The sequence below is a fragment of the Panulirus ornatus genome, chromosome 58, assembly GCF_036320965.1.
Source record: "Panulirus ornatus isolate Po-2019 chromosome 58, ASM3632096v1, whole genome shotgun sequence".
Lineage (NCBI taxonomy): Eukaryota > Metazoa > Arthropoda > Malacostraca > Decapoda > Palinuridae > Panulirus > Panulirus ornatus.
The window spans coordinates 5,060,271-5,298,072 of NC_092281.1; the positions used below are offsets into that span (position 1 = coordinate 5,060,271).

The 237,802-nt window shown below is 40.6% G+C and overlaps 2 protein-coding genes across 10 annotated transcripts; one reads left to right on the forward strand and one right to left on the reverse strand.

Moving 5' to 3' along the window:
* Window positions 1-1,619: 1,619 nt before the first annotated feature.
* On the forward strand, window positions 1,620-119,504 carry LOC139766863 (CDK2-associated and cullin domain-containing protein 1-like). Of its 9 annotated transcripts, XR_011716959.1 has the most exons (8): window positions 2,098-2,595; window positions 4,922-5,160; window positions 13,180-13,275; window positions 51,578-51,680; window positions 55,991-56,106; window positions 90,312-90,472; window positions 90,668-93,520; window positions 119,368-119,504. XR_011716959.1 is itself a non-coding variant. In XM_071695858.1 (7 exons), exons 2-7 carry the CDS (start codon window positions 4,924-4,926, stop codon window positions 90,693-90,695), a joined length of 741 nt encoding a protein of 246 aa, XP_071551959.1. In that variant the 5' UTR covers window positions 1,620-1,741; window positions 4,922-4,923; the 3' UTR covers window positions 90,696-106,038. The 9 variants fall into 9 exon arrangements, 8 of the variants coding, with proteins under 8 accessions (XP_071551959.1, XP_071551952.1, XP_071551956.1 ...); XM_071695858.1 differs by lacking the exons at window positions 2,098-2,595; window positions 119,368-119,504 and adding an exon at window positions 1,620-1,741 and having other exon boundaries at window positions 90,668-106,038; XM_071695851.1 differs by lacking the exons at window positions 2,098-2,595; window positions 119,368-119,504 and adding an exon at window positions 1,979-2,042 and having other exon boundaries at window positions 90,668-106,038.
* Window positions 104,107-217,614, reverse strand: LOC139766864 (uncharacterized). The gene is made up of 13 exons (XM_071695859.1): window positions 217,388-217,614; window positions 214,916-215,060; window positions 213,085-213,488; window positions 212,669-212,885; window positions 203,881-204,117; window positions 195,559-195,765; window positions 167,841-167,971; window positions 160,472-160,667; window positions 157,629-157,759; window positions 148,593-148,716; window positions 119,286-119,511; window positions 109,610-109,789; window positions 104,107-106,372 (listed from the first exon to the last, which is right to left on the reverse strand). Exons 2-13 carry the CDS (start codon window positions 215,001-215,003, stop codon window positions 106,222-106,224), a joined length of 2,292 nt encoding a protein of 763 aa, XP_071551960.1. The 5' UTR covers window positions 215,004-215,060; window positions 217,388-217,614; the 3' UTR covers window positions 104,107-106,221.
* Between the last annotated feature and the right edge of the window lie 20,188 nt (window positions 217,615-237,802).

Here is a 237,802-nt window from a genome sequence, read left to right on the forward strand (position 1 = left end):
TCCTTGCGCTACCTCGCAAACGCAGGAGACAGCGACAAAGCAAAATAAATAAATATAATTTTTTTCATACTATTCGCCATTTCCCGCATTAGCGAGGTAGCGTTAAGAACAGAGGACTGGGGCTTTCAGGGAATATCCTCGCCTGGACCCCTTCTCTGTTCCTTCTTTTGGAAAATTAGAAAAAAAAAAAAGAAAAAACGAGGAGGGAGGATTTCCAGCCCCTGCGCTCCCTTCCCTTTTAGTTGCCTTATACGACACGCAGGGAATAAGTGGGAAGTATTCTTTCTCCCCTATCCCCAGGGATATATATATATATATATATATATATATATATATATATATATATATATATATATATATATATATATATATATATATTACATTTTTTTTTCATACTATTCGCCATTTCCCGCATTAGCGAGGTAGCGTTGAGGACAGAGGACTGGGCCTTTGAGGGAATATCCTTACCTGGCCCCCTTCTCTGTTCCCTCTTTTGGAAAATTAAAAAAAAATGCGAGAGGGGAGGATTTCCAGCCCCCCGCTCCCTCCCCTTTTAGTCGCCTTCTAAGACATGCAGGGAATACGTGGGAAGTATTCTTTCTCCCCTATCCCCAGGGATAATATTACATATCAAACCACTCACACCACACATTGTCCTCAAACATCTCATTTCCAGCACATCCATCCTCCTGCGCACATCTCTATCCATAGCCCACGCCTCGCAACCATACAGCATTGTTGGAACCACTATTCCCTCAAACATACCCATTTTTGCTTTCCGAGATAATGTTCTCGACTTCCACACATTTTTCAAGGCTCCCAAAATTTTCGCCCCCTCCCCCACCCTATGATCCACTTCCGCTTCCATGGTTCCATCCGCTGACAGATCCACTTCCAGATATCTAAAGCACTTCACTTCCTCCAGTTTTTCTCCATTCAAACTCACCTCCCAATTGACTTGACCCTCACCCCTACTGTACCTAATAACCTTGCTCTTATTCACATTTACTCTCAACTTTCTTCTTCCACACACTTTACCAAACTCAGTCACCAGCTTCTGCAGTTTCTCACATGAATCAGCCACCAGCGCTGTATCATCAGCGAACAACAATTGACTCACTTCCCAAGCTCTCTCATCCCCAACAGACTTCATACTTGCCCCTCTTTCCAGGACTCTTGCATTTACCTCCTTTACAACCCCATCCATAAACAAATTAAACAACCATGGAGACATCACACACCCCTGCCGCAAACCTACATTCACTGAGAACCAATCACTTTCCTCTCTTCCTACACGTACACATGCCTTACATCCTCGATAAAAACTTTTCACTGCTTCTAACAACTTGCCTCCCACACCATATATTCTTAATACCTTCCACAGAGCATCTCTATCAACTCTATCATATAATATTACATAATATTACATATACATATGAAAAAATCACAGGTGAGCGCATGATCTAGTAAATTCCTCCTAATCCACGGGGAAATGAAACACGTTTCAAGTGCACTATTGTATAATGATCACATCATCAGGAGAGATACAAGAAAGAGAAATATGTCAGTTGATGTACAAGGAAGAGACATAAATAGTACGCCATTTGTTACTAATTGCACTCTTCTCGTATAAACGAGCACACAGCTCCACACATTATGACAGGCGGACGTGGCCAGCTTTCTGAACACTGTGGAACTACGAATCCCCATAGATGATAAACGGGATTTCTGGGGCAGAAAGGTATGAGGAAGTTAAGACGAAGGCTTTTGCTTTATATTGAAGGTAGGATGTAGGAGGATCTAAAATATAAAAAAAAGTAACTTCACTGAAAACATTTATAAGGTTTGCCTGCATAATCAGCTTGCACAGTCGAGACAACTTTGTAACGCAAACTTGTCAAAACACTCTAGATATCTATAATGAAGAAAGAACGCTCCATATCCACCTATCGAGGCATGATTCTGCCAGAACCGATTTTGCTAACTGATTTATATGTTATGGTGTTTGCGCTTGGCGGCCTTCAGATACCGTCCTCGTGAACGTAAACAGTCGCCTATTAATATGCTGACATACCTGTTTTAAACTCTTAGGTAGTCTCCAAAGTTTTAAGACTGACTTACTGATCATTTTAACATTATGGTTTAATTTACCAATTGGTTTGAAATTTATGTTTAAAGATGGTTTACAGGAATTTTCTTTCCTGCTGTCTTTAGATAATGAAAATTAATATGACCGTTCCGGTAGATATATAGAGCTTTCTAGCAGCACTGCAATTGTGTTTATAATCATAAATGTTGATGTAGAGAACACATACAAAATGAATTCTTTCCAAGAAAGTCCACAACAGCGACATTCTTCGTATATCGTAGTACAGAAATTTATTGAGGCAAAGGGTGCGGAATATTTCCCATCGGGAAAACTACGTTACAATATTCCAATACAAACGTCTCATGTAGTGGTTCAGAGAGCTTACTGCCTGTATGTGGTAATTTTATAGTGATCAGTGGGAGGATCACTGTAACATACTATGGAAGAAACCATGTCTCCTCGCTCCACCGACCAGCTTGCGTCCTGCATCACCAAGAGAGCTCTAGGTGTGTTCAGGACAGACTTATGAAATTTTCAGTGTTCGTATTTATAGTCAGTAAGTGTCATCCTCTGAGTTTATATCAAGGCTTGAGAGTGCACTTCATAAGTACCCGTTTCGTACTCTGGATTATTCAGTTATATGAAGGGTTTATTTTGCCGACATATCGATGATTTCATTTTTCACGGCAAGTTTTCTTTTTACTGGACCTGTCAACAGGACTTATTGATATCTTAAGAGAGTTTAATGATGATTTTCTATAATATTGGTTGTGGTTGGTGTTTCGTAGCAGAGACATAAGGTAGAGGTTATGATATTAATTGTAGACTAATAAATCTTAGTATAGAGTGGTTGTATTTCGTGAGCATCGTAAATTTACTAAGGGTGCATAGCTTAGTTAATATCTTATTCTACATTATGGAACATTTCAGTAGTGGGGAAGGCTATGAAGATCAGGGTAAAGTTGGGGTTGAATAATAATACTTGAGTTGACAGATTAGCATCATATTTTATTCTGCCGTATTGAACAAGGTGATGGTAATGATCGGTATTAGTATTAGGGAAATGTTTGGGCAGATTAACTTGTGCAGGTAAAACATAAATATATCAACAAAATAGTAATTTATGTTTGGATATTGAGTGATTTGGTCTGCAATGCCAGTGTAGTGTTCAGAGATTAGAGCATACTTCAGAGTATTATATTGTATTATATGAATAACAGAGCAAATATTATGAATGATAAAAGGACTTATTATATGCTACACATCAGAAAGAGCTTTCAACATTGTTTTGCAATGATGTTATAGTGTTTAAAGAATAGAGTGAAAGTTGTAGGGTGATATTGGATTATTATTATTTATTCTGTGATGGTAGATAAGGCTGAAAGGGTTAGAGTTATAAATATCATGGGTTGAATAATGTTATTGTAGGCAAAAGATTTAAAAATCATCAAAACCCATGAAAACTTTACTTGACCTCCCTAGTAACTACCTAACCTCTTTAGTAATTAAGATTTACCCATATATTTAATCCTCTGATCATAATATTCCAGACACACCCTTGACTGAGCCTCCCCAGTAGTTGAAATTTATCTGTATATTCAATATTCTGATCATCGTATTCCAGACACATCCTTAAATGAGCCTCACTAGTAGTTGAGATTTATCTTTATATTCAGTAGTCATATTATAATATTCCAGACATACCCTTGACTGAGCATCAAGCCATCATATATTAACAAACAGATGATACATCAAATTGCTTTTTGTGTCATGACCCAACCTACTTACAAGCAACCAGTCATTTTGTCCCAAATATGAACCACCTACTGTAAATTCACATGCTGTGAAGTTATCATAGGTTCAGCTGATCTTTTTGCAAGTGTTTTACCTGCCTTTTCATTGTTTTACCCCTCATATTTACAGACATATGCAACCTTCATTGCTATTGCCATCTTTGATATTGTAGATTCTATATATTGATAGTGGTGAAATTGTGTGTGTGTGTGTGTGTGTAGAAAAGTTAACCTATGACTTTATCATTGAGGGTTAGATCAAAGGTCAGTGGTACCAATGGTCTTAGCAGTGAAGATGAGGGTGTAGTGAAGAAGAGTACAGTGAACACAAAATGATCAAAGCTAAGGCTGACCTTGAACCAAGGTCAATGAAGGTAAGGTATTTTAGGAATAAGATGTAATGATCACGTATGTAATGAAAATATGGACATAGTGAACATAAAGATGTTTTGACGATTAGAACTTAGTTGTGAATATGAGGGTGTGGTGAAGATAACATTAATGAAAATGAACATGTATTGAAGGTGTAAGTTAGTGAAGATGAAGATGTAGTTTAGTTACTATTAAGTCTGGTGAAGATGTCCTTTTTGATCAACTTCAAAATGATCCAAGCTAGTGGTCAAAGCTGGCTGAAAAATCTTTAACTACACTGTAATGCTCCAAATCATTATAAACATGCTGATTGGTGGCATAGGAAGCTGAGGAGACAGGGCCTCATGAATGTAGAACTCTCTCTCTCCATACTGCAAAACAACTCTTATGTGCATTTATTGACAGCTGCTTGTTGAAGAATCCCTGACTGACACTTACAAGACAGGAAATATGTTACTTTTTGTGTTACTTATTAACTTCTACTAAATCAGAGAAAGAGAGTTATACAGCATAACAATGAAAACAAAAATCATTGTATGTGCTATATGTTAACAAAGACTTGCTAGCAAAATGATTTGAGAGAAACATTTACATGTGGAAAACAGTGTTGCGTGTTTCATTATCTGTAAGTTATCTCTGATTATATGATGTGTTTGCCCTCTCATAGCAATGACAAGTATGACAGATGAAGCTTACAGAAACATATATTGGCCACAGCTGCAAGCTGCCGTTGACCGATTGTTACAAGGACCTCCTCCTCCACATCACACTGGACCTATCATTGAATTTGAACCTATGTACTCTGCAGCTTACAAATGTGTCTGTCAGCAGCATTCTGAGGCTCTCTATAATGACTTAATGTCTTACGTCCACAAGCATTTTCTCAAGGTTGCTGTGGAAATGCAGGTAAGCTATATACTGTTTTATGGAGTATGACTGGAGAAAATATACTTCATTGGTTTTTATGATTATATAATCATTCACCATAATGCTTAACATCACATTAGATATTGATAATGTAGACCTTGATTGTATGCTCTTATCCTGAAACTTTACATATCAGCAGTTTAGGAATTTGATTTCTTTAATGTCCCAGAATTCATTTCCAGGCACCAAAAAAAAAGTATTTTTTCTTTTATATCTGCCCTCCTTTGAACCTAGGTCAGTTAGATATAGGAACAGATGACTGCATCTTCAAAGAAAGATCCATATTTGACCTTATTTCTGTTCCTTTTTGTAAGAATGATAATTTAGGAAGGGAGGATTTCCATCTCCCTGCTGCTGCCTCTCATAGTTGCCTTCTTTGACTTGCAGGAGACGAGTATATTGTAGTAACCAATCTTCCCTGTCCCCAGGTGTGAAGAAGTATCAGGAGAGATTGAGTGTTGAATGGCAAAAGGTTAGAGTGACTGTGTCGACAGTTTTGGTGCATGTGACCGGGTATTAGTGATGGGTGATTTGAATGCAAGGATGAGTAATGTGGCATTGGAGGGTGTAATTGGTGTACATGGGGTATTCAGTGTTGTGAATGGAAGTGGTGAAGAGCTTGTGAATTTGTGCACTGAAAAAAGACTGTTGATTGGAAATACCTAGTTTAAAAAGAGAGAGAAACATAAGTATATGTATGTAAGTGGGGGAGATGGTCAAATGGTATTACTGGATTATGTCTTGATTGATATAGGCATGTAAAAGAGAGACTTTTGGATGTTAATGTACTGAGAGAGGCAGCTGAAGGGATGTCAGATCACTGTCTTGTGGAGGTGAGGGTGAAGATTTGTAAAGGTTTTCAAAAAGGAAAAGAGATTTTTTGGGAGGAGACAGTGGTGAGAGTAAGTGAGCTTGGAAAGGAGACTTGTGTGAGGAAGTACCGAGAGAGATTGAGTATAGAATGGCAAAAGGTTAGAGCAAATGACATGAGGGGAGTGGGTGAGGAATGGGATGTATTTAGGGAAGCAGTGATGACATGTGTAAAAGATGCATGTGGCATGAGAAAGATGGGAGGTGGGCCAATTAGAAAGGGTAATGAGTGGTGGATTCAGGAAGTAAAGTTGTTAGTGAAAGAGAAAAGTGAGGCATTTGGACAATACTTATGAGGAAAGTGTGGAAATCACCGGGAGATGTATAGGAGAAAGTAATAGAGGTTAAGAGGAAGGTGGGAGATGTATAGGAGAAAGTAGTAGAGGTTAAGAGGAAGGTTCAAGAGTTGAAAAACAGGGCAAATTAGAGTTGGGGTGAGAGAGTATCATTGAATTTTAGGGAGAATAAAAAGATGTTTTGGAAGGAGGTATATAACATGCGAAAGGCGAAAGAACAGATGGGAACATCAGTGAAGGGGGCAAGGTGGGAAGTGATATCAAGTATTGATGAAGTGAGAGGGAGATGGAATGAGTATTTTGAAGGTTTGTTGAATTTGTTTGATGAGAGAGTGGTGGATGTAGGGTGTTTTGGTTGGGGTGGTGTGCGAAGTGAGAGAGTCAAGGAGATTGGTTTGTCTAAGAGAGAAGAGGTGACGAAAGCCTTGCAGATGAAATCTGGGAAGGCGGCAGGTTTGGATGGTATTGCAGTTGAATTTATTAAGAAAGGGGGTGACTGTAGTTGATTTTTTGGTAAGGATATTCACTGTATGTATGGATCATGGTAAAATGCTTTAGGATTGGCAGAATCCATGTATAGTGCTATTGTACATAGGCAAAGGGGATAAAGGTGTGTTCAAACTACAGAGCCAAAAGTTTGGTGAGTATTCCTGGAATTTTGTATGGAAGGGTATTGATCGAGAGGATGAAGGCATGTACAGAGCATCAGATTGGGGAGGAGCAATGTGGTTTTAGAAGTGTTATAGGATTTGTGGATCAGGTGTTTGCTTTGAAGAATGTGTGAGAAATATTTAGAATAACTGATGGGTTTGTATGTTGCATGTATAGATCTGGAGAAGACATATGATAGGGTTGATAGAGATGCTTTGTGGAATGTCTTAAGAGAATATGGTGTGGAAGGTAAGTTGCTAGAAGCAATGAAAAGATTTTATCAAGGATTTATGGCATGTGTGTGAGTAGAAAGAGAGGAGAATGGTTCCCAGTGAAGGTCAGTCTGCAGCAGGGGTGTATGATGTCTTTTTGGTTGTTTAATTTGTACATGGATGGAGTGGTTGGGGAGGTAAATGCAATTGTTTTGGAGAGAGGTGCAAGTATGCAGTCTGTTAGGGATGAAGGGGCATGAGAAGTAAGTCAGTGGCTATTTGCAATTTATGCAGAACTGGTGGCTGATTCAAGTAAGGAATTGCAGAATTGGTGACTGAGTTTGGAAAAGTTTGTGAAAGGAGAAAGTTGAGAGTGAATGTGAATAAGAGCAAGGTTACTAGGTTCAGCAGGGTTGAAGGACAAGTTAACTGGGATATAAGTTTGAATGGAGAAAGGTTGCAGGAAGTGAAGTGTTTTAGATATCTGTGAGTGGACTTCACAGCGAATGGAACCATGGAAGCAGAAGTGAGTCACAGGGTGGGGTAGGGGGCGAAGGTTCTAGGAGCGATGAAGAATGTGTGGAAGGAGAGAACATTATCTCAAAGAACAAAAATGGGAATGTTTGAAGGAATAGTTGTTCCAGCAGCATTATATGGTTGTGAGGCATGAGCTATAGATATGGTTGTACAGAGTGTGGAGGTGGTGGAAATGAAATGTGTGAGGACATTGTGTTGTGTGAGGTGGTTTGATCGAGTAAGTAATGAGAGGGTAAGAGAGATATGTGGTAATAAAAAGAGTGTGGTTGAGAGAGCAGAAGAGGGTGTGTTGAATTGGTTTGGACATATGAAGAGAATGAGTGAGGAAAGAAAAGGTTGACAAAGAGGTTATATGTGTCAGATATGGAGGGAACAAGAAGTGGAGACCAAATTGGAGGTGGAAGGATGGAGTGAAAAAGATTCTGAGTGATTGGGGCCTGAACATACAGGAGGAGGAGAGGCATGCAAGGAATAGAGTGAATTGGAAAGATGTGGTATACCAGTGTTGACTTGCCGTCAGTGGACTGAACCAGGACATGTGAAACAGCTGGGGTAGGCCATGGAAAAGTGTATGAGGCGTGGATGTGGAAAGGGAGCTGTGGTTTCAGTGCATTACACATGACAGCTAGTGACTGAATGTGAAAGAATGTGGCCTTTTTATGTCTGTTTTCCTGGTGCTACCTTGCTTTGTGTGTGTGTGTGTGTGTGTGTGTGTGTGTGTGTGTGTGTGTGTGTGTGGAGGGGGGGGGGATGGGTGCTGTTTCCTGTGGGGCAGGGTGGCGCCAGAAAATGGATTGAAGGCAAGGAAGTATGAATATGTACATGTATATATGTATGTATATGTTTGTATGTTGATATGTAAGTGTATGCATATGTACATGTATGGGCATTTATGCATATATATGTGTATATGAGTAAAAGAAAGAGACAGGAGGTCAAGAGAAAGGTGCAAGAGGTGAAAAAGAGGGCAAATGAGAGTTGGGGTGAGAGAGTATCATTGAATTTTAGGGAGAATAAAAAGATGTTCTGGAAGGAGGTAAATAAAGTGCGTGAGACAAGGGAGCAAATGGGAACTTCAGTGAAGGGCGCAAATGGGGAGGTGATAACAAGTACTGGTGATGTGAGGAGATGGAGTGAGTATTTTGAAGGTTTGTTGAATGTGTTTGATGATAGAGTGGCAGATATAGGGTGTTTTGGTCGAGGTGGTGTGCAAAGTGAGAGGGTTAGGGAAAATGATTTGGTAAACAGAGAAGAGGTAGTAAAATCTTTGCGGAAGATGAAAGCCGGCAAGGCAGCAGGTTTGGATGGTATTGCAGTGGAATTTATTAAAAAAGGGGGTGACTGTATTATTGACTGGTTGGTAAGATTATTTAATGTATGTATGACTCATGGTGAGGTGCCTGAGGATCGGCGGAATGCGTGCATAGTGCCATTGTACAAAGGCAAAGGGGATAAGAGTGAGTGCTCAAATTACAGAGGTATAAGTTTGTTGAGTATTCCTGGTAAATTATATGGGAGGGTATTGATTGAGAGGGTGAAGGCATGTATAGATAATCAGATTGGGGAAGAGCAGTGTGGTTTCAGAAGTGGTAGAGGATGTGTGGATTAGGTGTTTGCTTTGAAGAATGTATGTGAGAAAACTTAGAAAAGCCAATGGATTTGTATGTAGCATTTATGGATCTGGAGAAGGCATATGATAGAGTTGATAGAGATGCTCTGTGGAAGGTATTAAGAATATATGGTGTGGGAGGCAAGTTGTTAGAAGCAGTGAAAAGCTTTTATCGAGGATGTAAGGCATGTGTACGTGTAGGAAGAGAGGAAAGTGATTGGTTCTCAGTGAATGTAGGTTTGCGGCAGGGGTGTGTGATGTCTCCATGGTTGATTAATTTGTTTATGGATGGGGTTTTTAGGGAGGTGAATGCAAGAGTTTTGGAAAGAGGGGCAAGTATGGAGTCTGTTGGGGATGAGAGACCTTGGGAAGTGAGTCAGTTGTTGTTCGCTGATGATACAGCGCTGGTGGCTGATTCATGTGAGAAACTGCAGAAGCTGGTGACTGAGTTTGGTAAAGTGTGTGAAAGAAGAAAGTTAAGAGTAAATGTGAATAAGAGCAAGGTTATTAGGTACAGTAGGGTTGAGGGTCAAGTCAACTGGGAGGTAAGTTTGAATGGAGAAAAACTGGAGGAAGTAAAGTGTTTTAGATATCTGGGAGTGGATCTGGCAGCGGATGGAACCATGGAAGCGGAAGTGGATCATAGGGTGGGGGAGGGGGCGAAAATTCTGGGAGCCTTGAAGAATGTGTGGAAGTCGAGAAGATTATCTCGGAAAGCAAAAATGGATATGTTTGAAGGAATAGTGGTTCCAACAATGTTGTATGGTTGCGAGGCGTGGGCTATGGATAAAGTTGTGCGCAGGAGGATGGATGTGCTGGAAATGAGATGTTTGAGGACAATGTGTGGTGTGAGGTGGTTTGATCGAGTAAGTAACGTAAGAGTAAGAGAGATGTGTGGAAATAAAAAGAGCATGGTTGAGAGAGCAGAAGAGGGTGTTTTGAAATGGTTTGGGCACATGGAGAGAATGAGTGAGGAAAGAAAAGGTTGACAAAGAGGTTATATGTGTCAGATATGGAGGGAACAAGAAGTGGAGACCAAATTGGAGGTGGAAAGATGGAGTGAAAAAAGATTTTGTGTGATTGGGGCCTGAACATGCAGGAGGGTGAAAGGAGGGCAAGGAATAGAGTGAATTGGAAGATGTGGTATTACCAGTGTTGACTTGCCGTCAGTGGACTGAACCAGGACATGTGAAACAGCTGGGGTAGGCCATGGAAAAGTGTATGAGGCGTGGATGTGGAAAGGGAGCTGTGGTTTCAGTGCATTACACATGACAGCTAGTGACTGAAGGTGAAAGAATGTGCGCCTTTTTATGTCTGTTTTCCTGGTGCTACCTTGCTTTGTGTGTGTGTGTGTGTGGTGTGTGTGTGTGTGTGTGTGTGTGTGTGTGTGTGGAGGGGGGGGGGATGGGTGCTGTTTCCTGTGGGGCAGGGTGGCGCCAGAAAATGGATTGAAGGCAAGGAAGTATGAATATGTACATGTATATATGTATGTATATGTTTGTATATGTTTGTATGTTGATATGTAAGTGTATGCATATGTACATGTATGGGCATTTATGCATATATATGTGTATATGAGTAAAAGAAAGAGACAGGAGGTCAAGAGAAAGGTGCAAGAGGTGAAAAAGAGGGCAAATGAGAGTTGGGGTGAGAGAGTATCATTGAATTTTAGGGAGAATAAAAAGATGTTTTGGAAGGAGGTAATAAAGTGCGTGAGACAAGGGAGCAAATGGGAACTTCAGTGAAGGGCGCAAATGGGGAGGTGATAACAAGTACTGGTGATGTGAGGAGATGGAGTGAGTATTTTGAAGGTTTGTTGAATTTGTTTGATGAGAGAGTGGTGGATGTAGGGTGTTTTGGTTGGGGTGGTGTGCGAAGTGAGAGAGTCAAGGAGATTGGTTTGTCTAAGAGAGAAGAGGTGACGAAAAGCCTTGCAGATGAAATCTGGGAAGGCAGCAGGTTTGGATGGTATTGCAGTGGAATTTATTAAAAAAGGGGGTGACTGTATTATTGACTGGTTGGTAAGATTATTTAATGTATGTATGACTCATGGTGAGGTGCCTGAGGATCGGCGGGTAATGCGTGCATAGTGCCATTGTACAAAGGCAAAGGGGATAAAGGTGTGTTCAAACTACAGAGCCAAAAGTTTGGTGAGTATTCCTGGAATTTTGTATGGAAGGGTATTGATCGAGAGGATGAAGGCATGTACAGAGCATCAGATTGGGGAGGAGCAATGTGGTTTTAGAAGTGTTATAGGATTTGTGGATCAGGTGTTTGCTTTGAAGAATGTATGTGAGAAAACTTAGAAAAAGCCAATGGATTTGTATGTAGCATTTATGGATCTGGAGAAGGCATATGATAGAGTTGATAGAGATGCTCTGTGGAAGGTATTAAGAATATATGGTGTGGGAGGCAAGTTGTTAGAAGCAGTGAAAAGCTTTTATCGAGGATGTAAGGCATGTGTACGTGTAGGAAGAGAGGAAAGTGATTGGTTCTCAGTGAATGTAGGTTTGCGGCAGGGGTGTGTGATGTCTCCATGGTTGATTAATTTGTTTATGGATGGGGTTTTTAGGGAGGTGAATGCAAGAGTTTTGGAAAGAGGGGCAAGTATGGAGTCTGTTGGGGAGAGAGACCTTGGGAAGTGAGTCAGTTGTTGTTCGCTGATGATCAGCGCTGGTGGCTGATTCATGTGAGAAACTGCAGAAGTGGTGACTGAGTTTGGTAAAGTGTGTGAAAGAAGAAAGTTAAGAGTAAATGTGAATAAGAGCAAGGTGATTAGGTACAGTAGGGTTGAGGGTCAAGTCAAATGGGGATGTAAACTTGAATGGAGAAAAACTGGAGGAAGTAAAGTGTTTTAGATATATGGGAGTGGATCTGGCAGCGGATGGAACCATGGAAGCAGAAGTGGATCATAGGGTGGGGGAGGGGGCGAAAATTCTGGGGAGCCTTGAAGAATGTGTGGAAGTCGAGAAGATTATCTCGGAAAGCAAAAATGGATATGTTTGAAGGAATAGTGGTTCCAACATTGTTGTATGGTTGCGAGGCGTGGGCTATGGATAAAGTTGTGCGCAGGAGGATGGATATGCTGGAAATGAGATGTTTGAGGACAATGTGTGGTGTGGGTGGTTTGATGGGAGTAATTTAAGGGGTAAGAGAAAGAGGGGATGTGTGGAAATAAAAAAAAGCAGGGTTTGGGGAGAGAGCAGAAGAGGGTGTTTTGAAAATTGGTTTTGGGGCACATGGAGAGAATGAGGAGGAAAGATTGCCAAGAGGATATATGTGTGGGAGGGGGGAGGGGAAGGAGGAGAAGTGGGAGCCCAAAAAGGGGTGGAAAGATGGATTTGAAAAAAGATTTTTTTGTGATTGGGGCCGGGAACATGCGGGGGGTAAAGGAGGGAAAGGGAAATTTAGAGTGAATTGGTTTGATGGGGTTTATCCCGGGGGTTTGATTTGGGCTTCAGTGGATTGAATCAGGGCATGTAAAGCGTCTGGGGTAAACCATGGAAAGCTGTGTAGGTATGTATATTTGCATGTGTGGACGTATGTATATACATGTGTATGGGGGTGGGTTGGGCCATTTCTTTCGTCTGTTTCCTTGCGCTACCTCGCAAACGCGGGAGACAGCGACAAAGCAAAACAAAAAAAAAAAAGAGTGAATGGTTCATTTTTCATGTTTCCTGGTGCCACTTCGCTGATGCGGGAAACAGTGATCAATTATAATGAAATAGATAAATATAAAATAGTATCTGATTTGATTTAAGGTTTGGTGCTGCCCTTGTGCAATTTTATTACTTTCTAACAATGCTACAATGTCCTTTTGCAGAAATTAGAAGATTTCCAGCTTATTGATGGTTACTACTCTATTATTCATCGTGTCATGTATAGCCTGGATGGAATCATTCCAATATTTACGTATTTGGTAAGTGTAAAACTGAGATAACTAAAAAGATTTTATATGGTTTTATTAAGAATGATACTGTGTGTGAATTAGGAAAATGTTCTAGCTGTTATGCTTGTTTTATTACAATAAAGCTGCTCAAACTTCTGTGAATTATCACTGGGAAGACCATAACATAACCACCTGAAAGTGTGAAATGTGTTAATTGTTAATGTACTGCACATATTTTGAGGTATTAGAGATATTTACTTCAAAAGATTTTATTTTTACTGTAAGTGATTATTTCGAGTTGCATAGATTTATGTGTGGGTAGGCATATATAATGTACAGGCCATCTTTGCTGTAAACAAGGGATGTGTTTTTAAAAGACAGTATTTAAAGGGAAGTCATTTAAAACAGAGATAGCTTTCCATTGTAAAAGAGGAGTTGTGTTCCAGACTCCTTCCTCCTGGCCCAGTGTTATCAATTTAAGACATTTTAGAAAAACAAAATGTTGAAAAGACGTACATATAAGGTCTATCATACTTGTAACTTAGAAGTGGTGCTTACAGTTTTAGAAATCATCATACTGTACGAATGTATAGTTTGTAATTTTATCTTTAAGATGGAAGTTATGTTTTGTGATTTGCATTTCCTAATTTACTTTTGCATTTTTTTATATTAATTCTTTTGTTTTTCCTAACTCACATTTGCTCTGTTTTTGAGAATTTTTGTCATTCTCATTGTGTCATCTCAGCTTTGTTTATGAACACTCTTGTACCAGGATATGGCATCATTTGCTTAACTTTATTGTATGTCTTCAAATGTTTTCCTTAGTCTGCAGTTGTTCATTGATCTCACTAAATGCATAGATTCTTAGTTGATTTCACTTAATGCATAGATTCTTAGTTGATTTCACTTAATGCATAGACTCCTAGTTAATTTCACATAATGCATAGATTATTAGAGGTCACTGCTTCAAACTTCTGGTTTTAATCATCCATTCCATACAGCATCTGTTTTTTTTTTTTTTTCTGTGAGCTGATTCTTTACTCTTGATGTGATTTTTCATGAGAGGGGGTTTGACTGATCACAGAACTTTTGTCATCATTCTCCGTGCTTGACCGTAGCAAATTACCTCACACAACAAAAGTAAACACAAGGAAGAAAAAAGAATTTCCATGAAAGTTAAGAATAATCCTAAGGAATTCTTCAAACATATAAGACAAAGGAAGACAGTAATAGAAGGAATTGGACCATTATGAAATGAACATGACACACACTAACTACTGACGACAAGGAAATGGCTTACCATACTGAATTATTTCTTTAACTTCATATTCACAGCTGAGAAAGCACCTCGAATACTGCAACCAGTGAAGATGTTTAACAGATCTGATGGAGAAGAATTGAAGGCTAGAGAAATAAAGAGCTCTGAAGTACTCGAAGGCTTGGATCAATTAAATCCTAACATATCCAGCAGCCTAGATGACTGAGCTCCAAGATAGCTGATATACCCCAGAATAAAAATATTCAACAAAACCATATCAGATGGTCAGGTGCCACCTGGCTGGAAACTAGCAAATGTTACTCCTATATATGAAAAAAGGAGACAAAAAGTGTGCCTTGATCTACCACCCAATTAGCCTTACATCAGTGTTTGGAAAAAAGATGGAAAGAGTAATACGAGATACAATTTTTACCATATTATTATTATTATTTGATCGAGTAAGTAATAATAGGGTAAGAGAGATGTGTGGTAATAAAAAGAGTGTGGTTGAGAGAGCAGAAAAGGATATTTTGAAATGGTTTGGTCACATGGAGAGAATGAGTGAGGTAAGATTGACCAAGAGGATATGTCTCAGAGGTGGAGGGAACGAGGAAAAGTGGGAGACCAAATTGGAGTTGGAAAAGATTTTGAGCAATCGGGGCTTGAACATGCAGGAGGGTGAAAGGCGTGCAAGGAATAGAGTGAATTGGAACGATGTGGTATACCGGGGTCGACGTGCTGTCAATGGATTGAACCAGGGCATGTGAAGCGTCTGGGGTAAACCATGGAAAGTTCTATGGGGCCTGGATGTGGAAAGGGAGCTGTGGTTTCGGTGCATTATTACATGGCAGCTAGAGACTGAGTGTGAACGGATGTGGCCTTTGTTGTCTTTTCCTAGTGCTACCTCGCACACATGTGGGGGAAGGGGGTTGGTATTTCATGTGTGGTGGGGTGGCGATGGGAATGAATAAAGGCAGACAGTATGAATTATGTACATGTGTATATATGTATATGTCGGTGTGTGTATATATATGTATACGTTGAGATGTATAGGTATGTATATTTGCGTATGTGGGCGTGTATGTATATACATGTGTATATGGATGGGTTGGGCCATTCTTTCGTCTGTTTCCTTGCGCTACTTTGCTAATGTGGGAGACAGTGACAAAGCAAAATGAATATAGATAGATATATATATTATTATTATTATTATTATTATTATTATTGCGTTCCATGACGGTAAGTTTCTGGCGCCTCACACGGAGGAGCAGGGTCGTCCCCCTGCCTGGCTGGCTGGCTGGGCGAGAGACGGGCCTGCCTCTCTACCACTTTATCATGAATATCATGTGTTGTATGGTAGACACTTACTACAACATTGATCACCATGAATAAATGTTTTGCTGTTGAATTCAATGTTATGTAAAATCATTTTTTTATATGTTATTATTATTATTATTATTATTATTATTATTATTATTATTATTATTATTGTATATTGATTTGAAATAGCCTTTTATTATTATCATTATCATTATCACTATCATTGTATATTGATTTGAAATAACCTCATATTATTATTATTATTATTGTTATTATTATTATTATTTTTATTATTATTATTATTATTATTGATATTACTATCATTATCATTATTATTATTATTATTTTTTTTTTTTTTTTTTTTATACTTTGTCGCTGTCTCCCGCGTTTGCGAGGTAGCGCAAGGAAACAGACGAAAGAAATGGCCCAACCCCCCCCCCCCCCCCATACACATGTATATACATACGTCCACACACGCAAATATACATACCTACACAGCTTTCCATGGTTTACCCCAGACGCTTCACATGCCTTGATTCAATCCACTGACAGCACGTCAACCCCGGTATACCACATCGCTCCAGTTCACTCTATTCCTTGCCCTCCTTTCACCCTCCTGCATGTTCAGGCCCCGATCACACAAAATCTTTTTCACTCCATCTTTCCACCTCCAATTTGGTCTCCCTCTTCTCCTCGTTCCCTCCACCTCCGACACATATATCCTCTTGGTCAATCTTTCCTCACTCATTCTCTCCATGTGCCCAAACCACTTCAAAACACCCTCTTCTGCTCTCTCAACCACGCTCTTTTTATTTCCACACATCTCTCTTACCCTTACGTTACTCACTCGATCAAACCACCTCACACCACACATTGTCCTCAAACATCTCATTTCCAGCACATCCATCCTCCTGCGCACAACTCTATCCATAGCCCACGCCTCGCAACCATACAACATTGTTGGAACCACTATTCCTTCAAACATACCCATTTTTGCTTTCCGAGATAATGTCCTCGACTTCCACACATTCTTCAAGGCCCCCAGAATTTTCGCCCCCTCCCCCACCCTATGATCCACTTCCGCTTCCATGGTTCATCCGCTGCCAGATCCACTCCCAGATATCTAAAACACTTCACTTCCTCCAGTTTTTCTCCATTCAAACTCACCTCCCAATTGACTTGACCCTCAACCCTACTGTACCTAATAACCTTGCTCTTATTCACATTTACTCTTAACTTTCTTCTTCCACACACTTTACCAAACTCAGTCACCAGCTTCTGCAGTTTCACACATGAATCAGCCACCAGCGCTGTGTCATCAGCGAACAACAACTGACTCACTTCCCAAGGTCTCTCATCCCCAACAGACTCCATACTTGCCCCTCTTTCCAAAACTCTTGCATTTACCTCCTTAACAACCCCATCCATAAACAAATTAAACAACCATGGAGACATCACACACCCCTGCCGCAAACCTACATTCACTGAGAACCAATCACTTTCCTCTCTTCCTACACGTACACATGCCTTACATCCTCGATAAAAACTTTTCACTGCTTCTAACAACTTTCCTCCCACACCATATATTCTTCATACCTTCCACAGAGCATCTCTATCAACTCTATCATATGCCTTCTCCAGATCCATAAAAGCTACATACAAATCCATTTGCTTTTCTAAGTATTTCTCACATACATTCTTCAAAGCAAACACCTGATCCACACATCCTCTACCACTTCTGAAACCACACTGCTCTTCCCCAATCTGATGCTCTGTACATGCCTTCACCCTCTCAATCAATACCCTCCCATATAATTTACCAGGAATACTCAACAAACTTATACCTCTGTAATTTGAGCACTCACTCTTATCCCCTTTGCCTTTGTACAATGGCACTATGCACGCATTCCGCCAATCCTCAGGCACCTCACCATGAGTCATACATACATTAAATAACCTTACCAACCAGTCAACAATACAGTCACCCCCTTTTTTAAATTATTATTATTATTATTATTATATTTTTTTTTTTTTTTTTTTTTTTTTTTTTTTACTTTGTCGCTGTCTCCCGCGTTTGCGAGGTAGCGCAAGGAAACAGACGAAAGAAATGGCCCAACCCCCCCCCATACACATGTACATACACACGTCCACACACGCAAATATACATACCTACACAGCTTTCCATGGTTTACCCCAGACGCTTCACATGCCTTGCTTCAATCCACTGACAGCACGTCAACCCCTGTATACCACATGACTCCAATTCACTCTATTTCTTGCCCTCCTTTCACCCTCCTGCATGTTCAGGCCCCGATCACACAAAATCTTTTTCACTCCATCTTTCCACCTCCAATTTGGTCTCCCTCTTCTCCTCGTTCCCTCCACCTCCGACACATATATCCTCTTGGTCAATCTCTCCTCACTCATTCTCTCCATGTGCCCAAACCATTTCAAAACACCCTCTTCTGCTCTCTCAACCACGCTCTTTTTATTTCCACACATCTCTCTTACCCTTACGTTACTTACTCGATCAAACCACCTCACACCACACATTGTCCTCAAACATCTCATTTCCAGCACATCCATCCTCCTGCGCACATCTCTATCCATAGCCCACGCCTCGCAACCATACAACATTGTTGGAACCACTATTCCCTCAAACATACCCATTTTTGCTTTCCGAGATAATGTTCTCGACTTCCACACATTTTTCAAGGCTCCCAAAATTTTCGCCCCCTCCCCCACCCTATGATCCACTTCCGCTTCCATGGTTCCATCCGCTGACAGATCCACTCCCAGATATCTAAAACACTTCACTTCCTCCAGTTTTTCTCCATTCAAACTCACCTCCCAATTGACTTGACCCTCACCCCTACTGTACCTAATAACCTTGCTCTTATTCACATTTACTCTCAACTTTCTTCTTCCACACACTTTACCAAACTCAGTCACCAGCTTCTGCAGTTTCTCACATGAATCAGCCACCAGCGCTGTATCATCAGCGAATTATTATTATTATTATTATTATTATTAATATTAGCTTTTTGATGCTGCCACAGTCACTTGTTTGGTGTTCCTGGGGATAGGGGAGAAAGAATACTTCCCACGTATTCCCTGCATGTCGTAGAAGGCGACTAAAAGGGGAGGGAGCGGGGGGCTGGAAATCCTCCCCTCTCAATTTTTTTTTTTTTTAATTTTCCAGAAGAAGGAACAGAGAAGGGGGCCTGGTGAGGATATTCCCTCAGAGGCCCAGTCCTCTGTTCTTAACGCTACCTTGCTAATGCGGGAAATAGCGAATAGTTCGAAAGAAAAGAAAATATATATATATATATCCCTGGGGATAGGGGAGAAAGAATACTTCCCACGTATTCCCTTCATGTCGTAGAAGGCGACTAAAAGGGGAGGGAGCGGGGGGCTGGAAATCCTCCCCTCTCATTATTTTTTTTTTTTAATTTTCCAAAAGAGGGAACAGAGAAGGGGGCCAGGTGAGGATATTCCCTCTAAGGCCCAGTTCTCTGTTCTTAACGCAACCTCGCTAACGCGGGAAATGGCGAATAGTATGAAAAAAAAAAGATTATTATTATTATTATTATTATTATTATTATTATTATTTTCTTTCTTTCTTTCTTTCATACTATTCGCCATTTCCCGCGTCAGCGAGGTAGCGTTAAGAACAGAGGACTGGGCCTCTGAGGAAACATCCTCATCCAGCCCCCTTCTCTGTTCTTTCCTTTGGAAAAAAAAAGAGAGGGGAGGATTTCCAGCCCCTTGCTCCCTTCCCTTTTAGTCGCCTTCTACGACATGCAGGGAATACGTGGGAAGTATTCTTTCTCCCCTATCTTATTATTATTATTATTATTATTATTATTATTATTATTATTATTATTTTTATTATTATACTTTGTCGCTGTCTCCCGTGTTAATGAGGTAGCATAAGGAAACAGATAAAAGAATGGCCCAACCCACCCGCTTGCACATGTTTATACATAAATGCCCACACATGCACATATACATAACCATACATTTCAACATATACATAGATGTACATACACAGACGTATACATATATTCACATGTACATATTCATACTTGCTGCCTTCATCCATTCCCATCGCCACACCACCATACATGAAATGGCACCCCCTCCCCCTGCGCACGTGCGAGGTAGCGCTTGGAAAAGACGACAAAGGCCACATTGATTCACACTCAGTCTCTACCTGTCGTGTGTAATGCACCAAAACCAAAGCTCCCTTTCCACATCCAGGCCCCACAAAACTTTCCATGGTTTACCCCAGACGCTTCACATGCCCTAGCTCAATCCATTGACAGCACATCATCCCAATTCACTCTATTCCATGCACACCTTTCACCCTCCTTTATGTTCAGGCCCCTATCGCTCAAAATCTTTTTCACTCCATCTTTCCACCTCCAATTTGGTCTCCCACTTCTTGTTCCCTCCACCTCTGACACATATATACTCTTTGTCAATCTTTCCTCACTCATTCTCTCTTATGAGACCAAACCATTTCAATACACCCTCTTCTGCTCTCTCAACCACACTCTTTTTATTACCACACATCTCCCTTACCCTTTCATTTCTTACTCGATCAAACCACCTCACACCACGTATTGTCCTCAAACATATCATTTCCAACACATCCACCCTCCTCCGCACAACCCTATCTATAGCCCACGCCTCACTACCATATAACATTATTGGAACCACTATTCCTTCAAACATACCCATTTTTGCTTTCCTGAGATAATGTTCTCGCCTTCCACACATTTTTCAACGCTCCCAGAACTTTTGCCCCCTCCACCACCCTGTGACTCACTTCCGCTTCCGTGGTTCCATCTGCTGCTAAATCCACTCCCAGATATCTAAAACACTTCACTTCCTCCAGTTTTTCTCCATTCAAACTTACCTCCCAAATGATTTGTCCCTCAACCCTACTGAACCTAATAACCTTGCTTTAATTGAACAACCATGGAGACATCACGCACTCCTGCCGCAAACTGACATTCACTGAGAACCAATCGCTTTCCTCTTCCTACTCGTACATATGCCTTACATCCTTGATAAAAACTTTTCACTGCTTCTAGCAACTTGCCTCCCACACCATACACTCTTAATACAATATACAGAGCATGTCTATCACTATCAACTCTATCATATGCCTTCTCCAGATCCATAAATGCTACATACAAATCCATTTGTTTTTCTAATTTTCTCTCACATACATTTTTCAGAGGAAACACCTGATTCATACATTCTCTACCACTCCTGAAACCACACTGGTCTTCCCAAATCTGATGTTCTGTACATGCCTTCACCCTCTCAATCATTACCCTCCCATATATTTTCCCAGGAATACTCAACAAACTTATACCTCTGTAATTTGAACACTCACCTTTATAAGTGGCACTATGCATGCTTCTGCAATCCTCAGGCACGCACCCTGAGCCAGACCTACATTTAATATCCACACCAACTAATTCATCAACACAGTCACCCCCTTTTTGATAAATTCCAATGCAATACCATCCAAACACACTGCCTTGCTGGCTTTCATCTTCTGCAAAGCTTTCACTACCTCTTCTCTGTTTACCAAATCATTATTTATTATACGTTGTCACTGTCTCCCACGTTAGCAAGGTAGCAATGGAATTTGTATGGGTTTTCAAAAAAGAAGAGGGAATGTTGGGGGGAAGAGGGTGGTGGGGTTTAGTGAGCTTGAAAGGAGCCTGTGTGGGGAAGTCCCAGGGGAGACTGATACGAAGGGAAAAAGGTGCAAATGGAAGAAGGGGGGGGGGGGTTTTGGGGTTGTTTGGGGAAATTTCCGTGATGGTTGCGCAAAAGTGTTGTGGCATGAGAAGGGGGGAGGGGGGTTTGGGTTTTAAAAAAGGGGTTTGAGTGGGGGGGATGAAGAAGGAAAAGGTATTAGTAAAAGAAAAAGAGAGAGGCTTTGGACGATTTTTGCGGGGAAAAAAAAATGCAATTGGGGGGGAAAGATGTATAAAAAAAGAGGCGGGAAAGGTCAAGAGGAAAAGGTGAAAGTTTTTAAAAAAAAGGGAAAAAAAAGAGAGTTGGGGTGAGGGAGTATCATTAAATTTTAGGGGGGAATAAAAAAAATTGTTCGGGAAAGGGGGAAAAATTTAAAATTTGGGAAAGAAAAGGGAAAGCAAAGGGAACTTCAGTGAAGGGCCCGAAATGGGGAGGTGATAAAAAATGTGGTGATGGGGAAGGAGAGGGAGTGGTTTATTTTGGAAGGTTTGTTGAATGTGTTTGATGATAGAGTGGCAGATATAGGGTTTTTTGGGGTCGGGGGGGTTTTTGAAAAGGGAGAGGGTTTTGGGGAAAAATTTGATTTGGTAAACAGAGAAGAGGTAGTGAAATTTTGCGGAAGATGAAAGCCGGCAAGGCGCGGGTTTGGAGGGTTTATTGCAGTGGAATTTTTTAAAAAAAGGGGGGTTGACTGTATTGTTGACTGGTTGGTAAGGTTTTTTAATGTATGTATGATTTCATGGTGAGGTCCCCTGAGGTTTTGGCGGAATGGGGCATATTGCCATTGTAAAAGGAAAAGGGGGAAAAAAGAGTGAGTGCAAAAATTTAAACAGAGGTAAAATTTTGTTGAGTATTCCGGGAAAAATTTTAGGGGGGAGGGTTTTGGGTTTTGAGGGGGTTTAAGGGCCCTTTTTACAGAGCTTTCGATTGGGGAAGAGAATTTGGGGTTGGTTTCAAAAAGGGGGAAAGGGATTTTTGGGGGTTTCGGGTGTTTGTTTTGAAGTTTTATGTGGGAAATACTTAAAAAAAGAAAAGGGGAAATTGTAGGTAGCATTTATGGATCTGGAGAAGGCATATGTAGAGTTGTTTAGAGATGCTCTGGGGAAGGAAATTAAAAATTATAGGGTTTGTGGGGGGAAAGTTTTTAAAGAAGCAGTAAAAAAGTTTTTATGGGGGAAATGAAAGGGCTTGTTTTAGGGTGGGGAAAGGGAGAGGAAAGTGATTTTTTTCCCCTTTGAATTTTAGGTTTGCGGAGGGGTGTGTGATTTTTCCATGGTTGTTTAATTTGTTTATGGATGGAGGGGGTTGGGAGGTAAAAGCAAGAGTTTTGGAAAGAGGGGCAAGTATGAAGTTTGTTTTGGGGGTGAGAGGGGTTGGGAAATGAAATTTAGTTGTTGTTCGCTGATGATACAGCGCTTTGGGGGGTGGGTTCTGTGAGAAATGAGGAAAAATGGTGACTGAGTTTGAAAAAATTTTTTTGTGGGAAAAAGAAAGTTAAAGAGTAAATGTGAAAAAGGGAGCAAGGTTATTAGGTACGTGGGGTTGGGGAAAAGGTCAATTGGGGGGGGAAAGTTTGAATGGAAAAAAAAATTTGGAGGAAGAAAAGTTTTTTTAGATATCTGGGAGGGATCTGGCAGCGGTTTGGAAACCCAAAGGGAAGGGGAAGTGGATCATAGGGTGGGGGAGGGGGGGACATCCAGGGAGCCCTGAAGAATGGTGTGGAAGTCGAGAACTTATCTCGGAAAACAAAAATGGGTATGTTAGAAGGAATAGTGTTCCAACAATGTTGTATGGTTGCGAGGCATGGGTATGGTTAGGAGTTGTGCGCCAGGAGGATGGGATGTGGCTGGAAATGAGATGTTTTTGTGGACAATGTGAGGTGTGAGGTGGTTTGATCGAGTGAGTAACGTAAGGTTAAGAGAGATGTGTGGAATTTAAAAGAGCGTGGTTGAGAGAGCAGTAGAGGGTGTTTTGAAGCGTTTGGGCACATGGAGAGGTATGAGTGAGGAAAGAATTGACCAACGGGATATATGTGACGGATGGTGGAGGATCAAGGGAAGAGGGAGACCAAATTGGAGGGAAAGGTGGAGTGATAAGGATTTTGTGTGTCTGGGTCTGAACATGCAGGAGGGTGGAAAGGAGGGTAGGAATAGAGTGAATTGGAGCGATGTGTATTACGGGTGTTGAGTGCTGTCAGTGGATTGAATCAAGGCATGTGAAGCGTCTGGGGGTAAACATTAGAATGATTTGTAGGTAGGTATATTTGCGTGTGTGGACGTATGTGTTATACGATGTGTATGGGGAGGGGTTGGGGCCATTTATTTCTTTCGTGTTTCCTTGCGACTACCTCGCAAACGCCTGGGAGGACAGCGACCAAAGTTTAAAAAAAAAAAATAAATATATATAATATTATATATATATATTTATATTATATATATTATTTATATAATATATATATGGGTGAAGGCATGTACAGAGCATCAGATGGAGGTAAGAGCAGGTTGTGGTTTCAGAGTGGTAGAGGATGTGTGGTTCAGGTGTTTTGATTTGAAGAATGTTTGTGAGAAATACTTGAAAGCAAATGGATTTGTATGTAAGAATTTATGGATCAGGAGAAGGCATATGATAAGTGTTGATAATATGCTCTGTGAAAGGTATTAAGGAATATTTGGTGTGGGAGGAAAGTTGTTAGAAGCATTGGAAAGTTTTTATCAAGGATGTAAGATGTGGTACGTGTAGGAGAGAGGAAGTGATTGGTTTTCAGTGAATGTGGTTTGCGGGCTCCTTTTAGGGGTGTGTGATGTTCCTCCATGGTTGTTTAATTTGTTTATGGATGAGGGTTGTTCGGGAGTAAATGCAAGAGTTTGGGAAAGAGGGGCAAGTATTGTAAGTCTGTGGGATGAGAGAGCTGGGAAGTGAGGTCACATGTGTTCGCTGATGACACAGCGCTGGTGGCTGATTCATGTGAGAAAAACTGCAGAAGTGGTGACTGATTTTGGTAAAGTGTGTGAAAGTAGAAAGTTAAGAGTAAATGTGAATTAGAGCAAGGTTAATTAGGTACAGTAGGTTGAGGGTCAAGTCCAATTGGGAGGGAAGTTTGAATGGAGAAAAACTGGAGGAAGTAAAGTGTTTTAGATATTGGGTGGGGCTCCTGCAGGATGGAACCATGGAAGCGGAAGTGGATCATAGGGTGGGGGAGGGGGCGGAAATCTGGGAGCCCTGAAGAATGAATGTGGAAGTCGAGAACATTATCTCGGAAAGCAAAAATGGGTATGTTTTGAAGAATAGTTGGTTCCAAAAAATGTTGTTTATGGTTGCGATGAAACAAGGAGGGGGGGGGGGTCCCCCCCCCCCCCCCCCCCCCCCCCCCCCCCCCATCATTTAATTCATAGAGTTGTCGCAGGAGGATGGATGTGTGGAAATGAGGGTGTTTGTGGACAATGTGTGGTGGTGGGGTGGTTTGATCGAGAAGTAACGTAAGGGTAGAGAGATGTGTGGAGATAAAAAGAGGCGTGGTGAGAGAGAAGATGAGGGTGTTTTGAAATGGTTTGGGGACATGGTGAGAATGAGTGAGGAAAGATTGACCAAGTAGGATATATTGTGTCGGAGGTGGAGGGAACGAGGAGAAGAGGGAGTCCAAAATGGAGGTGGAATGATGGAGTGAAAAAGATTTTGTGTGTTTCGGGGCCTGAACATGCAGGAGGGTGTAAGGAGGCAAGGGGAAGAGAGTGAATTGGAAGTCGATATGGTATTCCATGGTTGACGTGTGTCAGTGGTTTGAATCAGGGCATGTGGATGCGTCTGGGGTTAAAAACCATGGAAAGCTGTGTGGTATGTATATTTGCGTGTGTGGAGTTTGGGTATACATGTGTATGGGGGTGGGTTGGGCCATTTCTTTCCGTCTGTTTCTTGTGCTACCTCGCAAAACGCGGAGAACGCGGGCAAAAAAAAAATATATATATATATATATATCTATATATATATATATTATATATATATAATTTTTTTTTTTTTTTTTTTTTTTTTGCCGCTGGCTCAGCGTTTGCGAGGAGATAGCGCAAAGGTTATTATATATATATTATTTATATTTATTTACCTTTGTCGCGTCTCCCCGTCTTGCGAGCGGTAGCGCAAGGAAACCAGACGAAAGAAATGGCCCAACCCCCCCCCCATACACATGTATATACATACGCCCACACACGCAAAATATTACATACCTTACCTGCCCTTCATGGTTTACCCCAGACGCTCACATGCCTTGATTCAATCCACTGACAAGCACGTCCACCCGGTTATTATACACATCGCTCCATTCACTCTATTCCTTTGCCTCCTTTCACCCTCCTGCATGTTCAGCCCGATCCTCACAAAATCTTTTTCACTCCATCTTTCCACCTCCAATTTGGTTCCTCTTCTCCTTGTTCCCTCACCTCGGACACATATTCCTCTTGATCAATCTTGCCTCACTCATCCTCCTCCATATGCCAAACCACTTCAAAACACCCTCTTCTGCTCTCTCAACCACGCCTTTTTATTTCCAACATCTCTCTTACCCTTACGTTGCTCACTCGATCAAACCACCTCACACCACACATTGTCCTCAAACATCTCATTTCCAGCACATCCATCCTCCTGCGCACAACTCTATCCATAGCCCACGCCTCGCAACCATACAACATTGTTGGAACCACTATTCCTTCAAACATACCCATTTTTGCTTTCCGAGATAATGTTCTCGACTTCCACACATTCTTCAAGGCTCCCAGAATTTTCGCCCCCCTCCCCCACCCTATGATCCACTTCCGCTTCCATGGTTCCATCCGCTGCCAGATCCACTCCCAGATATCTAAAACACTTCACTTCCTCCAGTTTTTCTCCATTCAAACTCACCTCCCAATTGACTTGACCCTCAACCCTACTGTACCTAATAACCTTGCTCTTATTCACATTTACTCTTAACTTTCTTCTTCCACACACTTTACCAAACTCAGTCACCAGCTTCTGCAGTTTCTCACATGAATCAGCCACCAGCGCTGTATCATCAGCGAACAACAACTGACTCACTTCCCAAGCCTCTCATCCCCAAAGATTTCATACTTGCCCCTCTTTCCAAAACTCTTGCATTTACCCCCCTTAACAACCCCATCCATAAACAAATTAAACAACCATGGAGGACATCACACACCACCTGCCCGCAACCTACATTCACTGAAACCAATCATTTCCTCTCTTCCTACACTTTACACATGCCTTACATCCTCGATAAAAAACTTTCACTGCTTCTAACAACTTCTTCCCACACCATATTTTCTTAATACCTTCCAAACAAGCATCTCTATCAACTCTATCATATCCCTTCTTCCAGATCCATAAATGCTACATACAAATCCATTTGCTTTTATAAGTATTTCTCACATACATTCTTCAAAGCAAAACACCTGATCCCCCACATCCTCTACCATTCTGAAACACACTGCTCTTCCCCAATTTTGATGCTCTGTACATGCCTTCACCCTCTCAATCAATTACCCTCCATTTTAATTTACCAGGAATACTCAACAAACTTTTTACTCTCTTAATTTTTGAGCACTCATCTTTTCCCCTTTGCCTTTGTACAATGGCCTATGCACGATTCCGCCAACCCTCAGGCACCTCACCATGAGTCATACATACTTTAATATCCTAAACCAACTAGTCCATCAACACAGTCACCCCCTTTTTGATAAATTCCAATGCAATACCCTCCAAACACACTGCCTTGCTGGCTTTCATCTTCTGCAAAGCTTTCACCCACCCTCTTTCTCTGTTTTTCCAAATCTTATTTTATTATACGTTGCACTGTCTCCACGTTAGCAAGGTAGCAATGGAAACCCGGAAAGAAAGAATGGCCCAACCCACCCACATACACATTTATATGCATGCACGTCTACACACGCACATATACATACCTATACATTTCAGTGTGTATAATTTTATATATATATATTATATATATATTTATTTTATATATATTTTTTTTTTTTTTTTTTTTTTTTTCTTTTTTTCATCCCATTCGCCATTTCCCGTGTTAGCGAGGTAGCGTTAAGAACAGAGGGCTGGCCTTTGAGGGAATATCCTCACTTTGGGCCCCCTTTTTCTGGTCCTTTTTTTTGGAAAAAAAAAAAAAAAAAAAATCGAGAGGGGACGATTTCAGCCACCCGCTCCCCCCTTTTAGCGCCTTCTTAAAGACATGCAGGGAATACATGGGGGAAATATTTTTTCTCCCCTATTCCCCTATATATAAGGTGAAGATTTGTATGGGTTTTTAGAAAAGAAGAGTGAATGTTGGGGTGAAGAGGGTGGTGAGAGTAAGTGACTGAGAAGGAGACCTGTGGAGGAAGTACCAGGAGAGACTGAGTACAGAATGGAAAAAGGTGAGAACAATGGAAGCAAGGGGGTGGGGGAGGAATGGGGTGGTATTTAGGGAATCAGTGATGGATTGCGCAAAAGATGCTTGTGGCATGAGAAAGTGGGGGGTGGGTTGATTAAAAAAGGGTAGGGGAGTTGTGGGAGAAGAAGTAAGAGTATAGTGAAAGAGAAGAGAGAGGCATTTGGACGATTTTTGCAGGGAAAAAATGCAATTGAGTGGGAGATGTATAAAAGAAAGAGACAGGAGGTCAAGAGAAAGGTGCAAGAGGTGAAAAAAGGACAAATGAGAGTTGGGGTGAGAGAGTATCATTAAATTTTAGGGAGAATAAAAAGATGTTCTGGAAGGAGGTAAATAAAGTGCGTAAGACAAGGGAGCAAATGGGAACTTCAGTGAAGGGCGCAAATGGGGAGGTGATAACAAATAGTGGTGATGTGAGAAGGAGATGGAGTGAGTATTTCGAAGGTTTGTTGAATGTGTTTGATGATAGAGTGGCAGATATAGGGTGTTTTGGTCGAGGCGGTGTGCAAAGTGAGAGGGTTAGGGAAAATGATTTGGTAAACAGAGAAGAGGTAGTGAAAGCTTTGCGGAAGATGAAAGCCAGCAAGGCAGCAGGTTTGGATGGTATTGCAGTGGAATTTATTAAAAAAGGGGGTGACTGTATTGTTGACTGGTTGGTAAGGTTATTTAATGTATGTATGACTCATGGTGAGGTGCCTGAGGATTGGCGGAATGCGTGCATAGTGCCATTGTACAAAGGCAAAGGGGATAAGAGTGAGTGCTCAAATTACAGAGGTATAAGTTTGTTGAGTATTCCTGGTAAATTATATGGGAGGGTATTGATTGAGAGGGTGAAGGCATGTACAGAGCATCAGATTGGGGAAGAGCAGTGTGGTTTCAGAAGTGGTAGAGGATGTGTGGATCAGGTGTTTTCTTTGAAGAATGTATGTGAGAAATACTTAGAAAAGCAAATGGATTTGTATGTAGCATTTATGGATCTGGAGAAGGCATATGATAGAGTTGATAGAGATGCTCTGTGGAAGGTATTAAGAATATATGGTGTGGGAGGAAAGTTGTTAGAAGCAGTGAAAAGTTTTTATCGAGGATGTAAGGCATGTGTACGTGTAGGAAGAGAGGAAAGTGATTGGTTCTCAGTGAATGTAGGTTTGCGGCAGGGGTGTGTGATGTCTCCATGGTTGTTTAATTTGTTTATGGATGGGGTTGTTAGGGAGGTAAATGCAAGAGTTTTGGAAAGAGGGGCAAGTATGAAGTCTGTTGGGGATGAGAGAGCTTGGGAAGTGAGTCAGTTGTTGTTCGCTGATGATACAGCGCTGGTGGCTGATTCATGTGAGAAACTGCAGAAGCTGGTGACTGAGTTTGGTAAAGTGTGTGGAAGAAGAAAGTTAAGAGTAAATGTGAATAAGAGCAAGGTTATTAGGTACAGTAGGGTTGAGGGTCAAGTCAATTGGGAGGTGAGTTTGAATGGAGAAAAACTGGAGGAAGTGAAGTGTTTTAGATATCTGGGAGTGGATCTGGCAGCGGATGGAACCATGGAAGCGGAAGTGGATCATAGGGTGGGGGAGGGGGCGAAAATTCTGGGGGCCTTGAAGAATGTGTGGAAGTCGAGAACATTATCTCGGAAAGCAAAAATGGGTATGTTTGAAGGAATAGTGGTTCCAACAATGTTGTATGGTTGCGAGGCGTGGGCTATGGATAGAGTTGTGCGCAGGAGGATGGATGTGCTGGAAATGAGATGTTTGAGGACAATGTGTGGTGTGAGGTGGTTTGATCGAGTGAGTAACGTAAGGGTAAGAGAGATGTGTGGAAATAAAAAGAGCGTGGTTGAGAGAGCAGAAGAGGGTGTTTTGAAGTGGTTTGGGCACATGGAGAGAATGAGTGAGGAAAGATTGACCAAGAGGATATATGTGTCGGAGGTGGAGGGAACGAGGAGAAGAGGGAGACCAAATTGGAGGTGGAAAGATGGAGTGAAAAAGATTTTGTGTGATCGGGGCCTGAACATGCAGGAGGGTGAAAGGAGGGCAAGGAATAGAGTGAATTGGAGCGATGTGGTATACCGGGGTTGACGTGCTGTCAGTGGATTGAATCAAGGCATGTGAAGCGTCTGGGGTAAACCATGGAAAGCTGTGTAGGTATGTATATTTGCGTGTGTGGACGTATGTATATACATGTGTATGGGGGGGGTTGGGCCATTTCTTTCGTCTGTTTCCTTGCGCTACCTCGCAAACGCGGGAGACAGCGACAAAGTATAAAAAAAAAAAAAAATAAATATATATATATATATATATATATATATATATATATATATATATATATATATATGGGTGAAGGCATGTACAGAGCATCAGATTGAGGAAGAGCAGTGTGGTTTCAGAAGTGGTAGAGGATGTGTGGATCAGGTGTTTGCTTTGAAGAATGTATGTGAGAAATACTTAGAAAAGCAAATGGATTTGTATGTAGCATTTATGGATCTGGAGAAGGCATATGATAGAGTTGATAGAGATGCTCTGTGGAAGGTATTAAGAATATATGGTGTGGGAGGAAAGTTGTTAGAAGCATTGAAAAGTTTTTATCGAGGATGTAAGGCATGTGTACGTGTAGGAAGAGAGGAAAGTGATTGGTTCTCAGTGAATGTAGGTTTGCGGCAGGGGTGTGTGATGTCTCCATGGTTGTTTAATTTGTTTATGGATGGGGTTGTTAGGGAGGTAAATGCAAGAGTTTTGGAAAGAGGGGCAAGTATGAAGTCTGTTGGGGATGAGAGAGCTTGGGAAGTGAGTCAGTTGTTGTTCGCTGATGACACAGCGCTGGTGGCTGATTCATGTGAGAAACTGCAGAAGCTGGTGACTGAGTTTGGTAAAGTGTGTGAAGAAGAAAGTTAAGAGTAAATGTGAATAAGAGCAAGGTTATTAGGTACAGTAGGGTTGAGGGTCAAGTCAATTGGGAGGTGAGTTTGAATGGAGAAAAACTGGAGGAAGTGAAGTGTTTTAGATATCTGGGAGTGGATCTGGCAGCGGATGGAACCATGGAAGCGGAAGTGGATCATAGGGTGGGGGAGGGGGCGAAAATTCTGGGGGCCTTGAAGAATGTGTGGAAGTCGAGAACATTATCTCGGAAAGCAAAAATGGGTATGTTTGAAGGAATAGTGGTTCCAACAATGTTGTATGGTTGCGAGGCATGGGCTATGGATAGAGTTGTGCGCAAGGATGGAAGTGCTGGAAATGAGATGTTTGAGGACAATGTGTGGTGTGAGGTGGTTTGATCGAGTGAGTAACGTAAGGGTAAGAGAGATGTGTGGAAATAAAAAGAGCGTGGTTGAGAGAGCAGAAGAGGGTGTTTTAAAGTGGTTTGGGCACATGGAGAGAATGAGTGAGGAAAGATTGACCAAGAGGATATATGTGTCGGAGGTGGAGGGAACAAGGAGAAGAGGGAGACCAAATTGGAGGTGGAAAGATGGAGTGAAAAAGATTTTGTGTGATCGGGGCCTGAACATGCAGGAGGGTGAAAGGAGGGCAAGGAATAGAGTGAATTGGAGCGATGTGGTATACCGGGGCTGACGTGCTGTCAGTGGATTGAATCAAGGCATGTGAAGCGTCTGGGGTAAACCATGGAAAGCTGTGTAGGTATGTATATTTGCGTGTGTGGACGTATGTATATACATGTGTATGGGGGGGGGGTTGGGCCATTTCTTTCGTCTGTTTCCTTGCGCTACCTCGCAAACGCGGGAGACAGCGACAAAGTATAAAAAAAAAAAAAAAAATTATATATATATATATATATATATATTATATATATATATATATATATATACAGGCTGGTGGCAGATCATGTGAGGAAACTGCAGAAGTGGTGATGATTTGGTAAGAGTGTGTGAAAGAGTAAAGATTAAAGTAAATGTGAATTAGAGCAAGTTATTGGTACGAGTAGGTTGAGGGTCAAGAAGCATTGTGGAGGAAGATTTGATGGAGAAAATTGGGTAAGTAAAGTTTTTAGATATCTGGAGAAGGATCTGGCAGCAGATGGAACCATGAAGCGGAAAGTGGATCATAGGGTGGGGGAGGGGGCGAAATCCTGGGAGCCCTGAAGAATGGGTGTGGGAAGTCAGAACAATTATTGGAAAAAGCTGGGATTTGTGAAATGCAAAGGTGACGTTTGTAAAGTGTTAGAAGAAGTTAAGAGAAATTAATAGAGCAGGTTTGCGAGGTGAGGAGAACATTATCTCGAGAACATATCGAAAAAATGGGTATGTTTGAACGGAATAGTGGTTCCAACAATGTTGTATGGTTGCGAGGCATGGGCTATGGATAGAGTTGTGCGCAGGAGGATGGATGTGCTGGAAATGAGATGTTTGAGGACAATGTGTGGTGTGAGGTGGTTTGATCGAGTAAGTAACGTAAGGGTAAGAGAGATGTGTGGAAATAAAAAGAGCGTGGTTGAGAGAGCAGAAGAGGGTGTTTTGAAATGGTTTGGGCACATGGAGAGAATGAGTGAGGAAAGATTGACCAAGAGGATATATGTGTCGGAGGTGGAGGGAACGAGGAGAAGAGGGAGACCAAATTGGAGGTGGAAAGATGGAGTGAAAAAGATTTTGTGTGATCGGGGCCTGAACATGCAGGAGGGTGAAAGGAGGGCAAGGAATAGAGTGAATTGGATCGATATGGTATACCATGGTTGACGTGCTGTCAGTGGATTGAATCAGGGCATGTGAAGCGTCTGGGGTAAACCATGGAAAGCTGTGTAGGTATGTATATTTGCGTGTGTGGACGTATGTATATACATGTGTATGGGGGTGGGTTGGGCCATTTCTTTCGTCTGTTTCCTTGTGCTACCTCGCAAACGCGGGAGACAGCGGCAAAAAATATATATATATATATATATATATATATATATATATATATATATAATTTTTTTTTTTTTTTTTTTTTTTTGCCGCTGTCTCCCGCGTTTGCGAGATAGCGCAAGGTTATATATATATATTATTTTTATATTTATTATACTTTGTCGCTGTCTCCCGCGTTTGCGAGGTAGCGCAAGGAAACAGACGAAAGAAATGGCCCAACCCCCCCCCATACACATGTATATACATACGCCCACACACGCAAATATACATACCTACACAGCTTTCCATGGTTTACCCCAGACGCTTCACATGCCTTGATTCAATCCACTGACAGCACGTCAACCCCGGTATACCACATCGCTCCAATTCACTCTATTCCTTGCCCTCCTTTCACCCTCCTGCATGTTCAGGCCCCGATCACACAAAATCTTTTTCACTCCATCTTTCCACCTCCAATTTGGTCTCCCTCTTCTCCTTGTTCCCTCCACCTCCGACACATATATCCTCTTGATCAATCTTTCCTCACTCATCCTCTCCATATGCCCAAACCACTTCAAAACACCCTCTTCTGCTCTCTCAACCACGCCCTTTTTATTTCCACACATCTCTCTTACCCTTACGTTGCTCACTCGATCAAACCACCTCACACCACACATTGTCCTCAAACATCCCATTTCCAGCACATCCATCCTCCTGCGCACAACTCTAAACATAGCCCACGCCTCGCAACCATACAACATTGTTGGAACCACTATTCCTTCAAACATACCCATTTTTGCTTTCCGAGAGAATGTTCTCGACTTCCACACATTCTTCAAGGCCCCCAGGATTTTCGCCCCCTCCCCCACCCTATGATCCACCTCCGCTTCCATGGTTCCATCCGCTGCCAGATCCACTCCCAGATATCTAAAACACTTCACTTCCTCCAGTTTTTCTCCATTCAAACTCACCTCCCAATTGACTTGACCCTCAACCCTACTGTACCTAATAACCTTGCTCTTATTCACATTTACTCTTAACTTTCTTCTTCCACACACTTTTCCAAACTCAGTCACCAGCTTCTGCAGTTTCTCACATGAATCAGCCACCAGCGCTGTATCATCAGCGAACAACAACTGACTCACTTCCCAAGCTCTCTCATCCCCAACAGACTTCATACTTGCCCCTCTTTCCAAAACTCTTGCATTTACCTCCCTAACAACCCCATCCATAAACAAATTAAACAATCATGGAGACATCACACACCCCTGCCACAAACCTACATTCACTGAGAACCAATCACTTTCCTCTCTTCCTACACGTACACATGCCTTACATCCTCGATAAAAACTTTTCACTGCTTCTAACAACTTTCCTCCCACACCATATATTCTTAATACCTTCCACAGAGCATCTCTATCAACTCTATCATATGCCTTCTCCAGATCCATAAATGCTACATACAAATCCATTTGCTTTTCTAAGTATTTCTCACATACATTCTTCAAAGCAAACACCTGATCCACACATCCTCTACCACTTCTGAAACCACACTGCTCTTCCCCAATCTGATGCTCTGTACATGCCTTCACCCTCTCAATCAATACCCTCCCATATAATTTACCAGGAATACTCAACAAACTTATACCTCTGTAATTTGAGCACTCACTCTTATCCCCTTTGCCTTTGTACAATGGCACTATGCACGCATTCCGCCAATCCTCAGGCACCTCACCATGAGTCATACATACATTAAATAACCTTACCAACCAGTCAACAATACAGTCACCCCCTTTTTTAATAAATTCCACTGCAATACCATCCAAACCTGCTGCCTTGCCGGCTTTCATCTTCCGCAAAGCTTTCACTACCTCTTCTCTGTTTACCAAATCATTTTCCCTAACCCTCTCACTTTGCACACCACCTCGACCAAAACACCCTATATCTGCCACTCTATCATCAAACACATTCAACAAACCTTCAAAATACTCACTCCATCTCCTTCTCACATCACCAGTACTTGTTATCACCCCCCCATTTGCGCCCTTCACTGAAGTTCCCATTTGCTCCCTTGTCTTACGCACTTTATTTACCTCCTTCCAGAACATCTTTTTATTCTCCCTAAAATTTAATGATACTCTCTCACCCCAACTCTCATTTGCCCTTTTTTTCACCTCTTGCACCTTTCTCTTGACCTCCTGTCTCTTTCTTTTATACATCTCCCACTCAATTGCATTTTTTCCCTGCAAAAATCGTCCAAATGCCTCTCTCTTCTCTTTCACTAATACTCTTACTTCTTCATCCCACCACTCACTACCCTTTCTAATCAACCCACCTCCCACTCTTCTCATGCCACAAGCATCTTTTGTGCAATCCATCACTGATTCCCTAAATACATCCCATTCCTCCCCCACTCCCCTTACTTCCATTGTTCTCACCTTTTTCCATTCTGTACTCAGTCTCTCCTGGTACTTCCTCACACAGGTCTCCTTCTCAAGCTCACTTACTCTCACCACCCTCTTCACCCCAACATTCACTCTTCTTTTCTGAAAACCCATACAAATCTTCACCTTAGCCTCCACAAGATAATGATCAGACATCCCTCCAGTTGCACCTCTCAGCACATTAACATCCAAAAGTCTCTCTTTCGCACGCCTGTCAATTAACACGTAATCCAATAACGCTCTCTGGCCATCTCTCCTACTTACATAAGTATACTTATGTATATCTCGCTTTTTAAACCAGGTATTCCCAATCATCAGTCCTTTTTCAGCACATAAATCTACAAGCTCTTCACCATTTCCATTTACAACACTGAACACCCCATGTATACCAATTATTCCCTCAACTGCCACATTACTCACCTTTGCATTCAAATCACCCATCACTATAACCCGGTCTCTTGCATCAAAACCACTAACACACTCATTCAGCTGCTCCCAAAACACTTGCCTCTCTTGATCTTTCTTCTCATGCCCAGGTGCATATGCACCAATAATCACCCACCTCTCTCCATCAACTTTCAGTTTTACCCATATTAATCGAGAATTTACTTTCTTACACTCTTTCACATATTCCCACAACTCCTGTTTCAGGAGTATTGCTACTCCTTCCCTTGCTCTTGTCCTCTCACTAACCCCTGACTTTACTCCCCAGACATTCCCAAACCACTCTTCCCCTTTACCCTTGAGTTTCGTTTCACTCAGAGCCAAAACATCCAGGTTCCTTTCCTCAAACATACTACCTATCTATATATATATATATATATATATATATATATATATATATATATATATATATATATATATATATATATATATATATATATACACACATATATACACATATACATAATTCATACTTGCTGCCTTTATTCATTCCTGTCACCACCCTGCCACACATGAAATGACACCCCCCTCCCTCTGCACACGCGCGAGGTAGCGCTAGGAAAAGACAACAAATGCCACGTTTGTTCACACTCAGTCTCTAGCTGTCACTTATAATGCACCGAAACCACAGCTTCCTTTCCTCATCCAGCCCCCACAAAACTTTCCATGGTTTACCCCAGACGCTTCACATGCCCTGGTTCAATCCATTGACAGCACGTTGACCCAGGTATACCACATCGTTCCAATTTACTCTATTCCTTGCAAACCTTTCACCCTCCTGCATGTTCAAGCCCCAATCGCTCAAAATCTTTTCCACTCCATCTTTCCACCTCCAATTTGGTCTCCCACTTCTCCTCGTTCCCTCCACCTCTGACACATATATCCTCTTTGTCAATCTTTCCTCACTCATTCTCTACATATGCCCAAACCATTTCAATACACCCTCTTCTGCTCTCTCAACCACTCTTTGTTACCAGATATCTCTCTTACCGTTTCATTACTTACTTCATCAAACCACCTCACACCACATATTGTCCTCAACTATCTCATTTTCAACACATCCACCCTCCTCCGCACAACTCTATCTATAGCGCATGCCTCACAACCATATAACATTTTTGGAACCGCTATTCCTTCGAGCGTACCCATTTTTGCTTTCTGAGATAATGTTCTCGCCTTCCACACATTCTTCAATGCTCTAAGAACCTTCGCCCCCTCCCTTACCCTGTGACTCACTTCCGTTTCTATGGTTCCATCCACTGCTAAATTCACTCCCAGATATCTAAAACACTTGACTTCCTCCAGTTTTTCTCCATTCAAACTTACCTCCCAGTTGACTTGTCCCTCAACCCTACTGTATCTAATAACCTTGCACTTATTCACATTTACTCTCAGCTTTCTTCTTTCACACACTTTACCAAACTCAGTCACCAACTTCTGCAGTTTCTCACCCGAATCAGCCACCAGCGCTGTATCATCAGCGAACAACAACTGACTGATTTCCCAAGCCCTCTTATCCACAACAGACTGCATACTTGCCCCGCTCTCCCAAACTCTTGCATTCACCTCCCTAACAACCCCATCCATAACAAATTAAACAACCATGGAGACATCACGCACCCCTTCCGCAAACCTACATTCACTGGGAACCAATTACTTTCCTCTCTTCCTACTCATACACATACCTTACATCCTTGATAAAAGCTTTTCACTGCTTCTAGCAACTTGCCTCCCACACCATATACTCTTGATACCTTCCACATAGCATCTCTGTCATCCCTATCATATGCCATCTCCAGATCCATAAATGCATCATACATATCCATTTGTTTTTCTAAGTATTTCTTGCATACATTCTTCAAAGCAAACACCTGATCCACACATCCTCTACCACTTTTGAAAGCACACTGCTCTTCCCCAATCTGAAGTTCTGTACATGCCTTCACCCTCTCAATCAATACCTTCTCATATAATTTACCAGGAATACTCAACAAACTTATGTCTCTGTAATTTGAACACTCACCTTTATCCCCTTTGCCATTGTACAATGACACTATGCATGCATTCTGCCAATCCTCAGGCACTTCACCATGAGCCATACATACACTGAATATCCTCACCAACCACTCATCAACACAGTCACCCCCCCCCTTTTTTTTATTAAATTCCACTGCAATACCATCCAAACCTGCCACCTTGCCAGCTTTTAGCTTCTGCAAAGCTTTCACAACCTCTTCTTTGTTTACCAAACTATTCTCCCTGACCTTCTCACTTTGCACACCACTTCAACCAAAACACCCTATATCTGCCACTCTATCATATCATCTAACACGTTTGACAGACCTTCAAAATACTCACTCCATCTCCTTCTCACATTACCACTCCTTGTTATTACCTCCCCACTAGCCCCTTCACCGATGTTCCCATTTGTTCCCTTGTCTTACGCACTTTATTTACCTCCTTCGAAAACATCTTTTTATTTTCCCTAGAATTTCATGATACTCTCTCACACCAACTCTCATTTGCCCTCTTTTTTCGTATAGATTCAGGTATACTCTAAGAAAAATGCCAGAAATAATCTATATAAATGACAGAGAGAACAGAGACAGTAGAAGGCTAATGTGCAGCAGTGGGAAGTTGGTGATAGCTTAAAAAACTGCTGAGCAGATTTACATTTTCTTGTTAGGTTAGACTCCTATTCTTTTTTTCAGACAACCTAGTTGGGGGCCAATCAGTTCTCCTGTTGTCTGTCTTTCTCATGTAAACTCGTGTAAACAAGCACCATGTCATGACTGGTTATTTATGGGCCATGCATCCAATGATTCATTGGTATATTTATGACTGGTTATTGATGGGCCATGCATCCAATGATTCATTGGTATATTTACAGTAGGGATTTCATGATGCACATAATAATTTTTTTTTGTTTTTGTTTACTGCAGCCCACATAGCTCAAGAGAAAAATTACCCCAATCGATATCATTTTTGGTGAAAGGAAAAGTGAAGAGGACATGAAAAAGACTAGAAATTGATATGAGCCTCTCTTGTATGTTTAAGACTTTAAAGGTGGAAAGGTGTCAGAAGAGGGGAAGCACGTAAAAAGAAGTTCAAGTGTAAACCATAAGTTGTACATATTGCATTATTGCGGTAAATGATTTTTTTATAGTGACTGACATGGCATGGGCAATTAACATGCCCCAATCAAGGCCATTTTGGATGAAAGGAAAAGGTAAAAGAAAGAGATAAGTAGAAATGATTCAGGTTTCTGCAAGTGCTTGTAGACCAAAAATTTGAAGGACGAAAGGTAAATGATGTGGGAAAGACAAAGGAAGGGAGGAAATTTAACTGTTTAGCTGTCCCAAGGAAGAATGAGGCATTATAACAGCCAATCCTTGAGTGCCCTGTCTCTATGTAGAAGCTGTGGGAAGCAGAAGCCAAATGTCTGCCATGGGTCCATTCCCTGTGGTTGGGGACAGACACAGTTCATTACAACCATGGCCACCATAATACCTATACAAGAGAGAGAGAGAGAGAGAGAGAGAGAGAGAGCATGGTGTACAGAAAGGTAATGTTGAAGAGAGGTGATGCCAAAATTAATGAGATAGAGGGCATTTGATTCCACTGTACTGAGCCACTGTGAGTATTCCATACTTAAGTGAATAAAGAATCTGTAGATAAAAAACATCAGTAAAAGACTACCAGCTTGTGGGAAGCAGACTTTGTGATGTTGATCATGGAGGGTCTCTAGGACAGTGAAAGATATGGTTATGCCCATCATGTTTATATTGATACAGGATTGAATTGTGGTGTTTTGAAATTGAACAGAGGGAAACAAATGATACTTAGGTATAAATGGAGAAATTGCATTTTAGCTCTAATAGATTTTACAAGGTTATTGCTTTCCCTTTGCAAAAGGCTGCGCAGATTTAAATTGAGAGAGGAAATATGATCAGTATGAGAATGAGAACAAGTATTAAAGGAAGAAGGGGAGGAAAATGAGTTGAGGTATGCATAGGGAATCATCAGCTTAAGAGTAATTAGGGGTAAAAGTAGAAAGATCATTTACTGAGGGAAGAAAGAAAATATGTGATAGGACAGGTCCCTGAGGGACACCATTATTGATAGGATAGGAGGTGGAAGTCACTCCATTGACATTTGCTGCAATGGAACCACCAGAGAGGAACCTGAGCATTAGAGAATGGAGAGATGCAGTGAAACCAAAGGTCTTGGTTTTTAGACAGAGGCAAATTAGGTGAGCAAGGATTGGTGCTGACTGGCAGACTCCTACAGAACTTGAGATATGGCATCAAAACCATACACCTTGTTCTCCTAGATATGGGATAGTTTCTTTGTGAACTTTTTCATAGCTTTGTGCAGTGGCAGTCCATCTGTCTATTTATCTCTGATGCCTGCTCCAATTGGACCTCCCTCAAAGGGATGGCCATGGCAGAAGGCAAGTCTAGTGCAGTGTTTGCAGAGGCTTCTACCTAATGTTCCTAAGGACTACTTCTATCTAATGCTCCTACTTACTACTAATACCTAATGTTTCTACGTAATGCTCCTGCCTAAATTTTCTTACCTTCTACTTCTATCTACTGCTCCTACCATTTTGCCTGAAGGTAGAGCAAGCACATAGCGCTCACCACTGGAAAATCTAGAGTTACAAAGAATGAGCTGCATGAGTTAAGTGTCGTAAAGTGTTACATTTGACTTGGAGATAATGTGTATTTGTGGATAGAATTCCAGTAGTCCACATGTTAGTGAGTTAGAAAGAAAAGACAGCTACCTGGGTCAGAGGAGTACAACTTGAAAACCACTAAAGTGCTGGTTCACTAAGCAGATGTCACTGACCCTCTCGATACCCAGGTGGATAGTACTGGTAATATACCTCCCTGGTCATTGGCTGCCTACCATCTACTACCTACACTGTGGCAGTATCTTAACCAATGAGGTAGGAGATGCTGCTTCTGTGAAAAGTAAAAAAGAAGATAGAATTGGGATAACTTGTTAAGTTTCAGTACCTTGAGGGGATACACTAGTTTTACTCAAGTATCCAAGTCTTACCCTGCCTTCCCATGGTGACTTCATTAGTACACCCCATAGGGGTGGAACTAAAGGGGGAGGCATTGCACAATTCTATCAGGACAATCCTTGTGAATTTAGACAAACCCCTGAAGTGTGCTTTCACTTTTTAGTTTTTTTTTACAATTTTGGAGCCTTGCTGCCTCAGGAAACACTCTACTGGAGTTGCCCTCTGTGAGTGACCTGTCATGGGTGAGGGCACAAAAGGCTTAGAAGTGGCGCTTGTGTCTACCAGTTATGCCAAGGACCACAAGAGAAGTGATTGAGGGTAATGACTGGTGAGAATAAAAGGAGGGAGATTGTGGAGAGGTTTAAAAGTTTTAGCATCGATGTGTTAGGGACTGGGGAAACCCATATCCTTGGGCAGGGTGTTTGGAGTGAAAATGGAAATGATGAATGCAAGTTATGGGAGGACATGGAAAGAGGTGTAGTATGGATGTGAATGAGGGAATATTATTGGGGAAGAGGGGAAGAAGGATGTGCAATTCTGCTATCACCAAGAATGTGGGAGGGTGTTACAGAGCATGGATGGAATGGATCAAGAATAGTGTGGATGAAAGGAAAGATTAGGATTGCAAGGTATGCATAGGTATGTGTATATGCTCCTGTGAATATGAAGACTGCATGAGGTAAGGATGAAATGAAGCTTTTCTGGAGAAATTTGAATGACTGTATGATCACTTTTGATAAGAGAAATATGGTTGTATTGGGTAATATGAATGTGGAAGTGGGATGTGATGAAATTGGTGTGATAGTTGGTAAATGGGGAGTGCCTGTAGTAAATGAGAATGGGAGTTGTCTTGTGGATATTTGTGCTGAAAGGGGTTTATTCCTTGTATACACCATCTTTCAGCCCAAGATGATTATCAGATATACATGGATGAGGATTGATGGAAGAGAAGAGCAAAAGGCTTTGGTTGACTACATGACATTGGATGAGAGAATGAGAAAGGCTGTGCTAAATGCTAGAGTGGTGTGAGAATTCTTTGGAGACTGACCATTTCACAGTTCTGGTGGGGATGAGGATCAGGGAGAATTGGAGGTATGGTGTAAGGAAGAATGGAGAGGTAAAAGTATTGGCTAAGTAAGAGCATGAATCACAAAATTTTATGGGTAAGTATGAAAGGAACGTAACTGAAAGCTTAGATGGAAGTGTAGTGAATGTAGAGATGCAGTCATATGCGAATGAGGTGTTTAAAATGTTTAGAGAAATACTATTAAAGGTTGTAGAATTAGTAGTTGGAAACAAGGTTGTGAGATATAGGAATAAAAAGAGCAGTGCACGGTGGACAGAAGAGATTAGATATGCCATTGAAGAGAAGAAAAAGGCTTATGGTGGATTACTTGATTGGAATGTACCAGTGGAAGTTCAGGAAGGGAGAAGGGAAGAATATAAAATTTGTAAGTGGAATGTTAAGAAGCTGATAGAGGAAAGCGAAGAAACAGTAGGTAAAGATTCTAGAAGAAAGTTAAGTGAAAAGTTTTGGGATAACAAGAAACTATGCTGGAAGGAGGTGAAAAGGGAAAGAGGTGGATGTAAGAGTGGAAATGTTAATGTGAGAAGTAAAGAAGGGGAGTTGTTGAATCAAAAGGAGGAACTAAAAGAAAGATGGAAAGAGTATTTTGAAGAACTGATGAATATGGAAGTAGGGGAGGAAGCAGTTGTTACATGCATGGATGTGGAGGATGGAAGGAAGAGGATACAAGTGTAGGGACCTATAGCAAAAGGGAGGTAAGAAGGGCAATAATAAGGCTGAAGGTAGGAAAGGCATATAGAGTGGATGGGATTACGACTGAAATGCTGAAGTATGGAAGAGAGTGTGATAGAGTGGATGCATCTGATATGTAATTTAGCATGGAAACAAGGTTGTGCCTGTGGATTGGATGAAAGCTGTCATTATTCATTCATTCAAAGGAAAAGGTGATAAGGATGTATGTAGCAATTATTAGGGAATAAGTATGTTAAGTATACCAGGAAAACTGTATGCAAGTGCTAATTGATAGAGTGATGGAAGTGACTGAATGCAGAGTAAGTGAAGAGCAAGGGTGTTTTAGGAAAGGTAGGGGATGTCTGGTGAGGATGACTGTGGCAAAGTATTTAGCTACGGGTAAGAAGTTGTATGCAGCTTTTATAGATACAGAGACAGCAAATGACAGAGTCGAATGGAATGCTTGATGGGCTGTGTTAAGGGTGTATGGTGTAGGATGATACCTGTTGGATGGTGTGAAAACCTATAGAGAAGCAAATGTGGTTTGGGCATGTGGAGAGAATGCACGACTGGGATTTTACAAGGAGAGTGTATAATAGTACAATGAAAGGGGTTGGTGTGAGAAGAAGATCACATATGACATGGGCAAAATGGGTGGAGGAATACTGGAGGGAGAGAAATGGTTAAAGAATGCATGGAATGGTGTATGCGAGGAAGGCATGTAAGGACAGGGATACATGGAAACTTTTGTCATGGCCATCCCTTGATGGGAGTTACCAGAGGGAACAGGCATCAGAGATATAGGTAGGTTAGATAGATAGCTAGAATTTGTTTATAGTAAGACATGTTCTTTGAACAGTACTCTCTAGGTACTTCTTGAACTATACTGTACTGGTACTTCAATTACAGTTATACTGTATTTTCTTTATTATTTTCTATTAGGGTATTAGATACTCTAAAATTCTTCATTGTCAGACACAGAGTTATTTTGAGAGGTATACATTGAACTCCTTATAGCAACAGCTCATATAGTAAGGTTTTACAGTTATGATATTTGTGAAAAAGGGTATAGCCTCAGATAATGGCACTAATCCCTTAAAGTTATGAAAGTTTTAAAAAGATTATGCATCTTTGAAGTTCTTTTTGAAATATGAAAAATTTTAGGATGCATTAAGATATTTTCTTTCTTCTGAGGTCTGTTCCACAAGCATGAGAGATCATCCAGGATATCAGTGTTTAATATTGTTTACAAGGAACTTTGGTCCGGTACTAATCTTGGAAAAGATTTAAAAGAAATTGTATTTTGATTTTTTTGATGTGTGTGTGTGTGTGTGTGTGTGTATATGTGTGTGTGTGTGTGTGTGTGTGTATGTGTATATGTATATTTTTCTTTTTCTTTTAAACTATTTGCCATTTCCTGCGTTAGCGAGATAGCGTTAAGAACAGAGGACTGGGCCTTTTTTGGAATATCCTCACCTGGCCCCCTCTGTTCCTTCTTTTGGAAAATTAAAAAAAAAAAAACGAGAGGGGAGGATTTCCAGCCCCCCGCTCCCTCCCCTTTTAGTCGCCTTCTTCTACGACACGCAGGGAATACGTGGGAAGTATTCTTAATCCCCTATCCCCAGGGATACATAGTTGTAAATAATTTATGTACTTGTACTTTTTATGAAACTGTGTACCTAGCAATTCCATTAATTGGACAACTATTTCACATGGTGCAATTAAAAATGATGATGTAACAAACGGTACAAAAAACAAGAAAGTGACCTTAACACTTTAAGCAAAAAATCCTTTTTACCATTTTGAAAACCTTGATTTTCACAAATTTATTTGGTACATGCACTGTAAAAAACACATGTAACAATTCAAACGATAAAATTTCTGCAAGCATTTACTGCTATTGTACTTTATAGCATGCTGCACTTTTAATACACTAATGAAGTAATTATCTTATGGCTCATAATTAACTGAGAGAAATTTAACATAAGTAATACCACTTACAGAATTTCATAAAGATGTAAAAAGGTACAGAAGTTGCATTACAAATTAATCAGCTTCATGAAATAACGCCGAGATGGGAGGAACACGAACACCACATGAAAAGGGATGAGTTGTTGAAAAATATGTATAAAACAGAAAATTAAATGGGAATTGTTGACTACATAGGTTTAACAAAAAGTTGGTGAGGTATGAGGATATATCACTGCATTGTGAAATAAAAATAGAGAAAAATAAAAGAGTGAACAAAGATGAATCTACTCATCAACTAAATATGAAAATGTGTGGTCCAACTTAGTAAATACTTGTGCTGATACAATGCTACAATGAAAGGTTCTTATCACCAATAAGTCTGGAATGTAAACTGACTTTGCACAGTAAGATATAACGAAAAAATTACAGTAATGCATACAAGCTAAACCCATGTGAAAAAAAATCAGTCACTTACATATACTTATCACCGTGCTATGGTCTCCTTCTTTCAAAGGCCAGAATGTATAGGCAGCTTGAAAATATACACACTGTAGATGTATGACTAGTTATTCCTGAAGGGAAGAATTCTACATAAAAGAAATCACAGCCTAATGACTAGGTTAATATTTTTCTTTTCATTACATCCTATACATCTTCATTTATCCATGAAAATGCTTTCCTCATCCAAGCCTATCATATTCAAGAAACCTGCTTTGATTTTTTTCTATAACTCATACCAATGCATTAATTCACACCTCATGACAATTTACCGTGGTGGGTTTTGAAAACTTTATCTGTTCATATCAGATACCTAGCCTTTTGATAAACCTATAAAGATAGCTTTCATTGCATCTCAGTAATAATAATAATTACAGCCCATATAAAGAAAGCTGAGAGAGACAAAGACGAAAGCCTAACTCAATAAATAATGAACTGCACTTTTTTCTAACCATTATTCAGTAGCAATACTGCATTGACTAGATGAGGAAAACAAGCTCAGCAGGTCATACCTAACTAAGCAATGTTAACACTGTGGAAAACAGATGATTTTCTGGTAGTCTATAACCAAGTTCACTTTCCTACTTCATACTTCACAGCATCTAATGCATCATGAACTTCAAATTGAGGATGTTCAAGAAATGCTTCTTTTAAAAACTATAACAGATCTGTTGAAATACAATAACTTGAAGTATTCTCAAGCTGTATTCCTGATACTACCAAAGAATTAATACCAAATGATACAAGTATTGTCTGTAAACCATTACTTATTGTTTCCAAGGTTTTCTTTAATCTGATATGTAAGCCATTCCACACCCTCATGTAGACCATCTCCAGTAATAGCATTGGAAGCAGTAATATGCCATGGCTTGTCTATAATTCGCTCTAAGCCCAAAGCTGCTGAAACCTTAACACTATATATATGTATATTATCCCTGGGGATAGGGGTGAAAGAATACTTCCCACGTATTCCTCGCGTGTCGTAGAAAGCGACTAGAGGGGACGGGAGCGGGGGGCCAGAAATCCTCCCCTCCTTGTATTAACTTTCTAAAATGGGAAACAGAAGAAGGAGTCACGCGGGGAGTGCTCATCCTCCTCAAAGGCTCAGAGTGGGGTGCCTAAATGTGTGTGGATGTAACCAAGATGTGAAAAAAGGAGAGATAGGTAGTATGTTTGAGGAAAGGAACCTGGATGTTTTGGCTCTGAGTGAAACGAAGCTCAAGGGTAAAGGGGAAGAGTGGTTTGGGAATGGCTGGGGAGTAAAGTCAGGGGTTAGTGAGAGGACAAGAGCAAGGGAAGGAGTAGCAATACTCCTGAAACAGGAGTTGTGGGAGTATGTGATAGAATGTAAGAAAGTAAATTCTCGATTAATATGGGTAAAACTGAAAGTTGATGGAGAGAGGTGGGTGATTATTGGTGCATATGCACCTGGGCATGAGAAGAAAGATCATGAGAGGCAAGTGTTTTGGGAGCAGCTGAATGAGTGTGTTAGTGGTTTTGATGCACAAGACCGGGTTATAGTGATGGGTGATTTGAATGCAAAGGTGAGTAATGTGGCAGTTGAGGGAATAATTGGTATACATGGGGTGTTCAGTGTTGTAAATGGAAATGGTTAAGAGCTTGTAGATTTATGTGCTGAAAAAGGACTGATGATTGGGAATACCTGGTTTAAAAAGCGAGATATACATTAGTATACTTATGTAAGTAGGAGAGATGGCCAGAGAGCGTTATTGGATTATGTGTTAATTGACAGGCGTGCGAAAGAGAGACTTTTGGATGTTAATGTGCTGAGAGGTGCAACTGGAGGGATGTCTGATCATTATCTTGTGGAGGCTAAGGTGAAGATTTGTATGGGTTTTCAGAAAAGAAGAGTGAATGTTGGGGTGAAGAGGGTGGTGAGAGTAAGTGAGCTTGGGAAGGAGACCTGTGTGAGGAAGTACCAGGAGAGACTGAGTACAGAATGGAAAAAGGTGAGAACAATGGAAGTAAGGGGAGTGGGGGAGGAATGGGATGTATTTAGGGAATCAGTGATGGATTGCGCAAAAGATGCTTGTGGCACGAGAAGAGTGGGAGGTGGGTTGATTAGAAAGGGTAGTGAGTGGTGGGATGAAGAAGTAAGAGTATTAGTGAAAGAGAAGAGAGAGGCATTTGGACGATTTTTGCAGGGAAAAAATGCAATTGAGTGGGAGATGTATAAAAGAAAGAGACAGGAGGTCAAGAGAAAGGTGCAAGAGGTGAAAAAAAGGGCAAATGAGAGTTGGGGTGAGAGAGTATCATTAAATTTTAGGGAGAATAAAAAGATGTTCTGGAAGGAGGTAAATAAAGTGCGTAAGACAAGGGAGCAAATGGGAATTTCAGTGAAGGGCGCAAATGGGGAGGTGATAACAAGTAGTGGTGATGTGAGAAAGAGATGGAGTGAGTATTTTGAAGGTTTGTTGAATGTGTTTGATGATAGAGTGGCAGATATAGGGTGTTTTGGTTGAGGTGGTGTGCAAAGTGAGAGGGTTAGGGAAAATGATTTGGTAAACAGAGAAGAGGTAGTGAAAGCTTTGCGGAAGATGAAAGCCGGCAAGGCAGCAGGTTTGGATGGTATTGCAGTGGAATTTATTAAAAAAGGGGGTGACTGTATTGTTGACTGGTTGGTAAGGTTATTTAATGTATGTATGACTCATGGTGAGGTGCCTGAGGATTGGCGGAATGCGTGCATAGTGCCATTGTACAAAGGCAAAGGGGATAAGAGTGAGTGCTCAAATTACAGAGGTATAAGTTTGTTGAGTATTCCTGGTAAATTATATGGGAGGGTATTGATTGAGAGGGTGAAGGCATGTACAGAGCATCAGATTGGGGAAGAGCAGTGTGGTTTCAGAAGTGGTAGACGATGTGTGGATCAGGTGTTTGCTTTGAAGAATGTATGTGAGAAATACTTAGAAAAGCAAATGGATTTGTATGTAGCATTTATGGATCTGGAGAAGGCATATGATAGAGTTGATAGAGATGCTCTGTGGAAGGTATTAAGAATATATGGTGTGGGAGGAAAGTTGTTAGAAGCAGTGAAAAGTTTTTATCGAGGATGTAAGGCATGTGTACGTGTAGGAAGAGAGGAAAGTGATTGGTTCTCAGTGAATGTAGGTTTGCGGCAGGGGTGTGTGATGTCTCCATGGTTGTTTAATTTGTTTATGGATGGGGTTGTTAGGGAGGTAAATGTAAGAGTTTTGGAAAGAGGGGCAAGTATGAAGTCTGTTGGGGATGAGAGAGCTTGGGAAGTGAGTCAGTTGTTGTTCGCTGATGATACAGCGCTGGTGGCTGATTCATGTGAGAAACTGCAGAAGCTGGTGACTGAGTTTGGTAAAGTGTGTGGAAGAAGAAAGTTAAGAATAAATGTGAATAAGAGCAAGGTTATTAGGTACAGTAGGGTTGAGGGTCAAGTCAATTGGGAGGTGAGTTTGAATGGAGAAAAACTGGAGGAAGTGAAGTGTTTTAGATATCTGGGAGTGGATCTGGCAGCGGATGGAACCATGGAAGCGGAAGTGGATCATAGGGTGGGGGAGGGGGCGAAAATTCTGGGGGCCTTGAAGAATGTGTGGAAGTCGAGAACATCTCGGAAAGCAAAAATGGGTATGTTTGAAGGAATAGTGGTTCCAACAATGTTGTATGGTTGCGAGGCGTGGGCTATGGATAGAGTTGTGCGCAGGAGGATGGATGTGCTGGAAATGAGATGTTTGAGGACAATGTGTGGTGTGAGGTGGTTTGATCGAGTGAGTAACGTAAGGGTAAGAGAGATGTGTGGAAATAAAAAGAGCGTGGTTGAGAGAGCAGAAGAGGGTGTTTTGAAGTGGTTTGGGCACATGGAGAGAATGAGTGAGGAAAGATTGACCAAGAGGATATATGTGTCGGAGGTGGAGGGAACGAGGAGAAGAGGGAGACCAAATTGGAGGTGGAAAGATGGAATGAAAAAGATTTTGTGTGATTGGGGACTGAGCATGCAGGAGGGTGAAAGGAGGGCAAGGAATAGAGTGAATTGGAGCGATGTGGTATACCGGGGTTGACGTGCTGTCAGTGGATTGAATCAAGGCATGTGAAGCGTCTGGGGTAAACCATGGAAAGCTGTGTAGGTATGTATATTTGCGTGTGTGGACGTATGTATATACATGTGTATGGGGGGGGGTTGGGCCATTTCTTTCGTCTGTTTCCTTGCGCTACCTCGCAAACGCGGGAGACAGCGACAAAGTATAATAAAAAAAAATAAATAATTTTGATTTTTTGGTGAAATGACATTGGTGAGAGATGGCAGTGAAATTCAGATACCCAGTGAAAGGTTTAAACCCAATTGGTAGCCAGAGCAGGAGAATGCTGAGTATTTAGCCAATTTTGATGTTTAAAAGTTCATATAAATGCTTTCTTTATGTGTGTTTATTGATTTGAAACTGCATCTTTTATTACTAAAAATGAGGCTTTGCTTGTATCTTGAATGGAAAACACTTAAAAGACACTAATGCATTTTCCTCATGGGCCAAAGTGTCTTATCTCCATGTTTCTCACTACACCCCTAATAGGTCTTTCATATTTGACCAAAGGCCAAAAGTTCCATTATTTTTTTGTTTATGTGAAATTATTTTGTGGGTGCCAAAGCATGGATTGTAGATCAGTATGAGGCCCCCTTTACGAAGCACTGTAGTTCTAAGTGAAGCCCATTTAAAGGGTTAAAGAGGAATAAATATCAGCATTTGATGCAGAAGACACTACAGAACCAGATGATGCCCAGAGGTTGTCTTTTGTGTTTTAGGTGAACTTTCAGGATTCAAGCAAAAGTGCATGATAATGCAAGATGATTCATCTTCAGTATCGCTTTGAATACCAGTAGCATTTGGTAAGATGTTTTCACCTGTACCCATGTGTATATAAACTGGTGGATATAGTGATTGATTGATACCAGATTGAATCATGTTTTTTAAGTTTGATTTCCACTTGCCGATACTGATCTTGTATTATACATCAGAGTATGTGTAAGGCATTAGATCCCTCCCACCCATACAATCACCATTCATGTCTGATGATGGTGGGGCTGGGATTGACTGACCTGTGGCCTGGAGTCTGTCAAGAGGCCTCAGTCTGAGCTCATTATTTTTTTCAAATCCTGCTCAATCTTATTTTACATGTAAACAGAGACCCTTGTCTTCACTTTGTTGTCATTACATAATGAACTAAGTGCATTTTGCTTTGTGAGCAAGCACTGTTTGGGATCTTTTTTTTTAAGAAAGTTCCTAGAATTGTTTATTAAAGAGAGAAAGGGTCCCCAAGAACATCAATGGAACTCCCTTTCATAGGTGCAAGAGGTAGGAGGGGGGACTGTTTACCCTTAGGCCCATGCTGACTTTCGATGCCTCTGCCACCATCCCCCTCACTTAGAAATAAAATGGTGATACATGCTTTACACATCAGCAACCTATAGTTACAGATCCCTCCTTCTCAACAGACACATCATTCACAAAACCTATACTCAACATAATGATTTGACAGGCTCTAGACATCTTCCCAGTCTAAACTTCAGCCCACCATCCATACACTAGAAAAACTTAGCTCCCCAAACATGAGCAAGTTATGTTTTCTCATGTGTGGTCTGCACACCACCCATCTCCAGCATTACAGTACCTATCAGTTCGGAATATACCAAGATCCCTCATCCCCAGAATATACCTTCTGTATTTGAGACATTGAACACTTGCTCATTAATTATCCTGTGCTCACCCTACAAAGACTCATGCACAACATCACACTTCTTGATTTGTGGTGCTGCCAAGTGGATGTCACTTGTGCACTATGGGAACCTCAAGAGAGAGGATCCTGAGGGAGTAAGGTAAGGTAAGGCAAGGTAGTAAGGTATTTGATAAGCCCTTAGTGATATGTAGAATAAATGGGATATTTCTTTGTGGAATATGAAATATATGTAATACATTGTACTAACATCTTGCATGGTTTGCATATATTGCAGATGTGATAAGTTTTTTGAGAAATGGAGGGTTTATGAGGTGAAGACATCACATTTGAGAAGAGTTTAAGAAGGCTGGATTTTTTAACAAAATCTTAGGTGAAATAGGGAATGCACTCTAGGTAGCATGAGTATGTTGGAAAAATACAGAGCAAGAAGTAGGAATAGGAAAAATTTCTTTAGAAATGTGACGTCATTTTTTGAGTATAGAGAAGAACTTTCCTGGGTTACTTTGGCAGAAGTACAACAAATGCATTGCTGGATGTATAGAAACTTTGCTTTAGTAAGTTTTTGATGAATTTTAAAGTGTTAGCTGTTTGTCAAATCATACCCAGAAATTGGTAATTTTGTAGATGATGTTGAGTTACTTAGATTGTATGTTAGAAACATGTAAGAGGATTGTTAATTCAGAATTATCAGGGTTTTGATAAAGTTTCAAGTTTTTTCGTATGTTATCAGTTTCTTATGGTATCAGAATAAATATCAGAAAGAATTAGAGGATTATTGTGGGATATACTTTTATCACTTTTCATTGTAGATTAAAAGCTCAGGTTTGAAGAATTACTGAACAATAGGTTATCTGTTCTGTTTTCCAGAATAGAGTGTATGTATCAACAAAATTATCTTCAAATCTGCGAACAGAACTGCAGAGTCTCTTTTGTACGGCTGTCATAGATCCTGTTATTGACAAATTATTGGGTAAGAATTAAGACCCTTCAGTATGTTATTGGTCATTAAGGATTTTATCAAATGAAAAAAATGACAAGAGCAAAGCTTTTATCAAATGAAAAAAGCTGAGTGAAAGAGATGTCACATGGGTGCTTTATTTGGAAAATTTTCTCTTGGGAATTAATTTCAGGCACACGAGGGTGTTCTGTTTGATACATTTTTGCAGCTTAAACCAAATGTATTCTGTGATTATTTTTTCTGTACCAAGAAATCCCACAAAGCCAAGATTAAGATTATTTTGAATGAAAGTAATAATATTCATCAAATTATAGTATTTCAGTGATGACTTCAGTAGTACTGACATGTAGGAAATACACTATTTTTATTTATATTATATTTTGTCGCTGTCACCCATGTTAGCGAGGGAGCGCAAGGAAACAGACGAAAGAATGACCCAACCCACCCACATACACATGTATATACATACACGTCCAAACACGCACATATACATACCTATACATCTCAACGTATACATATATACACACACACTGATGTATAAATATATACACCTGTACATAACTCATACTGTCTGCCCTTATTCATTCCCATCGCCACTCCGCCACACATGAAATGACAGCCCCCTCCCCGTATGTGTGCGAGGTAGCGCTAGGAAAAGACAACAAAGGCCACATTCGTTCACACTCAGTCTTTAGCTGTCATGTATAATGCACCGAAACCACAGCTCCCTTTCCACATCCAGGCTCCACAAAACTTTCCATGGTTTACCCCAGACGCTTCACATGCCCTGGATAAATCCATTGACAGCACATCAACCCCGGTATACCACATCGATCCAATACACTATTCCTAGCACGCCTTTCACCCTCCTGTATGTTCAGGACCCGATCACTCAAAATCTTTTTCACTCCATCTTTCCACCTCCAATTTGGTGTCCCATTTCTCATTCCCTCCACCTCTGACACATATGTCCTCTTTGTCAATCTTTCCTGGCTCATTCTCTCCATGTGACCAAACCATTTTAAAACACCCTCTTCTGCTCTCTCAACCACACTCTTTTTATTTACCACACATCTCTCTTACCGTTTCATTACTTACTCAATCAAACCACCTCACACCACATATTGTCCTCAAACATCTCATTTCCAGCACATCCACCCTCCGCACACCTCTATCTATAGCCCACGCCTTGCAACCATATAACATTATTGGAACCACTATTCCTTCAAACATACCCATTTTTGCTTTCTGAGATAACGTTCTTGCCTTCCACACATTTTTCAACACTCCCAGAACTTTCACCCCCTCCCACACCCTATGATTCACTTCCACTTCCAAGGTTCCATCCGCTGCCTAATCCACTCCCAGATATCTAAAACACTTCACTTCATCCAGTTTTTCTCCATTCAAACTTACCTCCCAGTTCACTTGTCCCTCAACCCTACTGTACCTGATAACCTTGCTCTTATTCACATTTAGTCTCAGCTTTCTTCTCTCTCACACTTTACCAAACTCAGTCACCAGCTTCTGCAGTTTCTCACCCAAATCAGCCACCAGTGCTGTATCATCAGCGAACAACAACTGACTCACTTCCCAAGCTCTCTCATCCACAACAGACTGCATACTTGCCCCTCTTTCCAAAACTCTTGCTTTCACCTCCCGAACAACCCCATCCATATAAAATTAAACAACCATGGAGACATCACGCACCCCTGCCACAAACCGACATTCGCTGAGAACGAGCCACTTTCCCCTCTTCCTACTCATACACATGCCTTACATTCTCGATAAAAACTTCTTACTGCTTCTAACAACTTGCCTCCCACACATATATTCTTAATAACTTCCACAGAGCATCTCTATCAACTCTATCGTATGCCTTCTCCAAATCCATAAATGCTACATACAAATCCATTTACTTTTCTAAGTATTTCTCACATACGTTCTTCAACATAAACAACTGATCCACACATCCTCTACCACTTCTGAAACCACACTGCTCTTCCCCAATCTGATGCTCTGTACATGCCTTCACCCTCTCAGTCAATACCCCTCCCATATAATTTCCCAGGAATACTCAACAAACTAATACCTCTGTAATTTGAGCACTCACCTTTATCCCCTTATACATTAAAATTCCAAGTAGATTGCCAATTATTTGTTGATTTGAATGGTATGGATTGTATTTGTGTACATTTTGATCACTCAAGGCTACAAATGGTGCCTCATTGGTGGGACACACTCGCTTTCTCATGGCTGTTCACTCCTGTTTATACTTACACATTTTTCCCTCGTTTTCTTGATAAAGCATAGAATAATAGGTTATAGAAACTGCCTGCTCCATATCCAAGGTGGATGTCATACTGCTTGTTTTGTTGTAATGAAATGGCAAATCGTCAGCTGAATAGCTATGCTCATGTGACTCAGTTTGCTACTGTTCAGCCAATGGTGAGTCACCAGAAATGGGAAAACATTTGCCGGATAATAGTTGCTGCGTGACACTGCCTTAAGTGTGTGATCTTTAGGGCTATGCATATCTGGAGCAGTTAAAATGTATGTAGAGCGAGAAAGTAGTTCTAAAGCTTCGAATTCAAAGAAGTTTGTTATAATGATAGTTCAGATGATGACAGGGGAAGCATATCATTCAATGTTGCAGTGAGTGGGAATTCCTGAGATGGGGAGAATGTAAAAGAATTTTTAAATATGCAATACTAGGAAGTCATTGGACAAAGAATGTATAGATATGCAATACTAGGAAGTCAGTGGGCCACATTCATCCACACTCAGTCTCTAGCTGTCATGTGTACGCACCGACACCACAGCTCCCTTTCCACATCCATGCCTCACAAAACTTTCCATGGTTTACCCCAGACACTTCACATGCCCTGGTTCAATCCATTGACAACACATCAACCCAGTGTACCGCATTGCTCCAATTCACTCTATTCCTTGCACGCCTTTCACCCTCCTGTATGTTCAGGCCCCGATCACTCAAGATCTTTTTCACTCCATCCTTGCACCTCCATGTTTGTCTCCCGCTTCTCCTCGTTTCCTCCACCTCTGACACATATATCCTCTTTGTCAATCTTTTCTCATTCATTCTCTCCATGTGACCAAACCATTTTAACCCACCCTCTTCTGCTCCCTCAACCACACTCTTTTTATTTCCACACATCTCTCTTACCCTTTCATTACTTACTCGATCAAACCACCTCACACCACATAGTCCTTAAACATTGATTTCCAACACATCCACCCTCCTCCACACAACCCTATCTATAGCCCATGCCTTGCAACCATATAATGCTGGAACCACTATTCCTTCAAACATACCTATTTTTGGCTCTCTGAGATAACGTTCTTTTCTTCCACACATTCTTCATATTTACCAGAAGTTTTGCCCCTTCTTCCACCCTTGACTCACTTTCACTTCCATGATTCCATTCGCTGCTTAGTCCACTCCCAGATATCTAAACTTCCTCCATTTTTCTCCATTCGAACTTACATCCCAACTAACTTGTCCCTCAGCCCTGCTAAACCTAATAACCTTGCTCTTATTCATATTTATCTCATCTTTCTCCTTTCACACATTTTCTTAAACTCATTCACCAACTTGTACAGTTTCTCACTCAAATCAGCCACCAGTGCAGTATCATCGGCAAACAACAACTGACTTACTTCCCAAGCCCTCTCATCCCCAACATTCTGCATACTTGCCCCTCTCTCCAAAACTCTTGCATTTACCTCCCAAGCCACCCTATCCATTAACAGATTAAACAACCTTAGGGACATCACATACCCCTGCCACAGACCAACCTTCACTGGGAACCAATCACTCTCCTCTCTTCCTACTCGTGCACATGCCTTACTTCCTTCATAAAAACTTTTCAGTGCTTCTAGCAGGTTACCTCTCACATCATATACTCTTAAGAACTTCACAAAGCATCTCTATCAACTTTGTCATATTTCTTCTCCAGATCCATAAATGCTGCATACAAATCCATATGTGTGTTTACGAGCAGATGGGCCATTCTTTGTCTGTTTCCTGGCGCTACCTCACTGACGCAGGAAACAGCAATTATGTATAATGATAATATGTTAAATTAAGTATACCTTCATCTTCATTTAGAGCATACTTGCATCTTTTACATAAATTCAGCTTTACCCTTAACACTGTCATTTCAGGCTTTTATGGTGATTATATATAATATAAGTGAACATTTACTTATATTTAAAGCATACTTAGCATAGGTGTTTCAAGTGAAGCTTAGGGCATTAAAAAACCTGTATCTTGATGGGTAATATTTGCTCTTCATTTTCAGCCATGGTGAAACAAACAACACAAATAAAACCGTTCTCTATAGGACCGCATGTTTTAGCTTCACTTGTAAAGAATATACACAAGCTTAATCCTGCTTATGCTCAGAGATTTCCCCAGGTATGTGTGGCTTAAGTTTTTCAATATAGATTAAGATATTCTCAGAAAGGACATCTTGAGAGTACTTTGTACCAACTGCTCTTGACTTTGAATTTCTATGATCCTTGCTTCCTAGTGTAGCTCTATGCTCAAAAGCAAAATGTACTTTATTTGGGGTTTGATTTTTGGGCAACAGTATTAGCACACTCTAGTTCCAAACAAAGTGATCTGGGTTCTATTCCCAAGATGGGCATAGCTGGGCTTGCATTAATGGTCACTTTACTGCATTAATGAATGTGTTGAGCTAACCTATCTTTCCTAGGATGTTGTCACCTAACTTCAAATGAAAAAAATTCCTGATTCCCTATGAGCATGCCAATCATTTAATTCTCAGGCAGTGAAGCAGAGTGAATGCAGCAAATATGTTCTATTTTTCTTTGGTGTAGGAGCAGGTATTAGTCTTGTACTTTGCCCTTCTTCACTATTTCGTGTCTTGATTCAGTTTCTTTTACTTCATGTATGAGTGTTATCCTGTTCAGAAGTATTAAGTGTTTCCATGCTAACAACTTGACATGCACCAATTGACTTCGTGGACGATTTTTCTTGACGTATCATGTCAGTGATTGTGAGTTACAATCTCTAACAATTAAACACCTCAGATAAGATTTTATCCCTGGGGATAGGGGAGAAAGAATACTTCCCACGTATTCCCTGCGTGTCATAGAAGGCGACTAAAAGGGGAGGGAGCGGGGGGCTGGAAATCCTCCCCTCTCGGTTTTTTTTAATTTTCCAAAAGAAGGAACAGAGAACGAGGCCAGGTGAGGATATTCCCTCAGAGGCCCAGTCCTTTGTTCTTAACGCTACCTTGCTAACACGGGAAATGGCAAATAGTTTGAAAGAAAGAAAAAGATAAGATTTTATTCATTGTACTTTTTTTTTTTATACTATACTATTTATATGTTTATAAATATCTTATGAATAATTGTAATGAGAAACTGCCCTCACACAAAAATAACACCAAGAGCAAAGTACAGTGTTCGCCTCACCTCACTTATAAGCATAGACAATTCCAGTACAAATGAGTTCCTGCATAGGTCATTGAAACATATTAAAACTCAACTTAGTTATTAACAAAAGAAATATTACAAGAACAGTCTCTGCCAAATACAAATCAATAAACACACAGGTCAATTTCCTTTCAAAACTTCATGAAATTTTATTCATAACAGTGAATACGGTATTTCCAAAAGTTCACAAATTGTTCATGTCTAATAACTTTCTTAATTTTAAATCACAGTGCACTTAGGTCAGTGTGGTGAAACTGGAATAATCTGTGCTATTTCACAGAACTGGGTAGATATCACCACACATTTCTTCTCCTTAGGGTATCCTTTGGCTTCAATATGGCTGTCTGTGACACAGTGTAGCAGGCCAGACCCTGCTGGACAATTCATGGTACTGTATGTCCACTCAGCCAGCATTCCTTAGATGGTGCTGATTTGTTGACACTGTGATCTATCAAAAATCAACAGTATCCTAACCGCCGGGAATTCTCCATATCATCACAATAATCTGTGACTCTCGACTCTGTTCACCATATGCAACCGTGCTCCACAACTAACCCACATACCTGCTTAGATAATTGTAGAATTTTCACCACATGTAAGAAAGGTGGTGGTGTTACAGTTGCCATACATGTTCCCCAGGCTACCAACTCACTTGACAGGCTTCTCACCAGCATGTTGCAGGCCTGCCAACCTCAACCAGCTAACTTCCTTCATTACCCTCAGCCCTTAAATCTTTGTGCGTGCCCTTGCACACCCTTATCATATACAACACACTTGGAATGAGTACTTTTAACCAGATCTGCAACTTACCAGAAGCACCTGAGAGTAATTAACTCCACATCCAACCTATTTCTGTCTTCCTTCTTCTCTCCACATCCCTGAATTCTTCCTGGGGTTCCAACTCTATATCTTCTTGTTCCACCATTTCATCACCAATCTCTCCTTCAGTCATTCCTGACTGACTGTTGCCACAAATCCCAAACCTCCACAAAACCTCTGCCATATTAGGCATCTCCATTGCTTCTTCTGCCTCCCTCTGTCCACCATCCTGCTATTCCCTCCTGTCTGTCTCCTCTTTGAAGTTGGATTCTTCCACCCTCCCCATCCAAAGATGTAAATTACTCTGGTACAGCACTCTATCTTGTCCCAGTTCCTTTTCTGGCCTCACCCAATAAACTTCACTGCCATCATTCATCTCCTCCACCTCTACTCATACCATCTCACCTTACTTGGGCTGCATCTTGTTTCTTCCCTCCACTTGATGATTCTTTAGCAGTATCCACTGTCCCACTTGCAACATCACCACTTTGTGCTGTTCGTTCCACTTTCTTCTATTTCCCACCTGATACCACTGTATATTCCTATAGTCATTCTTCAAGCAGTCTGGTATGTTTCTCTTAATTTTTTGTTCCACTGATGATGGGTTCAAGTAGCCTCTTCAGTGCCAATGTTAAATTTGTATAAGGCCGATGAGGTTCCACTCCAAACACTAGGTAATGGAGCAAAAATCCTGTAACTGGGTGTGAGGTACTATTATAGATCACTGTCAGATTTGACAAATACCTAGGCCATTGCTACATTCGCTCCATCTAGTATAGCCATAAGCCCATGCATTGTACGGTTGAATCATTCAGTGATACCATTCCTTTTGGGTGATAGGTCATAATTCTAGTCTTGTCCCTGTGGTAAAATTTGGTCGGTTGCTGCACCAACTGCCCTTCAGAACTCTGACACTAGTCACTATGCAGCTTCTCTGGACAGCCAAACCAATTAAAGATTTCCTTCACCAAAATCTTTGCAACCTCAGGAACTTTCTGCTTTTTAGTTGGGAAAGCTAAAACAAATTTGCTAAACGTTGGTCACAATAACACATTCTCCTTTCCATCTCCTGAAGGCTCTAACGACACAAAATAAATGAATATCACCTCCCATGGTTACTAGCCTTCTCTGTCCCCAACTTAGTTTTAGTTTGCACAACTCTTACACTGAACAACATGGGTCTTGACATCCTCTTGTAATCCTGGCCAGAAGAACCGGTCTCATAGTAGAGTTTTGGTCTTTGCCACTCCCTAATGGCTCCATTGCTCATGTGCTGCTCATAGTACTTCCTTTCGTTTGCCTACAGGCAACGCTGGTTTTCAGTTGTTGTGACCATCTAGAGATCCTCTCCAATAAATCATGCTGTTCCTCATGAGCAATGGCTTCCTTACTCTCCACAGTCACCTAAACTCAGCTAGTTACAGTTGAGTTTTCAAATCTCCTTTACTCAGCTTCCCAATCATCTGCATCTGCAGCTTGCCTAACATGTGTTATGATTTCTGGGCATCTCACATTTGCTCTAAACTCACATTTTCTCATGTCCTCAGAATAGCCACTCTTCCCATTGAAGGATGCCTCTAAGTGTTCTCCCACATCTCATAAGCCTCTTCCGTTTCCTCCATCTCCTTGAGCAGCTTCCATGGCAGCCCATCTGCATTGGCATTTTCTTTTCTTGACTGATACTTTATCACAAAATCAAACCGATTCGTATCACCCATCCACTTACTTTCCACTGCACCCGACTCTGCAGTTTTGAAATGAGCCAACAGGTTGTTATCCATTAGCACAAGAAATTGTCCTTTAGCCAAACAGCTTTTAACTTCATCACTCCCAACTTCAAAGCCATCAGTTGTAGCTTTCTGGAGCTATCATTACTCATATTCTGCTCAGATCACTACCCTTTACACGCAGATGCCACTGTGTGCAATTTTCCTTCATGCTCTTGAGAGAGAACAGCCCCTAGTCCGTCAGAAATTACATCCGTCTCTACTATGAACTGCTTGCTGTAATCAGCACTCTTTAGTATGGGGGCCTGGGTAATTCTTTTCTTCAATTGTTCAAAAGCCTTGGCCTCTGCAATTTCCCAGTATTTTGTCACGTCTGCTCTTGATTGCCCACTCATCAGAGCATGCTGGGGCGCAGTGATCTTAACAAAGCCTGCTACAAACCTCCTGTAAAAAGAGCAGAATGCCACAAACACTAACTTTTTCATATATCCATAACTATCCCATAAAGCATTCCAGATGATTCTGCTATATGCTATATCCAGATCCATAAAAGTTGCACACAGCTTCTTACCTATCACTAGCTACTTTCCACAGTCATTCTCACTGCAAGAATCTGATCCTCACATCTACCTTTCCCTATAACCCCCTTTGCTTGTCATTTATTCTGCATTGAGTCACTTCTATCACCCTATCAAATTAACATTCTTGTATACACTATTTCTGGTATACTTAACAGACTTATTCTTTTATGATTGTTACATACATATTTAGTGCCATTTCCTTTGAATAAAGGAACAGTCCTCAAGTGCAACCTTCTGCTTCCTTTCTGAATTACATATCAAATGCATCCACTCTATCATACTTTCTACTCCATACTTCAACATTTTAGCCATAATCCCTATTCATTCCAGGTGCCTTTCTACCTTCATCATCATTAATGCCCTTTTTGCCTCCTTTCTTGGTATAGGCCTTTGCATTGGCATTAGTGTCCTTCCATCCTCCTTACCCATGCATGTAACATCCTCTGCCTTGCCTTTTCCCATATTCATCATTTCTTCAACCCCCCCCCCCCTTCCTTTCACTTTTTCCTTTTGATTTACAAATTCCCCTTCCTTCCCTCCTTCTCACATGTACTTTTTCACTCTTGCATTCATCTCTTTCCTTTTTCTCCTCCTGATACAATTTCTTATTTTCTCTAACTTGTTACACGACTTTCTTTCCAAATCTTCATCTTCTCCTTTGCTTTCTTTTTAACATCCTGTTATGTATCTTATATTCTTCCCTCCTTCATTGCTGAACTTCCACAGGTACATTCCTTTTGAGCAATCTACCATATGCCTTTTTCTTCCATTCCAAAGCATTTCTAATCCCATCCATCCTCCATGCATTTCCACTTTTATTCTTACATCTCACAGCTTTGTGTCCAACTACTAATTGTACAGCCTTTAACAGTCTTTCTCAGAACATTTTAAACACCTCATTCGCACATGACTGCATCCCTACATTTACTGCACCTTCTAAACTTTCTTTCATACTCCTTGCATCCTTTTTGATTCATCTCCTAGATTGGTAACACTTTTACTTATCATGTCTTCCTTACGTGCACCTCCACTTCTCTATGATCCTCATCTCCACAAGATACTTGATGTAAATGAAGGTAAGATAATGTTTGTTGAGATGTGTGCCAAAAAAGTATTGATGATGAAAGTTTTTTAATTTTCTATTTTTATTTTTTATTATACTTTGTCGCTGTCTCCCGTGTTAGCGAGGTAGCGCAAGGAAACAGACGAAAAAATGGCCCAACCCACCCACATACACATGCATATACATACACGTCCACACACGCACATATACATACCTATACATTTCAGTGTATACATATATATACATACACAGACATATACATATATACACATGTATATAATTCATACTTGCTGCCTTCATTCATTCCCGTCACTGCCCCACCACACATGAAATGACAACTCCCTCCCCCCCGCATGCGTGCGAGGTAGCGCTAGGAAAAGACAACAAAGGCCACATTCATTCACACTCAGTCTCTAGCTGTCATGTATAATGCATCGAAACCACAGCTCCCTTTCCACATCCAGGCCCCATAAAACTTTCCATGGTTTACCCCAGATGCTTCACATGCCCTGGTTCAATCCATTGACGGCACATCCACCCCGGTATACCACATTGTTCTAATTTACTCTATTCCTTGCACGCCTTTCACCCTCCTGCATGTTCAGGCCCCGATCACTCAAAATCTTTTTTCATTCCATCCTTCCACCTTCAGTTTGGTCTCCCACTTCTCCTCGTTCCCTCCACCTCTGACACATTTATTCTCTTTGTCAATCTTTCCTCACTCATTCTCTCCATGTGACCAAACCATTTCAAAACACCCTCTTCTGCTCTCTCAACCACACTCTTTTTATTACCACACATCTCTCTTACCCTTTTATTCTTACTCGATCAAACCACCTCACACTACATATTGTCCTTAAACATCTCATTTCCAACACATCCACCCTCCTCCGCACAACTCTATCTATAGCCCACGCCACGCAACCATATAACATTGTTGGAACCACTATTCCTTCAAACATATCCATTTTGCTTTCTGAGATAATGTACTTGCCTTCAACACATTTTTCAACACTCCCAGGATTTTCGCCACCTCCCCCACCCTGTGACTCACTTCCACTTCCATGGTTCCATCCGCTGCCAAATCCACTCCCAGATATCTAAAACACTTCACTTCCTCCAGCTTTTCTCCATTCAAACTTACCTCCCAGTTCATTTGTCTCTCAACCCTACTGTACCTAATACCCTTGCTCTTATTCACAATTACTCTCAGCTTTCTTCTTTCATACACTTTACCAAACTCAGTCGCCAGCTTCTGCAGTTTCTCACCCAAATCAGCCACCAGCACTGTATCATCAGCGAACAACAACTGACTCACTTCCCAAGCCCTCTCATCCACAATAGACTGCATACTTGCTCCTCTCTCCAAAACTCTTCCATTCACCTCCCTAACAACCCCATCCATAAAGAAATAAAACAACCATGGAGACATCATGCACCCCTGCCACAAACCGACATTCACTGAGAACCAATCACTTTCCTCTCTTCCTGCTCTTACTCATGCCTTACATCTTTGATAAAAATTTTTCACTGCTTCTAACCACTTGCCTCCCACACCATATATTCTTAATACCTTCCACAGAGCATCGCTATCATCTCTTTCATATGCCTTCTCCAGATCCATAAATGCTACATACATATCCATTTGCTTTTCTAAGTATTTCTCACATACATTCTTCAATGCAAACACCTGATCCACACATCCTCTACCACTTCTGAAACCACACTGCTCTTCCCCAATCTGATGCTCTGTACATGCTTTCACCCTCTCAATCAATACACTCCCATATAATTTTCCAGGAATACTCAACAAACTTATACTTTTGTAATTTGAGCACTCACCTTTATCCCATTTGCCTTTGTACAATGGCACTATGCAAGCATTCTGCCAATCCTCAGGCACCTCACCATGAGTCATACATACATTAATTATCCTTACCAACCAATCAACAACACAGTCACCCCCTTTTTTTTAAAACATTCCACTGCTATACCATCCAAACCCGCTGCCTTGCCAGCTTTCATCTTCCACAAAGCTTTTACTACTACTTCTCTGTTTACCAAATCATTCTCCCTAACCCTCTCACTTCGCACACCACCTCGACCAAAACACCCTACATCTGCCATTCTGTCATCTAACACATTCAACAAACCTTCAAAATACTTACTCCATCTTCTCACATCACCACTACTTGTTATTACCTCCCCATTAGCCCCCTTCACCGATGTTTGTATTTGTTCTGTCTTACGCACTTTATTTACCTCCTTCCATAACATCTTTTTATTCTCCCTAAAATTTAATGATACTCTGTCTTTTCCTAACTCCCATTTGCCCACGCAAAAAATTGTCCAGATGCCTCTCTCTTCTCTTTCACTATTAATCTTACATCTCCATCCCACCGCTCACTACCCTTTCTAATCTGCCTACCTCCCACGCGTCTCATGCCCCAAGCATCTTTTGCCCAAGCCATCACTGCTTCCCTAAATACATCCCATTCCTCCCCCACTCCAATAACATCCTCTACTCTCACCTTTTTCCATTCTGCGCTCAGTCTCTCCTTGTACTTCCTCACACAAGTCTCCTTCCCAAGCTCACTTACTATCACCACTCTCTTCACCCCAACATTCTCTCTTCTTTTCTGAAAACCTCTACAAATCTTCACCTTCGCCTCCACAAGATAATGATCAGACATCCCTCCAGTTGCACCTTTCAGCACATTAACATCCAAAAGTCTTTCTTTCACGCGCTTATCAATTAACATGTAATGCAATAACGCTCTCTGGCCATTTCTCCTACTTACATACGTATACTTATGTATATCTTTCTTTTTAAACCAGGTATTCCCAATCACCAGTCATTTTTCAGCACACAAATCTACAAGCTCTTTGCCATTTTCATTTACAACACTGAACTCCCCATGTACACCAATTATTCCCTGAATTGCCACATTACTCACCTTTGCATTCAAATCACCCATCACTATAACTCACCTGCTCCCAAAACACTTACCTCTCATGATCTTTCTTCCCATGCCCAGGTGCATAGGCACCAATAATCACCCATCTCTCTCCATCCACTTTTAGTTTTACCAATATCAGTTTAGAGTTTACTTTCTTACACTTCATCACATACTCCCACCACTCCTGTTTCAGGAGTAGTGCTACTCCTTCCCTTGCTCTTGTCCTCTCACCAATCCCTGACTTTACTCCCAAAACATTCCTAAACCACTCTTCCCCTTTACCTTTGAGCTTTGCTTCACTCAGAGCCAAAACATCCAAGTTCCTTTCCTCAAACATACTACCTATCTCTCCTTTTTTCTCATCTTGGTTACATCCACACACATTTAGACACCCCAATCTGAGCCTTCGAGGAGGATGAGCACTCCTTGCGTGACTCCTTCTTCTGTTTCCCCTTTTAGAAAATTAAAATACAATGAGGGGAGGGTTTCTAGCCCCCCCCACTCCCGTCCCCTTTAGTCTCCTTCTACGACACATGAGGAATGTGTGGGAAGTATTCTTTCTCCCCAGTCCCTACATGTATAAAAAATAAAGTGGAGACAAAGGTGAGTGGGGTTGGGGATTTACAGACTGTTGGCATACATGCTAGCTCATAAGTGTTAAAAGGAGAGGTTATTGGATGTTAATGTGCTGATAAGGTCAGCAGATAGGATTATTGGTACTGCTTGAAGGATGTGAGTGAAAGTTTGTAATGGTTTTAGGAAAAGAGGAAATGATGTGTGTAGAAAGGGAGTTGTGAATGTGAGTGAGCTTGGACATGGGAGATTGAGTGAACAGTGTTATCAGGTGAGAGTAATGAAATGAGGGGAACGGATGAGTGGTGGAAGGTGTGTAGAGAAGTACTGCTTAACCAAAGTATTTGATATGCAGATGAGATGTTGTTATGATATTAAGTGAAAGGGAAGTAAGTGGTGGGCTGTGGAAGTTAGTTGTTAGTGAAAGAGGAGAGAGGTGTATGATGTTTGCAGCAAATGAATGTGAGTGATAGAAATGTGAACAAGAGAAATTCACAGAAGGACAGGATAAAGTAACTGAAGCTGAAAAAAGTACAAATGAGAGATGGGGTAAGAGAGTAGTAGTGAATATCAGTGAAGATAGGAAAATGATTTGGAAGGAGACAAACAGTATTGGGGGAAGAGGTAAGAGGCACAGTGAGGGAAGCAAATTGGGGAGTGGTATCAGGTTAGACAGAGTTGCTGTGAATATCTTGAAAGACCTTTTGAATGTTGTAGATAACAGGTGACAGATGTTTAGGAGAATGCGGTATGTAGAGTGAGAGAGTCATGACGAATGATTGGTGGAAAGAGAGGAGGTTGTGAAAGCCTTGTGTAAGATGAAGTGTGGTAGAGTGACAGGAGGGGATCGGATTACAGTTGAGTTTCTTAAGATGATGATTGATTGGACAGGCTTTTTTATGTATGTACCCAAGGTGAGGTGCCTGTCAGAATGCATGTTTATCTATCTGTCTATCCATTTCTCTGAGGCCTGTTCCCTCTGGTAACTCCCATCAAGGGTTGGCCATGGCAAAAGAGTCTCCACTTATCTCTGTCTTTACATGCCTCCCTTGCATACACCTGTGGAAAGTAAAAGAAGCTTGGAAATTGGGAAAAGTTATTAAGTTTCAGCACCTTGAGGGGATACTCATAGTTTTACTGGAGTAGCCATGTCTCACCCTGCCTTCTTGTGGTGACCTTGTCATTACACCCCTTTTGGATGGAACTAAAGGGGGAGGCATTGCCCAATTACTTTAGGGCAATACTTTTAGGTTTGGACAAACACGTGATGTGTGCTGTCACTTTTACTTTTTTGACAATTATAGAGCCTCACTGCCTCAGGGAACACTGCACTGGAGTTGCCCTCTGTCTTTGACCTGTCAAAGTGAGGCACAAAAGGCTAAGAAGTGGCACTGGAGTTATGCCAAGGGTTAAAAGAGATGAGTGATTGAGGGTGATGGTGCTGAATGTGAATGGGATGACTGATGAGAATAAAAGGAGGGAGATTGTGGAGAGGTTTAAAAATTGTAGCTTGGATGTGCTAGGGACTAGGAAAACCTATATCCTTGGGCAGGGTGTGTGGAGTGAAAATGGAAATAATGAATGCAAGTTATGGAAGGAGGTGTGGTGTGGATGGGAATGAGTGAAAATTATCGGGGAAGAGGAAAAGAAGGATGTGCAATTCTGCTATCACCAAGAGTATGAGAGGGTGTTACAGAGCATGGATAGAATGGATCAAGAATAGTGTGGGTGAAAGGAAAGATTGGGATCATGAAGTATGCATGGGTATGTGTCTATGTGTGTGTGAGTATGAAGGCTGTACGAGGTAAGGATGAAATGAAGCTTTTCTGGAGAAATTTAAATGACTGTGTAAACAGTTTTGAAAGTGAGAGAAATGTGGTTGTATTGGGTGATATGAATGCGAAAGTGGGATGTAATGAAATTAGTGAGATAGTTGGTAAATGGGGAGTGCCTGGAGTAAATGAGAATGGAAGCTATCTTGTGGATATTTGTGCTGAGAGGGGTTTATTCCTTGCAGACACCATCTTTCAGCACAAGATGGTCCACAGATATACAAGGATGAGGAGTGATGGAAGAGAAGAGCAAAAGGCTTTGATTGACTATGTGGCAGTGGATGAAAGATTGAGAAAGGTTGTGGAGGATGTTAGAGTCATGAGAGGATTTTTTGGAGACTCTTACTGTTCGTGGTTCTTGTGGGGTTGAGGATCAGGGAGAAGTGGAGTATGTTTAAGGAAGAATGGAGAGGTGAAAGCATTGGCAAGCAAGAAAATGAATCAGGAAAAATGCAGGGACAAGTATGAAAGGAAAGTAACTGAAAGTTTAGATGATATGGCAGTATAGTGCCCTTATACAAAGCCATGGGAGACAAAACTGATGGTTCATATTACTGAGGTATAGATATGTTGAGTATACCTGGTATGGTGTTTGGAAATATCATGATTTGAGAGGGTGGTGGCAGGCATAGAACATCAGATTGGGGAAAAACAGTGAGGCTTTTGAGTGGTAAAGGAAGTGTGGACAAAGTGCTTTGCTTTTAAGCTTTGTGTGAAAAATACTTGGAGAAAGAGAGGTGTTAGTGTATGGGATTTATAGACTGCAGGCATAAATCATCAGATTGAGGAACAAGAATGTGGCTTCAGGACTGGTAGAAGATGTGTGGACCAAGTGCTGTAATTGTAAGATATGTGCAAGAAATACTTGGAGAAAGAGAGGATTAATATATTGCATTTATTGACCTGGAGTTGACAGAGATGCCTTCTGGAAGGTAATGTGATAATGTTATGGAGTTTAAATGAGAAAATTTTGGGGGGATAAAGTGTTTTAGGTACCAGGAGTTGATGTGGCAGCATTTGGAACCATGTGGGCAGTAAAATACATGTAGAACAAGAGACCAGTGTCTGTTAGGGCAAAGATGGGCATTTTTGGAGATACAGTAGTCCCAACTGTGAGTCCTGGGCTTTGAATGCAAAAGAAAGGAAGAAGATGGATGCTTTGGAAATTAAATACTTTAAGGCAGTACGTAATATGAGGTGGGTTGATCTCTTAATGAATAACAATGTGAGAGAATTGTGCTAGTAAGCATATTGTATGAGAGAGCTGATCAGGGTATGCTGAAATGGTTTGAATATATGGAGAGAATGAGTGAAGAGAGACTGACAAAGAGGATCTGTATGTCAGAAGTTGGGGAGCAAGGGGAAGGAGAAGACTGAGGAGACGGAAGGATGGAGTCATTGAAGTATCTAGGGTATGGCAGGTAGGGCAAGTGCCCTTGGTGCCACTTGAAGGGAAGTGCCACTCTTTTTTTTTTTTTTTTACATATGCTACCCAGTTGACATTTTTAACAGTTTATTTGCAAGATAAAAGAGAAACTTGTCCACTTTTCAACGATAGTAATATTTTGTTACTATCAGTTGCATTACCATTTCTACATTACAATATTGTTCAAATTAGTCTTTAAGAGTTTATTTACATTTAAGTTTAGCCTAACTATTCAACAGTTTATAATAACACTGTACATATTTTGATATACATCCACTGTATGTACATTTTCCATCAAGCCAGGGGTGCAATTTCAGTGCTTGCCATAGGTGCTATTTCCCCTAGATTTATTTGCTTTGTCGCTGTCTCCCGCGTTTGCGAGGTAGCGCAAGGAAACAGACCCCCATACACAATGTATACACACACGCGTCCACACACGCAAATATACAAACCTATACATCTCAATGTACACATATATATACATACACAGACACATACATATATACCCATGCACACAATTCACACTGTCTGCCCCCATTCACTCCCATCGCCACCTCGCCACACATGGAATACCTTCCCCCTCCCCCCTCATGTGTGCAAGGTAGCACTAGGAAAAGACAACAAAGGCCCAATTCATTCACACTCAGTCTCTAGCTGCCACGCAATAATGCCCGAAACCACAGCTCCCTTTCCACATCCAGGCCCCACACAACTTTCCATGGTTTACCCCAGACGCTTCACATGCCCTGATTCAATCCACTGACAGCACGTCAACCCCGGTATACCACATCGATCCAATTCACTCTATTCCTTGCCCTCCTTTCACCCTCCTGTATGTTCAGGCCCCGATCACACAAAATCTTTTTCACTCCATCTTTCCACCTCCAATTTGGTCTCCCACTTCTCCTCGTTCCCTCCACTTCCGACACATATATCCTCTTGGTCAGTCTTTCCTCACTCATTCTCTCCATGTGCCCAAACCATTTCAAAACACCCTCTTCTGCTCTCTCAACCATGCTCTTTTTATTTCCACACATCTCTCTTACCCTTACATTACTTCCTCGATCAAACCACCTCACACCACACATTGTCCTCAAACATCTCATTTCCAGCACATCCACCCTCCTGCGCACAACTCTATCCATAGCCCACGCCTCGCAACCATACAACATTGTTGGAACCACTATTCCTTCAAACATACCCATTTTTGCTTTCCAAGATAATGTTCTTGACTTCCACACATTCTTCAAGGCTCCCAGGATTTTCGCCCCCTCCCCCACCCTATGATTCACTTCCGCTTCCATGTTTCCATCCGCTGCCAGATCCACTCCCAGATATCTAAAACACTTTACTTCCTCCAGTTTTCCTCCATTCAAACTTAACCTTCCAATTGACTTGACCCTCAACCCTACTGTACCTAATAACCTTGCTCTTATTCACATTTACTCTTGACTTTCTTCTTTCACACACTTTACCAAACTCAGTCACCAGCTTCTGCAGTTTCTCACATGAATCAGCCACCAGCGCTGTATCATCAGCGAACAACAACTGACTCACTTCCCAAGCTCTCTCATCCACAACAGACTTCATACTTGCCCCTCTTTCCAAAACTCTTGCATTCACCTCCCTAACAACCCCATCCATAAACAAATTAAACAACCATGGAGACATCACACACCCCTGCCGCAAACCTACATTCACTGAGAACCAATCACTTTCCTCTCTTCCTATACGTACACATGCCTTACATCCTAGATAAAAACTTTTCACTGCTTCTAACAACTTGCCTCCCACACCATATATTCTTAATACCTTCCACAGAGCATCTCTATCAACTCTATCATATGCCTTCTCCAGATCCATAAATGCTACATACAAATCCATTTGCTTTTCTAAGTATTTCTCACATACATTCTTCAAAGCAAACACCTGATCCACACATCCTCTACCACTTCTGAAACCACACTGCTCTTCCCCAATCTGATGCTCTGTACATGCCTTCACCCTCTCAATCAATACCCTCCCATATAATTTACCAGGAATACTCAACAAACTATACCTCTGTAATTTGAGCACTCACTCTTATCCCCTTTGCCTTTGTACAATGGCACTATGCACATATTCCGCCAATCCTCAGGCACCTCATCATGAGTCATACATACATTAAATAACCTTACCAACCAGTCAACAATACAATCACCCCCTTTTTTAATAAATTCCACTGCAATACCATCCAAACCTGCTGCCTTGCCGGCTTTCATCTTCCGCAAAGCTTTTACTACCTCTTCTCTGTTTACCAATCATTTTCCCTAACCCTCTCACTTTGCACACCACCTCGACCAAAACACCCTATATCTGCCACTCTATCATCAAACACATTTAACAAACCTTCAAAATACTCACTCCATCTCCTTCTCACATCACCACTACTTGTTATCACCTCCCCATTTGCTTCCTTCACTGAAGTTCCCATTTGCTCCCTTGTCTTACGCACTTTATTTACCTCCTTCCAGAACATCTTTTTATTCTCCCTAAAATTTAATGATACTCTCTCACTCCAACTCTCATTTGCCCTATTTTTCACCTCTTGCACCTTTCTCTTGACCTCCTGTCTCTTTCTTTTATACATCTCCCACTCAGTTGCATTTTTTCCCTGCAAAAATCGTCCAAATGCCTCTCTCTTCTCTTTCACTAATACTCTTACTTCTTCATCCCACCACTCACTACCCTTTCTAATCAAACCACCTCCCACTCTTCTCATGCCACAAGCATCTTTTGCGCAATCCATCACTGATTCCCTAAATACATCCCATTCCTCCCCCACTCCCCTTACTTCCATTGTTCTCACCTTTTTCCATTCTGTACTCAGTCTCTCCTGGTACTTCCTCACACAGGTCTCCTTCCCAAGCTCACTTACTCTCACCACCCTCTTCACCCCAACATTCACTCTTCTTTTCTGAAAACCCATACAAATCTTCACCTTAGCCTCCACAAGATAATGATCAGACATCCCTCCAGTTGCACCTCTCAGCACATTAACATCCAAAAGTCTCTCTTTCGCGCGCCTGTCAATTAACACGTAATCCAATAACGCTCTCTAGCCATCTCTCCTACTTACATACGTATACTTATGTATATCTCGCTTTTTAAACCAGGTATTCCCAATCACCAGTCCTTTTTCAGCACATAAATCTACAAGCTCTTCACTATTTCCATATACAACACTGAACACCCCATGCATACCAATTATTCCCTCAACTGCCACATTACTCACCTTTGCATTCAAATCACCCATCACTATAACCCGGTCTTGTGCATCAAAACCACTAACACACTCATTCAGCTGCTCCCAAAACACTTGCCTCTCATGATCTTTCTTCTCATGCCCAGGTGCATATGCACCAATAATCACCCATCTCTCTCCATCAACTTTCAGTTTTATCCATATTAATCGAGAATTTACTTTCTTACATTCTATCATGTACTCCAACAACTCCTGTTTCAGGAGTACTGCAGCTCCTTCCCTTGCTCTTGTCCCCTCACTAACCCTTGACTTCACTCCCAAGACATTCCCAAACCACTCTTCCCCTTTACCCTTGAGCTTCGTTTCACTCAGAGCCAAAACATCCAGGTTCCTTTCCTGAAACATACTACCTATCTCTCCTTTTTTCACATCTTGGTTACATCCACACACATTTAGACACCCCAGTCTGAGCCTTCGAGGAGGATGAGCACTCCCCGCGTGACTCCTTCTTCTGTTTCCCATTTTAGAAAGTTAAAAATACAAGGAGGGGAGGATTTCTGGCCCCCCCCCTTCCGTCCCCTCTAGTCGCCTTCTACGACACACGAGGAATGCGTGGGAAGTCTTCTTTCACCCCTATCCCCAGGGATAATATATATATATATATATCTGGGAGTGGATCTGTCAGCGGATGGAACCATGGAAGCGGAAGTGGATCATAGGGTGGGGGAGGGGGCGAAAATTTTGGGAGCCTTGAAAAATGTGTGGAAGTCGAGAACATTATCTCGGAAAGCAAAAATGGGTATGTTTGAAGGAATAGTGGTTCCAACAATGTTGTATGGTTGCGAGGCGTGGGCTATGGATAGAGTTGTGCGCAGGAGGATGGATGTGCTGGAAATGAGATGTTTGAGGACAATGTGTGGTGTGAGGTGGTTTGATCGAGTAAGTAACGTAAGGGTAAGAGAGATGTGTGGAAATAAAAAGAGCGTGGTTGAGAGAGCAGAAGAGGGTGTTTTGAAATGGTTTGGGCACATGGAGAGAATGAGTGAGGAAAGATTGACCAAGAGGATATATGTGTCGGAGGTGGAGGGAACGAGGAGAAGAGGGAGACCAAATTGGAGGTGGAAAGATGGAGTGAAAAAGATTTTGTGTGATCGGGGCCTGAACATGCAGGAGGGTGAAAGGAGGGCAAGGAATAGAGTGAATTGGAGCGATGTGGTATACAGGGGTTGACGTGCTGTCAGTGGATTGAATCAAGGCATGTGAAGCGTCTGGGGTAAACCATGGAAAGCTGTGTAGGTATGTATATTTGCGTGTGTGGACGTGTGTATGTACATGTGTATGGGGGGGGGGTTGGGCCATTTCTTTCGTCTGTTTCCTTGCGCTACCTCGCAAACGCGGGAGACAGCGACAAAGTATAAAAAAAAAAAAAAAAAAAAAAAACATACATACATATATATATATTTGGTAAACAGAGAAGAGGTAGTGAAAGCTTTGCGGAAGATGAAAGCCGGCAAGGCAGCAGGTTTGGATGGTATTGCAGTGGAATTTATTAAAAAAGGGGGTGACTGTATTATTGACTGGTTGGTAAGGTTATTTAATGTATGTATGACTCATGGTGAGGTGCCTGAGGATTGGCAGAATGCGTGCATAGTGCCATTGTACAAAGGCAAAGGGGATAAGAGTGAGTGCTCAAATTACAGAGGTATAAGTTTGTTGAGTATTCCTGGTAAATTATATGGGAGGGTATTGATTGAGAGGGTGAAGGCATGTACAGAGCATCAGATTGGGGAAGAGCAGTGTGGTTTCAGAAGTGGTAGAGGATGTGTGGATCAGGTGTTTGCTTTGAAGAATGTATGAGAGAAATACTTAGAAAAGCAAATGGATTTGTATGTAGCATTTATGGATCTGGAGAAGGCATATGATAGAGTTGATAGAGATGCTCTGTGGAAGGTAGATAGAGATGCTCTGTGGAAGGTATTAAGAATATATGGTGTGGAAGGCAAGTTGTTAGAAGCAGTGAAAAGTTTTTATCGAGGATGTAAGGCATGTGTACGTGTAGGAAGAGAGGAAAGTGATTGGTTCTCAGTGAATGTAGGTTTGCGGCAGGGGTGTGTGATGTCTCCATGGTTGTTTAATTTGTTTATGGATGGTGTTGTTAGGGAGGTAAATGCAAGAGTTTTGGAAAGAGGGGCAAGTATGAAGTCTGTTGTGGATGAGAGAGCTTGGGAAGTGAGTCAGTTGTTGTTCGCTGATGATACAGCGCTGGTGGCTGATTCATGTGAGAAACTGCAGAAGCTGGTGACTGAGTTTGGTAAAGTGTGTGAAAGAAGAAAGTTAAGAGTAAATGTGAATAAGAGCAAGGTAATTAGGTACAGTAGGGTTGAGGGTCAAGTCAATTGGGAGGTAAGTTTGAATGGAGAAAAACTGGAGGAAGTAAAGTGTTTTAGATATCTGGGAGTGGATCTGGCAGTGGATGGAACCATGGAAGCGGAAGTGGATCATAGGGTGGGGGAGGGGGCGAAAATTCTGGGAGCCTTGAAGAATGTGTGGAAGTCGAGAACATTATCTCGGAAAGCAAAAATGGGTATGTTTGAAGGAATAGTGGTTCCAACAATGTTGTATGGTTGCGAGGCATGGGCTATGGATAGAGTTGTGCGCAGGAGGATGGATGTGCTGGAAATGAGATGTTTGAGGACAATGTGTGGTGTGAGGTGGTTTGATCGAGTAAGTATTGTAAGGGTAAGAGAGATGTGTGGAAATAAAAAGAGCGTGGTTGAGAGAGCAGAAGAGGGTGTTTTGAAATGGTTTGGGCACATGGAGAGAATGAGTGAGGAAAGATTGACCAAGAGGATATATGTGTCGGAGGTGGAGGGAACGAGGAGAAGTGGGAGACCAAATTGGAGGTGGAAAGATGGAGTGAAAAAGATTTTGTGTGATCGGGGCCTGAACATGCAGGAGGGTGAAAGGAGGGCAAGGAATAGAGTGAATTGGATCGATGTGGTAGACCGTGGTTGACGTGCTGTCAGTGGATTGAATCAGGGCATATGAAGCATCTGGGGTAAACCATGGAAAGCTGTGTAGGTATGTATATTTGCGTGTGTGGACGTATGTATATACATGTGTATGGGGGTGGGTTGGGCCATTTCTTTCGTCTGTTTCCTTGTGCTACCTCGCAAACGCGGGAGACAGCGACAAAAAAAAAAAAAAACATATACACACATACATACGCACATATACACACACACACACACACATACATATATATATATATATATACACATATGAAAAATGTAAGAAATAATTTAGAAAACAAACTTCTAGCTTGAAATGAAATGAAAAATGAATGTCACATAATGGTTCAACCTCTGGTTATGGAAAAGGGAAATGTATAATTTCCCCTAGATATGCCCTTGAATAGTCTTGGGTATTTTTTAGCTCAAAATACTTTTTGTTTTAAGACTAAAAGATAAGATATGCAAACTCTTTTATACTTGAAATAGTCATGGAAAATATATCATAATGCTCTCATTTACCGATATATCCTTATCAAATACGATGCAATAGAGCAGAAATATTTTATAATTGACTTCATTTAACAGCTTAATTAAGTGTCATTAAGAGGACTAAACATTATTTTAGCACCATATTTGTATTCAGCATGAAATATACTTCTTATAAGGAGTTTTTAAAGGAAACCTTTTTTTCTGAGAAAAATACCAAAAATTGAAGGTAATAGTTCAGGGTATTTTTTAGCTCCAAACACTTTTTGTTTCAAAATTGAAAGATAAGACATTCAAACACTTCTATCCTTGAAATAATCATGGTTAATATATTATAATGCTCTCAGTTACCAATACGTACCTAGTAAATAAGATGTGAAGGATCACAAGATATTTTAAAATTGATTTTATTTAACACCTTAATTGAATGGCATTAAGATGACTGAATGATATTTTAACACCATGGATGGGAGCGGGGGCTAGAAACCCTCCCCTCCTTGTATTTTAACTCTCTAAAAGGAGAAACAGAAGAAGTCATGCGGGGAGTGCTCATCCTCCTTGAAGGCTCAGATTGGGGTTTCTAAATGTGTGTGGATGTAAGCAAGATGAGAAAAAAGGAGAGATAGGTAGTATGTTTGACGAAAGGAACCTGGATGTTTTGGCTCTGAGTGAAGCAAAGCTCAAGGGTAAAGGGGAAGAGTGGTTTGGGAATGTTTTAGGAGTAAAGTCAGAGGTTAGTGAGAGGACAAGAGCAAGGGAAGGAGTAGCACTACTCCTGAAACAGGAGTGGTGGGAGATGTGATAGAGTGTAAGAAAGTAAACTCTAGATTGATATCGGTAGAACTGAAAGTGGATGGAGAGAGATGGGTGATTATTGGTGCATATGCACCTGGGCCTGAGAAGAAAGATCATGAGAGGCAAGTGTTTAGGGAGCAGCTGAGTGAGTGTGTTAGTAGTTTTGATGCACGAGACTGGGTTATAGTGATGGGTGATTTGAATACAAAGGTGAGTAATGTGGCAGTTCAGGGAATAATTGGTGTACTTGGGGTGTTCAGTGTTGTAAATGGAAATGGTGAAGAGCTTGTAGATTTATGTGCTGAAAAAGGACTGGTGATTGGGAATACCTGGTTTAAAAAGAAAGATATACATAAGTATATGTATGTAAGTAGGAGAGATGGCCAGAGAGCATTATTGGATTACGTGTTAATTGATAGGTGAGCAAAAGAGAGACTTTTGGATGTTAATGTGCTGAGAGGTGCAACTGGAGGGATGTCTGATCATTATCTTGTGGAGGTGAAGGTGAAAATTTGTAGAGGTTTTCAGAAAAGAAGAGAGAATGGTGGGGTGAAGAGAGTGGTGAGAGTAAGTGAGCTTGGGAAGAAGACTTGTGTGAGGAAGTACCAGGAGAGACTGAGTACAGAATGGAAAAAGGTGAGAACAAAGGACATAAGGGGAGTGGGGGAGCAATGAGATGTATTTAGGGAAGCAGCGATGGGTTGCGCAAAAGATGTTTGTGGCATGAGAAGTATGGGAGGTGGGCAGATTAGAAAGGGTAGTGAGTGGTGGGATGAACAGGTAAGATTATTAGTGATAGAGAGGAGAGAGGCATTTGGACAATTTTTTGCAGGGGAATAATGCAAATGACTGGGAGATGTATAAAAGAAAGAGGCAGGAGGTCAAGAGAAAGGTGCAAGATGTGAAAAAGAGGGCAAATGAGAGATGGGGTGAGAGAGCATCATTAAATTTTAGGGAGGATAAAAAGATGTTTTGGATGGAGGTAAATAAAGTGTGAAGATAAGGGAACAAATGGGAACATCAGTGAAGGGGGCTAATGGGGAGGTGATAACAAGTAGTGGTGATGTGAGAAGATGGAGTGAGTATTTTTGAAGGTTTGTTGAATGTTTTTTATGATAGAGTGGCAGATATAGGGTATTTGGTCGAGGTGGTGTGGAAAGTGAGAGGGTTAGGGAGAATGATTTGGTAAACAGAGAAGAGGTAGTAAAAGCTTTGTGGAAGATGAAAGTCGGCAAGGCAGCGGGTTTGGATGGTATTGCAGTGGAATTTATTAAAAAAGGGGGTGACTGTATTGTTGACTGGTTGGTAACGTTATTTAACGTATGTATGACTCATGGTGAGATGCCTGAAGATTGGCGGAATGCTTCCATAGTGCCATTGTACAAAAGCAAAGGGGATAAGAGTGAGTGCTCAAATTACAAAGGTATAAGTTTGTTTTGTATCCCTGGGAAATTATATGGGAGGGTATTGATTGAGAGGGTGAAGGCATGTACAGAGCATCAGATTGGGGAAGAGTAGTGTGGTTTCAGAAGTGGTAGAGGATGTGTGGATCAGGTATTTGCTTTGAAGAATGTATGTAAGAAATACTTAGAAAAGCAAATGTAGCATTTATGGATCTGGAGAATGCATATGATAGAGTTGATAGAGATGCTCTGTGGAAGGTATTAAGAATATATGGTGTGGGAGGCAAGGTGTTAGAAGCAGTGAAAAGTTTTTATCGAGGATGTAAGGCATGTGTGCGTGTAGGAAGAAAGGAGAGTGATTGGTTCTCACTGAATGTTGGTTTGCGGCAGGGGTGTGTGATGTCTCCATGGTTGTTTAATTAGTTTATGGATGGGGTTGTTAGGGAGGTGAATGCAAGAGTTTTGGAAAGAGGGGCAAGTATGCAGTCTGTTGTGATTGAGAGAGCTTGGGAAGTGAGTCAGTTGTTGTTCGCTGATGATACAGAGCTAGTGGCTGATTCGGGTGAGAAGCTGCAGAAGCTGGTGACTGAGTTTGGTAAAGTGTGTGAAAGAAGAAAGCTGAGAGTAAATGTGAATAAGAGCAAGGTTATTAGGTACAGTAGGGTTGAGGGACAAGTCAATTGGGAGGTAAGTTTGAATGGAGAAAAACTGGAGGAAGTGAAGTGTTGTAGATATCTGGGAGTGGATTTGGCAGCGGATGGAACCATGGAAGTGAAAGTGAATCATAGGGTGGGGGAGGTGGCGAAAATTCTGGGCATGATGAAGAATGTGTGGAAGTCGAGAATGTTATCTTGGAAAGGAAAAATGGGTATGTTTGAAGGAATAGTGGTTCTAATAATGATATATGGTTGCGAGGCATGGGCTATAGATAGAGTTGTGTAGAGGAGGGTGGATGTGCTGGAAATGAGATGTTTGAGGACAATATGTGGTGTGAGGTGGTTTGATCGAATAAGTAATGAAAGGGTAAGAGAGATGTGTGGTAATAAAAAGAGTGTGGTTGAGAGAGCAGAAGAGGGTGTTTTGAAATGGTTTGGTCACATGGAGAGAATGAGTGAGGAAAGATGGACAAAAAGGATATATGTGTCAGAGGTGGAGGGAATGAGGAGAACTGAAGACCAAATTGGAGTTGGAAAGATGGAGTGAAAAAGATTTTGAGTGATTGGGGACTGAACATGCAGGAGGGTGAAAGGCATGCAAGGAATAGATTGAATTGGAACGATGTGGTATACCTGGGTGAACGTGCTGTCAGTGGATTGAAGCAGGGCATGTGATGTGTCTGGGGTAAATCATGGAAAGTTTTGTGAAGCCTGGATGTGGAAAGGGAGGTGTGGATTCGGTGCATTACACATGACAGCTAGAGACTGAGTGTGAATGAATGTGGCATTTGTTTTCTTTTCCTAGCACTACCAGTGGGGGATGCTACTTCATGTGTGGCAGGGTGGCAACGGGAATGGATGAAGGCAGCAAGTATGAATATGTACATGTGTGTATATGTATATGTCTGTGTATGTATATGCATGTACATTGAAATGTTTATGTATGTATATGTGTGTGTTTGGGCATTTATGTACATATATGTGTATGTGGGGGTTGGGACGTTCTTCATCTGTTTCCCTGTGCTACCTCGCTGATGTGGGAAACAGCTGTTAAGTACTGTATAATGTATATATGATATGTATATGAGTGGATAGGCCATTCTTCATCTGTTTCTTGGATAGGGATATAGGGGTAAATAAACAAGGGAAAAGTCGTTGGTCGTAGATAGTGGCGATGAATGATTAATATTAATGTGTGGGCCTACAAGCCGTGGTTTAAGTAAAACCCCTTAATAAAAGTATTCCTGTAGGTAAAGGAAAGACTGCATATATTCACATATTTAATATCTGAATGTAATAACAACTGTAGAAGTAATGTGGCATGCATCCTACATACCTGCTTATGATAACTAAAACATCTTAATTTACAAGTATAAAGGAAGATTTAGTAAAAACACATCCTATAACTAAACACAACTGAGTTAGCTCTTTCAGTATAGAATTGGTGTGTAGAGGAATAGTTATGAAAAATGTACTTAAACTTAAGTTCAACTCAGAACAAGCAGAACACGGTAATTCCTGCATCACTGCTCAGTCTCAGGTTTTGAAAGTTCATTTAAGGGAGCATCAAGTGTTTACTGTCCTTAAAATATGATCTTAGCTGTATAGACAACAAGCTGCATGGGAATTCAGTGTGTGGGAGTCCTTGCTTAGTGACAGGCCACATCCTGCTGGTCAATTTGATCTGTAAGTGCATGTGAGTCTGGTTGTGCAGCAGTCCTTGCTCAGTGACTGCCCAGAGTCTCCAAGTCAAGTCGGCCTTTACATGCACTATTCACATGCATCTTGGCATGACCTGTGTATGTCCTTTGGTATTGCTCACTGTTTCCGTCTAAACACTGCTAAGATTCTTTAGGCCCATGCTTGCGTTCAGCCCCTACTGTTGCCCTATTGGAATTGAAGTTATCAGTCTCTTGTAGACATATTTTTGGCTCATTTCCCTTATGGGGGGGACAAGCCTTATACACTTTAAAAAGATATCCTGTGTAACAGAGTCAGGTATGATTTACTGGGATTCCTGGTAGTTGTCAGCATTATGCCCCCTTGGCTGGGAAAACTGTCTCCCTGGTGGCTGAATACTCACTGACCCTTGTCTCTGTTTTGCGTAATGTAGGGTGCCGTTTGTTATATTACCAAGGCAATTATTTCAGTTTTATTGGGTAATTACTCCACTAAATCACTTTGTTTACTTTTCCTCACTTGATACATATTCATTATCACATTAATTGTCACTTTCATTATTCTTACAATCAGAAGTTTTAGTCACTATCAACTAAATTTTACAAGAATATCCTTGATCAGTAATCTCATCTTGATGAGTGAATGAGTGTGGGATGACCACCTACTGTGAAGATTCATAACCCTCGCTAAAAAGGTCGCACTGAGGTCAGCCTAAAGTTTACACACACACAAGCTTTTGATCTCCCAATCTGTTTTGTTCTGTACATAGTCATACTTGCTTGCCTTCCTGGTGCTACCCTGCCCCACAGGAAACAGCATTGCTTTAGTGAGGTATTGCCAGGAAAATTGACAAAAAAGGCCACATGCATTCACAGTCAGTCTCTAACTGTCATGTGCAATGCACTGAAACCACAGCTCCCTCTCCACATCCAGGCCCCACAAACCTTTCCACGGTTTACCCCAGATGTTTCACATGCCCTGTTTCAGTCCATTGACAGCATGTTGACTGGTATACCACATCGTTCCAATTCACTCTATTCCTTACAAGCCTCTCACCCTCCTGTATGTTCAAGACCTGATCTCTCAAAATCTTTTTCACTTCCTCCTCCAGTTTGGTCTCCCGATTCTCCTTGTTCCCTTCGCCTTTGACACATATATTCTCTTTGTCAATCTTTCCTCACTCATTCTCTCCATATTTCCACACCATTTCAACACACCCTCTTCTACTCTCTGAACCACACTTTTTATTTCCACTCATCTCTCTTACCCTTATATTACTTACTCAGTCAAACCACCTCACACCATATATTGTCCTCAAACATTTCATTTCCAAAGCATCCTCCCTCCTCCATACAATTCTATCTATAGCCCATGCCTCGCAGCCATATACTTTTGTTGGAACTACTATTCCTTGAAACCTAACTATTTTTGCTCTCTGAGATAACGTTCTCTTCTTCCTTGCATTCTTCATTGCTACCAGAACCTTTGTCCCCTACTCCACCCTGTGACTCACTTCTGCTTCCATGGTTCCATTTGCTGCTAAGTCCACTCCCAGATATCTAAAACACTTCACTTCCTCCAATTTTTCTCCATTCAAACTCACAATCCAGTTAACTCGTCCATCTACCCTACTGAACTGAATAACTTTGCTCTTATTCACATTTACTGTAAGCTTTCTCCTTTCACACACTTTTCCAAGCTCAGTCACCAACTTCTGCAGTTTCTCACTCGAATCAGCCACTACAGCTGTTATCGGCGAGCAACAACTGATTCACTTCCCAGGCCATCTTGCCCAACAGACTGCATACTTACCCCTCTCTCCAAAATTCTTGCATCTACCTCCCAAACCACCCTATCCATAAACAAATTAAACAACTATGCAGGCCTCACACACCCCTCCCGTTGACCAACCTTTGCTAGGAATCAATCGCTCTCCTCTCTTCCTACTCATACACATGCCTTACATCCTTGGTAAAAACTTTTCACTGCTTCTAGCAGATTACCTCCCACACCATATACTCTAAAGCCCTTCCATAAAGCATCTTTGTCAACCCTATCGTGTGCCTTCTCCAGATCCATAAATGCTACATACAAATCCATCTGTTTTTCTAAATATTTCTCACACACATTCTTCAAAGCATACACCTGATCCACACATCCTTTACCACTTCTGAAACCACACTGTTCCTCCTCAATCTGATGTTCTGTACATGCATTTGCCCTCTGAGTCAGTTCCCTCCCATATAATTTTCCGGAATACTTAACAAACTTAGGCCTCTGTAGTTTGAACACTCACCTTTATCCCCTTTGCCTTTCTACAGTGGGACTATGCATGCATTCCACTAATCCTCAGGCACTTCACCATGAGCCATACATACATTGAATATCCTTACCAACTAATCAACTATATATATAAATAGCATTAATGGAATTGCCTTGATTAGGGTGTCAGCTGCCCATGCCGTTTCGGCTAAAAAAATGGTAATATCCCTGGAGTAGGTAACAAAGAATTCTACCAACATATACCTTGTGTGATGCAGATGACTAAAAGGGGTGGGTGCGAAGGGCTAGAAACTCCCCTTCTTGTATTCAAATTTCTAAAAGAGGGAACAGAAGTAGGAGCCAGGCAGGAAGTGCTCATGCTCCTTGAAGGCTTAGGCTGGGGTTTCGAAACTTTTGTGAATGTAACCAAGAGGAAAAGAGAGTAGACATAAGTTTTATGTTTGAGGAAAGTTACCTTGATGATCTGGCTCTGAGTGAAACAAAGCTCAAGGGTAAAGGGAAAGAATGGTTTGGAAATGTTGTAGGAGTAAAGTCAGGCTGGGAAGAGGACAAGAGCTAAGGAAAGAGTAGCACTACTGAAGCAGGAGTTTTGGGATTGTGTGGTAGATTATAATGAAGTAATTCTACATTGTAGTGAGTAAAATTGAAAGTGTTTGATGAGAGATGGTATTTATTTTTGGATGAGAGATGGGTGATTATTAATGCTAACGCACCTGGCCATGAGAAGATCACGAGAAGCAAGTGTTTTTGGAGCAGCTGAGGAAGTGTGTGAGTAATTTTGATGTAACAGACTCGGTATTAGTAATGGGTGATTTAAATGGGAAGGCAAGTAATGTGGCAATTGAGGATATAATTGGTGCACATGGGGTATTCAGTGTTGTGAATGGAAAGGTTGAACAGCTTGTGGATTTGGGTGCTGAAAAAGGACTAGTGATGGGGAATACCTGGTTTAAAAAGAGTGATAGACATAAGTCTACACTTGAGAGTAGGAGAGATTGTCAGCAGGCACCATTGTATTATATATTAATGGATAAGTGTGTAAAAGAGAGACTTTTGGAAGTAACTTTGCTGAGAGGGGCAGCTGGTGGGATTATCACTATCTTGTGGAAGTGAGGATGAAAATTTGTAGAGGTTTTTGAAAAAGAGGAAAAACTGATGGGAGAGGAAAGTGAGCTTGGAAAAGATACTTGTGTGAGGAAATACCCGGAGAAATTAAATGTAGAATGGCAAAAGATGAGAGTAAATGAAGCAAGAGGAGTGGGTGAGGAATGGGAGGTATTTAGGGAAGGTGTGATGGCATATGCAAGAGATACATGTGGCATGTGGAAAGTTGGAGATGGATAGATTAAAAGGGCTTGTGGATGGTGGGACGAAGTAGTTGCTAGTGAAAAAAGAAAGGAGGTGTTTGGGTGGTACTTATAGGGAAAGAGTGCAAATGAGTCGGGAGATGTATAAGATAACGTGGCAGGAGGTCAAGAGGAAGGTGCAGGTGTTAAAAAGGAGGGCAAGTGAGAGTTAGGGTAAGTGAATATCATTAGACTTTAGGGATAATAAGATGTTTTGGAAGGAGGTAAATAAAGTGTGAAAGATGAGAGAACATCAGTGAAAGGGGCAAAAGGGAAAGTTATGACAGGCAGAAGTGAAGTGAGGAGACGATGGAATGAGTCTTTTGAAGGATTGTTAAATGTGTTTGATGAGAAAGGCAAGGTGTAGGGTGTTTTGGTCGGGGTGGTATATGAAGTGAGAATGTCACGGAGAATGTTTTGTAAAGAGAAAAGGTGGTAAAAATTTTGTGCAAGATGAAATGCGGCAAGGTGGCTGGAGTGCATGGAATTCCAGTTGAATTTATGTAGAAAGGGGGTGAGTGTGTTTTTGATTGGTTGGTAAGAATTTTCATTGGATGTCTGGATCATGGTGAGGTGCTTGAGGTTTGGCATAATGCATGTATAGTGCTGTTGTACAAAGGCAAGGCATATAAAGATGACTGTTCAAACTAGAGAGTAATAAGCTTTTTGAGTATACCTAGTATGCAGTATGGGAGGGTACTGATTAAGAGGGTGAAGGCATATACAGAGCATAAGATTGGGGAGGAGCAGTGTTGTTTCAGAAGTAGTAGAGGATATGTGGATTGAGGTGTTTGCTTTAAAGAAAGCATGTGAGAAATACTTAGAAAAATAAATGAATTTGTATGTGGCTTTTTTACTCTGGAGAAGGCATATGATAGGATTGATAGAGGTCCTTTGTGGAAGGTCTTAAGAATATACAGTGTGGGAGGAAAGCTACTAGAAACAGAGAAGTTTTTATTAAGAACGTAAGGCTTGTGTACGAGTTGGAAGAGAGAAGAATGAATGGTTCCCAGTGAAGGTTGGTGTGATGTTACCATGATTGTTCATTTTGTTTGTGGATGAAGCGGTTAGGGAGGTAAATGCAAGAGTCTTGGAGAGAGGAGCAATTATGTAATCTGTGGGGGATTAGAGGGCCTGGAATGTGAAGCAGTTGTTTGCTGATGATACGGCACTCTTGGCAGATTCGAGTGAGAAACTGCAAAAGTTTGTGACTGAGTTTGGAAGAGTGTGTGAAAGTTCAAAGTGTATGTGAACAAAAGCAAGATTATTAAGTTTAGTAGGGTTGAGGGACATGTTGGTTGGAATGCTAGTTTGAATGAAGAAAAATTGGAGGAAGTGAATTTTTTTGATATCTGGGAGTTGACTTGGCAGTCAGTGGAATAATGGAAGTGGAAATGAGTCATACAGTGGAAGGGGCAGCAAAAATTCTGGGAGTACTGAAGAATGTATGGAAAGGGAGTTATTTGGCAGGGTAAAATTGGGTATGTTTGAAGGATTAGTAGACCCAACAATATTATATGGATGAGAGGCATGGGCTTGTAGATAAAGATGTGGAGAGGAGGGTGGATGTGTTGTAAATGAAATTTTTGAGGACAATAAGTGGTGTGAGGTGGTTTGATTGAGTAATTAATGAAAGGGTGAAAGTGATGAGGTCATAAAAAGAATATGGTTAAGAGAGCAAAGAGGGTGTGATGAAATGGTTTTGACATATGGAGAGAATGAATGAGGAAAGGTTGACAAAGGGGATATATGCATCACAAATGGAGAGAACAAGGAGAATGGGAAGACTAAATTGGAGATGGAAGGATGAAGTGAAAGTGATTTCGAGCAATCAGGGCTTGGACATGCAGGAGGGTTAAAGGCGTGCACGGGTGGAATGGTGTGGTATAATGGGGTCAATGTACTGTCAGTGGACTGCACCTGAGCGTATGAAGTGTCTGGGGTAAATCATAGTAAGGTCTGTGGGGCCTGGCTGTGTTTATAGAACTGTGGTTTCAGTTCATTACACATGACAGCCAAAGAATGGATGTGAGGGGTTGTGGCCTTCTTCGTCTATTCCTGGCGCTACCTCACTAATGCAGGAAATGATGATCGTGTGACTTTTTTTTTCACATTTGTTTGCTGTTTCCTGTGTTGGTGCCCACAATATATGAAGAAAAGGCCTCATTTGCTTACATCCATTCAATACTTTCCATAAGTAATGTACTGAAACCACAGCCTTAAGTTGGCTCTGCAAACCTTTCCATGGTTTTTCCCAGTTGCTGCATATGACATGGTTCAGTCCATTGACAGCTTGTATACCAGGTCATTCTAATTCATTTTGTCCAGTGCATCCTGCTTGTTTAAGCCTCAGGTACTCAAAATTTTATTGACTCCATCCTCATCTTCAGTTGTCTCCTGCTTCTTCTTGTCCCCTCTATGTCTTACACATATATCCTCTTATATCCTTACTCATACTCTCCATATGTCCAAACCATCACATTAAACTTTTTTCAACTCTCTAAACCATACTCTTATTACCACACCTCTCTTTTACCCAATCATTTCTTACATGATCTACCTTCTTTACACCATATATTTTGTCCTCAAACATTTAATTTCCACTTTCACCTTCTAAAATGTAAATTTTTATCTATTGCCCCTGCCTTGCATCCAAGCAACACCACTGGGACTACTATAACTTCAAACATACCCATCTTTGCTCTCCCAGATATGACCTCTCTCTTTCTACACATTCTTCAATGCTCCCAAGACTTTCACCCCCTCCACCACACTGTGGCGCACCTCAACTTCCATGGTTCCATTCGCTGCCATGTCTACTTCCTCCAAGTTTTTTTCATTGATTCACACAAACCATTACACCTCTGAACAAGAAAGTTATGAAAAACCTACATAATATAGACATCCAGAACCAGCTCGCTACCCACCTTTCACTCCCACTGGTATAGTCAGTACAATTAAAATTATAAAGAACTCTCTTGCTGTAGGATATGACAACATATCAAATAAAATACAGTGACCCATATTGGAACCATGCACTTACAGATGTCTTCAACTACTGCCTACCAAACAAAATCTATAACATTGTAGGCTTGCTAACATAATACCAAACCTAAAATCCTCAGGACTACCCAACTACCCCTCCTCCTACTGCCCTTTTTCACATCTATCCATAGTATACAGACTGAAAAAAATGATCCACAACAGAATCAAACAAAACATCTCACTCAACCACACAACACGGTTTCAGACCCAGACACTCTACCACCATGGTACACACTGAGCTGACATATCGTACATAGATTCAACTAACCACAACCCCCATTTTGTACAGCACCAGTGGCAGTAGACATCAACAAAGCTTTGACATTGTTCCCCCCACACATCCTTAAAAAGAGAAAAAATCCACAATACTTTGAAAAAGTAGTTGGCCAATTTCATAGCCTGCTGCCATGCCAGTCTTTTACAATGGCTACATAATGGCTTCTCCTCTAAACCACCTAAACTTTGCAATGGAGATTTCCAAGGAGCAGTTCTTTCTCCTTCTTTCTTTAATCCCTTCCTGCAGGCCCTCCCTTTACATCAGGCAAATCTCAGCATGAATGGTCCTTTCATGTACAGATGACCTAACAATCACATTACAACACACTGACACCACATTAACAAGAAAAGACATGAGGCACTATATTACACAGTTAATTGGAACAATGGCTCACCTAGAACACAATGTCTGCATCTTCACACTTTTCAGTCTCTCTCTTAACCCCTGACTGACATGAATCCAGCTCCCACCCTCCAGTTACCTTGGATGGACAGTCTCCCATTGAAGAAAACCATTAAAGTTATCACATATGAGACACATGACGTTCACTTCTGACACCGATAACATCAATAAAAAAGCAACCCACAAAGTAAATTCCCTCAGATCATTAACTGGCACCAGATTTGGACAGAAAAAAAGACTCCTTGAACATCCTATAGAAAGAATTCATCAGCTGCATTTTAAAATATGCCTCAGCGTTAGAAACAAATATAACAAAGCTGCAAACCACACAAAATAGTGCTTTCAGAACAATCACTTTCTACTTAGCAGCCACAAATACTCAACACCTTCACAATGAAACAAAGATCCTCCCAATAGTCCCATCTGAACATGTTCGGCACTGGCTTACATGTAACAGCACAAGACCTCTCCTACCCAAAACACTCTAATCAGCAACCCCCAGGTAGAAATATAAAGTTTACTCCTGCCTCACACCTCAGTAAACACAACTCGCATATCTCTCTACCCCCAACTAATATAACACTGACAAAACATACACACTGAGATAACCAGACAAGCCTTAAACAGCAAACATCCTGTCTGAGTCTTATACTCCATCCCATCAGAAATACACCCAGCCAAAACCTCAATCCCCAGACAAACTCAAGTTTCATTCTCCTGCTTACGCTCTGGACATCAGCTATCACTACAAACACTTTTTCAACATATCCTAGGACCCCTCACTCCCAGGATGCATCTACCACAATGAAGATACCAAGCAGTTACTACTTTGTTGCCCTGCAATCTTCACATATAGATGCACTTTATGGTGTATGGTCCCGCGTGGTGGATGTGGCCTACCTCCTGAACACTGCAAGAACTTCATAAAGATATAAGGGACTCTTGGGACAGTGAATAAATAAGTAATTCATGCTGATGTGCTTGACATCCCAGAAAGAGCTCATCATTGAGAATTACATGGATCTGGCAGTGGATGGAAACATGGAAGCGGAAGTGGATCATAGGGTGGGGGAGGGGGCGAAAATTCTGGGAGCCTTGAAGAATGTGTGGAAGTCGAGAACATTATCTCGGAAAGCAAAAATGGGTATGTTTGAAGGAATAGTGTTTCCAACAATGTTGTATGGTTGCGAGGCGTGGACTATGGATAGAGTTGTGCGCAGGAGGATGGATGTGCTGGAAATGAGATGTTTGAGGACAATGTGTGGTGTGAGGTGGTTTGATCGAGTAAGTAACGTAAGGGTAAGAGAGATGTGTGGAAATAAAAAGAGCGTGGTTGAGAGAGCAGAAGAGGGTGTTTTGAAATGGTTTGGTCACATGGAGAGAATGAGTGAGGAAAGATTGACCAAGAGGATATATGTGTCGGAGGTGGAGGGAACGAGGAGAAGAGGGAGACCAAATTGGAGGTGGAAAGATGGAGTGAAAAAGATTTTGTGTGATCGGGGCCTGAACATGCAGGAGGGTGAAAGGAGGGCAAGGAATAGAGTGAATTGGAGCGATGTGGTATACCGGGGTTGACGTGCTGTCAGTGGATTGAATCAAGGCATGTGAAGCGTCTGGGGTAAACCATGGAAAGCTGTGTAGGTATGTATATTTGCGTGTGTGGACGTATGTATATACATGTGTATGGGGGTGGGTTGGGCCATTTCTTTCGTCTGTTTCCTTGCGCTACCTCGCAAACGCGGGAGACAGCGACAAAAAAAAAAAAAAAAAAAAAAAAAAAAAAGTGTATGGAATGTTTTGGCCACCTTACATATCTAGTGGCACAGAATGATAACTTTGAAAGCTTTTGAATTTCATGAGAAGACAAAAGCTGCAGAATTGTTATGATATGTGAAGGACGTTAACAGTAAGGTGACCATGAACTTGCATGAAGATGACATTGTGGAATGGAAGAATTGCAACAGTGAAGCACCCATAACCATAGAAGACAGACATGAGGATAGTGTTAGTGATAGAAAGGAACCACAGGAAATCATCACTATGGATCATGAGATGATACCTGGGGAAGAGTTCTAAATGTTCGTGGAGCAAAGGAGTTTTATCACTCAGTGTATACCTTAACCAGGAGAAACTTATCAAGAACTAAACTTTTCAAGAACTGTTTAATTGGGCTTTAAAGCATTTAAAACATCTAAAAAGTGAAACTCTAACTCCTTCACCAGTTACTACCAGGCCTTAGATTATCTTTAATGATCTTCTATGCACATCACCGCTAACTCCCAGAATGGATGGGAAAGCAAGTCTTTCCTCTTGCCACAGCCTTTTTTTGCCTGATCCACCTACAGCAATTTAAGGTTTATGTAACTGTCTACCTCTTCTTTAATCTGCATACTATTTTTGGAAGTGAAAACAGGGAAGGATTTTAAGTCATGTACAGTAATATATAATGATTTTGTTAAGTACTGTACAGTAATATATAATGATTTAAATAAATTATCACTAACTGTGTTTGGAGATTTGAAAAATGTTTGGAAAGAGAGGTCATTATCTGAGAGGGTGAAAATGGGTATGTTTGAAGGTATAGTAATTCCAAGTGTTATTTGGATGCAAAGCATAACTGTAAATTAGGATGTGTGGCAGAGGATGGATGGGTTGGAAATGAAATGTTTTTGGACAATAGGTGGTGTGAGGTGGTTTCATCAAGTAAGTTGTAGACTTGTCTAAGGGCTCAGAAGTTTTTTAGTAATTTTTTATTATACTTGATCGCCAATCGCCATTTCCTGCGTCAGCAAGGTGGCGCCAGGAAACAGATGAAGAATAGGCCCATCCACTCATATATATACATAAATGCCCATACATATACATACAAAGACATACACATACCTACACATGTATATATATTCATACTTGCTTGCCTTCATCCATTCTTGGTGCCACCATGCCCCACAGGAAACAGCATAGCTACCCCCCGCTTCAGTGAGGCAGCACCAGGAAAACAGACAAAAAAAAGCCCACATTTGTTTATACTCAGTCTCTAGCTGTCAAGTGTTATGCATAGAAACCACAGCTCCCTATCCACATCCAGGCCCTACATACCTTTCCATGGTTTAACCCAGACGTTTCACATGCCCTGGTTCAGTCCATTAACAGCACATTTACCTCGGTATACCACATCGTTCTGATTCACTCTGTCCCTTGCCTGCCTCTCACCCTCCTGTATGTTCAGGCCCCAATTGCTCAAAATCTTTTTTACTCCATCCTTCCACCTCCAATTTGGTCTCCCACTTTTCCTTGTTCTCTCCACCTCTGACAACTATATCCTTTTGTCAACCTTTCCTTACTCATTCTCTCCCTATGTTTTATATGAAAAAATATTTTTTATATGAAAAAATATGTTCATGACTAATGCACAACAGAGGAAAATTAGCAAAGGAGCAAGAGGATGTTGGTATCGAGATTGGAAACAGAAGTTTATATTCTAAAACTCTTGATAATTTTCTCATTAATCTGCTACCAGTATATATTAAAACTTTCTTTGAATTGGCAGGTGTTTGCTGGATACATTCCAGGTGTTCTTCCTGCCATGCGTGAACATGAATTAACTAGCTATATAAATGAAACTCAAGAATTACAGGCATCTCTTCGGCAGTCATGGATCACTTCGAGTTCTCAGGGAAGGAAACGATGTTTGGAGGAGGAAATGCTCACGTAATGTCCTGTGTGTATAAGATACATCAATAAAGAATTTCATATATTTAAGTGCAATTTTGACGTATTTTGTTTATTTTGTACCTGGCTACATGATGAAATTGAAAATATATATAATGAATGCTTTTGGTAGACATCCTAAGCTGTATCTTCTCAGTAGCATTTAAAAGATTTGTTTCTTGAATTCTTTACTAGGAAGATGGTGTCAATCACCCCTACATAACTCATTACAAAGCAGCCAGTTGTGGACCACAAGATGGTGTCAATCACCCCTACATAACTCATTACAAAGCAGCCAGTTGTGGGCCACAAGATTGCCGAAGTAGTTACATTCCGCTCCTGTTGTTGCCAGGACTCAATTGCTGATTATAGCTGAATTACTAGCATGCATACAACTCATGAATACACTTAAGCTTTGCAATGAAAAAAGTGTGGGAGCGTGTCAGGGATGCATGAATATTACTAAGGTTGTTAAAAACTTTTATGAATAAAGTATTGCATAAGATAAGAGTGAGGTGAGGTGACTGTGATATACAGATAATCACAGTGAAAGGTAATAGTTCCTATTTGAAGATAACTATGATCTGTTAGCTGTATTAAGAGAATGAGTTTGATGAAAAATAGGTTTTGCTGTGTCAAGGGTGGGGATGTAAGTTTATGTTATAGCAAGGTTATTGTTTTTGTAAGAGATGGACAGTTGCAGTGCAATGTCAGTCTGAATGGAAAATAATCAGTTAAGGAGTTAGGATTTAATACCGATGAATGGTAAAGATGGTAATGAAAAATTTGAAGGAGAGAGTGCAGTCATCCACGGGAGAAGAAATGAGAAGTACACTGAGGGCTCTGGTGAGTGGAAAGTATATAATATAGTGTGTACAAGAGGCTTGTATGATAGAATGCTTGTTTCAAATTTTATGTCATATGAAACTTTTGTTTTCAAAGGGCTAAAAATGTTAAAACTAAGACCAGTAAGGATGGATAACTTGTATCATATACTTTAACCTTTTAAATGAGTAATTCCTCTGAAATGACCCTCCCCTAGTGTTGAAGAAAAATAAATATCCTTACAGAATATGATTATATTATAAATTATTAAAGAAAAGATTCAAAATAATAGTATATATTTCCCTGTGTTAGTCTAGCAAAGTGTTGAGTGGACATGAGAGGAGGTGGATGGGTGGTGTGGTAAGTGTTTGATTATTATGTTTTTTTTGGAAACTATTTCAAAGATGGAAGGATGGAATGAAAAAGACTGAGCAATAAGGGCCTGAATGTGAAAGAGGGTTAATTAAGGGTCAGCAGAGGATACAGTGATTTGGAATGGTGTAAACTAGGGTCATCGAACCATCAATGGACTGAAGCAGGACATGTGAAGCTTCTAGGGCAAACAATGGAAAAGGTCTGTGGGGTCTGGTTGTGGACAGGGAGCTGTCGTTTTGGTGCATTACATGTGACACCTAGAGAATGAATGTAAATGAATAATGCCTTTCTTTGTTCGTCACTACCTCACTAATGTAGGAAATGGCAATTTAGTATGAATTTTTTTCAAAGGCATATGATATGGTTGACAGAGGTGCTTTGTGGAAGGTCTTAATAATATATAGTCTGGGACGTAAGCTGTTAGGAGGAGTGAGGAGTTTTTATCAAGGGTGTAAGGGACGTGTATGAGTAGGAAGAGAGGAGAGTGAATGGTTCCCAGTGAAGGTTGGTCTGCGGCAGGGGTGTGTGATGTCACTATGGTTGTCTAATTTGTTTATGGCAGGGGTGCTTAGGGAGCTAAATGCAAGAGCCTTGGTGAGATGGGCAAGTATGCAGTCTATGGGGATGAGTGGGACTGGGAAGTGAGTCAGTTGTTCACTGATGATGCAGTACTGTTAGCAGATTCAAATGAGAAACTGCAGATGATGGTGACTTAGTTTGGAAGTGTGAATAAAAGCAAGGTTTTCAGGCTCAGCAGAGTTGAGGGCAAATTTTGTTAGGAAGTAAGTTTGAACGTAGAAAAATTTAAGGAAGAGAAGTACTTTAGACATCAACTGGGAGTGGACAAGGCAGCGAAGGAACCAAGGAAGTGGAAGCAAGTCACAGAATGGGGGAGGGGGTGAAGGTTCTGGAAGCACTAAAGGTGTGGAAAAAGATAACATTATCTTGGAGGGCAATAACGGGTATGTTTGAAGGAATAGTAGTTTTAACAATATTATATGCTTGTGAGGCATGGGCTATAGATAGGGTTTTGTCGAGGAAGGAGTATGTGTTGGAAATGAAATGTTTGAGCATAATATGCAGTGTGAGGTGGTTTGATCAAGTAAGTAATGAAAAGGAAAGAGAGATTTGTGGTAATAAAAAGAGTGTGGTAGAGAAAGCAAAACTGGGTGTGTTGAAATGGTTTGGACATATGGAGAGAATGAGTGAGGAAAGGTTGACAAAGAGGATATATGTGTCAGTAAGGAGGGAATAAGGAGAACTGGGAGACCAAATTGGAGATTAAAGGATGGAGTGAAAAATATTTTGAGCAATCAGGGCCTAAATGTGCAGGAGGTGAAAGGTATGCATGGAATAGAGTGAATTGGTAAGATGTGATATACTGGGGTTTATGTGCTGTCAGTGGACTGAACCAGGTCATGTGTAATATCTGGGGTAAACCATGAAAAGTTCTGTGGAGTGTGGATATGGATAGAGAGCAGTGGTTTTGGTGCAATACACATGACAGCTCAAGAATGGATGTGGCTGTTCATCATCTGTTCTTGGCACTACCTTGCTAATGCAGGAAACAGTGAATATGTATGAAAGAAAGAAAGAAAAAGGTCTGTTATCCCTTCTACATCAATACTTGCCATATTAGTACCATACTTTCTTCTTTTATCTCCTCTCTCATATTAGTTTCAAGATATAGGGTGTTCATGAAATAATGTGAATATGCTAAATTAATCTTATTGATTAAAGAAGTACAATTACTGCCATAATTTCTTTACAGGAGGTGCTTTAAGTGTGTGCCATCAACATATGCACTTTCTTGCAAGAAGCAGGGGATTCTCAGACACCTTGTCTTGGGTATGTTTTGAACTGTTAGCAATTGTACAACATGAATAACTGCATATAAGAGGATGCTCATTTATGCATTTAGTCAAAAGAAATTTTCCCTTCAAGTATTGTGAACAACACTTAATTATGTGGTTCATATGACTGTTGATTCAGCTTTATCTTTCAAATTTATTTTCACCTTTTTTTTTTTTTTTTTTACTCTTTTTCCCCAATCAAGTTTCTTTAGATTTTAAAATACTCTTCCTTTTTCATGTCACTACTTTCACCTTCTTCAATAATCATACTTTTACCATCATCTGTATACTCCTGTTGTCATTATGTTGAGAGAGAGAGAGAGAGAGAGAGAGAGAGAGAGAGAGAGAGAGAGAGAGAGAGAGAGAGAGAGAGAGAGAGAGAGAGAGAGATATTTTATCTATTTTCATATATGGCAACAAAACACATCCCATACATTATGTGTATACATAAAGTTCCTGCAGCTAATTACCCAGAATGGAGAGGAAGAGATGTGTTACCCTTAATTCTAGGGAGGAATACAAGTAAACACTTCAACATAAATCAGGTCTATAGTTAACTTAATTTGCCAGATACCAGGTTTCACTCCCACAAAGTCAGCACTCTTCTTGATATATTACAGAAAAAAAAAAATTTGTTCCAATTCTGCACAATTTGTCAATACCATCTTGGAGACTGGGGTCTCCAATTTGTGAGACAATTTAACCCTTCCAGTGTCTCTCCAAACCGTCACACAAGTGTACCCTTTGTTATGACTGAATCACTCAAGACTATATGTGAGTTTCTGAATTCCTCAATCTCATTTGCAAATAATTCCACCTCTTACATGGTCTCCCTCTGCTGTAGTAATGGATACAGCCTAAGCCATCATGCTAAGCATTACATTCAATTACAGAGCTGGGGCTTTGAATAACTACATTGGGGAGTGTTGCTACATGATGGCTAACCTGGTGTCATTGTATTTTTGTTATACAGCTTTACATATACAAATTCTGCAGTGAGGGATAATCAACTTCCTATTTACAAGTGCTCAGGTGAACCATGAGATGACATTGAACTACAAACACAATAAATTATCATTAAATTCTTTTATTCACTGATATAAAAACTTATTAGGTGTAGTTAAAATTTCTGATCTCACGAAGTAAATGAATATTCTTGATCAACAATCATATGCTTACTGATTTTGCATATCATTCCATGATCCTGCAGTGTTAAGACAACAAGTAGTACATGTACTGTCTTCCTTCCAAAATTTAAGAGTTTTGCCTCTAAACAATCTTCTTTTAACAAACAAGAGTGAACGGTAATGGATAGAAGCATTACATTCAGTGCATGCATGCTATATAACCTACTGACAACTTGGTAAGCCAAGTGCTGCAAGAAATGTATAAGAAACTCATAAACTGGGATATCAGTGGCAAAGTTTGCGTGTTCGGCTTGGTAGTGGGTAGCTTGGTGATGCGAGAAACAGTGATCAAGTGTTATAAAAATATACATAGGAATAGGGGAGAAGGAATACTTCCCCCGTATTCCCCATGTGTCGTAAGAGGTGACTAAAGGGGGCAGAAGCAGGGGGCTGGAAACCCTCCTGTCCTTGTATTTCAAGTTCTGAAAGGGGAAACAGAAGAAGGAGTCAAGCTGGGAGTGCTCATCCTCCTCGAAGGCTCAGATTGGAGTGTCTGAATGTGTATGGATGTAACCAAGATGAGAAGAAAGGAGAGATAGGTAGTATGTTTGGGGAAAGAAACCTAGTTGTTCTGGCTCTGAGTGACACGAAGCTCTAGGGTAAAGGGGAAGAATGGTTTGGAAACGTCTTGGGAGCAAGGACAAGAGCAAGAGCATAGGACAAGAGCTAAAGAAGGAGTGACAATACTCCTGAAGCAGTATTGATGTGTGTAAAACTGAAAGTGGATGGAGAGATGGGTGATTATTGGTGCTTATGCACCTGGTCATGAGGAGAAAGATCATGAGAGGGAAGTGTTTTGGAAGCACCTGAGTGGGTGTGTCAGCAGCTTTGATTCAGGAGACCAGGTAACAGTAATGGGTAATTTAAATGCGAAAGTGAGTAATGTGGCAGTTGATGGTATAATAGGTGTACATAGGGAATTCAGTGTTGTGAACGGAAATGGTGAAGAGCTTGTGGATTTGTGTGCTGAAAAAAGAATGGTGATTGGGAATACCTGGTTTAAAACGAGAGGTATACATAAGTATCCGTATGTGAGTAGGAGAGATGGTCAAAGGTTATTATTAGATTACGTGTTAATTGATATGCATGTAAAAGAGAGACTATTGGATGTTCATGTGCTGATAGGGGCAGCTGGAGGTGTCTGATTACTACCTTGTGGAGGCAAAGGTGAAGATTTGCAGAGGTTTTCAAAAAAGAAGAGAAAATGTTCAGAAGAGAGTGGTGAGAGTAAGTGAGCTTGGAAAGGAGACTTGTGAGAGGAAGTACCAGGAGAGATTGAGTGTATGATGGCAAAAGGTGAGAGCAAATGACATTAGGGGAGTGGGTGAGGAGTGGGATGTATTTAGGGAAGCTGTGATGGCATGTGCAAAAGAGGCATGTGGCATGAGAAAGGTGGGAGGTAAGCAGATTAGAAAGGTTAGTTAGTGGTGGATGAAGAAGTAAGGTTGTTAGTGAAAGAGAATATAGAGGCATTTGGATGATACTTACAAGAAAGAAGTGCAATTGACTGGGAGATGTATAAAAGAAAGCGGCAGGAGTTCAAGAGGAAGGTGCAAGGGTTGAAAGAGAGGGCAAATGAGCGCTGAGGTGAGAGTATCATTAAACTTTAGGGAGAATAAAAAGATGTTTTTGAAGGTGAATGATGTGTGTAAGACAAGAGAACAAATGGGAACATTGGTGAAGGGGGCAAGGGGGAAGTAATAACAGGTAGCGAAGGAGTGAGAAGGAGATTGAGTCAGTAATTTGAAGGTTTGTTGAAAGTGTTTGATGATAGAGTGGCAGATGTAGGATGTTTTGGTCGGGGTGGTGTGCAATGTAAGAGGGTCAGGGAGAATGGTTTGGTTAAGAGAGAAGAGGTATTGAAAGCTTTGCCAAAGATGGAATCTGGCAAGGCGGCTGATTTGGATGGTATTGCAGTTGAATTTATTAAGGTGGGGTGACTGTACTGTTGATTGGTTGGTAAGGATATTCAGTGTATGTATGGATCATGGTGAAGTGCCTCAGGATTGGCAGAATGCATGCATCGTGCTGTTGTACAAAGGTAAAGGGGGTAAAGGTGAGAGTTCAAACTACAAAGTCATAAGTTTGTTGAGTATTCCTGGGAAATTATATGGGAGGGTATTGATTGAGAGGGTGAAGGCATGTACAGAGCATCAGACTGTAGAAGAGCAGTGTGGCTTCAGAAGTGGTAGAGGATGTGTGGATCAGGTGTTTGCTTTAGAGAATGTGTGAGAAGTACTTACAAAAACAGATGGATTTGTATGTAGCATTTATGGATCTGGAGAAGGCATATGATAGGGTTAATAGATATGCTTTGTGGAAGGTCTTAAGGGTATATCCATTCCCGGCATTACCCTACCCCACAGGAAACAGTACCGCTACCCCTTGCTTCAGCGAGGTAGTGCCAGGAAAAAAAAAAGTTGTCTCTAGCTGTCATGTGTAATGCACCAAAACCACAGCTCCCTATCCACATCCAAGCTCTACAGACCTTTCCATGGTTTGCCTCAGACATTTCACATGCCCTGATTCAGTCCATTGATAGTATGTCAACCTGGTATACCACATTGTTCTAATCCACACTGTTCCTTGCACGCCTCTCACCCTCTTGTATGTTCAAGCCCTGATCGCTCAAAATCTTTTTCATTCCATCCTTCCAACTTCAGTTTGGTCTCCTGCTTCTTGCTCCCTCCACCTCTGACACATATATCCTCTTTGTCAGTCTTTCCTCACTCATTCTCTCCATATTTCCAAAATATTTCAACACACCCTCCTCTGCTCTCTGAACCACACTCTTTTTATTTCCACACATCTCTCTTACCCTTTCATTACTTACTTGATCAAACCACCTCACATCACATATTGTCCTCAAACATTTGATTTCCAACACATCCACCTTCCTCCATACAGCCAAGGCCTCGCAACCATACAACATTGTTGGAACTACTATTCCTTCAAATGTACCCATTTTTGCTCTCCGATATAACATTCTTTCCTTCCACACATTTTTCATCACTCCAAGAACCTTTGCCTCCTCCACATCCTGTGACTCACTTTCATTTCCATGGTTCCATTGGCTGCTAATTCCACTCCCAGATATCTAAAACACTTCACTATGTCCAGTTTTTCTCCATTCAAAGCTACATCCTAGTAAACTAATCCTTCAACCCTACTAAAAATAATAACCATGCTCTTATCCACATTTACTCTCAACTTTCTCCTTTTGCACACTTTTCCAAACTCGGTCACCAACGTCTGCAGTTTCTCACTCGCATCAGCCACCAGAAAGCTCTGGTCATGGACAAAAGTCCACATCAAAGCTAAGCCTTAATTGAAACAGAGAATTATGAAACTGAAAAAAAAAAAAAAAGGACAAGTGAAACTAGCTACAAATTTTTAAGGATGTGAAAAACCAGTCTCATGAAATGTGCCATGTCATAGTTATTAGGAAAGACGAGATGGTAGAGAGTTCCAAAGGTTAGACTTGTAGTAGGTTTCAAAATGGCCCACCCATCAGTTGCCAATGGCCACACAATAATCAAGTGATGCAGCAGCTTGCTGAGTATTGCATAGTGTAGATAGTGGTGGGGGCACACAAGCAGCCAGTTGTCAGGTGCAAAAACCAAAGTAATAACCATAGAAGAGGGAAAATAAGCCAACATTGCAGCATAGAGCATGGGGGTCAAGTTTGGAGGTTAACTTGGGACATTTTATGAGGCAGACTGCTTTCGACTCTGTTAAGTAAGGATGTGAGAGCACTTCATACAAGGATGAATCAATCCTTTGTATAAACAAAGCAACTGTTCAAAAGAGAAGATGTTTCAACAATTAAGCAGAAACCCCAGTTTCTTAGAGGCAGACTTAGCCATTCCCGTAATGTGGGGTTTCCAAGGAAGACTGGATATTACAGTAATACCAAGTGTGTTCATGGAGTCGAGTCAAGAGGTGGAATTACAGAACTGTCAAAGGAGATATGAAAGTTGTGAGTTTTCGATATAAAGATGGGTACAAACTGGGTCTTGGAGGCATTAAATTTAACAAGATTTTGTGTATCCCACTGAGATATTATACTTTTATATATTTACTAATTATACTTTATCGCTGTTTCCCGCGTCAGCAAGGTAGCGACAGGAAACAGATGAAGAAAGACCCATCCACTCACATACACACACATATACATACATATACAGATATACAAAAGCACATATTCATATTTTTTTGCCGTCATCCATACCCAGCACCATCCCACCCCACAGGAAACAACATCACCACCCCCTGCATCATCAAAGTAGCACCAGGAAACAGATGAAAAAAGGCCACATCCATTCACACTCATTCTCTAGCTGTCATGTGTAATGTACCAAAACCACTGCTCCCTATCCACCCCAGATGTTTCGCATGCCCTAGCTTGGTCTACTGACAGCACGTTGACTCCAGGATATCACATCATTCCAGTTCACTCTATTCCTTGCATGCCTCTCACAGGCCCCAATTACTCAAAATCTTTTTCACTCCAAACACACACTCTTCTGCTCTGTCAACCACGCTCTTTTTATTACCGCACATCTCTCTTAACCTTTTATTACATACTCAATCAAGCCACCTCACACCACATATTGTCCTCAAACACTTCATTTCTAACACACCCACCCTCCTACGTACAACCCTATATATGGCACATGCCTCACAACCACATAATATTGTTGGAACTACTATTCCTTCAAATATACCCATTTTTGCTCCGAGGTAATATTCTCTCTCTCCGCTCACTCTTCATCACTCCCAGAATCTTTGCCCCCTCCCCCACCCTATGACTCCTTCCACTTCCATTTGCTGCCAAGTCCACTCTCATATATCTAAAACTTATATCCCACCTGTCCCCCAACCCTGCTGAACCTAATAACCTTGCTCTTATTCACATTTACTCTCAACTTCCTCCTTTCACAGACTTTTGTAAGTCACCTACTTCTGCAGTTTCCTACTCAAATCTGCCACTAGTGCTGTATCATCAGCAAACAACAATTGACTCACTTCCCAAGCCCTCTCATCCCAACAGATTGCATACTTGCCCCTCTCTCCAAAACATTTGTATTTACCTTCCTTATCATCCTATCCATAGACAAATTAAACATTGGTGACATCACACACCCCTGCCACAAACCTTCACTGGGAACCAGTCACTTTCCTCTCTTCCCATCCTATCCATATTCCTGACCGCTGTGCCCACTCTTCTAATATTCTGGATGTTTTTCACCTCTAGTCCATCGCACTGTAAATACATAATCTCACCCCCAGTTGGTTCATCTAATCACACTTATAAATGTATTTATTCTAATGGCACCTCCCCTTCCAGCAATTGATCCTAGTTTTATATGCTTCAAATATTCTTCAGGCCCAGTGTACTTTCAGCTTTGTAAGGTAATGGTGAGTACACATACAACCATTTTTTTTTCAGTACAGTATTCAATAAATTACATGAGATATTCAACATTTTATTATAAAATAGGCTTTGTGTTAGATAATTTTGTCCAACTATAGGCTAATGTAAGTGTTCTGAGAATGTTTAAGGTAGACTAGGCCAAGCTATGATGTTCAGTAGGTTAGATGTATAGTATTAAATGTATTTTCGACATGGTATTTTCAACTTACGATGGGTTTATCGAAACACAACCCCATTGTAAGTCGGGAGCACCTGTACCTGGTAAATTATATCAGAGGGTAGTAACTGAGAGGGTGGAGGTACAGAGCATCAGACTGGGGAGGAGCATTGTGGTTTCAGAAGTGGTAGAGGATGTGTGGATCAGGTGTTTGCTTTGAAGAATGTATGTAAGAAATACTTAGAAAAACAGATGGATTTATATGTGGCATTTATGGATCTGAAGAAGGCATATGATATTGTTGATAGAGATGCTTTGTGGAAGACCTTAAAAATATATGGTGAGGGAGGAAAGCCACTAGTAGCAGTGAGAAATTTTTATCAAGGGTGTAAGGCATGTGTATGAGTAGGAAGAGAGGAGAGTGAATTGTTTCCAGCGAAGGTTGGTCTTCAGCAAGGGTGTGTGATGTCACTATGGTTGTTTAATTTGTTTATTGATGGGGTGGTGAGGGAGGTAAATGCAAGAGTATTGGAGAGAGGGCAAGTATGCAGTGTGTTGGGGATCAGAGAGTTTGGGAAGTGAGACAATTGTTGTTTGCAGGTGATGCAGCACTGGTGGCTGATTTGAGTGAGAAACTGCAGAAGTTGGTGGCCAAGTTTGAAATCAAGAGTGTGTGAAAGGAGAAAGTAGAGACTGAATGTGAATAAAAGCAAGGTTATTAGGTTTAGCATAGTTGAGGGACAAGTTAGTTGGGATGTAAGTTTGAATGGAGAAATATTGGAAGAAGTGAAGTGTTTTAGATATCTGGAAGTGGACTTGGCAGTACATGGAAGCAGAAGTGAGTCATAGGGTGGGGGGAGGGGGCATATGTTCTGGGAGCGATGAATAATCTGTGGAAGGACAGAATATTATCACAGAACAAAAATTGCTGTGTTTGAAGGAATAGTGCTTCCACCAAGAATATTAAATGGTTGCAAGACATGGGTTACAGATAGGGTTGAGCAGAAGAGGATGGATTTGTTGGAAATGAAATTTTTTTTTTTCATACTATTCGCTATTTCCCACGTTAGTGAGGTAGCGTTAAGAACAGAGGACTGAGGGAATATATTCACTTGGCCCCCTCCTCTGTTCCTTCATTAGGAAAACTAAAAACGAGAGGGGAGGATTTCCAGCCCCCCCACTGCCTTCCCTTTTAGTTGCCTTCTACAATACGCAGGGAATACTTGGGAAGTATTCTTTCTCTCCTATCCACAGGGATAAAATGAAATGTATGAGGACAAATGTTGTGCGAGGTGGTTTGATTGAGTAATGAATGAAATGGTAAGAGAGATGTGTGGGAATAAAATCAGTGTGGTTGCCAGAGCAGAAGAGGTGTGTTGAAATGGTCTGGACATATTCAGAGAATGAATGAGGAAAGGTTGGGAAAGAGGATATATATATATGTCAGAAGTGGAGGGAACAAGAAGTGGGAGACCAAATTGGAAAAGGCAGGATGGAGTGCAAAAAATTTTGAGTGATCAGGGCCTGAAAATGGAGGGTGAAAAGCATGCATGGAATAGAGTGAATTGGAACATGTGGTATAGTGGGGTCAATGTGCCACCAATGGACTTAACAAGGGTATGTGAAATGCCCAGGGTAAACCATGGAAAGGTCTGTTGTTCCTGGATGTGGATAAGGAGCTGTGGTGTCAGTGCATTACACTTGACAGCGAGAGAATGAGTGTATGTGGCCTTTCTTCGGCTGTTTCCTGGTTCTAAATCACTGATGCAAGTGGCGGCAATCGGGTGTGGGGGAGAAGAGAATGTATATTTATCTCTATTTCCTTTCTTTCATGCATTCTTTGCTGTCTCCTGTGGGGCAGGGTGGCATTGGGAATGGATGAAGGTGAGCAAGTATGATTACGTACATATGTATATATGCATGTGTAGGTGCATTTACGTATATACATGTGTACGCAAGTGTTTGTCTTTCTTCATCTGTGTCCTGGTGCTACCTCACTAACACCGGAAATGGCGATCAATTATAAAAAATAAAGACAAAGGAAATCTAATCACTGGCTGAAAATAACACTTTCAAATCTTATGAGGCTTAATCTATCATGTTACATTATGGAAAGGAACAGTGGTGCATAATGAGGTGCTATTTATATCTATATCTCTGATGCCTGTTCCAACTGGAATTCCCTCAGTGGGAAGGCCATGGCACTAAGTTTCTATAACTAGAGGATTACACTAGCATGAATATATGTGGAGAAACCTTTGTTCTCCATAGTCCAATCAGCAGTACAGAAAAAATGACATTTGAGAGTTATATGGATGGCTATTTTGCTACGAAATGTAATTGTTTTGTTTTTTCAATATCTGCTCATCTTTTCCCATCTCAGCAAAGTGGCATCAAGAAAAGTCCCCTCAATATTTCAGTATGTTATCAAATACAAAGTACTTAGCTATTTGGTAAAAACATTACAACAGGTATTCAGCAATGATTTGAACACATCAAAGATTTGTAAACTGGGTTTACCTAAACCCAAGATAAGAAAAATATCCCTAGGAGTAAAAAGACAAATATCCAACCTCATTAGGTTGCACCTAAAGGATGTGATGTAACTAAGAATTTAGAACCACTGAATCTGTCAGCAGCTCTTGGGTTACCTCTACTCAGGGCCAATCTTACGTATTTTCATTTTTGGTTGATGAAAAAGTATTGTTTCAAAATGCAGTAAGCACTGTTTAAAGAGGAAGAATATAAATAAGATACATGAAATATGGATACAATAAAAGCACAATGTACTGATGACATGTATACAAACTTTTCACAAAGGAGTAACTGTTTAACAGTAATAAAGATTATGATAAAACTATTCTTCTGTATACAGTAATTTCATATAAAGCAAAATTCTGTAATTACCTTTGACTCTACAGCTTATCTATGAATATTTTTGACATAAGCTTACTCCTATGAATTCAAGCCAAGTTAATTTACGAGTTTCCAGATTTTGTATCTGTCGAGATAGGAGTGGTAACATACACAAGTACACAGATAAATCATACCCTAGCTTGAAATGATGTTCATGACCTATGAGGTGGTGATACACAGCATGGACACTTGGGTTAAACTGCCCAATCAAAAAACTGAAGACAGTAGTAGAGGGTAAAAATCAGCTACCATGCAACAATGGATTATTTTGACATGTGATAAAGGAACTGAGAGTCACTAAGAAATATAGGTGTGATCATTTTAAAAAAGTTAGTGTTATCATTATTGATTAAACATTTTCATGTTCTATACTAAATGCCGCAACTTTATTTACCTGTGCTCTAAAAGCATATGTGATTCTGAAAAACTTGTAAAAGATTGAAAATTTCAAGCAAAAACTTTTAAAAATTTGTCTTGTTATATAATCTACAGTTTTACAATAAATTTCATCTAAATCACTAAGAAAATATATAAATATCAGTAACATGTTAGATTTTCAATCAAGAATACAAATGGTCCCTAGTTAAGGCTGTCTCCAAGAAGAGCTTAAAATGCACTTACTATGTCTAATAGATCATGTCTAATGTTTACAGTTTAAACAAACGTCATTGTAAATTACCTTAATATATGTGTAGCAAGATTTTCACCCGCCAGATGCAGAGTTCCAGCAATTTACTCAAGATGCAGTGCCTTACATCTACATATTTTGAATACTATCATGAAAAATTTTACCCTGCAATAAAAATTTCAATTCCACTGACAAGAATGTCATCCCTATCAGTGGTGGGTGAGTGTGTTGACTGTGGGAAATGAAAACCAGAGAATACTAGCAACTTTCTAATGTATTTCTTACATGAGATTATGCATATCCATGTTTTTACTGATCAATGTATGTAAACTGCAAGTATATGAAAGAAAAAGACTTAGTAGTCTAACAGTACTGTGCATCCAAAATCTAAAATTGGTGTAAGGGACCTCAACAACATTGTGATATTTCTTATTTGTGAACTAGGCAGAATGCAAGGAAAAAGAATAAGCCTCATTCACTATAGGAAAAGATAAAAAGAGGAATTGTGGAACTTTATCCTTAGTAACCTATAAAGTGACCAGGGAACATATAACCTATAAGAGGATGGCTCAATAGTATTTACACTACTGAATTTCAAGTTGTAAACTAACAGTGATTTCTTGAATACTGGTAAATAAGTCTCAGGAAGTACCAAAGAATCTAGTTTACTCTGCATTATTTGAGCATGTTAAAGTTCATCAGTCTGAATGATGTGAAACAAACACTAATATAAGTAAAGGAACACCACCAATATTCTGGCACTCTTGGTTCCAAAACCTTGCTGGATTAACCATTTTACCAGACCAACTGTGGTCACGTAATAATAATTCATCAACACACCTCTAACCCACTAATTATACATCTCCCATGTGTCTAAAGACTGCTAGAAATTTAAATTAAATAAATAAATGAAATACATTATACAACTGCTCAGGACTGAGGTGCTCTTCAGCTATGAGTTTTGCAAATTCGTCCACATACTTTGCAACTCCTTTGTGGTTTGCAGACCGCTTTTCTCAGCACACTTTATTCATGGAAATACCATGACGCTTCATGAATCTTTGAAGCCATCCTTCACTATAGTTATGCTCGTTATAATTTACGTTCTTTATGGAACAACTTAGTCTGGTTCATTATCATGCTACCTGACAAGTCCACCCCATCACTCCGATGCTGTTGAAACCATTCCATCATCACTCGATTGTGCTCAGTGCTCTTACTATCTTTCAAAGTTTTTCTAATCGTCATTTGCTTCTTGGAATTGCTGTCTGCATAGAATTTCAATATTTTCTTCCTTTCCTTCTTTATATCATAAACAGCTGATGAACCAATACTGTAGATGTCACTTAGTGTATGCACCGAAACACCAAGGTCCATTTTTCTTCAACAGTTCTACTTTATCTTGGATCGATATGGACTGGTATTTATGTTTGACACCACGACTGACACTCTCATATGTCTTAGAAGCCATAGCTAGGGTTAAATTTAGGCAAAATAAGCTAAGAATCTCACAGAATTGCAGTATCATCACCAACAAGTGCAATGTAAAGAATGTAAATAAGTGTGCCCCACACACAATGCCATGTGGCCGCCCAGTAAACTAGTCTGGTGGCCACAGTAATTTCAAGTTCCCTCACGTGATTTTATCCAGACTAGAGTTGCCGGATATTCGGTGGTGTACCTGTACAATGAACATGAAAATGTACACAAAAAATAGATCTCAAATCTGCAGAAATGTTATTCTGTGTCAAAACTGCAATACCTGGAATGCTAAAACCATATAAATGGATTATTGACAACAAAAAGCAACTCAACAATTTTATAATACTTTCATCATTACTACAGCAATGAACCATATTTATATCAATGCAATGTTAATGTATAACTGAAGAAAACATTTCACCAGATGTTTGAAAAAAATTATACCCCCTAAAAAAAAACTTTTAACCCAAAAGATGGATTTAGAGGAAAAGTCAAGAGTGAGATTATTGATACATAATTCCCAAATAATCTCAGTGAAGACAAAAGCACCTTTATATCTTAGGAACATCAAAGGCTAGAAATCCAACTCCAGACACAAGGTTATGTGTTCAGTCAGTACTGGCAACCTAAAGTAATTTGCAGGTCTGAGTGATATTACAAAAGAGCATAGTAGTATTAAAAAAAAAAAAAAAAAAAAAAAAAAAAAGGAAGTGACTGAAGTTCTTTTAAAAAAAATTAGCAATGAAAAACAAATTTCTAATCATATCAATGCTATTATGTACATGTTCATATACTTTATAACCTGTGGTACAGTGCCCTAATACCACTGTATTATCAATAACTTTATTACACTGTCAAGATTCTGAGGTCCTAAAAATCCTGATGGTGGTCAGAGATCCACTTCTGCAACATCTTCCAACATGAGGAATCTCACTACTCTTGGTGGAAGAGAAGAGGCTTCGAGGCTTATTTGAATTCTCTCTCCAAGTCGACAGCGGATGTTAATTCTGCATAGGTCAGCAAGAGTAAGGGGTTGTGATCTGTAGAATGTGAGAAATCATTAACTATGCATGATGTCAACAGCAGATGCTAATTCTGCATAGGTCGACAAGAGTAAGGGGTTGTGACCTGAAGTAAGGGGTTGTGACCTGAAGAATGTGAGGATAAATTATTAACTATGCATGATAACCTACTACAAATTTCTTTATTTCATACTTGTTCGCTGTTTCCTGGACTTTGTCAAACAGACAAAGAAAAGTCCTCATTCACTCACATCACTTCTACAAATATAATGGTATTTGAAGCAGCATACATACTACCAATATACAAGGGAAGCTTAGAGAGAAAAACTTAAAATATGACACCTTTCGCTGAACACAGTAATCAATGAGACCATAACTTATCTACTTGTTTGGAAAGAAAGAAACAAAGACCTAATATAGAGTAAAACCAAGCTAAGTGGGTACCTCCATGACCACTCAGGAACTAAGCTGACTTTAAACCTATCAGTTTTGCTACACACTGGACTGAATATCAGTCACCTCCCCTTAGAGCAATAAAACACTCCAGGCAACAAAACAATTTTTAAACCAGAACAAGAATGAATAGGATAGTAATTTTCTGTATTCTTAGTGCATTCTTTGTTGCAGTGCTGATTTTCTGTACTAAACAATGAATCATAAGGACAGCTTGTAATTACAAGGTAAATTAATCTTCCTTCATGAATGTAGGTGGTCTCTTACCTAAATTCTTATTCATGCCTTAAATCTTAGTCCTTCAACTTATATGAGCAACAAAAAAATCAATTCCCTATTATTATGAAACATGGTAAACCCCCGGTTTAATGGACTAATAGGGGAAAGGGGTCTCCATTAATGACAAAAGTCTGTTAAACTGAACATAACCTTATGGGCCATTTTTTAATACAACATACAATATGCAGTAATACAATGTACAGTTCACATGATGCAATTTTGAATTGTAAGACTTGCAAAATTATGTAATAAAAAAGTCACCATTTTCTGTATTCAACCTGAACGCATGATAGCGTGAGGCAGATTGAGACCGAAACAAAGCAAGTTTACCTTACACTTCCAAAAACAAGTATGAAATGTGCATGTTGTGGCATTTGAGATTTTTTCTTTTTTTTTTTCATTTTTTGAACTATTATCAATTAATGTATTATTATTTGCCTAGTCTGTTAAATCTGAAATCCATTATATTGGAGTCCATTAAATCGAGGGTTTACTGTATCAGAGAGCTTTCCAAGCAGGTTGTTTTTGAAGAAGCTATTATGTACAGCTCAGCACAATCAGGAGACAATAACATTAACTATAAATAGAATACTAATTTTTTACCCTTTGTTACATCTCTGGGACTACAATCAGCCATAAAAGATAATAAACAAAGCTATTGGAGAGGTAGAATCCTATGGGAAGTTCTGGGTCAAAGAGGGGTTTAACCTGTAAGACAAAGAAGGTAAAATGTCGAGGCAATGTAATTGTTGTATTACTTGATCATTAATAGCAAGGACCTAGAATTACTTTTCACATACAATATACTCCTATACCTGGAGATAGAAGAGAAAAAAATATGATTACATACAGTATCTTCTGTATGTCAAAGAAGGCTACAAAGAGGAGTGGGAGTGTAAAGCTGAAAATCCTCCCCTTTTCTCTCGTTACTTTCCACATGAAGAAACAGAGGAGGGAACCAAGTGAGGATTTTTTTTTCTCTAAAGCTCAGCCATCTGTAACTGGTCCTACCACGCCTAGGCGAAAACAGCAAATGTGAATATATACAACAGAAAGAAACATAAAAGATGACCCTCAGTCTGCCTTTGCATACCTGGATGTACTCAATGACTAGAACATGGAAAATGAAAGCAAGAGCAATCATCATTTACCATTGCACCTTGCTGCCATATTTATATTTCACTAGCAATGCCTTTTACAATATTACCAATTTCAATACCATCACTACCAAAGTCTACCACCACATAGTTATATTGTGAGTGAAACTCTTCTTCGACAAGGTTGTAGCATTGTCAATGGATGAAAATGAGATGAGAACAGTCTTGAAGTCAGAACTTTTGGCTCCAATTTAGTCCATCATTTCCCTTCTACTAAATGTAGTAACGTCTTGAGGTTATAAGTGCCCCATAAAAAGGGTCCTGGGTATATTTACTTGCCTAATAACTCTTTCATTGGGTGGGCCATCAGTATGACAATAGCCTAAAACATGCAGTGGCCAGCCAAACCTAACAATTGTCTCCTTTACAAGATATTCAATATGCTGAAATGAGTAGTTAAGTACAATAAGTGGTTTACTTTAATAGTTTGGATTAGATATGGATACAAAGGTTTTCAGCACCCTCTGAATGTCACATGCAACCGTCTAATCTTTACACCTTTAATGTGATTATGAGTAATAGTCATGCAACATGACAAGAAGAAAACCCCTAGATGAAAATAATTCTATCTATATCTCTGACACCTGTTCCCAACCGGAACTCCCTTAAGGGGGTGGCCAAGGCAAGAGTCTCCAAAACTAATGAACTCAGTGTCACTTAGCCTTTAATGCCTTACTCTTAACAGGCCACTGGCAACTATAGCACAGTGATTGCAGAGGCTCCTACCTAATGTGCAGACTGACTACTTCTACATAATGCTCCTAAAAATCCTTCCTTCTGTCCCCTCCTTTCTTTTAAGGTCTGCACTAGCAGTATTTGGTGTCAAACACAGGTAAAGATGGAGTGGAATGCTCACTCTGGTCTTTTGGCACCTTGGCCTGAGTTTGAGGTTTTATATTTTAAAATGGCATATGTATTAGTTCATTATGTTTGAAATCTTTTGTAGTTTTAGCTTGTTTACTGCTGATGCATTTACTGCCTCGCTCAGAAAAAGCAAAATGAACATTAGTGAGGTAGACATAGCATTTCCTGGGAGAAAAAGTCCTTATTCCATAAGTTAGGTTTTGCCGAATGGGAAATTAAAAGTGTGGAAGAATGGTAGAAGTGTGTCTGTGGTACATACCATTCTGATCCAATGTTTATGTATGATCCTTCTTTATCAACACCTGGCATCTCCTAACCCAAACCTAACCCTGCTAACTTTATCAACTTGCAAGTTTGGGGTTGGGGACTCTAATAATGCAAAAACTGATTCCCACAAAATTTACATGCTTTTGTGAACTTGATCCATCCCACAGAAATGGAAATGGAATTTAAGATAATGGATAAAAAGAGATTATATCATTGCCAACAGATAATAAGTTACCGAACAGCAGCAAGTCTTGACATAAGAGTGTCAGGTGTGAAGATTCCATTAAGCCACTCAGCATGCCAAAGTCTGAAACCTGCCAATACCAACAGAGTGGCCAAAGGTGCATTGCCACGAAGAGCAGTCATATGGAGGTAGTCTGGGGTAGCAGCTGGAGTTCGATGATTCACATTACACCTGAGACAAAATAATCATTTAAATAAATTCAATAAAGAATAAATAATAAAACTTTAAATCATGACTTGACAGCTTAGTGACTTGAAAACCTCATATCATGGGTTATGTGAAGAAGGACTTGACAGGTGTGCAATAAAGTAATTATGTAAAAGAATCATACAAAAATGTGAATGTTACAATGAATTTATGTGTAAATACAAACTTCTCTTCATCTTCTTTTGGTGAAGATACTTCACACATGAGTAGATGTATTTTTGGTAAACCAATACCGATGTCGAAAGGCAATAGATGCAGCTGTACATGTAATAAGCTATAATACTGACTGCATACTGAGCCTACTACTAATCATCACCAATCAAACTTACAGTCCAAGGCAGGGCAGTGTCCTCTAATCATATAGTTTTGATAAATAAGCTAACAGTAAGTAAATGGGGAGTGCCAGGACTAAGTGAGAATGGAAGTTATCTTGTAGATGTGTGCTGATGGGTTTATTCCTTGCAAACACCTTTTTTTCTTCAGCAAAAGATGATTCAGATATATGTCGATTAGAAATGATGGAAGAAAACAAAAGGGTTTGATTATGTGGCAGTAGATGAAAAGCTGAGATAGGTTATGCTGGATGCTAAAGTTGTGAGAGGAATCTTTGGAGATTCTTACCATTTTGCAGTTCTTTAGAAGGTTAGGATCAAGGTAAAGTGGAGATATAACATAAGGAAGAGTGGAGAGGTAAATTTACTTATAAGGAAGAAAATATGAAAGAAAGTTGATATAGTTTTGGTGAAAATGCAGTAAATGTTGGGATGTCATAATGTGTGAATATGTTTACAAATGTTAAGAGAAAGACTGCTAAAGGTTGTAGAATTTGTAGCTGGATACAAAGTTGTGAAATAAAAGAATAAGAGTGGAAATGCATGGTGGATAGATGAGATTAGAAATGCTGTGGAAGAAAAGAAAAGCATATGGCAGATTGCTTGAAAGGAATGTAACAGTGGAAGTTCAGTGCAGGAGGGAAGACTATCAATATATCTATCCATATCTATGATGCCTGTTCCCTTTGGGAACTCTCTCAAGGGGGTGGACATGGCAAAAGAGTCTCTGTAACTGGTGAACTTTAGTGCTGCTTCTTAGCTATTTTGTGCCTCACCCTTAAGAGTTAGGCCACTGGCAGAGGGCAACTCTTGCACAGTGTCTTAAGAGGCACCTACCTAAGTTCCAAACTACTACTTCTACCTCATGGTCCCATCTCATGTTCTACATACCACTTCTAATCAATGTTTCTACCTAATGCTCCTGTCTAATATTCCCACCTATTTCTAGTTTAATATTCCCAACTATTTCTATCTACTGCTCCTATCATTTTGCCAAAATGCAAGGCTATAGCATGGCGCTCACCACAGGAAAATCAAGTTATGAAGAATTAGTTGTATGAGTTGTGTTAAGTGCTATGTGTGACCAAGAAGAGATTGTATGTTTGTGGACAGAATACCAACAGTCCATGTGTGGGTGAGACAGAAAGTAAAGACAGCCACCTGGGTTAAAGGCGTGCAACTTGACAATCACTGAAGTGCTGGATCACGACACAGCCATCACTAACCCTCCTAATACCCAAGTGGGTAGTAATGGTAATGTAGTGACCCAGGGTCACCTTAAAGACAGTCATCAGTCAGAAGCATGTTACATTTTGCTTTGATGTCTCTAATGCTCTCTGGGATAAGTAGCTACACCTCACAGACCTGACCTTACCGCCACTCAAATACCTGGGTATCACCACAGCAAACCAGCCAGGCAGTCGACTCATCACTAAACAACAAGTGTACCATTCCAAAACCTAAAGCACTAACAATGTGACTCCAAACTCAAGCCGCCCTTAGGGAGTTTCCATCAGTGGATGTCCCAAAGTGATTCCTGACATTTCATCTTCCTGGCAAGTTTTATTGTGGTGCCTCATCTCCAATGTACAATTGTGGTAGGACTCGTGTAGGACATCACCTCAGCCCATCATGGGCAGCAGCTGTAACAACAAAGGACCTATGGCCATACCCATGGCACTCCTGTATCCCTAGCTCCTCTTTAAGCTTAAAGCCTCCTGCAACCCAAGCACTGTTCAGCAGTCGCTGCCTACTCCAAGAGCCTCCTGCTTCCTTATTACAAATTGGCAGCCACCACACCCACCTCCTTTAGGAGCTCCATGTTGACTCAGCAGCCATGCACTTCTATGTGTTCCACCCCATCCTACCATCACTGTCATCACAAGATTCCTGCCGAGCCTGTATCGTATTACTCGACCTACCTTACTTTACCTCTTCCTCACTATAATCTTGCACTTCCAGTAGCCCATTGCCCTCTGTTACGTCATCTTATATATCCTATCCAATAAAGCATTGTTGTTGTTGTTGTTGTTTAATGTGTTTTCATGACCTCTTTCAGTTATGTAACTCCAATAAATCTTACCAGAACTCCCAATAAATTCTCAAGACAGCAACCTTGTTCTTCACCAGGGAGGGGGAAGAATATAACATATGTATGCAAATGTTAAGTGACTGAAAGACAAAAGCAAAGGAGTAGATGAAGATTTTAGAAGCTAGTTGAGTGAAAAGTTTGAGGAAGGTAAGAAATTGTACTGGAAGATGAAAAGAGGTGGACATAAGAGTAAAAAGGTAAATGTTTGAAGTAAGGAAGGAGAAGTTGCTGAATCAAAAGGAGGAAGTGAAAACAAGATGGAAAAAGTATTTTGATGAAATGATGAATGTGGGAGAAAGTGAGGCAGCAGCTGTTACATGCATAGGTATGGATGATGGAAGGAAAAGGATAGAAGTGAAGGGGGATAAAACAAGAAGGGAGGTAAAAAGGGTGATAATGAGGTTGAAGGCAGGAAAGGTACATGGAGAGGATGGGATTACAGCCGAGATGTTGTATTATGGAGGAAATGTGAAAGAGTGGAATTATTTGACATGTAACTTAGCATGAAAAGCAGAAAGGTATGCCTGAGGACTGGGTGAAAGCCATTATTGTTTCTTTATTCAAAGGGAAAGGTGCAAAGGATGTATGTAGCAATTATAGGGAAATTTAAAATAATGCACATAAGACAAAAGAACAAATGGGAACATCGGTGAAGGGGCCAAGTGGGGAAGTAATAACAGATAGTGATGAAGTGAGGAGATAAAGAGAGCATTTTGAAGTTTCTTGGATGTGTTTGATGATAGAGTGGCAGATGTAGGGTGTTTAGGTTGGGATGGTGTGTGAAGTGAGAGGAAGTGAGAGGGTCAGGTTAGGTTATGGGAGAAAAGGTAGTGAAAGCTTTGCGGAAGATGAAATCTGGCAAGGCGGCGGGTTTGGATGGTTTTGCAGTGGAATTTATTGAGAAAGGGGGTGACTATGTTGTTGATTGGGTGGTAAGGATATTCAATGTATGTATGAATCATGGTGAAGTGCCTGAGGATTGGCAAAAATGGATGCAAAGGCAAAGGGGATAAAGGTGAGTGTTCACACTACAGAGGCATAAGTTTGTTGAGTATTCCTGGAAAATTATGTGGAGGGGTATTGACTGAGAGGGTGAAGGCATGTACAGAGCATCAGACTGGGAAAGAGCAGTGTGGTTCCAGAAATGGTAGAGGATGTGTGGATTAGGTGTTTGCTTTGAAGAATGTATGTGAGAAATACTCAGAAAAACAGATGGATTTGCATGTAGCATTTATGGATCTGGAGAAGGCACATGATAAGGTTGGTAGAGATGCTTTGTGGAAGGTCTGAAAGAGTATATATGGAAGGATGCTGCTGGACACAGTGAAAAGTTTTTACCAAGGATGTAAGACGTGTGTACAAGTAGGAAGAAAGGAGAGTGATTGGTTCTCAGTGAATGTTGTTCTATGACAAGGGTGTGTGATGTCCTCATGGTTGTTTAATTTGTTTATGGATGGGGTGGTTAGGGAGGTAAATGCAAGAGTTTTGGAGAGAGGGGCGAGTATGAAGTCCATTGGGGATAAGAGAGACTTGGGAGGTGAGTCAGCTGTTGTTGCTGATGATACAGCTCTGGTGGCTGATTTGAGTAAGAAACTGCAGAAGTTGGTGACTGAGTTTGGAAAAGTGTGTGAAAGGAGAAAGTTGAAAGTAAATGCAAATAAGAGCAAGGTTGATTATTAGGTTTAGTAGGGTTGAGGGATAAGTAAATGGGGATGCAAGCTTGAATGGAGAAAAATTAGAGGAAGTGAAGTGTTTTAGATATTTGGGAGAGGAACTTAGTAGCGGATGGAACCATGGAAGCAGAAGTGAGTCACAGGGTGGGGGAGGGGGCGAAGGTTCTGGGAGTGTTGAAGAATGTGTGGAAAGTGAGAACATTATTTCAGAGAGCAAAAATGTGTATGTTTGAAGGAATAGTAGTTCCAACAATGTTATATGGTTGTGAGGCATGGGCTATAGATAGGGTTGTGCAGAGGAGGGTGGATGTGTTGGAAATGAGATGTTTGAGGACAATATGTGGTGTGAGGGGGTTTGATCAAGTGAGCAATAAAAGGGTAAGAGAGATGTGTGGTAACAAAACGAGTGTGGTTGAGAGAGCAGAATAGGGTGTATTGAAATGGTTTGGTCACATGGAGAGAATGAGTGAGGAAAGAATGACAAAGAGGACATATGTGTCAGAGGTGGAGGGAACGAGGAGAAGTGGGAGACCAAACTGGAGGTGGAAAGATGGAGTGAAAAAGATTTTGAGTGATCGGGGCCTGAACATGAAGGAGGGTGAAAGGCGTGAGAGGAATAGAGTGAATTGGAACGATGTGGTATACCGGGGTCAACGTGCTGTCAATGGACTGAACCAGGGCGTGTGAAGCATCTGGGGGAAACCATGGAAGGTTCTGTGGGGCCTGGATGTGGAAAGGGAGCTGTGGTTTCAGTGCATTATACATGACAGCTAGAGACTGAGTGTGAACGAATGTGGCCTTTGTTGTCTTTTCCTAGTGTTACCTTGCGCACATGCGGGGGGAGGGGGTTGTTATTTCATGTGTGGCAGAGTGGCAATGGGAATGAATAAAGGCAAACAATATGAATTATGTACATGTGTATATATGTACATGTCTGTGTGTGTATATATATGTATACGTTGAGATGTACAGGTATGTATATTGGTGTGTGTGGACGTGTATGTATATACATGTGTGTGTGGGTGGGTTGGGCCATTCTTTCGTCTGTTTCCTTGCGCTACCTCGCTAACACGGGAGACAGCGACAAAGTATAATAAATAAATATAAATATATATGGATGGATGGAGTTCTAAAAGAGATAAAAGCAAAACTAGGAAAAAGGAGTGATGAGAATAGAGTGTTGTGGTGAGATATGGTGGCTAGTGAAATGCCTGTTTGTGGATGATACTGTGCTGTTTACAGATAGTGAAGAGTTTACAGATAGTGAAGAAGAGTTGCAGAAGGTTGTATATATGTTTTATAATGTGTGTATTAGGTCACTGAAGGCAAATTTTTTCTTATATCAGCTGAGACACTACAGGCAACAGGCCCTAATCAAGTAAAAGAGCTTGGAAAGGAGACTTGTGAGGGGAAGTACCAGGAGAGATTGATTGTAGAATGGCAAAAGGTGAGAGCAAAAGGCAAGAGGGGAGTGAGTGACGAATGGGATGTATTTTTTAGGAAGCAGTGATGGCATGTGCAAAAGATGCATGTGGCATCACTCCCAGAACCTTTGTAACCTCCCCCATCCTATGACTTACCTCTGTTTCCATGGTTCCATTTGCTGCCAAGTCCATTCCTAAAACACTTCACCTTCTCCAGTTTTTCTCCACCCAAGCTCACATCCCAACTAACTTGTCCCTTAACCCTGCTGAATCTAATAACCTTGCTTTTATTTACATTCAGTCTCAACTTTCTCTTTTCATACACTCTTCCAAACTGTCACCAACTTCAGCAGTTTCTCACTTGAATCAGCCGTAAGTGCTGTATCATCAGTGAACAACAAATGACCCACTTCCCAGGCCCTCCCACCCCCTACAGACTGCATACTCGCCCCTCTCTCTGTTCTTGCATTAACCTCTCTCACCATCCCATTCATAAACCAATTAAACTAACATAGTGACAACACACACCCCTGTCACAGACTGACCTTCACTGGGAACCATTTACTCTCCTCTCTTCCTACTCATACACATGCCTCCGAGCCTTGATAAAAATGTCTCATTACTTCTAGCAGCTTATCTACCACACCATATATTCTCAATTCTTTACACAACACATCTATATCAACCCTATCATACACCTCCTCCAGATCCATTAATGCCATACATAAATTCATCTGTTTTTTAAGTATTTCTCACACAAATTGTTCAAAGCAAACACCTGATACATACATCCTCTACCACTTCTGATACCACATTGCTCCTCCTCAATCTGACGAAATGTACATGCTTTCACCCTCTCAATCAATACCCTTCCATACAACTTACCAAGTATACTCAACAAACTTATAACTCTGTAGTTTGAAACGATCACCTTCATCCCCTTTACCTTTATACAATGGCACTATAAATGCATTTGGCCAATGCTCAAGCACTTCAACATGATTCATACATACAAAGAATATCTTTACCAACCAACCAACAACACAGTCACCCCTTTTCTCTATAAATTCAACTGCAATACCATCGACTCCCTCAGCATTGCCACATATCTTTCGCCAGGCTTTCACGACCTCTTCTCTCTTCATCAAACAACTCTCCATGACTTCCATGACTTTCCCACTTTGCATGCCACCCCGACCAACACATCCTACATCTACCACTCTATCATCAAACACATTTAACAATCCTTCAAAATAATCACTCCATCTGCTCCTCACTTCATCACTACCTGTTATCACTTCCCCTCCTGCCCCTTCACCGATGTTCCCGTTTATTTTCTTGTCTTTTGCACATTATTTACCTCCTTCCAAAATATCTTTTTAATCTCCCTAAAGTTTAATGATATTCTCTCACCTCAACTCTCATTTGTTTTCTTTTTCAACCCCTAAACCTTCCTCTTGACCTCTGGCCACTTTCTCTTAAACATCTAAGCATTTGTACTCCTTCCCTGTAAGTAATGCTAAATGCTTCTCTTTTCTCTTTCACAAGCAACTTTCCTTCATCCCACCACTCACTACCCTTTCTAATCTGCCCCCCTCCCACCTTTCACATGCATCTCTTGCACATACCATCACTGCTTCCCTAAATACCTCCCAATCCTCGCTCATTCCCTTCATTTCATTTGCTCTCACCTTTTGCCATTCTACACTAAGTCTCTCCAGGTATTTCTCAACACAAGTCTTCTTTCCAAGCTCTTCTACTTTCACCAATTCACCCTTGCCTCTACAAGATAGTGATCAGACATCTCACCAGCTGCACCTCTCAGCATATTACATCCAAAAGTTTCTTTTTCATGTGCCTATCAATTAATACATAATCTAATACTGCTTGTTGGCAATCTCTCCTACTCACATATGCATACTTGTGTATATCTCTCTTTTTTAAACAAGCTATTCCCAATCACCAGTCTTTTTCTCAGCACAAAACTACACAAGCTCTTGACCATTTCCATTCATAACAGTAAATAACCTATGTGAACTAATGAAATCAACCATCACAAATATCTGGTCTCATGTACCAAAACTGATAACATAATAATTACTCTGCTGCTTCCAGACCACATGTCTCTCATGATCTTTCTTCTTGTGGCCAGGTGCATAAGCACCAATAATCACCCCTCTCTTGCCATCCACTTTCAGTTTTACCCACATCAATCTAGAATTCACTAACTTACAGTCTACCACACACTCCCACAACTCTTGCTTCAGTAGCAGTGCTACTCCTTCCTATATAGCTCTTGCCCTCTCACCAACCCCTGTCTTTACTCCTAAGACATTTCCAAACCACTGTTTCCTTTTAACCTTGAGCTTTGTTTCATTCAGAACTAAAAGATCCAGGATTCTTTCCTCAAACATACTACCTATCTCCCCTTTCTTCTCATCTTGGTAACATCCACAGACACTCAGATACCCTAACGTGAGCCTTCAAGGAGAGTGAGAACTCCGCACCTGACTTCTTCTTCTGTTTCCTCTTTTAGAAACTGAATACAAGAAGGGAAGGGTTTCCAGCCACCTGCTCCTGCCCCCATACAAAGGTAGAATTCTTTCTCTCCTACCTCAGGGATAGGTAAAGCCTTCAAATTTGTCATGGGAAATCATCCTCACTCTTTATAATTCATTCCTCCATCCATATCTTGAATACTGTGTTCAGTTCTGGTTATCCTATCTAAAAATAAAAAAAAAAAAAATAAAAAAAAAAGACAAAGGTAGAAAGGACAGAATACAGTACTGAACTACCAAGATGATTCCTGGGCTGAAAGGCAACTCCTATGAGAGCTGGTTAAACAACTTGAATCTATTTAGCTTAAAAATGAGGAGGTAAAGAGATCTAATATATGTATTCAAAATTATCAAAGGCTTTTATAATCTTGTTCTATTGGGCTACTTATGACTTGATTCATCTAATTTCACTCAAACTAATGGATACATACTCTTGGGCAAAAGTTTTACCTTGAATGAGTTCAAGTGCATTTTCTTCAACACAACTGTTAACATATTTTTTTCTTCAACACAACTGTTAAAATATGGAATGATTTTCCAGGTAGGGTAGTTGAAAGCAATACTAGAGAAACATTTAAGAACAGGTTTGATATATATATCATATTTCAAGTCCATGCCTTACGTTATTTGTGCCTCATTCACATTGAAAGTTTGCAGGTCATTATCTATGACTTATCTATGTGCCTTCTACTTTTACCACAATAATTTACGAGTATCAGATATTTCCCAATATCACAAATAGCCTCAAAAACACCCAATGGTCTGTTGCTGTTTGCATACCTTGTATTCCTTTGTATTATTCCCTCTCATTCTATTGTGCTCACTGACATATTGGTATGGGAAACTTTCCTGTATGCCCTCTAAGAATTTGTCTCTCCATGACTCCCTATCTCCATGAAAATCCACATTCCCTAGGTCTTTATCTTTATAAATGAAACCATCCATTATCAGCACTTTACCATCTCTGAGAAAAGTGTTACTACTTCATGCACCATTCTGAATCTTCATTCATTGTTATCACTGTATTTGTTCTGAATCAGTGCAATTCTTTAGAGCATTATGTAATATCTATAACACTATGCATTTCTCCCCTATAGTGTGTGAGTCCAATATTTCATGCAAAATGGACTAGGAAACTGCCCCCAAAATAGTTCAATGGTTTTCAAATGAAATTACATGTTTAAGGATAAGGAGCCTCTAAAAACACTAAATACTGCCTAAAAAGTTTCCTTAATTACTTAAAAAACTACAAAAAATCTTAAACATATAAAATATGTATATAGAGTCAGGAAAGGCTGATAATCATCTACACATTTTAAAAAATAATGGAGAAAAACTGGTGGTAGCTTCTTTTTCTAGAATGATATGAATAATTATTTACCCCTGCCTTATTAGCAAAGCTGCTGCTTTGTTCTTCTCCAGTAGCAGTGCACGGTACAAAGGTGTGTCTCCTGTTGTTACAGTTTCCACGTCCATTCGTGCGCCATGACTCCGAAGAAGAAGAAAGACAACACTAAAATCAGTAAACTGTGCATCTCGAGTTCCCTCAACTGCTTCATGGAGAGGAGTTGTGCCTGTGAGACCATTTGGATAGTTGGTGTTGGCTCCTGAAAGAAAAGTGTTGTTGAATCTACTAAACAGGAATGCTCTAATTTACTTTGAAAAATATACAAAGCTTTAGAAGCTAAAGTTACTCTCAAATCCTGGTGAACACCAGGATGTACATGCAATTATACAACACAAAGAAAAACTTTACAGAATAATTCAAATATTCCTATTAGAACCATTAAGAGCTGAAGGAGAAACTATCTAATCATCATTAACTTCATTCCAAATTCCATGGGGTGGGTAAAGTATATACAACCTCAAAAACTCTGTACATCTTCACCTAGGCCAACTGTGTTAAAATGAAACAAGGATTTCTACACATAAAAAAGGGCTTACTTTTTTCACTTTGCACAATAAGTTGTATAATCAAGTGAGAGCAGTCTTCATTTACACCACTTCTACATACAAAATGCTTCAATTGCATCCAATCCCCGATAATTTTTAAAGCTTCATCTTCATTATCCTTACCCTTAGCCAATCCTCTCACCAAAGCTATTCAACATTTACTGGTCTAACTCTCTTTGTACTATGTGCCTTTTTGACCAACCTATAACTTGCCAAATATTCTAATGCCCATACCATCCTAAAAGACCTTCATTCATGTGCTTCTCTAATTTTTTCATACTACCTCTCCTCACACCTTCATTCTTCATACTATCTATCCCCCTGATTTCAACAACAGTACACAAATTACACATCTTTACTACTCTTGTTTCTGACCTATTCTTACCTATACAAACTTGGATTATACATCAATATACTCAAGAGCACTCCTTCATGTCAGCCTCTTGCACACTCTATGATTAAATTTCTTCCATTCACCAAGGCTTTCGATGTATTTCTAATTTCCCTACTTTGCATTAGTACTCTTCAACTTTTCCAATACCATACTTACTCCTAGATAACTACTTTCATCCCCAAATTCCAGTTCTTCACCATGTAAACTGATATGCTGTAATCTCCAATCCATTTCAAAAACTAATGTCTCCTTTTACCTACATTCACTTTCTCAGTATCCTCCATCAAAACAAATCATCAAAATGGACAATCAAACTATCCAGCTCTTCCCCTGATTCAGCTATCAACAAGGGAATCATCTGCATACACCAGCACTGGCAACTTCCACTCCATTCTTCCATGATAAGTTATTACATCACAATCAACCCACCTTGGTCTTACCTCATGAAACATCCAATTCATTAAAAAAAATAGCCATGGTGACATCATGCAACCTTGACACTCCCAAAGTTATTTCAAAGCCTTCATTCACACTATCAATTCTTCAGTCACATTACTTTCGTTGTTAAACCCCTTAATGGAATTCACATTTCCATGCACACCACAGAGAATAATCAAAACTTCAAGGAGCTTTCCTTATCACTTTATCATGTGCCTTTCATAAATCCATAAACTTTTGCTTTAGAACTTTCTATACTGCTTATATAAATGCAAAAAGCTAGTCCACACCCCCTTTCCTTCCTAAACCATAGTCCACACCCCCTTCCCTTCTTAAACCAAACTTGTTCTTCACTACTTCTATCTAATTCTATCTCTGGTGCCTGTTCCCTCTAGGAGTGCCCATCAATGAGGTGGCTACAGCAAAAGAGCCTCCCCTTATCCCCATCCTAATATACCCCCATCTTATACACTATTCCATGCATTCTTCTACCATTTCTTTCCCTCCAGTACTTTCATTGTATGATCACACACTCTCCTTGTAAATTCCGTCATACATTCTTTCCACATGTCCAAACCAACTTAAAGTACTATGTTTCACCCACTCTGCCACTCTATAATTTATTTCCTTTGCATTTCCTGCAATACACATCTCTCATACACCCCCAAATTTCTTCCTTCGTGTCTTTTAGTCACACAACATGCTCCTCTCAAACAGCTCATTTCCACTGTCTGGACACTTGATCTCTTGTGGCTCATTTGATATCCATGTTTTGGCTGCTCAGGTCAAGAGTTGGGAGGACTATACTGTCCAATAATCGTTTCTTCACCTCCAGACTTACACCTCTACCTTTCATTATGCTGTTAAGGAACCCAATGACTATTCTCCCCTGTGCTGCTCTTTCTATTATCTCTCCTTCCATATCACCAAAATTATGTAAGATAGTTTGTGAATACTTACATTCTCTCACCTCTTCCAATCTATCTCCCCTGATATCTATATCACAGTTTAGTACACTTTCTTCTTTCACTGTACAGGGTTTTGCAAAATCTTTTCTTTAGCTCTGTTTCCTTTCAAACACCATTACTTTACTTTTACCCGCATTTACCCTCATTTAGCTCTGTTTCCTTTCAAACACCATTACTTTACCTTTACCTGCATTTACCTTCAATCACCTACCCTTACTCACATCATAAAAGAAAATTACAACCTCCTGCAACTCCTCTTCAATCAGCAAACAACACAGACAATATAATCCACAAATAGACTGATCACCATACATAACTGCCAGACTCCATCTCTGCACTCCCTTTCCCTAGTTTTGCTTCATCCTTCTCTGTTGGATCTTCCTCTTTTTCTGTTCACTATACCGACATTGGCAGCCTCTCTAGTAACCTCTCCTCTGTTGAACAACATCTATCTAGTACCCCTCCTAATGTCTTATTTCTCTCCGAGACACAGATGTCTAATGATGTTCTCACTAGTCCATTTTACATTTCTATCTCCACTCATAATTCCAGTTTAAAGGTAGTGTTTGTGCTTATTCCAACATCAAGACACCTGTTGCATGCCTCAAGGACCTTGAATCCCCAAACTGTGATGTTATGTGACTTAAGGTCTGTCTCCCAACTACCACACTTTTTCTCTCTTTCATCAACTGCTCCCCTAACACCACAAATTTCATATCTTTCTTCAACTAACTAAACTTCTACCATGTGACTATGGCATCCTCTCACCAGCAAGCCAAGTTCCTCTACTTCGGGTATTTCAATATTCACCGAGGGGAATGGTTAAATTCCTCCCATGCAGATGGTGGAGGGATTGAAGCCTTCATGTTCTCCATTCTCAACGATTTAGAGCAAGTTATCTCCTACCCTACCCATATTCCTGACCGCTGTGACCAATGTCCTAATATTCTGGATCCGTTTTTCACCTCTAGTCCACCTCACTGCAGCTATACAATCTTGCCCCCAATTGGTTCTCTGATCATACCCTCATAAATGTATCTATTCTAATGGCACCTCCTTGTCCAAGAGCCCCTTTTAAGGGTAAATACTGGCACCTCAACAAAGCTAACTAGAATAATTTACATAACTTCTTTTCTAACTTTCCATGGGTAAATTAGTCTCTTATGTGGTGATGCTTCTTTCTCCATCAGATGCATAGAAGAGATTATTCTTGTGGGAATGGAAGCATTTGTCCCCACTTCCTCCAAGACGACCTCTTCTTGTAATCCATATTTCAACTGTTACTGTTCTGAAGCCATTCAGGCAAAGGATCAGGCATATAGGGCTTGGAAAAACCCTCCTTCCTGACTCCCATTCAGCTTTTATTGCTGCCCATAATCATTGCAAGCATGTTATCCATCAGGCAAAGTGTTCCTTTATTTGAAGGAAATGCGATAACCTCTCCTCGTCATCCACTGACATGTCTTTCTGGTCTTTAGCTAATGTTATCTTTGACAACTTCTTTTGCTCTACCTTTCCTTCACTTTTCCATTCTGATAATATCATAGCTGTCTCTCCTGCAAACAAAGCAGCTCTCTTTGATTCCCATCTCTCCTCTAATTCCACCTTGAATGACTATAACATTCCTTCACCCCTGATGCTCCTCTTACTAATCCTATGCCCCTCCCTATAATCTCTTTTCAGACTGTCTAAAAAGTGATTCTCTACCTAAACACAAGCAAGGCTTAAGGTCCTGATGGTATACATACCTGTGTATTGAAACAGTGTGCCTCTGAACTTGCACCTGTACTTGGAAGCATACACTGATACATCCCATCTCTAAGAAGGGTAACCATTCTGACCCCTCTAACTATTATCCTGTTGCTCTGACATCTACCATTTCCAGAGTCTTTAAATCCCTTCTCAACTCCAATATCCTTAGAGACCTTGAATCTCACAATTTTCTCTCTGATCACCAGTATGGCTTCCATCAGGCAAGACCCACTGATGACATTCTTTCCTGGTCATCATTCCTGGAAGATTTTGGGGTCATATGTAGTTGCCCTTAACACATCCAAAGCCTTTGACAAGGTGTGACATCATGATCTCATCTCTAAGCTCTCCTCTTTTGGCTTCCCTCCCTCACTTTGCTCCTTCATATTTAGCTTCCTCTCTGGTTGAGCTATTTCTGTGGTTGTTGATGGATCAGCCTCACCCCTTTCTCCATCAACAGTGCTGTCCCTAAAGTTTCTGTCCTGTCCCTTAGACTTGCCCCTTCTATTTTGCTGTCATAATGCTTTCTATACTTCATTTAAGGCCTGGCCTTGATAATGGACTTGAGAGAGAGAGAGAGAGAGAGAGAGAGAGAGAGAGAGAGAGAGAGAGAGAGAGAGAGAGAGAGAGAGAGAGAGAGAGAGAGAGAGAGAGAGAGAGAGAGAGAGAGAGAGAGAGAGAGAGAGAGAGAGAGAGAGAGAGAGAGAGAGAGAGAGAGAGAGAGAGAGAGAGAGAGAGAGAGAGAGAGAGAGAGAGAGAGAGAGAGAGAGAGAGAGAGAGAGAGAGAGAGAGAGAGAGAGAGAGAGAGAGAGAGAGAGAGAGAGAGAGAGAGAGAGAGAGAGAGAGAGAGAGAGAGAGAGAGAGAGAGAGAGAGAGAGAGAGAGAGAGAGAGAGAGAGAGAGAGAGAGAGAGAGAGAGAGAGAGAGAGAGAGAGAGAGAGAGAGAGAGAGAGAGAGAGAGAGAGAGAGAGAGAGAGAGAGAGAGAGAGAGAGAGAGAGAGAGAGAGAGAGAGAGAGAGAGAGAGAGAGAGAGAGAGAGAGAGAGAGAGAGAGAGAGAGAGAGAGAGAGAGAGAGAGAGAGAGAGAGAGAGAGAGAGAGAGAGAGAGAGAGAGAGAGAGAGAGAGAGAGAGAGAGAGAGAGAGAGAGAGAGAGAGAGAGAGAGAGAGAGAGAATTATTTTAAAAGTTCTCCCTTGGCTGACAAATAACATGTACCTAGTATGTGACATGTTACAGTAAGGGTGTTATCAGTAATTTCAGTTCTAATAGTAAATGGATAAAGTGGGAAAATGTGATCAATGAGATGTCTGTAATACATTGGGAAGCCTTGCTAAGTAACAAAACAAAGGAGGAATGCATAAATGACATGACCACTTTGGTACTCCAAAAATGCAACAGACATATACCATTGAGAAGAAAGCACAAAAGGTCTAGGTCAAAACATGAAAGACATACAACAGACATATATCAGTGAAAAGAAATCACAAAAGGTCTAGGTTAAAATGAGGAAGACGAGCATTCTGTAGGAGGCGAATAAGAATTGCAGACCTACAAGAAAATCTGCAGCTCACCTATTAAAGGAATGAAAACCTATTAAGTGAATTATCGGACAGAGACCAAAAACTAAAAATATATGAAACACAGGAAAAAGAAGTCATTAATGAAATAAAATAATAACTCAAAATACTTTTTCTCATAAACAAATGCGAATCCAGGACGACAAATTCCATTCGCCAACTCAACCAAGAAAGTATTCTCACAGATGAATGCCAGGATGAGTGGGAATCTAGAAAGGCAATATGATTCCAACAGCATGGCCAACCAATGAACCAATCCAGCAGCCTTGGGAAGAAGAACCCCTAAGGCTCAATGAAGTGCCCATGAGGAGGTATTCACTCAGCCAAAAATCGCATTAAAGATAAATGACCCAACAGACATCTTCCTAGACAGTAAAAATCCAAATGTACACATGGCAGATATCACCAACTTCAGACATCTTCCTAGACAGTAAAAATCCAAATGTACACAAAGCAGATATCACCAACTTAACACAAGATTTCAAGAAGGCAACTGGAAGCATACCCAAGCAATCAGCCACAGGCCTGGACTCTTGCAGCTCAGTCTACATAAAGAAATGCATGATGCCTTTAGCATTTACACAAAACATCATCTGAAGAAAAAGTCTAGATTCTGGCATCATTCCCATGTGTATGAAACTGACTCATAATCCCGCATCCCAATGGTGGAGGCAAAGCAGTCCCCAAAACTATCAACCAATAGCATTAACATTGAACATCATTAAAATCTTCAAAAGAGTCCCAAGAGGCAAGCTAATGGAATTTATGGAAGTGAACAATCTACATAACCATGGCTTCAAGGCAGGAAGATCTTGTCTTTCTCAGTTGCTTGACCACCATGACTGGATTGTTGAAGCTTGGGAGAGGAAAGTAAATGCTGATTTGAATCACAAAGACTTTGCAAAAGTATTTGACAAATATGACCAAGGTGTCATGGCATACATATGATAAAGATGAAAGTAAGTTGAAAAATTGGGTGACTGATATACAACTATCAAACTAACAGATCACAACACTTAGTAGTAAACCATGCCATCTCTAGTGCCTCTACAGCAAAAAGTTGAGTCCCCCAAGGAACTGTATTTGCACTCCTCCTGTTCCTCATTCTTATATCTGACATTGACACAAACTCAAGGCATAGTTTCATAAAATCCTTTGCAGATGGCATGAGAATAAACATGAAAATCACATCAATAGCAGTGATAAAAAGGCTAAAAAAGACATACAATAAAGTCTTTATAAACAAGCAACTGAGAACAACATGCTTTTCAAGGGAAATAAGTATCAACTTCTCTGGTATGGGAGAAATGAAGAAATCAAAAACAACAAAGAATATTGGTCAGACACAGACGCTATCATAAACCAGCTGAATCAAGTGAAGGACCTCATAGTAATAATGTCTAAATACCTACTCATCAGCAACAAACAATGGTTACCTCATGCAGTAGGATGGAAGGCTGGATCCTGTGGATCTTCAAGACAAGTGAAAAAACACCAATGTTGATACTATTCGAAGTGCTAATTCCTTCACGAATTGAATATTGTTGCATCCTAACATCATCCTACAAGGCAGGTGAAATTACAGAATCAGAAAATGTTCGGAGATCTTTCACAGCCTATATCAATGTGGTAAAGAACCTAAGTTACTAAGAAAAGCTGAAATCTGAGGCTGTACTCTAAGGAGCACAGACAGGAGAGGTATATCATTATCTATACCTGGAAAATCGTATAAGGTGTAGTTCCCAACTTACACTCAGAAATATCATCACACTTGCACAACAGATGTACAAGACTTTATAAAATACTACCTTTGTAATCCAAATGTGCGACATGCACAAAACGAGAAAACATCTTAAGCATCTGGGGCCCAAGACTCTTCAACATTTTGCCAGTTACCACCAAAAACAGGATAGGATGCACAATAGTGAAGTTTAAGATTGCACTGGATAAGTGCCTAAAGAGTGTGCCAGACTAATCAGGCTGTGTGGGATATGTAGGTCTGAGGGCTGCAGCTTCCAACAGCTTGTGAACCAATGACCAAATCCAACTGCATGGGCCTAGTCTGGGTTGTTGGGTTGAAGACCACTGGAGAATGCTCTAAGTAAGCTAATTTAAGCTGTTCTAAAAAAAAATCTGAAAAATGAAGCCGAGATTTCTAACAATTCTTTTTAACATGACATGCTCATTTGTTGAATTTCCAAAAAATCTATAAGCTCTGGTGTTGACCCCAACTGGCAAAGAGCTACTTTAGGGGGGAACCTCCCTGAAGACTCTGCTTGATGGCCTCAGAAAGGCTGCTTTGAAAGGTCACATCTGCCTCCAGCAGAATAGGTGCATCAATGATCATTCTTAGCGGAGTATGGAAGGAACAGCAAAGTTCTCTTGAAATCATTCCTTTGATTAGGTGTAACAGAGACCCCAACTCACTGCCTCCTTCCTGCACTTTCCTTTGAAGTAAGATAGTAACAATTTTCTTTACACTGGTGCCTCTAGCCCTTCTTAATGCCTTGTGGGGAAAAAAGGAGTCACAAAATGTTGAGGGCAGCAATAATTCTAAGTGTTTTCCTTTATCAAGAGAAGTCACAGCTTGTCATCTATCTACAATGTTGCTTTGATACAAAGAATGTATAAAATTCACTCTGACTGAACTGAGAAACCATTTTGAGGCATACCTCAAGACTACAAACAGAGCTCTAGGTTAATTAGATTCTCTGTCAGCATGGAAAAGAGACTGATTTCAGTAACCCCCATTTTACTAGAAGTAAATGGATTAAAATATGACATAACACACCCTTTGGTCAACACTGGACTAATTTTGGAATCTAACAGAAATTTCTATAAAAGTCTGTTACACCACTAATCTAGTTTGGTATTATAAAAATCCATCAGAATGGTCCATTAGTTCCCAACCTTAGTCTGGGATGCTGAGCATTAGAAGAACATGTGACAACCTGTTGGGCATCACCTTAATGCACTTCTTCATTGCACACATAATCTACAGTTTTACTCTGATTTATGCTAAATCAATGGCAAAACATCATCTTCTGCACCTTTCAACCTTCAAAGATAATGTAAGTAGATATTTCATGATGAAACACTACATCTTGGTCACTGCCTACCAGTCTGACATAAGCATCCACTTGATCAACACATAAACAAACTTGGTGCTTGTGTTTTCCCACAACTGCAGTCTACTGTAAGGTGCAAGGGCCCATCATTTAGCATCAAATCATGGTAGTTAAGAGTGCTATGAGTTATGCATGTGCTAAGAAATCCATGGAAAACCTCATCATTGCTGAAAGGCTGAAAAGGATTGATCATCATGAGCATGGGGAGAGTAGCTTGTGCCTCATGTAAAACATATTCCTGACAACTCCAGGGTACCCTGGAGCTATTTCTTTCTGATACACAGTAGTCTTTACTTCTCTCTGAATACCTCCAGCCTTGAAGAAATAAGGTTGGTTTCCATTATTTTTTTTTTTTTTTTTTTATACTTTGTCGCTGTCTCCCGCGTTTGCGAGGTAGCGCAAGGAAACAGACGAAAGAAATGGCCCAACCCCCCCCATACACATGTACATACACACGTCCACACACACAAATATACATACCTACACAGCTTTCCATGGTTTACCCCGGACGCTTCACATGCCTTGATTCAATCCACTGACAGCACGTCAACCCCTGTATACCACATCGCTCCAATTCACTCTATTCCTTGCCCTCCTTTCACCCTCCTGCATGTTCAGGCCCCGATCACACAAAATCTTTTTCACTCCATCTTTCCACCTCCAATTTGGTCTCCCTCTTCTCCTCGTTCCCTCCACCTCCGACACATATATCCTCTTGGTCAATCTTTCCTCACTCATTCTCTCCATGTGCCCAAACCATTTTAAAACACCCTCTTCTGCTCTCTCAACCACGCTCTTTCTATTTCCACACATCTCTCTTACCCTTACGTTACTTACTCGATCAAACCACCTCACACCACACATTGTCCTCAAACATCTCATTTCCAGCACATCCATCCTCCTGCGCACAACTCTATCCATAGCCCACGCCTCGCAACCATACAACATTGTTGGAACTACTATTCCTTCAAACATACCCATTTTTGCTTTCCGGGATAATGTTCTCGACTTCCACACATTTTTCAAGGCTCCCAAAATTTTCGCCCCCTCCCCCACCCTATGATCCACTTCCGCTTCCATGGTTCCATCCGCTGACAGATCCACTCCCAGATATCTAAAACACTTCACTTCCTCCAGTTTTTCACCATTCAAACTCACCTCCCAATTGACTTGACCCTCAACCCTACTGTACCTAATAACCTTGCTCTTATTCACATTTACTCTTAACTTTCTTCTTCCACACATATGATAGGCATATGATAGAGTTGATAGAGATGCTCTGTGGAAGGTATTAAGAATATATGGTGTGGGAGGCAAGTTGTTAGAAGCAGTGAAAAGTTTTTATCGAGGATGTAAGGCATGTGTACGTGTAGGAAGAGAGGAAAGTGATTGGTTCTCAGTGAATGTAGGTTTGCGGCAGGGGTGTGTGATGTCTCCATGGTTGTTTAATTTGTTTATGGATGGGGTTGTTAGGGAGGTAAATGCAAGAGTCTTGGAAAGAGGGGCAAGTATGAAGTCTGTTGGGGATGAGAGAGCTTGGGAAGTGAGTCAGTTGTTGTTCGCTGATGACACAGCGCTGGTGGCGGATTCATGTGAGAAACTGCAGAAGCTGGTGACGGAGTTTGGTAAAGTGGTTTCCATTATACCTGTTAATATAATATTTCATCCATTAATGAAACTTGGAAAGATCTGGGACTCAACAAAATGTAGCTTCTAATGAACCACTCTTTCCCCTAATTAGTCCAACAGAATAGGGGTTTACTGTAATAAGAAATGTGTTCTTACTGTTTCCTTCATTATTAACTTTATTTATTTCACCTATTCACTATAAGTGAGGTCAGTCTATTTCCTAGTCTATCTTTCAGTGTATCTGGAAATATGTGTTGATTTTTACCTTTTTGTACATTTCCTTTTCCATAGCCAGAGGTTGAACCATTATGTGACGTTCATTTTTTCATTCATTTCAAGCTAAAAGTTTGTTTTCTAAATTGTTTCTTACATTTTTCATATGTATATATATGTATGTGTGTGTGTGTGTGTGTGTGTGTGTGTGTGCGTGTGTGTGTGTGTGTGTGTGTGTATATATATGTATATTATCCCTGGGGATAGGGGTGAAAGAATACTTCCCACGTATTCCTCGCGTGTCGTAGAAAGCGACTAGAGGGGACGGGAGCGGGGGGCCGGAAATCCTCCCCTCCTTGTATTAACTTTCTAAAATGGGAAACAGAAGAAGGAGTCACGCGGGGAGTGCTCATCCTCCTCGAAGGCTCAGAGTGGGGTGCCTAAATGTGTGTGGATGTAACCAAGATGTGAAAAAAGGAGAGATAGGTAGTATGTTTGAGGAAAGGAACCTGGATGTTTTGGCTCTGAGTGAAACGAAGCTCAAGGGTAAAGGGGAAGAGTGGTTTGGAAATGTCTGGGGAGTGAAGTCAGGGGTTAGTGAGAGGACAAGAGCAAGGGAAGGAGTAGCAATACTCCTGAAACAGGAGTTGTGGGAGTATGTGATAGAATGTAAGAAAGTAAATTCTCGATTAATATGGGTAAAATTGAAAGTTGATGGAGAGAGGTGGGTGATTATTGGTGCATATGCACCTGGGCATGAGAAGAAAGATCATGAGAGGCAAGTGTTTTGGGAGCAGCTAAATGAGTGTGTTAGCGGTTTTGATGCACGAGACTGGGTTATAGTGATGGGTGATTTGAATGCAAAGGTGAGTAATGTGGCAGTTGAGGGAATAAATTGGTATGCATGGGGTGTTCAGTGTTGTAAATGGAAATGGTGAAGAGCTTGTAGATTTATGTGCTGAAAAAGGACTGATGATTGGGAATACCTGGTTTAAAAAGCGAGATATACATAAGTATACTTATGTAAGTAGGAGAGATGGCCAGAGAGCGTTATTGGATTACGTGTTAATGGACAGGCGTGCGAAAGAGAGACTTTTGGATGTCAATGTGCTGAGAGGTGCAACTGGAGGGATGTCTGATCATTATCTTGTGGAGGCTAAGGTGAAGATTAGTATGGGTTTTCAGAAAAGAAGAGTGAATGTTGGGGTGAAGAAGGTGGTGAGAGTAAGTGAGCTTGGGAAGGAGACCTGTGTGAAGAAGTATCAGGAGAGACTGTGTACAGAATGGAAAAAGGTGAGAACAATGGAAGTAAGGGGAGTGGGGGAGGAATGGGATGTATTTAGGGAATCAGTGATAGATTGCGCAAAAGATGCTTGTGGCATGAGAAGAGTGGGAGGTGGGCTGTTTAGAAAGGGTAGTGAGTGGTGGGATGAAGAAGTAAGAGTATTAGTGAAAGAGAAGAGAGAGGCATTTGGACGATTTTTGCAGGGAAAAAATGCAATTGAGTGGGAGAAGTATAAAAGAAAGAGACAGGAGGTCAAGAGAAAGGTGCAAGAGGTGAAAAAAAGGGCAAATGAGAGTTGGGGTGAGAGACTATCAGTAAATCTTAGGGAGAATAAAAAGATGTTCTGGAAGGAGGTAAATAGGGTGCGTAAGACAAGGGAGCAAATGGGAACTTCAGTGAAGGGCGTAAATGGGGAGGTGATAACAAGTAGTGGTGATGTGAGAAGGAGATGGAATGAGTATTTTGAAGGTTTGTTGAATGTGTCTGATGACAGAGTGGCAGATATAGGGTGTTTGGGTCGAGGTGGTGTGCAAAGTGAGAGGGTTAGGGAAAATGATTTGGTAAACAGAGAAGAGGTAGTAAAAGCTTTGCGGAAGATGAAAGCCGGCAAGGCAGCAGGTTTGGATGGTATTGCAGTGGAATTTATTAAAAAAGGGGGTGACTGTATTGTTGACTGGTTGGTAAGGTTATTTAATGTATGTATGACTCATGGTGAGGTGCCTGAGGATTGGCGGAATGCGTGCATAGTGCCATTGTACAAAGGCAAAGGGGATAAGAGTCAGTGCTCAAATTACAGAGGTATAAGTTTGTTGAGTATTCCTGGTAAATTATATGGGAGGGTATTGATTGAGAGGGTGAAGGCATGTACAGAGCATCAGATTGGGGAAGAGCAGTGTGGTTTCAGAAGTGGTAGAGGATGTGTGGATCAGGTGTTTGCTTTGAAGAATGTATGTGAGAAATACTTAGAAAAGCAAATGGATTTGTATGTAGCATTTATGGATCTGGAGAAGGCATATGATAGAGTTGATAGAGATGCTCTGTGGAAGGTATTAAGAATATATGGTGTGGGAGGCAAGTTGTTAGAAGCAGTGAAAAGTTTTTATCGAGGATGTAAGGCATGTGTACGTGTAGGAAGAGAGGAAAGTGATTGGTTCTCAGTGAATGTAGGTTTGCGGCAGGGGTGTGTGATGTCTCCATGGTTGTTTAATTTGTTTATGGATGGGGTTGTTAGGGAGGTAAATGCAAGAGTCTTGGAAAGAGGGGCAAGTATGAAGTCTGTTGGGGATGAGAGAGCTTGGGAAGTGAGTCAGTTGTTGTTCGCTGATGATACAGCGCTGGTGGCGGATTCATGTGAGAAACTGCAGAAGCTGGTGACGGAGTTTGGTAAAGTGTGTGGAAGAAGAAAGTTAAGAGTAAATGTGAATAAGAGCAAGGTTATTACGTACAGTAGGGTTGAGGGTCAAGTCAATTGGGAGGTGAGTTTGAATGGTGAAAAACTGGAGGAAGTGAAGTGTTTTAGATATCTGGGAGTGGATCTGGCAGCGGATGGAACCATGGAAGCGGAAGTGGCTCATAGGGTGGGGGAGGGGGCGAAAATTTTGGGAGCCTTGAAAAATGTGTGGAAGTCGAGAACATTATCCCGGAAAGCAAAAATGGGTATGTTTGAAGGAATAGTAGTTCCAACAATGTTGTATGGTTGCGAGGCGTGGGCTATGGATAGAGTTGTGCGCAGGAGGATGGATGTGCTGGAAATGAGATGTTTGAGGACAATGTGTGGTGTGAGGTGGTTTGATCGAGTAAGTAACGTAAGGGTAAGAGAGATGTGTGGAAATAAAAAGAGCGTGGTTGAGAGAGCAGAAGAGGGTGTTTTGAAATGGTTTGGGCACATGGAGAGAATGAGTGAGGAAAGATTGACCAAGAGGATATATGTGTCGGAGGTGGAGGGAACGAGGAGAAGAGGGAGACCAAATTGGAGGTGGAAAGATGGAGTGAAAAGGATTTTGTGTGATCGGGGCCTGAACATGCAGGAGGGTGAAAGGAGGGCAAGGAATAGAGTGAATTGGAGCGATGTGGTATACAGGGGTTGACGTGCTGTCAGTGGATTGAATCAAGGCATGTGAAGCGTCCGGGGTAAACCATGGAAAGCTGTGTAGGTATGTATATTTCCGTGTGTGGACGTGTGTATGTACATGTGTATGGGGGGGGTTGGGCCATTTCTTTCGTCTGTTTCCTTGCGCTACCTCGCAAACGCGGGAGACAGCGACAAAAAAAAAAAAAAAAAAAAAAAAAAATATATATATATATATATATATATATATATATATATATATATATATATATATTTGGTAAACAGAGAAGAGGTAGTGAAAGCTTTGCGGAAGATGAAAGCCAGCAAGGCAGCAGGTTTGGATGGCATTGCAGTGGAATTTATTAAAAAAGGGGGTGACTGTATTGTTGACTGGTTGGTAAGGTTATTTAATGTATGTATGACTCATGGTGAGGTGCCTGAGGATTGGCGGAATGCGTGCATAGTGCCATTGTACAAAGGCAAAGGGGAGAAGAGTGAGTGCTCAAATTACAGAGGTATAAGTTTGTTGAGTATTCCTGGTAAATTATATGGGAGGGTATTGATTGAGAGGGTGAAGGCATGTACAGAGCATCAGATTGGGGAAGAGCAGTGTGGTTTCAGAAGTGGTAGAGGATGTGTGGATCAGGTGTTTGCTTTGAAGAATGTATGTGAGAAATACTTAGAAAAGCAAATGGATTTGTATGTAGCATTTATGGATCTGGAGAAGGCATATGATAGAGTTGATAGAGATGCTCTGTGGAAGGTATTAAGAATATATGGTGTGGGAGGAAAGTTGTTAGAAGCAGTGAAAAGTTTTTATCGAGGATGTAAGGCATGTGTACGTGTAGGAAGAGAGGAAAGTGATTGGTTCTCAGTGAATGTAGGTTTGCGGCAGGGGTGTGTGATGTCTCCATGGTTGTTTAATTTGTTTATGGATGGGGTTGTTAGGGAGGTAAATGCAAGAGTTTTGGAAAGAGGGGCAAGTATGAAGTCTGTTGGGGATGAGAGAGCTTGGGAAGTGAGTCAGTTGTTGTTCGCTGATGATACAGCGCTGGTGGCTGATTCATGTGAGAAACTGCAGAAGCTGGTGACGGAGTTTGGTAAAGTGTGTGGAAGAAGAAAGTTAAGAGTAAATGTGAATAAGAGCAAGGTTATTAGGTACAGTAGGGTTGAGGGTCAAGTCAATTGGGAGGTGAGTGTGAATGGAGAAAAACTGGAGGAAGTGAAGTGTTTTAGATATCTGGGAGTGGATCTGGCAGCGGATGGAACCATGGAAGCGGAAGTGGATCATAGGGTGGGGGAGGGGGCGAAAATTCTGGGGGCCTTGAAGAATGTGTGGAAGTCGAGAACATTATCTCGGAAAGCAAAAATGGGTATGTTTGAAGGAATAGTGGTTCCAACAATGTTGTATGGTTGCGAGGCGTGGGCTATGGATAGAGTTGTGCGCAGGAGGATGGATGTGCTGGAAATGAGATGTTTGAGGACAATGTGTGGTGTGAGGTGGTTTGATCGAGTGAGTAACGTAAGGGTAAGAGAGATGTGTGGAAATAAAAAGAGCGTGGTTGAGAGAGCAGAAGAGGGTGTTTTGAAGTGGTTTGGGCACATGGAGAGGATGAGTGAGGAAAGATTGACCAAGAGGATATATGTGTCGGAGGTGGAGGGAACAAGGAGAAGAGGGAGACCAAATTGGAGGTGGAAAGATCGAGTGAAAAAGATTTTGTGTGATCGGGGCCTGAACATGCAGGAGGGTAAAAGGAGGGCAAGGAATAGAGTGAATTGGAGCGATGTGGTATACCGGGGCTGACGTGCTGTCAGTGGATTGAATCAAGGCATGTGAAGCGTCTGGGGTAAACCATGGAAAGCTGTGTAGGTATGTATATTTGCGTGTGTGGACGTATGTATATACATGTGTATGGGGGGGGTTGGGCCATTTCTTTTGTCTGTTTCCTTGCGCTACCTCGCAAACGCGGGAGACAGCGACAAAGTATAAAATATATATATATATATATATATATATATATATATATATATATATATATATATATATATATATATATATATATATATATGTATATATGTGTGAGTGAATTGTGTGCATGGGTATATATGTATGTGTCTGTGTGTGTATACATATGTGTACATTGAGATGTATAGGTATGTATATTTGCGTGTGTGGACGTGTGTGTGTATATACATGTGTATGTGGGCGGGTTGGGCCATTCTTTCGTCTGTTTCCTTGCGCTACCTCGCTAACGCGGGAGACAGCGACAAAGCAAAATAAAAAAAATAAAAAAATTTTTACCTTTTTGTGCAGTACATTTATGAGGCCTGGTCTCTTAGGCTCTGCTGTGAGTATGCTGTCACACTTATCAAACTTTTGTATGCTTCCAGTATCTGCAGTTTCACTATCTGGTTTGTTCCATTCAATGCTCTAAAATTTTTCTGACATCTGATATCTTTTCTAAGATCTTTTTTTCATATTCTTTGCTGTGGTTACAGATGTTTTACACTGTTACTGAGATCTTAATAAAAAGAGAGAACTGGCACACAGCTAAAATTGGTTAGCTTTTTCAAAAGGCCTCAGCCAATCTTTCCTCATGCCTGTCTACTAATACATACATGTGTATTACAGAAAGTTTGAATTTAAGTGAGGAAAGATAACATAAAGTGTGTACTGTACTGATATGCAGTGTGAAAAAAGGGGGGTCTTTCCATATGGACAATAATTTACAGTAAATTACAAAAACTGGAAAAGGAACATAAATACAATGACCATATTACCTATTGGCAGGAATGAGGGCAGCTGTCTGGCATAAAGTTAAAACAACTCCACTTCATTTCTAACAACCCTTTTTCCCTTTTCTTCCTTTATAAACAGCTTCTCTGTTTTTCTTATTTTTACTAACATATTTAGTGGCAGATATAGGGTGTTTTGGTCGAGGTGGTGTGCAAAGTGAGAGGGTTATGGAAAATGATTTGGTAAATAGAGAAGAGGTAGTAAAAGCTTTACGGAAGATGAAAGCCAGCAAGGCAGCAGGTTTGGATGGTATTGCAGTGGAATTTATTAAAAAAGGGGGTGACTGTATTGTTGACTGGTTGGTAAGGTTATTTAATGTATGTATGATTCATGGTGAGGTGCCTGAGGATTGGCGGAATGCGTGCATAGTGCCATTGTACAAAGGCAAAGGGGATAAGAGTGAGTGCTCAAATTACAGAGGTATAAGTTTGTTGAGTATTCCTGGTAAATTATATGGGAGGGTATTGATTGAGAGGGTGAAGGCATGTACAGAGCATCACATTGGGGAAGAGCAGTGTAGTTTCAGAAGTGGTAGAGGATGTGTGGATCAGGTGTTTGCTTTGAAGAATGTATGTGAGATATACTCAGAAAAACAAGTGGATTTGTATGTAGCATTTATGGATCTGGAGAAGGCATATGATAGAGTTGATAGAGATGCTCTGTGGAAGGTTTTAAGAATATATGGTGTGGGAGGCAAGTTGTTAGAAGCAGTGAAAAGTTTTTATCGAGGATGTAAGGCATGTGTACGTGTAGGAAGAGAGGAAAGTGATTGGTTCTCAGTGAATGTAGGTTTGCAGCAGGGGTGTGTGATGTCTCCATGGTTGTTTAATTTGTTTATGGATGGGGTTGTTAGGGAGGTGAATGCAAGAGTTTTGGAAAGAGGGGCAAGTATGAAGTCTGTTGGGGATGAGAGAGCTTGGGAAGTGAGTCAGTTGTTGTTCGCTGATGATACAGCACTGGTGGCTGATTCATGTAAGAAACTGCAGAAGCTGGTGACTGAGTTTGGTAAAGTGTGTGAAAGAAGAAAGTTAAGAGTAAATGTGAATAAGAGCAAGGTTATTAGGTACAGTAGGGTTGAGGGTTAAGTCAACCGGGAGGTAAGTTTGAATGGAGAAAAACTGGAGGAAGTAAAGTGTTTTAGATATCTGGGAGTGGATCTGGTAGTGAATGGAACCATGGAAGCGGAAGTGAATCATAGGGTGGGGGAGGGGGCGAAAATTCTTGGAGCCTTGAAGAATGTTTGGAAGTCGAGAACATTATCTCGGAAAGCAAAAATGGGTATGTTTGAAGGAATAGTGGTTCCAACAATGCTGTATGGTTGCGAGGCGTGGGCTATGGATAGAGTTGTGCGCAGGAGGGTGGATGTGCTGGAAATGAGAAGTTTGAGGACAATATGTGGTGTGAGGTGGTTTGATTGGATAAGTAATGTAAGGGTAAGAGAGATGTGTGGAAATTAAAAGAGTGTGGTTGAGAGAGCAGAAGAGGGTGTTTTGAAATGGTTTGGTCACATGCAGAGAATAAGTGAGGAAAGATTGACCAAGAGGATATATGTGTCAGAGATGGAGGGAACGAGGAGAAGTGGGAGACCAAATTGGAGGTGGAAAGATGGAGTGAAAAAGATTTTGAGTGATCGGGGCCTGAACATGCAGGAGGGTGAAAGGCGTTCAAGGAACAGAGTGAATTGGAACGATGTGGTATACCGGGGTCGATGGGCTGTCAATGGATTGTACCAGGGCATGTGAAGCGTCTGGGGTAAACCATGGAAAGTTGTGCGGGGCCTGGATGTGGAAAGGGAGCTGTGGTTTCGGTGCATTATTACATGACAGCTAGAGACTGAGTGTGAACGAATGGGGCCTTTGGTGTCTTTTCCTAGCGCTACCTCGCACATGAAGGGGGAGGGGGGTTGTTATTGCATGTGTGGCGAGGTGGCGATGGGAACAAATAAAGGCAGACTATGAATTCTGTACAGGTGGCGATGGGAACAAATAAAGGCAGACAGCATGAATTATGTACATGTGTATACATGTATATGTCTGTGTGTGTATATATATGTGTACATTGAGATGTATAGGTATGTATATTTGCGTGTGTGGACATGTATGTATATACATGTGTATGTGGGCGGGTTGGGCCATTCTTTCGTCTGTTTCCTTGCGCTACCTCACTAACGCGGGAGACAGCGACAAAGCAAAATAAAAATAATAAAAAATATATTTAGTGTAAGCTGTTTGTATTTTGGGACTCTAATAAAGTTACTGAACTTTTTCAACACTTTGATCTCTAATATGTATTCTTAATGAAACATGATTGGTAACACATTTTCAAGTTCAAAACTCTCATGACCCCAATAATGCATAATCTCATTGTACTTATGTTATAATAAATATCTATTTTGCCATTTAATCATCTTTAATGTATGTAAGTGACCTACAGAACCACAGCCTGATGTAGGACTAAGGAGCCCCCTGGCCAGGGAATGACCAATCATCCTATCACATCATCACTTCTCCCTACCTGCTCCCATGTAGTAGTGTCAAATGCTTCCTAGCAGTTACAAGCAGACCATCAGATTTCATGGTTTATTTTATTTCCCATTACTGTGCGTGCTCGGGTAGCTGTTGAGTTGACTCCTTTAGCACTTTTTTTTTTCAAAGCTGTTTAGTAAAGGCCGTTGGACACATGACAAGTCTGTTCTTCCCTAAATTCAACCCTATGCAGAACATTATATGTGAGAAAGTCTATCAAAAAATATTCCCTTGGAATGAATTCCTGTGGTGAAGTTGACTTTTGTATGAAGGAGTTCAACTTAAAATCAGTATTTTTCAAGGTATGTTTCCCTTTCTTTAATATGAGGTTGTACAAGATGGCTGGTGCATGGGCTTGAACTGCACTCAAACATGCAAACAGCAAGATTTCAGTTCTAATGGCTTTCTTTGGAACTTGTAAATGGACCAAATTTGTTCTTCAAGGCTTTGGAATTAAGGTCCAGAGGTAATGAAGCTGTCCAAATTTAAGGTTTCTGAACATTAAAATTCCAAACTTTGGTTTTCCTGTGCTTGGAAACAATTTTTGTAACACATGTAAAAACCTCATGAGTTCTAATTCCACTGTCAATGTTGAAGTTTACTGTGAAGTGATCTTTGTAAGATACTGCACCCCTTCATAATTTCCTACATATCCTAAACTTCCATATCATTTTAAGGGGACTGCTTTTTCCCGATTCTCTTTCATTTTCTACATGTTTACTTCTGCTTTTCTCTACTTTTTCTTGCTTTCCTGTATCACCTTTCCTCACGAAACAGGGCATATGAAGCATCTGGGAAAACACCATTAAAAAGGTCTATGGGGCCTGGATGTGTATAGGGAGCTGTGGTTTAAGTAAATTACATAAGATGACAGCTATAAAAAGGATGTGAGTGGATGTGGCCTTTCTTTGTCTGTTCCTGGTGCTTCCTTGCTAATGCAGGAAATGGTGATCAAGTATATATATACAGAGGGTGAAGGCATGTACAGAGCATCAGATTGGGGAAGAGCAGTGTGGTTTCAGAAGTGGTAGAGGATGTGTGGATCAGGTGTTTGCTTTGAAGAATGTATGTGAGAAATACTTAGAAAAGCAAATGGATTTGTATGTAGCATTTATGGATCTGGAGAAGGCATATGATAAAGTTGATAGAGATGCTCTGTGGAAGGTATTAAGAATATATGGTGTGGGAGGCAAGTTGTTAGAAGCAGTGAAAAGTTTTTATCGAGGATGTAAGGCATGTGTACGTGTAGGAAGAGAGGAAAGTGATTGGTTCTCAGTGAATGTAGGTTTGCGGCAGGGGTGTGTGATGTCTCCATGGTTGTTTAATTTGTTTATGGATGGGGTTGTTAGGGAGGTAAATGCAAGAGTTTTGGAAAGAGGGGCAAGTATGAAGTCTGTTGGGGATGAGAGAGCTTGGGAAGTGAGTCAGTTGTTGTTCGCTGATGATACAGCGCTGGTGGCTGATTCATGTGAGAAACTCAGAAGCTGGTGACTGAGTTTGGTAAAGTGTGTGAAAGAAGAAAGTTAAGAGTAAATGTGAATAAGAGCAAGGTTATTAGGTACAGTAGGGTTGAGGGTCAAGTCAATTGGGAGGTAAGTTTGAATGGAGAAAAACTGGAGGAAGTAAAGCGGATGGAACCATGGAAGTGGAAGTGGATCATAGGGTGGGGGAGGGGGCGAAAATCCTGGGAGCCTTGAAGAATGTGTGGAAGTCGAGAACATTATCTCGGAAAGCAAAAATGGGTATGTTTGAAGGAATAGTGGTTCCAACAATGTTGTATGGTTGCGAGGCGTGGGCTATGGATAGAGATGTGTGCAGGAGGATGGATGTGCTGGAAATGAGATGTTTGAGGACAATGTGTAGTGTGAGGTGGTTTGATCGAGCAAGTAACGTAAGGGTAAGAGAGATGTGTGGAAATAAAAAGAGCGTGGTTGAGAGAGCAGAAGAGGGTGTTTTGAAATGGTTTGGGCACATGGAAAGAATGAGTGAGGAAAGATTGACCAAGAGGATATATGTGTCAGAGGTGGAGGGAACGAGGAGAAGTGGGAGACCAAATTGGAGGTGGAAAGATGGAGTGAAAAAGATTTTGTGTGATCGGGGCCTGAACATGCAGGAGGGTGAAAGGAGGGCAAGGAATAGAGTGAATTGGATCGATGTGGTATACCGGGGTTGACGTGCTGTCAGTGGATTGAATCAGGGCATGTGAAGCGTCTGGGGTAAACCATGGAAAGCTGTGTAGGTATGTATATTAGCGTGTGTGGACGTATGTATATAAATGTGTATGGGGGTGGGTTGGGACATTTCTTTCGTCTGTTTCCTTGTGCTACCTCGCAAACGTGGGAGACAGCGACAAAAAAAAGAAAAAAAAAAATATATATATATATATACATACACATGAACATATTCATACTTTCTTGCCTTCATCCATTCCTGGCACTACCCAACCCCATAGGAAAACAGCATCATTACCCCCTGCTTCAGGGAGGTAGCACCAGGAAAACAGACAGAAAAGGCCGTATTTGTTCACACTGAGTCTGTCATATGTATTGCACTGAAACCACGGCTCCCTATCCAGGACTCACACATCTTTCCAAGGTTTACCCCAGACATTTCACATGCCCTGGTTCAGTCCATTGACAGCACCTCGACACTGGGAAATATCTATATTTTCATCTACTATACTTGATCACCATCTCCCATGTTAGCAAGGTAATGCAAGGAAGCAGACGAGGAATGGCCCAAACCACCCACATACATATGTATATACATAAATGCCCATGCTCGCACATATACACATATATATTTCAACATATACATCCAAAGACATAAACATATATACACATGTACATATCCATACTTGCTGCCTTCATCCACTTCCATTGCCATCCTGCCACACATGAAATAGCATCCTCCCTCGCCAGCGAGGAAAAGACAAAATAAACCATATTCATTCATACTCATATTCATTCATACTCAGTCTCTAGCTGTCATTTGTAATGCATCGAAACCAAAGCTTCCCTTCCACATTCAGGCCCCACAGACCTTTCCATGGTTTACCCCATATGCTTCATATGCCCTGGTTCAAAATGACAGCACGTCGAACCCAGTGTACCACATTGTTCCAATTCACTCTATTTCTTGCACGCCTTTCACCCTCCTGTATGCTCAGGCCCCAATCGCTCAAATCTTTTTCACTCCATCCTTCTACCTCCAATTTGGTCTCCCTCTTCTCCTTCTTCCCTCCACTATGACACATATATCCTCTTTGTCAATCTTTCCTCACTCATTCTCTCCATGTGTCCAAACCATTTTAACACACACTCTTCTGCTCTCTCAACAACACTCTTTTTATCACTTACCACACATCTCTCTTACCCTTACATTACTTACTCAATCAAAACACCTCACAGCAGATATTGTCCTCAAACATTCCATTTTCAACACATCCACCCTCCTCCTCATAACCCTATCTATAGCCCATGCCTCGCAACCATCTAACATCGTTGGGATCTCTATTCCTTCAAACATACACATTTTTGCTCTCCGAGATAACGTTCTCACCTTCCACACATTCTTCAACGCTCCCAGAACCTCCCCCCCCCACCCTGTGACTCACTTCCATTTCCATAGTTCCATCCGCTGTTAAGTCCACTCCCAAATATCTAAAACACTTCACTTCTTTCAGTTTTTCTCCAATCAAACTTACCTCCCAGTTAACTTGTCCCTCAACCTTACTGAACCTAATTACCTTGCTCTTATTCACATTTACTTTCAACTTTCCTCTTTCACACACTTTACCAAACTCAGTTACCAACTTCAGCAATTTCTCATCCAAATCAGCCACCAGCGCTGTATCATCAGCGAACAATTGACTCACTTCCCAAGCCCTCTCATCCAGAACACTTTGCATACTTGCCCCTTTCCAAAACTCTTGCATTCACCTCCCTAATCACCCTCACTTCGAACACCACCCCAACCAATACACCCTTTATCTGCCACTCTATCATCAAACACATTCAACAAACCCTCAAAATACTCACTCCATCTCCTTCTCACTTCATCACTACTTGTTATTACCTCCCCATTTGCCCCCTTCACCAATGTTCCCATTTGTTCTCGTCTTACGCACTTTATTTACCTTCTTCCAAAACATCTTTTTATTCTTCCTAAAATTTAACGATACTCTTTCACCCTTACCCTCATTTGCCCTCTTTTTCACCACTTGCACCTTTCTCTTGACCTCCTGCTGCTTTCTTTTATACATCTCCCAGTCACTTGCACTACTTCCTGGCAAAAAACGTCCAAATGCCTCTCTCTTCTCTTTCACTAACAATCTTACTTCTTCATCCCACCACTCACTACCCTTTCTAATCTGCCCAATTCCCACCTTTCTCATGCCACAAGAATCTTCCGCACAAGCCATCACTGCTTTCCTAAATACATCCCATTCCTCCCTCACTCCCCTTATGTCATTTGCTCTCACCTTTTTCCATTCCGCACTCAATCTCTCCTGGTACTTCCTCACACAAATTTCTTTTCAAGCTCACTTACTCTCACCAATCTTTTCACTCCAACATTCTCTCTTCTTTTCTGAAAACCTTTACAAATCTTCACCTTCGCCTCCACAAGATAAGTGATCAGACAGCTGCCCCTCTCAGCACATTAACATCCAGAAATCTCTTCCACATGCCTATCAATTAACACGTAATCCAATAATGCCCTCTGGCCATCTCTCCTACTCATATATGTATACTTATGTATATCTCTCTTTTTAAACAAGGTATATATATCCCTGGGGATATGGGAGGAAGAATACTTCCCACATATTCCCTGCGTGTCGTAGAAGGCATCTAAAAGGGGAGGGAGTGGGGGGCTGGGAATCCTCCCCTCTAGTTTTTACTTTTCCAAAAGAGGGAACATAGAAGGGGGTGAAGAGAGGATTTTCTCTCAAAGGCTCAGTCCTCTGTTCTTAACACTACCTCCCTAACACAGGAAATGGTGAATATATATGAAAATAAAGGGTGTGTGTTGAGGGTGGGAACACTGTCTCGGAGAGTGGAGATGGATGTGTTTGAGGGAGTGGTGGTTCTAACAGGGTTGTGGGGTTGCAGGGCGTGGACTGTAGATGGAGTTTTGCAGAGGAGGGTGGATGAGTTGGAGATGAAGTGTTTGGGGACGGTGTGAGGTGATTTGATTGAGTGGATGGCGAGAGGGTGGAAGAGATGTGTAGTAATGGGGGAGTGTGGTTGAGAGAGCAGAGAGTGGTGTGTGTGTGTGTGTGTGTGTGTGTGTGTGTGTGTGTGTTGAGGTGGTGTTGCACGCCTCTCACCCTCCTGTATGTTCAGGCCCTGATCGCTCAAAATCTTTTTCACTCCTTCCTTCCACCTCCAATTAGGTCTGCTTCTCCTTCTTCCCTCCACCTCTGACACATATATACTCTTCGTCAATATTTCCTCGCTCATTCTCTCCATATGTCCAAACCATTTCAATACATCCTCTTCTGCTGTCTCAACCACACTCTTTTTATTTCCACACATCTTTCTTATCCTTTCATTACTTACTTGATCAAACCACCTCACACTACATATTGTCCTTAAACATTTCATTTCCAACAACTCCACCCCTCCTCCTAACAACCCTATCTATAGCCCATGTCTTGCAACCATATAACATTGTTGGAACTACTATCCTTTTTGCTCTCCGAGATAATGTTCTCGCCTTCCACACATTCTTCATCGCTCCTAGAACCTTCGCCCCCTCCTGCACCCTATGACTCACTTCCACTTCCATGGTTCCATTTGCTGCTAAGTCCCACTCCCAGATGTCTAAAACATTTCGCTTCCTCCAATTTTTCACCATTCAAAATTACATCCCAATTAACTTGTCCCTCAACCCTACTGAACCTAATAACCTTGCTCTTATTCACATTTACTCAATTTTCTCCTTTCACACACTTTTCCAAACTCAGTTACCAACTTTTGCAGTTTCTCACATGAATCAGCCACCAGAGTTGTATCATCGGCGAACAACAACTGACTCACTTCATGGAGCCCCCTCATCCCAAACAGACTGCATACTTGCCCCTCTCTCTAAAACTCTTGCATTTACCTCCCTAACCACCCCATCCATAAACATATTAAACACCCGTTGTGACATAACACACCCCTGATGATCTTCACGGGAACCAATCACTCTCTTCCTACTCATATAAATGCCTTACACCCTTCATAAAAAGTTCTCACTGCTTCTAGGAACTGACCTCTCACACCATATATTCTTAATATCTTCCATAAAGCATCTCTATGAACCCTATCATATGCCTTCCCCAGATCCATAAATACCACATACAAATCAATCTGTTTCTCTAAGTATTCCTCGCATACATTCTTCAAAGTAAACACCTGATTCACACATCCTCTACTTCTGAAACCAGTGCTCCTCCCCAATCTGATGCTCTGTACATGCCTTCACCCTCTCAATAAACTTCCTCCCATACAATTTTCCAGGTACACTCAACAAACTTATGCCTCTGTAGTTTGAGCACTCACCTTTATCCCCTTTCCCTGTGTATACTGGCACAAAACATGGATTCTGCCAATCCTCAGGCACTTCACCATGATCCATACATACAATGAATATCCTTGCTAGCCAATCAACAACACAGTCACCCCCTTTCTTAATAAATTCAACTGCAATACCATCCACTCCCTCCGTCTTGCTGGGTTTTATCTTCCGCAAGACTTTCACCATCTCTTCTCTTTTCACTAAACCATTCTCCCTAACACTTGCATTTTGCACCCCCCTAAAAAAAAATTAAAAAAGAAATAAAGAAAACATCCTACATCTGTCACTATCATCAAATACATTCAACAGTTCTTCAAAAAGCTCACTCCATCTCCTTCTCACTACACCTCTACCTGTTATCACCTCTCTTGCCCCCTCCATCAATATTCCCATTTGTTCTCTTGTCTTTTGCATAATATTTACCTCCTTCCAAAACAGCTTTTTTTTCCTTCCTGAAATTTAATGATACTCTCTCACCCCAACTCCCTTTTGCCCTCTTTTTCAATCCTTCCACCCTCTTCTTGACCTCCTGCTGCTTTCTCTTATATCTCCCGGTCATTTGCACTCCTTCCTTGTAAGTACTATCTACATGCCTCTTTTCTGTTTCACTAACAGCTTTACTTCTTTACTCCACCAGTCACTACCCTGTCAATCTGCCCACCACTTTTCTCATGCCACAAGCATCTCTTGCACATGTCATCAATGCTTCCCTAAATACATCCCATTCCTCAACCCACTCCCCTCACTTCATTTGTTCTCACCTTCTGCCATTCTACACTCCATAATCTTTCCTGGTATTTCTTCACACAAGTCTCCTTTCCAAGCTCACTTACTCCCACCACTCTCTTCTCTCCTGCATTCTCTCCTCTTTCTTGAAACCCTCAACAAATCTTAACATTCTCTACTACATTCTCTCCTCTTTCTTTAAACCCTCAACAAATTTTAACATTCTCTCCTCTTTCTTGAAACCCTCAACAAATCTGAACATTCTCTCCTCTTTCTTGAAACCCTCAACAAATCTTAACATTCTCTCCTCCTTCTTGAAACCCTCTACAAATCTTCAACTTTGCGTCCACATGACAGTGATCAGACATCCCACCAGCTGCCCCTCTCAGCACACTTACATCCAAAAGTCTCTCTTTTACTCACCTATCAATTAATAATGCTCTTTGATCATCTTCATACTTGTGCATATCTCTCTTTATAAACCAGGTATTCCCAATCATCAGTCTTTTATTAGCACACAAATCTATAAGCTCTTCATTTCCATTTACAACAGTGAATACCCCATGTGCACCAATTATACCCTCAACTGACACATCACTCACCTTTGCATTCAAATCACTCATCACTAGTACCTGAACTCATGCATCAAAACTGCTGACACACTCATTCAGCTGCTCCCAAAACACTTGCATCTCATGAACTTTCTTCTCATGACCAGGTGCATAAGTACCAATAATCACCTATCTCTCGCCATCCACTTTCAGTTTTACCCACATCAATCTAGAATTTATTTCCTTACACTCTATCACACACTCCCACAACTCCTACTTCAAGAGTAGTGCTACTCCTTCCTCAGCTCTTCTCCACTCACTAACTTGACTTTACTCCTAAGACGTTTCCAAACCATTCTTACCCTTTACCCGTGTGCTTTGTTTCACTCAGAGCCAAAACATCCACATTTCTTTCATCAAACATACTACCTGTCTCTCCTTTCTTCTCATCTTGGTTACATCCACACACTTTCAGACACCCCAATCTTAGTCTTCGAGGAGGATGAGCATTCCCCTACCTCAGGGATATTTATATTCATTTATTTATTTATTTTGCTTTGTCGCTGTCTCCCGCGTTTGCGAGGTAGCGCAAGGAAACAGACGAAAGAAATGGCCCAACCCACCCCCATACACATGTATATACACACACGTCCACACATGCAAATATACATACCTATACATCTCAATGTACACATATATATACACACAGAGACACATACATATATACCCATGCACACAATTCACATTGTCTGCCTTTATTCATTCCCCTCGCCACACATGGAATACCATCCCCCTCCCCCCTCATGTGTGCGGGGTAGTGCTAGGAAAAGACAACAAAGGCCTCATTCGTTCACACTCAGTCTCTAGCTGTCATGCAATAATGCCCGAAACCACAGCTCCCTTTCCACATCTAGGCCCCACACAGCTTTCCATGGTTTACCCCAGACGCTTCACATGCCCTAATTCAATCCACTGACAGCACGTCAACCCCGGTGTACCACATCGATCCAATTCACTCTATTCCTTGCCCGCCTTTCACCCTCTTGCATGTTCAGGCCCCGATCACTCAAAATCTTTTTCACTCCATCTTTCCACCTCCAATTTGGTCTCCCACTCCTCCTCGTTCCCTCCACCTCCGACACATATATCCTCTTGGTCAATCTTTCCTCACTCATTCTCTCCATGTGCCCAAACCATTTCAAAACACCCTCTTCTGCTCTCTCAACCACGCTCTTTTTATTTCCACACATCTCTCTTACCCTTACATTACTTATTTGATCAAACCACCTCACACCACACATTGTCCTCAAACATCTCATTTCCAGCACATCCACCCTCCTGCGCACAACTCTACCCATAGCCCACGCCTCGCAACCATACAACATTGTTGGAACCACTATTCCTTCAAACATACCCATTTTTGCTTTCCGAGATAATGTTCTTGACTTCCACACATTCTTCAAGGCTCCCAGGATTTTCGTCCCCTCCCCCACCCAAAGATTCACTTCCGCTTCCATGGTTCCATCCGCTGCCAGATCCACTCCCAGATATCTAAAATACTTTACTTCCTCCAGTTTTTCTCCATTCAAACTTACCTCCCAATTGACTTGACCCTCAACCCTACTGTACCTAATAACCTTGCTCTTATTCACATTTACTCTTAACTTTCTTCTTTCACACACTTTACCAAACTCAGTCACCAGCTTCTGCAGCTTCTCACATGAATCAGCCACCAGCGCTGTATCATCAGCGAACAACAACTGACTCACTTCCCAAGCTCTCTCATCCACAACAGACTTCATTCTTGCCCCTCTTTCCAAAACTCTTGCATTCACCTCCCTAACAACCCCATTTTCAAGAAATTCTCATTCCTTTCACATATCCCCACTTCTCAGTTGAAATAAGTGGTAACTGCTTTATTTACCGAATAGCAAAATGAACAAGGAGAATTACTGAAAGTATGTTCTAAGCACTGCTGTTGGGTTTTTGGATCTTGGATAACTTTAGATGGTCAACTACTACAGTATACAAATCTATTTGCACCATACATCAAATCATATGAGAAAAAACAGTACAGCTGAAGTACTCATGTATACATACCATGCTTTACAAGTATACACACCATGCTTTAGCAAGAGCTGTATGATGGGTGGCTGACAGGTACGAGCAGCAATAATTAACGGGGTATCTCCATTATCATCTCGAAGATTAACAATACATCTGGCACCAAGCAGCAACTCTGCCAACTGTAGACAAATTTCAAATTTCAAAACCAAAAAGGTGGCAAATAGAAATTACAACAGTGAATTTCTTAAAGGTTTAGTACAAACTGTTATATATAAACTTATTTCATACTAATTCTCAATGACAAAACAAACTAATTCATCAAACTGCCTAAATATGTATCATAATTAACTCCATTCCCATTTACATGGGTTGGACAAGGAGTTTACAATTTCTGTAGCATAAACTTGATAACAAAGAGGGAAAAAAAGAGGAAAAAAAAAAAAGAAGGGGCATAGGCCATCTTAATAAGGGATAATTCAAAGTTTACAAAATACTTGTACTGATGGATGGTCAATTTAAACATTACTTAACAAGAAAACTAATTACAATAAAAACTGCAAAGATGGTAATCTACAATCTTCAAAGAATTATCAACAAGCAGAACAATGTTACAAAAATAGTGAAGGTAAATCTGAAAGGAGCAAAAGCTAGCAAGACACACTTTTCAGAGAGTATAGTTCTAATAAAGGGTGATTTTAACTAAAAAGAAATTAACCAGGAATAATCAGATTTTTATGACGATGAATAGCTAAGGCTACACAAGTTCCTAAGAGTATATACAGAAAAATTTCCTGCATCAGTACGTCATGAGAACATTGTCATTGCTAGACTCTGCCTGTTTGTGGTTATACCTTCACTGAAAACTCACCTCAGTGAGGTTGTATCATTGGAGTATAATCTCATGCACAAACTTCTTACTCCAAAGGAGTTCATCCTTTCCCTGTTACAGATTGAAGTGCAGCCTTGAAGCTACAGAAGCCCCTGGAGAGACCTTGGGGTTATATAATAATGGTAAGGCATGCAAAGGATGGAGTAAATTGGAGCAATGTGGTATACAGGGGGCAAAGTGCTATCTCTGCTCCTTCTTTCTCATCACATACTCATTTCTCACACTATACACCTTTCAATGCTGGATGTTATGCCATCTATATTATCTCCAAAATATATGCCTTTGCTTTATCATCTTTAGACAGTTTCCTTTTCTTTTCAAATCAAACTCTTTCCTAACCTTTAATCTCTATTAACTGCCAAAAGTACCCATGTACTAGTCTCATACCAAATTTCAAAGAATCACCTGTAACCATATTTTGTTTCCTAGCTTTCAAATTCCATTTCAGTATGTATGTTCCTAAAGAAACTGCTTAGCTTTGTGTAGTCTCCACAATCATGTTTTCTCTTTGAGTCTAGTATCCTCTCTTGATCTTTTTTTATGTCCACACTAACCCCTTAAGTCAAATTTAAGCACCAAGTGATCCCCTTTTCCATGTGGTATACCACATCATATCGGATATGCTTATTTCCAAGCTATGAAAATACTGATGTGTTAGCAGATTCTTCTTGCAAATGATTACATCAATAGAAGTCACCTTCACTGATGCAGTAACATAATTACCAGACAGAAAAGAGCAAAGTCTAATCAAGGACCTTTACTCTAAGGAGTCCATCATTTCCCTACTCTTTCATGAGGCACAGCCTTGAAGTGGTAGAAGCCCCATAAAAAGGGTCCTAGGTTCGAATAATGACAATGATATACATAAAGAAAAATTCTTTTATTTTGGTGTATTGGCTTGTCTGCCTCAAACCTGCTTTATTCTTCTTCATATTATCAATACTGAGGTTAGAGAGAAAGAATTTTACCTCCATATTCCCTGTGTGTTATATAAGGTGACTAAATGGGGTGGAAGCAGAGGACTGGAAACTCCCTTCATATCTTTCAATTTCTAAAAAAATGGAATGGAAGAAGAAGCCAAGCTCCTCGATGGCTTAGGCTCGGGTGTCTGAATATGTGTGGATGCAACCAAGAGACGGGAAAAAAGGAGAGATATGTAGTATGTTTGACAAAGGAAACCTGGATGTTTTGGCTCCAAGTGAAATAAAGCTCAAGGGTAAAGAGGAAGAATTGCTTAAAATTATCGTAAGAGTAAAGTCAAGGATTGGTGTGTTCGCAATTGAGCCCACTCCCAAATATCTAAAATACATCACTTCTTCCAATTTACGCATGTTATTCACCTCCTTCCAAAACATCTTTTCATTCTCCCTAAAGTTTAATGATACTCTCTCAACCCAGTTCTCATTTGCCCTCTTTTTCAACCCTTGCACCTTCCTCTTGACCTCCTGATGCTTTCTTTTATACATCCCCCAATCATTTGCACTCCTTCCTTGTAAGTATTGTCAAAATGCCTCTCTTCTCTTTCACTAACAACTTTACTTCTTCATCCCACCACTCAATACCCTTTCTAATCTGCCCACCTCCTGCCTTTCTAATGCCACATTCATCTTTTGCACATGCCATCACTACTTCTGTAAATACATCCCATTCCACATCAACTCCCCTCACATCATTTGCTCTCACCTTTTGCCATTCTACACTCAATCTCTCCTGGTACTTCCTCACACAAGTCTCCTTTCCAAGCTCACTTACTGTCACCACTCTCTTCTCCTCAAAATTTTCTCTTCTTTTTTGAAAACCTCTACAAATCTTCACCTTCACCTCCACAAGACAGTGATCAGACATCCCTCCAGCTGCCCCTATCAGCACATTAACATCCAAAAGTCTCTCTTTTACACACCTTTCAATTAACATGTAATCCAATAATGCCCTTTGACCATCTTTCCTACTCACATACATATACTTATGTATACCTCTCTTCTTAAACCAGGGATTCCCAATCACCAGTCTTTTTTCTGCACACAAATCCACAAGCTTTTCATCATTTTCATTCACAACACTGAATACCCCATGTACACCAATTATACCCTCATCTGCCGCAATACTCACTTTCGCATTCAAATCACCCATCACTAATACTGGTCTTGTGCATTAAAGCTGCTCCCAAAACACTTGCCTCTCATAATCTTTCTTCTCATGACCAGGTACATAAGCACTAATAATCACCCATCTCTTTCCATCCACTTTCAGTTTTACCCACAGCAATCTAGAATTTACTTTCTTACACCCTATCACATACTCCCACAACTTCTGCTTCAGGAGTAGTGTTACTCCTTCCTTAGGTCTTGTCCTCTCACCAACCCTTGACTTTACTCCAAAGAACTCAATGTGTAAACAGTATATTTTCCACTCTGTTGACAGATTGTGTTTTTGTGTATTCAAGTGTTGTGCTGATACCCCATTCACCATTATAATGCCAAAAACTGTGTAGTCTGAATTCTTTCTGCTACAACTTTGGTGAATTGACATTCATATTGCAAAAATGTTTTTTCACCCCATCATTAAAAAATGCAATGAGCATTACTTTGGTTGTAAAGTGGGTGACCAAGATAAAAGTTGGGCCCCCATATTTGTTGTGTCAAATGTGTCAGGCTTCTCACAGCATGGGCAAAAGGTTCACACCGAATGCATTTTGTCATTCCTAAGGTTTGGAGAGAACCCACAGATCATGTTTTGGACTGCTACTTCTGCCTGACAAATATAAATGGTATAACATTAAAATCCAAGCACACTGTTAATATCCTAATTTACCATCAGCAATGAGGCCAGTAACTCACAGTCGGGAATTACCTGTGCCAGAGCCTCCAATTAACCTGACACTGAGTGATGATGAGTCTGGTGATGAGAAAGTAGACCAAGATGAGGACAATATGGATCCAACCTTTGAAGCATGCTGTTCTTCAAGTGAATCACACTTGCTTAGTCAAGAAGAATTCTTAATGATCTCATTCATGATTCAAATTTGTCTAAGAAGCAAGTTGAACTTTTGGGTTCCAGGTTAAAGGACTGGAATCTTCCCAATGAAACTAAAGTTTGTTTTCATCATGATCATCATGTCATTTTCCAAGAATTTTTCTCCCTTGAAGATGGTCTGGTGTTATGCAGTGATGTTCATTCTGTTATGGAAGGACTTGGCCACGAATATAACACAGATAAGTGGCACTTGTTTAATGATTCATTAAAAGTAAGCTTGGAAGCGGTTCTACTCCACAACAGAAATAAGCTCCCCTCTGTTTCTCTGGCTCATGCAGCTAACATGAAGGCATTGTATCATAACATGAAGCTTCTTTTGGAAAATATGAAGTGTAGGAACTTTAAGTGGAATGTATTTGGTGACCTAAAGGTTGTGGCACTTTTACTTGGAATGCAACTTGGTTACACAAAGTTCTGATGTTTCCTTTGTGAGTAGGACAACCAGGGCAAGAAAAATCATTATGTAAAGAAAGTGTGGCCAAAATGAACATCATTAACTCCATGGAAGAAATATGTCATCAATCCTCCTCTTGTTGATCCTGAGAAAATTTATCTGCTTCCTTCGCACATTAAGCTCAGGTTGATGAAGAACTTCGTCAAAGGTATGGATAAAACTGGCCATGGATTCACATATTTGAGGAATAAATTCCTCAGAATCAGTGGTGCAAAAATCAAGAAGGGTATTTTTGTAGGACCACAGATCAGGGAACTGCTTTGAGATAAAAATCTTGATGAAGAGCTAAATGAAATGAAAAACTGCATGACTGTCATTTAAGAGATTTTGCAAAGATTTTTTTGGGAATCACAGATCAGAAAACTACTGTGATGTAAAAAATCTATTGATTTCATATAAAGTGTTGGGGTGCAAAATGAGTCAAAAATCCACTTCTTGAACTCGCACTTGGATTTTTTTCTGGAAAATCTTGGGGCAGTCAGTCAGTGATGAGCAAGGTGAAATATTTCACCAGGTCATTTTGACCATTAAAAAGTGGCACTAAGGAAAATGGAGCTCATCTATGTTGGCAGATGACTACTGGACAATAAGGAGGGATGTTCCTGAGGCTAAATATAGTAAAAAATCATACACTTCTACATTCTAAAGGGAATTTTTCAAGTGTAATACCAGTCTTATTTATGAATGAGTAAGTATACACTTAATGTGAAATTCAATTGTTCTGTCACTTAAAAACCTTGCCTGATAGAAAAATTCTAAAAATAGATACCAATTCGGCAAAAAAAGTACTATAAGGTCCGCCTATTTCAGTTTTGGGACAAAAAAAGTTAAAATCTTGTTGACCACTGTAATATATAATATAAATATGTAACTGCCTCTGTAATTTGAGCACTCACCTTTGTCCCCTTCACCTTTGTACAATGGCACTATGCAAGCATTCTGCCAATCCTCAGGCACCTCGCCATGAATCATACATGAATTAAATAACCTTACCAACCAGTCAACAATACAGTCACCCTCTTTTTTAATACATTCGACTGCAATGCCATCCAAACCCGCTGCCTTGCCGGCTTTCATCTTCTGCAAAGCTTTTACTACCTCTTCTCTGTTTACCAAGTCATCCTCCCTAACCCTCTCACTTTGCACACCACCTCGACCAAAACACCCTATAGCTGTCACTCTATCATCAAACACATTCAACAAACCTTCAAAAATACTCACTCCATCTCCTTCTCACATCACCACTACTTGTTATCACCTCCCCATTAGCCCCCTTCACTGAAGTTCCCATTTGTTCCCTTGTCTTACGCACTTTATTTACCTCCTTCCAAAACATCTTTTTATTCTCCCTAAAATTTAATGATACTCTCTCACCCCAACTCTCATTTGCACTCTTTTTCACCTCTTGCACCTTTCTCTTGACCTTCTGCCTCTTTCTTTTATACATCTCCCACTCATTTGCATTATTTCCCTGCAAAAATCGTCCAAATGCCTCTCTCTTCTCTTTCACTAATAATCTTACTTCTTCAACCCACCACTCACTACCCTTTCTAATCTGCCCACCTCCCACACTTCTCATGCCACAAGCATCTTTTGCGCAAGCCATCACTGCTTCCCTAAATACAAATTACAGAGGTGTGAGTTTGATGAGTATTCCTGGGAAATTATATGGGAGGGTATTGATTGAGAGGGCGAAGGCATGTACAGAGCATCACATTGGGGAAGAGCAGTGTGGTTTCAGAAGTGGTAGAGGATGTGTGGATCAGGTGTTTGCTTTGAAGAATGCATGTGAGAAATACTTAGAAAAGCAAATGGATTTGTATGTAGCATTTATGGATCTGGAGAAGGCATATGACAGAGTTGATAGAGATGCTCTGTGGAAGGTATTAAGAAAATATGGTGTGGGAGGCAAGTTGTTAGAAGCAGTGAAAAGTTTTTATCGAGGATGTAAGGCATGTGTACGTGTAGGAAGAGAGGAAAGTGATTGGTTCTCAGTGAATGTAGGTTTGTGGCAGGAGTGTGTGATGTCTCCATGGTTGTTTAATTTGTTTATGGATGGGGTTGTTAGGGAGGTGAATGCAAGGGTTTTGGAAAGAGGGGCAAGTATGCAGTCTGTTGTGGATGAGAGAGATTGGGAAGTGAGTCAGTTGTTGTTTGCTGATGATACAGTGCTGGTGGTTGATTCATGTGAGAAACTGCAGAAGCTGGTGACTGAGTTTGGTAAAGTGTGTGAAAGAAGAAACCTGAGAGTAAATGTGAATAAGAGCACAGGTTATTAGGTACAGTAGGGTTGAGGGTCAAGTCATTTGGGAGGTAAGTTTGAATGGAGAAAAACTGGAGGAAGTGAAGTGTTTTAGACACCTGGGAGTGGATTTGGCAGCGAATGGAACCATGGAAGCGGAAGTGAATCATAGAGCTGGGGAAGGGGTGAAAATTCTGGGAGCCTTAGAGAATGTGTGGAAGTTGAGAACATTATCTCAGAAAGCAAAAAGGGTATGTTTGAAGGAATAGTGGTTCCAACAATGTTGTATGGTTGCGAGGCGTGGGCTATGGATAGAGTTGTGTGGAGGAGGGTGGATGTGCTGGAAATGGATGTTTGAGGACAATATGTGGTGTGAGGTGGCTTGATCGAGTAAGTAATAATAGGGTAAGAGAGATGTGTGGTAATAAAAAGTGTGGTTGAGAGAGCAGAAGAGGGTGTTTTGAAATGGTTTGGTCACATGCAGAGAATGAGTGAGGAAAGATTGACAAAAAGGATGAGGTGGAGGGAACGAGGAGAAGTGGGAGACCAAATTGGAGGTGGAAAGATGGAGTGAAAAAGATTTTGAGTGATCAGGGGCCTGAACATGCAGGAGGGTGAAAGGTGTGCAAGGAATAGAGTGAATTGGAACAATGTGGTATACCGGGGTTGACGTGCTGTCAATGGATTGAACCAGGGCATGTGAAACATCTGGGGTAAACCATGGAAAGTTCTGTGGGGCTGGATGTGGAAAGGGAGCTGTGGTTTCGGTGCATTATTACATGACAGATAGAGAATGAGTGTGAATGAATGGGGCCTTTGTTGTCTTCCTAGCACTACCTCGCACACATGAAGGGGGAGGGGGTTGTTATTTCATGTGTGCCAGGGTGGCGATGGGAGTGAATAAAGGCAGACAGTATGAATTATGTACATGTGTATTTATGTATATGTCTGTGTGTGCATATTTATGTATACATTGAGATGTATAGGTATGTATATTTGTGTGTGTGGATGTGTATGTATATACATGTACATGTGGGTGGGTTGGGCCATTCTTTCGTCTGTTTCCTTGCGCTACCTCACTAACGCGGGAGACAGCGACAAAGCAAAATAAATAAATAATGTAACTGCCCTGGACCTTACATGCAGAAGAATGATTATGGATAGACATGTTTATTTGAAATTTCCAAGGACAGTATGTGGTATTAGGAGGTTTACCCAAGTTAGAAAGGACAATATAAGAGAGATGTGTGAAAGTAAGAAGAGTATGTTTGAGTTAGGTAAATAAGGTGTATGGAAACAGTCTGAGCACAGAGAGAATGACTAAGAGGATATATGTGTCCAATGTGGAGAAAGCAAGGTGGAGGCAGGTCTGAGGAGGGGATGGAAGGATGGAGTGAGACAGGCAATGAGTTACCAGGGCATCAATGGGATATAGTGAAGTAGAGAGATGTGGTATACCTGGGGGGTGACACACCATCAGCAGGTTGAATCAGGGAATATGAAAAGTTTAGAGGAACCTTAATATTGTCTGAGGGGTTTGACTGTGAAAAAAATCTTTAGTTTTAGTGCATTATACATGGCACACAGATAGTAGATGTGGGTAAATAAGGTTGTTCTTTTTCTGTTCCTTGTGCTAACCTGATAATTTGAGAAATGGCATGCAAAGGTCCAGAGCCTGAGTATGAAATACAAGTTCAGTCAGAAACCAAGATTAAAAAAAAATTAATGTCTTCCTGTCTTATCAAAAACCATCAAATATACTTTCACACTCGCTTCATGCATTCACTTAGCACTGGATCAGGTCAACACATGGTAAAAGATATCCTTCTGTGTATTTTCTGTTACTTTTGAATTCTAATTTACCATTGAAAGGAGGAAAACATTATCATCATTCTTACTTTCTTCCCATACTGTATGATGGAATTTCAAGACCAGGCCCACCATTTACGGGATATGATTCATGCCGTTATCAAAGACAGTATGTTTCAAGAATAAAATGTAGAACTTGAATATCTCTCTTAACATGAGTAAAACACTGAGGTACATTTCATTTGCAGGGCATGCTCCTATCACACAACTGAATGGAGAAAGAACAAAGTCCAGGTTACAACACATGCAAGATATCATATATATATCCAACTCTAATTACCTATGAACAATTTTTCTAAAAGAGTCATAGCATTACCCGGGACCTTTTTAAAGGTTCCGAAAGCAGGGAAATGTAGATTCCTTTGGAGTGAAAAGCTCTCTAACAAGACTGTATTCCCCAGTGATACAACTTACCAAAGTTGACTTTTCATTTGCAGTGTAACTTCTTTCAAGTGGAGCCTAGTAACACCTAAGATATCATATACATGAGAATCATATAAAAATGTGATGATATAATAACACCTACGATATCATATATATGAGAATCATATTAAAACATGATGATATAGACTACTAACATTCTTTTCATACTAACTGTGTTTACCTGATAGTGTCTGTGAAGAACTGCATAGTGAAGTAGGTAGTGTGACTGGGTAACTTTAGCTCCTGCTGCAAGTAGCATCTGTACAAGCTTGATATCCTTATGCCACACTGCCTCACACAATGGAGTGTATCCTGGTCAAACAAAGCACATCTTTAAAACTGTGTCTATGTATGCACTCATGCATAAACATACTTGTGTGTGTGCGTGTGTGTGTGTGTGTGTGTGTGTGTGTGTGTGTGTGTGTGTGTGTGTGTGTGTGTGTGTATGTGTTCATGTATGCACATATGAGTGTAAATATTCATGTTTTTTTTTCATTCATACTATTCGCCATTTCCTGTGTTAGCAAGGTAGCGTTAAGAACAGAGGACAGGCTATTGAATTCAAGCAGCCATTCAAACGAAAATACACAGTTGGGAATTACATAATTGGGGTCATAATAGCAACAAGTTAATTAATTAGAAAAAAAGCATAAGATCAGGTTAGGGCTCGATAGTTCTATGTTTGAGATAGGGCGCATGACTGAAGTTTTTCTACATAATACAGGAAGTTATGCGGAGCAAGTTTTACGGTCTATACATTATACATTTAGCAGTGATTCAATGAACATCATGTGATGTGGAGTTACATGGAACTCCCTCAAAGGGATGGCCACAGCAACAGTCTCCATAACTAATGAACTCCAGTGCAGCTTCTTCCTCTTTGGTGCCTCACTCTTTACAGGTAACTGTTGGAGGTATAACTCTCGCGCATTGTTTGAAGAGGCTCCAACCTAACGTTCCTTCTGACTACTTCTACCTAATGCATAGTCACCACAGGAAAATCTGGAGTTACGAAGAATGAGCTGTGTGAGTTAAGTTTTGTCAAGTGTCATGTGTGACAATGTGAGATTGTATGTTTGTGGACAAAATGCCAGTTAGGGTGAGACAAAGAATGGACAACTACCTGGGTTAGAGGAGTGCAACTGGATATCTACTGAAGTGCTGACTCACTACGCAGCCATCACTAACCCTTCCAATACCCAGGTGGGTAGCACTGGTAATATACCTCCCTGAACACTCCTATCATATTATGGTCAGAGATATTCTGACTGTAATTACAGCTGTCTGTAATTAAAAATTCATTATTTGTAAAAATCAGGTCAATTATCATTTCTTGTTGGTGTACATATAATCTGAGTTAGATTATAGACATTGCATATACAAATTAGTCTGTTATTGCATATACTAATTAGTCTGTTAAACTGCTTTCTTTCTTTCATGAGTGACTGCACTGTTCTCTTTTTTGACCCTATAATTACATCCAGATTCCAATTCATAATTTTCCCATTGAACAAAACTAAATTCTGAAATCTCCTGACAATATCATTGTCATTTCTGGCTTGTCACTGTCCCAATAGTCTATCTATCTACAACTCTAATGCCTGTTCCCTCCAGGAACTTCCATCAGGGGAGTCACTATGACAAAAGAGTCTCCACTTATACCTCTCCTTACATACCTTCACCGCATACACTATTCCATGTATTCTTTCATCATTTCTCTTCCCCTAGTACTCTTCCACTTTATTTCCCCATGTCTCATATGGTCTTCCTCTCATACAAACACCTTTAAACTTAAGCAAAAAAATTAAAAATAAGGATGTAAAGAAATACTTTTGTAACATAAGAGAGATGGAAGACTGGAACAAATTGAATGAGGATATGGCTAATGCAGAGAGCATACATAAGTTCAAGGGGCTGTATGATATTAGAGAGTATAAAACTCCCTCTCCATACAGCACAAATAAGTAATTACTGTGCTGCCAAATTCAGCAGGCTGACAAATGATTCAAACCTGGACCATGCAAGGCTACCAGAACTACAGGGTCCTGTTCAAAATGCTTCAAAACTTCTTAAGATTTACTAACAAGAAAGAATCCATGCAATACAAAAAAAAACTTTTTCTGAGGTAAAAAAATCATTTCCATCATCAGAATAAAAAGCAAAATGCTGCTGTACACCTTAGGATGAAGCTATGATAAACTTATACATCCTGAGAAACATAAAACCTTAAGGCACCTGTGTAGCTTCTGAAACCTATGCTGACTGCAAGATTTTCAAAGCTAGTGAGCTTTCATTGACTGAAGCTATAAATGATTTCTTCATATACCTCAAAGGTTTAACTTGTACTTAAGGAAATAATGCAATAAAAAGTAGTCCTTGTGAATCACATAATTCTTTTCTTGTTACTTTCTAACATTCACTAAAAATACATAGCAACCATGTTTGATTCTTGCAGAGGTATGTTTCTCAAAAGTGATGTGTCTGTACTATGAATATACTTATGAGCTGCAGTTAAAACCTCAAAAGATACATTGAAACCATTGTCACTGAAGGCAATCAGTGACATAGGTAGAAGATCCCAATCAACTCAGTACATGACTAGTGAGAACTAAGTACCCTGTTATTTTGGAATGTGACCACTATATTGGTTTCCTTCCCAAATGACTTATTCCCATATTGGTAAAAGGCAGGTGTTTGGGCAGAAAGATGTTTGACACAGAAAAGAATCATATGAGCTTACACCTATATTATCACTTTTATATAAATGTTTGCAATGTTCATGTGAAGCAGAAAGAGGAGGCAAGGGCAATAAGTTAAATGAATATTGAGAAGCAATAAAATTCTATCTTAGTACAAATCTGTAAAACAGATTAGCATGTAATTTGCAATCAATTCCAACTGAGAGAATGTAATAATGAATACACTGAACAATAATTCATATTAGTAATTTGTATCTAAAATCAATATCTCATACAAAAAGTTAAAAATCTTTTACTTAGCAGTTGCAGAAACAAATTTAAGTACCATGAATCTCCTCTATGTTGACCTTAGCACCTCTATTGAGAAGCAGCTGTACAACCTTGTAGTTTGAGCGTGAAACAGCCACAATAAGTGCAGTGCGGTCAGAGCTGTCCAAAGAATCAATCTTTGCACCACGGTCAAGCAAAGTCTCCACAATATCAGTATAACCTCTTGAAGCTGCTATGTGTAGAGGGGAGCTCTGAGGATATATAAAAATAAAAAAATCACACATTAATTAAGTAAAATATCTGTTATATAATCACTGGAAAAGCAAAGATGGTGTAGTTTGGGTCCAAAAAAATCACAAGTGGTTAAATATCTTCCTTTCTTTAAGATACCAAAATTGGAAGTACTAAAAGATGATATACATTTTCTCTACCATAAGAAAAACCCTGTGTGCATCTGAGAGGGAGCACATGCTTGGTGAGGGTTCAAAACAATTATATCCAATAAAATGAGGTGTATCTATGAGGATTCATCCCCTCTGCCTATCTAGAAACACTCCCCACAAAAGGTGCAGGTGACTTTAGATGAAAGTAATGTGATAGACCACTTCTGAAATGATTTGCAAGTCCATTTGATAAGACAATGTACCTCATTTATTTCATGAAGTGGTAATGGAGATACTGATAAGAGAAAAAGAGAAAGAACCATTTTAACACTTCCATCTTGCTAACTGACTATGGTTGATTTATCTCTTGTCATTATCCATGGTAATCAATTTTTTTCTACCAAAAATGTTTCCACTTTCACAGTGGACTATAGTCCTTAGAAATCTAATCAACCATCAATAAACAACTGTGCTGCCATATGGATGTGGGACTGAGAATGACACAGCATCTTTGTGATCTAGATTTTGTATATTTTCATCATATTTCGACCATAATATCATTGAACTATGGGCACCATTACATCCTTACATACAATACAGACGCATGCAACATCTGCTACTCTATATGATAGTGCATTTGCACTGATATATAATGAAATATTATGAGACAAATGACAGCATGCCTTATCAATGCCATAATATCGTGTGTGTGTGTGTGTGTGTGTGTGTGTGTGTGTGTGTGTGTGTGTGTGTGTGTGTGTGTGTGTGTGTGTGTGTGTGTGTGTGTGTGTGTGTGTGTGTGTGTGTGTGTGTGTGTGTGTGTGTGTGTGTGTGTGTGTGTGTGTGTGTGTGTGTGTGTGTGTGTGTGTGTGTGTGTGTGTGTGTGTGTGTGTGTGTGTGTGTGTGTGTGTGTGTGTGTGTGTGTGTGTGTGTGTGTGTGTGTGTGTGTGTGTGTGTGTGTGTGTGTGTGTGTGTGTGTGTGTGTGTGTGTGTGTGTGTGTGTGTGTGTGTGTGTGTGTGTGTGTGTGTGTGTGTGTGTGTGTGTGTGTGTGTGTGTGTGTGTGTGTGTGTGTGTGTGTGTGTGTGTGTGTGTGTGTGTGTGTGTGTGTGTGTGTGTGTGTGTGTGTGTGTGTGTGTGTGTGTGTGTGTGTGTGTGTGTGTGTGTGTGTGTGTGTGTGTGTGTGTGTGTGTGTGTGTGTGTGTGTGTGTGTGTGTGTGTGTGTGTGTGTGTGTGTGTGTGTGTGTGTGTGTGTGTGTGTGTGTGTGTGTGTGTGTGTGTGTGTGTGTGTGTGTGTGTGTGTGTGTGTGTGTGTGTGTGTGTGTGTGTGTGTGTGTGTGTGTGTGTGTGTGTGTGTGTGTGTGTGTGTGTGTGTGTGTGTGTGTGTGTGTGTGTGTGTGTGTGTGTGTGTGTGTGTGTGTGTGTGTGTGTGTGTGTGTGTGTGTGTGTGTGTGTGTGTGTGTGTGTGTGTGTGTGTGTGTGTGTGTGTGTGTGTGTGTGTGTGTGTGTGTGTGTGTGTGTGTGTGTGTGTGTGTGTGTGTGTGTGTGTGTGTGTGTGTGTGTGTGTGTGTGTGTGTGTGTGTGTGTGTGTGTGTGTGTGTGTGTGTGTGTGTGTGTGTGTGTGTGTGTGTGTGTGTGTGTGTGTGTGTGTGTGTGTGTGTGTGTGTGTGTGTGTGTGTGTGTGTGTGTGTGTGTGTGTGTGTGTGTGTGTGTGTGTGTGTGTGTGTGTGTGTGTGTGTGTGTGTGTGTGTGTGTGTGTGTGTGTGTGTGTGTGTGTGTGTGTGTGTGTGTGTGTGTGTGTGTGTGTGTGTGTGTGTGTGTGTGTGTGTGTGTGTGTGTGTGTGTGTGTGTGTGTGTGTGTGTGTGTGTGTGTGTGTGTGTGTGTGTGTGTGTGTGTGTGTGTGTGTGTGTGTGTGTGTGTGTGTGTGTGTGTGTGTGTGTGTGTGTGTGTGTGTGTGTGTGTGTGTGTGTGTGTGTGTGTGTGTGTGTGTGTGTGTGTGTGTGTGTGTGTGTGTGTGTGTGTGTGTGTGTGTGTGTGTGTGTGTGTGTGTGTGTGTGTGTGTGTGTGTGTGTGTGTGTGTGTGTGTGTGTGTGTGTGTGTGTGTGTGTGTGTGTGTGTGTGTGTGTGTGTGTGTGTGTGTGTGTGTGTGTGTGTGTGTGTGTGTGTGTGTGTGTGTGTGTGTGTGTGTGTGTTACATAAATAAACATATCCAAAGTCCAAGAGAGGTAGCTTACTGAGTTCACTTTTATGCCAGCCATGCAGCTCTTGCAGCTTGTTGTTGGTTTTATTATTTCTGTTGCACATGGGAATAAATGTGACTTGGTGGTGCATATATTAACATATATTGCTGGTTCAGTGACAGTTTGGTTGAGAAATTGTCTTCAAAAAACTGATAAGTATCTTATATTCATGTCAAATCCATTTAATTTCTTAAATAATATCTGCCTAACCCCATTCCTAGGACTTGATAACTGTTGAGGACATGCTTAAAATCCATTTCTAGTAAGTCCAATTAAAAGAATATTTATAAAAAATAAAGGTATGGAATTCCCTAACCTGGTTTAAGTGCTCTGCCAACACATACTGCAACTAACATAGTGTGTCCAACAACTGCTTGGTTAAGCATCTCAAGTCTCTTCCCTTATCTGCTAAAATGCACTAAACTCAGAACTTAAAGGTTGGTTTATCAAATGGGGAGAGCAAAAACATTTCTATAGAACCATCTGAAGTCTAAGGAAGGTGACAAGTGGAGTCACTCAGGCTCAGGACTCCCTGATGAGACCCTTTGTTCACATGAATGCAGCACTGAGTCATCATTGTATGAGCACATTGGTTATCTGTAAAAGAGGTGAAATTGTTGATAAAAAGTAAAAGATAATGTGGGAGACAGGGCAGAACCCTAAGGGATAATGCTGTTGACACAGAAAGCAGAAGCTGATCCATCAACAACCATGGAGATAGATTCGACAGAAAGGCCGAGATATGAGGGAACAGAGAGAGGGAGCAAAGTCAAACGAAGGGAGCTTATATATGAGACCATGATGCCACACCATCAAAATTTTTGGATATGTTAAGGGCAACTACACTGGAGTCCCTAAAATCTTTCCAGGTTGATGACCAGACTTTGGAAAGATAGGAAAGAATATCACAAATGGATCTTGCCTTATAGAAGCCATACTGGGGATCAGAAAGAAGACTGAGATTCAAGATGTCTGAGAAGGGACTCAAAGACTTTGATATGGTAGATGTCAAAGCAACAGGACAATAGTTTGAGAGGTTAGAATGGTCACTCTTTTTAGGGATGGGATGTATCAACATATGCTTCCAAGTCGAAGGAAAGGTTCTGGTTTTTAAACAAAAACAGAACAGATGAGCAAGCACAGATGCACACTCTCAGTACATGGGGATGGACACCATCAGGACCATAAGTCTTACTTGAGTCCAGAGAGAGAAGTGCTTTGATGACAGTTTGAAAAGAGTTTATGGGAAGGGGCATAGGATTAATATGATGAGCATCAAGGGAAGAAAGAATGATAGAGTCATCCAAGGTTGAGTTAGAGGAGAAATGGGACCTAAAGAAAGTTGCTCTGTCTATAGGAAAAGCATCTACAGTACCGCTACAAGAGAAAAGAGATGGAAAGGTAGAGCAACAGAAGCTGTTAGAGATGCCGTAAGCTAAAGATCAGACATACCCATCAGTGAATGAAGAAGAGAGGTTATTGCACTCTCTATGAATAGAGGAATATTTTGTTTCACAGATAACGAACTTGCATTGATTATGGGCAATAATAAATGCTATATGAAAGTCGCAGGAAGGAGAGTTTTTCCAAGCCTGATGTGCCTGATCCTTTGTCTGAATGGCCTCAGAATAGGATCAGTTGAACCATAGACTGAAAGAGGCTGTCTTGAAGGAAGAGGGGGTAAAATGCTTCCATTCCAGTGTCAATAACCTCAGCTATGCATCTGGCAGAGACAATCATCGCTCCATTAGACAGTAATTCAACCGAGGAAAGTCAGTTCAGAAATTTCAAAAGGTATTCCACTCAGCTTTGTTGAAGTGCCAATATCTATGTTTAGAAGAAGCTACTAAGGGGGAGGTGCCATTAAATCAGATACATTTATGAGAGTGTGATCAGAAGAACCAATTGGGTGGGAGACTGTATAGTTAAAGCACAAAATATTAGAGGTGAAAAAAGATCCAGAATACGAGGAAAGTGGTCACAGTGGTCAGGAATGTGGCTGGGGTGGGAGATAATTTACTCTACAGCATTGGGAATGGAGAACAGGAGGGTTTCAATCCATTCAACAATTCTCTATGATTAACACTGAAATCCCCTGAGTAAAGGATCTCGGCCAGTGGGTGAGAGGATGTCACAATCGCATGGTAGAAGTTTTGACAGTCAAAGAAAGATAAAATTTGTAGAATTAGGAGAGCAGCAGGCAAAGCAAAGGAAAAATGTGGTAGTTGGAAGACAGACTTGAGCCACATAACATCAAAGTTTGGGGACTTATGGTCCTCAAGGTGTACAACTGGTGTGGTGATGATGGAATAAGCACAGACACCTCTTTGGAACCAGAAATGAGAGTGGAGATTATAGCTGGATATGAAAAAGGGGCTATTGAGAACATCATTATGCAACTGATACTCATTAGGCAACTGGGTCTCAGAGAGATGCAAGATATTAGGAGAGGTACTAGACAGATGATGTTCAACAGAAGAGAGGTTACTAGCAAGACCACGAATGTTGATATAATGAATAGAAAAAAAGCACATCAAGACCATGAGAGTTGATATACTGAAAAGAAAAAACACATGGTTTGTTGGACTTTTCTATGATTATATCTAAAAGCAACTGTGTAGACAGGAGATGGCAAGTGAACTTATTTATTTATTTATTTTATCGCTACCTCGCAAACGCGGGAGACAGCGACAAAGTGAACTTATGTGATGAAAATAAGTGAGGTCTGAGTAAGTGTATGGTGCTTGTAAGATGATGGCAAGACTACCCAGGTAGTCACATTTTGATAAGACAGGAAACAAGACAGCTATCCTAAATGGGGGATTACTATAGTTCTGGGCACTATATAAACACTTAGTCAGGATGGTGCTACCACCATGGGTGGCAGCTGTTAACAGCCTTCTATCTAATTCTTCAATTGATCAACCCTTGCACTACATCATGTCCTCAACCTTTCCGTTTTCCAAGGTAGAAAGTTTTATGAAATTTACAGTAAAGGAGTAGGAACTTGGGCACCATAAGCCCTAAATACAGACGAAAGATAGAAGAAAATGGAGGAGTGGTTCAATAAAAGATGCTATGAAGTGAAGGGGCTTTGTGATGTGCCGTTGGGAAGATAAAGCTGGCATTCGAACAAGCCAGCATTCATAAGGTATAAGAGAGCAAGAAATCGGTATAGCAGGATAAGAAAGGAGAAAATGAGAAACCCTGAAAGGAGTATTGTGGACAAGGCAGGGGATAATCCAAAACTTTTCCATGCATTTATCAGATGCGCATTGTTAGTCTAATTGCGGCTAATCAGGCTATATAATTCAATGGGAAGTACAAAGGAAGATGTAAGGATATTCAAGGAACTGCATGACAAAATCAAACGTGTTCACAACGAAAAACACTAGAGCCCCAGCTCGCTCCAATGAGATGGAATGTGAAATGGGGAGATTTCAAAAATCATTGCAATAATCAAAGATAGCATAAACAGAATACTAAAGGGTCTTGACCCTCATATGGCTCATGGTCTAGATGAAGTTCTCAATATGTGCTGAAGATGTATGCAGATACATATGAGATACTGCTTCAAAAGTTGTTAAAAATGTTTTTGGAAAAAGATCAAGTGCCAAGGGAGTGTAAAAAGACCTGAAATAAGGCAAAAATCTGTTAAAAAAGATGTAAAGTACTTTTATAGCATATGAATGGCATATGAATAGAATATATGTGAGGATGTGGTAAGCACTGACAGTATGTAGAAATTAAAAGACTGTACGAGAGCAAAGAATCTTCAAGAGATTGGGGCCCAACAAGTGTAAAACTCCTTCCCAGGACACAACAAAAAAGGTACTTACATCCACTCTTCCATTGTTTTGCATTTAGAGCTCAAGATTTACAATGATGCAGCACTGTAGGGACTTCTATACCATCAAACATACCCACCTTCATCTTTGTAGATTGTAAATTCTCCTACCTACTCTTCAGTGCAGCCAGAACCTTTGCCTCCCTCACCCATCCTGTGGTTCACTTCAATTTCAACTCTCAATGATGCATCTGCTGCTATATCCACTTCCTCCAGACTCTCTCCATTTATCATACTTAAACATATTTGTTTGGTCCCCTTGCTCAACCTCATAACCTTCCTTTTATTCATAATAACTCACAATTTCTTGTCATGCATTTCTGATATTTTCTTCAGCTTAATTTTAGCTTGTATGGCTGACCATACAACACATCACTCTTCAGTCTACTGAGCTGGAAATTTTCCATATTACTCCATGAGATGTTATATTTGCTGGTAGGACTTTTTCAATATGATCTCTAAACTTTAGCTTCTCATTTACATTTACCCCTTGGCTTTAACTCTGCCGTCATTAGCAATATCCTTTCCTGGTGGTCCCTTGTAAGGTATAATCATTCAATTATCAATCTTCCTATGATTTAACTGCTAAAACCTTTCATTTGGGAATTCCATTAAATTTTTCTTGAGTTAATGTCTTATTCAGAGCTTGCATTTTGTCTTTACTATCCTTAAATTTTATCATCTTGCTCTGCTGTCAACTACAGAGCAATGTGCTATAGCTTATTTTACCTCCTTTCCTATGCCATATATCAATACTATAAGCAGTGATGCAGCTAGAACTGTTCTCTGTGGTATCCCTGATAAAGCACCCTTTCTATTGATCACAGTTCCATCCACTTCTACACTACACAGAAAGAGAGGAAAGGAAGAATGGCTCTGAAAACAGAAGAAACAATATTATTTAAAACAGCATAATATCAATTGATTTCAAAACAGCAAATTTGAAAACAGTCACCTTATCATTCATTTTAGTGTTAACTTTTGCTCCACCCTCCAACAACAAAGTGATGACTTCAGCCAGTCCTCGCTGAGCTGCAAGATGAAGGGCAGTCATGTGCTCAGCATCCGGCGTGTCAACACGGACTCCTTTAAAATCAAAATCTTCTATTGCAAAATTGTTCACTATATATGATACTTAACATTATCTAAAACACAATAATAATAATTTCATCAGATTTTTTTGCAAGATTGACAGAAAGCTGCAGATACCATGGTTCCAAACCTGTCCAGTTCTTGACTGGAAAACATTAACATAAACTGTCCATCTAATGTTATAGTGGACCCATCACTGTTAATCAACTTTCAGTTTTACCCATATTAATCGAGAATTTACTTTCTTACACTCTATCACACACTCCCACAACTCGTGTTTCAGGAGTATTGCTACTCCTTCCCTTACTCTTGTCCTCTCACTAACCCCTGACTTTACTCCATAGACATTCCCAAACCACTCTTCCCCTTTACCCTTGAGCTTCGTTTCACTCAGAGCCAAAACATCCAGGTTCCTTTCCTGGTGGGTGATTATTGGTGCATATGCACCTGGGCATGAGAAGAAAGATCAAGAGAGGCAAGTGTTTTGGGAGCAGCTGAATGAGTGTGTTAGTGGTTTTGATGCACGAGACCGGGTTATAGTGATGGGTGATTTGAATGCAAAGGTGAGTAATGTGGCAGTTGAGGGAATAATTGGTATACATGGGGTGTTCAGTGTTGTAAATGGAAATGGTGAAGAGCTTGTAGATTTATGTGCTGAAAAAGGACTGATGATTGGGAATACCTGGTTTGAAAAGCGAGATATATATAAGTATACTTATGTAAGTAGGAGAGATGGCCAGAGAGCGTTATTGGATTACGTGTTAATTGACAGGCACGCGAAAAAGAGACTTTTGGATGTTAATGTGCTGAGAGGTGCAACTGGAGGGATGTCTGATCATTATCTTGTGGAGGCAAAGGTGAAGATTTGTATGGGTTTTCAGAAAAGAAGAGTGAATGTTGGGGTGAAGAGGGTGGTGAGAGTAAGTGAGCTTGAGAAGGAGACCTGTGTGAGGAAGTACCAGGAGAGACTGAGTACAGAATGGAAAAAGGTGAGAACAATGGAAGCAAGGGGAGTGGGGGAGGAATGGGATGTATTTAGGGAATCAGTGATGGATTGCGCAAAAGATGCTTGTGGCATGAGAAGAGTGGGAGGTGGGTTGATTAGAAAGGGTAGTGAGTGGTGGGATGAAGAATAAGAGTATTAGTGAAAGAGAAGAGAGAGGCATTTGGACGATTTTTGCAGGGAAAAAATGCAATTGAGTGGGAGATGTATAAAAGAAAGAGACAGGAGGTCAAGAGAAAGGTGCAAGAGGTGAAAAAAAAGGGCAAATGAGAGTTGGGGTGAGAGAGTATCATTAAATTTTAGGGAGAATAAAAAGATGTTCTGGAAGGAGGTAAATAAAGTGCGTAAGACAAGGGAGCAAATGGGAACTTCAGTGAAGGGCGCAAATGGGGAGGTGATAACAATTAGTGGTGATGTGAGAAGGAGATGGAGTGAGTATTTTGAAGGTTTGTTGAATGTGTTTGATGATAGAGTGGCAGATATAGGGTGTTTTGGTCGAGGTGGTGTGCAAAGTGAGAGGGTTAGGGAAAATGTTTTGGTAAACAGAGAAGAGGTAGTGAAAGCTTTGCGGAAGATGAAAGCCGGCAAGGCAGCAGGTTTGGATGGTATTGCAGTGGAATTTATTAAAAAAGGGGGTGACTATATTGTTGACTGGTTGGTAAGGTTATTTAATGTATGTATGACTCATGGTGAGGTGCCTGAGGATTGGCGGAATGCGTGCATAGTGCCATTGTACAAAGGCAAAGGGGATAAGAGTGAGTGCTCAAATTACAGAGGTATAAGTTTGTTGAGTATTCCTGGTAAATTATATGGGAGGGTATTGATTGAGAGGGTGAAGGCATGTACAGAGCATCAGATTGGGGAAGAGCAGTGTGGTTTCAGAAGTGGTAGAGGATGTGTGGATCAGGTGTTTGCTTTGAAGAATGTATGTGAGAAATACTTAGAAAAGCAAATGGATTTGTATGTAGCATTTATGGATCTGGAGAAGGCATATGATAGAGTTGATAGAGATGCTCTGTGGAAGGTATTAAGAATATATGGTGTGGGAGGAAAGTTGTTAGAAGCAGTGAAAAGTTTTTATCGAGGATGTAAGGCATCTGTATGTGTAGGAAGAGAGGAAAGTGATTGGTTCTCAGTGAATGTAGGTTTGCGGCAGGGGTGTGTGATGTCTCCATGGTTGTTTAATTTGTTTATGGATGGGGTTGTTAGGGAGGTAAATGCAAGAGTTTTGGAAAGAGGGGCAAGTATGAAGTCTGTTGGGATGAGAGAGCTTGGGAAGTGAGTCAGTTGTTGTTCGCTGATGATACAGCGCTGGTGGCTGATTCATGTGAGAAACTGCAGAAGCTGGTGACTGAGTTTGGTAAAGTGTGTGGAAGAAGAAAGTTAAGGGTAAATGTGAATAAGAGCAAGGTTATTAGGTACAGTAGGGTTGAGGGTCAAGTCAATTGGGAGGTGAGTTTGAATGGAGAAAAACTGGAGGAAGTGAAGTGTTTTAGATATCTGGGAGTGGATCTGGCAGCGGATGGAACCATGGAAGCAGAAGTGGATCATAGGGTGGGGGAGGGGGCGAAAATTCTGGGGGCCTTGAAGAATGTGTGGAAGTTGAGAACATTATCTCGGAAAGCAAAAATGGGTATGTTTGAAGGAATAGTGGTTCCAACAATGTTGTATGGTTGCGAGGCGTGGGCTATGGATAGAGTTGTGCGCAGGAGGATGGATGTGCTGGTAATGAGATGTTTGAGGACAATGTGTGGTGTGAGGTGGTTTGATCGAGTGAGTAACGTAAGGGTAAGAGAGATGTGTGGAAATAAAAAGAGCGTGGTTGAGAGAGCAGAAGAGGGTGTTTTGAAGTGGTTTGGGCACATGGAGAGGATGAGTGAGGAAAGATTGACCAAGAGGATATATGTGTCGGAGGTGGAGGGAGCAAGGAGAAGAGGGAGACCAAATTGGAGGTGGAAAGATGGAGTGAAAAAGATTTTGTGTGATCGGGGCCTGAACATGCAGGAGGGTGAAAGGAGGGCAAGGAATAGAGTGAATTGGAGCGATGTGGTATACCGGGGTTGACGTGCTGTCAGTGGATTGAATCAAGGCATGTGAAGCGTCTGGGGTAAACCATGGAAAGCTGTGTAGGTATGTATATTTGCGTGTGTGGACGTATGTATATACATGTGTATGGGGGTGGGTTGGGCCATTTCTTTCGTCTGTTTCCTTGCGCTACCTCGCAAACGCGGGAGACAGCGACAAAGTAAAAAAAAAAAAAAAAAAAAAAAAAATCACTTAATAATTCCAATCAACATACAATTCAAAACAAGCTCTTCTATGTTACCAAGCTCACTAATTAGCCCATCTTAGGCTCTCTCTGCCTGGAAGAAGAGGAATATCCATGTCTAAGCTTGAACGTACAAATATGGTGTGCTTTCTCCTGTATAAACTGGGAAAGAAGCAACAAGTCTTAATCAGTAACATACTACCAATAACTTAAACTACCTATACTTAAAGAAAAGACATTCAGCATTGCAAAGCTATCCTTGAGGAAGCTCTGCATAAAAAATGGATGGGTCAACCTTCTACCTAATCAAAAGACAAGTGAAACACACATACTGATTCAGAGAAAGCAAACTCTGGCCAACTAATGAAAATACCACACCAGCTGAGTGGTGCCTAGCAGATGCTCACAGGTTCAATGTTAACTATGAAAATAATTAAACTAGAACATGGCAGATCTCCCAGTAAAGAATAATTTAAAGCTGATGACACCAATGTGAGTAAATACTCATCTTTCTTTTTCCCAGTAATGTAACTAAAGATGCTAGGTCAGGTGCTTTTGTGTGAATCTGCTGAAAATGGTAAGGTAGGACTTAAGAGTCTGGCAGGAAATCCCTTTTTATATGGAAATGACAGTGTATTAGCCATACTTATAATACTCAACACAAAAGGAATTACTTTAATCATGTCACATTCCAATTTTAAAACCAATTTTTTTGTTCTGAAATATAACCTGCATTTTTTGTTACTTTTCTTAAAAATATATATTTACTTTAAAATCTTGGCATAAGTTGTACTTTTTATGCTGATAAAACTTCTGTGGTGAAAAGTTTTCTTTGGGATGATTAAGTTCTGTAATTAAGACTTGAATAATTACGTTTCTTATGTTATATTTAATGACGATAGTAATTTGCTGTCAGCCTAAGGAAGATTTACAGAATATTTTCCATTATATTTCATCTTTGAAAGAAAATTTTTTTGGCTACAAAAATACCAAGCAATTTCTTTCAATTTCTTCAAAAAATCTATTTTCCTTAAAGTTTCATTATAGATCACATTTTCCATACTGAAAAAGATTCTGGGATGAAATGATGTTTTGGTACCATTAAATTCTGTAATTAATCTTTGAATAACTACATGCTATATATTTCATAATTAGTGGGCCTCATAAGTACTTAATTCACGTAAAGAAGGTGCTGGGAGGAGAGTTCAGGTGGTGGCCTTTGCCTAAATAGCTAGTGAAATTGGAAGCATGTTCTGTTGGACAAGATGGTCTCATGTACCTATGCCCAATTCGTGGTGCTGAAGGACCAGAGACAAACATTAACCTTCACCATGATGCTTTCCTTCAGCACATAAAGCCAGATGATATAGAAATATGATGCTGTCTGTGAAATGTATCAAGAGGAAAAGTCAGAAAACTTGTGAAATAATGCTACCAGTGCAAAGCAGCAGATAATCAGCTACACACACTACAAAAAATTAATAACATTAGAAAACAAAGAAGTGATCAAGAAATTGAGACAGATTAATACTTGTTAGAGTTAAAGCTTTGGATGAAAGAGAATTTGTGAAACTAGAATGTATCCAACAAAAGTATCCTAATAATTGTAATGAGTTTCATTACAATAAACTCAGTCTTGAGTAGTATGTGAGTACTCCTAACATTGTGAGGTATTTAATCATATATCATACTAGACTGCCATTTCCCGCGTCAGTGAGGTAGCATCAGAAAACACACGAAGAACAGCCCATCCACTTATATACACATATATATACATAAATGCCCATACATGTAAATATACATATCAATATATACATACACAAAGACATAAACATATATACACTTGTACATACTTGCTTGCCCTCATCCATTCCTGGTGCCACCCTGCCCTACAGAAAACAGCATCGCTACCCCCAGCTTCAGCATGGTAATGCCAAGAAAACACACAAAAAAGGCCACACTTGTTCACACTCAGTCTGTGGCTGTCATGTGTAATGCATGGAAACCACAGCTCCCTATATAATCTCTGTGCTTTGGAACTGTGGTAATTTGTTCTTGTGTACTCTATTCTACCGCACATAGCAATTCATTATCAGTCTTTAGTAGTTAGCGTCTGTAAAATTGTAGTTTGTTTGGAACTGATATAATTTCTATTGTTTATATCCTGTATCATTCTGTACATGTTCGCCTCTGGAAACCATTACACTGGATTTGCCCTCTGCCGGTGACCTCTCAAGGGTGAGGCACTACAGGTTAAGAAGCAGCACTGGGATCCACCAGTTATGCCAGGAAGTAAAAGAAATGAGTGACTTGGGGTCCATCAGTTATACCAGGAAGTAAAAGAAATGAGTGACTGAGGGTGATGGACCTTAATCTTAGAGGGATGACTTGTGACAGTAAAAGGATGGACCTCTTGAAGAATTTTAAAAGTTATAGTATGGATGTGCTGGGGATGGGAGAAACCCATATCCCTAGGCAGGGTGTTTAGAGTGAAAGTGAAAAAGATGAATGCAAGGTGTGGGAGGGCGTGGAAGGAGTAATATGGATGGGACTGACTGACACCAATCAGGGAAAAGGGAAAGAAGGATGTGCAATTGTGCTATCACCGCAAGTATGGGAAGTTGTTACAGAATACGGATGGAAAGGATGAGTAGTAGTGTGTGCAAAAGGAAAGACTGTAATTGTGAAGTATGTATTGGTATGTGCATATGCACCTGTGAATGTGAAGACTGTGCAAGGTAAGGATAAAATGAAGCTTTTCGGAGAAATATGAATAAATTTGAATGACTGTATAAATGGGTTTGAGAAGGAGAGGAAGGTGGTATTAATGGGTGATATGAATGTAAAGGTGGGATGTGATGAAATTGACAAGATAGTTGGTAAGTGGGAAGAGCCAGGAGTAATTGGGAATGGAAGTTATCTTGCAGATGTCTATGCCAAGAGGGATTTATTACCAGATAGAACATTTTTTCAGCACAAGATGATTCACATATATACGTGGATGAGAAATAATGGAAGAGAAGAACAAAGGGTTTGATAGATTATGTGGGAATATATGAAATTTTGCGTGGATAATTGTGATGGGATTCTTTGAAGATCTTTAACCTCTATGCAGTTCTTGTGGAGGGGATGATCAAGAATAAGTGGAGATATGGCACAAGGAAGCTGAATTGGAGCAAACTCATGGAAGAGTATGAAAGAAAGTTTAGATGAAAGTGCAGTAAATGTGGGGATATGGTCCTCTGTGAAAGAGTTTAAAACATTTATAGGTAAGATTGTTCATGGTAACAGAATTAGAAGTTAGATATAAAATTATGAGATATAAGAATAAAATTGGAAAATAATGATGGATGGTTGAGATTAGAAATAAAGTGGAAGAAAAGAAAAATGCATATGGTAGATTGCTAGAAAGGAATGTATCATTGGATGTTCAGCAAAGGAGGAAAGATTAATGTAAGACGTGTAGGCAGAATGATAAAAGGCTGATACAGGAAAGCAAAGAAAGAGTCCCTGAATATTTTGGAAGTCGAGTGAAAAGTTTAAGGAAAATAAATTTTCTTTACTGGAATAAAGAGATGGATGTAAGAGGTGAAATGTATATGTGAGAAGTAAGGTAGGAGAGATGCTGAATCAAACGGGGAAAGTGAAAGGAAGATCAAAAGAGTGTTTTGAAGAAATGATGAATGTGGAGTTGGTGAATCAGCAGTTGATACATGCAGGGATATGTAGGAATGAAGGAAAAAGATACAAGTACAGGGACCTATAGCAAAAAGGGAGGTAAAAAGGGTGATAATGAGGTTGAAGGCAAAAAATGTATGTGGAGTGGATGGGATTACAGCAGAAATGTTGATGTATAAGAAACTGTGATAGAATAGATGTATCTGATATGAAATCTAGCATGTAAACTGCAGCTTATGCCTGTGATTGAGTTGAGTAAACACTATTATTGTTCCTCCACTCAAAGGATAATGTGTTAAAGATATATAGCAAACGTAGGGAAGCAAGTCTGTTAAGAGCAACAGGAAAAGTGTATGTAAGAATACTGATTGATAGAGAGATGAAAGTGAATGAATGCAGAATAAGTAAGGAGCAATGGGGTTTTAGGAAAGGCAGGGGATGTGTGGGTCGGATTCTTGCCTTGATAATGACTATGAAAAAGTATCTAATGAAAGGTAAGAAGTAGTATGCGGCATTTATGGATCTGAAGACAGTGTTTGACAGAGTTTAATGGAATGCTTTCAGATGACTTAAGGATATGTGGGTAGAAGAACAACAGTTGGATGGTGTGAAAGCTTTGTATGGGGGAGACAATGCATGTGTAAGGGTGGATGGAGAGTAAAGTGAAAATTTTGGTGTACATGTGGTTGTGAGGCAGGGCTGTGTAATGTCACTGTGGCTTCTTAACATACATATGGATGGAGTGATAAGAGAGATGAAAGCAAAACTAGGGAAAAAGGGTGTAGAGATGGAGTGTGGTGGTGAGGTATAGTGGCTAGTGACAAGCCTGTCTACATATGATACTGTGCTGTTTGCTGATAGTGAAGAGGAGCTGCAGAGGGTTGTGTGTTTTACGGTGTGTGTAAGTAAGCAATTGAAAGTGAATGCAAGTGAAAGTTAAATAATGGCATCTGAATGGAAACAATGAAAATATAGATTTTGCACAGCCCTAAAAAGTGAGAGTGAAAAAAGTGTACTAAACTGTGTTATAGATACTGGGGAAGAAAGACTAGAGGAGGTGGCAAAATTCAAATATTTGGGAGTAATCTTATGTAGGTTTGGAGACATGGATGAAAAGATAAGGAAAAGAGCAGCATAGAGTAGAAGAGTCATTGGGTTCCTTAATAGAATAAAGAAAGGTAGAGGCATAAGTTTGGAAGTGAAGAAAGGATTAAAGGACAGCATAGTCCCCCTGACTGACCTATGCAGCCAAAACATGGACATGGGATGAGTCACAGAGGTCAAGAATCAAGGATGAGGAAATTAGTTATTTGAAAAGAGCATGTGGTGTGACTAGATGGAATGAAGAAAATAATGATAAGGTGTATTAGAGATTTGGTAAGACAGAGAACGCAAAAGAAAGGGGTGTTGCGGAAGCAAAAGGAGAAAGTGAAAGGAAGATGGAAACAGTATTTTGAAGAATTTATGGATGTGAGAGAAGGCGTTACATACATGGGTATGGAGGATGGAAGGAAAAGGATATAAAGGCAAGGGCCTACAACAAAACAGGAGGTAAAAAGGGCAATAATGAGTATGAAGGCTGGAAAGGCAAGGCACCTGAAGTGGATGGGAATACAGTTGAAATGCTTAAGTATAAAGGAAAAAAAGTGTGATAGACTGGACGCATATGATATGTAATTTAGCACAGAAACAGAATATTGTGCCTGGGGACTGGGTGAAAGCTATTATCATTCCTTTATTCAAAGGAATAAGTGCAAGGGATGCATGAAGCAATTACAAGGGAATATGTCTGTTAAGTATACCAAGAATAGTGCATGCATGAATGTTGATTGATAGAGTGAAGGAAGTGACTGAATGCAGAATAAGTGAGGAGCAAGGGAGTTTTAGGAAAGGCTGGAGATGTGTGGATCAGATTTTTGTGGTGAGGGTGACTGTGGGAAAGTATTTACCAAAAGGTAAGAAGCTGTATGCAGCTTTTATGGATCTGAAGAAAGTGCGTGACACAGTCAAGAGGAATGCTTTACTGGATATATTGGGTAGGGGACAAATGCTGGATGGTGTGAAAGCCTTCTACAGAGGAACAAATGCATGTGTAAGAGAGGATGAAGGGTTGACCAAAAGTTTCAGAATACATGTGGGTGTGAGGCGTGGCTGTGTAATGTTACTGTGGCCTTTTAGTATTCATATATGGATGGAGTGAAAAAAAGAAATAAATGCAAAACCAGGGAAAGGGGGTGTAGAGATGAAGTGTGGCGGTGAGGTACGGTGGGTAATTGCAAGCCTGCTTGTGGATTATACTGTGGTATTTGCTGAGAGTGAAGAGAAGTGAAGGTTGTGTGTTTTATAATGTAAGTAAGTGCAGGTGAATGAAGACAAATGCAAGTAAAAGTAAAATAATGGTGTTTTAAAGGAAACAGTGAAAGTGTAGATTTTGCAAAACCATATAGAGTAAAAGAAGAAAGTATACTAAACTATATTTTAGATATGGTGGGACAAAGAATAAAAAAGGAGCAGAATTTAAGTACTTAAGAGCTGTCTTGGATAAGTATGGTGATATGGAAGGAGATAAGGGAGAGAGTGGTACAGGGTAGAAGAATCACTGGGTCCCAATATGATAATGAAGGGTAGAGGTGTAAGTAAGGGAGTGAAAAGAGGATTAAGGGACAGCATAGTCCTCCCAACCCTAACCTAAACAGCTGAAACATGATCATGGAATGAGTTGCAGAGGTCAAGAATCCAGGCTGTGGAAATAAGTTATGTGAGAGAAACATGTAGTATGACTAAATGAAACGAAGAAAGAAATGAAGGGGTGAATGAGAGATGTGGTATGGCAGGGGAAAGCAAAGGGAATGAATTGTATGGTGGTAGAGAGGATGAAATGTATTACTCTGAGAAGGTTTGGGCATGTGGAAAGAATGGAAGACTGGGAGTTTACAAGAGAAGTGAAAGATAGTACAATTAAAGTACAATGAGAGGAAGACCACCTCTGACACAGGGAAACAGAGTTGAAGAATACTGGTGACAAAAATGGTGAAAGAATATGTAGAACAGTGTATATCAGGGATTCATGTAAGGACAGAGATGAATGAAGACTCTTTTGCCATGGCCACCCCTTTATGGGAGTTCCCAGAGTGAACAGCCATCTGAGATATAGAGAGAAAGATGGATGTAAAAGGACTGAATTGCGAAGTGACAGAGAGGGTGACATTAAATACTTCAAGGAGGTTTGGGCAGGCAGAAAGAATGCAAGACTGGGGGTTTACAAGGAATATGTATAAAGGTACAATTAAAGGGGATGGTGTGAGAGGAAGACCACTTCTGACACAGGGATATAGAGTGGAAAAGTACTATAGGGAGAGATATCAGGAAAAAATGCATGGAATGATGTATGTGAGGGACGTAGGTAAGGATAGGAATAAATGGAGACTTTTGTCGTAGCCACCCCTTACTGGGAATTCCCAAAAGAAAAGGGCATCAGAGGTATAAATAGAATAGATAGAAGAAGCCTTTCATTATGTTATACATTCTAAATTCTAAACAAAAAGTTTCAAGACCTAAAAATATACCCTGAACTATCACTTGCAGTTTATTCAATTTTCTCTAAAACACAATATGCTTTACAAGCTCAGTATGGGCAAAATCTTTTTATAATCAAAAAGATTCTGGGGTGAAAACATTGTTTTGGGACTATTAAATTCTGTAACTATTCTCTGAATACATACATGTTTACTAAATTTCATAATCAATAGCTTTATCATTTTTTGCTATCTTTCAGCTCAAGGAAAAAGTATTGAATACTTCACATTAACATTTCATGTAAAAAGCCTTTCATTATGTTATATTCCAATATTGAAACAAAAAGTTCTTTGGCCTGAAAAATACCTTAAACCCATTAACTGCAATGTTTTGTCAATTTTCATCTAAAAATGATTTTGAGTTGAAATTTTAGTAAATGTCATATTTTTCTTGTTGAAAAAGTTTATGGGGTGAAAATGAGGTTTTGGGACACTAAGGTTTTGCAACTAAGCTTTGAAGAACTGCATGTAAAATAATTACATACATTATGACCTATGCAACTTACTATCATCTGAACATACAACTGGAAAAAATAAGAATTAAAAAATACATGTAAATATAAAAATCACGCTTGGCCGTAAGCCTGCCAGTGCTAATGGCTGCATGTGTACAATAGTAATTGTCAGACTATATCCCAAAATCATGCACATCACAGCATCTCTCACTTACCCTCCTGTAAGCATGCATGATTCATTTGATTCTAATAAATTTTTGTGCTGGATTAAACCATTTTTGTATTAAACCACAAAGAAGATGACAAGCAAGGGGAAAAACCCATCACATGTTGACAGATCTGGCATGAATCCAAAGAAGACGCTCAATATGGAATTGAAAATGAAGGTAATCACCCAATATGAAGGAGAAGAAAAGTTAATGTGATTGCATGTGATCTACAGATGTCCCATTCGACGGTCTCTGCAATTTCAAAGGACTAAGAAAAAATTGGTGAAGCAGTAAAAGGTTCAGCAAGTATGAAGTCTATGATGATGACAAAGCAACGACTAGGGCCCATCCATGAAATGGAAAAGTTGTTGATACTGTGGATGGAAGATCAAATTCAAAAACACGTACCATTAAGCTTACTAACAATTCAGGCGAAGGCTAGAAGTCTTTTTGAGACTTGGAAGGAGTAAGCGGGAGAGAATTACATCAAGAACTTCAAAGCAAGTCATTTTTGATTCAACAGATTTAAAAGAAGATGCAGATTTTGCTTGCATAACATTTGAGTCACATGTGAAGCACTAAGTGCTGAAGGAGCTGCTGAAAAAGTAAAAATTAAAGAAGAGAATCTCTTTTTTCTTAGTAAACCATAGCGTGATTAAAAAAAAAATTGTCAATTCATAAAACTGTTAACAAGGGCAAAGATGGGTATGTTTAATGATATAGCAGTTCCAGCAATGCTGTATGGATGCAGGACATGGGCCCTAAATGCAAATTTCAGAAGAGGGTGGATGTGTTTAAAACATATTGCCTAAAAACAATACTGCCTTCAAACATTTGATTTCCAACTCATTCACCTTCCTCTATACATTCTCATCTATAGCACAAGCCTCACTTTCCTACAACATTACTGGGACTACTATACTTTCAAATAAACCCGTTTAGCCCTCCCAGATAGTGCTCACTCTCTCTACCCATTCTTCACTTCTACGAGAACCTTCAGGTCCTTACCTACTCTATGACTTAATTCTGCTTCTATGGTTTCATTTGCTCCCATATCCACTCCCAAGTATTCAAAATACCCAACTTCCTCCAAATTTTCTCCATTCAAACTCACACCCCAACTAACCCAGCTCTTTGCATTGGTAAACCTAATAACTGCTTTTATTCACATTTATATTCAACTTTCTACTTTCACACATTCTGCCGAACTCAGACGCTGACTTCAATTTATCACCAGAGACTTGTCATCATCAAACACCAGACTCACTTTCCAGGCCCCCATCACCTACAGACTGCATACCTGCCTCTTTCATAGTGGCAACGGATAAACCCTGATTTTTTCCTTTTTACATTGGAGGCTCCAGTCACACACAAAAGTCCACATCAAGGCCAAGCCTTAATTGAAATATAGAGAGAGGGTTATGAAAGGAAAAAAGAAAAAATAGAAATGTTAGTTTTATGACTGAGGAGGATTGATTGAAAAGTAATAATAGGCAAGGATAACAGGTAAGTGCAATGGATAGAAGTAGTAGGTAGGAACATTTAGGCAGGAGCATTAGTACCAACATTAGGTAGAAGAAGTAGGTAGGAGCATTAAATAGAAGCAATCATTAGGAATAATAGGTAGGAGCCTCTGCAAACACTGTGCTATACTTGCCCTCTGCCAGTGGCCTGTTAAGGAAAAGGCACTTAGAGGATAAGAACTGGCATTAGAGTTCTTTCATTTTGGAGATTTGCAGGGGTCACCCATTTGCGGGAGTTCCAGTTGAAACAGGCATCAGAGATACAGATAGATAGATATACAGATTCATAAAACAGGCTAAAAAAAAAATGAGATAATCATGATAGCACTTGCATAACATAAAAAATAAAAATGATGAAATATGAACAAAAGAACCTTAAATAAAAGGTAAAAAGAAACTACAGAATCATATATAAAGCTGGTTAACAAAAAAACAGATAATCATGACAAAAATTAGTAGGATAAAAGAATGCTGTACACATCTATGAATTCTTCATGCCATGCTGACATACGTCTGACTTATGTCCATTTCAAGATCTGACTGTTTGGTCAGAGTAGAACTAGGGTGTATGTTGGGGAATGGCTGTATGTTACCATGCTCCACCGGCAAGAGGTTACACCATGACTGAAGTCACCTTTCATGAGGCTGGATAATTGAGAGTCCAGTTTCATCACAAAACTTTTCATTCCATAGGAACCAACAGTTCCTTTCTACCAGAAGTAGAATCGTCTTGGGCAGCAGGAGCCTTTAGAAAGAGGTCCTGGATACCAACATGACTCTTTTACAGAAACTGGTCCTAGGGTAATCATAAATAAATAAATAAATAAAATCATATTTCATAATCATGGGTGATTATTGGTGCTTATGCACCTGGCCATAAGAAGAAAGATCATGAGAGGAAAGTGTTTTGATAGCAGCCGAGTGAGTGTGTCAGCAGTTTTGGTGCATGAGACCGGGAATTAGTGATGGGTAATCTAAATGCGAAGGTAAGTAATGTGGCAGTTGAGAGCATAACTGGTGCGCATGGAGTAATAAGTGTTATGAATGAAAATGGTAAAGAGCTTGTGGAGTTTGTGCTGAAATCAGAATGTTCACTGGGAATACCTGGTTAAAAAGAGATATACATAAGTATATACATGAGAGTATGAGAGATGGTCAACAGACATTATTAGATTATGTATGAATAGACAGGCATGCAGGTGAGAGACTTTTGGATGTAAATGTGCTGAGAGGGGCAGCTGGTGGGAAGTCTGATCACTATCTTGTGGAGGCAAGGGTGAAGATTTGTAAAGGTTTTCAAAAAAAAGAGGAAATAATGTTAGGGAGAAGAGAGTAATGAGAGTAAGAGAGCTTGGAAAGAGGACTTGTGTGAAGAAATACCAGGAGAAACTGAATGTAGAATGGCAAAAGGCAAGAGCTAATAAAGTGAGGAGAGTATGTGAGGAATAGGAAGTATTTTGAGAAGCAGTGATGGAATGTGCAAGAGATGCATGTGGCATGCGAAAGGTGGAGGGAGGGCAGACTAGAAAGGGTTGTGAGAGCTCAGATGAAGAAGTAAAGTTGCTAGTGAAAGAGAAAAGAGAGGTGTTTGGGTGGTACTTTAAGGAAAGAGTGCACATGATTGGGAGATGTATAAAAGAAAGAGGCAAAAGGCCAAGAGGAAGGTGCAGTGATTGAGAAAGAGGGCAAATGAGAGTTTGAGTCAGAGAGTATCATTAAACTTTAGGGAGCATATGGAGATGTTTTGGAAGGAGGTAAATAATGTGCGAAAGACAAGAGAACAAATGAGAACAATGGCGAAGTAGGCAAAAGGGGAAATGATACCAGGTAGTGATGGAGTGAAGAGGAGATGGAGTGAGTATTCTGAAGGATTGTTAAATGTGTTTGGTGATAAGAGTGGCAGATGTAGGTTGTTTTGGTCAGGGTGGTATGCAAAGTGACAGAGTCATGAGGAGTGGTTTGGGGAAGAAAGAAGAATTGGTGAAAGTTTTCAGGAAAATGAAATGTGGCAAGGCGGCAGGAGCTGATGGTACTGCAACTGAATTCATTAACAAAGAGGGTGAATGTGTTGTTGACTGGTTGGTAAGGATATACAATGTATGTATGGATCATGATAAGGTGCCTGAGGATTGACAGAATGCATGTATAGTGTCACGGTATAAAGGCAATGGGGATAAAGGAGAGTGTTCAAACTACAAAAGTACAAGTTTGTTGAGTATACCTGGTAAGTTGTATGGGAGTGGACTGATTGAGAGGATGAAGGCATGTACAGAGTATGAGACTGAGGAGGAGCAGTGTGGTTTTAAAATTGAGAAAGGATGTGTGGATCAAGTGTTTGCTTTAAAGAATGTGTTTAACAAATATTCAGAAAATAGATGGATTTGCAAGTGACATTTATGGATCTGAAGAAAGCATAAGATAGGATTGATACAGACGCTTTGTGGAATTTCTCAAGAAAATATGGCATGGGAGGTAAGCTGCTAGAAGCAGTGAGATGTGTGATAATAAAAGTGTGGTTGAGAAAGCAGGAAAGGGTGTGTTGAAATGGTCTGGACATATGGAAAGAATGACAGAGAAAAGGTTGACAATGGAAAGAATAATTGAGGAAAGGTTGACAAAAAAGATATATTTGTAAGAAATGAAGGGAAGAAGGAGAACATGGAGACCTAATTCGAGACTGAAGGATGAAGTGAAAAGGAGTTTGAACAACTGAGGCCTGCATATGCAGGTGGGTGAAAGGTGCGCACAGGTTAGTGAATTGTAATGATGTGATATACTGGGGTCGACATGCTGTCAGTGGACTGAACCAGGGCGGGTGAAGCATCCGGGGTAAACCATGGAAGGGACTTTGGGGCCTGGTTGTGGATAAGGAGCTATGGTTTCAGTGTATTACATGTGATGGCTAGAAAAAAGACGCAAGATGATGCAGCCTTCCTTCTTCTGTTACTGGTGCGACCTAATGTGGGAAATGGTGGTCAAGTATGAAAAAAAATTGAGACATACAGTGAAGACTAGTTTGGCCCTTATACAGGATATGATGTAAGCATACACTTAAAATTAGACAGATGGATAACTTGTCACTATTTCAATATTATGATTTGCCAGTGAAGGACTGTTGGCTATTTCACATAGGCAAACTGCATAAAATATCTATCTATCTATATCTCTGATACCTGTTCCCTTCAGGAACTCCCCATGGGGGTGGCATTGGTGAGAGTCCCCATAACTGGTGAACTCCAGTGCTTCATTTTTTGGCTTCAGTGCGTAACCTTTAACAGGCTATTGGCAGTGGGAAACTCTAGCGCAATGTTTTCTGAGGCTTCTACCCAATATTCCTATCATTAATTTTACCTACTATGTCTACCTACTGTTCCAACCTATTACTACCTAATGTTCCCACCTGAAGTTCCTACCTACAACTTCTACTTACTGCTCCTAACATTTTGCAAGGCTAGCATACAGTGTTCACCCAGGAAAAATCTACATTTATGAAGAATGAGTTATGTGAGTCAAGCGCTGTCAGGTGTTATGTGTGACAAAGAGGGGAGAGAATGCCAGCAGTCCACATGAGGCAGACAGAAGTGACAGCTACCTGGGTCAGAAGAATGCAACAAAGTAACCACTGAAGTGCTGACTCACTATGCAGCTGCCACTGACCCTCCTGATTACCATGTAATTAGTATTAGTGATGTACCTCCATAGTCAAGTGGCTGCCTGCTAACTACTACTGCATAAACAGAGTGATGATACTAAGTGCAAAACTCATACTGCCTCCAATGTCCAACTTAAAGTCTTAATTCAGTTCTAAGTTTTTGATCATCATACCAATGCCTCTCATTCCACAATTCTATTTGACCTTTTACAATATCAACAATCAATTCATCAAAATTGTCTAAAGGCAAAGTGAACACAGAGTTACCTAAGTATAAAGCAGAATTTACTCATAAAAGTAACAAACTAATGTCATTCTGTTACCCACACTTTCGGTGCATTACACGACAGTTAGAGACAGCATGAACAAATGTGGCCTTTTTTTGTGTTTTCCAGGCACTACCTTGCTGACACAGGGTGGCAATGCTGTTTCCTGTGGGGCAAAGTGGTGCCAGGAATGGATGAAGGCAAGCAAGTATGAATATGTACATGGGTATATATGCAGATGGCTGTGTATGTGTATGTATATGTGTATATGTTGATATGTATATGTATATGTTATTATATTATACATAATCGCTGTTTCCTCCATCAGTGAGACAGTGCCAGGAAACAGACGAGGAATGGCCCAACCATTCATATACACATATTATTTATTTATCTATTTATTTTGCTTTGTCGCTGTCTCCCGCGTTTGCGAGGTAGCGCAAGGAAATAGATGAAAGAAATGGCCCAACCCACCCCCATACACAATGTACACACACACACACGCCCACACACGCAAATATACATACCTATACATCTCAATGTACACATATATATACACACAGACACATACATATATACCCATGCACACAATTCACACTGTCTGCCCCTATTCATTCCCATCGCCACCTCGCCACACATGGAATACCATCCCCCTCCCCCCTCATGTGTGCAAGGTAGCACTAGGAAAAGACAACAAAGGCCCCATTCGTTCACACTCAGTCTCTAGCTGTCATGTAATAATGCCCGGACACACAGCTTCCTTTCCACATCCAGGCCCCACACAGCTTTCCATGGTTTACCCCAGACGCTTCACATGCCCTGATTCAATCCACTGACAGCATGTCAACCCCAGTATACCACATCGATCCAATTCACTCTATTCCTTGCCCGCCTTTCACCCTCCTGCATGTTCAGGCCCCGATCACTCAAAATCTTTTTCACTCCATCTTTCCACCTCCACTTTGGTCTCCCACTTCTCCTCGTTCCCTCCACCTCCGACACATATATCCTCTTGGTCAATCTTTCCTCACTCATTCTCTCCATGTGCCCAAACCACTTCAAAACACCCTCTTCTGCTCTCTCAACCACGCTCTTTTTATTTCCACACATCTCTCTTACCCTATTATTACTTACTCGATCAAACCACCTCACACCACACATTGTCCTCAAACATCTCATTTCCAGCACATCCATCCTCCTGCGCACAACTCTATCCATAGCCCACGCCTCGCAACCATACAACATTGTTGGAACCACTATTCCTTCAAACATACCCATTTTTCCTTTCCGAGATAATGTTCTCGACTTCCAAACATTCTTCAAGGCTCCCAAGATTTTCGCCCCCTCCCCCACCCTATGATTCACTTCCGCTTCCATGGTTCCATCCGCTGCCAGATCCACTCCCAGATATCTAAAACACTTTACTTCCTCCAGTTTTTCTCCATTCAAACTTACCTCCCAACTGACTTGACCCTCAACCCTACTGTACCTAATAACCTTGCTCTTATTCACATTTACTCTTAACTTTCTTCTTTCACACACTTTACCAAACTCAGTCACCAGCTTCTGCAGTTTCTTACATGAATCAGCCACCAGCGCTGTATCATCAGCGAACAACAACTGACTCACTTCCCAAGCTCTCTCATCAACTACAGACTGCATACTTGCCCCTCTTTCCAAAACTCTTGCATTCACCTCCCTAACAACCCCATCAATAAACAAATTAAACAACCATGGAGACATCACACACCCCTGCCGCAAACCTACATTCACTGAGAACCAATCACTTTCCTCTCTTCCTACACGTACACATGCCTTACATCCTCGATAAAAACTTTTCACTGCTTCTAACAACTTGCCTCCCACACCATATATTCTTAATACCTTCCACAGAGCATCTCTATCAACCCTATCATATGCCTTCTCCAGATCCATAAATGCTACATACAAATCCATTTGCTTTTCTAAGTATTTCTCACATACATTCTTCAAAGCAAACACCTGATCCACACATCCTCTACCACTTCTGAAACCACACTGCTCTTCCCCAATCTGATGCTCTGTACATGCCTTCACCCTCTCAATCAATACCCTCCCATATAATTTACCAGGAATACTCAACAAACTTATACCTCTGTAATTTGAGCACTCACTCTTATCCCCTTTGCCTTTGTACAATGGCACTATGCAAGCATTCCGCCAATCCTCAGGCACCTCACCATGATTCATACATACATTAAATAACCTTACCAACCAGTCAACAATACAGTCACCCCCTTTTTAAATAAATTCCACTGCAATACCATCCAAACCTGCTGCCTTGCTGGCTTTCATCTTCCGCAAAGCTTTTACTACCTCTTCTCTGTTTACCAAATCATTTTCCCTAACCCTCTCACTTTGCACACCACCTCGAATAAAACACCCTATATCTGCCACTCTATCATCAAACACATTCAACAAACCTTCAAAATACTCACTCCATCTCCTTCTCACATCACCACTACTTGTTATCACCTCCCCATTAGCGCCCTTCACTGAAGTTCCCATTTGCTCCCTTGTCTTATGCACTTTATTTACCTCCTTCCAGAACATCTTTTTATTCTCCCTAAAATTTAATGATACTCTTCCACCCCAACTTTTATTTGCCCTCTTTTTCACCTCTTGCACCTTTCTCTTGACCTCCTGTCTCTTTCTTTTATACATCTCCCACTCAATTGCATTTCTTCACTGCAAAAATCGTCCAAATGCCTCTCTCTTCTCTTTCACTAATAATCTTACTTCATCCCACCACTCACTACCCTTTCTAATCAACCCACCTCCCGCGCTTCTCATGCCACAAGCATTTTTTGCGCAATCCATCACTGATTCCCTAAATACATCCCATTCCTCCCCCACTCCCCTTACTTCCATTGTTCGTAGACTCAGATTGGAGTGTCTAAATGTGTGTGGATGTAACAAAGATGTGAAAAAAGGAGAGATAGGTAGTATGTTTGAGGAAAGGAACCTGGATGTTTTGGCTCTGAATGAAATGAAGATCAAGGGTAAAGGGGAAGAGTGGTTTGGGAATGTCTTGGGAGTAAAGTCAGGGGTTAGTGAGAGGACAAGAGCAAGGGAAGGAGTAGCAGTACTCCTGAAACAGGAGTTGTGGGAGTATGTGATAGAATGTAAGAAAGTAAATTCTCGATTAATATGGGTAAAACTGAAAGTTGATGGAGAGAGATGGGTGATTATTGGTGCATATGCACCTGGGCATGAGAAGAAATATCATGAGAAGCAAGTGTTTTGGGAGCAGCTAAATGAGTGTGTTAGTGGTTTTGATGCACAAGACCGGGTTATAGTGATGGGTGATTTGAATGCAAAGGTGAGTAATGTGGCAGTGGAGGGAATAATTGGTATACATGGGGTGTTCAGTGTTGTAAATGGAAATGGTGAAGAGCTTGTAGATTTATGTGCTGAAAAAGGACTGGTGATTGGGAATACCTGGTTTGAAAAGCGAGATATATATAAGTATATGTATGTTAGTAGGAGAGATGGCCAGAGAGCGTTATTGGATTACGTGTTAATTGACAGGCACGCGAAAAAGAGACTTTTGGATGTTAATGTGCTGAGAGGTGCAACTGGAGGGATGTCTGATCATTATCTTGTGGAGGCTAAGGTGAAGATTTGTATGGGTTTTCAGAAAAGAAGAGTGAATGTTGGGGTGAAGAGGGTGGTGAGAGTAAGTGAGCTTGGGAAGGAGACTTGTGTGAGGAAGTACCAGGAGAGATTGAGTACAGAATGGAAAAAGGTGGGAACAATGGAAGTAAGGGGAGTGGGGGAGGAATGGGATGTATTTAGGGAATCAGTGATGGATTGCGCAAAAGATGCTTGTGACATGAGAAGCGTGGGAGGTGGGTTGATTAGAAAGGGTAATGAGTGGCGGGATAAAGAAGTAAGATTATTAGTGAAAGAGAAGAGAGAGGCATTTGGACGATTTTTGCAGTGAAAAAATGCAATTGAGTGGGAGATGTATAAAAGAAAGAGACAGGAGGTCAAGAGAAAGGTGCAAGAGGTGAAAAAGAGGGCAAATGAGAGTTGGGGTGAGAGAGTATCATTAAATTTTAGGGAGAATAAAAAGATGTTCTGGAAGGACGTAAATAAAGTGCGTAAGACAAGGGAGCAAATGGGAACTTCAGTGAAGGGCGCTAATGGGGAGGTGATAACAAGTAGTGGTGATGTGAGAAGGAGATGGAGTGAGTATTTTGAAGGTTTGTTGAATGTGTTTGATGATAGAGTGGCAGATATAGGGTGTTTTATTCGAGGTGGTGTGCAAAGTGAGAGGGTTAGGGAAAATGATTTGCTAAACAGAGAAGAGGTAGTAAAAGCTTTGCGGAAGATGAAAGCCGGCAAGGCAGCAGCTTTGGATGGTATTGCAGTGGAATTTATTAAAAAAGGGGGTGACTGTATTGTTGACTGGTTGGTAAGGTTATTTAATGTATGTATGACTCATGGTGAGGTGCCTGAGGATTGGCGGAATGTGTGCATAGTGCCATTGTACAAAGGCAAAGGGGATAAGAGTGAGTGCTCAAATTACAGAGGTATAAGTTTGTTGAGTATTCCTGGTAAATTATATGGGAGGGTATTGACTGAGAGGGTGAAGGCATGTACAGAGCATCAGACTGGGGAAGAGCAGTGTGGTTTCAGAAGTGGTAGAGGATGTGTGGATCAGGTGTTTGCTTTGAAGAATGTATGTGAGAAATACTTAGAAAAGCAAATGGATTTGTATGTAGCATTTATGGATCTGGAAAAGGCATATGATAGGGTTGATAGAGATGCTCTGTGGAAGGTATTAAGAACATATGGTGTGGGAGGCAAGTTGTTAGAAGCAGTGAAAAGTTTTTATTGAGGATGTAAGGCATGTGTACGTGTAGGAAGAGAGGAAAGTGATTGGTTCTCAGTGAATGTAGGTTTGCGGTAGGGGTGTGTGATGTCTCCATGGTTGTTTAATTTGTTCATGGATGGGGTTGTTAGGGAGGTAGCATTAAGAACAGAGGACTGGGCCTTTGAGGGAATATCCTCACCTGGCCCCCTTCTCTGTTCCTTCTTTTTCGGGGAAAAAAAAAAAGCATGTATACAAGAAGGAAGAGAGGAAAGTGACTGGTTCCCAGCAAATGTCGGTTCGTGGCAGGGGTGTATGATGTCTCCATGGTTGTTTAATTTGTTTATGGATGGGGTTGTTAGGGAAGTAAATGCAAGAATTCTGGAGAGAGGGGCAAGTATGTAGTCTGTTTTCAATGAGAGGGCTTGGGAAGTTAGTCAGTTGTTGTTTGCTGATGATACAGCGCTGGTGGCTGATTCAGGTGAGAAACTGCAGAAGCTGGTGACTGAGTTTGGTAAAGTGTGTGAAAGACGAAAGCTGAAAGTAAATGTGAATAAGAGCAAGTTTATTAGGTTCAGTAGGGTGGAAGGACAAGTCAATTGGGAGGTATGTTTGAATGGAGAAAAACTGGAGGAAGTGAAGTGTTTTTGATACTTGGGAGTGGATTTAGCAGCAGACGGAACCATGGAAGTGGAAGTGAGTCACAGGGTGGTGGAGGGGGCGAAGGTCCTGGGAGTGTTAAAGAATGTGTGGAAGGCGAGAACATTATCTCGGAGAGCAAAAATGGGTATGTTTGAAGGAATAATGGCTCCAACAATGTTATATGGTTGTGAGGTGTGGGCTATAGATAGGGTTGTGCGGAGAAGGGTGGATGTGTTTTAAATCAGATGTTTGAGGACAATTTGTGGTATGAGGTGGTTTGATCGAGTAAGTAATGAAAGGGTAAGAGAGATGTGTGGTAATAAAAAGAGTGGTTGAGAGAGCAGAATAGGGTGTATTGAAATGGGGTCACATGGAGAGAATGAGTGAGGAAAGATTGACAAAGAGGATATATGTGTCAGAGGTGGAGGGAACGATAAGGAGTGGGAGACCAAATTGGAGGCGGAAGGATGGCGTAAAAAAGATTTTGAGCGATCGGGGCCTGAACATACAGAAGGGTGAAAGGCATGCAAGGAATAGAGTGAATTGGAATGATGTGGTATACCAGGGTTGACGTGCTATCAATGGATTGAACCATGGCATGTGAAGCGTCTGAGGTAAACCATGGAAAGTTTTTTAGGGCCTAGATGTGGAAAGGGAGCTGTGGTTTCAGTGCATTACATGTGATGGCTAGAAAAAAGACGCAAGATGATGCAGCCTTCCTTCTTCTGTTACTGGTGCGACCTAATGTGGGAAATGGTGGTCAAGTATGAAAAAAAATTGAGACATACAGTGAAGACTAGTTTGGCCCTTATACAGGATATGATGTAAGCATACACTTAAAATTAGACAGATGGATAACTTGTCACTATTTCAATATTATGATTTGCCAGTGAAGGACTGTTGGCTATTTCACATAGGCAAACTGCATAAAATATCTATCTATCTATATCTCTGATGAGTGTTTCCAACTGGATCTCCCTCAAGGGGCTGGCCATGGCAATAGAGTCTCCATAACTGGTGAACTCCACTGCTGCTTCTTAGCCTTAGTGCCTCACCTGATTTAATCAGCATATTTACAATATACGTATGGCCTTGTTCAGTGGCATAGTGCAGAGCTGATCTCCCATATGCATCCTGCTGGTTAATATCACAGCTGCGACTTAGGGACCAAGGAGAAGTCAGGCCAAGGGATAAATATTCTGAATGCAGATGAGCTAACCAGGGACTTGATCGATGTGAATGAACAAGTGATTTGTGGCGGCCTGTGACAAAAATTATTTTTTAACATATTTCTTCTCATACCTTAACAAAACACAAATCTCATATACAAATGTCGATGACCTGTCAAAGTAAGGCTATCTATATCTCTGATGAGTGTTTCCAACTGGATCTCCCTCAAGGGGCTGGCCATGGCAATAGAGTCTCCATAACTAGTGAACTCCATTGCCACTTCTCAGCCTTCAGTGCCTCATCCTTAACAGGCCACTTGCAGTGGGCAACTGAAGCACTATGTTTTCTGAGGCTTCTACCAGATGTTCCTACGGACTATTTGCACTTAAAGTGTTTACCTAAAGTTCCTGCCTAATCTTCCAAACTACTATGTTCCTTATGTTCCTACCTTCTACTTTTACCTAATGCTTCCTGTCTAGTGTTCCTACTACTACTTCTATCTAATGCACCCACCATTTTGCTAAAAGGAAGGGCTAGCGCATAGTACCTACCACAGGAAAATCTAGAGTAATGAAGAATGAGCTTCGTGAGTTAAGTGTTGGCAAATGTTATGTCTGAGAAGGAGAGTTTGCATGTTTGTGGACAGAATGCCAGTAGTCCAAATGTGGGTGAGACAGAAAGAAAAGACAGCTACCTGGGTCAGAGGAGTGCAACTTGACAACCACTGAAGTGTTGGCTCACTACACAGTTGTCACTAATCCTCCTAATACTCAGGCGGGTAGTACTGGTAATATACCTCCTGGTTGCTGACTGTCTACCATCTACTACCTACCTCAAAGTAAGGCATCACTCGCATCACTATCTATATACTTTTCTATATCTATGAAGCCCATTCCTCATGAGAACTACCTCAAGGGGGTGGCCATGGCAATAGAGTCTCCATAACTAGTGAACTCCATTGCCACTTCTCAGCCTTCAGTGCCTCATCCTTAACAGGCCACTTGCAGTGGGCAACTGAAGCACTATGTTTTCTGAGGCTTCTACCAGATGTTCCTACGGACTATTTGCACTTAAAGTGTTTACCTAAAGTTCCTGCCTAATCTTCCAAACTACTATGTTCCTTATGTTCCTACCTTCTACTTTTACCTAATGCTTCCTGTCTAAATTTTCCTACCTAAAACTACTATCTATTGCGCCTATCATTTTCCAGAAGGCAGGGTGAGCACATGGTGCTCATTGCAAGAAAATCTTGAATTACAAAGACTGAGCTGTGTGAGTTAAGTGTTGTCAAGTGTTATGTTTGACAAGGAGAGACTGAACATTTGTGGACAGAGAGCCAGCAATCCATGTGTGGTTGAGGCGGAAAGAAGAGACAGTTAACAGGGTGAGATGAGTGCAACTTGACAACCATTTAAGTACTGGCTTACTTCATAGCCATCACTAACCCTCCCGATAACCAGATGGATCACTGACTGCATACCAACTAACCTCTTTAACTGTCAGTCAAACATATCAATAATGGTTACCTCCTCCACCTTCTCAAGTGAAAGGTCAACAAATCTTAATAACTATGAGGTGAGTTGATTCATATTCTCTGATCAGGATACTCACTGCTTTAAATTGTAATATTTCACAACTGTGCAGTATTACCTCACCATGCTTCAGATAAATTAGACAGCTCTCTAATTGGACATACTCTTTCCAAGACTTAAATGAATGACAACAATCCACTCCCAGATATCTAAAACACTTCACTTCCTCCAGTTTTTCTCCATTCAAACTCACCTCCCAATTGACTTGACCCTCAACCCTACTGTACCTAATAACCTTGCTCTTATTCACATTTACTCTTAACTTTCTTCTTCCACACACTTTACCAAACTCAGTCACCAGCTTCTGCAGTTTCTCACATGAATCAGCCACCAGCGCTGTATCATCAGCGAACAACAACTGACTCACTTCCCAAGCTCTCTCATCCCCAACAGACTTCATACTTGCCCCTCTTTCCAAAACTCTTGCATTTACCTCCCTAACAACCCCATCCATAAACAAATTAAACAACCACGGAGACATCACACACCCCTGCTGCAAACCTACATTCACTGAGAACCAATCACTTTCCTCTCTTCCTACACGTACACATGCCTTACATCCTCGATAAAAACTTTTCACTGCTTCTAACAACTTTCCTCCCACACCATATATTCTTAATACCTTCCACAGAGCATCTCTATCAACTCTATCATATGCCTTCTCCAGATCCATAAAAGCTACATACAAATCCATTTGCTTTTCTAAGTATTTCTCACATACATTCTTCAAAGCAAACACCTGATCCACACATCCTCTACCACTTCTGAAACCACACTGCTCTTCCCCAATCTGATGCTCTGTACATGCCTTCACCCTCTCAATCAATACCCTCCCATATAATTTACCAGGAATACTCAACAAACTTATACCTCTGTAATTTGAGCACTCACTCTTATCCCCTTTGCCTTTGTACAATGGCACTATGCACGCATTCCGCCAATCCTCAGGCACCTCACCATGAGTCATACATACATTAAATAACCTTACCAACCAGTCAACAATACAGTCACCCCCTTTTTTAATAAATTCCATTGCAATACCATCCAAACCTGCAGCCTTGCCGGCTTTCATCTTCCACAAAGCTTTCACTACCTCTTCTCTGTTTACCAAATCATTTTCCCTAACCCTCTCACTTTGCACACCACCTCGACCAAAACACCCTATATCTGCCACTCTATCATCAAACACATTCAACAAACCTTCAAAATACTCACTCCATCTCCTTCTCACATCACCACTACCTGTTATCACCTCCCCATTTGCGCCCTTCACTGAAGTTCCCATTTGCTCCCTTGTCTTACGCACTTTATTTACCTCCTTCCAGAACATCTTTTTATTCTCCCTAAAATTTAATGATACTCTCTCACCCCAACTCTCATTTGCCCTTTTTTTCACCTCTTGCACCTTTCTCTTGACCTCCTGTCTCTTTCTTTTATACATCTCCCACTCAATTGCATTTTTTCCCTGCAAAAATCGTCCAAATGCCTCTCTCTTCTCTTTCACTAATACTCTTACTTCTTCATCCCACCACTCACTACCCTTTCTAATCAACCCACCTCCCACTCTTCTCATGCCACAAGCATCTTTTGCGCAATCCATCACTGATTCCCTAAATACATCCCATTCCTCCCCCACTCCCCTTACTTCCATTGTTCTCACCTTTTTCCATTCTGTACTCAGTCTCTCCTGGTACTTCCTCACACAGGTCTCCTTCCCAAGCTCACTTACTCTCAATGTATACATACATATATATAATGTATACATATATATACATAAACAGACATACACATATATACACATATACATTATTCATACTTGCTGCCTTTATCCACTCCTGTCACCACCCCGCCACACATGAAATGACAACCCCCTACCCCCCTACATGCACGCGAGGTAGTGCTAGAAAGACAACAAAGGCCACATTCATTAACACTCAGTCACTAGCTGACTTCCACATATTCTTCAACGCTCCCAGAACTTTCGCCCCCTCCCCCACCCTATGATTCACTTCCGCTTCCATGGTTTCATCCACTCCCAGATATCTAAAACACTTCACTTCCTCCAGTTTTTCTCCATTCAAACTTACCTCCCAACTGACTTGTCCCTCAACCCTACTGTACCTAATAACCTTGCTCTTATTCACATTTACTCTTAGCTTTCTTCTTTCACACACTTTACCAAACTCACTCACCAGCTTCTGCAGTTTCTCACCCGAATCAGCCACCAGCGCTGTATCATCGGCGAACAACAACTGACTCACTTCCCAAGCTCTCTCATCCACAACAGACTGCATACTTGCCCCTCTTTCCAAAACTCTTGCATTCACCTCCCTAACAACCTTCTGTCCAATGATAAGGATACAAACTCAACAAAGGTGACTTTTCATTCATGGTACAACCACATGAAGGCAGAGTGCAGTATCACTTGTTATACAAATGAAAACACTATATCAGTGGAATGATACAGCATCCCTATTTCTCTAAATATCTACCAGGAGCTTAATGTAAGCCCCTGCTTCTTATGACAAGCTGTATGCTCTTTTTACAAACATTTGATATCTAGTTGCATTCTTACCTTCTTTCACTCTAAAATTTCTCTTTCTCCTCAATTTATGGATCATCACATACTACTGAAATCTACTATACAAAATTGAAAAAAAAAATACATTCAAAATGCTTAGTGACTCACCTGATTTAATCAGCATATTTACAATATACGTATGGCCTTGTTCAGTGGCATAGTGCAGAGCTGATCTCCCATATGCATCCTGCTGGTTAATATCACAGCTGCGACTTAGGGACCAAGGAGAAGTCAGGCCAAGGGATAAATATTCTGAATGCAGATGAGCTAACCAGGGACTTGATCGATGTGAATGAACAAGTGATTTGTGGCGGCCTGTGACAAAAATTATTTTTTAACATATTTCTTCTCATACCTTAACAAAACACAAATCTCATATACAAATGTCGATGACCTGTCAAAGTAAGGCTATCTATATCTCTGATGAGTGTTTCCAACTGGATCTCCCTCAAGGGGCTGGCCATGGCAATAGAGTCTCCATAACTAGTGAACTCCATTGCCACTTCTCAGCCTTCAGTGCCTCATCCTTAACAGGCCACTGGCAGAGGGCAATCTAGTGCAGTGTTTGCAGAAGCTTCTACCTAATGTTCCTACTGACTACTTCTACTTAATGCTCCTTCCTGATATTCATACCAACTAGTTCTGCCTAATGCTCCTGTCTAAATTTTCCTACCTAAAACTACTATCTATTGCGCCTATCATTTTCCAGAAGGCAGGGTGAGCACATGGTGCTCATTGCAAGAAAATCTTGAATTACAAAGACTGAGCTGTGTGAGTTAAGTGTTGGCAAATGTTATGTCTGAGAAGGAGAGTTTGCATGTTTGTGGACAGAATGCCAGTAGTCCAAATGTGGGTGAGACAGAAAGAAAAGACAGCTACCTGGGTCAGAGGAGTGCAACTTGACAACCACTGAAGTGTTGGCTCACTACACAGTTGTCACTAATCCTCCTAATACTCAGGCGGGTAGTACTGGTAATATACCTCCTGGTTGCTGACTGTCTACCATCTACTACCTACCTCAAAGTAAGGCATCACTCGCATCACTATCTATATACTTTTCTATATCTATGAAGCCCATTCCTCATGAGAACTACCTCAAGGGGGTGGCCATGGCAAAAGAGTCTCCATAACTGGTGAACTCCACTGCTGCTTCTTAGCCTTAGTGCCTCACCCTTAACAGGCCACTTGCAGTGGGCAACTGAAGCACTATGTTTTCTGAGGCTTCTACCAGATGTTCCTACGGACTATTTGCACTTAAAGTGTTTACCTAAAGTTCCTGCCTAATCTTCCAAACTACTATGTTCCTTATGTTCCTACCTTCTACTTTTACCTAATGCTCCTGTCTAGTGTTCCTACCTACTACTTCTATCTAATGCACCCACCATTTTGCTAAAAGGAAGGGCTAGCGCATAGTACCTACCACAGGAAAATCTAGAGTAATGAAGAATGAGCTTCGTGAGTTAAGTGTTGTCAAGTGTTATGTTTGACAAGGAGAGACTGAACATTTGTGGACAGAGAGCCAGCAATCCATGTGTGGTTGAGGCGGAAAGAAGAGACAGTTAACAGGGTGAGATGAGTGCAACTTGACAACCATTTAAGTACTGGCTTACTTCATAGCCGTCACTAACCCTCCCGATAACCAGATGGATCACTGACTGCATACCAACTAACCTCTTTAACTGTCAGTCAAACATATCAATAATGGTTACCTCCTCCACCTTCTCAATTGAAAGGTCAACAAATCTTAATAACTATGAGGTGAGTTGATTCATATTCTCTGATCAGGATACTCACTGCTTTAAATTGTAATATTTCACAACTGTGCAGTATTACCTCACCATGCTTCAGATAAATTAGACAGCTCTCTAATTGGACATACTCTTTCCAAGACTTAAATGAATGACAACAAAGGTGATATACATGTTCTACGTCCATATTCAATCTTGAATCAATCAAGTTACTGACAGACATCTCTTACATTCATGGGTATAAGTATGCTGCAATTCTTGCCATTTCACATAAGAATGAAATACAAAGTATGAAAAAAAATTAGATTTTGAAAAATTCCTGGTGCTACCCTGCCCCATAGGAAACAGCATCACTACCCCTTGCTTCAGTGAGATAGTGCTAGGAAAACAAACAAAAAAGGCCACATTCATTCACACTGTCTCTAGCTTTCATGTGCAATACACCGAAACCACAGCTCCCTATCCACATCCAGGCCCCACAGACCTTTCCATGATTTACCCCAGATACTTCACATGCCCTGGTTAAGTCCACTGACAGCATGTTGACCCCAGTATACCACATCATTCCAATTCACACTATTCCTTACATGCCTCTCACCCTCCTGTATGTTCAGGCCTTGATCGTTCAAAATCTTTTTCACTCCATCCCTCCACCTCCAATTTGGTCTCCTGCTTCTCCTAGTTCCCTCCATCTCTGACACATTTATCCTCTTTGTCAATCTTTCCTCACTCATTCTCTCCATATGTCCAAACCATTTCAAAGCACCCTCTTCTGCTCTAAACCACACTTTTTATTTCCACAAATCTCTCTTACCCTTTAATTACTTAATCAAACCACCTCGCACCATATATATTGTCCTAACACATTTCATTTTCAACACATCCACTCTCCTTTGTACAACCCTATCTACAGCCCATGCGTCACAACCATATAACATTGTTAGAGCTACTATTCCTTCAAATATACCCATTTTTGCTCTCTGAAATAACGTTCTCTCCTTCCACACATTCTAATCGTTCCCAGAACCTTCGCCCCTTCCTCCACCCAGTGACTCACTTCCGCTTCCATGGTTCCACCTGCTGCTAAATCCACTCCCAGATATCTAAAACACTTTACTTCCTCCAATTTTTCTCCATTCAAACTTACATCCCAATCAACATGCCTCTCAACCTACCAAAGTTAATAACCTTGCTCTTATCCACATTTACTCTCAACTTTCTATTTTCACACACTTTTCCAAAGTCAGTCACCAACCTCTGCAGTTTCTCACATGAATTAGCCACTAGAGCTGTATCATCGGTGAAAAGCAAGTGACTCACTTCCCAAGCCCTCTCATCCACAACAGACTGCATACTTGCCCCTCTCTCCAAAGCTCTTGCATTTACCTCCCTAACCACCCCATCCATAAATATATTAAACAACCATGGGGAAATCACACACCCCTGCTGCAAACCGACATTCACTGGGAACCAATCACTCTCCTCTCTTTCTACTCGTACACATGCCTTGCATCCTTGGTAAAAACTTTTCACTGCTTCTAGCAACTTACCTCCCACTCCATATACTCTTAAAACCTGCCACAAATCATCTCTATCAACCCTATCATATGTCTTCTCCAGATCAATAAATGCTACATACAAATTCATCTATTTTTTAAGTATTTCTCACATACATTCTTCAGAGCAAACACCTGATCCACAAATCCTCTACCACTTCTGAAACCACACTGCTCTTCCCCAATCTGTCTTGTAAGTTTTACATCAGTCCATATTAAAAGATCCAAAACACTGCCCCGGGAATGTTTGGAAGAACCATGCAACTGTAGTAAACATTGTTATTTTTTTTTTTTTTATTATACTTTGTCGCTGTCTCCCGCGTTTGCGAGGTAGCGCAAGGAAACAGACGAAAGAAATGGCCCAACCCCCCCATACACATGTATATACATACGTCCACACATGCAAATATACATACCTACACAGCTTTCCATGGTTTACCCCAGACGCTTCACATGCCTTGATTCAATCCACTGACAGCACGTCAACCCCGGTATACCACATCGCTCCAATTCACTCTATTCCTTGCCCTCCTTTCACCCTCCTGCATGTTCAGGCCCCGATCACACAAAATCTTTTTCACTCCATCTTTCCACCTCAAATTTGGTCTTCCTCTTCTCCTTGTTCCCTCCACCTCCGACACATATATCCTCTTGGTCAATCTTTCCTCACTCATCCTCTCCATGTGCCCAAACCACTTCAAAACACCCTCTTCTGCTCTCTCAACCACGCTCTTTTTATTTCCACACATCTCTCTTACCCTTACGTTACTCACTCGATCAAACCACCTCACACCACACATTGTCCTCAAACATCTCATTTCCAGCACATCCATCCTCCTGCGCACAACTCTATCCATAGCCCACGCCTCGCAACCATACAACATTGTTGGAACCACTATTCCTTCAAACATACCCATTTTTGCTTTCCGAGGTAATGTTCTCGACTTCCACACATTCTTCAAGGCCCCCAGGATTTTCGCCCCCTCCCCCACCCTATGATCCACTTCCGCTTCCATGGTTCCATCCGCTGCCAGATCCACTCCCAGACATCTAAAACACTTCACTTCCTCCAGTTTTTCTCCATTCAAACTCACCTCCCAATTGACTTGACCCTCAACCCTACTGTACCTAATAACCTTGCTCTTATTCACATTTACTCTTAACTTTCTTCTTCCACACACTTTTCCAAACTCAGTCACCAGCTTCTGCAGTTTCTCACATGAATCAGCCACCAGCGCTGTATCATCAGCGAACAACAACTGACTCACTTCCCAAGCTCTCTCATCCCCAACAGACTTCATACTTGCCCCTCTTTCCAAAACTCTTGCATTTACCTCCCTAACAACCCCATCCATAAACAAATTAAACAACCATGGAGACATCACACACCCCTGCCGCAAACCTACATTCACTGAGAACCAATCACTTTCCTCTCTTCCTACACGTACACATGCCTTACATCCTCGATAAAAACTTTTCACTGCTTCTAACAACTTTCCTCCCACACCATATATTCTTAATACCTTCCACAGAGCATCTCTATCAACTCTATCATATGCCTTCTCCAGATCCATAAATGCTACATACAAATCCATTTGCTTTTCTAAGTATTTCTCACATACATTCTTCAAAGCAAACACCTGATCCACACATCCTCTACCACTTCTGAAACCACACTGCTCTTCCCCAATCTGCAGCCTCGCCATATTGTGCACTGGGCTGGAATAGAACTTCCAAAACTTACTCTGGTAAAAGTTGACATCAAGGATTGAGCTCTTGCAATCAAAGTTAGTGAGTATGAGACCCTCACCTCATGATGACCATCTGCACCTGAGACCCTCACCTCATAATAACAATCTATACCTGAACCCCTCACCTCACGATGACCATCTGTACCTGAGACCCTCACCTTATGATGACCATCTGCATCTGAGACTCTCACCTCATGATACTTCCAAATGTACTTCAGAAGGCAAAGAATACCAGCCCGGGTATACCAATATATTCCTGACTTTATAAGAATCTAGCAGGAACTAAGAGGTCCAGGCCTCCTAGCTGTTGTTTGTAACATTTTTTCTTGAACCTGGAACCTTTATAAGGACATACAAAAGCCTGAAAGGTTGTTTGCATTGAATTGCCAGGTCTGGGTACCAAAGGACTGGAAAAAACTCCTCAAACAGGGATGTCTGAGCGTGTCAATAAGCATATCTAAAGCTATAACTGTAAGGTATGGCATATGCTCTATGAAGAGGTTAACTTGAACCTGAACTGCAATCCTACACTGCTAGGTCCTTGAACCAATTACATGACAAAAATTTCCTCACAATGGGAATCATCGAAAGTGCTTGTAAGCATCTTAATGTCTCATCTGAAAATCCAGGTTTAACAGTAATATATGATGGCCATCCTGTGAACTTGTCGCCAGAACCTGTGGCCAGTTGCTGATGAATAGAGAAGACAGACTCCAATTCATTATTTTCTTCTGAATCCCTTCTTGGAATAGAATGAAATATCATAAAACCCATCCAATTTGTAGAAAAGTTTGGGATGTCCTCATCTATCAATTCTGCAGATTACTCCTTTCATATGCAAGTTAGAAGTTGTTCTAAATCCATCCTTGACAGAAGCATGAGAACTCTAATGCCACCACAGAACTCTAAATATCAAATACATCCATGTGCTGAAACTTCCCAAAACACAAAACCTACATGTTCTATAAAATATCCCCCACACTGGAAGGTTTTACCTGTTAAGAAAAAAAATACCTGAGAAACCAGCTTTATGGCCTCACAGGACTGCCTCGCAAACATACCTCAATTCCAGGCAAAGGCAAATTAGACTGAAATTTAGTCTTCCTTTTAAACATGGAACTGAGAGTGTAGGTAAGCTTTCTTGAATATTCCTAAAGATTACGAAAACAGATCCCCAAAGTCCTGTAACTTCTATGAAAAAAGATGGAATAACAGTAATTTCTAACACTGATGGTACTAAGAAGATACAGCTCTCAAAATCTTCTAAAGAGACACAAGGGGAAAAAGAGTCCAAAGCCTGTTAACTGCACTGTAACTGTGGTAGAGACTACCATGGTTTCCTGAATGGAACTGAATGCTGTTGTAAAGCATACAACAGGATTCTTCAAGGAGTTCCATTTAACTGAATGCTCTGTTAGTCAGGAAAAGGGCTAATAAGGGGTAATGTGTTAGAGGAGACTTATTCATTGATATGACTGACAATGGCCAGGGGATATGCTCAATCTAATGGGTGGAAACTTCTCCCTCCCTTATGAATGTAATTGCTCTGAACAAAGTCCCTGACATGTTTACCTTTCTCATACACAATTACCCTGCTCTGAAAGTGGTAAGTATAATGAATGATTTTACTGATGAGAAATGCTATGTTTTCATGGCTATGGAACAAAGGGATCAGCCAGTACTCCAAAGGAGAGGGCAATCTAGACGGCCAACCAAAAAGACCTTGTCTCCCCAAGTCCAGTCAAGAAGACACTGAGTGCCTCTGAAAATTTCTATGGAATGCTTATAAAGGCTATCTGACTCTTACAGGCTTATCAAATTCAAATAATTTGTTTTCCAGGGACAAGGTTGTTTTCAGTAATAATTACCACAACCTATCTCTATGAGTGGTCAACTAGAGCCCTCAGGTGGCAAATGGTCTCAAAGAAATATGGAAGCCAGGAATTAGCATAATTCTTGAAATCTTAAAATGTATCCAAAGGGATAATGAGAAGAGGAAATCATAAAGTTGTACCAACAAAAATCTCTCGCTAGCTAGCTTGTGAAGCAGTGGAGGCAAAGTGTTGTAGAAAGAAAGTTACATGGAGGGTGAAGACAGAACAGGATACTACTGTACTGCTGCAGTGCAGTGCAATACTGTTAGCAAAATTAGTTTCAATAACATAACTGTTACTGCTGTGTGCCACACCACTGCTATTGAAATGTGCTGACTGGGCTTGGGTGGCACATACTGTCTTCATTTTTCATCTGACTTAGCAAGAACAAGAGCTAGTTGAAGTTTTCATGTTGTTTTGTTTATCTTTTGTGGATTTCATGCTTAACAAAATTTGGATAATGTTATACAATTGCTGAACAAAGGATTTTGATTTTTCTATATTTGATTTTCATAATCTTAAAATTTTCCTCAATTGGATCATGTTCCTAATTTCAAATTTCCATATACTGTTCTTACTTAAATCAAGGAATAAGAATATTTCTAGTACAACAGTGTCCTTGAAAATACTGCATGTGGTATCAGTACAAAGATAACAGGGTACAGGGTAAAATTTTCTTCAATTGGATCATGTTCCTAATTTCAAATTTCCATATACTGTTCTTACTTAAATCAAGGAATAAGAATATTTCCAATACAACAGTGTCCTTGAAAATACTGCATGTGGTATCAGTAAAAAGATAACAAGGTACAGAAAAGTATTACTGATTCGTTTTTTCATAAGAAATAATTCATTTGGTAGCATGCATGATGTAAACTCTGTGCAAAAGTACTAAAGGCTTCTCTGATCAAATGCTGGTAAAATGAAGTCACTTTTTCATTTTAATTAGCATGGGAATAAAAATATGATTAAAAAGCAAGGATTAAAGTTGATAAGTGAAAAAGTCTAAAACTGGGTATGGGGATAACTGACAGGAGACTGTTGACAGACAAAAGTTAGTCAAAATAATCTTAACTTGGTTAAAACATATCCCAAAATAGTCATTTCCTCATACACTCACTGCTTCACACATATCAAAAGTCCTAATATTCAAGTGAAAAAAAGTTGAAGCACTCAGCTCCATATGATGTAAGTACTTTTAACATTGCACAAGAGACTGTTTCTATCAAGAACTGTACGATGGACAATACAAATCTGAAAATTCTGTGACTTAGTGGCTTGAAGTGGAAGTGCCACCATCCAGTGGCAGGCTTTGGAAACATGGGAAAACTTATGCTTACATGACGTTTCTAATGAACTTCCAACAGGTACATAGCCACTTGGCAGAGATTCATTGGAAAATACACTGCATGCTATCTGATGGTGCAATTTAAGACAATGCTGAGGTACTGTATATCAACCTTATGAGTCTAGCTCAGAAAATAGATTATTGATCTCTTACCATTCTCTCTATCATGACGGTGTGAACGATGATTGTGACGAGCATGTCGTCTACGTCTCCTATTCTCAGTCTCAAATTCAGAATCTGAAGATACAATATTAGCCCGACCTCGGCCAAGTGTGCGCTGTAGAAGAATAGAAGCTGAATGTCGGTGGGAGTGATGATGATGGCGCTTCTCTACCATCAATGCAGAATCTGAGTCTTCAGTAGATGAAAGAACAGGGCCTGAGGAGTCCCCTGTAAGTAAAAGCAACAAAACAAAACTACTTTATGTCAACTGGCGAGACAACAGCATTCAAACCAACTACAACTTTTACAGTCTATCTACATTTCTGATGCCTGTTCCATTGGAACTCCCTCAAAGGGGTGGCCATGGCAACAGAGTCTCCACAACTAAAGAACTCCAGTGCTGCTTCTTAGCCTTTAGTGGCTCACCCTTAACAGGCCATGGGCAAAAGGCAAGTCTAGCGCAGTGTGTGCAGAGGCTCCTACCCAATGTTCCTAAAGACTACTTCTACCTAATGCACATACCTACAACTTCTACCTTATGTTTATACCTAATAATCCTGCCTAAATGTTCCTACCTACTACTTCTACCATTTTACTACAAAGCAAAACTAGTGCAGGAAAATCTTGAAATTGAAGAATGAGCTGCATGAGTCAAGTGTTGGCAAGTGTTAAATATGACAAGGAGAGACTGTATGCTATGGACAGAATGCCAATAGTCCACATGTTAAAGAGGCAGAAAGAAAAGACAGCTATCTTAGTCGGAGGAGTGCAACTTGACAACCACTAAAGTGGTGGCTCACTAAGCAGATGTCACTGACCCTCCTGATACCAAGGTGGGTAGTACTGGTAATATACCTCCCTGGTAGTTGGCTGCCTACCAACTACTACCTACCTTTACAATAAATGATATAACAAACATTATCTACATAAAAAAATTTCTTTTGATATGCCTTCCACTGATGGGAGAGCTCTTTACAATTAATATGAACCACTTTAAGCATGGGTATTAACATTCCAAATAAAGAAACCAAAAAATTAAAAAAAATGCTAATTAGAGAAAACTGAATTAAATCATAAGTTTGTTAGCAAAAATGTCTATAACGTGACTTTCACAATTTCACCATTAATCAGAAAGAAATGAATCAGATAAAATTGTATTCATTCTCACCTGAAAAGTAATTTCCTTTCTCTTTTATTCAAGACATTCCCAAGATACTTCAGTCTGAAACTGTTGAAGCTTGGTTTGGGATCATTTAACTTTTGACTATTCTTTTACAACATATGGATAGGGGAGACACAAGTCTACAACCTGTAAGAAACAGCTAGGGAATTACCAGTTCAATGGGAAACTAAATTACCATGCAAAGTTGTCACTTCTTAAACAACTGGTAATTGCATCTCACCAATTAAGACCCAAACTGAACTGACTCCTCCAACAGAAAGACACACTGCCTCAACTAATGTAAAGTTTACCTTATGGTAGCAGCTCATCTTGCTGAAGGCAGCAGAATGTAGAAGATAAGTCAGCTATTGTGATAGACCTGTGTATTCTAAGAGAGTGCAAGAGAAAAACTAGCTAAAAGTGGGTGGAAGAGTGACTACATGTTTCTATGGTTCACTTGTTTCCAAATATATGAAGTCTCTAACATCAAAATAAGGATGTCAGTACTTGACAAAAAACCAGAGAGGTATGTTCTGGTCAGTTTGAATAAGGAATGGCAAACAGTAAAGCATACTGTCAGCCAAGGAATTAAGTCTTTGATAACATCAATTAGGTCTAAGTTATAATGGCCTTCCATTCAAAATCTGGTTTAATGGTTAAACTAAATGTCATCTAGATTTATACATGCCTTCAAGTGGCATATGAATGATCTTCAATTGAGATAAAAGAGAAATGGTATTTCTACACAGCACATCTTAAGTCCTATACATCATATTTTGCAAAGTCTTGGCTAACTGTTGTCCATTAATGACTATGTACAATGTAACAATCTTTCAGAAATGGCATCATATATACACCAAACTTGCAAATTTTGCAGAGCAGATTTCACAAGCTTATAGCTTGAATTTAACTATTGTACACAAATTCAGAGGAAGTAAAGTTACCGAGTCACACAGCAAATAACTGAATTTTGATAAAAGCGAAAAAAATTGTTTCAGAGTTCTAAGAGCAAAACCAAAATTCTTACCAAAAAAAGTTTATTATTTTGGCAACCAATCTAACTGTCTATCCATCTGTAGTGCGAGGTAGTACCAAGAAACAGACAGAAAAGGTCACATCCACTCACACTGTCATGTGTAATGCAATGAAACCACAGCTCTCTATCCACATCTGGGCCCCACAAATGTTTCCATAGTTTATCCCAGATGTTCACATGCCCTGGTTCAATCCACCGACAGCATGTCGACCCCAGTAAACCACATCATTCTAATTCACCCTATTCCATGCCTTTCATCCTCCAGCTTGTTCAGGCCCTGATCGTTCAAATCTTTTTCACTCTATCCTTCCACCTCTAATTTGGTCTCCCACTTCTTGTTCCCTCCACCTCTGACACATGCGTCCTCTTTGTCAATCTATCTTCATCCATTCTCTCCATATGTCCAAACCATTTCAACACACCCTCTTCTACTCTCTCAACCACACTTGACTTATTACCAAACATCTCTCTCACCCTTTCATTACTTACTTGATCAAACCAACTCACACTGCATACTGTCCTCAAACATTTAATTTCCAACACATCCACCCTCCTCCATACAACCCTGTCTACAGCCCAAGCCTTGTGACCATATAATAATGTTGTAACTGCTATTCCTTCAAACACACCCATTTTTGCTCTCAAGGATAATTTTCTCTCTTTCCACACATTCTTCATTGCTCCCAGAACCTTTGCTCCCTCCCCTACCCAATGACTCACTTCCACTTCCATTGTTCCATTCACTGCCAAGTCCACTCCCAGATATCTTCTAAGACACTGCACTTCCTCTAATTTTTCTCCATTTAAACTTACATCCAAACTAACCTGTCAACCCTGCTGAACCTAATAACCTTGCTTTTATTCACATTTACTCTCAACTTTCTCCTTTCACACACTTCTCTAAACTCAGTCACCAACTTCTGCAGCTTCTCATTCGAATCTTCCAACAGAGCTGTATCATCAGCAAACAACAGGTGACTCACTTCCTAGGCCCTCTCATCCCAAACAGACTGCATACTCGCCCCTCTCCAAAACCCTTGCACTCACTTCCCTAACTACCCCATCCGTAAACAAATTAAACAACCATGGGGACATCACACAAACCTGCTGCAAACAATTCATTGGGAACTAATCACTCTCTTCCTACTCATACACATGCACTACACCCTTGATAAAAACTTCTCACTGCTTTTAGCAGCTTACCTCCCACATCAAATATTCTTAAGACATCCACGAAGCATCTCTAAAGCATCTCTATCAACCTTATCATGTGCCTTCTCTAGATCCATAAATGCTACATACAAATCCATCTGTTTTTCTAAGTTTTCACCAAGGCTGTAAGGCATCTGTGCGAATAGGAAGAGAGGAGAGTGACTGGTTCCCAGTGAATGTCAGTCTGCAGCAGGGGTGTGTGGTGTCCCCATGGTTTATGGATGCAATAGTTCTGGAGAGAGGGGCGAGTATGCAGTCTGTTGGGGATGAGAGGGCCTGGGAAGTGAGTCAGTTACTGTTTCTCGATGATACAGCTTTAGTGGCTGATTCGAGTGAGACACTGTAGAAGTTGGTGACTGAGTTTGGAAAACCATGTGAAAGGAGAAGGTTGAGAGTAAATGTGAACAAGAGCACTGCTTCTACCAGCTGAACTCCCACACCTTATACTCTAAACACCTTCCACCAAGCATCTCTATCAACCATATCATTTGCCTTCTCCAGATCCATAAATGCCAGGAAACAGACGAAGAATGGTCCATCCACGCATTATATTTATTTACATTTATTATGCTTGGTTGCTGTCTACCACGTTAGCGAGGTAGCGCAAGGAAACAGACGAAAGAATGGCCCAACCCACCCACATACACATGTATATACATACACGTCCACACACGCAAATATACATACCTATACATCTCAACGTATACATATATATACACACACAGACTTATACATATATACACATGTACGTAATTCATACTGTCTGCCCTTATTCATTACGTCACCACCCCACCACACATGAAATGACAACACCCTCCCCTCGCACATGTGCGCAAGGTACCGCTAGGAAAATACAACAAAGGCCGCATTCGTTCACACTCAGTCTCTAGCTGTCATGTATAATGCACCGAAACCACAGCTCCCTTTCCACATCCAGGCCCCACAATACTTTCCATGGTTTACCCAAGACGCTTCACATGCTCTGGTTCAATCCACTGATAGCACATGACCCCGGTATACCACACCGTTCCAATTCACTCTATTCCTTGAACACCTTTCACCCTCCTGCATGTTCAGGACCTGATCACTCAAAATCTTTTACACTCCATCTTTCTACCTCCAATTTGGTCTCCCACTTCTCCTCGTTCCCTCCACCTCTGACACATATATCCTCTAGGTCAATCTTTCCTCATTCATTCTCTCCATGTGACCAAACCATTTCAAAACACCCTCTTCTGCTCCCTCAACCAAACTCTTTTTATTACCGCACATCTCTCTTACCCTTTCATTACTTACTCAATCAAACCTCCTCACACCACATATTGTCCTCAAACATCTTATTTCCAGCACATCCACCCTCCTCTGCACAACTCTATCTATAGCCCATGCCTTGCTACCAAATAACATTGCTGAAACCACTATTCCTTCAAACATACCCATTTTTGCTTTCCAAGATAATGTTCTCGACTTCCACACATTTTTCAACGCTCCCAGAACTTTTGCCCTCTCCCCCACCCTATGATTCACTTCCACTTCCATGGTTCCATCCGCTGCCAAATCCACTCCCAGATATCTAAAACACTTCACTTCCTCTAGTTTTTCTCCATTCAAACTTACCTCCCAATTGACTTGTCCCTCAACCCTACTGTACCTTATAACCTTGCTCTTATTCACATTTACTCTTAGCTTTCTTCTTTCACACACTTTACCAAACTCAGTCACAAGCTTCTGCAGTTTCTCACCCGAATCACCCACCAGCGCTGTATCATCAGCGAACAACAACTGACTTACTTCCCAAGCTCTCTCATCCACAACGGACGACATACTTGTCCCTCTTTCCAAAACTCTTGCATTCACCTCCCTAACGACCCCATCCATAAACAAATTAAACAACCATGGAGACATCACGCATCCCTGCCACAAACCAACATTCACTGAGAACCATCCACTCATATCCACATATATACACATAAATACCCATACATGTACATATACATATCAACATATACACAGATGTATACATATATATACAGATGTACATATTCATACTTGCTTGCCTTCATCCATTCCTGGCACAACCCCACCCCACAGGAAACAGCACAGCTACCCCACTGCTTCAGTGAGGTAGCACTAGGAAAAAGGCCACATTCGTTCACACTCGGTCTCTAGCTGTCATGTGTAATGCACCGAAACCACAGCTCCCTATCCACATCCAGGCCCCACAGACCTTTCCATGGTTTACCCCAGACACTTGACATGCCCTGGTTCAGTCCACTGACAGCACGTTGACCCCGGCATACCACATCGTTCCAATTCACTCTATTCCTTGCATACCTCTCGCACCCCTGTATGTTCAGGCCCTGATCACTCAAAATCTTTCTCACTCCATCCTTCCACCTTCAATTTGGCCTCCCGCTTCTTGTACCCTTCACCTCAGACACATTTATCCTCTTCATCAATCTCTCCTCACTCATTCTCTCCATATGTCCAAACCATTTCAACACACCCTCTTCTGCTCTCTCAACCACACTCTTTTTATTTCCACACATCTCTCTTATCCTCTCATTACTTAATGAAACCACCTCACACCAGATATTGTCCTCAAACATTTCATTTCCAAAACATCCACCCTCCTCCTCACATCCCTATCTATAGCCCAGACCTAGCAACTATATAACATTGTTGGGACTACTATTCCTTCAAACATACATCATACAGCCCTGCCTCACACCTAAATGTACACAAAAACTTTTGCTCAACTCTCCATCCACTGTTACACATGCATTTGCTCCTCTATAGAAGGCTTTCACACCATCCAACAATTGTCCCCCTACCCCATATATCCTTAACACATCCCAAAAAGCATTCCACTCAACTCTGTCATATGCTTTCTCCAGATCCATAAAAGCTGCATACAACTTCTTACCTTTCGCTAGATACTCTTCCACGGTCATCTTTACCACAAAAATTTGATCCATACATCCCCTACCTTTCCTAAAACCCCCTTGCTCTTTACTTACTCTGCATTCAGTCACTTCCATCACTCTATCAATCAACATTCTTCCATATACCTTTCATGGTATACTTAACAGACTTATTCTAATAAATTTTTTAGGATCTCTATTCACTTTTCCTGGTATACTTAACAGACTTATTCTATAAAATCTTTCAGGATCTCTAATATCATCTCTTGCAATACTTACTTTGTATTCTCTCTTGGCACTTTTGGTAAAAACTTTCACTTGTCTTGCAACTGTGTTAAATTGCCTTGTAATATTTGGGTCATTGTCCAGTTTCTTAAGCTTACAGAGTTTACTTCTGTGCCATTTAGCTATTGCGCTATCTTGGGAGTACCATTCATGCTTGCTGTTTGTTTTATTTTTTCTGCAGTACATGGGAATGAATGTGATTTGATGATGCATAACCTAACGTTAAAAACTGGCCTATAATTCCTTTGGGCATGAACAAACCACGGTGAGACTCATTAATAAGTAGCATAACCCATTAATATCCGTCCTTTTAAAAGAGGTAACAATACTGGTTTTAGGGGAGTCAGTTTTCATATTAAAGTTGAACCTAACCACAAGTGCCTAGAAATTCTCCAACATGGTATTAGTAACTAAGAACTCTGAGAGTGCAAAAACTCAGTTGAGTATATTAGCTCCCCTCATTGGCTTGGTGACAGTTTGGTTGAGAAAATTGTCTACAATAAAGCTGATAAGTCAAGCAGATTCACTCTCTACACCTTAGATAGTCTACCAGTTGATTTCTGGAAAATTAAAATCCCCAAGAATGATTGAGTCTTTATCCTGTACTGCTCATTGTAAACTCTCATACATAACAGTACTGCTCTTTGTAAACTCTCATACATAACAGTGTCAATATCTACTGGCTGACTGGGATGTCTATAAATGATGTTTATGTAAAGTTTAGAAGATTCTGCTAATCTAAACACACAAGTGTTCAACAGCAGCAAATGTAGTTGGAATGTCGATGGGGTTTAGATAAGATTTTACATACAGTGCAGTTCCTCCTCCTTGACTGTCTCTGTCCCTTACAAATCATTTTTACTCTGGTAGACTATACCCACTAATCAGATTGTTGTTTTCTGTCTTCAGAAATGTTTCTATCAAACCAACGATATCAACATGTTCGCTGTTTACCAAACAATGCAATTCAGCTATTTTGTTTCAGATGGATCTTATATTCATGTAAAGTCCTAATTTCTTTGAGTAAATTTCTGTAGGAGACTGGTGGAATGGTGTGATGACCAATTATTTCTAAACGAAGGTGTGAAGAGCCCCCAAGACCTACATCCCTAATGTCACTGTCTGTTGGGGTGGGGAGATGATTCGATCTGACCTCCACTGTGTGACGTAATATGACCTGACCTGACCTCAACTGCCTGTCTGAAGTGGTCAGCACACTGACTTCTATTGGGTCTCAACTAAAGTCTTTTCCCTGTAATTGTAAGGTAATTTGTTCTTAGATTTGTATTGCTAAGAGTTCTGCCCCATTATTGTTGAGGTGAAAGCCATCATTGCTGTACAGTTCCTTGTCTTCTATGAATTCAAGCCATGGATCTAAAAAAAACAATGTTAGCATCTGTACACAAGCTTTTCAGTCTCTTATTTACACTTAGCACTCTACTTATGGCATAGTAACCTACATTAAGTTGTGGGGAAGTTCCAACTATAGCAATGTTATCTGATCTATTTTTCAGGGTGTCAATCAGCTTGTTGTATTCTTCTAAGATAACTTCTGAATTTTTCTGCTCCCAACATTCACCACTAAATGTGACTTTTTAGTTGGTACTTTAATGTCATTAACCTTTTGGTTAAGATGGGATTTTGTTTAATGTGGGAAATTCTGGCACCATGGAAGATGTGGACTGTTCTCTTAGCTCTTACATTTCCCATCTAGAGTTTACCTAGATTTCTTACCAATGAGTCGTATATAATTATAGAACAGTCTTCTTTGCTCATTTCTTGCAAGTCGTTGAGTACTGCAAATCGACTCCTCATGTGTATGAATGAAGGGGGTGGGAAAGTGGTCCCAAGAAGAAAAGGGGAGGGATCAGCAGGATGGATAGCTGAGAGAGAGAGAGAGAGAGAGAGAGAGAGAGAGAGAGAGAGAGAGAGAGAGAGAGAGAGAGAGAGAGAGACATGGTGTATGGAAACTGGATTGAATTCAAACATCATATGAATAGATATGGAGAAATCAGGACTTGTTTCTGACATTAAGAATTGTGTAATGTGGACCTCCACATCATATTTCATTTAAAATAAGGTACATTCAAAAATGATATTTCAAAAATAAATCAGCATCATAATATCTAACATCAATACTAAGCTATACAAGACACTTACCAGTATCTTCCTCTTCCTCTCTATATTCATACACATAATAACCAATGTTGCTTGGAGTAAACTGGTTTGTTGTATGGCTATACACAGGAACACTATAAGCTCCTTCCAACTCAATCTCTGAGCCTTTCTCACTGCTGTTACTTGGAAGGTCACGGTTACAACGTCCAGCTTCCCAGTCACTGTGCTGGTTTGTGTCACTTAGGTCCAATCCCCACAGCTAAAAAGGGGATTACAGTTTCTAAAGCATGAATCTTCATAATAAGTCACTTAATTACTTAAAATATATGAAGACACTTTGATTTATGATCATTTCATTAAGAAAATAAGAAATTAATTGTTCAGACAGCTTTCTAAAATATTCAAAATGAAATATAAACTGACTAAGGTAAATAGCATGAGTCAAGTTGTGAACAAACCTCATCACTACATGTGCATGTTTCAGAATCAATACTAGGAGAGCAACATTTATGTGGTTGTGGACTCAGCAGAGAAGTCCCTAGTGAAGGACGGAGAGTGGAAGATGAAGCAGTTGAGAGTGAAGATACGATGGCTGGTTGAGACCGTGATTCTGGAGATACAGCTGCTTTGGAGACAGTGATGAGTGAGGGACAAGCTGGGGCACTCGTAGCTTGAGCAGCAATTGGGTTTGCCCCAGATGTGACACATGAAAACAAAGCTTCAGTGTCCACATCCTCCTCTTCTGGTGTAGTGTAAAACTTTTCTGCATCTAGGAGAAGACATACAATTGCCAGATGTCCTAACTGTGCAGCTCGACCCAATGCTGTCCGTCCACATGACGGAAGCACATTTACATTGGCACCTGTGAGCGTTATATATATATAAACACATATATCATATGTGATAAAGGAGGTTACAGCCAGGGGGTATGGTGTCCCCGATGTTATGCAAATGGAGTAAAGCAATTTGGTAGTACGATGAAAGAGGAACAATAACTTGAAATAAGTGGTTAAAAAGATGCTTACTTGGGATTAAGTGGCAGCACAGTTATGTCCAAACCATTTCAACACAACCTCTTCTGCTCTCTCAACTGCACTTTTTATTACCACACATCTCTCATACCCTTTCATTACTTACTTGATCACCACATATTGACCTCAAACATAAAATTTTCAACACATCTACTCTCCTCCGTACAACCCTATCTATAGCCCATGCTTTGCAACCATATAATATTGTTGGGACTACTATTCCTTCAAACATACCCATTCTTGCTCTCTGAGATAACGTTCTCTTTTTCCACACATTCTTCATCGCTCCCAGAACCTTAGCCCCTCCCCCACCCTTTGAATCACTTCCACTTCCATGGTTCCATTCAACACTAAGTCCACTCCCAGATATCTAAAATACTTCACTTCCTCCAATTTTTCTTCATTCAAACTTATATTCCAACTAACTTATCCCTCAACCTTGCTGAACCTAATAAGGGTAAGAAAGATGTGTGGAAATTAAAAGAGTGTTGTTGATAGAGCAGAAGAGGGTATGTTGAAATGGCTTGGACATATGGAGAGAATGAGTGAGGAAAGATTGACCAAGAGGATATATGTGTCAGAGGTGGAGAGAACGAGGAGAAGTGGGAGACCAAGTTGGAGGTAGAGTGTTAGAGTGAAAATGATTTTGAGCGATTGGGGCGGCATGCAATGAATAGAGTGAATTGGAACGATGTGATATATCAGGGACAATGTGCTGTCAATACACTGAACCAGGGCAGTGAAGCATCTAGGGTAAACCATGGAAAGTTTTGTGGGGCCTGGATGTGGAAAGGGAGCTGTGGTTTTGGTGCATTACACATGACAGCTAGAAACTGAGTGTAAATGAATGTGGTCCTTTGTTGTCTTTTCCTAGCACTATATCACGCCCGTGTGGGGGAGGAGGGTGCCATTTCATGTGTGGCAGGGTGGCGACGGGAATGGATGAAGGTAGCAAGTATGAATATGTACATGTGTATATATGTACGTCTGTGTATGCATATGTATGTATACGTTGAAATGTGTAGGTATGTATATGTGCATGTGTGGCCGTATATGTGGGTAGGTTGGGCCATTCTCACGTCTGTTTCCTTGCACTACCTTGCTAATGTGGGAGACAGCGACTAAGTATAATAGAAAAAATAAATAAGGCATTTTCAATCACTTATCAAGTAAAAGACTAAAAAAATGGATTACTTATAATCATATGACTAATAATTATATTACTAAAGACAAAATACAGTTACTAAACAATAAAAACCTTTCTTCAAGAGGTCCATGACTGCATCTACATCTCCAATATTAATAGCCTCGTACAGCATATCTGCCATTGCTGCAAGCGTGGCCATCGTTGGTTATGTAGCACCATCAGCTTTTGTATTAGGCCAGATCTTGCACATATCAGCCTAAAAGAAAAAATTTACAGGTCTTCAGTAAATATATTTTTTTAATTTTGCTTTGCCGCTGTCTCCCGCGTTTGCGAGGTAGCGCAAGGAAACAGACGAAAGAAATGGCCCAACCCACCCACACACACATATGCACACACACACACACGTCCACACACACAAACATACACACCCACACATCCCAACGTACACACATATATACACACACAGACACACACATATACACACATGCACACAATTCACACTGTCTGCCCCTACTCACCCCCATCGTCACCCCGCCACACACGGAATAACATCCCCCTCCCCCTCATGTGCGTGTGGCAGCGCCAGGAAAAGACAACAAAGGCCCCATTCATTCACACTCAGTCTCCAGCTGTCATGCAATAATGCCTGAAACCACAGCTCCCTTTCCACACCCAGGCCCCACACAACTTTCCATTCTTTACCCCAGACGCTTCACATGCCCTGATTCAATCCATTGACAGCATGTCGACCCCAGTATACCACATCGATCCAATTCACTCTATTCCTTGCCCGCCTTTCACCCTCCCGCATGTTCAGGCCCCGATCACACAAAATCTTTTTCACTCCATCTATCCACCTCCAATTTGGTCTCCCTCTTCTCCTCGTTCCCTCCACCTCCGACACATATATCCTCTTGGTCAATCTTTCCTCACTCATTCCCTCCATGTGCCCAAACCACTTCAAAACACCCTCTTCTGCTCTCTCAACCACGCTCTTTTTATTTCCACACATCTCTCTTACCCTTACGTTACTCACTCGATCAAACCACCTCACACCACACATTGTCCTCAAACATCTCATTTCCAGCACATCCATCCTCCTGCGCACAACTCTATCCATAGCCCATGCCTCGCAACCATACAACATTGTTGGAACCACTATTCCTTCAAACATACCCATTTTTGCTTTCCAAGATAATGTTCTCGACTTCCACACATTCTTCAAGGCCCCCAGAATTTTCGCCCCTCCCCCACCCTATGATCCACTTCCGCTTCCATGGTTCCATCCGCTGCCAGATCCACTCCCAGATATCTAAAACACTTCACTTCCTCCAGTTTTTCTCCATTCAAACTCACCTCCCAATTGACTTGACCCTCAACCCTACTGTACCTAATAACCTTGCTCTTATTCACATTTACTCTTAACTTTCTTCTTCCACACACTTTACCAAACTCAGTCACCAGCTTCTGCAGTTTCTCACATGAATCAGCCACCAGCGCTGTATCATCAGCGAACAACAACTGACTCACTTCCCAAGCTCTCTCATCCCCAACAGACTTCATACTTGCCCCTCTTTCCAAAACTCTTGCATTTACCTCCCTAACAACCCCATCCATAAACAAATTAAACAACCATGGAGACATCACACACCCCTGCCGCAAACCTACATTCACTGAGAACCAATCACTTTCCTCTCTTCCTACACGTACACATGCCTTACATCCTCGATAAAAACTTTTCACTGCTTCTAACAACTTTCCTCCCACACCATATATTCTTAATACCTTCACAGAGCATCTCTATCAACTCTATCATATGCCTTCTCCAGATCCATAAATGCTACATACAAATCCATTTGCTTTTCTAAGTATTTCTCACATACATTCTTCAAAGCAAACACCTGATCCACACATCCTCTACCACTTCTGAAACCACCCTGCTCTTCCCCAATCTGATGCTCTGTACATGCCTTCACCCTCTCAATCAATACCCTCCCATATAATTTACCAGGAATACTCAACAAACTTATACCTCTGTAATTTGAGCACTCACTCTTATCCCCTTTGCTTCAGAGTATATATATATATATATATATATATATATATATATATACTCTGCACTGTAAAGAATCCTTTGGTAGTTATCAGAATCTATTAACTAAAACATATCAAACACATCCACTTTCTGAAAAAGTACCAAATAGATGCTCAGACTCATGCTTACCCAAAAGGAAAGAGAAAAAAAGTTTCAATAATTAGTCTAGGGTATTAAGGGTCCATCCATAGTCTTCTTCCAATGCTGGAAGTTATTTCTGTGGTGCCCTTAAACTTCATAACAACATAACAGGATAAATGTACAACTTAGACAACCTACATTATATAAATTCCTTTGACATATTACGAAATATATTTCGCTGATAAGGTCAGTCGAATTTGCAGAACTTCACTTGCATACTCGAGTTAAAATGATTCTTAGACCTGAAAATGACCGCAATAGTATAATACTACACCATATACAACAGTCTTCCCAAGCTCATTATAATATAAGTTCATAGTGTTTTGTTGTTCAGATGCCAATTATACCTGAGTAAACCTCGATTTCCCCGGAGGAGGTTCCATTGATAAGTTGCCCAACCTACGTTCGACCCATAGTAAACAACTGCAAGGAAGACGACACTGGACAGTGTAGCAGCTTCTTGAATTCGATTGTGTGATGACGAGTATCTTATTCATCAGCTCTTGTATATGTGGTAAAAAATATTTTTTCTGATTACATCCATATATTTTGTTGTATTTCTAAGTTATTATGAAGTGTCAGCTACTTGCTACAACATTCATCAGTTCATATAAATAAAAATACCTAGATATTGCCATTAGAAAATGGGGATCTTAATCCATCAAACTTAAGTAGTAAATGTAACCGCATAACTTGAAACGAACAGTAAAAGAAATGTATAATTATCATTTATTACAATTCATTCACTATTTTCTTTCACTTATTTTGAATAACAAAGAGGATCTACCTAATACAGTAGACACCAAGTACATTTACAATATATACCTGTTAACCTAGTACAAGAGTGTTAGCTCCCGCTGGTATAATGGGAAAAGACAGTCATGGAATTATAAGTTGTATCAAGGAACTAATGTAATCTCTTTATAAATGTGGAGACTGCGAGAAGTCTACGATAATACCGGTAACATAGTTCTACAATACGAACAAGGTTGTGTCGCCACAACGACCTGCAAATACTGTTACAGAATTATCAGTATGCAGGTCGCCAAGTGCTATCCAACAGTTAAAACCCTTCCAATCTTCCTATGTTCGATCATTCTTATTGAGGAATCATATATTGTAGCCCTTGATACAGTGTTAGACTTGCAAAAAGTTTGTTCTGCAAGATCGTTTCTCTTCCCCCACGTCCACCACACTGTTCTGTTGTATCAAGCTTCATTGTAGGCGGCTCATTTCCGGTATTGCTTATGGATCACCTCCGTTCTGTTTCGCTATCAAAAGATATATCTCACCATCTGTCCTGTCTCCAAAGCTCTTACTCCTATTCGTAAGCAAGTTTTTCTCTTTACCATCTAACCAATGTATTCAGATGAACGTCGACAATGGCGCATTCCTGAGTCCCTTTCAGGACCATTCCTCCCCTTAACCGATGACTACATCTTGCCTGAGCCGCCTCCATGCATGCCTCTTTGGAGGATGTAGAAGTACAGTTTTCATTTGGACAGTCAAAACATAGATGAGCTTAAGGCTTGTAAAACCTTATTTCTACATACTTTTCTCTCTATAACTTCCCTGTCTTCATTGATAGCACCGTAATTAAAGCGCTCGACACAATGTAACATCTAATCTTGTAAATACTATTGACAGAAACAGGAAAGTCTGCTTGTAAGTTGGTAAGAATGTAGGAGTCTGTGTAGATAAAGAGAATTTTGATCTGAACAGTTGCCCTTGTGAATATTATTACGAGTCTTGTAGCATATCTTTTGGAGCTCCACAGGGAAGTATTTTAGGACCACTATTATTTTTATGCTATGCAAATGACGTGAAAATTAGTGTCTCATACCAACTTTATACTGACATCATTCTAATCGTATCGCACAAGGATGCTAATGTTATATCCACACATCCTCTACCACTTCTGAAACCACACTGCTCTTCCCCAATCTGATGCTCTGTACATGCCTTCACCCTCTCAATCAATATCTTCCCATATAATTTACCAGGAATACTCAACAAACTTATACCTCTGTAATTTGAGCACTCACTCTTATCCCCTTTGCCTTTGTACAATGGCACTATGCAAGCATTCTGCCAATCCTCAGGCACCTCACCATGAATCATACATACATTAAATAACCTTACCAACCAGTCACCAATACAATCACCCCCTTTATTTAATGAATTCCACTGCAATACCATCCAAACCTGCTGCCTTGCCGGCTTTCATCTTCCGCAAAGCTTTTACTACCTCTTCTCTGTTTACCAAATCATTTTCCTTAACTCTCTCACTTTGCACACCACCTTGACCAAAACACCCTATATCTGCCACTCTATCATCAAACACATTCAACAGACCTTCAAAATACTCACTCCATCTCCTTCTCACATCGACACTACTTGTTATCACCTCCCCATTAGTGCCCTTCACTGAAGTTCCCATTTGCTCCCTTGTCTTACGCACTTTATTTACCTCCTTCCAGAACATCTTTTTATTCTCCCTAAAATTTAATGATACTCTCTCACCCCAACTCTCATTTGCCCTCTTTTTCACCTCTTGCACCTTTCTCTTGACCTGCCTCATTCTTTTATACATCTCCCACTCATTTGCATTTTTTCCCTGCAAAAAACGTCCAAATGCCTCTCTCTTCCCTTTTCACTAATAATCTTACTTCTTCATCCCACCACTCACTACCCTTTCTAATCAACCCACCTCCCACGCTTCTCATGCCACAAGCATCTTTTGCGCAAGCCATCACTGCTTCCCTAAATACATCCCATTCCTCCCCCACTCCCCTTACCTCCTTTGTTTTCACCTTTTTCCACTCTGTACTCAGTCTCTCCTGGTACTTCCTCACACAAGTCTTCTTCCCAAGCTCACTTACTCTCACCGCTCTCTTCACCCCAACTTTCTCTCTTCTTTTCTGAAAACCCCCTACAAATCTTCACCTTCACCTCCACAAGATAATGATCAGACATCCCTCCAGTTGCACCTCTCAGCACATTAACATCCAAAAGTCTCTCTTTCGCGCGCCTATCAATTAACATGTAATCCAATAACGCTCTCTAGCCATCTCTCCTACTTACATACGTTTACTTATGTATATCTCGCTTTATAAACCAGGTATTCCCAATCACCAGTCCTTTTTCAGCACACAAATCTACAAGCTCTTCACCATTTCCATTTACAACACTGAACACCCCATGCATACCAATTATTCCCTCAACTGCCACATTACTCACCTTTGCATTCAAATCACCCATCACTATAACCTGGTCTTGTGCATCAAAACCACTAACACACTCATTCCGCTGCTCCCAAAACACTTGCCTCTCATGATCTTTCTTTTCATGCCCAGGTGCATATGCACCAATAATCACCCATCTCTCTCCAGGAGGGTGAAAGGTGTGCAAGGAATAGAGTGAATTGGAGTGATGTGGTATACCGGGGTCAATGTGCTGCCAATGGATTGAACCAGGGTGTGTGAAGCGTCTGGGGTAAACCATGGAAAGTTCTGTGGGACCTGGATGTAGAAAGGGAGCTGTGGTTTCAGTGCATTATACATGACAGCTAGAGACTGTGGCCTTTGTTGTCTTTTCATAGTGCTACCTCACGCATATGCGGGGGGAGGGGGTTGTTATTTCATGTGTGACGGGTGGCGGTGGGAATGAATAAAGGTAGACGGTATGAATTATGTACGTGTGTATACATGTATATGTCAGTGTGTGTATATTTATGTATACGTTGAGATGTATAGGTATGTATATTTGCATGTATGGACGTGTATGTACATACATGTGTATGTGGGTGGGTTGGGCCATTGTTTCGTCTGTTTCCTTGCGCTAGCTTGCTAACGCGGGAAACAGTGACAAAGCAAAATAAATAGTAATAAAATAAATATATGTACTGATGAAGTAACAACGAAGAAAGTTAAACTGTAAGAAATGGGTAGATGCAGGGTGATAACCAATTAAGGTTAGGGATATTTCCTTGGATATTTTAAATGGCAGAATTTTGGGTATGGAGTCGAATGACTGGACACCAATACTTTACTTTTACTTGCATTTACCTTCAATTGCCTATGCTTACACACATTATAAAACACACTTACACCCTTCCACAACTCCTCTTCAATCTCAGCAAACAAATCCAAAAAAAGGCTTGTCACTAGCCTTCATACCTAACCACCACACTACATCTCTGCACCCTCTTTCTTAAGTTTTACTTTCACTTATCACTCCATCCATAAATATATAAAAAGCCTTTGTAACATCACACCGCTCTGCCTTACACCCACATATATGCCATAACTTTCTATCATCTCTTACAGATGCATTTGCTACTCTGTAGAAGGCATTCACACTTCAAACAATTGTCCCCCTACCCCATATATCCTTAAAACATCCCATAAAGAATTCCACTAGACTTTCTCCAGATCCATAAAAGCTGCATACAGCTTCTTACCTTTCACAGTCATTTTCATTACAAAAATCTGATCCGAAAACTCCCTTGCTCCTCACTTATTCTGTATTTTAGTCACTTCCATCACTGTATCAGTCAACACTCTTGCAAACACTCTCCCTGGTATACTAAATAGACTTATTCCCCTGTATTTGTTACATACATCCTTAGCATTTTCCCTTTGCGTAAAAGAATAGTAATAGCTTTCAACCAGTTCTCCGGCACAACCTTATGTTTACATGTTAAATCACGTTTCAAATTAATCTACTCTGTCACACTTTCTCCTCCATACTTCAGTGTTTCAGCCATGATCCCATTCACTCCAGGGGCATTTCCTCTCTACAACTTCATTATTACTCTTTTACCTCCCTTCTTGAATAGGCCCATGGACTTGTATCCTCTTCCTTCCATCCTCCATACCCATGCATGTATCAATTGCTGCCTTACCTTCTCCCACATTCATGGGCTCTTCAAAATACTTCCATCATCCTTTTACCTCCTCCTTTTGATTCAGCAACTCCCCTTCCTTACTTCTCACTTTAATATTTCCACTCTTACATCCACCTATTTCTTTCTTCATCTCCTTGCTGTACAAGTTCTTATTCTCCCTTAATTTTTCACTCAACTTTCCTCCAAAGTCTTCATCTGCTCTTTCTTTGCTTTCCTCTATCAGCTTCTTAACATTCTGCTTACACATCTTATATTCTTTTCTCCTTTGCTGTACTTCTACTAATACTTTCCTTTTGAGCAATATACCATATGCCTTTTCTTTACATCCACAGCAATTCTAGTCTCATCCGTCCACCATGCATTTCCCTTTTTATTCTTACATGCCATGACCTTGTATCCAACTACTAATTCTACAATCTTTAACAATCTTTCTCTAAACATTTTCAACACCTCATTCATACATGACTGCTTCCTACATCTACTGTACATCCATCTAAACTTTCATTCTCCTTTCATATTCTCCCTTACATTCCTTCTGATTCATCTTCTCACTTGCCAACACTTTAACTCTCTATTCTTCCTTACATCATACCTCCACTTCTCCCTAATCCTCATCCCTACAAAAACTGCAAAATGGTGTCTCTCCAAAGGATCCTCTCACAACTCTAGCATCTAGCATAGCCTTTCTTAACCTCTGATCCACTGCCTCTCTGTCAATCATACCTTTTTTTTCTTCTCTTCCATCATTTCTCATCTATATATACCTGTGAATCATTATCTGCTGAAAAAGGGTATCTGCAGAGTATAAATGCTCAGCACAAACATCCACAAGATAACTTCCATTCTCATTTACTCCTGGCACTCTCCACTTAACTATATTGCCAATTTCATCATATCTGTCTTCACATTCATATCACCCATTACAAACACCTTTCTCTCCTTCAAAACCACTTATACAGTCACTCAAATTTCTCCAGAAATGCTTCATTTCATCCTTATCTCGCACAGTCTTCATATTCACAAGCATACATACACATACCAGTGCATAGCATACTTCACAATTCCAATCTTCCCTTTCACCCATACTATTCTTGATCCATTACATCCTGTAAAACCCCCCATACTCTCAGTGATAGCAAAACTACACATCCCTCTTTCCTTCTTTCCTGATAATTTTTATTAATTCCCGTCCAAGCCACTCCTTCCTTGCCCTCCCATGATTTGCATTCATTATTTCCATTTTCACTCCATACTCCCTGCCCAAGAATATGTTTCCCCAATCCCAAGCACATCCAAACTATAACTTTTTAAATTTTTCCACAAGCTCCCCCTTTTACTTTCATATCATCTCATTTACATTCAGAGCCATCACCCTCAATCACTTATTCCTTTTATTCCCCAGCATAACTGGTAGATTCCAGTGCTGCTTCTTAGCATTTTGTGCCTCATCCCTTTGTCAGGCCACTGGCAGAGGGCAACTCCACCACGGTGTTTCCCAGAGGCAGCAGGGCGCTACCTTGCTGATGCAGGAAACAATGATTAAGTATAGAAAAAAAAAATTATAATAATAATGCCTTCTCCAGATCCATAAATGCTACATATAAATCCATCTGTTTTTTAAGTATTTCTCACACATTCTTCAAAGCAAATATATGATCCACACATCCTCTACCACTTCTGAAACCACACTGCTCTTCCCCAATGCCTTCACCTTCTCAATCAATACCCTTCCATATAATTTCCCAGGAATATTCAACAAACTTAAGTCTCTGTAGTTTAAACACTCATCTTTATCCCCTTTGCCTTTGTACAATGGCACTATGCATGCATTCTGCCAATCCTCAGGCACTTCACCATGATCCATGCATACACTGAATATCCTTACCAACCAATCAGCAACACAGCCACCCCCTTTCTTAATAAATTCAACTGCTGTACCATCCAAACCTGCCACCTTGCTGAATTTCGTCTTCCACAAAGCTTTCTCTACCTCTTCTCTCTTAACCAAACCATTCTCCCTGACCCCTCTTGATTCACACACCACCCTGACCAAAACACTCTACATCTGCATCATCAAACACATTCAACAAACATTCAAAATACTCGCTCCATCTCTTTCTCACTTCATCACTACCTTTCACTGATGTTCCCATTTGTTCTCTTGTCTTGTGCAAGTTATTCATCTTTTTCCAAAACATCTTTTTATTCTCCCTAAAGTTTAATGATACTCCCTCACCCAAGTTCTCATTTGCCCTCTTTTTCAGCCTTTTGCATCTTCCTCTTCACCTCCTGTTGCTTTCTTTTACATCACTCAGTAATTTGCACTCCTTCCTTGCAAGTATTGTCGAAACGCCTCTCTATTCTCTTTCATTAACAACTTTACTTCATCCCACCACTCACTACCCTTTCTAATCTGCCCACCTCCCACCTTTCTCATGCCACATGCATCTTTTGCACATGCCATCACTGCATCCCTAAATACATCTCATTCTTCACCCACAACCCTATCATTTGCTCTCACCTTTTGCTATTCTACACTCAATCTCTCCTGGTACTTCCTCCCATAAGTCTCTTTTCCAAGCTCACTTACTCTCACCACACTCTTCTCCCCAATATTTTCTCTTCTTTTTGAAAACCTACAAATCTTCACCTTTGCCTCCACAAGATAGTGATCAGACATCCCTCCAGTTGTCCCTCTCAGCACATCTGAAGGCATATGATAGGGTTGATAAAGATACTTTGTGGAAGGTCTTTTCACAACTGATAGTAATGAAAAGTTTTTACCAAGGATGTAAGGCATGTATATGAGCAGGGAGATAGGAGAGTGATTGGTTCTCATTGAAGGTTGGTCTGATGCAGGGGTGTGTGATGTACCCATGGTTGTTTAATCAGTTTATGGATGGAGTGGTAAGGGAGGTAAATGCAAAAGTCTTGAAGAGAGGGGCAAGTATGCAGTCTGTTGGGATGAGAGGGCCTGGGAAGTGAGTCAGTTGTTGTTTGCCAATGATACAGCTCTGGTGGCTGATTCTTGGGAGAAACTGCAGAAGCTAGTGACTGAGTTTGGAAAAGTATGTGAAAGTTGAGAGTAAATGTGAATAAGAGCAAGGTTATTAGGCTCAGTAGGGTTGAGGGACAAGTTAATTGGGATGTAACTTTGAATGGAGAAAAATTGGAGGAAGTGAAGTGTTTTAGATATCTGGGATTGGACTTAGTAGTGAATGAAACCATGGAAGTGGAAGTGAGTCATAGGGTGGGGAAGGGGGCAAAGGTTCTGGGAGTGATTAAGAATGTGTGGAAAGAGAGAATATTTCAGAAAGTGGGATTGGACTTAGTAGTGAATGAAACCATGGAAGTGGAAGTGAGTCATAGGGTGGGGGAGGGGGCAAAGGTTCTGGGAGTGATTAAGAATGTGTGGAAAGAGAGAATATTTCAGAGAGCAAAAATGGGTATGTTTGAAGGAATAGTAATTCCAACAATATTATATGGTTGTGAGGCATGGGCTAAAGATAGGGTTGTACAAAGGAGGATGGATGTGTTGAAATGAAATATTTGAGGACAATATGAGGTGTGAGGTGGTTTGATCGAGCAAGTAATGAAAAGGTAAGAGAGATATGTGGTAATAAAAAGAGAGTGGTAGAGATAGCAGAAGAGGATGTGTTGAAATGGTTTGGATATATGGAGATAATGAGTGAGGAAAGGTTGACAAAGAGATATATGTGTCAGAGGAGGAGGGAACAAGGAGAATCAGGAGACCAAGTTGGAGGTGGAAGGATGGAGTGAAAAAGATTTTGAGTGATAGGGGCCTGAACATGCGGAAAGGGTGAGAGGTGTGCAAGGAATAGTGAATTGGAATGATGTGGTATATTGGGGTCAACATGCTAGCAATGGACTGAACCAAGGTATTTGAAACATCTGGGATAAACCATGAAAAGTTCTGTGGGGCCTGGATGTGGATAGGGAGCTGTGGTTTTGGTGCATTACATCAAGATTGAGTTTGAATGAATGTGGCCTTTTTTTTTCTGTTTTCCTGGTGCTACCATGCTGATGCAAGGGATGGTGATGCTGTTCTTTGTGGTGCAGAGTAGGGCTGGGAATAGATGAAGGAAAGTATATATGAATATGTACATGTGTATATATATATGTATATGTCTGTGTATGTAAATATATGCGTATAAGTCAATTGGGAGGTAAGTTTGAATGGAGAAAAACTGGAGGAAGTAAAGTGTTTTAGATATCTGGGAGTGGATCTGGCAGCGGATGGAACCATGGAAGCGGAAGTGAATCATAGGGTGGGGAAGGGGGCGAAAATCCTGGGAGCCTTGAAGAATGTGTGGAAGTCGAGAACATTATCTCGGAAAGCAAAAATGGGTATGTTTGAAGGAATAGTGGTTCCAACAATGTTGTATGGTTGCGAGGCGTGGGCTATGAATAGAGTTGTGCGCAGGAGGGTGGATGTGCTGGAAATGAGATGTTTGAGGACAATGTGTGGTGTGAGGTGGTTTGATTGAGTAAGTAATGTAAGGGTAAGAGAGATGTGTGGAAATAAAAAGAGCATGGTTGAGAGAGCAGAAGAGGGTGTTTTGAAATGGTTTGGGCACATGGAGAGAATGAGTGAGGAAAGATTGACCAAGAGGATATATGTGTCGGAGGTGGAGGGAATGAGGAGAAGTGGGAGACCAAATTGGAGGTGGAAAGATGGAGTGAAAAAGATTTTGAGCAATCGGGGCCTGAACATGCAGGAGGGTGAAAGGCGGGCAAGGAATAGAGTGAATTGGATCAATGTGGTATACAGGGGTTGACGTGCTGTCAGTGGATTGAATCAGGGCATGTGAAGCGTCTGGGGTAAACCATGGAAAGTTGTGTGGGGCCTGGATGTGGAAAGGGAGCTGTGGTTTCGGGCATTATTGCATGACAGCTAGAGACTGAGTGTGAACGAATGGGGCCTTTGTTGTCTTTTCCTAGCGCTACCTCGCACACATGAGGGGAAAGGGGGATGGTATTCCATGTGTGGCGAGGTGGCGATGGGAATGAATAAAGGCAGACAGTGTGAATTGTGTGCATGGGTATATATGTATGTGTCTTTGTGTGTATATATATGTGTACACTGAGATGTATAGGTATGTATATTTGCGTGTGTGGACGTGTATGTATATACATGTGTAGTGGGGGTGGGTTGGGCCATTTCTTTCGTCTGTTTCCTTGCGCTACCTCGCAAACGCGGGAGACAGCGACGAAGCAAAATAAATAAATAAAATATGTTGATATGTTATCCCTGGGGATAGGGGAGAAAGAATACTTCCCACGTATTCCCTGCATGTCGTAGAAGGTGACTAAAAGGGAAGGGAGCGGGGGGGGGGCTGGAAATCCTCCTCTCTCGTTTTTTTTTAATTTTCCAAAAGAAGGGACAGAGAAGGGGGCCAGGTGAGGATATTCCCTCAAAGGCCCAGTCCTCTGTTGTTAGCGCCACCTCGCTAACGTGGGAAATGGCAAATAGCATGAAAGAAAAAGAAAGATGTTGATATGCATATGTATAAGTATGTGCATGTATGTATGTATGTATGTATGTATGTATGTATGTATGTATGTGTGTGTGTGTGTGTGTGTGTGTGTGTGTGTATGTTGTGTGTGTGTGTGTGTGTGTGTGTTTATATGAATGGATTGGTGTTTCTTCATCTGTTTCATGGTGCTACCTTGCTGACACTGGAAACAGCAATCAAGTATAATGAATAAATGTAAAATAATATAATAATAATAATATTCCTGGGGACAGGGGAGAAAGAATACTGCCCACGTATTCTGTGCATGTTGTAGAAGGTGACTATAAGGGGTAGGAGCAGGGGTCTGGAAATCCTCTTCTCCTGTTTTCCATTTCCTAAAGGAACAGAGAAGGGGGCCAATGGAGGACTTTTCCCTCTAAAGCATTGTCATCTCTTCTTGACGCTACCTCGCTAATGAAGGAAAAGGCGAATATTCATGAAAAAAATAATAGTAATATTATTGAAATAAAACATATACCCAAGAAGCCAGTGAAATGGTGGTAGGACCTTAACTCACATTGATGTATCAAATGTGATGTAAATACTTCCCTAAGAGAGCTCTAAAATGCCATGACACATGTAATCATACCTATTTCCAAAGGAAACAAAGTTGGCATTTCAGAATGATTTTTTTGTTATACTCTTGTGAACATAGTGTTAGGCAAAGGTGTCATACTACTGATTTATGCAGCAAATGCTTCTTCTGATTTTTAGACACTCTAATTTATGCATGTCCGTAAGTCTTCACATAAACTTTTCATTGGTTTGATAACTATAGCTTTAAAAAATCCTATCCTCTACAACAATTTACAACTCAGACGTCAGATAAAGAGGTGCAACATTCTTTACAAAAAACGTCATTTTTCTCCAACTCTCTGCAGTTTAAGAGAAAACTTCTTCCCATTTGTATTTGAGACTCATAGCTTTTCATCATGAATCTAAGTTTGGAATGGACAGCTTGAACCTAAGTAGCACCCACTGTGCAGACTGAATTTCATTCAAGGACCCCTGCCACTGAGAGTGGAAGTAATGTACTCTTTGTTTCAAAATAATATTTGGCCTAGACAACCTGGTCCACAGTAAGCAGTTTTTTAAGGATGCTAAATGCCCAGATGAGATCCATGTTATCTTAACAAAGGTAAATTAGAAAGCAAGAAGTCTTAAACATTATCAAGTGCAGAATATAATCCTGAACTAGAATACAATCAAAAAGTGCAATGACACATCATAGGATTTTCACTTTAATATATTTCTAAAAATGATATAGACAGAACATATACAATAGGAAAATTAATTCTCATATTCAGATACATATTTTGTGATGCTGCAACTACTAAAAATTTCTAATACAGAAAAATTTTGAGAAAGGGATTATTTTTCAAAACAGAAAAAGGTGCAATCTTTTAAACAGCTTAAAGTGATGATCATGGTTTTAAATATTCATCATAAATGTTTGCTTTCCCTACAATATTGATAACATGTGCAGCTTATACCTGAGCAGGTATTTTATGTTTAATACTTGAATAAAATATCTGGTTTCCATGCATTATACATGACAGTGAAATATTTAAGTAAATGTGAGCATATAAGGCCATTTCTTCATCTGTTTCTGGACTCATCTAATGAATGCAGGAAATGGTGAACATGGAGAAAAAATATTATATTGTTATATTATACTTTGTTGCTGTCTCCCGTGTTAGCGAGGTAGCGCAAGGAAACAGATGAAAGAATGGCCCAACCCACCCACATACACATGTACATACATATACGCCCCAACACTCACATATACATACCTATACATCTCAATGTATACATATATATACACACACACAGACATATACATATATACACATGTACATAATTCATACTGTCTGCTCTAATTCATTCCTGTCACCACCCCGCCACACATGAAATGAAAACACCCTCTCCCTGCATATGCACGAGGTAGCACTAGGAAAAGACAACAAAGGCCACATTCGTTCACACTCAGTCTCTAGCTGTCATGTATAATGCACCAAAACTACAGCTCCCTTTCCACATCCAGGCCCCACAAAACTTTCCATGGTTTACCCCAGATGCTTCACATGCCTTGGTTCAATCCACTGACAGCACGTCGACCCCAGTACACCACATCGTTCCAATTCACACTGTTCCATGCACGCCTTTCACCCTCCTGCATGTTCAGGTCCCGATCACTCAAAATCTTTTTCACTCCATCTTTCCACCTCCAATTTGGTCTCCCACTTCTCCTTGTTCCCTCCACTTCTGACACATATATCCTCTTTGTTAATCTTTCCTCACTCATTCTCTCCATGTGACCAAACCATTTCAAAACACCCTCTTCTGGTCTCTCAACCACACCCTTTGTACTACCACACATCTCTCTTGCCCTTTCATTACTTACTTGATCAAACCACCTCACACAACATATTGCCCTCAAGCATCTCATTTCCAGCACATCCACCCTCCTCTGCACAACTCTATCTATAGCCCACGCCTTGCAACCATATAACATTGTTGGAACCACTATTCCTTCAAACATACCCATTTTTACTTTCCAAGATAACGTTCTTGACTTCCACACATTTTTCAACTCTCCCAGAACTTTCGCCCCCTCCCCCACCCTATGATTTACTTTTGCTTCCATGGTTCCATCTGCTGCCAAATCCACTCCCAGATATCTAAAATACTTCACTTCCTCCAGTTTTTCTCCACTCAAACTTACCTCCCAATTGACTTGTCCCTCAACCCTACCGTACCTAATAACCTTACTCTTATTCACGTTTACTCTCAGCTTTCTTCTTTCACACGCTTTACCAAACTCAGTCACCAGCTTCTGCAGTTTCTCACCCGGATCAGCCATCAGCGCTGTATCATCAGCGAACAACAACTGACTCACTTCCCAAGCTCTCTCATCCACAACAGACTGCATACTTGCCCCTCTTTCCAAAACTCTTGCATTCATCTCCCTAACAACCCCATCCATAAACAAATTAAACAATCATGGAGACATCATGCACCCCTGGCACAAACCAACATTCACTGAGGACCAATCACTTTCCTATCTTCCTACACGTACACATGCCTTACATCCTCGATAAACACTTTTCACTGCTTCTAACAACTTACCTCCCACACCATATATTCTTAATACCTTCCACAGAGCATCTCTATCAACTCTGTCATATGCCTTCTCCAGATCCATAAATGCTACATATAAATCCATTTGCTTTTCTAAGTATTTCTCACATACATTCTTTAAAGCAAACACCTGATCCACACATCCTCTACCACTTCTGAAACCACACTGCTCTTCCCCGGTCTGATGCTCTGTCCATGCCTTCACCCTCTCAATCAATACCCTCCCATATAATTTCCTAGGAATACTAAAAAACTTATACCTCTGTAATTTGAGCACTCACTCTTATCCCTTTTGCTTTTGTACAATGGCACTATGCAAGCATTCTGCCAGTCCTCAGGCACCTCACCATGAGTCATACATACATTAAATAACCTTACCAACCAGTCAACAATACAGTCACCCCCTTTTTTTTAATAAATTCCACTGCAATACCATCCAAACCCGCTGCCTTGCCGGCTTTCATCTTCCACAAAGCTTTTACTACCTCTCCTCTGTTTACCAAATCATTCTCCCTAACCCTCTCACTTTGCACACCACCTTGACCAAAACACCCTATATCTGCCACTCTATCATCAAACACATTCAACAAACCTTCAAAATACTCACTCCATCTCCTTCTTACATCACCACTACTTGTTATCACCTCCCCATTAGCCCCCTTCACTGATGTTCCCATTTGTTGGCTTGTTTTACGCACTTTATTTACCTCCTTCCAAAACATCTTTTTATTCTCCCTAAAATTTAATGATACTCTCTCACCCCAGCTCTCATTTTCCCTCTTTTTCACCTCTTGCACCTTTCTCTTGACCTCCTGCCTCTCTCTTTTATACATCGTTCAGTCATTTGCATTATTTCCCTGCAAAAATCACCCAAATGACTCTCTCTTCTCTTTCACTAATAATCTTACTTCATCCCACCACTCACTACCCATTTTAATCTGTCCACCTCCCACGCTTCTCATGCCACAAGCATCTTTTGCATAAAACATCACTGCTTCCCTAAATACATCCCATTCCTCCCCCACTCCCCTTACCTCCTTTGTTCTCGCCTTTTTCCATTCTGTACTCAGTCTCTCCTGGTACTTCCTCACACAAGTCTCCTTCCCAAGCTCACTTACTCTCACCACTCTCTTCACCCCAACATTCTCTCTTCTTTTCTGAAAACCTCTACAAATCTTCACCTTCGCCTCCACAAGATAATGATCAGACATCCCTCCAGTTGCACCTCTCAGCACATTAACATCTAAAAGTCTCTCTTTCACGCACCTATCAATTAACAAGTAATCCAATAATGCTCTCTGGCCATCTCTCCTACTTACATATGTATACTTATGTATATCTCTCTTTTTAAACCAGGTATTCCAAATCACCAGTCCTTTTTCAGCACATAAATCTACAAGCCCTTCACCATTTACTATAAACTGATATGAGAATCACATAACAAGAATCTTAACTTATATACTGACTATGTCAAAGTTTGTGCTGTTATTACAGTATTATATGCTTATATCAGCTGAATATCCTTTTAGCATAGTGCAAGGAAACAAGGAAACTGAACTCTTGATGAAGCAACACATACTGTAATTGTATTAAATACCTTGACAAATGTAAATGCTTTTCTTTGAAAGTAAAATCATTTAAGTGTGTATTAAATGATCATAGCTACTATGACTACCTGATGTTACTCAAGATTCCAAGCTGATTAAAAATGCATAAAGTTAGGACTAGTTTATTTTATTGATGATTGGGAATACCTGGTTTAAAAAGCGAGATATACATAAGTATACTTATGTAAGTAGGAGAGATGGCCAGAGAGCGTTATTGAATTACGTGTTAATTGACAGGCGCGCGAAAGAGAGACTTTTGGATGTTAATGTGCTGAGAGGTGCAACTGGAGGGATGTCTGATCATTATCTTGTGGAGGCTAAGGTGAAGATTTGTAGCGGTTTTCAGAAAAAAAGAGTGAATGTTGGGGTGAAGAGGGTGGTGAGAGTAAGTGAGCTTGGGAAGGAGACTTGTGTGAGGAAGTACCAGGAGAGACTGAGTACAGAATGGAAAAAGGTGAGAACAATGGAAGTAAGGGGAGTGGGGGAGGAATGGGATGTATTTAGGGAATCAGTGATGGATTGCGCAAAAGATGCTTGTGGCATGAGAAGAGTGGGAGGTGGGTTGATTAGATAGGGTAGTGAGTGGTGGGATGAAGAAGTAAGAGTATTAGTGAAAGAGAAGAGAGAGGCATTTGGATGATTTTTGCAGGGAAAAAATGCAATTGAGTGGGAGACGTATAAAAGAAAGAGACAGGAGGTCAAGAGAAAGGTGCAAGAGGTGAAAAAAAGGGCAAATGAGAGTTGGGGTGAGAGAGTATCATTAAATTTTAGGGAGAATAAAAAGATGTTCTGGAAGGAGGTAAATAAAGTGCGTACGACAAGGGAGCAAATGGGAACTTCAGTGAAGGGCGCAAATGGGGAGGTAATAACAAGTAGTGGTGATGTGAGAAGGAGATGGAGTGAGTATTTTGAAGGTTTGTTGAATGTGTTTGATGATAGAGTGGCAGATATAGGGTGTTTTGGTCGAGGTGGTGTGCAAAGTGAGAGGGTTAGGGAAAATGATTTGGTAAACAGAGAAGAGGTAGTAAAAGCTTTGCGGAAGATGAAAGCCGGCAAGGCAGCAGGTTTGGATGGTATTGCAGTGGAATTTATTAAAAAAGGGGGTGACTGTATTGTTGACTGGTTGGTAAGGTTATTTAATGTATGTATGACTCACGGTGAGGTGCCTGAGGATTGGCGGAATGCGTGCATAGTGCCATTGTACAAAGGCAAAGGGGATAAGAGTGAGTGCTCAAATTACAGAGGTATAAGTTTGTTGAGTATTCCTGGTAAATTATATGGGAGGGTATTGATTGAGAGGGTGAAGGCATGTACAGAGCATCAGATTGGGGAAGAGCAGTGTGGTTTCAGAAGTGGTAGAGGATGTGTGGATCAGGTGTTTGCTTTGAAGAATGTATGTGAGAAATACTTAGAAAAGCATATGGATTTGTATGTAGCATTTATGGATCTGGAGAAGGTATATGATAGAGTTGATAGAGATGCTCTGTGGAAGGTATTAAGAATATATGGTGTGGGAGGCAAGTTGTTAGAAGCAGTGAAAAGTTTTTATCGAGGATGTAAGGCATGTGTACGTGTAGGAAGACAGGAAAGTGATTGGTTCTCAGTGAATGTAGGTTTGCGGCAGGGGTGTGTGATGTCTCCATGGTTGTTTAATTTGTTTATGGATGGGGTTGTTAGGGAGGTGAATGCAAGAGTTTTGGAAAGAGGGGCAAGTATGAAGTCTGTTGGGGATGAGAGAGCTTGGGAAGTGAGTCAGTTGTTGTTCGCTGATGATACAGCGCTGCTGGCTGATTCATGTGAGAAACTGCAGAAGCTGGTGACTGAGTTTGGTAAAGTGTGTGAAAGAAGAAAGTTAAGAGTAAATGTGAATAAGAGCAAGGTTATTAGGTACAGTAGGGTTGAGGGTCAAGTCAATTGGGAGGTGAGTTTGAATGGAGAAAAACTGGAGGAAGTGAAGTGTTTTAGATATCTGGGAGTGGATCTGGCAGCGGATGGAACCATGGAAGCGGAAGTGGATCATAGGGTGGGGGAGGGGGCGAAAATTCTGGGAGCCTTGAAGAATGTGTGGAAGTCGAGAACATTATCTCAGAAAGCAAAAATGGGTATGTTTGAAGGAATAGTGGTTCCAACAATGTTGTATGGTTGCGAGGCGTGGGCTATGGATAGAGTTGTGCGCAGGAGGATGGATGTGCTGGAAATGAGATGTTTGAGGACAATGTGTGGTGTGAGGTGGTTTGATCGAGTAAGTAACGTAAGGGTAAGAGAGATGTGTGGAAATAAAAAGAGCATGGTTGAGAGAGCAGAAGAGGGTGTTTTGAAATGGTTTGGGCACATGGAGAGAATGAGTGAGGAAAGATTGACCAAGAGGATATATGTGTCGGAGGTGGAGGGAACGAGGAGAAGAGGGAGACCAAATTGGAGGTGGAAAGATGGAGTGAAAAAGATTTTGTGTGATCGGGGCCTGAACATGCAGGAGGGTGAAAGGAGGGCAAGGAATAGAGTGAATTGGAGCGATGTGGTATACCGGGGTTGACGTGCTGTCAGTGGATTGAATCAGGGCATGTGAAGCGTCTGGGGTAAACCATGGAAAGCTGTGTAGGTATGTATATTTGCGTGTGTGGACGTATGTATATACATGTGTATGGGGGTGGGTTGGGTCATTTCTTTCGTCTGTTTCCTTGCGCTACCTCGCAAACGCGGGAGACAGCGACAAAAAAAAAAAAAAAAAAAAAAAAAATAAATTAAAAATATATGACAAAACCACAACAATCATATAAATAGCAAACTCCATGACAGTGAGTTATATGACCACCATCTTAGTTTTAAATATTGCTGAGTTAAGTAAAAGTCTCCCCTTCATCTCACAATGACTGCAGATCACTTGCACTAGTGATACTCATACCATGCTGGTTTTAATTTCACTGTGTCACACACACATATGGCTACTCTGAAGATCAATTAGATATAGTCATTTGCAGTAAGTTGCAAGGGAGTGTTACAGTTCTACTTTACAAAGCCATCAATACATCATCATATAACAATATTCGAAAAACTGTCAAAAAATAAATCTCATACCCAGGTTTATGCTAATGCTTCTCAATTCATGAGTAAAAGAGAGAAATACTTTCTAATGAAAAAAGACATGATCAGGAGGAAATGAGAACATCCTCAAACAAAGATTGTGGGCATGGTTAAATTAAACTGACTAAACTTCTGTATAGGGCTGAATGAGGCAGATCATGCAAAATCTACTATACAGTACGAGCATTAACAACATACTATATCTTCTTGTTACATCTAAGATATCAATACTTCTATTATAAACTAATACAGCTATAACTGATTACAATTTCTTTAACATTACTACCACTTTTTCATAAAGCATCTGTTAACAGTAGCACAAACAAAGTAATTGCTATTAACAAAAAGTCAAAACAACAGAGCAAATTCAAAGTATATTTCCATACAAAATAATCTTTCATTCATCATCTACATAATTACTACATGGTCCCAACAGTGTTACTACATGATTATGCGTGGCTGCCTTATTTAAAGAGATGAGTCACAAAGTAATCAAACAATGCACAAAGAACACAAAATTTCTGAAATATTAAGCAGTTATAAATTTTACATGCTATGTCTCGTCACTATAAGAACATTACACTATTAAATTTTACTAAAGAAAACAGATGTACTGACAAGACCATCAAAAAATAGTGATCTGTCAGTAAAGTGTGCATGTAAAGAGTAGAACTAAACAACTGGCTTTGTGCAATATTATGATATAACCAAATGTTAATATTAGTATGAGCAATATGAATCAAAATACTATTTGGTAATGTAAATGATTACAGAATGAAAACTACCCACATTACCAGACTTTGCCAATTTGTGGTAACAATCAGTAAAATGTCACTTTCAGTGAGGTTTTCATGTAATACAAATTCATCAAAGAACTTCTCACTCTAAAGGAATCCATTCTTTCCCTGCTACTGGTGGTAATGCAGCTTTAAAGCAGCAAGAGCTTCTAAAGAAAGGGTCCTGGGACTAGAAAATAACAATACAAACTATCTTCTATAGTCATCAAGCATAAATGAAGAAAAGAGTATAAAATACATTTGAGTTTTATCAAAAAAGATCATTCTTTTTCTATGTAAGCTGGGTGAGAAGCATGCATGGGATAAAGTAAGATGGTAAAGATGTGGTATACAGGGAGGTGACATGCTGTCGATAAACTGAATCTGGGTATAAGAAATAGTTGGGGAACTATGGAAAGGTTTGTAGGGCCTGGTTGCAGATAAGGGCTGTGGTTTTGTTGCACTTTACATGAAAGATACAGAATGAATGTGGAAAAATGATGCCTATCTTTGTTTTTGGCCCTACTTCAGTAATGCAGGAAATGCTGAATAAGGATGGAAGAAAAAATGAGTATTTATTTTTCATACTTAATTGACATTTCCCATGTTAGTGAGGCAGTGCCAGGGGGATGAAACGCTGCATCTGCTCATATCCATTCTCTAGCTATGAAGTGTACTGTACCGAAACCACAGCTCCCTGTCCACAACCAGGCCCTCCAGACCTTTCTATGGTTTACCCTGGATGCTTCACCTGCCCTGGTTCAGTCCACTGACAGTACATTGACCCCTGCATACTATATCATTCCAATTCACTCTATCCTGGGCATGCCTTTCTCTCTCCTGCATGTTCAGGCACTGACATACATAATAAAGACACACATAATCATATTCTCTACAGCTATTATAAAACCATAGACTACATGCTGCAATTCCTAATAATAATACTGACAAGTTTCTTTGACCTGTGAAATTCATGAGGAATGTACAAGCTGCCTGATATGCTTGTGGGAACTGTGAAGATTGCAACTTTTGTGAGCCTTGAGACAATTGTATAAGAAACACATACAGCAAAAAATTAGCAGAAGACACTATACCCTTTGAAGACATTTTCCTAAAATTCTGTGCTATCCCAACATTTTGGACTAAACAAATTTGGCTAAGCTTTGGAAAAAAAAATCTAGACATAAAAAGCTAGATGATGCATTGCCTGTAGCTGGTTATGACACCACTTGGAGTGAGTAGTATGCCTGCTGCTAATCATCCAACACAATTCTTAACTGTACAAGTGAATTCAAGTCAGAAATGCTCAAATCTGAAGAGTGCTCAACAACTAGTACCTGAGAAGTTTACCACTTTGTCATGCAGTCTGCCAAGCCATTCTATGATGTGTAAACTGTTATCACTGAATAACCATAACTACATATTTCAAGGATTCAGTCACAAATATTCTAGAAAAGGTTTTGAGGTGCAATGGTCTGTTCCTAATGCCACCTTGCTACCGTAGAAAAGGCAAGGTGAAATAAAAAGTTCCTTACGTGAAAGTCTTACCAGGAAGTATTGTCAATGAATTACAGAAAATATTATGCTTAGATACCTACTCTAGCAACCAGTAGCACATAATTCACATAAAATAATGACTAACATGGTAGTAAGCCACTCCTAAGGTACTGAGATTCCCTGCATTTTACCAACCTGAAAGATGAGGGTTAGT

Coding starts and splice junctions, on each gene's coding strand:
- LOC139766863 (XM_071695850.1), top strand. CDS start 2,529: ATGGAAGAAACCATGTCTCCTCGCTCCACCGACCAGCTTGCGTCCTGC. Junction 2,596..4,921: donor CATCACCAAGAGAGCTCTAG/GTGTGTTCAGGA, acceptor GCCCTCTCATAG/CAATGACAAGTATGACAGAT. Junction 13,276..51,577: donor TTCCAATATTTACGTATTTG/GTAAGTGTAAAA, acceptor TCTGTTTTCCAG/AATAGAGTGTATGTATCAAC.
- LOC139766864 (XM_071695859.1), bottom strand. CDS start 215,003: ATGGCCACGCTTGCAGCAATGGCAGATATGCTGTACGAGGCTATTAAT. Junction 157,760..160,471: donor CAACATAGAGGAGATTCATG/GTACTTAAATTT, acceptor TTGTTTGACCAG/GATACACTCCATTGTGTGAG. Junction 106,373..109,609: donor TCAAGACTTGCTGCTGTTCG/GTAACTTATTAT, acceptor CACATTCTACAG/ATCACAACCCCTTACTCTTG.